The 288,358-nt window shown below is 40.9% G+C and overlaps 1 protein-coding gene across 1 annotated transcript; it reads left to right on the forward strand.

The window, feature by feature from the left end:
• Positions 1 to 28,092: 28,092 nt before the first annotated feature.
• Positions 28,093 to 208,243, forward strand: BRINP1 (BMP/retinoic acid inducible neural specific 1). The gene is made up of 8 exons (XM_040962898.1): positions 28,093 to 28,447; positions 78,186 to 78,453; positions 140,927 to 141,117; positions 147,915 to 148,084; positions 151,163 to 151,268; positions 175,051 to 175,287; positions 180,801 to 181,023; positions 206,945 to 208,243. The coding sequence occupies exons 2-8, from the start codon at positions 78,236 to 78,238 to the stop codon at positions 208,083 to 208,085; spliced, it is 2,286 nt and encodes a 761-aa protein (XP_040818832.1). The 5' UTR covers positions 28,093 to 28,447; positions 78,186 to 78,235; the 3' UTR covers positions 208,086 to 208,243.
• Positions 208,244 to 288,358: the final 80,115 nt, after the last annotated feature.

Below are 288,358 nucleotides of genomic sequence, written 5' to 3' on the forward strand. Positions count from 1 at the left end.
CAGTGTTATATGTTAATAATGTGAGCCCATCATTTTTATTTTAAGCTGGAGGTAAGAGAAATGAGGTTATTGGCAAAATGCTGAACTAATTAGCTCCACTGCAGGTTTACTTAGAAGGCTCATTTTAGCAGCTGTATTATTTAAGCATCAGATAACTGATTTGTTAATAACTCTTTTCTTCCTCTAGTGAGTATAATTTTCTTCTCTAGAGTTCAAAAAGGTAAAACTTTTCCCACATAGAAGCCTGATTGCAGTGTTCAGTCTTTGATAAGGTTTGTTCTGATGGCAGGCTTTGTAGTTTTTCTCTCTTCTTTTCCCCTCAGGTTGCAGGGTGTGTGGGAGTGCTAATCTATACAGGATCGTTTTTCTTCCTCTGTTTGTCTTCCTTTGACTGTTTTCTCATGTGAAGGCAAATACAATAATAACATCTTACTTTCTAAGGCTCTTTTCCTCCTGACCGAGTTCTGAGTGCCACAGAGCACATTGCATTTCAAAACTTATGGAAATGCAGTCCTACAGGTTACACATTTAGGCAACATGAAAAGTCAGACTTGCAGAACCCTTGAAACACATTAATTCACCAACAACACAGCCTGTCCTCTGAGCAGCTACAATTCATTGTCTTAGAGCAAAGCCAAGCCTTTGCCAAAGGTAGAACAGGCCTTGTTAAAAGAAGGCGAACGATGTTTATTTATGTGTCTACATTTCCATATGATTATTGGGAGCCCGCACAGATGTACTGGGTTCAAACCTCCAGCCTCAGAAGAGCAACTTGGATTGTAGCTGCATGCAGTTCTGCCAACAGAGTGAACAGTCACATCTCTTCTAATGCTTCCTGATTTCCAAAGAATCTATTTCCTTTTACAAACTGCATTGTCGGCCTTCAATCATTCTGCAAAATAAAAATGTATTATGTTATATGAGGTTGTACTTAAATAACAGCCCTGCTTCATCTCCAATGACGAATGTCTCTCAGCCGCACTGTCCAGTCTCACTACCTCAGGTGCCTGCACCCTCTGTGCTTCGACACATTGGATATTTGGTCTAGACCAAGCTCCTTTGTACCTTCACGTCACTTTTATGCTCTTCCATCAGCATATTCCTGACTGCTCCTTCTCATCTCACAGGTGCTGGCTCAAACAGCATCTCTGAAAATGAGTCCACTGCATACATCATGATTTTGTGCATGTTGGTTTCTTCTACAACTCTTCTTTTTATGCCGTTTGTTCTGTGGCCTTGACTTGTCTGATTGCTTACTGATTCATAATCCTCATCAGAGTGCAACCAAAGCCATACAGTTCTGCGTCGTCCTGGTAGAATGTAGCCTCTTCATTCACATCAGAGTTATAGGGAGAATCATCAAAGAGCTTGATTTCCGCATGTATCTGCTTTAGGATCCAAGAGTGGTTTATAAGTTGATCATACACACTAGAAGGAAAAAAAAACATCAATAGCAGTGACTCTGTCTGTGTCCACTCCAGTCCATGGCTGGGTGCAATCATTGCTCAGTTGGCCGGATTGATATGAAAATATGACCAAGAGGATTTTGAATTATTAAGTTTTCCATCAAACTATAATACAGTATTTTTCCCATTAATATTTCCTCTGGGAGCATCTTATTCTATACTTACATTTATAGCAAATTTCTTTTAACTGTGTGAAATGCAAAGAACTTCCTAAACTGAAGAGGCATATAATCAAGTCCCTTTTCATACTTAAATCAACATTCAAGAAAATATTGAGCAAAATAAATGAATTTATACTTTACTAAAGCCACATAAACTTTGAATGACAGAGATGGGCGTCAGAATGAAAGAAGGTAGTCTGGTATTTGTTTAATTTCAGAATTGCTTTTTAATAAGATATTCATTTATTTTTCTTGGAAAAGATACTTATTTATTTTTATTACACAGAGAAGGAGAAGCAGGAAAAGGGATCTTTTCATCTGCTGGTTCACTCCCCAAGTGGCCACAATGGCTGAAGCTGAGCCAATCTGAAACCATGAGCTAGGAGACTTCTCTGGATCTCCCACATGGTTGCAGAGTCCCAAGGCTTTGAGCCATCTTCACTGTTTTCCCAGGCCACAAGCAGGGAGCTGGATGAGAAGTAGAGCAGCCAGGACATGAATGGTGCCCATACAAGGGGTTTAACTGCTGTGCCATCATGCTGGAACCAAATTTCAGAACTTTCAGAAGTTTTTTTTCTTTCTTTCTTTTTTTTTTTTTTAAGACATGTTGTCTCATCTAATCTCTAAGTGAAGCTTGAAAAGGGATTATCATGGTCATTTTCTACCTGAATGCTGAAGAACACGGACAGGAGAGAAAATCCATACTTGGATGGACTCATGCATTGCTGTGGGTACAATAGGGGGGATTTTCCTTGTTTGGTGTAGATGCCTGTGCCTTGCATTTAGGTTTCAATTCAAGTGTTTGATACAATTGGTAGTAACCATAAAGAGAAATGCCTGGAGGGATTCTGCAGCTGTCAGAGTGTAGCCAGAAAGCATGATGTGTGATTAGCAATGTCTGCGAGAGACGTGTAAGTATGGGTCTTCAAAGGTCCATCGAATAGACCAGGTAATTAAAAGCTTAGTAGATCCAAAGTTCCAAAGAAGTAGAGGTCTCTTCTAACTGAATTTTGAGTCATTGAGAAACCTCGATTTAATTTTTGACTCCTCCAATGACAGATACTGTGGTTTTTAAAAACACCACTTCCTTCCTAATGGTTATTATTAATATATAAAAATCAGGATATTGGAGGAAATAACTTCATTTAGTTGACATAGCCTATGACTTAACAGGAAGTTTGTAATGACTGTATTATTAGAACAACAATCTTATCTAATGGCACATTGCATCCTAGATCATCAGCATGTTTTCTCCTATTTCTCACTTAAATTGCCTAAATGGAGTATTTAGTTATATATAAATAATGGAATCTATGTAAAATATCAATATTGACTCCTTTCATGTAAAATTTGAAGTGTGTCATGCATTTGCTCATTGCCTACTGTGGAATGCATTTTCTTTTCCCTTATTTTTCACGGTGATATCACGTTTGACCGACACCAAGTACTCTGTACTGAGTGTGAACTGATCTTCATGAAGATAGCAGCATGGAAAAAAAATTTTAAAAAGAGAGAGAAGCAAGCTTGTAAGAAAGAAACATAAAAACATGCACTTAAGAATTCACGAGAAACTTTTTCTTCTTTCTATGATGAAACTTGATGTGTACTACATAAAGATATGGAATACAGAGATGGAAGATGTTAACATAAATAGTGCAGGAAAACAATTATGTTGTCCATCTGTATCTGTCGTGAAAAATATTGCAGAGTTGATAACTTTTAGTTATCTTTCTATCTATCTATCTATTTGGGTAAGGCAGATGAAACTTACATAGAAAAGGAGAAACAGGAAAATCTTTCATCCACTGGTGCTCTCCTGAAACGGCTGTGATGGCCTCAATGGTCAGAGCTGAACTGATTTAATCTAAAACCAGCAGTCAGGAGCTTCTTCCGCATCTCCCACACCGGTGCAGGATCCCAAAGCTTTGGGTCATCCTCTACTGCTTTCCCAGGAAGTAAACAAGGAATTGGATGGGAAGCAGAGAAGCCAGGATGCAGACTGATGCCCATACAGGATCCTGGAGCTTGCAAAGTGAGAATTTAGCCAATGAAGAATCATGCCAGGCCCTATAGTAGATAATTGGTAGAGTGTCTTCTACTAATTAATAAATATGTTCTAAATATGTGAATAAGTAAGCGAATGCTAGCAACAAGTAAAAATAAACAAAATCACAAGTTAGCCTGAAACACACATCAGCAGTATCAACAGACATTATACCTTCACCTAAAATTTTTTCATTGACAAATATGTTCATTCTGCAAAACAAGCTTTCTTGAAGTATGTTTTTATATAAGAATAGTTACATTTTAAGTATACAATTCAATGAGTTTTGACAACTCATGTGCAGTAATGCACCACTACAATCCAGGAAGAGAAGATTGTATTCATCCCAACAAATCCCTTATGATCTGTGTATTAAAATTCCTATCTTCCACCTTAACTTCTTGTCACCACTGATCTAATTTCTTTCATTATGGTTTGAATTTTCTAGAATTTCATGTGAGTAGAACACAGCAATAACCTAGATTTTTTTTTTCCTTTGGTCTGGCTCAGATCTTATTGCCTGTAACGTTTGAGATGCAGCCCTGTCAACTTGTCAGTGGTTAGTGATCAAATCTTTTTATGGTTATACAACTATTTGTTTATCTATTCAGCCGTTGATGAATATTTAAATCGTTTTGTATTTGGCTATTGTAATGAGACTGTTATTAATGATGTTATACAAATCAGTATGTGGACAAATATTTTAGATTTTGTTAGGCAAATATTTCAGACCAAAATGCAGAGTTAAATTTTGCTTTGGCAAGAAGCTATCACTTCCAATGTGGTCATATCATTCTGAATTACTACTATCAAAATAGAGACGTTCTATTTGCTCGTTATTCATGGCACAGTGTACTATTATCATTCTTTAGGATTTTAGTCAGTGAGTGAATGGAAGTGCTTCATTGTAGCTTTAGTTTATCTGGCAACCAAGGATGTTGAGCCTCATTTCCAATGTTATTTGTCATCTGCTAGGGGCTGAATAGTTCAATCTGTTGTCATTCCAACAGCTCTCCTATTGGACACCGTGTTTCCCACGTGGCAGTGCTCTGAAGCAGTGGAATCTGCAAGGAGGGGGCCTAATGGAGGCCCCATAGGTCACTGGGGTGAGGACAGTCAACCTTGAGATCAAAGCACACAAGAAGCCCCTCCTTTCCCTCTGGCCACTGGATTTCCTACGTGTTTCCACTCACTCGATGCTTTCCACCTCAAAGCTGTCTCCAGAACTGAGCTCTGAAATAGGCTGAACTGTGAGCTAAACAAATCTCTTTTCTATGTATTCACCTCTGATATTTTGTTAGAGTAACAAAAATAGACTAATACACCAGCACTGTCTCATTTGATGAACTGTCTGCTCAAGGGTCATTGTTCCTTCTCCCTCTCATTTTTTTTTTCTTCCTAAAATCTGGCTTTCTATTTTTTGGTAAGGAAGCTTCATGGCTTAAAACATACACATTTACACTTCTTGTTGTTTTCAAAAATGTATTTCTTCTAAATATTAGCCAATCTGTAATTTACTGTTTTATTATGTTATTTGAAGAACAAAAGAATTCAATGTGAATGAAATCCTTTATAAAACTGCTGTGGTTTATGATTTATAAGTCCTATGGGTGATATCCTTCTCTAGTTTAAGATGAAAAGGATCTTACGTTTTAAGAAAGGATTCATCTTCTTCCAAACTCATTTCTAGGTGTCACATATTACTCTATGATTTGTCTTGAGTGACTTTTTGTGGCACGTGTAATGTTAATTTTTACGTAGGTGCATGTTCAGTTGTGTCAGTCCTATTTGCCTCAGTTAGATTGCTTTTCTCTCTCTCTCCTTTGCTGAGATAGTCAGTTGGTCAATTGTGTTTGAATTTATTTCCCATATTATTTTTGTACCTTTATACCAAATAACCATGTTTTAGTTTTGTAATTTTATGCAAATGTTTTCCAATCAAGTGCCTTAAATCTTGCAGTTTGTTCTTGCTTAATTTATTTAGTATTCTGAATTACTTGAATTGTCAGATATGTACTTAGCAATAAACTTCTCAATTTCAGTAAAGTTTCTTGTAGGAACCCATAGGTCAATGTGATGAAAATTTGCAGCCTAAAAATGTTCAGTTTTCTGATTCATTAATGTAAAGCATAATATCATTTATGTATCTTTTTTTTACATTTCTACCAATCAGTGTACAAAGATTTCCATAGGTGATTTAGCTTATTTCATGTTTTTATACAATTATAAATGTGCTTTTATTTTTTTATATTTAGTTGTTCATTGTTGGTATGTATGCATGGAAAAATTTTTATGTATTAACTTGGCATCCAAAATATTGCTAAAATCACTCCTCATTACTGGTGGCTTTGTAATAGATTTATTTGATGATTTTGTACATGTATCATATAACCTGAAATAGAACACATCTCCATGTTTGTTCTTTCCCAGTGCCCGTTCAATGAGTCTTCTCTTCTACTTAATTCTGAACTGTCTTCTTTATAGTGAACCTGTTATGGTAAGTACAGGATTTTACTGAATATAGATATTTGTTCCAGTGAATTATTAAAAAAGCAAAGTAAAATCCATTGAACTTGAAGCCAGTTGGTCAGAGACAAGCTGCCTTGCAACTCTGCTTTGGTGGGCGGAGGGGACTTTTCTCTTAACTTGTAAAGTATGTGTTAACTCAGGAGAGCCAGTATCAGTGGTTCATTCTGATATTGCAAATATCAGGGCAGCTGTTGATCCCTGATAGAAAAATCCTGACAAATCATATCTTTGTATTAAGTCCATTAATGCAATCAATACACTTTACCCACAGCTTCTATATCTACACGCTCAATCAATTGCAGACTTAAAATATTCGGGTAACACAATTCTGGAGAATCCCAGCCTCCAGTCCTTGAATTGGCCGTACTGACTGCTATGCTGAGCCCAAAGGAGTGAGGTGATGTGTGAGCACGTATTGCCTAAGCCTCCTACCATTTCTCATATCCTCAGTCTCTCCAGCACTCGTTCTAAAACATTTTTTATTTTGAGCTCAGTCTATGTGCTGTTTAGATATGGGTCACTCAAGAATGGAGCTAGTTTCTCAGTTATGTGAGGACTTTAACCACTAGGCTACCTTGCCAGGCCCTTATTTAATCGTTTTCTCTACTGCACATATGCCTAGAAATGACTTTTTCTTTTATTTGAAAACTTCTTTATTGTACTTTAGAAATATTTTTGGTGATGGAAAGTGAGAAACTCTGATGCTAGTTATATTCTGTATTAAGCTAAAAAATAAAACTGAAATATGGGATATGTGTTCATGACCACGAGGCTATATTCCCTAAGTTCTGTTAAATACATTCTGTATAAGGATGTAGTAGTTATTTGATAAAGTTTATTTTCATCCCTTTATAAGTGTGATTCCATTGTCTCCTGACCCTCATGGCTTTGAACAAGCAGTCTGCTGTAATACTTATCAGTTGAAAGTAATGTGTCTTTAATCTCTAAAAATATGTAGATTTCATTATTAACTTCCTAAAACTGGAGTTTGATATGTCTATATTTGATTTTTTCAAATTTCTCCTGCTTTGTGTTTGTTGGTATAATGGATGTTTGAGGGGTTTCTGCAAATTTGGAAATGGTGAGTCACCACTATGTTCATAAATTTTTGTTCTATCACTCTTCTTATTGTTTGCTATCAAGATAATGTGAGAAAGTAATCAGGCTTTGTACGTTTTAATTCAGCCTTGAGTTTTCTAGTTTGTGTTTTATTTTCCCAAATTCACTGATATTTTCTTTGTTAAGTCTGTTGAGTGGCTAATGATAACTAATAGTGGCTACTATTGACTTTTTATCTTAGAAACTATATTTTGCATCTGTAACTTCTGATTTTTATTCTCTCATTTCACCTCTTCCTGTGTTCATTTTTGCCTTTTTCTGAATACACTGAATGCTTTTGTAACAGTAGTTTGAAATGCTTTGAATTCAGATTTCTTCCAGCATGATATAGAACTGCTTCTGTTTGATTTTATCTTGGTTATTATCACAGCGGTGATTCCCAATTCATTTCCATGCTTACTGATCTAGTTTGAGATGCTGTGTACACTGATTTTCTCGTTGGAAGCTAACAATTCTACACATGATCTCAGCTTTATATCATACTTTTTCTTTGGTTCTGGCACATCTTACTGTGCTTATGAATCAGCTTATTTCAATACTTGCTTTTTAAAACTTATATTTTGACTAGTGCAGAGCCTGTGTAGTCTGAGCCTCATTTAATCCCATTCTTAAGGAAATACCATTCTCCCAATTTGGCCTTCTGCCTCACATATCGCAAATTCTTTTTGCCGTAGTTGGTAGAAGAGGCAGTGTTCCTGGCACTCCATGAGTTTCAGAAACTGTGCAGTCTACTGCTTCAGGAAGTTCTTTCTTTGGACGCAGTTAATTTTGTATCACATATTTACAAGTCACAATTGATTCAAATGTGAAGAGAAGTTGTATAAAGATCTCTAGAGAACTTTCTTTGTCTAGATACTTTCTCCCTGGTACTATGCTCTGAGATTCTAATTACCTTACCAATTCCCTCTCCCCATCCTAAACTAAATTTTCATCTTCCCAAACCAGTGATGGTCCCAGGCCACAATTCTGTTATTATCTTTCCTATGTGTCACTAGCACCAACCAAATGTAGTTACAGTGCCCACTGTATAGCCCTGCACTGCCAATTACTCAATCTTGTCTTCAGTTTATTTTTTTCCTCTAGGTTTTTGGTTGCTAATTCTCACCAAAGTTAATGCTTCATAGGTGAATTGTTAAGTATTATATTGATATTTTGAAAGTGATAATACACTTTCTGTCTGAAAGAATGTTTTGTTGTTGTATTGCTCTGAAATTTTTCCCTAGAAGGTTCTTTGACAACCAATTTTTAAGTGGTGTAGGGTAGATGAATTATTTTGATTAATGCTTGATGCTTCATTCCTATGAACAATGCCATTGATATTTGTATATTTCAATGTTATCCTCCATAATCAAATTTAAAAAACTAAGTTACAGCTGTCTATGCTCAGAGCATATCACATTTTTTTAAGATTTATTTTATTTTTTATTGGAAAGGCAGATATACAGAGAGGAAGAGAGACAGAGAAGAAGATCCTCCATCCGATGGTTCACTCCCCAAGTGGCCGCAATGGCTGGAGCTGAGTCAATCCAAAGCCAGGAGCTCTTCTGGGTCTCCCATGTGCATACAGGGTCCCAAGGGCTTGCGCGTCCTCTGCTGCTTTCCCAGGCCACAAGCAGGGAGCTGGAAGGGAAGCGGGGCTGCTGGGATTAGAACCGGCTCCCATATGGGATCCCGGGCGTGCAAGGCGAGGACCTTAACCACTTGTGCCACTGTGCCAGGCCCACGGCAAGGATTTCAACCACTACGCTATTGTGCTGGGCCCCATATCACATTTTTTTTTTAAAAAAAGCAATTATTAAATATTTGCCAGAGTGTTACATAAAATTACATTATCTAATATACTTTAAAAAGACAATCTGGGACAGAGATGTATAATACACAGTAGCAAAAATGCTGTTCTCCACTGACCTTCTTTGAGTAAGAACTTTTTGTAAAGATTGTATACTCCTACCCTCAGAGGGAAAGAGGGAATACATGAAAATCATGGAATTAATTAATTTAAAATGCATATCCTAAGTAATACATTTGTAATATACTTAGCTTAAGTCAGTTTTCTTTAATCTTTCTTTTTTAAGTGCTTAGTGTTTGAAAACTTAAACAGATTTTTCTCAAACATTACAATAAGATCATCCTAAATTATATGCTCTCTACACAATTTGTTTACTCAAAAATTTCATGCATTGTGAAATATATATACTGCTTGCAATTGCCTACATACACAATATTTAAAAAAAAAATTTTCTGAAATGTTAGTTTAATCTACAGAAACAGAATTCCAAAATTTTGTTCTCAAAATTCAGAATGGATAGTTTTGTCATCTCTAGACAGTGCCAATATTTGCTCACTGTGAAGGTCACCAATCTCAAATATAAGATAGCATAAAATAGGTGAATAATGGGCAAATGACTTTTTAAACTGACAGCTCGGTAAGGTCCAGGGCTGCTGTTCATTTTGCACACATAAAGAAACTGAGGCTTAAATCCATAAGAGATGCTGCATATTGCATGCAAGGGAAGAAGAGACATGCAAGGCTGTCTCTGAGTGCCAACACCTTTGCATCACTCTACCCCACTCTGTAAACAGATAGCTCATGCATGGTATACACAGACGATCTAATCAAGGAGTTTGCCACCACTAACACAAAAACCCTCCTGATAGGAGAATTTCGGAGTCAAATCACATGGATAATGTACGTAATTAACACAAAGTTGATGATAATAAAAAGTAGCCATGTTAGAAAAATCAGGAGATGAATCGCTTCTCGGCCTTTTGGCTAAAATCAAGTGTAGAAAAATCAGGAGATGACATTCATTGCCTCTTTGTTATTAGCTCTTTAATTTTTTTCTCTCTCTCTTGTTTCAGACATGAGAAGAACTGAGGTCAGTGGGAATTAAATTTCATTTCCAATTAATGGGGGAGGTTTTTGGAGAAAAATGGAAATGAAACAATGACATGGAAATGGGCTAGATGATGGGAGGGGGAGCAGTTGGAGAATACATGAATCTTTGGGGGAAGTTCCAAATCCCATCTGCTATCCACCAAATAATCATATACAGCAGACGGTGAAAGACTGGACTAGATTCAGTCACTGACCTGGAGATGAAATTCTCTATTTTCCATTATCAACTCGGCCAGAAATCTGCTCCCCCTGGAGCCATACTTAGTCAACTTACTATCTTCCTCTACCCTGCCTGGTTCATAAACATTGCTCCAGGAATGGAGGTACAGAGACCCAGCTTTCCATCCCCAAAGGGCAGACTATTTTTGTGCAGCATCAAGCAGAGTGCAGGGGCCAGAAATGGTTGTAGTAAATAAAATAACAATATTAAATCCAGTTCACAGGCCTGCGTGTGGTAGGTAAAAGGAGATAAGAGGAGAAGACAGAGAATCAGAACTGAAAATCTTTAGCCCAGTGGCTATAGTAAATACATTTTTGAGAGGTGCCTTTTGGTAGAGGAGACAGAGCATGGATTTGACAATGCAAAGGTCTGCTTTATGTTTCCTATTCTACCATTTCCTGTGGCTAGAATTTTAGCACACTACTTCAGCTTTACTAGCTTCTGTTAGAAGACATTTCAAGCAAGAGTGCAATTGCTGATGTCACTATAGTGTTGTTCTGTGTAGCAGGGACATACTTAGTGAGCATTTATCGCTCACCTGCTACTAATGCTCCAAGGGTCATGACGAAGGGACTCCTCCCTCCTGTTCTGCCCTACCTTCATCTACAGGGACTATTTCTCTTCCGTGATCTTTTGTCACAAATAGCAGCTCCATTACAAAGAGTGAAACAAAATGGATGAAATAAATTATAGAGTATTACATTAACTCCCATATAGCAAAGATGATAATAACCAAGAAAAAGTTATTATAGACATTTTAGATCAGTTGTCCACACTTTATGTTCATTCCTTTTTTTTTTTTTTGCACATTTATTTTGTTTTATTTGTAAAGTCAGATTTACAGAGTGAAAGACAAAGATCTTCCATCTGTTGTTCCATTCCCCAAGTAGTCCCAATGGCCAGAGCTGAGCCATTCCAAAGCCTGGAGCCAGGAGCGTCTTCCATCTTTTCCATTTGAGTTCAGGGACCCAAGGCTTTGGGCTATCCTTGACTGCTTTCCCAGGCAACAAGCAGGGAGCTGGAAGAGCAGTGGAGTAGCTGGGATATGAACCGACATTCATATCGGATCCCAGCATACGCAAGGCAAGGACTTTAGCGAGTAGACTACCTCTCTGGGCCCTATACTTTATTTTCAGTATCTGTTTTGTATTTCACTTAAAGTATAACTCAATTTAGACTTATATTTATGCTGTTTAGCAGTCACATTTACCTAGTTATTGTCACTTACAAGATCCAATCCAAAGACACACCTTTGTTTCCATGGTAAACAATCAGTAACCTGAGGTGTTCTCCAAATACCAGTCCAATTTTGAGATTTTAATCAATATAACAATCTTTCCCAATACCTGAGATTCCGATATCAGATTGAAAATGCAATGCAATAGAATGTGAAACTTGACCTTAAGGGTCAGTGTAGCCATGATTCAGTGTCCTGTGGATACTTCTAAAACTGGCCCTTGTTGTTCAACTAAGTAGAACTAGTCAGAGAGTAGACCAGCCGAGATTAGAACCCTAGTGACCTTCTTCCCTATTCAAAAGTGTTCAAGTGTTAGCATGCCATTGCATTACAAGGGATTCTATTTATGTACTGCAAATGCAAATGTAACCAAGTGTATGAGACCCCTGCTCAGTGTACCATATCCTAAATTTGGCAGGCTCACTAAAGCATGAAGGATTATGCAGTTTAAATCGGATGAGAGTGGTGAAGGGCATTTTAAAATGATATTAACAATGGCAAAAATCAAAGATAAAAATAAAACAGACTCACTCAACAATAGCATTTTATCATAAATATCTAGATTAAACTAAACATTTCCAGAACCGGTTTTCATAAAACCTTTCAATTCTGAGGTTTTGTTCATATTTGCAAATTGCCCTCAAATTTTTGAAAGTACAGGTGCCATAGGAAGGGGCTGGATTTTCCTGTTCCTGCAGAAGTGAGGGAGCTGGAAGCCCATGATCATTCAGGATGGCGTGGAGACCCACTGATCTTATCAAAGGTAGATAGCAACTTCCCAGAGACGGGTGTTTGTGCAATGAATTCCAGGCACAGTCAAATGGGATGACTACTTAGAGAGGCATTTGTTTGCAGAGGAGACACACAGCTAGCATTCCGCTGGAGACCAGGAGCCGCACAGAATTTCTGCACAGCTCTCTAGGAGCCCATTCAACTGCATTTGAGTTTGTGATGAACACGCGGAACGATTCCCACTTGATAATAATGCATGCTGCAAATGCTTGAAAATGGCTTGGGAAAGAACACCTTCTTGCCTCTTCCCCGCTCACAGGCTGCGTTTTTTGAGAATAGTGAGAAGATCAAGACGCCAGGTCGGATTCTAATTCAATGATCAAGGAACTTTGCAGCAAGTCTTGTCTACAGAATACCAATGGATAATGAGGAATCCCTTGCTCAGGGAACCCTTGACTGTCTGCAAAATAAATAAATAAAAATAAAAACCACACATTTTTTAGTCTTCCCTTTCAGAGTTTTAGGAAGCCATCTAGAGTTTCAACACTTGTTGGGTGTCTTTCCAGCAATCAAATGTCTTTCCCTTTTACAGATTAAAAAATAAATAAATCAGTGAATGCATGCACACACACACAAAAGATGTCTCATCCACCTTGTATACTTGGCCTTCTCTGTGCATGCTAACAATATTAATGTTGTATACAAAAGGGTGTCCCACAGTTTCAATATTCATTATCATCTAGACTATGCACCAAAAAGAAAACCTGCTTTTGTTGTTTGTTATGGGTTAGAGGTTTCTAATGTGCACCTAGAAACACAAGAAGGAAAGGATTTCAATAGGTATCAGTGATTTCAGAAGTGTTGTTTGGCTTTAATTCACTGACTCTGGAGAAGTTAACTCAAATGGTGTTCTGTGTCATAGGATGCCCTGCATTCTGAGTGTTAATTCTGCATCTGCCACTGATAAGCCATAAGACTCAGGGAACTTCTTGCACCTTAGTCTTGGCAATGAGATAACCTACAGTTTAGTATCAGTAATTAGTAATTAAGTGTGTCAGGCCCTATCTCAAACAAAAATAATTTTAATTTTTACCCAGCAAGTGTCAGAAACTAAACATTATGTGGCCAATTTTACATATGAGGAAAATGAGCTTCACTGAAGTGAAAGAACCTGGACCCACTGAATTAATGGCATAGGTGAAATTTGAGACCAGGTTTACCTGGCAGCAAAGATGTTCTTAGCTACTATGCAAAGGTCTTTATTAATACTCAGACCTGTTCTCGTATATTGTTTTGTCATGGTAACTATCCCCTGATAATTTAGGATCTTTGTGGCTGCTTTTTCCACGCAGCTTCTAAAAGGCTGAAGATGACCTGGCAGGTTAGAATGTGCGTTCCTAGCCTCTTTGTGCCCAGCGCATCAATGTGCATCAGAATTAAGTACTAGTCAGGAATGCTGTTGCTATAGAGCTGACACTTGGGCAGCATGGGTTGAGTTGCACCTGATTCTATAGCTACAGCTTCTCGATGTGAAATAGCAGGCTGCCATTCTGCCATAAGGCCCTGCCTTTACACTAAAGCTGATGGAGTCACCAGCTCACAGAGATAAAGGCACTTTTAAGATGTATCCATTCAATATTCTCAATACTGAGGTCCATCGAGATTAAATAATTTCCTTAGACTCTGCATTTGAGTACTCCAGAGATATAGAACTAATTTGATAGATGGATAGTTGGGTAACTAGATTACAAATAATGATACATTAAAGAGAGTAGAACATGCATGGATGATATACAATAGGTAGATGAATAGATGCTAGTAGGGACTCACTCAAGTGATGATGGAGGCTGACCGATGTCAAGGTTCTGTGAGCTAATTTGATAAGCTGGAGATCAAGCAAAGCTGATCGTGAAGGTCTCATTTGAGTTCAAACCCGAGAACTAGGTGATTGATAGTTTCAGTTCAAATACGAAGTGGGAGAAAATAATCAGTGTTCAGTTGAAAGACCATCAGGCAGGAGGAGTTCTTTCTACTGGGGCAAAAAGGTCGCCAGGAATGTTAACCACGTCGGTCCCTTCAGGCCTTCACCTGGTCAAGGGGGATGGTTCAGATTAGAGAGGGCAGCTTCGTTTCTCAGTCTAATGATTTGGCTGTTGATATCATCCAAAAGCACTGTTACGGAAACACCTAGAAAAATGTTTGACCAAATATCTGTGTTCCCTGTGGCCCAGTCTAGATGGTGATAAGATAGCCATTACTGATTTACTTCCGAATGAATGCAGATGCCATGACTTAAATTCTTGGATTGTTTCCTTTCACACATTGATTGCATAGATCTTTCTACATATTGACTAAAAATGGTCGGCCGTGCATGTTAAATAAACTAACATATGAAAGGTGCTGATAGAGACCAACAAGTTCTAAAATGCCATAAACAAATTATTGTTAAGTATTTTATTGAGATTTTCAACACAGAAGTCATTTTTCTGTGACGTGTGTTTGAGCCACAGAGATGAAACAGTTAAAACAGAAAAGCAGTTTTAGCTTTCACTTTCTAATCATCGTCACTTTTCCTTGTTCCATGATGCTTGTGAGTTTAGGCGTGTAAAGTTAAAAAAAAATGGAATCAATTTTTTACTATCTCTAGTAATGTTTAATAACATCATTAAAACATTTCAAGATTAACTGTGACCATTGAATTGTAAAAATGTGTAAGGTTCAGCAGTATTTAAGAATCTGTTTGATAAAGTATTCTCAGATTCTATAATCACCCTGAGAAATATGTAAGAAAAATATTATCTTAACATTCAAAATGAAGAGACCAGTTCTAACAAGTTATGGAGGTCACCCACTAACTAGGGATGAAGGTGACAATTCTAAAATTTGCCCAAGGTTTTCAGAATAGAATTCTAAGGTTTTATGTATATATATATATATATATTTAACCATGTACAAATATACACACACACGTATATATAGTTATTTTTAAATTGAAAATTTTGTGCACATTTTGCCTTGAGTAATTCATAGAAATAAATGCAAATATTTAATGAAGCTGTTGGTGATACGGACATTTGCAGTTTCTCTATCACTTTCCTGTTCTCCCTGTTTCTGTTAGTGCACCCTCAATAATTTGAGGAGTCAACATTTTCCATTATTCTGTAGGAGATAATGTGATGTTATTCACTGGATTACAACAGTCCATTCACAGCCACATAGACACTAACCTAGGGCTTTGGTTGGCACTCCGGGGAGCAGTTAACATAGGCATAGGAGCAATGTGTGTGAAGCCAACTGATAGAAATTGCTGAAAGAGGTAGGAGGCGTGGTGGCAATATGAATCAACAAGAAGCAGGTTCAATCTTTGGCTGTTTTATTTACGTGAATCAGTCAATTTCTTATTTTTAAATCTTTCATTAGCAGGAGCAGACTAACTGATACAGCAAGTTTGAGCAACTATCCCCTCTTAACATTTGTTGCAAGTTTCCATAGCCCCCTGCAGTGTGCCAAGATTCAGCAAGATGATTAGTGAGGAAACACATTTGACGTGCTTGTTCCTTGGTCTGATTATTTAATAGTGTTATTATCGATGATAACTAATACAGACAAATGTCCTAGCACAGCAGAATAATCACTGAATTCATTAACCGTGGCTGTGTTTACCCTCTCATTGTTACATCAAACAGACATTGATTGTTTTGTTTCTTGGGACACCTGTCCCTAATAAAGGTTTCAGTGCCCACACATTCACAAAACACAGGTTTGACATCTATAAATGTCTGAATTCCTGAAACATCATATTTCACAGAATAAATAGAAGAGACCAAACATATAAATGATTATGAATGATAATATCTCTAATAAAACAATGGCACAACTTATGCTATGATAAGCTTTCTTAGGAAAAAAGCATAGTCTCCCTTAATTCACCATTTTTATAGTTCTTGCTACTTGATCTTACCATTAAATATGTGTTATTTTATTTCCAAAATCTACAAAGGGACTTCATCAGTCTTAGAAAAACAGAGAGCTGACACAGATGGTTTCACCTGTGTTAAATCTGATGAAAAGGTACTTAGTGGCAATACTTAAAAAATGCTGTAGAATTTTCAGAGGAGAATTTCATAATTTCTGATGGCCACCCCAGGCAAGAAATGATCCGGAGGTGATGCCCCAAAACACCTGGAGATTTTTTAAAAACTATGGGTGGATGTTGTGACCTCTCAGAAGGCGTAACTCCTGCTTGCAAAGCAGTGCACGTAGAAGCTCTGGCTTGAGTCCCAGCTTCTCAGTTCCTGTTTATGCACTGGGAAAGCAGAAGGAAGCCCACCAGCTTGGGCCACTGTCCTCCAAGTGGGATATGCAGATGAGTTCCTAGCTCCTGATTCAGGCTTATTCCTGACCATTGTGTCCACTTGGAGATTGAACCAGATGGAAGGTTCTCTCACTGTCTGTGATCCTCTGACTTTCAAGCAAAAAAATTAAATTTTAAGAAAATCATAAAAGCTAAGAACAAAACCAGAAAACAAAGTAAATATTAACTAGCTGAATTCAAGTTAGTCACATGGTATGCCAATGGTTTGCCCAACAGTGGCAAAATATGTTTTAAGTCATAAAATAAGAAGCCAACAATATTTCCCATTTTAAAAAGTAAGCTTGAGACTGTGAAGGAAATGTGTTTCTGTGCCTGTGTGATGTCAGGTTGGATTCAAGTGAACGAAACTTGTAGCCTCTGCATTTCATAGCAAACTTTGGAAAAGCGCAACTGAGAGGAAAATGGAAGAGCTTAGCAATTAAGAACACAGATTACAGGGTTGGGTTTCTAGTCTAGTCTGAAATCTTGCTAACTCTGTGGCTCTGCAACAAATTCTCTCATTCCTCAGCTTCGTAATCTACAATATAATCTCTATATTAAATTGGTTTTCACGAAAATTTACTCTCTTTTATTGGCTGTATTTGTGAAGCACTTAATTAGTTTTGAAAACAGTGTAAGAAGGAAACGAATGGCAAGCTAAAGCAGTAAAAGACAACAGCAGTGACGCTAACGGCATTTAATGTACCCCTTGATCAGTAGCAGACTGGATCAAGACCGGGTGTGGGTGGAGTTCTCCAGGTGTGGAGGTAGTACATGTGAGTGAGGTATAGAGAAGTTTTCACCATTCAAACCAAAGTTGTCTACTGGGTTGTCTTTCTGCCCCAAAGGCATCCATTGAGAACTGTTATTGATAACCACTGAATTTAAATCTCAGTTTGATATATAATCATTCTTTTTCATTGTGGACAAAATCACAGCATCTACCTCCTACTATTTTCTTAATACTTGATTCTTAGTATTTTGGCTTAATATATGTAAATAATACAAAGAAGTGCCTGATGCTACGTAATACTCAGAAGGTTTTGTTGTTTGTAATTCTGAAATCCCATAGAGACGTGTGGCATGTCTAAGCTTGACGCTCTTTGGCTTTGTGTCAGAACCCATACTAAATACTTATTATACATTACAGCTTTTGTTTTTAACTAAGATTTAAATTTACTGGGATAAATAATATTTCCTAATGAGACTATACAGGCCTTCAAAAGTTACAGTTATCTTTTCAACATTTTTGTTCACTTCTTTGTAGGCTCCACTGTGGTATTTCAATAAACACATACAATGCATCCTAGCCTGATCAACTTAGTCAACATTTCCCCTTGTTTCACATTAGTTTATGACTGAACATTTGCAGCTCCTGTATCCTATTTATGCATTATCTTTAAAAAAAAAACCATATGCTTATTCCATTTGAATGACAGAAAGTCACAGAGACATATTCCATCTACACATGTTTAAACACTTGAAACACCCGTGACTCTGCAAGGCAGAAGTCAGATGTCTTCAACTCAGTCCAAGTCTCCCAAATGGGTACAGACACCCATGAAGTTGAGCTATCACCTGCTCCCTCCTAGATGGTGGGTTAATAGGAGGCGGGATTGGAAGCAGAGTGGCTGGAACTTGAAGCAGGCACTCTGTTATGGGACAGATATCCCTTTGGCAATCTCATTGTTGTGCCAAATGCCCATCCTTAAGTGCTTGCCTTTAAGTTTCATTGTCCAAGAATTTTGTGAGATCCTCTCATATGTTCCAAAAAGAGTAGTTTTCCCAATATCAAAAACCAGACATTTAATTCAGAGATGGGCTTAAAGGTAAGTTATGGATAAATGATTGGATCCTCATTTGCCAACAAGAATATCGAGGCTTGATAGAATCAGCGACATTCATGCACATTCCTGGTAAGGATTATTGTGTATGTTTTGGGGGTGTGGTGATGTCATGTTTGGACTTACACTGACTTATGGTGATGCCAGGTTGACCTCCACAGTCTATTTCTCATCTTTGCTGTGCTGAATTATTTTAAATGGTGTTGATTCACACTTCAGACAAATACACACACACATAACAGCAACAACAACAAAACAGTGTAACTAGATTTGAAGACAACTTTACTATGGTAAGCTATGGGTAAAAAGAATTCATTTTTATCCCCCTTAAGCCCTCAGAATTATGTATTGGCTGAAACTAACTAAAAAATGACATACCAAAGGCCAAGGCTTTGCATAAGAGAGAGCTCAGTGGAGAAAATAGGTTTGCAAGCTGCATGAAAGAACTTTTTTTGTTTTTATTTCCAATGTGTGAAGTATCTGCAAATGGACATGATGTGGATTGTCAGGGATTGGAACCAATTTAGGAATCCCCAGAGAGGTTAGCACCAGCAGATATTGCCAACTGTTCCCATGATTTCAGAACTGAAAGCAAAGACTACAGAGATGATTGGATTCTACGGCCTTATTTACATATTGCTGTGCAACAAATGTAGTGATTTGAAATGCACCTATTTACTGCTTCACAGTTTTTTCCTGGCTGAGAAGTTCAGGCATAGAGACCGTGGATTCTTCCATCAGAGTAACAGCATCTTCATAAGCTGTTGTCATTGGAGACTCGTGTTCCTTCCCATCTTCATTCACTGTTGGCAGAATTCCCATTCTTGTGGTTGCAGGACCAAGGTCCCTGTTTCTATGTTAATCGCCATTCAGGCTGACTGGTCAGCATCTAGTGGTTACTCACCACTCTTTAGCATCAGTAGCGTTCAAGTATTAAAGAGAATCTGGGACTCTGCTTTCCTTCAGACTAGCTGGAATACATCAAGCAGATTTCCTCTCCTGCAGATATCTAGTGAAGACTCTCTGCTGTGAGAATCAAGCTAACAGAATAGAGTATGGTCACGTTTAAACAGATGGAAAAATCATTAGCCAGGGTGAGGCAGAGAGGTCATGCTCCAGGAAATAGGAAACGGACAGGCCAAGGGACACCTGGAGACTGATGGACACGGGAAAGCAACGGCGACAACAATGTGGTGTTGCAGTGACCGTATACCCCAGCAACAGTCAGTGAGCAGCAAACTGAGCTCCACCACCAGCCAAGTCAGAAGGGGAGTTCACCAGGAGATAAGGCAAAGAACTGTCTGTCCTACTGACTTGTTTGATTTGACCAGAACAAAGACAAAGCAGTATACCCCAATCAGGCAGTGCTGCAACAGGGTGGATTTCACAACCCAGAGCACTACAAGGGCCACATGGCGTGCCATTTTGTATAAGAAGGCAAAGGCATTTGGATGGGATTATGCCTGCACTAAGCTGGGAACAAACACATTTCTGGCTCAGTGCATTACAGTGATGTGGCATTCCTACAGGTTCCACCAAAATAAAACTATGTAGCCCCCACGCCTAATGACCAGCGGATTCAGAAATCAAACAGTAGCCATCAAGCACCATTCTGTACAGTGTGGCATAGGCTGTGAGACTGAAGGGACAACAGTGAGCTGCACATGTGTTGAGCTGGGAGTAAATTCACTTCCAGTTCAGTGCATTGCACTGATCCCACAAGGAAAATAATACCAACTTTGGCATTGTGCATGTGAAAAGAAGTCCAGTGACCCTCAACCCTAACAGCAAAACTTTCCTTTGTCTTTGAAAATGAAATATAATTCTTCCACAATAGAAAAAGGTCAAAGTATACACCTCTTTCAGACCTGCCCTTCAAATGATATTTAAGAAGTTCTCTTGATAGAGAAAAGTAAGAGCATCCACCAAAGCCAAAGGCAAATGTGAAGAACATCCCAATAAAATAACAGCAGAAGACTGAATCAAACAATGAACAGCACATTGCTAAAACGACAGGACTAAAGTATCATCTATTCATATAAGCCCTGAATGTAAATGACTTTAATTCATCAATCAAACATCACAGATTAATAGACTGGATTAAAAAGCAAAATTCATCTATCTGTTGCCTAGAGGAGACATATCTCTCTGACAAAGATCAGCAGAAACTACATCTCAAGGATTCGGATTTTTTAAAATTTCCTTTCTTCATAAGTTTTTTTTTCTGGTATTCAAATCTGCAATGATTCATAGTTCATACAGTAGCATCACCTTCTACAAGTATTCTTGATTTTATTTTTCATTTCTTCAGCAAAACATTAGTCATTTAGTAGCATGTTATTTAATTTCATAGCATTGTAAATTTTGTTGGCTTTTAATTTAAGGAGATGTATAGTAACTGTACAATGAAGATCGTCATATCCAGATGTGAAGATACAATGCAATATGAATCTCTACTTCCATACTAAAGATGGACTCCCAATGAAACTGTTAAATATATCTTGACAACAGGATGCTGGACTCTGCCTTTGTCCATGCTTGCAATGATGGACTTATGACTGTTTATGAAGAACTATACTATTTTAATAATAGAGGAGAAATCAGTATGAGGGGAGAGGAGTTTTAGGAAGGGTTTAAAGGAAATCCCAGAGCCTATGGAACTATATCATAAAATAATAATATGGAAAAAACTGCAGTGAAAATAGTTTAGCTTTTGTTGTATAATACAAGATAATTATGAAGGTGATCCCTCACATTATGTGAAGATACTTCAAAAAGTTAGTGAAAATGGAGTTAGTAAAAATAGATATTTACGTTGCTGATACGTGTTGAAAGTCATATAGATAAGAATTCTTCAGAATGTACACGGAAGTGCATGTGATTCAGCTTCAAGCATCTTTCAATGACTAGGGTCCATTGGGTCTGTTTTATGGTTCCTTTACTTCCACATAACCTTCATTCCCACCATTCTAATTCTAATGATAAATGTAACCACTGAGACTCCAGATTCAAATTCTATGAACTAAGTATGTCCATTATCAATATTTTGGTTTAAGGAATTTTTTTGTTGTTGTTGTTAAAAGTTGTGTTGCAAGTTTTGGAGCTATATTTAATTGGGCCAATTAATGGTGTCTCCCATTTCTGACACAATCACAGTAACCAGTTGGATGCAGCTCTGATGATCCACCTTTGGTCTATTCCCTGGAGTCAGGGGGAATGAGAAACTTAGAAGGGTAGTTTTCCGAATACATATAAAAGTGTAATAAACAGAGATCATCTGTGGCAAAGCTAAAAATAGCCTAGGTAGGGCTCCCCCTAGTGGAATGTGACAGTGCATGACAATGGACATGTTTCCTAGAAAGGAATCAGGATGGAATAGTGGAGAGGACCACTCATGCAATGAACAACAACAGTGTTTAACGGAGAAATTGAGAGAACCAGTGCACCAGCCTCGGTAGGTTTTAATATCCAATTGACACCTTGAGTCCTTTATAGCAGAGTGTAATCTTTCCACAAGTCACTGTATGTCCCTGAACATCCTTACTGTTCTGTAAAGAAGGCTAAGTGCTGTATCTGCCTCAACTTTCAATCACTGGAAGAAAAACAAGTAAAAACATAGAACATAATGGAGAAGCGATCTGAATTTTAAAGAATCCGAAATTATAGACTCAAGTGGGCTATCGAAAGCATTTGCAGAAGCATGCCCTTTGAGCCTCAGCCAACAGCACAGCTATTCTTTTGAAAGTCTTTTTTTTTTTTTTAATAACATGTAACTAGGGCAAAGGTCTGAGTAGACTCAGGCTAAGAAAGTTTGAACTTAAACAACGTGAGAGTTTGAAAATGCAGAGCTAGAGAAAGATGGCCATGTCCAATCACATGTTTTCTTGCAGCCAGGGAAGCCTGATGGGATACTCTAAGGGTAGAAGGCACAGCAGGACAGTTACTAGGTAGTGTGACTCCAAAACTGTAGTATTTGCTGGATGTACAAAACAGAGAACTTGAACTATCGGCAGCAAAGTCTGCATCTGCTAGCAAACGACACGGATGGCAGACAGTGAAGAACCATGCAGAGTCGGAAGAGAAATAATATAAAGATTGAAATTGGGAAGAAATCCTGTTTCAAATAAATGTATCTTGGACCCAATCCATGTAGAGGGCTATGTAACTAACTGACCACATGTTGTAGTATAATGGGCCAGTTTGAAATTTCACTTTGTATATGATATTAGATAATTTACTTCATCTCCCTGTACCTAAGTTATCCTCAGCTAAAAAAGGGAATTATAATCATGTGAACATTAGTGACATCATAGACATTTTTGAATGATTAAGTGAATTAATACGCATAAAGTGTACAGAGTAATTCCTTGGACATAGGCAATATTTATGACATGTTCACTCTACATGTATTAAGTTTTTATCATAAACATTATCCTTTTCTCTTTGAGTTTTAGTTTTAACTGGGAAGATGCACAGTCAGCAATGATACCAATAATTGTTTAATTATGTTGATAATGTCTATAATGAAGGACACATGAGTATCATGAGGGAATTGATAGTTTTGATTTGGATTCAGGAAAGTGGTATCCACAATGAAGCTTGATGCATTAGGAGTACTTAAATAAAAGCAGGGCATTAACTTAAGGGCAAAGAGGCAGAAAGGAACTGGGTAAGCTCTAGTAATGGGAAAATACCCAGTGTGCTTGGATAGGAGAGGCGGGGTGGAAATGACAGTAGAGAAAAAATTACCACCTCCACAGCCTTGTACTTTTCATGGGGAAATGCAATTTACCTTAATTGAAGTGATAGAAGGGATATCATGTATATTGGAAAAGAGGTCTGGTTTAGCCAGGGAGCAAAGAAGGGCTGCTGGGAAGAAAACAGCCTGGTGGGAGAGGAACCAGCATGAGTAATGGTGTGAAGAAAGGATATGTTAGAACTGAGAACCAGGAAGCAGTTATTTTTTTTTTCTGAGAAGAATTTGCAGCATAAAAACTAGGAATGAAAAAGGTTGCAAAGCACAATAGCTTGATGACGAAGGACACTGAACTCTAGAGAGAATGGTTCAGATGTGGGTAACTGGGAAAGTCCACCGGGATTTAGATATATTAAATGATGGAAGACAATTACAGTTTAATAATATCATCTAGCACATTTTAATGGAGTGAGGATAAGAAGGGAAGAAGGGGTGAGAAAGAGGGAGTGGGAGAGAGAGAAGATTGACTTCATAGTGATCTTGCTTGAAGAAAAGATACTCATAGTAGCCTAGGTAGAAGTCATGAAAAGCTTGAGCACTGCTTACATAATCACTCAGCAAATACTAGTTCTTATCAATTAGACTGCACTGAAAGCTGAAATGAAATGACATCTGCTAGGTGCAGAATGTTGTATCTTAAGTGGAGGCAACATTTTTCTCCTCTTAGATTTTCCAATATTTCCTAATGACCCTGAGCATGCCAACTGCTTTCTGTTCTATAATTATGTAGGCATAAATATGCAAATTAATCACTTTTTTCATTGTTCATATTTGACTGAAATATTGAAGAGTGTGAGGCAAGGCTTACTCTGGCTCATGTATTTGGAGCTCTGCTGCTCCATTATCCTGGTGTTTGATGATGATGGCAGAACATATGTACAGGAGTATGGGGAAAGCCCAACTGAGCTTTTATACCCAGTCTTGTGAAGACTTATCTTCCAAGTGCATACTCCACACTGGGTCCACCTCCTAGACAGCATAATAAGATCAAGTTTTCTATCAATAATTTTATCAGCCATTGGGTAATGTTAATCCATTAATAATTAACATAAGACTTTGGGGACGGAACCCCAAACCCAAGGCATAAATCTTAGGAAGACATCCCCATTATGACGGCAGCTCTAACAGTTTGACTCTATGATAGAAATCATGTTGGCAGTTGGCAGAACCCAGGAAGACATCCATGTCAGAAAATTTCCTACAGAATGCATTTAAACGAAGAAGGCATTTAAATAATGTAGGCTTCTCTCTGCCCCTTTTCAGTCTGTTTGGAAGCCAACGGATCACAGATTAAGGTTTCTTTTTAAGCTCTTTTGGGATTTGATTGGAGTGGTGAATTTAAGCCTCTGAGGCAGTAGCAGGTGGCTGATTCCTGCACAAACAGAGAAATATCTTGGTGTTTAGGGAGAGGATAGTGGAATCCCCACTTAATTCAGTATTTGTCTATATTTCTGGGAATAAAACAAGGCTAACTACCTATTGGTTTCTCTCCAATTTATTGAGGTGAAATTTAAGTGATACAAACTATAAAATCTAAGGCCAACCTGGAAATAAGAAAGTCATCTGTCCCAGAGAGAGTGAAGCTGGGATCCAGTGAGATTCATGAGTGGAACCAGTAAAGAAACATTCATTGAAGTTCTGTGCAAAATTTTATCAGCATGTAAATACATCTTTCACAATAAAGTTCAGGAAATTTGTGAGTTTCCTAAATTGGTCTGTATCACTTAAAATATCATCCTTTGTTTGTCAAATCCAATGCGTAATTAGTGGAATGCTATGAAACTCCCTCTTCTTATAGGATAACCTTAAAATAAGGTTCTATTGTGGTATTAGTCTAAAGTTTACCAACAGGAAGTGCCTTCCTAATCTATCCTAATCTTTTGGCAACTCTTCCCCATGTAAACCCTTAGTAGATTCAGTCGGAATAGGAAACAGCTGCTCACCAACACCCACCCCAAAGAAAGAACAAGACATTTCTCACATATCTCAAGCTGCTTTAAATGTTCTTTCTTTGGCAAAGAAGAAAAAAAAAAGAAATATATTTTTGGCCTCTAAACCTTTTTCCACCCATGTGTATTTCTGCAGAAATGTTATCCATATGGTTCTGATTGCTTTCCCCATCAGTCATTAGGAATGCTTTTCACTGAGAACTTTTTTGATGACCAAGGAATCTTCCAAGACATTTTAAAATGGCTCTTTCCATCCTTTTTTTTCCCCCATAGAAACAGAAGCTAAACAGAGCCAAATGCAAATGAACTAAGACCTGAAAGGTTGCAGTTTTATTCAAAACTCAGAAAGCATAAGGCTCGGGTGAGTCTTAAATCTGTCTATGCAAAGCCCTCACCGCCTCCTCTAGGGAACAGTTTCTATATCCTTCACCGTTTCAGATAATGTGATGGTCTAAGCCATTTACGTTCATACTTAGTGTCAGGTGCGGTGACTGCAATAAATGCCAAGGCATTATAGTCACCCCAGGGTTTTGACATTATTCCTAGAGGACACAATGAAGATTCTGAATTTGGACATGGGTGCAGAATTCTAGCTGCATCACCTACTGACTAGCTGCACTTTGGAATGTCAGTTAAGCTTTCCAAAGCCTAATTCCCTATTACGTAACAATGGAGTAGCATTCTCTCTCTCTCTTTCTCCCCCTCTCTCTCTTGCTTCAAAGAATTTTGAGAATTATAAGTAATCCTCTAGGAATTCCAAATGAACGTTTGGCTGCATGGTAACATTTGAAAATTCTCTCTCTTCTTTCTTGAATAGTACTTGTTGGAACTAGGGAGCTTTTTAGGTCTCCTGTGGGTAGTATTGACTATGTGGGGTTGAAGAAAGGAGACAGAAAAACATCCTTCATTATTAAATCTCCATCTGAAATTGGCTATTCAGCAAGACTTCTGTTGCTACTCTCCCTCAAGGAGGTTGATCTGAGCGGGTCATGATGAAGAAACACAAAGAAAGGGAGGGATAGAGGAAGAGTTTCAGATGTGGAAGGCAAAAATGGATTGGAGAAGTTGGTGTGTTTCCTGATGATGTGATTCAGTCAGCGCTGAAGCAAAGCCATATTTGCTTGGAGAACCACTTACCACGATGTGAACCAAGGCCGGAAGTCAAAGGAAGGAGAAAGGTATCCAAGTGAAAAGAGAATATCCTACCAGGCAGGAAGGGAAGGCTCTGTCAGTCACTGACCATGGAGCTGTCCGTGGTGCTGACTGGTAGGGTGACGTCAAGGACTCAGAACTGGCCGCCCCTTTTCTCACCTCTTGCCCCTCCCCCACCTCAGGCGTGCGCCCTTCAGACCTAGGCTCATTCTGGATCATTCAGTTTTGTTTGCTTGTCCTTCAACATCTTTCTTCGTCCAGTAAATAAAGCCCCTCGAGTTTTGAGTTCATCATTCAAGTATTTCTGTTGTATTTTGCTTCAAGATTTCTCTTTCACTTTTCCACTGTCATTTACGCCTCCTTGGTGGTCACCTGTCTCCTTTCACCCGTTGGACAACAAATGGAAAAACTTTTAAAAGCAGATGACACGGATTGCACACTCACCAGATGCCAGGGGTGGAGGCAGGTGGCACACTCGGGGCTTTCACAGACATTCTCTCAGTTAAATCCCACACCAACACTGTTTGCTGGTTTCATTATTCCACTAACAAAGAGGGAAATAATTGAAACTCACAGAGTAAGTAATTTGTCCAGGGCTACACAGGTACAGAATCCCAGCCCTTCCAAAGCCTACACTTACACTATACCTGGTTTCTTTTAAATTTCTCATCACTTTTTACTCATGGCCTCTGTTGCTCTGTGAGGCAAGTTCCTTGGTGTCGATGCTGCTGCCAGTCCTTGCCTAATCTTTTTAAGAGACTAGTCAACTACTTATTGACATCGTTCCCATCACAGCAGAAGCAAAGTAAGAAAACACGCAGGATACACACCCCACGGGCACATATGTGGATCTTGCCAGGGCCTTTCTGCTTCAGGCAAAGGCCCTGGTTAGCCACCCAGGGCTGCACCTTGGGCAGAATGCAGTGTCGTTATCTCAATCACCCTCTGTGCCCTAGCGCTCCCGCTGCTCTAGCCCCTTCCTTGCCTCTGGTGGTCTCTAGAGAACTTCGTGTTCCCTTGGGCTTCTCTTCCTCCCTCTTACTGCCCGTGCATTCGCTGCAATCCAAGCGGGAAGGTTACGCGACTCTCGCCTTCACCCAGAAACAGGCTCGAATACTCGGAGCGACAGAGACGAGCACGCACCCACACGGGCACCTCCCCAGACAGCCCACATTCGGATAGCTGCACACCAGTGCCTGCACAGCAGCCGCCGATGATGCTGGGACCCAGGCGCCGCGCACCGCCGCCGACTCGCCAGGAACACCGAGAATCGGGTCTCAGGCGCACACGCGGTCCTCTCCGGACGAGTCCTAGAGATGCGCCACTCCATCCACCCCCGGATCCGGACACCCCCCAGCAACCCAACCTGAGCCCACCCGGGCCGCCCCTCCCTCCCAAGTGGCCTCCCTGGTCTCGGCCGGGGCTCTGCTGCTTTCTCCTCCTCCTCCGCCTAAAGACGTACAAAACACTCCTCGCGACCAGCCCCGGCGCTTGGCTCCTCCCTCCCCGCCCCCCGGCAGCAGCTCCCCCATTCATTTTCGCCCGTCTCCGGCTAAGTCCCTCCCCCGGCGTAGCCCGGCCTCCGTTGCTCCCCGCCCGGAGACCGCGGCGCACTTGGACTTCCCTGTCCATTCGCCAGCCGCCTGGCTCCCGGTCCCCACGGCTGCGAACTGATCCGGCGCGGTGGGGAGGAGGAGGAGCAGGAGAGCTCAGGCGAGCGGGCACGAGCCAGGGCAGAGCGCCGCGGGGCACAGCGAATAGTGACCGCCTTCCGGAGCCGGGATTCATGCCTGTCCTCGGGACCTGCGGAGGGGACTTGAGGGCTGAGTATGAGCCAGGCTGCTAGGAGCCAGGTACCCCCACGCCTGCAGTCCCCGCGCCGTCCCCGGTATGCGAGCTGGACGCAGGGCTCTCCCAAGTTCTCACCAAGCCGAATAAAAAGCGTCCTCCCGCAGCTCTCCGCGCAAGACGGACATTGACTCCAGGTAAGGAGACGCCGGGAGCAGCGCCCGGCAGCCCGGCTGCCCTTGGAGTCGGCCCTGGACCGCATTCGGGGCGCCCTCTCCGCCACTCCCCTCCCCCTCCCAGCACCCTCGTCTGCTCTCCGCCTTGGCCCGTCTGGTTGCGGGCAGGGTGCGTGCTCGGTGGTGGTGCTGGTGCTGGTGGTGGTGGTGGTGTGTGTGAGGGGGTTGGGAGGAGGGTTGTAGGATCCGTGTATCTGGGACTCGAAGGGTTAAATGCGGATTTCAGTGAGTGGCGTGTGTGCACCCGCGCGCTCCCGACGTGTGTACCATGTTAGGAACTTGGTGTGGTGCTGGTGTGTGTTTGTGTGTGCGGCATCGCTTGCGTTTGATGCGTATGTTTGTGGAGTGTGTGTGTGTGTGTGTGTGTGTGTGTGTGTACGCAGGGGAGAGAGTGATGAGACAGGTCCTATAACCTACTTACAGCGCCCGGTGTGTGCACTCTTGTTCCTATGTGTGTGTATGTGCGCATCTGTGTGTCTTTTTAATTAGGTCTCTCCAGCTTACACCGAAGGACAGGTCCTTACTATAGGATCACGTAGCCATCGGGAAACCCGCTATGGACTTTCTCTTGGAGCTCTGGACTGGTTTTAGGAGGATGATGGGTTTATGGATAGCACCTTTTGGAGTCCTATGTGGGTACCCTTGACAGGAAATTCCTCCATTCGATGGAGTCCTTCTACGCTTGGACCCACCGCTTGCTACGAAAGAGAAATGACCAAACCTTGAAGCAAATGCGATGCTGTCACTTTAAATTCCACACTGGGCAGACTCCAGGATTCTGATGGGAATCTGGAGACACTGCCAGTGGGAGATAGGAAAAGGGGGAAGCCAGAGGTGTGCTCCTTATCTGGAGCTCGGCAAGCCCTGGATGGAGCTCTACCCTGCCTCTGGGGTTGGAATCAAGCAGCAGAGCGGCCCCTGGCTCCTGCTGTTTCGTGGGAGGAGATGAGCAAGTTCGCATGATTCTCCATCAGGGGTGAGGGGAAGGCGTCCTCCAGGGACTTGTTCATCCATCACATTCACAAGGGTCTCCAAGGAAATGCCATTTGCGGGCAGATTTGGGGGTGATAGGGAATGAGATGGATGGGGCATGTCCCTAAGATGAATCCCTATTTTGTTTCTCCATTTCAGGCAGGTTTAGGAAGCCCTCCGAGAAATCTTTCTAAACTGTGCCTCTCTGTGGCTCTACTGGAGTTAGAATACTGAGGGAAGGCTGAGGAAAGAGAGGGCGGGAGGTAAGGATGGAGGGAAGAGAAAGAGAGAGAGAGAGAGAAAGAGAGAGAGAGAGAGAGAGAGAGACTGACTGACTCAGTACTGAGAGAGACAGATCTTCAAGGGCCTCTGGGTGGGGATCCCACAAAAGAATGTGGCAATAATTGACTTAAACTGCTGTTGATTGGCACCTCACATTTCTTGCTTGGTTCCAAAATGCTGTCAGGGGCAGAGGAACTGTAGGAGGAATCTCAGTAAGAAAGACAGTTTGAGCCTAACCCCTCTTCCCTCTACCTCTCAGGAGCCCCCCCCCCTAGGTAAGTCAGTTACCCTAGCTAGGTGCTGCTGAGGTTTGCCTCTGGGGCCAGCCATTGATTTGATTCCCGGCTGCCTCTTCAAGGCTTGCCCTACTCAGCAAAAATGCTGAGTTTTACTGCTGTTAGCATGGCTTCCAGACTCGGCAGCTGCTACTTTCTCAAGGTAAGTGGCAGCCGTTCTGTTCTCAGGCAGTGGATCTGGGAGAAGACAAGATTTGACACTGTGGGACACTGTCTCCTGTCTGCTTCTGCTTGAAGGGAATGCTGAAAAAAGGCCTCTTGGGAGGACAATGTAGACATATATTTAGCTTTAATATTATATGTATACGTATGTCTTCTGGGGAGTGATAAAAGCAAACATGTGTTTGCAGGAACCTGCCCTGGCAAATGGTTAAGTGTGGTACCTGCAGGCACTTGCAAACATACCTTTCTCTGGCTCGGGGCTGTTACCTCCGGCTGAAGCCTTCACACTGCCCGGGGAATCTCTTCCAGGGAGCTCATGTCAGGGCAGAGCTCCTCAGTTCACTGTGGGCAGGGATGTGCAGGAGGAAGAGGACACTCCGGGTCGGAGCTGCTCTCATTTATGTTTCCTCCTTTCTAATTCATAGACCATTCCAGTTAGAAGAAATATTAAACACCGGACAGACAGGACTCTGGTCCAGAGAGGGGATGAAGATTTCCCAACATTCCTTGGCACGTTGATGGGACTGGTAGCACTATTGCCTGGGTTACCTGTCCACTAGATTGATGTGCTTTCCAGTTGGCCACACTGCTCAGGGGCTGTGTCTTGCTTCCCTTGCCTAACCTGTCACCATGATCCCTTCCAAGAAGACCACTTGCCTTTCCTCAATAAACTTCTCATTTCAGAAATGCTTTTCTATGTGAAAATACAACCCAAGAAACGAAGTACCTCAATCATGCTCCATGCCACACACACGCACACACACACACAGAGTCGGGAGGGGAAGAAAGAGAGAGAGAGAGAGAAAGAGAGAGAGAGAGAGAGAGACGTGCATATACATTCTTTCTCTAGTGTCTTCAGAGACACACATATGCAGAGAACTAATCCTGACTACAACTGGTAGGCAGAATCCAGCAAAGCTAAGGGCCTTGATTCTTCATTAAGGAATGCTGTAGTTGAAACCCATCCACAGTTGCAAATACTTCAGTCAAATGAGTTTCTTTGTAGTAATTAAAATCTCATTCTTATATATTTATGCAAATTGCAACCACAGCAACATGTGCAAGCACACGTGTGTACACATGCCCTGTACGGATATAGCAAACTTTTTCTACTTGCTACATCCCCCAAAAGAGGGTTTCAACCTCCACACTAAATGAGCTCCTTTAAGTAAAGGCATCTTCCATTTGAAGACTTGACTATAGCCCGAGAAGAGGAGAAATGAAAAGTATTGGTACAAGAGAGGCCCATTTAGAAGTCAGAATTCAGCTCACTCGGGACTGTGCTGCAGATTTTCCAGATGCTCATTTCAAGGTACCAGTAAGTGCTGAGAAGCATGGGGGCTTTAGGACCATCTGCAGTTAGTGCCTGTTCCACGCAGGCTTTTGTGGGGCTGGATGGCATTTGAGCTCCCAGAAGGGGGAGCTGTGACTCCATTTCAGCTGAGGAGAAAGAGCCGCGATTCTGAATCAGCTATGGGCCCCTGTTGAGTTTAGACTGTCCAGCTCAGGCTGCAGTGAATATTTGCAGCCGTGTAGGCAGGGACCATAAAACCACTTTCCCTCATTCAGTCCAAATACAATGTCTCAATTCTCACTGCTTACAAGAATTTGTGTTATTTACCACAAAGTCCTCTACTTCTCTGTAAAGGTCTTTACCACCACGGGCCTTTCAGTGGTCGGAGGAGATGTTTTCTGATCTGTATGCTATTTCTTTTCCTCTTCCACTTCTTTAGGTGAAACCACTTTAACTGGTTGCTAAGGTTAGCCATATCCTGTCCCTCTTGTCTTTCTGCTTCTTCTTTACTAACATCTGATGTATAATAGATTGGTTACCAATCTACGGTAACTATGTTAGAAACAAGATGAGGTCCATGGACAGAGTCTGCTTTTGCAAATGCCATTCTTCAAAACGACTCCCAATCATTTTCCACTGTAACCCTTTGCAAGGCATGTCTTTATCATTTTTTTACTCCATCTTCCATTTGCAGTTTCCTCTTTTTAAAGTCTGCCCAGTTTTCAACATCGGTTCGAATGACTCAGTCAATAAGTCTTCCCAAGTCCTTCATTTGGCATGACTCTGTTTCTCTCCTGATTTTCTATATAATTTTGTCCAAAATGATTTTAGTTTATGGTTTTACTGCCATGGGTGGAGCTCTAGCTTGCCCTCACCGACATGGCTTTCTTAAGAGCTTCATAGTCCCATGGACTGACACAAGCAAATGTTTGCTTTTGCGTTTCATTTCCAGTCTCCACAGCAGCTGTCATCTCATTCTCTGTCTCTCCTACTTTCACCCTGACAATTGCTTCACATTCGCTTGAAGCAGTGTAATTATGGCTTCAAAATCATACCAACGATAACAACAAGGTAGTGATACAGATAATGATACAGAAAGGTAAAATGGTCTCTTACCTAGCGGTGAGCACTGTCAGTGTCTAATTGTGGTTTTTTTTTTTTTTTTGTTGTTTCACTTAATCTTTCTATTCTCCAAATAAGGCACATAGAGCCCCTTTTACAGAAAAGGAACTCCTTCTGGTTCCTTTTCAAGGTCGCAGAAAAGCAACTGACCTAGAATTTGAACCTAAGTTCTTTTTGCCAGCATCTGTGTTGTTTGTTCTATGCCACTGAGTTGATGGAAACATGGAAATGCTATAAACTCTTAGAGGCCCATGTTATGACAGGATTGTCAAGTCATTGGGTTGAAGAATCTCAGTGTTTTGAAGCTTTCTTTTTCTGAAGGGACCTATGAAGGTGATGCAGTAACCAAATCATTCTCCTTATTTGGGAATTGAGAGTTTTTTTTTTTTTCATTTGTTTGCTTCATCCAAAATTTATGCCACTCAGCCATAGTTTCAGTCCTTTTGGCAACATTCTATCACGAAGATCATTCTCCATTCAATTTGGAGAGCTCTGTTGGATTATCTTCCTGCTTCCACCTTAAATCTGCGTCTAATCATTCAGCTCTGAAGTCACAATTATAATCACTTGCACTTGTCAGTCCTTCATAGACGATGGGAGAATAATGTCAGCATCACAAGTATTCTCTCTTGAAGTCGAGGACTCCATCTCCCACTGACAGTCCATCTCCCACGCCCGTCTCCTGTAGCATCGGTTTGGAGGCTGCTTATATCTTCATCATGCTAAATAGTGTCCTGTTGACATTCTGAAGTTAATGTCATGGTTAAGATTCTGGAAGCTGGGAGGTATTCCCTGAAATGCAATGTGGATCATTAAAATGATTTTGGTCATTTATTCAGTAAATATCTATTGGATTCCTATTAGTTGCTAAGCATTGCTTTAGACCAGTGTTGATAAGTAGAAATTTTCATGATTTTGGCAATATTATTTGTGCTGTCTATGATGTGGTGGTGTCCATTTGTGTTGGACATTGGCCTGCGGTTGGTGTAACTGCTGGTCAAAAGTTTTCAATTTACTGGATTTATATAATTTTTCTAATAATAATTATATATTGTTATATTTATGTTATTATTTTGTATAAATATTTTAGATTTCTATAGCTACATATGATAGTGAGCACGCCACACATCTAGAGTTTAGAAATATATCATAAATATGGTGCTATTTCGATTCAGTTTATGCTGTAGTGGGACGAGATGGATAATAAATGAGTAAACAAGTAGACAAAGTAATTTTGAATGTCACACAGATAATTGAGATAATAGGTCAGAAAAGAATGTTGATGGTATAACCTTGGATTGGGTAGAATGAAACGCCAACTCTGAGGAAGTGATATTGGAGCTGAGATTTAAATGAAAAGGAACTGGCCATATAGTTATGTGGGAGAAGAACATTTGTGGCAAAGAGAAGGAAAGTAGTTACTGCCTAGAGGCAGGCTTAAGAAGCAAAATGGATAGAGTAGTCTCCATGTGTCTAGAGCTTTTGAATGAGCAAAAGAATGATGCTATATGGATAAGAAAGCTGGGGAGGACCAGATTCCATGGACTTGTGTGACTGAGTATCATTGATGTCTCACCCTAGATATCTCCATGGTTGGGAAGTAGGCAGTCTTGGTACAGAAAAGAGGTTAGAAATTAACAGAAACTCATCATCAGTCGCTTTCATCGGGTTTTCATCAAATCCATCATTCACCTTTTCAGTGAGTTTTCCTAACTTTAATTGCCAATTCTTTCTGACTGAACAGCCATAACCTGGAAATACTGAACTTTCAAGGGAAACGGATAAATAGGAATAGTGGAGGTGGATCTAATATGAGGAAGATAGTGAATATCTGGGGATAAAAAATAGTTGTTTGGTGAAAAAGAGTGAAGACTGGAATCAGTTTAAATAAAAAAGTATTTATTGGTTGTCTTGTCTTATCGGGACCTTGATTTACGTTGTAGTGTTAAATGCTGTGAGGTACTGATAATATAATAGAAGATATCTGAAAATCTATACATGATTATCATTTACAATAGGTTGTCCACGGTCATTTCGGGACTTCTCTGAGAGTTTGAGACAGTGGAAGACTAGATAGAGACACACAGCAGTTATAGTGGTGAGGAGAATGAGGTGATGGCTCACGATTTTGAAGATCAGAGACTGTCTTTTCATTGAACATTTTTATTGGTTCAAATTGCATGGAGTATGAGCACAAGGGCTCACTTTAGCTGATTCTAGTCCTGGCTCTTCTCATGGCCTTTCTGAACCTCTTTATGAATATCTTTCCTCTCTATGGCTCTGCCTTCTGTAAGGCAAGAAGAGGTGAAGTGCGACTTTCCTCACTGAAGCGATGTTGTTGGTTCTATGGACGTGTTCCATGACAATGTTGTTATAAAAGCAGAGAGGGATACGTGCATATGCTCCATCATCAGGTTTGTTTTCTCAAAAATGAGCAACTCCACAGAAGGTCAAACTCATAGTGTGACTCCAGACAGCGTGGCTGATTGGGATAGCCAGGGATCATATGTTATTGTTGAAACTTTGGATATCAAAGTGGTTGTTAGCACGAATTGATATCTTTTTCCAAGATGCAGCATCCTGAAAAGGCTGTCTAGAAATACCTGCCTTGCTACTAATGGGAGGAGAATGATGATTAAGAAGATAATGAGTCTGAGCAAAAAAATGGAATAACTTTTTTTCATATGAGGGAGAAAGGGGATCTTTGTCTCCTAGGGGAACTGTCTTCTGGAAAATGCAGGTGGCCTTTAGGAGACTGAATTAAATAATACTGGGTATGAGAAAGGATAAAACTCTGGGCCTGCCTCTTATGCACACAAAACGTGTCACGCTGAGCAAAGTCTGTTTGCAGTGTGTGTGTGTGTGTGTGTGTGTGTGTGTGTGTGTGTTAAGGAGGGACTTTCTCATAGGATGCAAACCTGAAAACAAGGATAACTGGAACTGACCTGAGAATTACTATGGCACTGTATTCTGCAAGGGTGGAAGGCAGATTCATATGGCAATGAACAAAACGGAGATGCAGTTGTTTCATGTAAACTGCAAAGATCTAAGCAGCGGGGCTCCAAGTAAATGGCCCATCTGAACAGCTAGAACCCCCCCTGTAAGATCTAACCCAGTACTGTCCCCAAGGGCTGTCTGAGACAGAATTTATCTGGCTCTTAAAAGGTCCTGCAAACAGTTCAGTGGAGACCTTGATGAGAGTGAACCCTGAGGTAATGTGAACTAGCTGAGCTGCAGCGTACCAGTGGATTCACATGAAGAGCAGACAGCTGCAGGGGTGGGTTGCTTTCTAGAGGATCCTCTTCACTCAGTGGTGAGCTCACAGGTCTCCATACTAAGAAAAGTAGATGGAACTCTGCAAGAGCTTAGAAAGTCCTGAGAACTGACAGAGACGATTGTTCTAAGTAAGTACAGTTCCCTTTACGTGGCAGTGGATAGTCTAAATTTCTCATGGCATTTGATGAGTTTATAGGAATGTCTTAAAGGAAGGACATACAGGTAACTTTGGCTGGTTGCATGAAGACATCTGCATGTGTACAGTAGTCATTACAAAATGAAAATGGGGATTTGAGTATATTTAGGAGGGTAGCAAAAAGATTGAAAAGTAGATTACTCAGCAAAGATTGGTAAAAGGGTTTTTTCTCCTAGGACACATTTTAGAGACATGAGTTTTTTAGATGAAGTGATCCTCATCAAATCCCATTTCTAGAGATGGTTGGAGTTGGGGAGGGCTGAGTGAGGTCATAAGGAGTTTTGTACTGAATGTATATCAACAGAACAGCATCATTCAAAGTCCGCTGAAGCCTTACCATCCCTGAAAATCTTAACACGTCAGCCACAGTTTTTGCTTATTCTCTCCACTATTTCCTGTAAGTGGGAATTCCATACTTGGGCAGCATATCAGATCATCACAATGTTCAGAGTGCCTAGGAAGGCACTATCAAAACCGTTCTTGGACTGGAAACATGCATACCCCAAGCATTCACATATGGTTGGTGCGACAGTAGGTACTTAATGTAGAATTTCTTGTTGGGCATTATCAGCAAGCTCATGCTATGTAATACTAAGTCCCCATCCGATTAGGAAGAAATGGAGACAGCAATAACTATATCTAAGATCATACTCTGACTCAGCAGCATATTGTGGAGGATTTGAATTCATTTTTTGTTTGTTTTATGTGAAAGGACAGTGATTGAAACTTATGATGCTGTGTCAGTTACTGGATATATCACCCTGGCAAGATAACCTAAAATTGCAGTGACAGATTTCTCATCTGTACAGTGAAGATAAGACTAGAAACTCCATACAAAGGACACATAAGTTTAATGAGTTTGTGTGATAGATGCGTCAAACAATGCTTGGAAAACCAGCCACATGATATCAACATTTATTATTATCACTTTTTACCACTGCAATACCTTGCTGTATCAGAGTAGGAATTGTTTGTGCTTAGATATTTTCTTAGGAAAATATCAAGTAGCAGGAGATTATTGCTAGGTTCCAGATAATTCTTCGCAAATGAACTTGCTCAATCATTTTTAACCATCTTCTCCCCAAATAATAGAGATATGACAGCAGCATTTAGGGAAAGACTGAGAGGGTAGAAAAGGTATGCAAGATGCAAAATAATGATGGAATTTTTTCGAATCAAACCCTTTTGTAGACATAAGAAAACCTGAATCATGTCCGAAAGGCATCTTCTCTATGGTTCAATTCCTGAGCTACTTTCCTCTCTCTCTGACCTTCTTGCAGTTTTTTTCTTTTATAGAAGAATCTCATGAAGGCTCTCTTTCTCATCTCTACACACCACTAAGCCCTCTCCCACAATGCCATCTTTCTGCCATCTTCATCAGAATCTTAGCAACAAAATGGCAGGGACTTCTTCAATTTTGATCATAGTAGGATTCATATATCTTAGAAGAGTGGTATAGAAAGAGCACTTAGCAATCAATGTTTTCCATTTTTTCTATTTTTTAATGAAATAAGTAAATTTTTTATTAAGTTAAGGCAGTGTTTCATATAGATTTCCACTGATATTAAATGAGTGTTGCTCTAACTGAAGGATGCCATGAAAAATAAATAGCGATTTTGATTATAATATATAGTATTATGTAGCTATGTTTACTCACTTGATTAATGGAAACTGAATGTTTTGTTTTTGATATATTATTGGCCATGAGTATGTGTGTTCCGTTTTTAACTGGAGACTCTATTCCCAAATCAAATCTTACACTAGGTGATATTAATACTATGGATGGGGTCATATTCTGTAATAATGGAGAGATCTATCTTGGTCACATTCCCTTGTGCCTACTGCTTTTCTCCTTCCTGTCCGTTCTCAATCATGTTCCGTTCAGCTTTCCTTAAGGATGCATCAGTTGTTGTTGTATAAATGAAGAGAGGTGGAGAGAAGGGTGGAAGTTAGACATGAACAGAGAAAACTACGTGTGTGTGTGTATGCACATCTGTGTGTGTGTTGTGTATTTCTCTTTTGACATCGGTATGTCACCATTCGTGCCACACCACCTTGCTAATTTTCTGTGCTTCTTTTAACAGCAGTCTTATTATCAAATTTGGCTTTAGTAGTTATGTTGCCAAGAGAAGTAAGATATTGGCTTATGGCTCTGCCTTGAGTTACAAGTAATTTATTCTGGTCTTGGTCTTAGCAGGGTTTAGACTTCCACAAGTTAAGGGTGGAAATAAACATGATAAGCTGTCAAAAAGCACATAATAGAATATTCTGCTGTGCCAATGGAGAAGCACATTTAAGCATTACAAGGTGGAATGAAGATAGAGGATAACAATGCTGATGGCCATTGCTTTCTTAGGGTTTTGATGATAAATATCATATAATAAATCAATCCATGGATGAGGATGAAAATCAGATATATAAAGTATCTCACAGCACATCTCATAGATAGTAAGTGTTCTATAAAAGGCATTTTTGACATTTACCAACCTCAACCTATTTTTTGGTGAACTATTGAGTCAAAAGAAGCAGAAGGCACAAAATGTCATGTATTGCATGACTGTGTTTTAAGATGTTCCTATTTCAGTGTGGTTATCTTTGGGTGATGAGTATGACTGAAATTTCATTCCCTCTTTTATGCTTACCTGAATTTCCTAATATTTTCTAATGAAGGCGCATTAGTTGGGCAATCAACATCTTAATTAGTTGGATGCGGGGCATCACTGAGCAACCAAGGTAGGAAAAAGAACCAAAGGCAGATGAGCATGCTTTAGTGCAATTTTCTAAATTTCTAGTTCACTTATTCAAAATCAAATTTAACTGCACTCAGTTTTTTTTTTTTCCTTTTTCATTTTTCTTGACCTTGGCCTGAGCAGCGGCACGATAAAAACTGTTAACTTTAAGAGATTTATGCTTTCCAATACACATTTGACTAGCTATCATACCCTTAAAAGAAATGTTATGCCACCTTTGTGTCACCTGGAATCATTTCATGTCGTGGTAGCACTTTGTGTATTGCAGTGTCTTACCTTGGAGTCAAAACAGTCTTGTCCTTAACGCTGTCTTCAGTTTTAATTTGGGGTGAATCACATCATTTCGTCAGAACTCAATTTTCTCTCTTACGAAATGAAGGCTTGAGATTTAACACTTGTCATGGGGTGGGTAAGATTGGATAGCAGACTGACCCCAGCGTGGTACCTACATCAGAGCACCTCCACTCTGACTTGAAATCTCTGGTTTAAACCTTAAATAACATCTAACACAACTGACTGACATGTTTTGTCCTAGATTAAGTCCCTGTATGGAGCCCTTTGGAGACTAACTATGACTATGACATCCGCAAGGGCTTCGAGGGAAGAGGGGGCATATGTAAGATTGTATCTTCATCATTTTTGCGATCATAATGCGTAGCATGCAATTACCATCCACAGATAAAATCGGTTCAAGAAATTTGTTCTGTGTTTAAGACAGCCTCTTAAGGAAATGTTTGCTCAGGATACTTATGGAATGAAAGTTAGTTCAAATTGGAGAGGATGAAACGTGGATAAGTGGTAGTGGTAGTGATAGAAAGTCAGTGTCATTACAAGTAGAAGAAATGGGCTCAGCGCAGTAGCTTGGTGACTCAATCCTCACTTTGCATCCTCCGGGATTCCATATGGATGCTGTTTTGTGTCCTGGATGCTCAACTTCCCATCCACTTCCCAGCTTGCAGCCTGGGAAAGCAATTGAGGATGGCCCAAAGCCTTGGGACCCTCGTGGGAGATCCAGAGTATGCTCCTGGCTTCAGGTTGGCTCAGCTGTGGCTGTTGTGGCCAATTGGGGTGTGAACCAGCAGATGGAAAATAGTGCTCTCCGTATCTCCTTCTCTCTATATGTCTGCTTTTCCAATACAAAATTATTAGTAACAAAATAAATCCTAAAAAATACAAGTAGAAGAAATAGTAGGCACAAAAAAATGTGACCCCAAGTTTATGTGTGTCTTTTTCATAGAACCTTGAAGAATGTTAGAGCTGAGCTAGCAGGGATCTTGGGATTCTCCATGCCCAGCTTCTCTTTATACAGATAAAGAAAGACTAACCAGGGAGACTTTCTTCGCACAGATCATGCTTTTTGTTAATAGGGATAGTAAACCAAAAATTCCATGGCAGAATGTGTTTATGTAATTTTCCAATGTGCATTGTTTTTTTGAAAACTGAGAAAAACATTGTTGGATGACCAAACAAATTTGGAAGAAGCTTCATGCTTTTGCCCTTTTCTTGGAACTTACAAAATCTGTAAGGGGCTTTCAGGACTCTGACCAGTGCTAGAGTAGAGATCGATCGTATAGTTTTAATTGAAGTTTTCTCAAAAGTATTAATTCAGAAATTCCAGCTATCTATAATTTTCATTTAATTCTTATTGATATCATGTATGATATATTCTTGGAAACTATACACTAGACAAATGCACTTTGCATAGAAAAATAAGAATTGATAAATGTGGAAAAATTTTGCAAGCAATTTTGATTGTCCACATTACTTCAAAGATGTTGGATCATATTAGTAAGTTATCAAAGAATAGTAAGAAGTTTCCCAAATATAAGTTAAATTTGCCTCTTTCTTTCTCTCTTCTTTCTCTCTCCCCTCTCTCTTTCTTTTTCCTTATTATTTATTATTCTTTTCCTTCTACCTTTATTATGCCATCTTTCTGCTGTTTGTCTTTACATTCTTCTTTTAGCTTATTCTTACTTGTGTCATTCTGTTTTTCTAATGGAAACTCATATTTTTTGGAGCAACTGTGGATCAGATCCTGATCAGTATCCCAACCTGCAGTTGGTATTCGTCTGATAAGGACACAGATATTCTAAGCTGAGAAAGTACAGAGCAGGTGGTTCTGATGTTGGAACACACACAGAATATTCAGTAGTGGGCCAGTCTGTGTGAGCCAGGGAGGTTAATGTCAGCTGGATAGATGTTGAAAAGCCAGAACAACTGGGAAGTGGAAGTGGTTGAGTGCCTTGTAGGTGACTGAAAGAAGAGAAATCATTTGGGGGCAGAGCCTGTTGAGCTCCAGAACCCAATTGGAATAACCTGCTCATAAGACTGTGGTAGCTTTCAAGACAAAACTTGGCTTGATCAGTTGCAGAATTAAGAATGACAAAGGTGAGGATAGGAGGAGGGGACACTTTTGTAGAGATTGGTGACGGTTTGAATGTCAGATACAAGATGCTCAGACTAGGGCACTGTGGAGGCAGCTGATGAAACCCTATGATGGCAGAATGTGGGGGAGGGAGGGGTTAAGGAGGACTTCCTCCAAGGTTGTGCTAGATCTAGGCTTGCTGTCTCTAAATAGTGCTTCCAGAAACAGCAGGGTCTCAATTATCTCACCGTGGGCTGTGAAATTCTAAATAAAAAAAAAAAGTTCTCAAAACAAAATTAAGTTTAATTTGCTTTAATTGAAAAATAAACACATGCTCGGTACGACATTCTCAAGAGGAGGAGAAAGGGCCAGAAACTGAAATGAACCATTGGATTTGGAAGACCCAGGCATTCTGCATCCTGAAACGGGAGTTGGTATTCATGGAGAAGATGAATTTAGAATTAAACTCAGGAATAACAACTCCTGGAATGCTCTTTAAGCACCTGCTGTCTTAATCTCTTTTAGCATTATTGTTATTATTATCATTGTTATTGTTAGGGACATTATAAGGCAGTTAAAATGACAGCAGCTCTGAAAGTAAGAGCAAAAATGTTTGAACGTACTCCTCTTTTCTGTTATTTTAATTGTGTAATCTTTGGTCAGTTGTATCATTTTTTTGGTCTCATACTTCTCACCTAGGAAAGGGAAATGATATGATAACCCATTCATTGTGGACTCTTGTACTAATTAAGTCATTAATCTATAGAGGCCTTCTAATGTGCTTTTAACAGGTGACAGAGAAGGATGAAGAGTTTGTAGAAATCTTCCACCCATGGCTGCACTCTTACATTTCAATAACTAGACAGGGCTGGGCCAGAGCAGAGCCAGGAGCTTCTTCGAGGTCTCCCACATTGATGTTGGAATCCAAGCACGTGGGTCACCTTCAGTCTCCTGTTACTTTTCCCAAACATTGGCAAGGAGCTGAATCAGAAGTGGAGCAGCATCCAGGAATGGAACTGGCATCTGTATGGGAGACGGAAGCTTTACTCATTGTGCCACAGCATTGGCTCTAGAAACACCATTATTACCATTTCCCACAAATACTTTTGAAGTTCCCTTGTACATGTTAGCCACACTTATCCTTGCTGTCATTTTAGGAAATACTCCACTTTACACTGGTCTTTTTCTTGGGATTGTAAACTTCAGGAAGGCAAGACTGATTGATACTTTGCTAAGATTCCTACAGGGGTCAGTCACTTACAGAGCTGGGAAACTCAGTGATCCAGCCTTCTTATTTTTTCTCCTCAGAGCTTGCTCTTGTATATACTTGATTCATTGCTGTGGATCTGTGCCCTTCTTACTGCTAAAGCATTGGTTTGTACTGATGACACTTTTCTTTTGAAGAACTAGGCATCTGTTTTGTGTGTTGTGCTGTCTTCTTTAACATTCCCCATTCTGTCACAGGACTCAGGTGCCGTAGTACATATTGACAGATGCAGGAAGTACTTAGGTTAAAGAAGTAGGTCAAAGTGAGGAGAATGACTTGTTTTATGTGGCAGAAAGTGTATGTGTGTGTGGCTGGTGTGCTTTTACACAAGGGTGTGCTTTTGTGTTTGAATGGATTCACACACGCAGACTAGGTAGATACACATGTGTGGAAATGAATGAAGTTATTAATAGAAAAGGATGTACGTGCATACGTGGTCCTAGACACACATTTGTTGAGGGTCTCCAGTGCTATTAACAATGAAGTGGGTAATTTCATGGCTGTACAGTGTAGTATGCATCTCTACTTCCAAATCAAAGATGGACTTCCAATGAAACTGTTAAATATGTCTTGAGAATAGGATGCTGGACTCTCTGCCTTTGTTCATACCTACCATGTCAAGGTAGACTTGAAGAGCATACATGGTGGACTCATGACTGTTGCTGAAGGACTATGCTATTGTAATAATATAGGGGAAATCAGTGGGGGATGGCGACTTGGGGAGGGAAAAATGGGAAGACCCAGAGCCTATGGAACTACACTGTAAACCTTATATATATAATTAATTAAAATAATTATTAGTGCTTTTATTTTGAATGTGTGTCAGTGAAGGTTCATAGTTTTGATCAGTTTGATACCTAAAGTACAATTGATGTGTCTAATTGTGCTCACCCAGCTTGCGAGTACAGGTTGTATGTTCAGGTTTAGATGTCAAACATTTGTGCAACCTGCAGTGTTTTCTCATTATGTGTTTCTGATGCATGTGCAATATGCAATATTCCAGAGCATGTAGTATTGCACCATATAATGCTTCAGTAAAAAATGGACAGCATATGTATCAGTTGCTCTTAAGGATGTTAAAGGAGCTGAAAAATGTCAACAAACCTATCACAATGTTAATGTAAATAAACCTACTGTGCTGCCAGTCCAATAAAAATATCACACATGGGCGCCTGCACAGTGGCCTAGCGGTTAAAGTCCTTGCCTTGAATGCGCTAGGATCCCATATGGGTGCCGGTTTGTGTCCTGGCAGCCCTGTTTCCCATTCGGCTCCCTACCTGTGGCCTGGGAAAGCAGTCAAGGACAGCTCAAAGCCTTGAGACCCTGTGCGAACATGGGAAACCCGGAGGAGGTTCCGGGCTCCTGGCTTTGGTTTGATGCAGCACCGGCTGCTGTAGCCGCTTGAGGAGTGAATCATTGGAAGGAAGATCTTCCTCTCTGTCTCTCCTCCTCTCTGTATATCTGACTTTGCAATAAAAATCAATAAATCTTTAAAAAAACCACACATGAAATTATATACTGTACATGATAATAATAATAAATAACTGTTGCTAGTTTATGTATTTGCTATAGTATACTTTTAATCATTACTGTAGAACAAATTCCTTCTACTTATAGAAAAAATAGTATGCTGTGCAGTGCTGCCGAAGCTCCATACATCTATTTCCTGCATCCCGTGCTTATATCAAGAGCCCATGTCAAGTGATTGGCCAAAGATTCTGCTTTGCATTTGTTCTTTGTGTTGCCTACAGTGCACGTATCAGAATATATTCCTGTTGCTAAGAGGTCCACAGCAGTGTGCATGCAATTAGATATTGGAGATACACATGTTTGTATTTGTCTGATTATACATGCCATAAAAATATGTGCACCAGCTGAAACCCAAGTTACCCAGTAAAGCAAACCTATTTGTGTGGTCCTGGGGACAAGGATAGAGTGGACTGTGTGAGCTCCAGGGAAGAAGTATCCAGAAAAAACAGGATGGCAAGTTTGTGTAAATTCATCTGCATTATTGGTATGACTGTGTTTCTCAGGGATTTTACACTCTGAGCTATTAACAACAAGAGCCTTTTTTTTTTTTCAATGCAACTATATCCAGGCCCAGCTCAGATCTACTGATTCTGATTTTCCCAATTTTTAGTAAAAATCCCCCAGCAGTGCTGAAGAGCATCTCCAGCTAAGAACTCATATTCTAGCAGCCTTCATCTAAAGCAGAGCAGTATTTAGAGAATGGGGCTGTGTGTTCTCAGGTGTGGGCTGTTGATTGGCAGGCAGGATCGCAGCATCCAGGGTATTTGAAGCTTTACTCCGAAAATCGATGGTCAATATCCAACATTATTTGCAAAGCGCTCAGGTATGTCCATTTCAAGAGAGAATGAGACTGCGATTTGTGAGTTGTTCATCTAGATATTAAAGTAGGATGAAGTGGAAGAGGAGAAAGAAAGCAGCAAATGCGAGAGAGAGAGAGAGAGGGAGACAGATACTAATAATGAAGATTCAAGTTAAGAATTAAAAGTGTTGAGGATGCTAACAGAATATCTTGTGGAGTCATTCTGCAGTGGTGTGGGTTAGAGGCAACCCTTCGTGGATTATTTATTCATATTCTAGTCAGCATTATCTCACCTCAGACCTGAAGGAGTTACTGAGCAGGCCCTGTGGTTCCATTTCACAGGTTGCATTGATGATTTCTCGTAGACATGAGGGAGCGGAGCTAAGATCCAAGCCCCTGTTTTGTTGCCACGTTCTTTTTTCTCCTCTGCACTTGCTTTTTACAGTTGTCTCTACTGGGGATTTTTCTCTGGCAGCAATGACCTCAACCCCCATGAATCTTGAGCCGTCAGACACAGCCAAGCCACATCAACCGACCACGTTCACCGTGCTGACACTTAGACGGGCTGAAATAGAGCTTTGCAATTTTCCTTCTTTTTAATTAAAAAAAAAAAAAAGATTTAGGGCAAGCCTTGGTTCCAAGTTCTGTTTAACTGAGACACCCTTTGGCTGTTGCTGTATTTTTATTGTTTCAAATGGGACTCACCGATCCATCTTGCAATGCTTCTTGATTTCTGCTCCATCTGCTGGAGAGAAAACATTTGCAGAAATCTCTCGGCTTCTGTCCCAGGGCTGGAACTTCAGCAAGAAGTTCAGTGCAGGAGACAGGGCTGGTCATTGATAGAATCAGGAAATGTGTCAAATCTGTGTCAGTATTTCTTTATTATCATTTCTCCAGGTCAACAGCTATCCCACGAACACACCTGATCCTCTTTCATTGCCCTGTGTGTATCTGCTGGACACCACACATTTCAGTTTGCACAATGTCTTTTATAATGATGAGGTGAGGCCATCAGTTCTGTTCTCATTTTTCGCCTCATCCCCATTCCTAGCAGGCTTCTACTCTAATGCTTTTCTAACAAACTATTGTCAGTTCTTTTTTTTTAAAAAAGATTTATTTTATTATTATTTTTTTTATTGGAAAGGTGGATATACAGAGAGGAGAGACAGAGAGGAAGATCTTCCATCCGATGATTCACTCCCCAAGTGAGCACAACGGGCCGATACTATGCTGATCCGAAGCCAGGAGCCTCTTCTGGGTCTCCCACGTGGGTGCAGGGTCCCAAAGCCTTGGGCCATCCTCAACTGCTTTCCCGGGCCACAGGCAGGGAGCTGGAAGGGAAGCGGGGCTGCCGGGATAGAACCGGTGCGCATCTATTGACAGTTCTTAATAACAAGGACTATATATGATTGTGGAAATCTTGAGTTTAAACCTGTGATTTGCCTTAATTTGACCTGGGAAATTACTTAAATGCTCTGAGCTCAGATTTCTTGTCAAAGTCTGGGAGGGTGAGATATCAAATGGTTTCACTGAAGAGCAAACACTTCTAAATTGCAGAATATTACGCTCACACTGCACACACTCAACCATGCCATTCATTGGTTTATTTACTGTTTATTTATTAATAAGGGTTCACATGCTAGAGGGATACTGTACACCAAATTCTGCTTACCTTTCTTTGATATTTAGATGAAATGAAGAAGTCAAAATCCATTTCCTCCAAAACCCATACAAATGAAGTATAGCAACTGTTGGGTGGCTTTTCTTTCTATTGCTTCAAAACTGTAGCATTCCTTAAAGACAGGCTGGCCCTAAACTGAATTTTAAAGTAGAAGCAGTTCTAAAATCCAGAATAGTTCCCACTTCAAGTGCTTGTGAGGGTGTAGAGCAACACAAATCTCTCCGTTATTGGTATAAGAACATAGTTATAGAGTTGGATCTGCTTGAGCAGCGTATCCTTACTGCAGGATTCATGAGTCATTCCCTACGCTGTGTAGTCACAGGCATTAATAATATATATCCGCACCAAAACCTACGTATGGATGTGTCTTATCTGCTTTAACCATGGATTCCAAAACTTGGAAGCAAGGAATATGTATTTCAGTAGGTGAGTGGATAAACAGTGGACAACAGAATTTATCCAGTGTTAGAATATAATGAGCTACTGAACCTTGAAATTCATGGAGAAAATTATAATGCGTATCAGTAAGTGGAAGAAGTCCATCTCAAAAGGTCATTCTGGAAAAGACAAATGAGATTGCAAACAATAACAATATCAGTAGTTGCCACAGATTGGGGTGGGGAACCGAAAGGATATATACATGGAACACAGGGAACTTCTAGGGCAATGAAACTGATTATTGTACTGTAAAAGGGATGACCTAATATTGTAGTTTTATAAAAACCGCATGGGACAAACAATTGTGAATCTATTTGTAAACTGTGGACCTCAGATGCTAATGATATGTCAAAATGTTTGTTGATTTTGGCAAAAGCACGACTCTGAAGTAAGATGTTGATGAAGGGAAGGCTGTGTAGGGATGTTGGCAATGAGGACCTTGAAGAGCTCTGTGACTTCCTTTTATTTCACTGTGGGTCCAAAATTGACCAACACGAAAGCCTTTAAACAAAAGGAATAAATAATTGATATTATATTTATTAGAGATTTGGTGTGGGGATAACATAGGAAGAACATTATAGAATGAGGAGGAGTTTGGGCGAGAAGTACAAAGGGGTAGTACAGACAGCAACTTTCTACAATTATCTTCAGGAAAGCTAGAAAGCAAAGGCAGAAATGAGGGAATGGTGGAGGGTGGGATGTGAAGAATAGTGGTTCGTTTGACAATAGTTCCCATTCACAAATAAGGGGGAGTCTCTGATCAAGGTGTAATCAGACATACTCATTGTAAGGAAAGCTGCTGAATACATCCTATGTGCCAGACATTGTGTTCATGGTTTCATTTTCTCGCTTCAATGAACAACGAGCAAGGCCCTATGAACCTGAGGTTCAGAAAAATTGCCATGACTTTCTCACAACATAACTGGCCCTATGGACTTCACCAAGCAAAGTCTGTTTGCTAGGAATGTGTGCTCCCAGTCTCTATGTTCAGATTGGCCTGTGCTGAATATCGGAATAGCTCTGACAAGCAACTAACAAAAGGAGGGAAGGTGAGCAAGGAAAGAATGCTGACCACTTTTGAGGATGAGGACTTTATAAAAGAAGTCATTCTGAAGATAGAATTCTAGAAATAATTTTGAGTTCTCAGGACAATATTTTTGGAGTAAAAGTGAAGCTTTCCAGAAATAAGTGTATGTGGGCAACTTCCTTAGCATGTGGAGAGGATATGGATATCTTTGAGGCTATGGGGCTCCCTCTGGCTCCTGGTAATCTGTTGATCTTTCACACTGAGCCTAGTGGTTCATCCGTTGTTTTATTCCCCAAATAGCCACTATGACCATAGCTGAGCTGATCTGAAGCTGGGAACCAGGAACCTCCTCTGGGTCCTCTATGTGGAAATAGGGTCCCATGTAGGCCATTCCCCATTGCTTTCCAGGGCCATAAGCAGAGAGCTAGACTGGGAAGTGTAGCATCTGGGAATTGAGCTGACACCCATATGCGATACTAGTGCCATACAGTAGAGGATTAGCTTGTTGAGTCATGGCACCAGCACCCCAAAACTAGTTTTATACATTTGAACAGCCATAGGACAAAAGATTGATGTTGATGAAAATAATGTCTATTTTACATTCCACATTTGACTTCAGAATGCTCTTATCATATATTTGTTTATTTTGTTCTTTTCTAAAACATCGTGGTAATATCTTTCCCATAGTGGATCATCAATACATATATAAGATTTTGAGGATAGGCATTTTTGTGTATTGTTTTAGGCTGCCCTTCACACACCCACATTCCATATTGAAATCCTGGGCTTGAATCTGTCTCTGCCTCTGCTTTCCACCCTGCTCCCGTGAATACACACCCTGGGAGAAGCAGTCTGGCCCTTCATTTTGGTGGTGGGCCATCTGTAACTGTTGCGGATATTTGGAAGTGAAAGAGTAGTTGTAATCTCTCTCTCTTTCTCTTAAATAAATAAAAATGAAATGAATACATAAATATTGAGGAAGTTTTGAGAACACAGATTTTGAAACCAGAATATTAGTGTGGAAATTTTCCTGTTAACTTGTGTATAACCTCAGACAAGTTAACTTGATAACTGTAGCACCTTGCTTTGTTGGTGAAGTAGGAGAAATGAAAACCTCAGTGTCGTGTTGAAGGCAACACACATTTATCCAGGTAACCATTGTAGAGAACTGTCTAACACATTGATGCTGTTCCGTGGAGGTGAATTTTCATCAACGGCTGCACATCAGAAGTACTGGGGTAGGTAGTCTAGCTCCACTTGGATCAAAGGGCTAGGTACAAGTTTCTGCTCTGACACCTAATTAGTTAAGCAAAGTTGGAAGAAAAGAATCATGTAACCCTGGTGTATAAAACAAATTTAAGATCGAACCGTTCACGGAAAGATAATGTGAATAGGATGGGGAAGCTGAAAAAAAATGCCTTCATGAGGATTAACATGAGTGTGAATAGGGAATTGCTATGAAGAAGGCAGTGCAATGAGCAGTCAACACTGCCAAGTAATATCTGCAGAATATTTGGAGCTGTCCAGTGTCCTCTTTCCTGAAAGTTCTCTGAGAAGTAAGACTGTACTTTCCTTTGGGCCGAGGGATATTGAAAGTGACGGTTAGTGGGGTTTGCTTTTCAGAAGACACCAGGCCTACTGTTTCCACTCTCTATGAAATAAACACCACCAAAGTAAAAGCCTGCCTATGATAAGAGAGTCGGTAAGATAAAACTAAAGTTGAAAGTGGGATTAGGGGAATTTGCATTGGTAGAGTGATGTTCAAAGACTGGAATTGTTATCAAGTGTACTTAAGCTGGAATCAATCTGGAAAGAGTTTTTGCATGACCCGAGTGGAATCAGATGTGTGTGTGAATATTCAATGAGACAGTGGTTGTGGGTGCTTCCGGCTTCCTGGATTTTGCTTGTTGCCAGAGATTAAGCTGCCATCTGGATACTACCTGCATACAAGATGTTGCATGGATTCTTGCTGATTTTTAGAACTTTGTCAACAAGCGCTTCAGTTTAATTTCATTCTGCCAGTGAAGGTTGTGAGAGGCAGTTGATCGTGCTGAGGGAAATGAAGTCTGCTGTAGTAGTTTTTATAGGTCTGGGAGATCTTGCTAAGCTGCAGAAGGGGTCAGGTTTGTTAACAAAAACCAGTGATGAGTAGAGTTTATTGAATGGAAAATCTGATCGACTACTCTTCACCAAATAAAGGTATTGGCGCAATTGGGTGGTGCCTGTGGCACGTGAGGCTCCTTGTGTGGTCTGAGCAACTAGGAGGGAGATACAGGTTTATGATCTGAGACCTGGGTGTCATGTAAAGATTTTAACTCTAGTATCTTGGAAATACATGTACATACCCGCATATTCATCTTACTCAGGCAATGAGCACATGTGGAAAGACTAGAAACTCTGTGCTAGAGGCAATGATTGGAATGGGAAAGCAGATGGGCCTCTTTGCAGGAACTCAGTGAAGCAATAAATGTACCTGGTACACCTGTGTGTGTTAAGTCCTTGTGATATACATGCAACCAAACCAGAGAGATTTTTATTTTCAAGGAGTAGATTTTTTTTATGAGAAAAGTTTATATTAAGCAAATATAGTATAAGGTGACGATGTCAGAATGTGTATGGAGAAATGCATTTCAAAATGCAGCAGTATACACTGCGTGCTCATTATGTTATATGCAAAACATTGTGCTAAAATTCTGCTACTGCCATGTGAAGAAAGCAGTACCAAGCCTCCAATTGTAATATCAAAGAAGAGGAAGTGTTGATTCTCTTTTTTTGAACAGTGCACATTGCCTGGACTATCAGCTGTAACCCAGAAATATGTGCAGTTACTGTTAAATGGTTTTAAATGTCATTATCTAAATTTTACCAATTACGAAAGAGACTCTGCAGTGTTCAATATGTTACTTAAGGAACCAATGGGGCTTTTAGCAGAGGGAGACAAACTGAAGTCATCTGACTCCAGTCTCCTTCTTCTTGGCTTTTGATTGGCACTCTCTCTCCAACATGTTGTTGGAGACATGAAGGAAAGAGCAGCTACGGCATTGGGGCACAGGAAGGCAAAATGTAAGAGCTTATTAGAAAGATACATCTGGGAATAACATGAACAGACAAGATGCTAATATAATAATACCTATGGAGGAAAAATAATTAGCTGTGAGCAGGCGGGTTGGGGCAGGAAGGGAGATAAACTGGGGAGGGATATTCCAATCCCTCTGTCTGACAGCGCTGTGGGCAGAGAGCAGTATCTTCAATTTCAGTATCTGCCAAGGATCACTGAACTTCTCAGAGAAGGAGTGAGGGAGGAAGGATTCATTGACCTGATTAGTAAGTGCCTACGGGGATGGATAAAGATATTGCTTGGGCTGCTGGCTTTACAAACTCCCTTGGGCGGGAGTGGTGGCTTTCTGAAAGGGTGCCGTGCAGGAGGCATAAACCTGTTGCTATAAGCGGAATGTGAATGCCGTAGGTACAGTGTGCATGGGTGAGTGGGGGAGAAATGCTGCATGATGCCGGCCAGGGAATGGAGCAGTCGTTAAGTTCAGGGTTTATGACTTGAAGAATGTGGCCCATACAGTCAGCTTTCACTTAGTGATGTGTTTTTAATCGGATGTTCTTCTAAAATCCACCCTTCATTGACTCCGTATTTCATTCCCTGGAGGCAAGGCAGAGCAGTCTGTTGGCGTGTGCAATTTTTACAGCTGTGATCCTTCTTACATCCTACCTGGTAGGCCACATCTTGGACACAGTGCGAGTGCCAAAATGTCTTATGCTGAGTGTTCAGGAAGAAGCTCTGCCTGCTGCTGGGTCCTGATCATAGAATAGGGGCAGCATTTAATGCCCTCCTCCATGTTCCAGGCACTCTGATAACTGCTTTATGAGTGTTAATTGATTTGCTCTAGGCAGCAGCCCAACGTATCATAATAGTGTCTATCTCATAGATGTGTAAACTGAGGTAAATAAAAGCAAGGAAACAAGCCAAGGTTGAATAATTAAAGACAGACTTGGGATTTGAACGGAGGTCTCATGAGTTCCAGAGCTTTATTGCCAACTTCTCTGGAGGTTGTGCAGGAATTTTCTAGCACACATGTAGGTGGAGGTAGCGTGCTTTAGCTGTACAGGTGTCTTACAAACAGTGACAAAAATAACATCTCACTCTCACAAACATCATTCACGTAATTTTGCTTATATATCACTCAGCAGCCATGGAGGGAATCTAGAGATCTTTCAGCTGCTAGATCCAGACAGCAAATGAGTTTGCTTCCCATTTTGTGGTGATGTAAATGGAGACTAAGGCAGGTATTGGCAGATTGAGTCCTCAGACTAGGTTGACTTGGCTCTGCGGTCCTTGTTCTTATATGAGGTACTGTTCAAACTTGTTTTTCCTTCTTCGTCTCACTTGTTTTTTTTTCTTAAAGCAAAGGCCTTAGATTAGATGAATGTATCTGAAATGTCAGTTTTTCAGCTACTACCTAAACATGTCAGCAACCTCTTTATTCTGTATATAATACTTTGCATTTTTCTTTGATTCCATGCATTCATTTAAACACACCCATTTCCATAAGAAATTTTATATCATTACCACAATTTTCAAAATGGTGTTATTTTCACTAAATAGATAGTACTTGTATAAATAAAATGAAACCAAAAACAGTACAATGACATTTTGGTTTAGAGTCTAGCTTACAAATAACTTTCTCCCTTAAAAAGGAACAGATACAAATGTTCAGAGCTGAAGACAGTAACACCAAGCTAGTTTTTCTCCTTGATGTAATCAGAATGGAAAGGGAATTGAAAGGGATTTTTTTTCTCACTATGCAAATCAAAGTTAATTTGTGGAAAATCTGGGTCTCAATTAAAAGCCACATCTCTTCTGACCACTTTAGGTAGCTCTCATTTGGGGAAATGGTGGATGTGGGATTTCACTGTATCTTCTCAGCTGTTTTGTTCTTTACTGATATTTTAAGACTCCTCCCGAGCTTGGAGATCCAGTTTGGCAGAAGTAGACATGGTTGGATGATGAAGTGACAGGTAGGTGTCTACATTGAGGCTCCTAGCCAGAAAGTGAAGCGAGAGCTGGTACTCTGCTCTTACTGAAGGGATGTGGGGACTGAAGCCTTCACAAAAGGAGATTTAGTTACTTATTTATTTGCATGTGTGGCAGGAAAAGTGGGCTGGTTTCCTGCTCAAATGGCCACAATAGCTGAAACTAGGAAGCTGGAACTCCACTGGGATCTTCCACATGGGTAGCAGGGGCCCAGTCACTTGAGCCATCTTCTGCTGCTTTGCCTAGTACATTAGCAGTGAGCTGGATCGGAAGTAGAGCAGCCAGGATTCAAATGGATCTCACAGGGAATATTGGTATTGCAGGCATTAGTTTAGCCCACTGAACCACAGCGCTGGCCCCATGCCATGTCCTCTTAACTTCAGCTTTTCACTCTTTATCTTTTTGCCTTTGATAATCAATGACTTCCTAGCCTGTAGACCTTCACCTGATTCTTACCTACTTATTCTTCCATTATTTGCCAAGGAGTGATATCAATTTTAAAAGGTATGTCTAATGGTAATTGCTTTTTAACAAGTCTGTTGGAGAAATTAATATGAACCACAGGTTTAATCTATGCCCACCCTTAGTTAAGCATTTGATGTTTACTGCTTCACTTCTCTCCAACAACTCAGTGTTGTAGGCAAGGATTAGTACCTGATTTTACACTTCAGAAAATGAGCTTTGGGACCCAGAGTGATGACTAAGCAGCTAAATCCTTGCCTATCAACATCTGGGATCCCTTATGCGTGTCTGCTCACATCCTGGCTGCTCTACTTCCCTTCCAGCTCTCTCTTTGTGACCTGGGAGAGCAGTACTGGATGCCCCAAAGCCCTGGAACCCTGCGCCCATGTGGGAGACCCAGAACAAGCTCCTGGCTCTTGGCCTTGTTTCAGGTGGGCTCCAGCCATTGCAATCACATGGGGAGTGAAACTGCAGATGCTGGATCTTTCCCTCTATATCTCCCTCTCTGTAAATCTGCCTTTCCGATAAAACTAAAATTCATCTAAAAAAAAAATAAGATTTGAAAGTGTCTGATACTCAATGAAAACTGAGTGGATTGTCACGACCTCCAGTCTCATGCTTTATGTCCCTTGTGATATATGGAATATTTGCCTGGGTGGGAAAGAGGAGGTTCTTGAATTCGGGGCAATTCTCAGATACTTCCCAGCACCCTGGTGCTGGGGACCACAACCACCCCTCTCTGCCTTTCTTTCTTCAGTGGTTGGAGTCTGAAGCTAATGAGACCCTACTCATGAATTTTAGCCCCGTGGGGACCAATTAACTTCATTTTCCTTCAGCTGCCAGGAACCTCAGAACTAAATCTGGATCAATTAGTTCATCCCAGGTGTCTGGTAATATCTATTTCCTCACATTTTAACTATTCTTTGTTCCATTTTTATTTTTAATTGTCCTGATTTATATCTTATTTAACTTTGTAATATGTCTTTAGCTGTGTCTTGAGGGTAGATGAGGCATAAGCTCTAAATAAATAGGAGCATTTTCGTTGCCACCTCTGGAAAGGAAGCAAGTTCAGTAGTGCTCTTCTGGGCACACATAGAGGTTGCTCTGAGACAGTGGCTGGGGAGGTCAGTCTTTTCTGGAACACAGGGACACTTGGGGACAAGCAGGAAGAAAGAAGAAGCATGGGTATAACTGGACAGAGAAACATGTCCACGTGGGTTAGTGAGCTCTGCTCCAGTACTGAGCGAACCCAGACTCCAAGTAGCCTGAATATGCTCGATGGCATTCACTCAGGTATTTATTCATGCACTCATCCAAAAGCTAGGTATTGGGTTCATTCCGCTTCCTAAGTATTGTTTTAGGCACTGGGGATACAGGGTTCACCTAAGTGGTGAAAACGTCTCCCTTGTGGTGCTGATGTTGCAGAAGAAAAATAATAATCAAATAGGAATCTGGACCCATGAACGATGCAACCCTGAAAAAAATATTTCTGAGCAAGTAGTGGAGTGAGCTGGGATTTGATTCTTTGCTTCTTAACTAATGCGTGAGCCTTGTGGTTGTAGGTGAGTCACTTCAGCTTTCTGAACTTCTTTCTTTATGTATAAATTGGAAGAAGTAATTGCTATTGAAAAATTTAAAAATGCAGGGAAGTTCAATGCCTGGCCCTTGCTAGTTTAAATCTGATGTCCTTCATGCGTGCATGTATTCATGCACTTATTCCAGAGCGGTGTATTGAGCTTTTGGCTGGGGAGTATTCCAGGAACTGATGATACAGGTCTGATTGAAACGAGTAAGTGTTCTGCATTCTCAGTACCGATGTTCTGATGAAGATTGAAAACAAGTAACCAGATAGATAAAAAAAAAAAAAAAACCCAATAGGAAGTTTATATTCTATGGAGAAGTAAAGGAAAAACAAATTCATATCTAGATCCAAAATCAGCACGCTGTGTTCTATGGGTCAAAGCTGTCCCATTCCCTATTTTTTTTTTTTTGTCAGTGGTGTCTTGTTGGAACACAGCCACGCACATTTGTTTACAGACTGCCTGTGGCTGTGGAGTTGGGTAATTGAGACAGAGACTCTGTGATTCCTAAATAAAATATCTACTCTCTGGACCTTTATAGAATCAGAGGGGAAAAAAAGATGGTCTAGAGTTAAAAAAGAAAGAAAGAAAAAGAGGGAGAGAGAAAGAATGAAAGAGAAAAAGGAAGGAAGGGAGGAAGGAAGGAATGAATGAATGAAGGAAAGAAGGAAGGAAGGGAGGAAGGAAGGAAGGAGGGAAGTTAGTTGCTTAGGAACTGCTGTCCAGGTAAAAAGAGAAGCTGAGGTTTTCCATATCTCCTCTTTTCCTTTCCTCCCTTTTTTTATCCTTCCGTAAGAGGTTTCATACTTTCCTTTTTATCTTCCTTTTTTTCCTTCTCCCCCTCATCTGGTATTTGAGCCAAAGATTTCTCATAGTCTGGTCTTTCTCACTTCTGTAGGACACACTGAACTCCAGAAATGAGAAGTTGACTGCCGTGATATAATAACCAGCACTAATTTTGACTGTTCAGCATGCATTGTTCACCAAATATCTAGCACGGTGGTAGGAGTAAGAGAAGATGGGAGATAAGGAATTGCAGAGTAAGTCTTAAGTGTAGTGCCTGAGGTACAGCAGTTAATGAACATAACTGAGTTGAAGCAAAGCTCAGTCTAGTGCAGAGCAAGCAACAACAACCAAAACCAGAAAGGAAAACAATCAAAAAACATATACACAAAACCTGAATTCCAGAAATTAGAGAGAGAGAGAGAAAGAAACCACCGTATGTTGATTTATTCTCTAAATGTGGTCTCAGCTGGGCTGAAGTGAGGAGACAAGATCTTAATCCAGATCTTTCATATTGATGTCTGGAAGCCAAGTATGGGAGACATCACCTCCTGCCTCCAGGGCCAGCATTAACGGGAAGCAGGTGTCAGGAGCCCTAACTAGATGTAGAAGCCAGGTACTTTAATGTGCGATGTGGCAACCCATCCTCAGTCTTAACCATTAGACCAAACAATCACTGATGGTTGGCGTTTAAGGAAGAAGCAGGTCTGGCCAATGGAGCTGCTAGTTTATTCCAATAAACTAGACTCCTCTGAACCCATGTGAAAACGGCTGGTGTAAGTCGCCATTCTTATTTCAAAAGCAGTAGAAATTTGAGTGTTAGAGATGGATGAAGACTTGCTCATCACTTAAAACAAAACAAAACAAAACAAAAAAGGGGGGGTGTAGGGAGAGCCAGGATTGCAGCTCAGTCATCCTGAGGCTAGCATCAAGGTGCAGTGTGTCAAACCTCTACTAGAAATGCTGTCATCCCTTTTTAGTGCTGATTTGATTCGTGCCTAGCTGCTCAGCTTCTATTCCGTTTACTTACCAATGGTCTAGGAAAAGCAGGAACAGAAGCTGGTACAATTACCTAGGCTCCTGGCAGCAATGTGAGAAATCCAGTGAAAGCCCTGACTCCTCAAGCTCTAGCCGTTGTGTCCATCTGGAAGTCAAATAGTGCACAGAGTCTCTCTCTCTCTCTCTCTCTCTCTCTCTCTCTCTCTCTCTCTCTCTCCTCTCCTTCAAAATAAGCCAATATTAAAAAAAAAAAAGATTCCAGACATCCTAGGTTCCCAGGTTCCATGTAACATTCTGTAAAAATGCCCATGAAATGCAACATGTGCTTGAAAGAGCACATAGCACATAGCATTTTACATTCTCCTCACTCCGCCAAGTTGTAAGATTTGAGAACAGCTAATTTAGTGAGGAGAGTCAGAACTATCAGGAAAAGGCAGAGATGAAGCTGTACTTGAACTATGAGTTCATGATGGGCAAACAGGAGACAGCATACTCCGCACTGATGAAGACAGCAAGTTTCCCAATTTGTTGAAACTGGTTGGACTGTGGTCAAAGACCCAAGTCTGGTAGAAAACAAAAGTAAGAAGAGCAGAACAATTTTTTCTCAGATATAGTTAAGGGAAATGTTTGGGTTTTTAAGAGACTGAGGCTTAGTCCCATAAGCCAGAAACCACAAACATTTGTAACTGTCAGAATATGTTTGTGTGGCTAAAGACTTTCACAGAGCCTGGGAGAGTCACTCATCTGTTAATGCTTATTAATGGGAAAATTTCATATGCAAACCTGAACTTCCTCTGGCTACTTTTGAGAATTAGCATGACCTAGAGGCTTAGAGACTGCATTTTTTTTTTTTTTTAGGATTTACTTATTTTACTTTAAAGTCAGAGAGAGAGAGAGAGAGAGAGCTCTGTTTGCTGAGTCACTTCCAAAGCAATCACAACGGCTAGAGCTGATCTGATCCATGGCCAGGAACCAGAGCTTCTTTTGAGTCTGCCACGTGGTACGGAGGCCCAAGACTGTTGGTCATTCTCCTCTGCTTTCCAAAGCTGTTAGCCAGGAACTGGAGCAAAAGTAGAGCAACTGGGACTCAAACTGGTGTCTGTATGGGATGTCGTTACTGCAATTGGAGAAGTAGCCTATGATGTCACTCACTGGCCCTTGAGATCACATTCTGACATGGTAATCTTATGTCTTTGTAGACTGGGGTGTGTGTCCATCCACTCTAAACCTGAGCACTTTATATACCCTCAGCTTGCTGCCTAGATGCCATATTGTTTGAGTCGGTGTTCTCTGCAGAACCAATGATATGCTATTTTCTTTTTCTTATTGATATGAATAATCAATTATGGCTGGCTGTTTGCTCTTCAATTGTTTACTGGTCATCTATTTTCTGCTATGCCTTAGAAAAGAGAGTTGAGTTCAGGAGCTGAATTGAAAGACTGCTCGAGGCAGATGAGAGGGCATGAGATATCCTTAGGGTTGAAACCACCAAAGTGAAAGATTGTCTTTTCCTCTATTCCAGTAGTACTACTTTGAAAAGGAAGGCTGTCTCACCTGATTTCCATAGAATTGTGTACCTGTCCTTTGAGATGTTATTTTTAATGCTGCATTCATTTAAGAGAGATAGATTCATTGTTCATTCCTGTATGCCCTGTCCCTCTCTCCCTTTCCTCTCTCGTCCTGTCAGGTGAATCCATCCCATCTGGGTCCCCTTCGCTACCGTTCTGCCCCTGAATCTTGATTAGATAGCTCTGACTGTCTGAGGGTGGGTTTCTATCTTTACAGCCCTGCAGAGAACTCCTGCTGAGAGCAGACCAGGAAGAGAGCTGCTGGCAGAACCAGCTCAGTGAGCTGCCTTTTGAAATCAATGCAGCTGCTTTGTTTCCATCTCTGCATTTGAAGGCAGCTTTCTCCTTGCCTCAGCTCCCCAGCAGGTGCTTCCTCTCCTGCATTTTGCTCCCACCTTAGCATCCCATCCTTGGCAGCATCTCTCCACTGAGTTCCCCACAGGCATGTATATCTCCACATCCCTCACACCTATTACAGTATGATTGCTCTCGCAGTAATGACAAGCTGCATTCAGAAAGTTGGCTTCATTGGAAATGGTCCTTATGCTAAAATAAAGCAAAAAACAGCACCTCACATGCACACACATGCACACACACACACACACACACACACACACACACACAGTGTCTGGAGAAGGAGTGCAGACTAGCAAAAATAGAACATGGTACCGTGGAAGCATTTTTATACTGTTGGTTTGGGACTGTTGTGGTCCCACTACCTGTGAGATCTTGCCCGGGTCATGGTTTCCTTTTTCATAGAATGAAGCTAGAATGAAGCAACTACATTGAATGCTGTTTAAGGGCCACACAACCCAAAATATTCCACAGTCCTAGAAGGAACCGTCATCCTAGCATTTCTGATGAATTTTCTTCTCAATCAGTACTCCATATGTCTAAAGCGATGCCAATACAAGCAGTGATATGAACAAGTGGTCTCCCCTCCTATCACTCTTGGTAAGGATACCTCCTCAGAAAACAAGCAAGGCCCAGGTGAGAGACAAAGGACGACACTCCTGACCCGCTGGAATTTGATTTTCTCTTAAAGGAAACTCTTCCTGTTTCCTGAATTTCATCAGGAACAAAATGAATATCAAACTCTGAATGTTAAGATTTTGTACTTCCTGAAGACAGAAGGTTAAGTTGGAATGTAGCTTAGAGTTATTCTCCATCTTGGAACAGGATGGATACTTGCATGAAAATCAGATTTTCAGTTTTCCTAAGCCAGTTCCCTCACTCTCTAGCACAGTGCTTGCCACAGGAAGTACTTGCCACAAAAGCACTTGTTGAATGAAAATAGCTACTTGTTGCTACAGGTGTGTTGCTGAGAGCTTGACCTGAAAGGGTCCTTAGAAACAAATCCTTGAAAACTTATACGTATTTTCTACCCTCAGAGTGATTAGTGGATGGAATATGCTTTGATAGAGATCACATGATAAATTAGACACCAAGTTGTAAAAAAAAAAGAAAGGAAGAAACCAAGAACCAAGCCGTAAGTTGAGAACAGGCTTTATGACTCCCATGCTAGTACTTTTTGTACTGACCTACCGTCTTTGCATGCCACAACCGGCAGTTGGGCTCAAGCAGTTTTCTGCTAACCATTATTCAGAGACCCTTATGGCTTTTGTGTAAATTATCTGATCTTTCTGATCCAGGCTCAGCTGACACCTTCTCTGCTCCTCTTGGGCTGGCTCTTTCTGTTGGTCTTGGAAAGGAGAGCATTATAATCTTTCTTCACACTCTCCAACAGTGCACGGCCACCCCATCACTCACTCTAACGGACCCTGCTGAGCATCCACACTATATCTGGAAGCCAGTTTTTTGTTTGGAAGTCAGTGGCAGTCAGCCAACATTTCAGTAATATTTGCTTTCCTAAGGCTTAGACAAATCAAATCCATTCACTTCCTCCAACTTGCTTTCTCTTGTCTGGCACTATGTCCCTTCATCCAAGGTGAGCCAAGATTAAATATGCTTTCTCTCTCTCTCTCTCTCTATTTCTCTGTCTCTATTTCTCTGTCTCTCTCTTTCCCCCTTACACACACACACACACACACACACACACACACACACACACACCCCACACTGTATAACTTTATTCTTTATCTTTCTATTAAAGCATTACAGCCCTCACCATGAGGTTAAATTTAGAAAAACACTTGGAAAAACAGTTAAGTCAGTCTTTCTTATTGTAAAGGCACTGGGACCAAGTTCTAGGGATTGGGGGCATCAGTTGCGCCATCGTTGCTTTGGATAATAGAAACAAGGGTAGGATCGAGACATGCCGATTCAAGTTAGTGTAGTGCCAGCTAAATCTCATGGCATACTCTAGCTTATCCTCCACAAATAAGCCAGCTTCAGCCTTTAGTTTTTAAGAATTATTTATTTGAAAATCGTAGTTACAGAGAAAGCAAGAGAATATTTTACCTGTTGGTTTACTCTGCAGATGGCTGCAGTGGCAAGAACTGGGCCAGGCTGAAGCCAGGAGCCAGAACCTTTATCCACATCTCCCAAATAAGTGACAGAGATCCTAATGCTTGAGCCCTCCTATGTTGCTTTTCCCATGTCATGAGTAGGTATTTTGATTGAAATTGGAGCAGCTAAGGCATGCATTGGTGTTTATTTGCAATATTGCCATTGCAGGTAGTTGCTTCACCTGCTATGCCAAAATGCAGGCTCCCTGTAGGCTTTATTTTAACTCTTCTGATTGCTTTGGAACTGGGAACAGTTAGAGAATGATGCCTGAGCATATTCTGGGATACTCTTAGACACTCCCTTAACTCTCTGGAACTGATGTCTTGACTATAACATGGGAGACTCAGTTTCCCTGATTGTGGCAGCAACATGGTGTTCCTGTGGGAGGTGGATGAGGTAATGTGCCTGCTCAGTCTGAAGGTGCTAGGTGGATGGCCACTCCTGCTGCTTGGCATTATTTGTCCTGAGCAGGAACTGCTAGTATATCAAAGTTGTGTTTATTCTATAACGAGCGTTTGGAACATCCTAGCAAGGAAGCAGGTGTGATATTTTGGGCGAAGTATTTCTTTCAGGACCCCTTCTATTCGTCTAACTGCCTACTGTGTGCTGGACCCCAGGCTCAGCAGGGACGCGGCCCTGTTCTCACACGGCATGTAGAGCTGCCTCCATCAGGGAACATGTGGGCTAGAAATAGACCAGGTGTTGCCTTTGGAGTTTACAAAAACGGATCTTTTGGGTCAAAGGCCCCTTAATCTACAAAACACAATCTGTTTGCCTGACTTGAGGCCTCAGCAGACATCCTAGGCTTGAAGGGGTTTTGGTATGAAAAATGGTTTATGTTTTGAAGATTAAGAGTCTTTTTTATCCAAAAGACGCATTATATATTTTTTTCTTCCCTCCAGATCCCTATGGAACACCTTGTTCTTTTTCTGGCTTAAAACCTGCAAGCTTGCTTTCTTATGCAGAATTTGATTAGGTTTGATTTCACATTCATAGCCAATGTGATGGAGACAACTTCACTGAATGCTTGATGTGCCCCATCCCTTTTTAGACAAACTTATTTTCCCTCCAAATATGGACCAGTTGTCCTCACTAACACATGAAATAACATTGAAGTGTTTTAAAACGCATTAATCCTGGAATTTAACTGCTAGTATCTGTGATAAATTATGGTGGCACCAATTGATTTTAAAAGCGGACACTGGGGCCTACATTGTGGTACAGTAGGTTAAGCTGCCACCTGCAGTGCCAGCACCCTGTATGGCTGCCAGTTCAAGTCCCGAATGCTTCACTTCCATGTCCCTGTTAAAGCAACTGGGAAGGCAGTGAGCTATGACCCAAGTGACTGGGCCCCTGCATCCATGTGAGAGACTGCTTCAACTTCGCATACTCCTGATCCTTGCAGCCATCACAAGGGTGAGCAAAGAGTTGGAAGAGTCTTTCTGTCTCTCTTTCTCTCTCTCATGCACATGGTCTTTCTCTATGTCCCCAACTGCCAGTGTAATGTGACACAAGAGCCTAGGTTTGGTTTGCTGTGGTCTCAAATTTGCATTTTGATCATCCCTGATGTGACTTTGAACAGATATTTTCTTTGAATCCTATCAATTTGCTTCGTAAAAATGGAAATATCATTACCTAATGTGTGGGTTAGCTATCACAATAAATTTGTTGAATAAAAGTCACTATCTCCATCTCCTTCCGAAGTTGATCAGCTTTAGACAGTTGACACTTACTGGAGCTGGGGTAGGTATCTGTATCAGCTAGGAGGCAGCAGATCCAATCCACTGTTGGATCCAATCTACCCTGCTCTCTGGCCTGCAGTCAGTGAGTGGCTGCACTACAAGCTTGGCTTGCCTAGGAGAGGCTTGTTGGATTGTCTACTCCATGCCTTCATCCTCCTAAAACATCAAGTACCTCCTTCTGTAGCATTGGCCAAAGCACAAGAGATGAAATGGAAACACAGAGGATCTTCTGAACTGTAGGCTCAGGAGTGACACACCATGGCTTCTTCTCCATACCAAGGAGCAAAAACAGGAGAATGAATCCAAATTCAATCAAAAAGCAGACTCCACCTCTTTGGTAAAAGGGCTGTGAAAATATATAGAAATTAGATGACTATAGGGAAGGGTGATGATTTGAGCTTATTAAAGTAATCCATTGCAATAATTTCACAGTAGAGATACACTGAAATAGTGCCTTTTAAACTCTTTACATAGCTGCTGTTACACACAAAGTGTTGATAAATAATTTTTGTTGCTCTCATTAGCATATGATGGGTTCAAAAATGATGACTGCAATGTAGTAATATCAACTGGAAAACAAGTTCTCAGGGAGGTAATACAGCTTTCTCAGTCACACAGAAGGAGTATTTGGGGTTGGACCCTCACAAATCAGTGCTTTTTCTTCTTTTATTCATTCATTTTTTTTTCTTTTTTCCAATTTGAGAGAAGTGAGAAGTGCCCTCATTCTAGTTCATTATGCTACTTGACATTCCAACAGTATTCAGAATCAGCATTTCTCAGAATTGAGCAATGATCTCAGATGACCATGTCCATCTTTTGCCTTAGTTAGGCAAATGGGTCTTTGTATTTGATGTAAATAATATTCACTTGGAGAATTTACCAAACAGGATTATATTTTCTTACTGGAGACTACGATGGAATAGTCTCTGTTCCTGGTGAAAGGGTCAAGAGATGGGGCGTTCATTAAGCCTCTTTAGTGGCTTTGACATAGGTGGTGTGAGGGCTACTTTTTCTGTAACCTGAGATAATGCCAAGTGAAATGCATGTGTCTTTGCATATTGGGCTGATTTTTACATTGATAGGCCTGTAGATCTGGAGCAAAATGACAACTCTTAAAGGTTATGTACATACAGGGACTGGAAAGAGATGCAAGTGTTAGAAGAAGACATTCGTGCCCCATGTTTACTAAAAAAACATTCATGGCATCAGGAACACATAAACACTGCTATAGTAAAGGCGCCACAGACATCACAATCCAGGAGCAAATTGCAGGTTGTAAAATTTCTACTTTCTACTGCAACTTTGGGTGTTGCTAGTGAGAAAATCAAATGTATATTGGTTTAGAAAAAAAAAAACAACACAAAATGTCATCACAAAACCAACTACTTGGCTTATGTCACTAAGACTCATGAGCAGAGCTGTGGAGGCTGCTGTAAGACTCCTCTAGTCTCACCATGTTTGAATAGGTCTTAGTACTTAGTATTCTTTCCCAGGCTCTTCTCATTGTGACCAAGTGGCTGCCAACCCCCTAACATGTCTGCTTTTTAAACCCAGTCCCAGTATGAAAGTCTTGAATTCTTGGTCTCATGGGTCTTACCTTTTTTTTTCTCTTTTCTTCTGCAGATCAAGTCATGGTTTGGTCACTGATACTGTCACCTAAATGCAGGGAAGAAGCAAAATTCTAAAGTAAATAATAATAATAATAATAATAAATGCTAAGTTGTAACAAGGGAGAATGTTTCTCTGAGAAGCAAAAATAGGAAAGGTCCTGAATGTATAGCTTTCCTGTTCCCATGCTAGGGATACAGGGATGAGTCAGAACCTGTGCCCCGCCCCTAAGATGTGTGTTTTCGAAGGGAAGATATGGAAATATCAATCACAGAATGAGACAGAATCATAAAGAGAAGAATGGTCAGATTTAAGCAAGCTCCTGAAGAGTGGTATATCCACTCATGTGGTGCTCTTTCCTACCAAAAAATCCCTTCAGAGGAAAAGACACTGGTGATGAATTTTCAAGAGAAAATAATATTATTATTTTTACATAGACATATGGAGGAATCTCAGAGAATTTCAAAAAACATTGAGATAACTAGGAGGTGTTTGGTGTGCTGTGTGGGAAAGCATAGAAGAGGTGTGACGTGGCAAAATAGAATGGTTTGGATACTAGGCAATGTAGAAGTAGAATATATATTTAAATAGCACACTCCATCTTGGAAGCAACAGAAAAAGAGGTGAGGATCAGTTTGAAGAGAGAAAGGGAATATAGACGTCTCTGATATGGCTGAAAGCAGAACAAAAATGCTAAGGACTAATTGTAGTACCATTTCAGTTCCCAAGACCTGTAGAAAAGTCAGGAAAAGTTGGCTATCTCTTCCATCTAATCACTCCTCTCACTGGTGGACATTGGCTCTGTATCTGTGCTGGGAATGAACTGTTCTTTGTCGAGGTGCAGGAGGCCAGCGGGGGCCTACTGTAAGAGCTCATGTGTAAGTGTACTCATTGTGGAAGCTCCTCCCCTTGGCTTGGAGTCCGGACTCTGGTATCAAACAGCAAGGATTTGTACTTCGCTGCTGTCTTGCACTAGCTATGTGAGTACCTGGGTACATTTCTTGCCCTTCTGTGTTCTGCTTCCTCATTTTTTAGATAGGAGTCAGCATCATAGTCTTCTTCCAGAACGTTAAGTGAACTGTGCACCTGCTTAAACACTCAGCTGTGTCTCCAGCCTTCTTCCTTGAATTTGTGATTGTCATAAACAAACAGAAGCTGTACATTTTTATTTCATCATCTAAAAGTTATTTTATAAAACAGCAAGGCTGTTGCACAAAAACAGGGAGAGACATCTATCCCAATGGATCTGCTATAGGAACCTCCCAGGTAATCTTGTTAGTGACCTGTTATAATCACTAGGTCAATGGTCACAGATACAGACAGATAAATACAGGAATTCATATTCAAATGAAAACTTAAATGTTTTATTTATTAGCTCATTTACTACTAAGAAAAAGTTATGGAAGAATTCAAAGTCATTAAATCAACAGACTACTTTGTCAGCACTATATTTTGAGCACCTGTGTGTTTCCTGTCTTAGGTATTGATTTCTTCCTCCAAACTGCTGAGTTATTCCTCTGTGACATCAGCCTTCATATATGTGTGTGTGTGTGTGTGTGTGTGTGTGTGTGTACACATTTGAAAGAGAAGTAGAGACAGAGCTCCCATTTTTTGGTTCGCTTCCCAAATGCACACAACATCCCGAGCTATGTCAACCTGAAGCTCAAAGCTGGTGCTCAAAGTGGTTTTCCCATTGTGTGGCAAGAATCTGATTTCTGGAGCCATCACTGCCTCCCAGTGTGTGCATTGTCAGGAAGCTGAAATCAAACCCCATCTCGCCATATAGGACGATGACATCTTAACTTTCAGGTTAAGATTCCCAACCCATCATCAATCCTTTGAATTCGTTTCAGTATTTCCGGTTGCATTTCATGATGGTGTGTTTGTACTCACATAGTTGTACAACCTAGAGGACCTTCTCTGACATTACTTTCTTCTGTCTTCAACTGGCTAACCCATACCTGAACTGTTAGATCCAAATTCAAATCTCAGCTCCTCTGAGCTTTGCATGAATTCCATACTTCTGTCTTTGCTCCAACAACTCACTCAAGTATTAGATGAAACTTAATTTGCTATTTCCCAATTTGGGCTTTTACAGATTCATTTTGTTTATCTACTTATGGAACCCTAAGGCCAAGGACATTTTCAGATATCCTTCTCATTACTCAGTGACTGATACAGAGTTCAAAATTCCAGATCCTGTGCTTCTCTGGCACTCTGTTCTAATGTCCCCCACTTTCATCTTTAATTATAGGTCTCTCCTCTGAGTTACAAATACACTAAATTCTTTCTAAAAAGAGAAAAAAAGTATTTGTGATTGGCTTACTCTTTTGTCGGAAAATGGAAGAAAGCTAGCTCACTGCTCCCTTGCTCCTTCCTTCTTAGCCAAGTACTCAACACTGTACATCTTCATTTACTTAAGCTCCACTCATGCATTTATCTCTCAGGTTTCTTTAGGTTTCTTCAAGCCATTGCAAACTGTCAGCCTCCTCTGTATTCCTAAGTCCAACAGACACTCTGAGTTTGTATCTTCTTGTACACCTGCAGCTTTGGAGATCTGAGACTGGCATTCTTCAACATCCTTGTTGCCCGGGCTTTGTTGGCATTCTATTCCCATGGTCCCCCCCTCCCTTTTGTGTAATATCTTCTTTGTCAACATCATGGACTTTCTCCTCTTCATGCTGCCTACATGTCATGATTGCTCATTTTTGTGTTTGGTAGTGGACCCGTGTATATTCAGTGGGAATCCCATCCACTCCCAGAACTCACTTCATCAATGTGACTGGCATGCCTTTTCCCTTCAGCCCTGGCCCTTTATTTTCTTGTGAATCTAAAGAATAAAAAAGTTACTGAAAATCCTAATGTGGATATTCAACAGACTCCTCTGACTCAGCATTTCTGAGAGGAATCTTACCATTATTTATTCTAAATCAACTCCTTTTAAAATTTTTTGTTGATTAACATGAGTAGTATCTTCATTCATAAAGGTACCAGTTCAGAGTTAGGAGTCACGGATAGTATTCTTGCCCCACCTCACTCAGCTAGTCACTGCATCTTACTGCTCTATGTGTATCTTTGCTTTCTATTGCAAAGTTAAAATCTCCTACTCAGACAATGTGTAACTTAGACTTTTTTAGCCTCCTCCATTTTATCCTTACCCTTCTTTAATCTGTCCATTACTTCTCACTACTGGAGTCATTCATCTAAAATGAAGTGTTTCAGGCCTGGCACGATAGTGTAGTGGCTAAAGTCCCCGCTTTGAACGCTTTAAAGACCTTTAACAACGTCTTACAACCCTGTGGGACCGGTCCTAGCATTTGATTTGTACAATTCATTCATTCAGTAAACACAAACATGACACCTACCATATGATTGGTTCCAGATAACGGACATGCAAACACAGGAGAAAAAATTCTGCCTTCAAGAAACTGCTGGTTGTATGTGAAGATCTGAGGATTGCAAAGCAAGTGACACTGTGCGGTTCCTGCTTCACCTCCTGCTAAAGCTTGCATTCCCATGACACAAACTGTGAAACGCATAGATCCTGTAGTCACAGCACACCCTTCATTCCTTTTCACATATTTCTCTTCTTGCCTGAAAGTTGGTGCTACTTTTTAGTACTTCAGAAATGCTTTCTTGTCTTTGAATGCCGCAATTGTTATCAGCACAAATCCTAGTCAGAAACCTGGTTTGAGGCTTCATGCTTCATAAAACTCCCGACATGTTTTTTACCTAGCTACTGTGTTGCTTTGGAATTGCCTGGTTTTGTGTCCATCTTGGATGTTAGACTCAATTAAAGTAACAAGGACTCGGTAAATATTCATAGTCCAAATTTTACCCTACTCTGCAGAGTTAACTGAACTATCTATTTTCTTCCCTATTTGAAATGTCTCCTGCAGAGACTGCTGACAATTTGGGGAGAAAGCTCAAAAGGCAGGAATTTAGATCTTTATGTTTCTAAATGTGGCTCAGTAGAAACATCGGTGAAGAAACTGTGTTACACATATGATTATGTGATTTAGTGAATAAAAAAGTACTTAGGATGATCAAAGCAATCATGAAGGAAAATGAGTGTTTCACTTCTTCTTCAGGTTCTGATGGCCTTTAGATTCCAGAATTTGTAGAGTTGTAGAATGTGTAGAATTGTAGAATTTCTAGACAGTCTACACCACAAGTCGGCATATCTATTCTTCTCTTCATGAACATCTGTATAGTTGATTTGTGATAGCTTTTGATGGTTAAACCAAGATGGCTACAGATAGAAAAAATGTGGTTCTTTGGCTTATTGTAGTGCAGTTATAGAAATGATTTAGGCTGGAGGTAAATTCTACCATGTTTAGATATTGTAACATTGGGAAAAGAAACAAAAGGTTTTGGAAGTGTCTCAGTTTTGAGATCTACAAAGTTGAGTTAGTGGCCATTTTTCTCAGGATTCGTTCTGTGGATTTCTTATGACGCAGCTTGAGAACAAGTCATAGCTAGTGTGTAGGCGCTTGGTGGTTTTCATCATCTTTACCAATATGTTTGAAACATAAATAGCTTATTATCAATTTGGAAAATGGGACAGACATTTGAAGGAGAGCAAATGGCATTAGCAAAAGCCTGAAAATGTGTAGAATGCTTGTAGAGAATCTGGAGACCTGGAGGAATTCAGGCTGGGAATTAGGGCTTTGAAGTAGGAAAGTTATCCAACTCAAAGTTCAAGGTAAGGCTATGGGATAAGGGAATAATTAACCCATTCGAGGATCATTGGGTTTGCTTAAATGGGTAAATGTTATGGTCAGATACATTAAAAAAGCATAAGAATGAAATGGACATCTTAACGATTTGATTGTTGTCCGTAGTCCTTGTCTGTATTCCTGTGTTACAATAATTGTTCTGCTGTTTACTTGGTTGAATATAATGGTTCATGGTAAGTTAAGCTTGTGGTCATAAAGCAATTTGAAATTATGTTATTTCAAAAAAGGAGTGTGGCGGGGAGGAAGGTGGGGAATATTGAGGGAGGGAAGAAGGAAAGCATGGACATCCTATAAGGATTTTCTCAATGAAATGGATGGAATCAGTTCTCTTAAAGAAAGAATATTTTTAAAATATTACCAGAAGATCCCTCTGGTACGAAGTGTTTAGGATGGAGTTGCACTGACATGTAAATCATGTAGAAGTCATGGGAAGATGATTGTGCTAGCCACGAGGTTGTCAAGGTTTTTGTATGTTTGCTTTGGTTTTATTTGCTCTTTCCCTGTTTTTCTCAAGTTCTGAATCTATCAACAAATGCCAAGAATAGACTAACTTAGAAAAGCCTATCCAAGGTTGTGTGTAAGGGATTGGAGAAGTATAGTGTTCCTTTGATGTACATGGAAAGGACAGGAGAAGAGTAAATTTGGAGAGCAGGTGGATAAATGTGAAACAAAATTCACAAGATGTGGAGATGGGGGTGGTGCCAGCAAGAACAGTTGACTAGGTTGGAGGAGGGAGACAGGAAACAGCCTCAGCTCCATACATGATTTACAGGAGCATGTGGTTCACTTGGAAAGGGAGTCCTGGGAGAAGGTCAGTTTGAGAAAGTGATGATGGGTTTTGAGAAATTTTGTGTTTCAGAAGCCTATGCGATATCTTAGAGATGATAATTACATGTTTAGAATTAATCATGCACAATACACAAATGATAATGAACACCTGTTGCAGCAGTGTGCAGACATTTTCACAATAAACACACATAGTAATCAGTAAAAACGTGGACTATATGCATTCCTATATACTTATTACCTCCGATAGTTAATATTTTAGCTCCACGGTGCTCAATAGCCACTCAGAGCAAAAGAGCACATCAATAATAGCAGACGTACATCCAGATTTTAATTATCCATCTTGAGCCGTTTTGTCCAATTCTTCACAAATCTGATTAGAGCCCACGGTTTTGATTTAATATTGCAATGTGGCTGATCCTCTGCTGTTTTTCTGTTCACATTACTTGAAGGACGATGATTACTGCCAAACCACTGTTTCTTTACAAAAGTCTTTGTAAGCCACTTGCTTCTTTTGTGAGAGTTGGTATAGTTAAAATCAGATAACATAATCCTACACTGCTTACTGCTGGGCACACATAAACACCGGAGGATCACCAGACCCTGGAAGTGAAGATAAGAAGGAACTAGCCTCTCAGAACACCCAGACCCCCACCCTCTTTTTTTTCATTCTAGAATCTTTACTGAGTTTGCACTATCTAATATGTGGACTCTTCAAAATGTTTATGGAAAAAAAATACAATTAAATACATTTGATTACAGATACATTTTGAAAGGAGTGTATGACCCCTTCATATGCATGAATTTCAAAACAATTTTGCACCAAAATATACCTATTTTTTTTTTTAATTCCACTTTCCACAAGCAGCTTGAAAGTCCTCCTGTATGTGTTCTGAGCCTTGTCGGTCGAGAAATACATACACTAGAAATTCAAATGTTTTTTCTTGTTTTGCATGTCTAAGTAATAATGTCTGATTGGACTACTTGGGCATTCCATTGAGTTGGACAATTAGCTAAGTATTTTAATACATGAACTCCTCACTGTGGTGTGGGTGGAGAAGTGAAAATGGACAGGCACTGTAGGGTCAGCCTCCATTTGAGATGTTCACAGGCCTGAGCAGAGCGAGGGTTCCAGTCCTGGCTGCGCTGCTTCTGGCCCAGCTTCCAAGTGATGTGTACCCTGGGATGACTGGGTATGACTGGCTGGTGATGACTCAAGAACTTGGGTCACCACTATTCACAAGGGAAACCTCAATGAAAGCTCGGCTCCCGGCTTCAGCCGGGCATAATGCTGGCCTTTGCTGCTACCTAAGGAATAAATCAGTAGGTAAAATGTCTCTTTATCTCTCTCTCTTTCACTTTCAAATATACAAAAATAAATAAACATGCACTTAGGTAAAATGAGAACAAAACCGGAAATAAAAACCCTTAATCATCTGCTTTTTTACTGCTGGCTCGTATTTCCTTGATATTTCAGTGAGAATTGGTGGACCATCACAGTTATTAAGGTTATACATTTTTAAATATTTAATTTATTTTTATTGTAAAGTCACATATACAGAGAGCAGGAGAGACAGAGAGGAAGATCTTCCATCCGCTGATTCACTCCCCAAGTGGCCGCAATGGCTGAAACTGTACTGATCCAAAGTCAGGAGCCGGAAGCTCCCTCTGGGTCTCCCACGCTGGTGCAGGGTCCCAAGAATTTGGGCTGTCCTGGATGCTTTCCCAGGCCACAAGCAGGGGGCTGGATGGGAAGCAGGGCTGCTGGGACACAAACTGGTGCTCATAATGGATCCCGGCGTGTGCAATGTGAAGACTTAAGCTGCAAGGCTACAACCCAAGGCTCCTCAGATTTTATTTTTGAATTTTCTGTTCAGCTCTGTTCTCCACATACAATGTTTTGTTAAACAATTAATGTGTTCAGTACTGTATATGATGCGTATGTTACATTTTATTTAAATGGAAACCACTTTCTTTCAAATTCTCTTCATTCTCTAAGATGAAATTTTCCCATATTGTCTCCATCTTATGAATCTTGATCTCTGACATTTTCAGGCACAGGGTTTAGGTTCTTGCTTGAATCATTAGCTGTTTTTCTCAGTTGTGCACCAGTGCTCTGTAGGTTAGACAGTCACTCAATAGTGCCATTCTATTCTTAAAGAATTTGGGGGTGAAGGGGCTTCATTGGAGCACCCTGATTTCCTCTCTGATGATTCCTCGGAAAAAAGAAGCTGATCTCTCCTCATTGGCCTTCTCCCGCTCAGGCCTTAGGTCCTTGGTAAATGGAAGGACAATGCATTTTTCTGTTGATCGTTCCCTCTCCATTTGTTGGGCTCCCTTGTCACACGATTCGATTGTTTTCTGGGATCTTGAGCAAATTCACCCAAACTGCTCTCAGCTGTGGCCACCTCTGTTGTAAGTAGTGATGTGAGGTGGGGGAGGAGAACTGTTCCTTTTACCAGTGAGTTGGTCAGTTAATCCCCAAAGTGCAACCCTTGGTCTGCTACCAGCTTTTGGTCTGCTTTTCTTGTTTGGATTTCTGATATGTATTGTATAGGTTTGCACCGTGGTGTCCCATGCTCTAGGGAACAGTCACCATGCTTTTGGTGGTCTTGCTGAACCTGTAGGTGGGGCGGGGGACAGCTACTAGCTATTGCTCTTCGCTCTAAAGATTTTTGGAGTGGAACAGGAAGATTCAGCACTGCCAGTTCTTACTCCACTTCTCATCCCTGCATCTGAACCTTTCAATCAGGGATATTAACTAAGAAGGTAGGCGTTCCCAAAAGCACATTTGACATTTCTTTTTCCTGAAGGTTCTCTATGGTAGTCATTCCAAAATAATGCTTCTGACTTTGGATTTTAATACTGATCAAGACTTAAAAAATTACATTTTAAATTTCTATTTAATCTTACATGGACTCTAAGAGAGACTCAGCCCTTCATAATTCTGTGTGTCTTACATATGAGGGAACTGAAACAGACGGGATGAATTAACATCTCCAGGTCACTTAGCTTTGTGGACCTGTGTCCCTGTTGGCTTTATCTGGAAATCCCGACACAGAAATCAAAGCCTTCATGAGATGGTTGGGTTGACCCAGGTGGAGGGGTTAGGGAGTGGGTATTGCACTTAATATCCGTTGTCGGTTCAGCTAGATCTCTCAGAGTAAGTTGGGAAGAAGTCCAGAATGTGGGACATGGCCCAGCAGTGAACTTGGTAATGGTGTTGCTAGGAGGCCAACTTGTCTCATCTCTTTCTTCTGAATGAGCTCCCTGGATGTAAATAACTTACATTGGGAACAATGAGAGAGTGTGTTCTGTGTGGGAATAATCCGATTTCTAGAATGATGCTGCAAGTTCCTGTATAATGTGGTTCAACTGACAGCTCATGTGGACCAGAGCACAGCACAACCATGGACCTGTGACTCCCCTGGGGCCACAGAAGGTCGAGGGCCTTGCTAGGAGAGAAGCGACCTTTTCCTTCGGAGACTCTGAGCTGCGGCAGTAGGAAATTCCCTTTTGTCATCTTTTGGAAGGGTTCTGTTTCTGCAATGTTTGCTGGATGCTAGCCAAGGTTGCCATTGGCCTTGGAAGTTATTCATAATGCCTTTACTGTAGTGTGTGCATTGGTTTTTAAGGTAACAGGCAAGTGCATAGTGAGCTATGAGAGACACTGAGTTGGGAGCTCGTTTTAGATAGAAATGTGGGAAGAGATGAGCAAAAGCCTTCCGAGCACGTCCTAGAAAATGAAGGTTCATACTGGATCCTGCTGCCCAGTAGCAATGCAATCCCAGCCATGTAAGATTTTCAAAATTTCTAGCAGACACATTAAAATAGTTCAAAAGAAAACAGGTGGGATTTGTTTTAATATATTTTACTGATTCATATTTAACCCAGTAAACTCAGAGTGGTAAACTTTCAAAATGTACTCAATGTAAAATATTAATGGCATATTTTCTATTCAATCATTTTTACCAAGTCCTTGATGTCTACGTCTGTTCTTTTTACTTAGAACCTGTTTTGATTTGGACTTGACGCCCTTAGAGCACTTGATGGCTACCTGGGGCTGGTGGCTCCCACATTGAACATCATGACCTCCAATTCTTTTTTTTTTTTAAGATTTATTTATTCTTATTGGAAAGGCAAGATTTATAAAGATAAGGAGAGAGAGAGAGAGAGCTCTTCCAATTGCTGGTTCACTCCTCAAGTGGCCACAGTTACTGGAGCCAGAAACTTCCTCCAGGTCTCTCACACAGGTGTAGAGAGTCTAAAGGTTTGGGCCATTCTCTACTGGTTTCCCAGGTCATAAATAAAGAGTTTGATTGAAAGTGGAGACGCTGGACACGAACTGGCCCCAAATGGGATCCTGGTACTTTTAAGGCAAGGATTTAGCCACTGAACCATTGCATTGGACCTGTCACCTCCATTTCTAAGATTGTCATTTGGTAGCTTTGCAATATTGGATCAGTTTCTTAACCTTTTTAAACCTCACTTTTCCTGCCTCTTTATGTGTAAAGTGGGAACCATAATCTCTTCCCCTTACTATATTGCTGAGGTCACATATGTAAAGCAATCCATTCAGTTCTTGACATAAGGTACATATTCATGTCATACATTATTCTTTCCTCGAATCAACTTTCACAGCTCCCTGTGGGAAACCGAAATGGGATCTTACCTCTGACTGCATCCGAATACAAACGGATGCTGGTCCTGTGTCTTTCCCTTCTTCCATTGGTATTTTTTTTATCCCTGAGACATCTGCAGCCTTCACTCAATCTCTTCCCTGAGATCTGCTCAGAAGCCCCTCGATGGGGACACCTTGTAGGAATCCTGAGCATCTGGTATTGAAAAATCTTTACTTTCCACCCTCTCCGAATCACTTTGCTTTTCTTTAGAGTACTCTACGTCACCACACGATGTTCTTGCACATTTGTCGCAACTGTCCTGGTACTAGAAAACAAATGACCCTTTCTACTGTCGGATCTCCAGCTTCTAGAACAGTTCCTGGTGCCTGGAGGATGCTCAAGTAAGAGTGGTCATGTGGCCCTTACATGATGCATTGGGGATCTATTGCTGCAAGGTACCTTATATCACAGATGAGAACTCCAATACAGGAGCACATACAGCTGTGTATGCTTACTGCCCTGCTGATACAATAGGATAGAATTAGAACTTCCCACAAAACCATAAATGAGGAGTCTAACGGACTCTACCACTCAGGTCATGAGGCATTAAAAAAAAGGAAGAAAGAAAAAAGAATTGAATTATTGAATTAGAAAGGAGTTTTTTCAATTTTGTACTATTGCTGTGTTGGACACAATATTCAGTGTTGTGAGAAACAGCTTGTACGTTGTAGGATATTTCATTGTGCCCCTGGCCTGTATGCATTAGATACTAAAACAAACCCCTTAAGTTGTTGCAACCAAAGATGTTCCCTGGAGGGCAAACTGATCTCACTGGGCAAACAAGGGGTCAGATCTCTCCATTTCCAGCTAAATCTAGAACTGTTAGTTGAAGTCTTACCCATTTACACACATATGCGTGCTTGTGTGCACGTACACACACACACACACACACTACTGTTCCTCACACAACCTCATTTCACTTTTGCAATCTGCAATTGCAGTCTAACTGTTAAGCGTGCTCACAGGCTCCCACCTGCACCCACTCACAACAGAAGCCATGCAGAAGGGCTGTATGGGTGACACACTGTGATTTCAGCGCGTTGTAGCTCACTACTGCGCCCTCTGAACAATTGCCTCCACCCCCTGCCTGCCACTCTGGTGGGCGCTGGCAGACAGTCTTGGCAGCTGAGGCTGTTACAGTCTGCGCTCAACATGTTCGGCTTTGTTTTAGGTTCTGAACAAAACTTGGGGCCGCAGCTCTTGCCAGCCCACTCCCTTGCTCACGTACCTCTCCGCTTTGCTCTGACAGCTGGGCCTGCAGCAACAAACGGGTTTTTGTAGCGACTCCTGATAAAATGATGCAGTTGGGTAGCAGAGGGAAATATCCAGTTGGGCAGAAACCCACATTTTTCTTATTTGACAGCTTTCTTTCTCTCTTTGTGTTTTCTGTATTGTTTTAAGGCTTGTTTTTTCTTCTGTAAAGTTTTTGAAAAAGTCAACAAACAGTATTTTTTATTTAATCACCAGTAGATACGGTTTTACAATTCACAAAACATTTGTGTCTTCATCACTTTGAAGAGCAGACATAGAAATCAGACTTGGTGAAGGGGATGAGTTGTACCTAGTGTGACACTGAGAAATGCAAAGCTTCCTAAAGATTCTTGCCAGTTAACCGCTCACAGTCCAAAGAACAATACCAACCTAAAATCAGATAACTGTAGTGCAATATAGTAAGTGGGAACACACAGATAATATTGAGCAATGAGAATTGGGGAGAAAGAACGACCAACAGCCTTCCGGGACATAACCACAACTGACGAATACAGGATAAATGGCCTTGACTGCAGGGAGTCTGTGAAGACAAACACACCCTAGCAGGGAAGAAGTTAACAACATCAGTATCAGCATGCATCACCTTGCTCATCGTTCTGCCCTCTACCCAGCATTGGCTGTATGTTAGGCATGGGCCAGAATGCTTCCTTATAAATTAAGTCAATTAGTTTTCACAGAAGCTCTGTGCCAACAGTAGGGCTACTGTTCGCTACAGTTTTGAGATAAGCAAACTAAGACTCAGGGAAGCTAAGTACCTTGTCTGAAATGATAACGTTTATAAGTGATGCAACCTGATCCAAAAACTGTGTTTCAGGATGACGTAAGCTGTTTGGAAGTCGGGAGGAGGGGCACAGATATTGCAGCGTTAAGCAAATATGGAGAATGACAGTGAAGTGTCACACACATGAAATTTGTAAATGTCCCAAAGCTAAGTATGTTCTTGTGGCCTCTCTTCTAGCCTACCCACGGCACCTCTAAGCTCTGTCTTCGTCTCAAGCATTTCTCCAACACAACGTGCTGCCCAGCCAAAGAGGTGCACCAAGGCCCCCCTAACTTCATGGGCTTTGCTTTCCCTCCAACACCAGGGGAGCTTGAGGTTCCAAGGCACTGGAAGATGGATTGTCTGGCCCTGTCCCCTTGCATTTGAACTCTAAATCTCTAAGGAATCCAGTCCAGAGAATCATAATTAGCCATCATATGACCTTACATTAATCTCATATGCACAAGCAAAGTGTGTGCTCCTTGGGCACTTGTCTCTGTGATGGGAGAAGAGAAAAGGGCCTCTTGTGTAGTGAGTCTCCATTGTAAGAGGGAGGGTGTTTGTGAAGGCGGGGAGTGGGACTTACACTTGCATTGCCTCCATATTTCTTCCTGGTTATATGACATGTTTTCTAAGTTAATTCATTTTTTTCTATTTCAACATATGTATGTCTCCACTGTGCCGGATATACTAGTTTCAGGATGTAGGTTTCAAAGTTTCTCTTCAGTTTCACAACTGGAAGTTGTGAAAAGGAAGTTTCATCATTCCACGTGGCAAATAAACTACAAAGCAGGAACATAGACCTAGATCTGTATAGAATCTTTGCTTTATATTATATATGTAATAATATATTATATTATATTATATATATGTATATATTATATAGTTTTAAAGGCAAAGTGCAAGGGAGAGAAAGAGAAAGAGAGACTGACTTTCTTTTTCCTAGTGAGTCATTCCCCAAGTGTCTTCAATAGCCATGCTAGGTTAAGTTGAAACCAGAAACCTGGAACTCCATTTCAGTCTGCCATGTGGATGACGTGGGTCTCAAATACTTGAATCATCACCTCATGCTTTCCAGGATGCTTCGGGAGGAAGCCAGAACTCAAACTAGCCCTCTGATCTGGGACATTGTAATCCCAAGTGGTAGTTTGCTCTGCTGTGCTACAATTCCTGCCCCATTTTTTTTTTAAAGATTTATTTATTTTTTATCACAAAGACAGATATACAGAGAGGAAGAGAGACAGAGAGGAAGATCTTCCGTCCAATGATTCACTCCCCAAGCGAGCACAATGGCTGGTGTTGTGCCAATCCGAAGCCAGGAACCAGGAACCTCTTTCGGGTCTCCCACATGGGCACAGGGTCCCAAAGCTTTGGGTCGTCCTCAACTGCTTTCCCAAGTCACAAGCAGGGAGCTGGATGGGAAGTGGAGCTGCTGAGATTAGAACCGGTGCCCATATGGGATCCCGGCACGTTCAATGCAAGGATTTTAGCCACTACGCTAGGCCACGTGCCGGACCCCATTTTGCTTTTAATTAAAATCTATAAAAAGCTTCATTTAAAATGCTAATATTGTGGTTCAGTGAATTCATTATGGTTTGTAAAACTTAAAGCAGTACACTTTAATAGGCTATTATGTGAAGATATTAACTTTTAAACATTTTTTTTCCTTTGTCTTCCTTCTCCCCTACTTCTCTTCCTCCCTTTTTTCCCCTCCTTTCTTTCTCTCTCTTCTGTACTTTTCTCTACAGGACTCCACAGAATGGAGCAAGAATGAGAGGAAAAAGGCCGGCAGAAAAGCATGAACTGGAGGTTTGTTGAGCTCCTCTACTTCCTGATTATATGGGGCCGTATCTCAGTGCAGCCCTCCCACCAGGAGTCAGCTGGGACAGACCAACATGTCTCCAAGGAATTTGATTGGCTTATTTCAGACAGGGGGCCTTTCCACCACTCCAGGAGCTACCTGTCCTTTGTGGAAAGACACCGTCAAGGATTTACAACCAGATATAAAATATACAGGTAAGATGTGGGCCCGGGTTGCCCTTTCCTATGATTTTTGAGTGCCTTGTGGGGTCACACATGGTCCAGCCTTTGCTCTGTGGAGAAGTGCCTGCAAAACTGATTATACTCTTCCCACCAACTGTTATCACTTACTTATTTACTTCTCGGAAAATATTGCCAACGACATAGAAAAGATCAAACCGCCAATATCTATTGGGTGCTTACTATGTACTGAGCACAGTGCTTGGTACTCGTTACTGGTTACCTTGTCTCAACCTGCTCGTAACCATCGAATGTAGATCTTGTTTGCTCTCTTCCCTGGACAAACTGGGCAGCCAAATGTCAGCTAAGTGCGTGGACTGAATACCACTCAGTCGCTCCGAGCTGTGGCTTATCCATCCGCATTGTCATGACAATTCTAATAACCACATCAAATGTAGTTAGAAATACTATTAACGTGCCAGGCAACCGATTTACACATTTAGAGAACAGCACAGACACTCAATGGACAGACAAACTTTTCTACAGCAGTTCTGAGTCGGTCCTTGGCTAATTGTAATTATATTCAAGCACAAAAGCGCTGGATCCCAGACCCAGTCTTTGACAGCATCTTAGTCTCTTTTTATCCAACTTAATAAACTTTTCCCTGATCTATTTACATTTCTCTGCACTTACGCTTTCTTTCATTTTAAGCCATTTGGAATTAGACTATATTCTTGTGTTTCTTTCTTGTCTAACTAGGACCTCTTTGAGGGAAGGATTTATATATAATTCATGCCTGAATCCCCAGGGTGATTTTTTTTTTGCTCAGCCTTGTTGTCATAAGTACACAATAAATTCTGTGACTTAAATGAATTGGAGAATAAAAAAAGTCTCTGAAGACACGATCTTTGTCTTAAAAAAAAAAAGAAAGGGCAAATCTTAGCACTTCTGGATCAGTTAAAATAAGTGAACCAGAAAGCATGCTGCTGTAAAGAAACCTGGCCTCCAGCCAAGAAGACACAAGTTCAGAGCTTATGCTTTCTAAATGAGGTGGAATGAAAAATGTGAATGTGTCTACTGCACGTGTGTTGGTGTTGTAGAATGAAGGGCGAGCGATTCTTGAAATCTCAACACCTGCCGATGTGTGTGATTTTATATGGGCTATGCAAATCCAAGTTTTGAATTTGGCTTACTAATAGCTAAGGCCTTAGAATGATTCAGTCTATGCAGATTTTAATGGAAGAACATTCTGTGCGCCTTCAAGCATGGTAAACAGAGGGTTGCTGGAGAAGGGTATTTCTGGATATGATGAACTGTAGAAACAAAAAAATGAATATAGTGTGTCTGAGACATGGCAAAAAACACACACAAGGATTATATGTTGAGGGCACTCCTTTTATCAAAATATAGGAATATAAAATTTCAAACATATAATTATTGATTCAAAGGGCTTCTCCTTGCAAGCACTTTCTAAGTCACTCAAAAATAATAGCTATCTTCTTCATTTCAAATTTGGAAGCTTACAATAGTTTCTGGTAGAACACAGCTACTGCTGTTTTGTGATTTATGCATAAATCAAACCTGCGTGTTCATTGACTATTTGATCAAATACATCAATATCTGAAATTACTGCAACTTTGGAAGGTGTAACCTTGAGCTGTTGGGTAGTGTAGGTACCCAAATCTATTGATGTCTCAAGAAACAATTATATCCCCTTTGCTCCATGTGTAAGTTCTTCATTTGAGCATCTCAAGGTCACTTAAAAATTGGTATGACTGGAATTTCCATCTTAAAGTTGACGAGATAATTGGCTTGAATAAAGTCAGGTAACCAAGAAATTGTGGAGTCTAGACTGCAAAGAAAGTATAAGTCCATAGCCACAAGAATATACTGGACTTGTAGGTGTCCATTTGCTATTCAATGTTTCTTGGCAAATATGCTATACTTGACTTTGTGTTAAAAACTGAGGATAAGTGGTCATGATATGACATGATGGTGACTCTGATGCAGTTTTATAAGGAGAACTGTGGCCCAGGTTACCTAATTAATGCATAATTTTATTGCTATTGAAATAACTTATGCTGAAATAGGTACCCTGGATAGAATACAAGATACAAAAGACAACTTCACAGTAACTTCCTTTAAATTTATTTTTTATTTGGAAGAGAGAGAGAGAGAGGGAGAGAGAGAGAGAAAGAGAGAGAGAGAGAAAAACATCTTTCCACTGGTCCACTCTCCAAATGGGCTTAACAGCCATGACCAGGCCAAGCCAAAGTCAATACCCAGAAGCTTCCTTTAGATCTCTTACCTGCGTGTTGGGGCCCAAGCACTTCGACTACCCCCCCCCCCCACTGATTTTCCAGGTACATTAGCAGGAAGCTGGACTTGACATAGAACGTGCAGTACTTGGACCAGCTCAGGCAGTACCATACCCATGATACCACAGCATGGGTCATAGTAGCAACATTCTTGTTCGTTGCATTTCTTTTGTTTTTTGTTTGAAAGGAGGAGTTACAGAAAGAATGAGAGGCAGAGACGGTGGGAAGAGGTCTTCTATCCCATGGTTTACTCACCAAACTGCTGCAACATCTGAAGCTGAGCCAATCTGAAACCGGTAGTTCTGGGTCTCCTATGTGGGTGCAGAGCCCTAAGGGCTTGAAGCATTATCCACTAATTTCCTAGGACATTGGCAGCAATCTAGATCAGCAGATGGGATGCCCATGCCACAGATAGAGGTTTAGCCTGTTATGCTGTGGTGCCTCCCACCACCAGTAGCATCCTTTCATTGAATATTTATACTGTTCCATGAAGAGGGGACATTCTGTTCTTAAAACATCCTTTATGAAGCTGAAAGTGTCTTATTCCTCGAATGAGAAAATCAGGACTTGGGAGGTTGTGTCCAATTCCATAGTTCACCCATTTGGTAAGCAGTGGAGCTTTGATTCAAACATTTAGCTACTTAATTCCGAAGCTTTCTTCACCCAGTTTTCTGGATGCCCCTCACACTCTAGTATGCCTTCCAAATATAGAATGTTCCTGAGCTCTAAAAGCGCTCTTCCATTATTCTTCCTTTCAACACTTTTGAACTGTATCTAGATGCAGTTTTTGAAGTTGCCGAGTGGGGAAGGAGCTAATGAGATCGGGGTAAAGACATTGTTTCCGGTTCTCTTGTGACATTAGGGGAACACCTCCTTCCCTGGATCCTGGCTTCCTCACTTATCAAGTTAGAAGAGTGACGTGGATCTTTGGTTTTCCACTTACAGCATATGGAATACTGAGAATTAGAGTAGCCATGGAAAGAGGCCAAGCACGGGCAAAGGGATAAGAGTGATCATCAGAGAGGAGCCCCAGTCCTACAACCCTTGCTAGGAGAGATGTGTATGTTCCTTTATAATCAGATTTCACATAAGCCTGATTTTGGATGCCACTGCCAAAAAAAATAAAAAGCTTGTAATCACTCAAATGAGTTGATTTCTAAGATAATTTGTATCTCTAAATGTGAAATATTAGATGGAACCAAGGTCACAAGGCTAATTAAGTGATAGACTTTAATCCAGACGTGAGTTCTTCGGTCATCTAGTTCCCGGCTTGCTTTATTTAATCCTCATGTAATTAGTGATCACCAGCTATAGCCCCAGCATTGTGCTCGGTTTGATGATGATACAATGATGGGTATAACAAGCATAGTCTTTGCACTCATAGGGTAAAGTGGGATTTAATTAAACACACATGCACAACACACACATACAAGCAGGACTGCCAGCAAAAACATGCGGAGAGACTTAGCTAGTAGGTCATGAATACCACACACAGCGATTTAACACCTCTGAGATCTCAGTATCAAGTGAGGCTCTTGACAGATTTTTCACAAAGACCCAAATGCATACGGCTGCCTTAAGACATGGGCTCACCATGGCACAAATCCGAGCAAAAGTCATTTAGGACATGTTCATGGGTACGCTTCTCAATGAACATTTTTTCCTCACTACCTATTACTTTGTTGACACAGAAGCATACGGTATGAAATTTCTAGTATTTGTACTTTTTTGTATCTTGACACAGATAAAGAACATTAGAAAGCAACATTTGCATCAGGAAAGAAAGCTCTTCCTGCCATACTTATTTCTATCACTAGCGAACCAGCCTGCTGAAATGGCCAAGATCTGGAGCGTAGCCTATCTTGCCAGAAGCCAGGGTGGGTTAAAATATTCAGAAAGATATTCAAGAGGAAACCTCTTCTCACTGAAATAGGTCAAAGCCATCTTCCTCCTGTCGCACATGCCTGGCTTCCGCTGTGAGAAGTCATGTTCAGAGTCAAGTGAGAGGTGACTGCCAGGCAGTAATGCAAATCTTCCAATAAAATCCCAGCATAAATTCCTTCTCATGTTGTTTTATGAACCGAAGCATTTACAAATGCACCTGCTTGGTGTGCACATGCAGGGTTCAAATTCTGTAATTCGTGAGCATGATATGCTGCCTGGAGGCTGGGAAATGGGGGTGTCTCTCTTGAACTTCTGAAACGCCTTAGAAACACCATTGACCTGACTCAGGGGGGTCTATGCTCACCTGGGTGGCCTGAATCCTCACTGTATGATTTTGGCAGGTGGATCAAACTTCTCTTAGTCTGTGGCTCATTTCTAAAATGAGGGTGACTAAATAGATCCTCCTCAACTGCAAATGGCACAGTTCTGTGCAATGCGTTTGTGTGACAAGGTAGCTGGAGAGGATCCTGGATTTAGAATCTAGTCTTTCATCAAGTTACAGCCTCGAACAGTGTCCTTTTACTCACGTATCTGTTGTTTGACAATTTCACACCCAATCACGTGCTGTGACCAAAACAATAAAACATAGACATAATAAAACCACTCGCCATCCTCCCATGAGCTGAGAGCTTTGGGTGAAGGTCAAGGAATATTAATAAGCAAACAATTACCAACCATTGCGTAAGAGTGACTTTACAGATATTCAGTTTTCTCTTCTATGGAAAGACGTGCCAGTCAAGGCAGATGGGTCAAGAAGAAGTGGTATAGATGAAAGTTTTTTTTTTAATTGAAATTATTTTATGTCTCAGGCTTTTATTCAATTATAGACCTAAATAGTCACTTGAATAACGTGATCTATTTCTGCTTTTGATTAAGACTGTGTACATATTAGCCATTCATTTTCCCAGCCATTGAGTGTGATATTGTTGTCTAATATGAATCAAAAAACAAAGGTACTAAGAAGCTAAGTAAACTGGTCCAGGTGGTACAACCAGAGTGATGAGTTGAGAAACAAAAGCAGACCTCGAAATGCTACAGCATGAACCCTTTATTCTATGGGATCATTGTTCTTGGGCCTTAGTTACTTGGTTCGCCACCAAACATGCTGGGACTTCTTTTGACTATGAACAGGTTGCAACCTTTCTGATACTCAGATTTCTCATCTAGCAACAGAGATGCTATTAAGTGCCTGCTGTAATTGTAGTGAAAAATAACTTACATATCAAACATAAAGCTTAGAATGATGCAGGGACTACACGAATGTGAATTCTTTGCTCCACTAGACATTTCTGTGGTTATGTAACTAAAAGTCCATTGCATCACGTGTGGTCTCCATATCTATCCTCGGTATATTTTTATGCTTGTTTTCCATTAGCTTTTTTTTTGTTTGTTTTTATGTTAACTTGAATATCATTCATGGTTGCTGTATTGAGTGAGCGGTTATGTCAAGGGATTTTTAATAGGAGAATTATGGTACAGTTTTATGAGCAGAAGAAAGGCAGTGGAGATGAAGGCAGAGGTGGTCATTACACCACAGAGGTGGTTTCAGAGTGAGTTGTTTCCCTTTCAGATTGCAGAGCAAGTGGTTTGTGGCTTATACAACACCTCTCTTCGAGCTGTCACTACGTACCTGAAAGTGGAATATATATCAACTTTCGGTAAACCACGTATAATTGCCCAGTTGCCTTGCATATTTATTTCAGAGTTCTATAAATCACAGTTCTAACTTGTGTCCTGTTGGATGCTTTTTGCGTTTCACGGAAATATCTGTAGCAAATTGCGTGGTGGAGCTACTTGGTCAAATGAATGGGCTTGGCGTCATTCTGCTAGGGTGAATGAGGTGTTTGGTCGTTTTCTGCAAATTCCTGAAGAATACACATTGACACCTAGATATACAAGCTACTCTGCACCAGGCAATCAATGATGTACAAGACAGCCAAGTTCCTGGTCCCCAGGATCCTATCAATGTGTGCTGATAAGAAAGACATGTGTCGATCAGGGGGCTTGTGGTTGAGGATGAGATCAGTCTCCACATTGTTAATTACAGGGTCTTGACATCACGTGGTGCAAGCTCTTGCCTATAATCCTGTGAATAGTGATCTTTCTGCTTTTTACTTATTGAACATATTGTTAGTGGTACATTAAGCTTGTAGCTATAAAACAAATTGAAATCATACAATTGCAAAAATTAAAGAAAAAAAAGAAGGAAGGAAAGTAGTGGAAGGAGGGAGGCAGCAAAGTATGGTTTTCTTCTTAGATTTCTATCTATGAAATACGTGAAATGTGTTCCCTCTATATTAATAAAAATGAGAAATAATTAAATAAATAGGCCATCTCTCTGGTTGGAGGGCTGCCATCAAGGGGAGGAAGCCAATCTTCCAATTGAGCCTTCATATTAAGTACCTTGTCTACATAAAGGAGGTAGCAGTTCAGTTTTTCTATTTTTTCAAAATTTATTTATTTTATTTGAAAATCAGAATCAGAGAGAAATAGATAGTAAGATCTTTCATCCAGTGGATCGCTCCCCAAAGGGATCAGTCTGAAGCTGAGAGCCGGGGGCTTCCTTTGGGTCTTCCAAGTGGATGCAGAGACCCAACAGCCTGGGCCATCATCCATTGCTCCCCTAGGGCTGTTACCAGGGAGCTGAATAGGAGGAGATGGAGGTTCTAGCATTTGAATTGGTGCCCATATAGATTGCTGGTGCTGCAGGCAGCCCTCCCCTCCAGCCCCCAAAGAAAGCAAACATCGCATTAGCTATAATAAGCCTTGTCTCCTATCCACCCCTACTTTCCTCTTGCTATAGTTTGAACATGACTTATGGGAGCTCCATGGATTCATGTGTTGAGAAGTGATAGGATCTTAAAATCTTTGAGAGAGAGAGAGTTGGGGAGAGGGCATTTGGGAGATTCTTTGGCCACTGGAAGAGCTGTTTTGGCAAGAAGGCATTGCTTTTCATGGGATCCCTAGACTGTCTTGAGATTACACTGTTATAACAAGTCCAGCTCCTGTGTTCTCTGGCCTTCTCTGCGTTGCGTTCTCTTCCTCCTCCTCCCTCCATTGTGATGCCATCCCTAATGAAGTCCTTGCTAGAGATGAGATCATTCTGGGGCTGACCTTGCCCTGTCATCTTCAGAATTGTGAACCAAAGAAAGCTTTCTTCTTCATGTCATCTCATCAGGTACTTGATCACGCTAACACCAATGGGTGAATACACCCTTTTTCATTTCTTATTACACATTTTCATATTCCTTCCTGTGGTATAAATACAGAAGAAGAGAGAGCCAAAATTGAGGAGTTCAATAAGCCCTTGACTCCATCTGGGAGAAAAAAAGTGGTTAGACTTTGGAGTCAATTGCATAACATTTTGTAGGATTCCAAAGTCTGCATTCTTCTCCCAGATGTTTATATTTGTTTGATTTAGTATATGCATGAGCTAGAACAAGGCTTGTCAGTCAGGAATCATTTCTATACCTTGGGAGATGTTTGGCAACCCACAGGGACATTTTATTTCCATTGGGTAGAGAGTTGCAACTAGTGTCTTGTGGATAGATGCCAGGAATCGGAGAATGCACAAAATAGTAGAACATTGCCCTGTAGCATGGGATTTCTTGGCAGAAAATGTCTACTGTGTAGAAATTGAGACAAAAAGATACACCAGAAACTGGTAAAAGGAGAATATTAGAATGTCTTAGATTTTGGCTGCCGTGAGTTTGAGTCTTGATGGCTTAAAAGTAGACGCTCCTGGAATTACTGAATTCCTACAGTGTGGATGTGACATCAAGAGCCAAAATGGACTGTAATTCCCCGAGTGACCGATTCCATGGGGGCTGTGTTAAGCTAGGGGAGGGGAAGTCTAATAGCATCAAGGTGGGCAGGATGGGATACTTTTGGGTTGAGAAGGCTTGCTAGGAAGGGTGTTGAAGGTTGTCTTTAAGGGAGAATAGCTTTCCATAGGAAGAAAGCTAGGAGAAATGCTCTTGAGACAGAGAGCCGGGGAAGATAGTTACAAAGGCAACAGACAGAAGGAAACCTAGAACCATTAAGCACTGAGTGAATTGTTAGCAGTTCTGGTGGCAGGGCATGTGGCTGGAGAGGAATTTGGAGCCAACAATAAAAGGAGTTTGAGATGACAAGCTGATCTTAACCAACCTTCAAACTCTGATAAACTGACAGTGTTCACCAGATTGCTGTTTCTATCAGTGTTTTAATGATTGCGGTAGAGGCTCTTCCAAAAATTTTTTTAATCATGTGAGAAAAATTCTGTGATATTTAATAAATCCAGCAGTATTTAAATAAAAACATGTAATTGAAGTGAAAATTCATGGAAAAAAACTATGTTACTACATGTTTCATATTGATATGTTTGCTCTATTCAAATACAGTATGATCTTTTCTGATTCTTTAATTTATATTTTACATATTGATGCCTTCAATCTCTTACAGTTAGGTGGGCACTGAAATCTCAAAACCACTGTGATGCTATGTTGTGGTCATGTCCGGCTTAGAGAAAAAGAATGCGCTGTTCACTTGCAAACTTTGTTTTATTTCAGGCTGAGCAGGTTGGAGCCTGTGCCTTGTGTCATGTGGGCAATGGGAGCACCATGAATGGTTTGAAGCATAAGAGGAAATATTACTCCAACTGCAGTGTGAGGAAGGGTTGGAATGTTGATAGAGAAGCATTAGAAAGACGAGGCAGTAATTCACACAAAGAAAAAGAGCTCTGGAACCAGGACAAAGGCAAAACGGGGATCGAGTTCATTAACTCCCCAGTGCTGCTCAGTGCCACCCACAGCTGCTGCAGGCCCACAGGTCAGGCAGCCCTCTCCCATACTGCAACTACACCTACTTGGCCCAATTTCTTTCTCTTCACTCAGTGGCAGGATGCATTCTTTTACAGAGTTCTGCAGCTGCTAGATACCTTTAAGTTTGTAATGAAAAGAATAGAATGCCCAGGTTTCTGCCTTGAGGCAATTTCTTTATCTCTCAAGGCCTTCCTTTTGGGCTTGTAGAATTACTGGGTCTCATTAGCAGTGTATTCCCAGACCAGCATTCTACCCTTTATCTGTACCTGAATTATTTTTGTTCACTTTTTTAGGAAACTTCCAGCCACAAGGTTGTGTTTAAGCTTGTGAGACTTAAATTGTTCAGTGTAGCTCAATGGTAAAGAGCGAGTCCTTAGACTCGGGCAAACTTTAACTTGAATCTTACCTGTGCTGATTCCCACCTGTGAAATCCTAGGCATGTATGAAAATGATTTGAGCTTCCATCTTCAAAATGGGATGAATTGCAAACATGTTGTGGATATTTATGAAAAGAATATATGGTGACACAAAACACAAAGAAAAATCCTTGAGGAGTAACAGGCCGAACAAGAGTTTGGAACACGGGTTCCTGGATGTTCCACAGGAGGAATCCAGAGAAGTCAAGCATCTCCAACAACGGGCAGTGTGTGCACTATAACATAGGTATCTTGAAGGTAGCATCTGCTTCATGCTTGTACTGAAAAGTTCTTAAAAGAAAGATTGAGAAAGAGAAGCAAGATGTTAGATTTCTGGTGCCCCATGTCACAAGCGGCACAGAAGTCCAGAGGCCAGCATGGTGGCAAGGTGTCTTTATGCTGTCAGTACACATTCATTCAGGTTTGCAGCACACACCTTGTGATTTGCAAGCACCTCATTTACTAATCAACACAAGTGATGGAAGCTGTGATGGGAGCACTCTGCAGCATTTTGTCCTCCAGTAAGTTACACTGCATGATGCTCTCCAGAGTGTCTTTGCTATGCAGTGATCAGAAGACCTGAGTTCCTGAGGTGTGACATTATCACCCGAGAGCCTCACGGCAGTCAGCAGCATATCAGGGCAAGGTGTGTGTGTGTGTGTGTGTGTGTGTGTGTGTGTGTGTGCACCTGCACAATGAGGAGTGGGCAGCTCTACCTTTCCTCAAATTTCAGAGGACAGCAAGATGCAACCTTCATCCTTGAGGCATTGTGACAGTGTCTCAGTTTCTCGTACAGCCATTTTTTATCCCAATGATGTAGGGGTGTGGTTTTGCATGAGAAAGAAGGAAATTAATAAATAATAATATGACTGTCTCCATGCCATCAAATGGTGTGATGTTGTCTGACTTCATAGAAGGAAGCACTTATCTGTACAGGGATTCAACAATTATTTATTGACTCTGAGACAGTGTTAACCTTTGAACACATCGAAGTATCAGGTTTTTGTCCTTCAGGACCACAGTAGGTAGCTGGAGAGAGATGTGCAGCCGCCAAATGAATTCCTAGGATGAGATTCACTGGGAAAGGAGTGTAAAATGAGCAGCAATGTAAATAAAGGGACTGCATTTGATCTTCCTAGGTGGAGGAAAGTTTTATAGCGAGTGCTAAGAGGACTGGATGTATATGAGTGCCTGCACTCATACATGAGTGTGTGGAAGTGTATTTGTAGCACTGTCGAGACACAGATAGACTGGATCTGGGGTGTGTAAATAAGTATGGCTGAGAAGCAGGGGAAAATGTTGGCATATAGACCACAGGAGGCAGAAGCAGGGACAAGGAATGAAGCCCTGTGCTTGCAGAACAAAATATTTGCTCAAATTAATGGCTCCCTTGCTTTCTCATGTCAAGAAATTCTTAGGCTTTAGTAATTTTTCTAGACTTTTTTTTTAATCAAAGAAATACTAATAATTCTTTCACTAGTTAGTTTGATTAGCCAATTCGGTGAAATACTGATGTCTTATCAAATGTAGAAGCCATTTGAAAAAGAATGCACATCTGAAGGGAGAGTAGTGTGTGCTTTATTCTGAAATGGCCAGTTAGTCACTACTTTTCAAACTTACGATACCCAGCTCCCCTCATATCCTGTCCTTATTCATTTCTGGTGATAATTTGAACTTTCACCAAATGCCAGGAAATCAGCTTCACAAATATGCTGTCATTCAAAAGCATGTGGTCTCTTCCCTTTTTAAAGTGTGTTTGATCTTAAGTTAGTAGTTCCTGTGATGCCCAATAAATGTCAAGTGTCCCTCACTTCCCCGAACATTTTAAACACCCTGCTGTGACACTCTGCCACATGCCAACCTGCAATTTGTGAATTACATCCTCAGAACAACACGGAGTTCTCTGGAGGATTTTGCCCAAAGAAACATAATCAGAATGTCATCTCAGAAACTTATATGTATTCTCTTCATTTTTTAAAATTATTGTGTATTTGCAAGTCATCGAAAGCATTGTAGAGAGATTTCATGTCCTCGCGTCCCTCTGACTTGATTTTTCTGAGGGGCTTCATCTCATGTAATTATAGCATCTTCTTAAAAGCACACAATTAGCAATGGACACGTGGAGTAGTTTGCTATCTTATGATATGTGGATTCCTGTAACCTTCACAATCGAGACACTGAACGGTTTCATCACCACAAGAGTATCTATGCTAGACCTTTATGGCCATCTGTCTGCCTTATGCCCTAGGGTCCCTGATCATTAAGCTTTTCTCTTCATATCTATATTTTTATCATCTCAGGAACGTCAGAGACGTGGTCTCACAGCCTGAGATACTTGACATGGACTGAAGATTGTGCGTGTTGTGAGTGTTGAATTTGAAGGTTGAGATGGAGGAAAGACTCAAAAAGCAAGGGGATTGTCACATCATAGCTTCAGCGCTGAACCACTCAACAAGTAGCGGAAGGGAAGGGGAACATTTTTGGCCCAGATCAATTTATGGGGTGTTGGTGCTTTTCATCAAGGCTGGGAGCCCTGGAAGGCAAGGACCATTTCTGAGGTTGTGTATGTTTGAAAATAATGAGTCACCTTTGAAGCTATTGAATCTACTCTACCTGGACTGGCCAAATAGACACTCAGTAGGCAGTTCAATAAATGTCTGAACTTTAAAAGGAAGAGCTGGATTTACAAAAAACACAATAGCATTCAGAAGGTAACCATTGGTTACCTTTCAGATTATGCTTATTCCAGTAGGAACCTGTTTAGCAATTACAGACAAAAGCTTGGAGAAGTTAAAGAATGATCAAATGTATAAGAAAAAAAATAGACATTTGCTGCCATAGAAGCTGTAAGTGCATGCTTTCAGGAGAGAGGTTGTAGGTAATTAAGGTAATGGTTTCTGATCTGTTACATAAGAACATAAGAACTGAAAGTAGTCTTTTATGCTTAAAATCTTGACCTTAAGAAGAACTGTTTGTATATGATGTTGGGAACAAATGCTAGTCTGGTAGATGGTAGTAGATTGAGTTGTGAGAAAAAGGGAGTTGACCTTTTTCATTTAAGTTTAATTTATTAATTTCCATTATTGCTTAAAGGCAGAAAGACATGTGGGGAGAGCAGATAGGAAGAGAGAAAAATAGAGTGGGGGTGTGGATGGGGGAAAGCAGGGGGAGAGAGAGAGAAGAAGAGAAAGAGAAATGCCCCCAGCAGCTAGGGGTAGGGCAAACTGGAACTAGGAGCCTGGAATCACATCCGGGTCACTCATGTGGAGGATGGCACTTTGCAGCTGCAGCCATCGTTCATTACCAGGGTGCACAGTAATTAGCAAGAAGGTGGACTTGAACCAGGCACTCTGACATCAGAGGCACATATCTCAAAGGATGGCTTATCCTGTCGCACCAAAAAACAACCTCTTTTTATTTTATGTTTGTTCTTTTCTGTTTTTCAAAGAAGTACAGCTATCAAAGGGAGTGAAAATGTCCAGTGAAGATAAGTTTCGTTTTTGTTTGTTGGTTTCCGAGAGGGAATGGGCAAATAAGACAGGCTTGGAGGATGCAAGACAGTATGTTGTTAATTTTTTTTAATGATATACTTATGTTTACTAGAAAGGCAATTTTTCAGAGAGAAGAAGAGACAGAAACATCTTCCACCACAGTCAGAGCTGAGATAATCCAAAGCCAGGAGCTTCCTGTAGGTCTCCGAAATAGGTGCAGTGTCCTCTCTTGTTTTCCCAGACCATAAATAGGGAGCTGGATGGGAAGTGGAGCAGGTGGGATGTGAACTGGCGCCTGTATGGGATCCTGATTTTTTTAAGGGGAGGATTAGTGAGTTGAGCCACCATGCTGGGCCCATATGTTGTTATTTTTAAGGAAGCAACTTTTGAAGAGGCAGGAAAGGAAACTAACCAGAAAGGTAACACTGGGAAGTACCCAAAAGGCTTTTAGTATGGAGAACTTTTATCATAGTTAGTATTCAATGTTTATAAAGATCTGACTAAACAAAGCTGAATGGGTTATATGAAAGCAATTGAGGCTTTGATAAGATTTTTTGATAGCTAAAATTCATGTGTTGCAATATCATTATTGAAAATAACAGAATGAATACCAGAAGTAGTTGACTCATCATGGTGCGGTTTGTTGGGGATTGAGGTAGAAAGACAATTGGGCAAGGTAGTTAAGTATTGCACAAAAATTAAAAATGCAACTAATATATAATTCAGTAACCGCTGTTTATAACAAAAGGATATGGAATCTATTCTTTAGCAGATATCTCGCTGAAATGCTATTCAGAGTAGCTTTGGCACAGGATTAACATGTGCCCATCCACAAGTGAGAGGATAAAGATTGTGGCATCCGTGCACAATGGGATACGAATCAGCATTAGAAAGAATTCTGCCTCTTGATAACGTCTCTTGATAAATTCCTGAACCTGGAGGATATTGTGCTAAGTGACAATAGAAAAACACAAAGACAAGCAGTAAATATTCTCTTATGGGTGGCGTCTCATACTCAAGTCAGATTCATAGAAGTAGAGGGTAGAATGATGATTGCAAAGGTCCTGGGAGGAATAAGAGCTGAAGAGATGTCAGTACATTTTCATGTACCAATATCATTGATACATTTTCTTCTGTTTGAAGAAAATATGTGAGGCTAGATGCTTTACATACACAAATCAAGGTTTGTTTGGCTCACAGATACATAGGCCCAGGAACATGGTATCACAAAATGGTTATCACAGGTTCTAACCGTTTGTGTATAATTGAAAATCTTTACTGAGAGTAGATTTTAAGTATTATCACAAAAATGATGAGTATGGGAGATAATGTGCACGTTAATTAATTCACTTGTCATTTCACAACGTGTAAAATTATCAAAACGTCAGATTTGCATTATAAATGAGTATAATTTGTATGTCAGTTTAAATAAACAATTATGTTTAAAAATATGTTGATGCAAAATAATTGTGTAGATGGATTACTTCCTTAGTCTAACTTATGTACAGAAATAAGTGAAGACATTAGACACTGGATCAAGGGAGAGTGGCGGACCATGGGCCTTTAGAACTTAGAGAACCAAGAAAAAGGGGGCCGTGATAAACAAAATATAAACTGAAATCTAATATTTCAGATTTAGAGGAGCTTACAGGGTGATGACAAGTTCTAGAGAAAACATGGGAGAATTGGAGGCTGGGAAAGAGGAGTCAAGGTTATTGAAATGGAGTGTGAAGGGGTTGAGAGACTGAAGGCATTTGGTGCAAGGTATGTGGAATGCAGATAGGACTGGAATGAAGAGATGTGAAAGTCATATGCTCAAGTGTTAAATCAGCATCAAAGAATACCCTAGCACTCCTGGGCATTGACAACATTATCACTGTCATTATATGAGCCCTTGGAAAGTGTGTTCATGTCGATGGGCTGTTGGTACAGCTGGTTTGGCTGCGATTTGAGATACAAACATCCCACATGGGTGCCACACTGGGGACTGGCTGCTCCTCTTCCGGTCCAGGGCCCATGGCGATGGCTAAATCCTCACCTAGCAAGTGCCTAGCAAGTTCCGGGATCTCATGTGGTCACCAGTTCATGTCCTGGCTGCTGTACTCAGTTTCTGGACCAGTCCCCTGGTTGTACACCTGGGAGGACAGTGGAAGGTTGCTCAGGTGCTTGGATATCTGCTACCCAAACTGAGAGGCCCGAATGGAGTTACAGTTCAAGTATCTGAGGGAGTGAACCAGCAGATACAAGATAACCCCACCATTACCTTTCTTTGAAACTCTGCCCTTCAAAGAGATAATAAAATAAACATTCCTCAAAAGAAAGAATACTCTAGAATTTGATTATTGCATCAGTACATTTTCTTCTGTTATGAGAAAATATGTGAAGTTAGATAATTTACATAAATAAAGGTTTGATTAGTTCATAGAGGTATACGTCCAAGAGCATGGTATCATGTATTCAGCTCTGGTATTGGTCTTCTAGTACTTGATAATATAGTGAGTGGTTTCCCCTGTAGGTAGTACATGGAGGTTGGGTGGGGGAAGAGAGAGGAAAAAAGAGAGAGAGATCAGAGAGTGAGACTGGAAGCAAGACAAGTTGTGACAGACCACACTTGCCATCACAGCCACTATTTCAGTGATTTAATCCATCCCTGGAGGAGAGCATCAATCCTGTGCCAGGCAGGAAACTGTTACTTAATTACTTTGTACTAGACTCTTAAAGATTCAACCACCTGCACTCAACCATGCTGGGGACAAACATGAGTCATGATCCTTAGGGTGACAAATTCTACCCAAATCACAGCCATTGCTGAATGTAACAAGGAAGATGTGACGGCAGTCTCCATTAGATCTTTGAATGATCATCTATCCTGTCTGAGCCTTGGTGTCTAACTCTTCAAGGAAAGACAGAAAAGCAACAGTGCTCCCATAGAACTGTCGAGTGGGAAGCTCAAACGAGGAAGTCAAGGTGAAACTAGATATTATGAGAACCTTTGCAAGGTCATGTACAAATGGGCCCTTTTGTCCTTCTTTCCTGACTCCAGGGAACCGATGACACCTTCCTTCCACTGCTCTGATGGAAGATAGTGTGAAACCTAAGAAGTGCATTTGAATGCCTTGCTTTCAAAATACAATTTTAGAATAACAAAATGAGCAGCAGCTGTAGTTTGGACACAAACCGTTAGATGTCCCGTGTTTTCAATGTCCACAATAAAGGCATGAGAGCAGTTGAGCCAACAAATCAACAGATGAAAAGATAACTTGTACTTCAATGTAATGAGTTCGATGTGTGTGTGTGTGTGTGTGTGTGTGTGTGTGTGTGTGCGTGTGCTTGTCAGTAAAAGGAAAATGGAAGCTGTATTGCACTCCTTACAGCCAGCATCCAGTCCTCATTCTAACAGCTTCAGCGCCGTCTGTTTTTAACTGCTGCTGCCTTGTTAACTGTTATCACTAAGAAGAACAAGAGAAGCAATGCTGTTGGCCAGGGCTTTCCAAAGAGAGTGGTTAGGAAGCAGATTTGGCTTATCATCTGAGTCTCCTACCCTTGATTTTCCTCAGTTTAATAAAAGTGAACAGAGTAATGGTGGCAGAAAAGGAGATATTCCCCAAATAGAGGCTGGGTGGAATCCAGAACTAAGAAGCGTGTCGGACAGTAAAGCAGAAGGCATGACACTAACAAAGTAATGCAGAGCAGAAAAAAACACATGCAGCAGGTAAGCCAGCTTGCATGGTTTCAAATATAATATTAATAAGCAAACCTTGCATATAGCCCCCTTAAGTCATTTTTTTCTTCAAAGCAGCACTTTGTCATAGCTGCTATCATTAACAGGAGAGAAACTGAAGGCTGACAAACGTAGCTTTGCTTAAGGTCACACCTACAGAAGGTCGTGTAACAGTGATTTAAACCCAAGCTTTCTTGGTTCCAGAGACTGAGTTCAAGGCCGCATAGTGCTAAGGAGGGGTACGGATTACAGGGTTGACCATCAGAGCCTGTGTTGGACCCTACTGCTAACACTGCATTGCCTTGGGACATGATCATATTAATTCCCTGAGACATAACACCAGAATTTTGGACACAGTGACTACAAAAATATTTTTTTTTTTACTTCTTGTTTATAGTTTGTGCTTTCTTGCAGTTTAATTGAAACATCAGAATTGTGTATATTTGTTGTGTAACTGTTTTCATACAGATGTGCATTATAAAACAATCACCACCGGCAAGCTAATTATCATTCCAACCATTTCACATAATCACCATTCTCTCTCTCCGTCTTTTGTGAGAGCACTGACAACCTAGTCTTTTGCCAGATTTACAGCATACATTGTAACAACCAACATGCTGGGTATTAAATTACCGGAAGTTTATCCTCCTTGACCAACATCTCATTTTTACTTTCTCACTCCTGAAACTCGCTCTTGTGCTGTCTGCTTCTATGAGGTTGACTCCTTCCTTGCAGAGTGAGATCATAGAGTGGCCATTTTCCTGGCTCTTCTTGTTCACCAGAGTTGCTCCAAATGGCAGGGTGTTCTTCTTCAAGACTACATAATATTCTGCCGAGTGTGTGCATTGCATTTTCATTTTTTAAAATGTTGTTAATTTAGAAAGCAAAGTTACAGAGAGAGGGAGAGAGGAAGTCTGAATGCAAGGTCTTCTGTTTGTTGCTTCATTTCCTAAATGGCCAAAATGGCTAGGGCTGGGCCAGGATAAAGCCCCAAACTAGGAGCTTCATCTGAGTCTCCCACAAGGTTAGTGGTGCCCATGCATGGGAGGTGCCATCCACTACTCTCCCGGGCGTGTTAACAGTGAGGCAGAGCAGAAGTGTCTCAGCCAGGGTTTCTGCTGTTCTCGTGTGGTGTACTGGTATGTCAGGTGGCAGCTCAGTTGGCTGTACCACAATGCCAGCTCTATTTTTTTTCTTTATTCATTTGTCTTAGACCTATGCATTCTTCCCATGTAGGACTTGCTTCGTGAATAATAATGCAGTGAATCTGGGAATATAGATATCACTTCAACATATGGTATTAATTCCATTTCTTCCAGCAATACATTGAGAATCAGAATCACTGGATCATAGAGTAATTCTTCTTTAAATTTTTAAGCAATCTCTATACTGTTCTGAATTGGCTGCCTAGAATTCTGTTGCTACCAATAATACACAAAGTTCTCTTTTCTCCACATCCTTAAAAACACTTGATTTTTTTAGAAAACTTTCACTAGTCTTTATAAATAGATGTAAGATGATATCCTATTGTGCTTTTGAGTTGACTCTCCTGGTGATGAACGATTTTGAGTACTTTTTCATGATCATATTGAACATTTGCTCATCTTTATGGGAAACATGTCTATTCTTGCCTTTAGCTCATTTTACAAATAAGCTTATTTGGCTTTTCGTTAATTTCCCCTTCCTAATTTGGTTGCTTTCTTAAATGCGAGTACTTCAAAAAAATTTTTTTTTCCATTTTTGAAATCCACAAATAATTTTTCACATATGTTTGAAGATTTCTTGTATGTAATAACTTTACACTTTTTGCCCCCAAATCAGTGAATCTTTTTTATGTTTGCACATGAAGTAGTTCTGTCTATTGGACATTAGCTCCTTATCAGTTAGGTTGTTTGCAAATGTTTTCTCCTGTGGTGAAGGTTGCCTTTCCACTCTATTGATCATATCCTTTGCTGGGCTAACGCTTTTTAGTTTGTTGCAATCCTATGCTTTTCTTTAGTTTAGTTTCTTGTATTTTTAGCACTAGATGCCAAAGGTAACCGCCTATGTCTGTAGAAAGGACTTTTCTTCCGGTTTCCTTACAGTTGTTTTGCAGTTTCAGATCTTATATTTAAGTCCAGGTCATTTTTGAGTTGATTTTTTTTTACATGATGCTAAGTAAGGATTATATTTAATCGATTTTCATGCGGTTGTCCAGTTTACTTTTAAACATTGTATTATTTCTCTTGACTTTGTAAATGAAGTCATTTTATTAACTGTATTAATTAAGAGTTCATTTTATTAATTTCTCTTTTAAATAGTTCATCCTTAGTGCATATAATTGCTACTGATTTTTGGTATGTTAATTTTGTATCCAATAGCTACTAAATGTGTGCCTAAGTTGTTACAGGTGTTGCTGACTTAGCATAATATTCTACACATATGATTATATCATGAGTAAGCATAGATAATTATTTTTAAGCATATTTTCAAAAGTTAATTTCATTGAGAACGGTTTGACTTTTTCCATAATTTCCTCCCTTTGGCTGCACCCATTTTTGTCACTGGCACTTAGTTTAGGTACAACATTGCTGTATCTCCCAATATTTTTCAAGGGAGCATGGAGGATCTTTTTGCAACCATTCAGAACATTATTTTATCCATGCAGAAGGAATTTAGGGATGTCATTTGGAAAATGGAGAGTGGGATAAATTTAGCATTCAGGTACAGCCCTGGAAGAGTCCAGTTTCTTTAATTTTAAAAACAGAAGGTAAATCCATGTTTAGCTTGGGCATTTTTTATTGTAATTTTTATTTTTTTGAAAGGGATAGAGAGAAAGACAAAGAGAGGGAGATTTTTCCATCCACTGATTCATTTCCCCAAATGCCAACAAAAGCCACAAGGGGGCCATGTTGAGGCCTGTAACTGACCTTGATCTGAATCCCCCACAGAGGATACAGGGATCCAGTCACACCATAAAACCACTTGCCTTGCAGGGTGAGCATTATCGGGAACATGTGATTGGAAGCACAGCCAAGACTCAAGCCCAACTACTCTGATATAGATATGGGTGTCTCAAATGGTATCTTCATTACCATACCAAGCTCAGTCTCCAACACCACCCCAAGTCGTCTTATGGAGTTAATTTCCTTCGTACCACACTGTGGGAGATGTCTTAAGAAGCTGCATGATCTTTTAGGAAACTTGTTCAGAAGGTAAACTATATAGGAGCATAAGGTAATAGTCCTTTGGCTGAGAGTCAAGAAGACTGTGTGGTACCCAAGAATTATTCCAGTAGGTCTCAAGTTAACAACTGCAGCGAATGCAGTCAGTCCATCCTCACAGGCTCTGAGTGTTCTGGCTTCCATTTTTGTAGCTCTTTTATTATTATTATTTATTTGAAAAGTGCAGTGAAAGAGAAGGAGAGAGAAAGAGACAAGGAGCGAGCTTGTCTGCCTCCCCAGATGAGCACAGTGGCTGGAGCTGAGATGACCTGTCGTTAGGAGCCAGGAGCCGGAAATAGGCACCTAAGCAGTTTGGTGTCCCCCACTACTTTTCCAGGTGCATTAGCCTTAGACTACGAAAAATGCATGAATCCTTTGCATTAATGTTCATATATTTATTCATGTATTCTTTCCCAGTAAGGTATTCTACCTCTATTTTTTACCAAACATTCTACCAATTTCTGTATGAATAGGAAAATACCTCCTAGATAGAGGAAGTGATGGCAACACAATCATGATTTTAAAATTATATCTTTACATTCTAACAAGTGTTATACATATCAACATATATATATATATATGTTTCTATTTCTGCTTTGTCTACTTTACTCTCCCTGTTTCATCTGTCACCTCCACTGGAACAAGCATTGAAATAGGTCTTATATCTTGGCTGTAATATAGCTTGCTATCAAATTTCTTAAAAGTGTTTGGACAATTCGCATGTCCTTTATGTTCTCTACGTCTAAATGGTAAATGTACATATTTGCTTAGCCCCTGACAAGATTTTATATGCCATGTTTCCTGGAGTCCATTGTCTTCTCAAAGACTGCAGAAAATTGACTATCATTGCGTGTCATCCCTGACTCTAGAAATGTAGTATTTTTAATGCTATTTTCTTAAAGTGAGCAGAATGATGCCTCATTTAAAATAACCAACTCATCATGTATCAGAGTAAAAATAATTTCGTCTCTTGCTTATGGAGAATGGAAGAGAGACCGTCGTGGCTGTACCTAGCATGTCATTCTATTTCAGCCTTCTCCATAATTCTCTCCCATTTTTGGAGCTTACTCTTCTGCTAACTACCACCCACACGCTTGTGGGAGACAAGGGCAGGTGGATGACATCCTCGGATGTTTCAGCTGCTTCCTCATCCACCTGCTGCAAAGTACTTTTTTTTTTTGCATTATTTCTCTAAGATTGTTGAAAAAGTAGCCACTGGCACTGGAGCAGTATCTGTTATATTTGGGGAGTTTATAAATGTATAAATGTAAAATTAGGGATGAAAAAAACTGAATCAGGGAGGCAAAAACTTACAAGGAGTCAACTCCAGAGACAGAGTTTTATTAGTTGCGTGAAGACAGCCTTGTGAGAATACGTATTTATTGGTCAAGTTTCCAAAAGGCTGGTTGCAGGAACATCTTGGTAGAACTGAGGGGATTTAAACTCTGTCCTCTTACTAAAGGACCTTAATTAGCATAGCTTGGCATAGAGAGAATGAAAGCATAAATGGCAACGTGACTTCAGTGGCCTTTGAAACCCTTGGTAATCCATAGTTGAAGATTTGAATATACAGTTGAATATTTTGTCCACAAAGAAAACTACAAGCAGGTCAGTGGAGCCTGTGTGCTGGAATAGAACTGCATAATTATGCCTGAAAGGGATATCGTTTTATTTTTCTTGCAATTTGTCTGCCTAGATAATGCTAGTTATTAATTTCGACATAGCATCTGCTGTGTGAATGAAAGTCTTGTGAATCTGATTAACAATCCAGGGGACGTTTTGACTGGAGGTGTTTATGTAAGTCAGTCTGGGTCTTCGAAGTATCAATCAGATGCTACTCTTAAAGCTGGTCTCCATGAGCCATCATACTCACTCCCATTGCAGCGCCATTCCAACAGCTCTGACATGTTCATGTTTTCTCCAAACTCTAAAAATCCTTGCCCCTAACTGCCAAATGTATATTTCCGTTACACTATTTCATGAAATTTGAGTCTTCGCGTTTCTTCCTTTAAATCTGATTCTATTATTAGGTTATAGGTCTCCAATAATGGCATTATCAGTGATCAGGGGTCCAAGCCAGGAGGCTCAAAATTATTTTTATTTTTTTTTTTTGAATCATTACTCTTCCTTCCCCTGTAACCATTATAATGCAGTTTTCTAGAAACTGACCAAATTTGTTGTGTGTTGATTTGTATTTCTGACTTCATATCCATCCATGACATCTGTTATCTGCTGCTTGGAGCATGGGACCATGTGTAGTTTTGTTATTACTTATTGCCTTGGGATTGGGCAGTGCCCTCCTGGCAGAAAACCACAATTGTTCTTTTCAAGTTGCAATTAGCTCTTCTGTGATTTTGAGAACTGTCTATAGTGTTGACATTGTTGCTGTTCCTGTAACATGTATCTGGTTGTTGTCATTGTTATCTGTGGGGGATTTTCTTGACCATTTCCCTGTGGAATTTACCAGTAGGGGGAACTAGAGTGCTGGATGGGATGAACACCACAGTTTTTTGGCTCATGAGGTCAAGGCCCACGTTCTTGTGGTCAGTTCTTTCACACATCACATCATAAAGTAACACACAGGGTATACAAAAGCTTTTCAAGAGAGAGAAAAAACATTGAGTTTCCTTCTACATATCTGGACTCCAGGCGTCACGTGCTGCCGTGATTTGTGCTGAGTCGTGGACGGTAGCACGCTGTGAGATTGAAGTTCTTTGTCCTCCTTAAATAAATTGCTTCTGGTGGTCCAAGAAAGGAGAATCGTAAGAAGTAATTTGTATTTGCAAATGGACTCTGTATTTAAGCATCATCCACCCATGTGTTCAGATCCTGCAAATTAGCATCTAAATCTTGTCCCAAATACAGGCTTTTCCTTGCCCCACAATGAAATTCTAAAAGTAGTGATCTGATATTTTTAAGAAAGCAGTCTTTATGCAAAAAAAAAAATCCTTATGTCTACCTTGTCTTAAAAAACTCATTATGTCTAATAAATATTGGCATCACTTATGAATGTCAGCATTGATGTTTGTCACACCTGCTGTGGATGTTGCTCAGCCTTCTTCACTAAGAACGGTGGTAGATGACTTCTGATCTGACTTGCAATTAAATTATCATTAACTGCTGTTCTACCGTAGAATAGATAAGCCAATGAACTTGTCCCATGGAATGCAGTTAGCTATGAAAAGAGCTAACATTCAAACGTGGAACTGTCTTCTCCAGGAAGAATCGTGGGAATAATAGTTTTTAAAAAGTGATGCATCTCAGAGCAGGGATGATAAGGAAATGTTATCCTTCAATGATTTGCATAGGATGTTGTTTGAGATGTTCGTGGGAGCCAGGTCTTCCTTAGCATAGGATGCTCTCAAAGGGGAGAATTTAAAGCATCACGCTTTGTAACCTCTAAACTGAGCATTTGTAGTGATCCAAGAAGAATCAGATGAGGTTAGCATTTCCCCATGTCCTTCTGTCTGAGTTCTTCTTTATCCTTGATTACTCAGGTAAAGTCAATGAGACAAATTCAGTTAACCACATGTTTAAGTAGTTTAGAGGTTCCAAGAATCTTTAGGGCTACGAAAGGGTTTAATATTCGTTCTAGCACTTAGATCTCATTTTCTGTTGAATAAGTAAAGCCAGAATGGTTATGTGACTTGACCGAAACCCTAGAATATCAGAAACAGACCTATTGGTTCCCTCTGACGTATTACCTGTGTCCTCTTATGCATGGCCTTTTATAGCAGATGCGTCTGTCTCTGAAGTTTGACAAGATCAAACAGCGCCCTTTTGGTATTATAATCAGAGGTGAGTATTGTCAGTTATTTTGTCTACCACTTACATCAACTTTTTTATATGCATAAAGGCCACATCCTGTTCTATGGATATTTCCAATACTTAGTAGATTCATGCTAAATTTGTTGCTCTTTGTTAAAAATTGCGATGGTGATTATACTCTTAATACCCTTAGTAATGTAGAAAAGATATTATTTGCAGTGAAAAAGGTTGCAGACAATATTGGTACCAGTGATGATAGAACTGACTGGTGATCATTTTGATGGTAATAACATTGGTGATATCATCAACTGTTTCCTATAATGATGCTCATATTCATGATAATGCAGGTGATGGCAGAGTTGATGATGAAGGTGTTGATAACTGGAGGAGGATCCTTAGCAGGGTCTGTTTCCAAAGTGTACAGTTGTTAAGCCAGGCATATTTCTGGCTCTGATTAAATGCAGTTGGACTGAGGGGCAGCCAGGATTAGCACTGGCGCCCATATGGGATTCTGGTGCATTCAAGGTGAGGACTTTAACTGCTATGCTATTGCGCCAGGCCTAAGCACACACATCTTTCCAGTCCCAGCTCTTCAACTTCTGATTCGGCTCTCTGCTAATGCATCTGGGACCGCAGTAGATGGAGGTTCAGATGTTGGTGTTTCTGCCATATATGTGGGAGGCATAGATGGAGCACTAAGCGCCTGTCTTCAGCCTGAGCCATTCAGGGCTATTGTGTGTATTTGTGGAATGAACAAGCAAATACAGGATCTCTCTCTCTCTTTCCTCCTATTTCTACTTGTGTCATTCTGTGTCTTTGCCTATTAAGTGGATGAAAATAAAAAATCGCTTAAATGCAATTGTCTCTCCTTTCTTGTGCAGGATAGATTCCCATTTCATTAAGAAAATAATGAGTTAGCGCCATACTATAACTGCAGATCAGGAAAAGCATCCCTCAGGAGCCTCTGGTGAAATATTTAAATATTTGATACCATAATTGAGGCATCAGAAACTCTTCAACGACTCACAAAAACCTTATGCGCCACAGATGAGCATTGGAGGAGAAAAAGATAAACACACACGCAGTAGATAGATACACTGAGAGAATGAATAAATTAACAAAGAAGAGATAGAATGGGGAGCGGAGTGTTTGATCCAGCAATGAAGACTCTGTATTCCATATTGGAGAGCCTGGGTTTGGATTATGACTGCATTTGCTGGATCCTCTTCCTCTTTGACTTCCTGCTAATGCCCACCTGGGAGGCAGTAAGTAATGGCTGAAAGATTTGGAATCCGGATTTGAAAGCAGTTCCCAGATTTGGTTTGGAAACTGTTGTGGAAATTTAGGGGAGTGAACCAGTGAGTGAAAAATCACCTTTCTCTCTCTCTCTCTCTCTCTCTCTCTATCTATCTATCTATCTCTCAAACGGAATAAATAAGAAAGAAATAAAGAATAGGGAGGGTACTCTCACAGCCCATAAGCTCAAACTTGAAATAATCTTTAATTCTATTTGTTGCTCCCAACTGTGAAATTTTAATAATCAGAAGAATGTTTAGAGTAAGTGTTGTCAGGGCAGTCTCTGGACTCAGAAATATTTTAAACTGAAATTCTCCCTCTGCCTCCTTATTGGCTTTGAAGACCTTAGGTCAGGCCATGTGACACAGTGTACGATGGGAATGTTGGTACCGTGTTTCCCTCCATGATGAGGGTTCAGCTTAGGCAAGCGTGAGATTCTCTGCTTTTGGGGTCCATTCTGCAGCCCCTGTTGATTTTACAATGCAGATTCATTCTGTATTAGCTTCCCAAGAACCAGGCTGGCTTTTCCACAGGCTTGTTCGAAAGTCTGGATTTCAGTGATTCTCTTGAACTTATTTGTTTTTCTCATGTCTGCAAGAACTTGATTAGTATGCGAAGGAGTGGCCGGTCCACTCCACACTGCAGCAAGAGCCCAGAGCCGGCAGAAGGCCTTGGGAACCATGCAAGGCATTTCTCCATGGCAGGAGAGATGCACCCAGCATCACTAAGCTGTACTTGTTTCGAAAACCCCATCATAAATTAATGTAAAGATGCTCTTTTTCCTCACCAGCCAGAGGACGGGAGCATTTCAGCAGGCAATTAATCTTGGCTGATCTATATTAAATATTTATCTGCTGAAATGAGCCCAGTATTGTCGCAGTATTTTTCATTACAGGACTTTATCGTTTCCAAAGAGATTTCCATGTGCGGGCTCCCTTGTATATTTTAAACCCAAATTTCCTGTGGAATGACACATCTTTCTTGGATGTGACCTTTTCTCTCTGTAACAAGCTCCTGATATGTTGGAATTTACAGGGTGATAAACACATTTATTGAGAAGAAGGAAGTGGAGCGATCCTGCGTTTGCTTCCCTGATGAAAACCCTAGGGAGGGGCTTGGCAGTGTGGAGGTTTGTCCCCACTTTCAGCCCCACGCGGTGGTGGGGGGGAAGTGGGCAAGTGAATGAGACCCACTCTTTTTTTTTTATTGGAAAGGCAGATATACAGAGAGGAGAGACAGAGAGGAAGATCTGCTGTCCGATGGTTCACTGCCCAAGTGAGCACAACGGGCCGATGCTATGCCGATCCGAAGCCAGGAGCCTCTTCCGGGTCTCCCACGAAGGCGCAGGACCCCAAAGCTTTGGGCCATCCTCAACTGCTTTCCCAGGCCATAGGCAGGGAGCTGGATGGGAAGTGGGGCCGCTGGGATAGAACCGGCGCCCATATGGGATCCCGGGCATGCAAGGCAAGGACCTTAACCACTGCGCCATCGCGCTGGGCCCATGAGACCCACTCTTGAAAAGCCCTAAGGGCAAGGTGGGGTGCTTGGATTCAGCCAACATTAATCCTTTGCATTTGAATCGGACCTTTCCTACTTATTTCATTATCCTATTTGAGCCCCACAACCACCTCCAGCAAACAGAACATATCTGCATTTTAGAAAGGAGTCTCCCAAAGTTGCAGCTGATTTCTTGCCAAACACAGAGATGGGGCAAAGCTGTGACTGGCTGGTTTGAAGCTGGCTGAGTTCAGCAACCTTCCCTCTCACGGCAGGGAGGTGGGGAGTGAAGGGAAAAGTGTAACTTCTGGACTTGCAATCATCATGGTTTAGTCGGACAGTCAGCCTTGGTCTGAACCATATTCTGGGAAGCACGCACATTTCCAATAGAACTGATGTGAGAAGCATTGTGGAATAAACAAACAGAGGCATCAAAGAAGGGGAGAGGAGGAGAGCGGGGGTCTTGGGAGTAGGTGGTTCCAGGTTGATGTGCCTTTAAGCCAGCTCTGGGTCTTGTAGAGAACAGTGATGCTGGTTCCTCCAGTGTTGGATGGGCTTAGGATTCAGAACTTCTGAAGATGAGTTTGGAGTTCACTGGTGATACTGCCACTGGTCCATAGACCACAAATCAGTAAGGTGGTAGGAACAAGCTGAGGAGGGAGGATGACATGAGACATCCCTGTGGTACTGCGAGAGCTCAGACAAGGGAAGGGTTGTTGAATGTTGTTTCATTTGCCCGCCTTCTTCTATTCTTAGGGCAGTGCTGTGATTGCAGACGTGATCTTTCGGCTCTACAGTTCTCAAGCTTTAGCCTAGAACAACAGAGGACATGCTAAAAACATCAATTGTTGGGCTCTGTCCACCCTTATGAGATTTGAGTCTCTCAGTCTTGGCTGAAATCAGAGATTCACATTTGTAATAAATTCTACCTGTTGCTTCTGCTAGTGGTTCAGAGATGTCAAGGGCTACTTTTTTTCCCACCAACTCATTTTTATAAAAACACTCAAGGAGGCCCAGGAAAGGGAACAGATTTTATTTATAGCTCCAGAACCAGTGAAGGGGCAGATTAGCGATTCAGATCCTATGATTTCTTAGACTGGTAGGTTTTCATGATTCTCCATAGCTCTGTATCTTCGGGCATCCATTTCTCTTCTGGAAATGTTTATGAGGAATCCAAGAAGTGGTGCCCAGTAGGGTTGGTGACTTCAGCCTCAGCCTCTGTGATTAATACTGAAGAGAAAAAAAAAAATCCCACCGGCTTCCTGGAGGTCGGAAGCTTTCGTGTTGCTGCACGCACGCTTGGATATACACAGCCCCGAGAGATAATCCATCCATCACTGTACTCTCTCCTGTGATCAGCTATTACTCTCACCTTGGTTTCACTCAACATGAAAAACATTATTTCTGGGCAAAATTAAATTTGGGATTTTTGAAAATACGAGAACAACATTCTTGTTCCCCCAGCTCCCTTTCAGAATCCCTTTCTGTTTTTTTTTTTTTTTTAGAAAGGTTGTAGCAGCTGGCATTGTTCATATTGCATTTTTCAAAAAGGCTTTTCTGTAAGAATAACAGTGAAGATGGCTATTCTTTTTCTCATCGCTTCTATTCTCTCCTCTTTTCTTCTCCTGCCCCCCTTTGTGTGTGTGTGTGTGTGTGTGTGTGTGTGTGTGTGTGTGCATGCTATGGATCTGATGTGTCCTCTGGGCTACGCTTGTTCCATTCCCATTGCAGCAGTATTTGCGATGGGGCTCTAGAGCTATTTATGTTGAGAGGATTCCACTGTCATGAATGGGTTAATGTCATCATCACAAGAATGAGTTCCTTATTCTGAGAATGGGCTCTCTAACAGGATGGGATTTGGCTTTCCCCTTCCCTTCCCTTCCCTTCCCTTCCCTTCCCTTCCCTTCCCTTCCCTTCCCTTCCCTTCCCTTCCCTTCCCTACCCTTCCCTTCCCTTCCCTTCCCTTCCCTTCCCTTCCCTTCCCTTCCCTTCCCTTCCCTTCCCTTCCCTTCCCTTCCCTTCCCTTCCCTTCCCTCTATTTCTCTCTCACGCTCATGAAACAGCTTCTGCTATGTGTCAGTGTAGCAAGAAGATCATCTCTAGATGTAGATCCTCCCTGATCTTGAACTTCCACAATTCCGGAACTGTGAGAAGTTAAGATCCTCTCAGTCAAATGACTGCAGTACGCTGTTAGAGCAGGACAAACGCGGGTCAGATAGCCCCTTGTGGTCCTTTCTCCCCACTGCTTTTTGCTTTTGAATTTCCCTCTTGACCCACCTACCTCTCTTCTTTAAGTTTTCTTTTCAGCATGGGCTGTTTGAATCAATCATCACATAAAACTGCTTGTTTCCCAGATGACAAGCTAAGGGCTACAAAATCTTACCCTTGCATAGCTGGATCTTATAGAAAGAGCATGCAAACATGGATAGAACTAAGATTTAAGGATCTTGGCTCAATCATTGTCCACTTGTTCAGCATATTCACTGTCTCCTCTGTACATAATGGTTTTCAGGCAAGTGACAGAAACGGGCTTGAGACAAGGTCGCGAAGGTCCTTGTCAGAACTGTTGCGAGCACCATTTACAGACGTCACTAATTCAAGTATGACTTTTGTTTGAAACTCAAGATCAGCTATGACTCCATAGTTTTCCTTCAGTAATCATCTCCAAGAAATATTGACAATGTTTTCAGCTTTGCAGTTAGCAGCAATATTTACTGCAAAACTTTCCTAGCCAAGAAAAGCAGAAAATGAAGGCAACTTGGGCGTTTGTCACTGACAGATTTCTCAAAAAGAAAGAAAGAAAGGAAAAATCCTAGTATACCTTTAATACCACAGTCACTAAAAAAGTGAAAATCTGTTTATTGATGTGCTAAAATCATGATGCATTATCAAGTAAAAAATAAATCAAGCTGCACACACACCCACACAATCCCCACACATACATCATGACTTGCTTTTTGCTAAAACAAAAGTTTGTGCCATGTGCATAAATGCTAGATTTATATCAGCAATATGAGAATCTTAGAATGCTTTATGGAGTAGTAGAATGATGAGTGATTTTTCAGTGTTTTCAATAGAGAATATCCTTTTCCCTGATTTTTCATACTCCCTGGAAATGCTGTTTTATTTTCACTTGATCATAAACTCATACTGCCCTAATTTATTTCCATTCCTTCCTCCCATACTTCCTCTCTTTCTCCCACCTGTTCTTTCTTTGTTTCCTCCCTCTCTGCATCTCTTCCCTTCATTGTTCCTTCATTTCTTTCCCCCCTCTGCTTCTCTCCCCTTACTTGTCTCTATCTTTCCACTTTTCTCCATCTCTCTCCCTTTCTCTTCTTTTGCTCTCTCTCTCCTGGTCTTTAAGCCTGTCTTCTCAAAGCACAGTACTAAGTGAATTTTGAATGCATACCTCACTGTGAAAATGACCACAGAGGAAAATAACTAGTTTCCTGTTAGTTCTTCTGAAAAGCAGGCTGATTGATTGCACATTGCAGCCAGGTCCAACTTCATGTCCCAAATGATAAATGCAGAGCTCTTACAAACAGAATAATATATCCCATATGCAGAGAAGTATGCTTGCCAGGCCAGGCGTGAAAGGCAGTGAGCAATGAGAACAGTGTATAATTCCTGACCCATTGGTAGCCTGTCTCATTTCTATACTTGCAGAACGAGTGTTAGCAGTGTTGGCTCAACTTGCTGGCTGGGGCTGTCAAGGTTCCTCCAGCATCCAGCTCCAAATCAAAGTCATACTCATCACCAGCCTGTTTTGTTCCGAGAAGTGCCAAGTGTGTCTCAGATTCTTAGACACATTGGGCACACCTAAAAACTCTGTGGTTTTACCCATGTGTTCTTGAATCAGTTGAAGTCCTAAACCATCTTCAGAGCCTGAACAAGTGCTTTTCAAGTGCCAGCGTCTTCCTTCCAACGTCCCGGCTGCTTCAGAACTAAATACATCTCACTGGCTGCAATAGTTAGAACAGTTATTTGATACTGTGTTTCAGGCTGCTGGATTGAAACGAGAAGTTCACATAAGGTTGTTCTGGAGTACAGAGATCAACTCAGTTTATTATTCATCATAGGTGTTCGACAAATAAAATTAAGGATGAGTGAAGAAAAATAATTAGGGGGTAAATGGATTGGCATTCCTGCTTCAGTTAGGTTTGCTAAATGCCTAAGTTGAGTCAATTAATGATGGCATTATGTTTGAGCAACATGTCATTAGGCAGTTTTGTTCTGGTGGAAACATCATTGGATGTTCTTTCAAAAAAACTAGGATAGCTGAAATATCACATACTAATCGTAGGTTGCCATGCATGCATATTGCTAACATTAATATTGGGCATGTATTTAATTCACATAATTAAATGTAACTACTTAACTTGTTTCTCAGAAAGTCTCTCTCGAAATCATCTCCCATCATACTTATGTTGTTCCTTCTTTGTGCACCAAACATTTTTATACTTTTGAATCACTTCCTTAGAATAAAGACTATTAGGTCAAAGAATATGAACATATAAGCTTCGTTAGTTTTGGTTTCACTAATTCAGAATTTGAGCTGATTTGTCAGGCAGTAAATTCCTCTTTGCTTTCGAGTGGAAGTGATCATTATTAACTCATAGATTGGCTTGAACACAATTTCCAGTGTGCAATGGAGAGTATTTCACCCAAACATTTTAAGCAATTTTTTTTTAGTCATTGTTATTTCCTTGTGTGTGGAATTGATGTGCTAATTATAATTAGTCTCACCAGTTCTTAGTTCAGGCCTTCAGTGATCAACCCTTGTTTAGCTACTTTCCATCTTCTTCTAAACAGTGAATCTGAATGAAACTTTGGCTACCTGTAATGTGTTTCCTACAGGTGTCATTTGAGCACCTGTTACATTCTGGGTTATCATTGCAGGTGCTAAAGATACAAAGGTGAATGAGACTTTGCTTCTTCAAGGAGCTCAACTCTGTTAGGTGAGCCTGGTGTATAAACAAATCCGGCCTCATCGGTGAAAAAAAGGCACAGACAGAACAAACCAGAGCAGCTCAGAAGGGCACAACACACAGGTCAGCACCAGGACAGGATTCCTTTTGTTCATCAAATACCTGAGTTGAGTTTCTGTAGGCGTGGGAGTTAGCCAACTGCACAGTTTCTATGGATACATGTTTTTCAGTCAAGATTTTCATTAGATGACATTTCTTTTGTTTTCAAATATTAATTGTAAGCCTTTGTATGGCATGGTTGGTTTACACTCTATCTTGATGCTGGAAAGTTGTGGTGTTGCCCTTTAATACTTGCAAATGTTATATGGTAGTCCAAAATTTAAAAATTAAACGACTTTGTCTTTTCATTAGTTCAAACTCAGCTCAAATTCAGGCTTACCTCTCCCTGAGTTTGTCAGGTTTAATTCCTGTCCTCTGGGCAGACCTCTAGGAAATCCCGCAGGAGATGAGCATCCTCAGTATACTGTCATTTATTTGCTCTGCACCCTGACAAGTCAGTGTATAACTCTGAACCTCAGTTTTCTCACCCATTAAGTGGAAATGAAATACTGTATGTGCTTCCAACCATAGGAGTCATGAATGTACACACGTACAAAAATATCAGTCAATAGGAAATGTTTTAACTGTAAAGAAAAATAAGACTCCATGTGAGTTAGGGCTGTTTACTCAGTTCTTACAGGGCCTCCCCTAGTTTCTCAGGCACCCCCCATCCATCTCTCCATTTGAAGTTCCCCATTGGAGCAGAGTCACAAATATAATTTATGGAATGTGAGAATGGTTCTCTAATAAGTTCTGTATGAGGTCAGGGGAAAAAAGTGTCAAAAAGAATCCCCAAGCCATCGGTCAGGGAGGCAGCACTGCCTTTGGTTAAGGAATGGTTCACTGCTCAGAGAGATGAAGGCACTAAATACAGTCAGTGCCCTGATGCACCAGGGCTATGAGACCTACAGGGAGGAGAAGGGGCATTGATGGGAGCACTGGGACTCAGAGAAGTCAGGGGTCCAAAAGGGGCCTGAGAGATCATCCAGTGTATAGTCTGACCTGTAAATACGGTAGCATCCCAGGGAAGGGGGAGGCAGGGACCGAGATTCATTTAACTTGCCTGTGCACTGAGGAGGAAAACAGTAGGCAAAGCCAGAGGGGCTGTAGTTTGACTCAGTGTAGATGAGAGATAAGCCCGAGGAAGTAGGGAATTACAGACACCAGAACATTCTTTAAATGGATTGGACTGACCCCTTTCTAAAATGTATCAACCAAATGACTTGAGGAAATTAGGGCTCTGTAGGGTGACAGAACTGATGGGGTATGGAGACAGGTGTAGGAAGGCAGGGTTCTAAGGGTAATTGCCTCCAATAGCCATGGCTGCTGAGAGGCACTTTGACAGGTGGTCTACGGATTGGACAGTCTGCATCCCTGGGTCTCAGAACCTGGGAAGACATGGGTGTGAATCTCAGCTTCTCATGTGAGCCTTCTGCCTGCAGTGTAGTTCCTCCGGCTTCTGGTGAAGCTACTGGAGCCCAAATACCAGGAACTGCTAACCTAGTTGTCAGAGGAAGATGCCCACTTTTCTTATAAATTTAATTCCTGGAGCTCCGGAGCCAAAGAATGATGCCTGCCCATCTCATCCACTGGGACTTGGGCGCTGATCTCACATCTCAAGGGACATTTTCTCAGGTTTTCAGACCTTCCTTAGTTCAGGCACCTCAAGATTAGCCATTGCAACTGAGAAATGGGGACACGGGCATGTCTTGGCATCCTTCACTGCTTTTGTCACAGACAGGTCCTTTGTTGTGTTGAAACTCTCCTTCCATAGGCTCATAGAAAATGTGATTAACGGATCATATAAAATGAACTTGATCTTTTTGAAGCCACCGTGATTGCTTAAAGGCGAGCAAATCTTCTTTATCTTTCTGAAAGTCGTAGCTTTTTTTGCTCTAGTTCAGGATTCAGGTGATCAGCAGGTTCTCTTCAAATCAGTGTTACCTGTATGGATCTGCACTACTTAATCAGAACCTTAAAAAAATTTCTTTGCGTCTGTCATAGCAGGCAGTCACTTGCATCCATTTCCAATGTTTATTGATAACATTTCTTCCCCTGTTGTTTTCCACAAGCTCTGATTTTTACTGTCTGTCACTTCTTTGGATGCGTAGGGTCATTCCATTAAGCTACCAACTTGACATACTTACTCATGGCCTGAGGAAGAGAAGAACATACTCAGTTTTCGTGGTCAAAGTAGCAGCTTAACCTAGAAGCACATTGTCCGGAATTATTCTCGGCTTGCTTTTGGGAGGTTTCACTTCATCTGTTCTATTGAAACAAAGAGGGGAAAACGCAAACAGAAAGAATGGGGGCTAAAGGAAAGATAAGATAGATGCAATTTAAATTTCCTTCATTAAAAGAATGAGCTTGGGCCTGGAGCTTTAGCCTAGGGGTTAAAGTCTTCGTCTTGAACATGCCAGGATCCCATATGGGCGCTGGTTCTAATCCCAGTGTCCCTGCTTCCCATTCGCCTCCCTGTTTGTGGACTGGGAGAGCAGTCGAGGATGGCCCAAAACCTTGGGATCCTGCACACGTATGAGAGACTTGGAATAGGCTCCAGGCTCCTGGGTTCAGATTGGCTCAAGTTCTGGCCACTGTAGCCACTTTGAGAGTGAACCATCAAAATGAAGATCTTTCTCTCTCTCTCTTCCTCTCTGTATATCTGCCTTTCCAATAAAAATAAATAAATCTCTTTCTTAAAGAATAAAGGTGCAACATACATTCCACTCTCAGAGAAAGAAACTGTTAACATACAAAACCTGGATGACGTTCAGACACTTTTTGGTATGTGAAAGAAGCAACACTGAAAATGCTGACTCTTCAACATATTATAAGGGCAGAAAAATGGGAGGAATATTTTACTGCAAAGGAAGATGGAGATGTAGGAGATGTTTTTATCCTTCTTAAAGTTTTAAAAAATTATTCACCTATTTTATTATTCTGAGATTTCCCTTCTCTCTCCTCGAATTCCCACCCCACCTTCCCCACTGACATCCCCCATGCCATTGCAGTAGTTTAGCCCTTCACAATCAGTCGTAACTCCATCATTCTACCATTTAAGTGGATCCTGACCTTGTGGGGATGGACCATGGCAGAATGTCCAGCATCCTGTTGTCAAGATATGTTCAACAGTTTCGTTGGGAACCCATCGTTGATCGGGAAGTACAGATGCACACAGCATTGTATCCGCACATCTGTATGTGATGGTGTCTACTACAGTTACTTTACATCCCCTTAAATGAGAAGTCATAAAACAAAATCAACATCAGTGAGAGAAACAGAAAATTTACAACAACGTGAAGTTAAATAACATGCTACTGAATGACCGTTGTGGGGCTGAAGAAATGAAAAAGAAAATCACAGATCTTCCTGAGGCAAATCATGCTATTATGTGACCTGTGAGTCAGTGAGGAAATTAGTAAAAATAAAAACTTTTTTCGAATGAATGAAAATAAAAATGAAAATATCAAACTCTCTGAGATGTAGCAAAAATAGTATTTTGCAATAGTATTTTACCTGATATCAGAGAGAACATACGGTTTTTGTTCTTTTGGGATTAACTTGTTTCACTGAGTATAATGGTCTCTAGTTGAGACCATTTAGTTGTAAATGGTAGAATCTCATTCTTTGTAATGGCTGGGTAGTATTCCATGGAGTAGATTTACCACTTTGTTTATCCACTCCTCTTTTGACAGGCATCTGGAATGCTTCTGTGTCTTTGCTTCTGTAGATTATGTTGCTGTAAATATGTGATTATAGATTCCTCTCTCATATGCAGATTTTATTTCCTTTGACTATATTCCCAGAAGTGGGATAGCTGGATCATATGGCAGGTCAATTTTCAGTTGTCTCAGCAGTCTTCATACTGACTTTCAGAGTGCTTGTACTAGCCTACACTCCCACCGACAGTGAAGGAGGGTACCTCTGCCCACATCCACACCAACAGATGTTGTTAGTAGAGTTCTGAATGTAGGCCAATCTCACTGGAGTAAGGTGGAGCATCACTCTGCTTTCCATTTGTATTTCCATGACAGCTAGGGAGCCTGAGCTTTTTTTTTTTTTCCATATATCTATTAGCCATTTGAATTTGTTATTTTGAAAAATGCCTGTTTATTTTCCTTGTACATTTCTTCACAGGGTTATTTGTTTTGCTGTCATTGAGTTTCTGTAGCTCTTAGTAAATCCTGGATATTAATCCCCTGTCAGTTGAGTTGTGTGTGAAGATTTTCTCCCGTTCTCCTGGTTGCTTCTTCACTTTGTTGATCATCTCCTTTGCTGTACAAAAGCTTTCTAGTTTGATGTAGTCCCATTTGTTTATTTTGTCTTTGACTGCCTGTCCTTTTATTGACTTTTATAAGAAGCCCTCCAAAATTCCTATATTTTGGAGAGTGCTTCCTATGTTTTCTTTTAATATTTTGATGGTTTCTGGGTTCAGATTTAGGTTCTTGATCCATTTAGAGATTTGTATAAGGTGACAGGTGAAGGTCTTGCTTCTCACTTCTGTTGGCTGCTATGCAATTGTCCCAATAGTATTTGTTGAAGAGACCAGACATTTCTCCTGGATTATTTTCAGTTTTCTTGTGGAAGACTAATTGGTTATACATGTGTGGGCTCCCTTCTGGGGTTTCTATTCTGTTAAATTGATCTTCTCTAGTTCTATAGCAGTACCAGACTATTTTGATGACCACTGTTCTGTAGTATATCTTGAAGTTTAGCATTGTGGTTCCTTCAACTTTATTTTTTTAAGGATTTGTTTTGTTTTTATTGGAAAGTCAGATATACAGAGAGGAGGAGAGACAGAGAGGACGATCTTTCATCTGATGATTTACTCCCCAAGCAGCCTCAATGGCTGGAGCTTGAGCCGATCTGAAGCCAGGAACCTCCAGGTCTCCCATGTGGGCGCAAGGTCACAAGGCCTTGGGCCATCCTCCACTGCCTTCCCAGGCCACAATCAGAGAGCTGGATGGGAATCAGGGTGGGCAGGACTAGAATCGACACCCATATGTGATTCCTGCACGTACAAGACGAGGACCTTAACCATTAGGTTACCATGCTGGGCCTTCAGCTTGATTTTTATTCTTCAGGATAGCTTTGCCTATTTGTGGCCTCTGGTGTTTCTAGATTAGTTTTTGTACCTTTTCTATTTCTGAAAACAATGTTGTTGGGATTTTGATTGGGATTATGTTGAATCTGGATATTACTTTTGGTAATAAGGACATTTTGATGATGTTGATCCTGCCATGATCAACAGCAGAAATATGGTAGATTTCTCCATGTTTTAATGTTTTCTTCTATTTATTTCTATAAAGCTTTAAAAATACTTTATTGTAGAGTCTTACACATCTTTGGTTAGGTTAATTCCAAGGTATTTGAGATTCCTCTCTGCTATTTTAAAGTGGACTGCACTTTCAATGTATTTCCCAGCCATGTATTTTATTTGTGTATGCTAGTGCAATCGATCAATGTTGACAACATCAACAAACTGAACAGTAAAAACCATATAATCAACTCAATAGATGTAAAGAAGGCATCTGACAAAATCTAACACCACTCTAAAAATCCTAATCAAGATAAGCATAGAACGAGCATTCTTTAATATAGTCAAAGTAATATAGGAAAAACCCAATGCCAGCATCATGCTAAGTGGGGGAAGACTGAAAGCATTTCCACTAAGGCCTGGAACTGGACAAATATGTCTACTTCCACCACTGCCATTGATTGTAGTGCTCAAAGTCCTTGCTAGAGCTATTAGGCCAGAAAAACAAATTAAAGGAATTCACATTTGAACTGAGCTATTAAAATTATCCCTATTTGCAGATGACATGATACTCTACATAGAAGAACCAGAAGATTGAATCAAGAGACTATTGGGGCCAGGCAGGTAGCCTAGCAGCTAAAGCCCTAGCCTTGCATTAGCTGGGATCCCGTATATGTCCCGGCAGTCCAGCTTCCCATCCAGCTCCTGGCTCCTGGCTTCAGATCAGTGCAGCTCTGTCCATTGCAGCTGCTTGGGGAGTGAATAATTGGATAACAGATCTTCCTCTCTGTCTCTCCTCTGTATATCTGACTTTACAATAAAGATAGATAAATGCTTAAAAAAAAGATAATATTGCAACTCATAAAAGAATTGTGCACAGTAACAGGATGCAAAATTAGTGAGCATAAATCGATGGCACTAGTGTATACACAAATGCTTTTTTTTTTTTTTTAAGAAACAGAGTGATGGGGAGAGAAAACACAGAAAAATTTGCTCACTGTTCAAATGGCTGCAGTGGCCAGTCTTGGGTCAGGGTAAAATGAGATCCTGTGGCCTCAATCCATTTCTCCCATATGAGTTTAGAGATCCGTGCATTTGTGCCATCTCCCGCTGTTTCCACAGGTGAGCTAGCAGGGAGCTGAATCAGAAGTAGAGCAATCAGAACTTGAATCAGCACTCATAAGGCATGCTGGTATCACAAGTGAAGGCTCAGCCTCTTACGCCACAATGAAGACCCCTAATTTTTTCTTCAAAAGTCTGTTTACTTGAAAGGAAGAATAGCAGAGACAGAAGGAGAGACATAAGATGAGAGGTAGTCCATCTCTGATTCGCTCCCCCTTTGACATTCTGCAGTCTTTATTCCGATAGTGACTAATCACAACATGCGCTTGTCAAAATCCCTGTAACCGTGAACCAAAAATTTCAAGTCTGATCTGTGGCCTAAGAATTTTGGTAATAAGCATAACCATAGTAACAATAATAATAGAAGCAGAGGGAGTAAAAAGGAAGGATAAATTAAGAGTTTAAATTTGGATAGATGCTTTGGAAGGAAGTTGGGTAGTATGTACATAATTTAAACCTCTCTGACCCAATAAAGTCCCCACTCATGTTTACCGTGGAGAATATATGTCACTGTGTGCTGAGAGACATGAAGGAAGGTTTTTATGCCTAGACGATTTGTACAATAATAGTGAACAGGTTAGGAGTAACCTAAATATCCATCAACAAATTAATGTGTATGTAAATTCTGCTTTAATTAAAATGAGGTGGGATACTCTGCAATAATTTGAAAGAGCAAAGAAATATTTTTTATTGACATGAAAGTTCCGTAGGGATTTTATTAAAACAAATAAAAGATTACAGAACAATCCATATACTAACTTTCCTCATATACTTTAAGCACGCATAAAACACTTTATCAATACTTTATATCTTCTGAGAGATTATTTTATGTACATGTAAACATGAATAGGAAAAAATCAAGAAGCTTTCCCTTGATAATGGTGATTATCTATAATTAAAACTTCCTCTTGAACAAAGAAACTGTATTCATACATTGCTTGGATAATTAAACATAAACGAACTGTCATTAGGAAATATTATGATGGAAACATGGACCTTGTTTAGGATGTATTTAGGAAAGTATCCAATTAAGATGCCTGTAATAGATATTTCAGGGAAATGAGTCCTCGAGTAAAGATGATTTGTCTGCATGCCATCAGGGAGGAAGAGCATAACAAGAAAAGAAGGAGAAGGGAGTCAGAAATGCATAGCTGATAAGGAAATAAAGGAGACAATGACAAGAGTGGAAAGAATCAGAGAAATTGAAAGTTTGAGGGAGGGAAGACATTAGGGCAGAGATGTGTGCATAATCAAATGCCTGTGTTGGGTGAATTCTCTTCAAGGAAATTCGTGGTTACACAACATTCTTTCCTGGTTCATAAACTCAGTTCTGAAATACCTAATATCCATACTTTATGCAGTGTGAACCATTGGCAAGTCACTCTCGCTCGAAATAACAGGTGCCCGGAAACTCACTGCTCTTGCATTGGGATTAATGTGGCCAGCAAAAATGGATGAAAAGAGTCCTGCAGGTGTGCTGGGAGTGGGTAGGGGACTTGCTCCTTAGCAGATTATAGAATATCTTACAATGGGGAGGGATGGTCTTGGGGAAAAGCATCAAACAGGCTGCAGCAAACTTCCCAATAATATGCCCATTTCAGAATTAGTCTTGGAGATGCCATCATATAAAGACCAATCTCTTTTTTTTTTAAGATTTATTTTTATTAATTTTTTTTTTTTTTTGGAAAGGCAGATATACAGAGAGGAGAGACAGAGAGGAAGATCTTCCATCCGATGATTCACTCCCCAAGTGAGCGCAACGGCCGATTGCTATGCCAATTCGAAGTCAGGAGCCTCTTCCGGGTCTCCCATGCAGGTGCAGGGTCCCAAAGCTTTGGGCTGTCCTCGACTGCTTTCCTGGGCCACAGGCAGGGAGCTGGATGGGAAGCGGGGCTGCCGGGATTAGAACCGGCGCCCATATGGGATCCCGGGCATGCAAGGCGAGGACCTTAACCACTGCGCCATCGCGCCGGGCCCCAAGACCAATCTCTCTTAATATGTTGGATTATTTAAAACAGTCAGTGGGAATAGAGCACCTACATGGCACTATCAGTGTTTCATGAGCTGTTGCTACGTGCTGGGCACTGTGCTGGAGGTTGGCATCAAAGAGGAAGAAGTAAAACAGAATGTGGTAGCAAACATAAAGTTACACGTACACAGTCTGGTGGGAATTAGACATAGACACATATCTCTAAAAGCAGGACAAAAAGGCAAGGACTGTAGAGGTGATTTGAAATTAACCTTTGGTGATCCCTTCCTTGCTAGAAGGGGTTTATCCATTTGGAAATAGATTTGTATAAGCTTAAAGCAATTATTAGAATGTAAAGATGGGACTTTTCTTTTGCAACATGTGTTAGGAACTTCAACATGTATGGTCAGGATTCAGGTATTCTAATAGTTTGGGTACCCAAGGTGTGGGATTGGACAAAGCTGGATTCAGATTGTACCTCCAATAATGTTTCTCAAAGACCTTAGCTAGGTCACTTTTGTCTGATTTTCAGCCCCAGTTCCTTGGAAGGAGAAAAAGATCTAATGTATAAAATCACATTGTGAGCATTAATTAATGTAATTATGTAACATACATAACCGAGAGTGTGTGTTTGTATGTAGTCCCTCTCAGCTTACAGAGGAGGACGTTGATGAATGACAAGATGGAGATACGTCTTCATGTTTTCTCAGCAAAAGAATTCCGGTTCCTCTAGGTCAGCCAGTGGCCTCTCCCATGTCAGAACCTGTTGATCTCAGCCCAATGAAATGAGTCCAGCTCCATGGCCAGAAGCACACAGACTCTCGAAAATTCACTAGAATTACCACCGAATCTGTTTCTCAGTCACTCTGGTTTTAACCCCGTTCACTCTTCACTTTTTCCGCTAGTGATTATTTCTCCCTAGAGTATCCTCAAACACCTGGCTCCTGTTTTCCAGGACTGGACTAGTCAAAACCAGCTGAGGTTAGCTAGCTTCTCCTGTCCTCCTTCTCTGTGATGCTTTCTCTGTTTCTCTGAGCTGAAAATGCCAGCTGTTTTGTGAACATAACCAGTGAGTGGGAGGAGAGAAGGGAAGCAGAGGTTTCCTTGGCTGGGTGGCCTGCAGGATGACTCAGGACCAACAGAATATGATTACATCAGTGGGACTGCCAATTGCATTCGCCCTCCGCTCTGCCTCCTAGACGGCTCCAATCTGTACTTACCCTATCAGCATCGGCTCTGGGCCAAGTTCTAAGGACATGGAGGTAGAGATGACTTGTTTCTAGAAAAACCTATGGTCCAGGAGAAAAACAAGCCATGACTAGAGGAGTGAAATAATTTCAAAGAGATTTGGTGTAGTTTGACAATCTCGGACAAGTAAACTGAACTCTTTAAGGATGACAGTTTTGCATTTTTACGTTGACAGGCCATTGCGTCCCTATCTCTTTTGGTTGAAAACAATGAGCAAGATGATTGAGAGCACATGGCTCAGAATGTGTATTCAACAATTGGTAGCTACCCCCGAGTACTAATGAGATCCTCGTATGAAGGTCGATAATCTGGCAGATGTCTTGGTGGAAAGAGCACCAGGCTGAAATTCATACTTGAATTAGACCAAGCTGCTCCTCACATGCAGTTTTTTTTTTTCTTTACAAGTTTATTTATTTATTTACTTTTGAAAGTCAGAGTTATAGAGAGAGAAAGGGAGCAACAAAGAGATCTTCCATTTGCTGGTTTGCTTCCCAGAAGGCTTTCACGTCTCCCACAAAGAAGGTTGGGGTACAAACCTTGGATCCATTTTCCATTGCTTTTCCCAGTCTGTTAGGTGTGAGCTGGATTAAATGGAGCAACTGGAACCTGAACTGGCACCCATAGAGGATGCCAGCATGGCAGGCAGGGGCTTTACACACTATAGCGCATCACTGGCCCCGACGCATGCCTCCTTCCCCACTTTCCCTATCTCCCTCCAGGTGTTTCTCAGTCAAGCCTTGTTCACACTGCTTTCTAATCATGAAATCTCTGTATCCCCTTTCACTGCTAATTTGAATCCTTTCCACGTTCAAAACCCAACAGAAGTCCGCCCTGCTATTTGCATCACCTAAGCTCCTCTGGCCTCATATTGGGTCGCACTGAGAATCACCCAGGTTTCACAATCAGTTGCTTTCTAATTGCTTCAAAGATTCACACATGTACTGAAATAGTCAAACCTTTGTTTTTCTAGATGGGAAAGCCAAAGATTAGAGTGAGAGAAACAGCTTGCCTTCGTTCATCACACCCTTTCAGCTGAGCCTGGGTAGCTGGCTTTCCTTCAGCCTGGATCCATTCTGTTTCCTAGCATTTACTGACTTTTGTCTCCTTATGCTCGAGAGTTTTAAGCTATTTTCTTCCTTACTTTGAAATGGATACTGACAGCATGCAGAATTGTGCTCTGAAAGCTGCAGGGCCCTGACTTCATTTCTGCTAGTGTAATTTCAGCTCCAACTTGTTGGAGAAAACCAAAAGAAGGATATGGTACCTTTTTAAGAGTTGTGTGAAACTTTTCTTCCAGACCCTCCAGAACTATCTTTAGATACAGTACAAGACATAGCTCAAATTATTTCCACTTCCCATATAAATGAGCAAGTATAGCAATATACAGATCAGTTGGAACTGTCAGATAGATATAAGTAGCTAATTCAAGAACCACCTTTATGGAAAAATAAGAAGTGGCAGTGTGGCTGCTGGTCAACCGAATCACCCAGAGAAGCTGGTCTCTGATGTTTGTCCTTGCATCAGGCAGTGATGTGAGTAGGAAATGCGTTGACATCGCAAGATCAGCACGCACAGCCTTTGCGCCCTTTCAGCTGGGCCTGGGTAGCTGGCTTTCCTTCATCCTGGAGCTAGCTTAGCAAGACTTGCAGGTGAAACCCTGAGGCATTCCAAACAATGTTCAAGGAGAAACAGGTTGTGTCTGTGCGATCTTTCTCACACTCCTTTCAACCGGAGCCAACCCTTCTACCAGATGTCACTTGCATGCGCCTGTCTGTGCAGGTAGTTCAAAGACTTTATGAAGATGTAATTAGAAGGTAAGTTTATTTTGGTGCAAAACATTTTGAAATCTGTGCATCTGTTCATAGAAAATTCATGTTATGAGATAGCTATTCGAAAGTTTCTTTTTGGATGAACAAGTTAAACTTACCTTAATTCTAGTTCCATGATTTTTTGAAGGTTCCTCATTTATACAGCAATTATTTAATAATAAATCACAAAATGCTTCCTCACAACTTTATTTTCAAAATAATTTTACAATTATTAAATGTTTAAAAAAAACAAGGAAATAAAATTCAACAATTAGCATCCCTCTGCCAACTTGGCTATCATTATTCATTAATGTCTCTCTTTTTCTAAAAAGATGGAAAATAAGTTGCAGATATTATAGCATGCCAATGTAATATTTTGACATACTTTAAGGAATGAGACCATGCATTAAAAATAGGTAGATTTATTAAAAGAAATTATGTATTCTCCTTTAAACATGATAAATTAAGCCATTAGTGCTCCTAATAAAAGTTAATAATGATTGTATGATACAATCTAATAGCAAGTGTATTCATTCAGATACATTTATATTCTCCAAGAGTCTTGCATTGCTGTTTATCCTTTCCAGGATCCATTCAAAGGTTACAAAAGGCTTTTTAAAGATTTTTCTGGACTCTTTGCAAAATGTATGTCTTTCCAACATTGCTTTTCACCAATCTCAGCCCATGCTTTACCTGCCTTAGTATCTTCTGAGATTTTTTTACTATGCTATCTCAACACCTGGATGTTCTCTCTACCTGAAATATTGTGTGAACTCATTTCATCCATCGGGTGTCAGCTCAAGCATCTCTTCCTCCAGAAAACATTTACTAAACTTGTACATTGGCTCAGATACCATGACTAAGGGTTTCCATTATGCACTGTGCCTTTGCACCATGGACCTTATTGTAAAATGGCATAATTTATTTATTGCATTTATTTTCAGTACTCACTCTGTCTTTCTCAAAGAGTGTATGAATACTCTGAAGTAGGAATTATGTCCATTTTCTCCCAGCCATGTCAGCATCAGGATCACTTGTAGTTCTTGGTGAATGGCTATATATAATATTAGATGCATAATCAATCACCACTCAAATTATTTTTGAAAGTGGATGGAGTATCAGGAATATTTATTGTCCCTGTGACATTCATGCAAAATGCAAAATAATAATAGTAGGTAGTCATGTATATACACATATATTCTCATAGTGGAACTACATAATGGAGACTGGCATTCCAGGAAGTGAAGACATGTGGCAGTATGTGTCTCTACTCCCAATAACAGCAGGTCTCTCAATAAGACTGTTAAATATACCTGGACAGCAGGGGACTAGACTTTCTCCCTCTGCCTATACCCGCAATGTCATGATCCTGTTGAATAGCAGAATGTTGAACTGTAACTGTGCTGAGGGACTATACTGTTGCAATCATGTGGAGGGAAGCAGTCGGGGAGGGGACACAGGTGAAGAATGGGAAGAGAAAAAAGGGGAGGTGGAGGGGGGAATCTTTATACATACAAAATAGAACCCTGGAAAATCATAATAAAAAGGGGCAAATATATATTTATTGCCCCAACTTTTCTCCCACAATTTGGATTTGTGCACCTGTCGGCACTCTGGCCATGTCCTCCTGAACTGCCTGCCTGGGAGGCTGTCAGGCGGAGATGTACTACTGTCTGACTCATAGCCTTCCCCAGCTGGGAGCATGAAAAGTTCACATTTCCAGTGGCTCAAGTTAAAAGCTTCACTCTTCTTTAATTTCATTTGTCCTCTACATCCACTTCTAGTACATTATAAAATCCTTTGAAAACACAAATCCAGAATCTTACTACCTCTTACTGTTTTCCTAGTCCTTTTGTGATTTGAGCTACTCTCCCTGTTGGCAGGATTGTGAGGTTTGCTAACTGTTTGGTCTCATTGGTTAAACAATATTTATATCTATATCTATCTATCTATCTATCTATCTATCTATCTATCTATCTATCTATTTATCAATGTACCTATCTATCGATTCACTTGCCAAGGAAAGCTACAGAGATAGAGACAGAAATAGTTGATTTCTATGCACCATGGCACTCCCCCAAATATATACAGTAGCCAGGTTTAGCCCAGGTCAAACCCAGGATCTACAAGCTCCATCCTTTTCTCCCATATTGGGTGACAAGGGACCAACTATCACAAGTAGGGTAGGTGAAACTCAAAAAAAGTATTCGCCAATGGGATGCCAGCATTGTAAGTGGCAGTTTGACCCACAGAGCCACTCTGTTAGCCCCCGGTGCTCTGGTTTTGCTTCCACACAGCCTGCTCACATCATGGAATGATTTTTTTGAAACCTGATTAAGTCTATCGGTCACTCATTGATGGAATGTCATGCAAACATTATTTATTCCATAATAAAACCTGACATCCTTATGTTTACCAACCAGGACCCATTAGGCCAGATCCTTGTTTTCCTTCCTAAAATCCCTGCCCCTAACTGCCCCACTCACTCTCGTTATAGACATCTTGGGTTGTGTGTGATCAAGTGTCAGCATATTCATGTCCCACATTCAGCGGATGTTTATTTTTACATTCTCAGTGCGATGAACACTGATTATTGTACTACCATGTCTCCTACTGCGAACACTTCCAGTATCTAATATTTTCTTTTTGCTTTTTCCTATAGTATTTATCACTGTCTAATTGATTGACTTTAAATATGTATTGCTTAATCATATCCTCTTGCTGGAAAGGAAGGTTCACAAGAGAGTGTATAAATATTATGTGCATGAATATAGATCTCAAGGGCTTAGAACAGTGCCCAATGTTTTATTGTTATATGGATATATGCATGAATTAATTAATGAAAGATTTAATAAATGAAGGGAAGGTGGAAGGAATGGTGTGGCATAGTGCAGGAACAGGTGAGTGCAGAATTCGCATGTAATTGGAATGTCCTCCTGACTCTTGCTTTCTAGCTGTGTGGCCTTATACAAGTCATGCCAATCTAGGAGTTTCAGCTTCTTGATTTTAAACATCAAGGAAGTAAAAATATGCGCCATGTAGGATAGCCTTGAGGATTAAATTGAGGCATTTGATATGTGCTCTGTAAACTGGAAGGCACTCTATAAATGTTAGCTTAAAAGAGCAAAGTGGGAAAAGGCAGTATAAAAAGAGAAAAAGAAGCAATGGAGTAAGAGTGACCAGCAGGGGATGATACGGGTGAAGTCCCACAGTCCCAATGCATGCACTGTAGGGATAAGACAGTAGCGTAAATGAAGTGGAAGAGGTTCAGGTTAAAAATACTTCATGCCCCAGAGGAAGGGGAAGGTGGATCATTCCATAAGTGTTTACATGGACTCTAAAAAATGAAAGTCACTGGAATCAAGCGGATCTGAATTTATACTGATAATTTCGCAGTATGTAGCAGAAGATGGCCTATATGCAAAACTGTAGTTCAGTGTCATGAGAAATTCCAGTGCCTACTTTAGGAATGTTCAGGTACGAGGGATGAGTTTTCACTGGTGCTCACCTTTTAGTTGCACCTTCATGTGTCTTGTGCTCAATTTACATAAACTCTCACAAGGAATCTCTGTGGAGAAGGAATCTTAATATCCCTCCCTACCCAGGAAAGAGTCTGAGTCTGAGAGAATTTATAAGACATAGGCAAGGTTACCCAACTGAGTAGAGGCAGAGTTGAGCATGAGTTCATGTTGACATGATTTTTCTGCCCTGTTCTCTTTCTGCTATGTTTTAATGCCCAGCATGTTGTGTGTTGGGATGGAGATTTTAGTTTATTGCTTTTTATTGTTGTTTTATGATCCAGTTCCATGGGCTGAAGGAAGTCCCTTCCATATGAATTTCATATTGATTTCCCTTCTACTACTACAATAGGGAAATTTCATAAATGAAGCAGGATCTTTTTTAGGTCTTTATGAGTGGAATTGGACAGGTGAATTATTTAACATAGCTAACAAATATTTATTGAGCATCAACCTAACACATTGTAGGATTGTGTGATGAACCCTTTGAGGAGTAGAACAATATCATTATCCTCTTGGCGTGACTGTTATGTTTGGAAAAGTGCTGAGACTTGGTCAGTATGGGGAGAAGGAATAACCTACCAGTAAATGAACAATGTATTTCCTGTGACGTACTTCCTATCAATAAATTAAACTTGGGTACAGGACTGGGGGCTATTTCAGGTTTTGGTGGTCAAACATCACTGGTTATCTCCAACTTTGAATGATATGAGGCAGTATTTCAGAGCTCTAGTTAAAGCTTGCCTCCTTCAGGTTATAGGAACTCAGAATACCAATGCATCCTTGACTGAAAACTGGAAGAAAATGCTGTGATTGGAGAACGGTTAATGGGAGAATGATAGGGGATCCAGTTAGAGAGGACGATACACATACACTGTGGTAGAGTCTTGACTTTTGTGCAAATTGAAATTTTCTTTTCCTCAACTTTTCGTCACTGAGCTGTGCTCCCCAGGTTAACAAGTCAGTTGCCTCTGATGAATTCTCGTCCATTCAGTCTCAAGATATGGGAGCATCTGGAGTTTTATTCTCTGAGCCTCTTATCCATCTATGCCTGTGGTTGGATAATCTCATGCCCTTATAGAATCTACGCTGGCAGTTTACATTTGTATTTCCAACCTAGCTAAATCCCCTGAACTTCAGGCCCATAAACTCAACCATGTAAGAGGCTTCTTAAATGTGTCGTATCAGAATGTGAATTATTGGCTTCCTCCTTGAGATGTGTTCACCTTGCAGTGCTTTCATTTGCATCCGATGTCATCATTATTGCCTTAGTTGTATGAACTCTAAGCCAGGAAGCATGCATGATTCTTCACTTGCTTCCACATCACATGTCAGTAAATCATAGAAACTAAACTGGAAGTTTTTTTTCTGGTTTATCTGCATATTGTTGTCATCTACGCCACTACCAACTTTCATCTGCAAATATCGCTTCGTGGTATCCCTGTCTCCAATTTCTTCTTCCTCTTGTCCTTAGCTCTTTATTACACAGCAGTCAGAATGATTATCCAAAACTCTTATTTCTGATCCGATCACTGTTTCTTAAATGTTGGTGAACTTTGTGCACGTACTCTTTCTGTTCCTTGCTGACATCCTGCCGCCTTCACCTTTGGCTGGGGAACAATACCAGATTGCCCAGGTTCTCGGCTTCTCTATCTCAATGGTTCTGCTTCTCTGGACAGGAGCTAGGGCTATCCTCAAGAAGCTGTTCTTTTCCCATTCTTATACAGAGATTATTACACAGCAGTAACAGCAAGAAGTATATGACAGTTTCAGTACAGAATGATACATATCTGTGTTGAAACACTGCAAGTTGCTATTGGTAGTAGCACCAGGATAAAGTATGGGGAGAATCTTCTATTGAACAGAACTGCATGTGGGTAGGAAACTGGTATTTTCTGAAGGTTCATATATACATGTAAGGAAAGGGTGATTTTGGATGATATTAATGAGGTCTTGTTTCACAGAGCAGCTCATTAACTGGACTAAGTACCAGAAGAAACAAACTGGAAATTTGAAAAGCATCCCTGAATTTTAGGGATTCTAATTATAGTTAGAATTTTTATTTAAGACCTGTATCTTAAAATAAACCTAATAGATATATATTTATATAAATATGAACCTAGATAGATTCCTTTTTATTTGATAGGCAGTGGGGTTCATAGAATGTTCCTTAAACAAGCTGGGTGAGTTGGCATGGGCCAAGCCACAGTCTGAGATGATTCGGGGTGTAATAAAAATTGCAAAGTTGGCAAGGTGGAATCAGGGGAACCAGGCGGGGGGCATTTGTAACTCTGGCTGTGTGTTTTATTTACTTAACCCCACAAGACTGTTGTCTTGAGGATCTCTGGACTTCTGTTTGCTACCAGTTGGAAAAGGGAGCAGAAAAAAAAAAGGAAAGAACTAAGGTGTTAAGGATTAATTCCAAAATTTCTCACTTTTGAGAATTTAATTGCTGCCTCTTCCTACGCAGGGAACCAGGTATGGTAATAAATAGAAACAGGAAGTCCCTGAAGATACAGCCAATTTGGAAGCAGAGTCCAACGGTAGCTTGCCAGGTTCCAGGGGCTCATGGTAGGCTGTGAAACAAGCTGATCTGAGGGCAAGGCCTCAAACGTGTTTCTTACTGCAGAAGAGGATGAAAGATTCATTCATAAGTCCAATTGTATCACTTTCACATATTGACGATTTGTTTATTGGATACTTTATACATCCCAGGAGATGTGCTGACTGCTGAAAAAAAATTTAAAATGTGCCATAGAGGTTACTATCAGTGAAGAGGTCCGAGGAACAATCAACAAAGTTGTGTTCGGTGGTGAAGGAGACCTGAGCTGGTGCTGGACGCCGACAGAGTGCTCAGGGTGTCCTGCTGGCTCGTACATGGTAGAATGGGAGGATTGCAGCAGGTGGGAATAAAGGAGATGCATGTGAACAAAGCAGAAGCTGTCACGGGCCCTTCAGTCCTACAGTTCTTAATTTGACTCTGGCAGAATTTATTTTAAAGGCAAACGTGAAGACTCTGAGTTTCTGAGTTTTGAATGAGCGCCTCTCTATATTTTACATAGTTTCCCACCAAAAGCTGATGCGAGTGGCCTAGTGTCATTCTCCGAAAAATGCACAGTGATAGTTTTGTGTTTCATAGCTTTCAAATTGTGCCCAAAGGGCAGGTGGCAAAGGCAGAGATGGTGTTTTTAGTGTCCATTATTCTCTAAGAAAGTGTGTGTGTCCAATTTGCCTATTTTGCAAAATATTTGTAGACATTTTATCACTTGTGTTTTCTGAAGTGAGATGTATATTCTTTGTCTATACTTTTTCTTCCTGTAACTCTAGCACCCAAGTCAGTGACAGAATTGTGGTGGATGCTCTCATCCCAAAAATGAACTTCTTGAAAGGAAAACAATGAGTGAAATGTGTCATGTCTGAACAGAATTTTGAAACTCGTTAATGTAGCTTCCTTATTCATTTTATGCATGGGAAAAAGTGAAATCCATGCAGGATTCATTATTGGCTTAAATAGTCCTGGTTGTTATGTTATAGTTAGATGGTAGATTCATGATGCCATTACCCACAGCCCAGTTCTAGTTTTGTTAGCTAGAAGGTAAGTGTTGAAGAAGGCCAACTACTGACAGCACCTTGCAGAACATGCAAGAAGTTGGAAATACAAGGCGACTTAGTAACAGTTCATACACATTCATAGACTTAAGATTCGTCATGGACATTAAACTTGAAAGACAGGATGGCAGACATCATTCTCAATTAGATTGCATGAAAATGTGGTGTATGAGATAGTTAATCCAGGGTTGACATCTCTGAGTCCAAGCTCTGTATCAGAAAATGAACATAAAGAGCTACCAAAGTGCTTCTGAGGATTCATGCAAAGGTCTTGGTCCATTTTAGATGGCCAACATAAAATCATCCCCCCAAACACGCAGATTTTGAAAATCAAAGTAAGTGTGCTTGTATTGGAAAAAAAAAAAAAAGGTTGGTTTAGTCAAGCAAAGTATCCACATGCATCAGGGGTGTGAGAGGGAGAGAGGAAAGAGAGAGAGAGAGAGAGAGAGAGAGAGAACTATATTTTCATTTGCAAAGTACCAGGTGAGCTTGCAGAAGAATTGTTGCTAGGCAGTGGTCTGTGTGAGATGTATCCATCAAAATGCCTTTATGCCCAAGAAGATTAACATTTGGCAGTCATGGAGACATGAAGAAAGTGGAGCAGAAAGGACAATTTTATGGAGAGAACGAAGAGCAGGTTTGAAATTCAGACTCTGTGTGGTCTTGGAACAGAACAAAGAACTGGTGTCTCTCACTGTGTCTTGCAGTATGAGCCGGCTAATTCCAGGCTTTTCAAAAACGAAGTAGATAATCTCTTCTGTAACTATTATTCACCGTCCTGGAGCCTATGTGAGCTTAACATATATTTTTGTGGCTATCAGAATTACTAGTTCCAGAATGAAATATTTCTAATTCACCTGGGCTTTCAGAAGGCCGTTCCTAATGATTCGTCTAATTTTTTTTTTTCGCCTTCTCAAACTTACAGTATATCCTAATCAGTAGGAACTGCCACAGTAGTGTTCCCTGACACTTTCTGAATCCTGACTCCTTTCACAAGCATCTGTGCCCATCCGTGATGAAAACTCTGTTCAGAATCTTTAAGGACATGGAGAGACAAGCCCACTTCCTGGGGCAGCCGGTTCTATTCCGATCCATTTTGCGTCAGAAAGAGAATACTTTAATGAGTGACACTTTCTTTTCCCCAGCAACTATTCTAGTTCCAGCCCTCAGAAGCATGCTTCTATCATATATGATAAACCACTAACTGGAAAAAATAGGTGGCATCTTCTTTAGTTTGGGCAATGAAATACTTCTAAGAAAAGTTCAAACTCCCTTTCTTCTAGGGGTTATGTTCATTAGCATTATATATGCTGAATCATGTTTGTCTTCTTAACTTAGGTGTCTAATCATCTTGAGTATCAGTTTCTTATGATAAGAATTTAAATTTTGACTTTGTTATTTAGGCATAAAGTCCTACTAAAAGGTTATATGGGAAGACAGCTGTCCTATGATTGATGTCATCAGTTGTTTTCAAATAAATGGGGAATAATTTCAAATAAATAAAGGAATAATTTACTATTGCTCATAAACAACCAACCTTCAAAACAAACATAAAATCACAAAATATACTGGCCTCCCTCTCTCTAAATAACTCAACGTATAAATCTTGGATGAGTAACATTGACCACTTTCTTAACTACATTGTTTGGCCAAATCAGTGAGTGAAATCAGAATTAGCAGCCTTTTTCTTATAAAGGTCAGCTGCCAAATACTGTGGATTTTGTGGATCCTAGGGTTTCTGCTGCAGTGATTCAACTCAGCTGTAATCCAAGACCAGCCATACCTGATGTGCAACCCAGATGTTTGTGACAGTTCTCCCCTGAGAATCTGTTTTCAAGTTCTTTTATGTTAAATTGATGTTAGTTTTAGATTACTAACTCCAAATGCAATGCTGGAAATTTGGTGAGTTAAACGAATTGGGAAAAAAAAAAGGGGGGGTGGTATTTGTTAATTATTTCCTAAATCTGTATTTGCTTAATTTTTATTTTCCTCGAAAGGTGAGGATACGGATGGAGGGAGAGAGGAAGAACAGGAAAGAGGTTAAAGACAGACATCTTCCATGGGCTGTTTCACCCCCTACACGTGAGCAATAGACAGGGCTGAGCCAGCCCAAAGCAAGGAACCTGGGACCTCATGTGGTCTGCCGTGTGGCTGGTAGGAACCCAAGCGCTTGAGTCATCACCTGTTGCCTCTCAGGGTGATTTAGCAGAAAACTGGAGTAGCCAGAACTCTAATCTCACTCCAGTATGAGATGCAGGCTTCCCAAGCCACAGCTTACTCCACCACGCTATAACATCTGCTCCTTTTTTATTTTGAAGTATGGACAGGTGACAACTCTATGGAGGAAGATGAAGGTAAGCGTCTAGCTGAGAGTTTATATGTTTGGAAAGGCTGCACGTAGCAGTATGCTTGATATACCTAAAATATTAAAACAGGAAAAGTTAGCAACTAACTGCAGACTTCCTTCCTAGGGAAGAATATATATATATATAATTTTTTCTACCAAAGAAGATGCTGTATCTAAAGAAGGGGAATGAGCAAATACCTGGGCATGCCAGACCTGGGTTTTATAGCCAGCTCTGCCACTGACAACTTTGTGTCTCTGGGACGATTATTTCCCCTCTCACAGTCTCCGTGATTCCTTCTAAAAATGGAAGCCAATGATGAAGGCTTCTCTGTGGTCCCTTAGAGCTCTCAAACTTTGTAATCCAAAAGGAAAATTCAGATAATTGCAATGTTTAATGGGATTTATGATAATTGGGAAATAATTGCTACTTCAAACTTTTATTAATCTATATTTAGTTATGAGTCATGCTTTCACAATAGATGCTTTGGAAATAAGTAGAGAGACAAATTGAGTAAACAGAGTTTTAAATATTTTATTTATATTCAGTTTGTGTAATCCCTGGAGCCCATGGGCATATTAAGATCATTTAAAATACCCATTAAAAGTTACGTGTTATGCGACAAACTCCCCTTTCAGAATGCCTTGCCAAAGGATAAATAAGCTAGCATTTATTGAGTAGCTACTACTGGCAGATTAATTGCATTAATTATGTTGAATCCTTCCAGCAACTCTGCAAGGTACCTACCAGGATTCTTCCTGCACGGATAAAGACCTCCAGAGAGGCCGTGGAATCTGTGTGCCATCACTCAGTTAGTGAGTGGCTTCCTGCTGTGAGTCAGAGCCAGGCCCACCCAGCTGCAAAGTCTGTGTTTATCCAGTGATGCAGTAGCATCTTCAGCAAAGGACTTATGTGTAGTCTCCTGTTCAGATGTTCAGCAGCATGCATATGCTCAGTTTTCTTCATTGCCTCCCAGTAGGGACTTGGGCAAGCGAGGTTGAAAGAACCAATGTTTGTCTTCCAGATTGATAGGCATAATGACAGCAGAATAGGTAAGGAAGGTGAGAGTAGAAAGAAACATGGATAAGCGAAGCTGAGAATCCTGAAGTTGGAATTTCTGTCCCAGCTGTGGCACACCGTTGGAGCGAGCCTTCACTGTTCTAGGCCTCAGGTTCTCTCACCAGTGATGTGGGTGGCAAGGCTCCTCGTCTTCTGGGAGGATAATGGATAAGCCACCGATGCTTCCAAAGCACCAAATGTGTCCCAGACCCCCCAAGTTAGTGTGAGAATGGGATAGGACATGACAGTGAATCAAAGAAGGACGCTGATTCTGCGGTCACCCTAGTGTCTGCATGTGGGCAATTGCAGATCTCTGCCAAAATCCTTCCATCTGATGTTTTGGATTCTGTGAGTTCAGGCAGCAAGCAAGTCACAGGAATCAGGGCAGGGGAGGGGGAGGGGGCGGAAGAAGGGCAACTCAGAATAAAACAAAGCAAGTGCATTCTGAGATTCTGAGAAGCGTTCGTTATGATTAATTCCCAGAACCTCCATGGTGCCCCCCCCACCCCGCTCTCAGGAGCGGTGCTCCATGACGAAGCCCACCTGCTTCTCTGGAAATGGTCCATTTGGCTCTTCCAAGTGTGCTTGCTCTGTCTCTATTTTTCTGCCCCAAGTTTCCTCTAAACAAGGAGCACGTGGCTGCATGCCAAGACGCCTTCCCTGCATGAGAGGCCCCATTTCTCTGGAGTTTGTTTCCTTAAGAACCTTCAAAACTCCTATGGGATTGACAGAATAAACATTTCTTTCTTTTTTTTTTTTTAAGTGAACACACTTTGGGAGATAGAGAAACTTAAAACGCATTCTCAGCTGAAGCCAATACTTGTAATTAAAGCAATACTGTTTCTAACCATGTTTTCATAGCGATTTTTTTTTTTTTTTCTTAGCTTGCTGCTTTACCTCGTCTCACCCCTCTGGGGCCAAAACACTCTGAGATTTGCTTGGATGCTGCAGCTCCTCGGCTGCCCTCCCACTTATGTGCCGGGGCATGGAGGCAGGCGGGGGACTTGGCACTGACACCCTCTCGTTAAGATGCATCATTTCTGCTTCGCATATGCCCTTGGGCTCACCTTTCCCTCAGCTGGCTGGGGCTCCTGTGAGGGAGAGGCTGGGCACAGCAGGCAAGAGAAATGCCCTCTCTCCCTCTCTCTCTCAGCTCAATAATTTCATCTCTTTGCTCTCCCTTCTCTGCAACTCCCAACCGCCTTGCTCATCTCTGGGGACAATTTTCTGCTAACACCCCAGAGTTCTCCTGCACTGCCTTGGTACTTAGAGGTTTCTTTTTATTCCACTTCCAATGATTAGTTAATGCAAGCGAAGGAGTAGGGCGCCAAGGAGCAAACAAATGCAAACATTCCATAACTGTAATCAATCATTCTTTCAAAAAACATTTATTGGAGCATCTAGTGTCTACAGTGCATTCTAAAATGTATTATTGAGTTAAGTCAGACCTATGAAAAAACTACATATCTAGACTAAAATGTTTTTGATTCTCATGAAATTGCTTTACTGAATGGGATTAGGGCAAATACATCACAGTAGCTGTGACTCCATGCCCAGCAAACTCTGTGGGGTGGAGGGGTGTTGTTGAAGACGCCACCTACCAGCACCAGCACATATCTCTGGAAGAGAACCCACGGCGTGTATTGTGTATTTGTGTCTTGATGTGGAATACAGGGTATCTGTATTTCTCTAACAACTTTTCCAACGGGTGCTTGGGTGTCTTTGTGACTGAGTCTTTCGGCTGAGATTCTCTCTTCCTTTCGAAAGGGACTCAGAGATATTTGTAATTCTCTTCCATCAAGGGCTAAGGACTTCCGCGTATTCATTTGGCTTGTAACTTTAACCCAGATATTACTTTCTATTTTTTTTCATTTTTCCTATTTTCTCTATATTTAAACCCATAAGATGCGTATAATATATATCATAATATATAGAGATTTACATATAAAATATATTTATATTATAAATAAAATATATTTATAGATATTTATGTATTTGTATACATAAATATATGATATATTTTCATTTGATTTTCTTGGAAACAGAAACATTTAATATGACAAAGGGAGGGATTCATGGCAGTGACCAGGACCTGGGGAACACAGTGAATGTTGTCAGTTCCAAGACATGATTCAATGGAGCAACTAGAGCCAAGCGATAGAACAAGTTTCTGGAAGCCATCTCCAACTCTGTCAGGTGGAAGTTCAAACTTTAAGTGAATAAGCAAGACGGCATGCTTTGTGAAAAACTGTAAAACAGTCCTTCCCTTATTACAAAGGTTACTGACAGCCTCAATTATATAGAAAATGCTTGTTTGCTTTTGTCAGCGATCACCAGGATTCTTTTTGGTTTAGAAAATCCTGGAGGAAATGTGAACAGTACCCAGCGCCTTGTATGGACTCTGACTTCCCCAAAGGATTCTCTACTGGATCCTGAGAAATACAAATTTCACCCCCCATTTCACTGGTGTGGAAATTAGACACACTTTTAAGCAATAGAAGTATAAAAATTCTAAGTGTGCTCTGTACAAATGATAATAAAAAGACAATGCTAACACCAGTACTGAATGCATCTCTTGTAGCACTCCACCGAGGTGTGTTCCCGCAGTTTCATTTAACTCTCAGTGTTTGCAGAGTCGTGCAGTTAGTGGTCATGTTGTGTAGGAGGAACTAGACTTGAGGGGACGTCATCAGATGTTGCGTAAACTCAGTCTTACTGCTTTTACTATGCCTCACAAGAGCAGAATCTAACCTTTCGAAGTTCTATCTACAGCTGGCTTTAAAAAGTGCCCAGTTTTTAACCTCTCCTTCCCTCTCCCGCTCTACCACTGTCACACACCTTCCCTCTGGAGCCTGTCATAGAATCAGAACAATGATAATAGGCATAAACATTTACACTGACATTTTATTGCGGGCTGATAATGTCTCAGGAGCTGCACTAATCTAATATTAATATGAAGCCCTTCCCTCCAAAACGAGTATCGTTTACAGTTTACAGAATGCAAGCAATAGGTGGTGGTTTTAATCCAAGAAATTGAACTCGAGAGCCTAGAGGCAGGAGTGAAGGTAACCTCGTTCACTCAATCAGCTTATTTCCCGGATGCGACATGTGGATGTCCAGGGAGGACATGCGTTCCCAAGAGCACAGGGGCAGCTCTGCCTGTGTCCTGACCTTCTCTTTTGTGCAGCCTCATGCTCAAGATGTCACCAGTGTGAGTGTGCATGTGTATAAATGAGCAAGGGGATTAAAAAACTAGAAGGACTTCTATAAAAGCAATACTTGGCACTAAAAAGAAGGCCTTAGCCTTTCATTTTATCTGTAGACTTTTCTGAAATCCAGCAGCCCTGCCTCTAGTCTGCATCTATTGCCTGTCCCTGACATGGCCCTCCCTCCCACGTTCAGCTCCCCCAGTGGGATGGGCTTTGCTGCAAGACACCCTATGTCTTCCATCCAGGATCCTTTTTTAATCTCAGTCTAATTGGTTTGGCCCACCCTGCTGGGCTGCTTAATTGGGCATGAGCATATTCTGCAGATCCTATGCCATCGTGAGCTCTGCCTTGTCCTCCAAAGGGAAATCTGCTTATTCTGTGGGCTCAGAAGGAACAATCATTTTATGCTCAGTTCACTGGGAACTTATGTGATGAAATTGTTCGTGGGCCAGAAGAACAATTAGACAACAATGCAGTCAAGACTTCTGTCCTTTTATTTTTAAAGGAAAACGTACTGGAACATATACTGTCCTTGGAGTCATGGGTTCCTTGGTTCTGAATCTTGCTGGTCATTTTCTGGGTGATCTTGGTCAAACAATGTCTTTGATATTTATGTTTCCCATTCATGATGGGATGTGTTGGATCCGTGGCTTCTATGGAATGAGAGACAGGCTTTACAGGGGATGTACTTCATGTGGGCCACAGCTGCCACACTGCCCGCTTTTTCTTGCTCCACTCACTTGTTCTCATCCTGTAAGTTGCTGCTAAGACTGTAAACTGCAGGGACAGAGTTCAGTGAACATATCAGACATCTTGTTGTTGGGATTTAAAGCATTGCTAAACGGCCTTTATAGAAAAAGTTTTTCAGTCTTTGTTTTAGAGTATAAGCCAGATTGTTTCAGTTTAAAACTTGTTTTGGCTGTTCATGTTACTTAGATTTTTAAAAATAGAATATTTTCCAAGGCTCACACATCCTTTGGAGATAGATGCATACATGCTACATCCCATATTTTGATGTCACTATTCTTTTTTTTTTAATTGTCCTTGCATTCATCTCACTCACACTTCCCAGAGTGCCCTCACCCCACCCCAACAAACCTCAAACCAGCAGACGCATTCCTACCTCGGGGGCCTTTGCTGCTGCATTTTGTTGTTTTCTAAGACATTTTCCTTTACATGGCTTCATGGACACACTCTTTCCTTCCAATCTCTCATCAAATGTCATTCCATCAGGAAAACCTTTTCTGATTTTTATATAAAGCCACAACCTCACTCACCTCTGGACTTTCTAACCTTGCTGTGCTCTTGCTGTGAATATGCTACCATGTGCCCTTGACCTATTATTGCATATTTGCTCCCTTTGCTATCTGTCTACTTGTCCATGCCAGTAAACTACTACACAGCACACCAAGTTCACTGTCGTATCTTTAAAGTTGGAAAGATAGCAGTTGTTCAGATTTCAAAGGTATAAATCAACCTCTTCACCTCTAATGCTAAAATCTTCAGAACAGAGTTAGGTCCAAGCCTTTTTATCCTTCAGTGTATTTTGCTAAAACGTGGAATCTTAGAACCTTACGGCTTGTTGCTCTTCATTTCAACATTGTTATGACACTTTGCAGAGGTACATAAACCTAGAATCGGAATGTTTGTAGTCTAGATCAGTGCACCATATGAATACAGTGTATACGCTAAAATTTAGCATCATTTGACACATACCCTTTTATTCTGTAGTCCTCAACGACTTCTCTGTCTTTACCTTCCATCATTCTGTGTACATGGATGCACAAAGGCCCTCTCTTTCCAGCTATCTGTCCTTCCTTATTCCCCGATGCACAGAGCTCATTCTTCTGGAGACGAATTTTCCTATGTTTGCCCTAAAATTCGTTTCTTCTAAGTTTCAATTTAATCCAGAAATCTCACCTGACCCCGTTTTCATTCTCTGTCAGAGACACTTGTTGTGGTCCTTCTATCACTAAAAATACCATTGTGGCTGCACACCAGAATTTAATAACTCCTAAAAAATCAGCTGAGTGCCCCCCTCATCACTCCTCCTGCCCAGTTTGGACCAGTTTACTGAGGCGAGGATTACTGCCTGTGGTGTAGACTGAGCAGTGCCTGGCACAAAGCTAGTGTTTCATAGTAACATCCCTCCATTGCTGCACTCCCCCAGAAAGCCTGGCTCTATGTGCACCAGATGTTGTGCAGTCCTTGTCTTGATCCTGTTGGGGAGGAACTAAGCCCCTAGTACTGGCATCTTTCCTAGGTTTTTCAAGGAAGCCACACAGATGGTATCGTTGGATCTATTGCTGGTGAACTCCATGCTTTATGAAGGCTGTAGAGGCTTCTTTTTTTCTTAAAATGAATTGAATTACAGTCTTATAATTTGGTGGTTGGAATGTCAGTATTTGTACAGATTCCACTATGTTTGTATATTCTACCTCTCAATATTTGTCTGCAAAGAGAGATTTAACCATCAGGATAGTTAAGTCTTTTCTACACTCAGCTCTACCACTGACTAGCTGGTGATCTTTACCAAATCATTTGCTTTCTTTGTGTATAACTGAGTATTAGTTTTTTTGTTTGTTTGTTTGCCTGACTATATTTTTTATTGATTACATTGGTTTTTAAGAATATAAGCAGCATGATATTAAAAAAATTCCAGAAAGTCCTAAATCTTGATGACCCATATGCATAAGTAGACATGCTCACATATTGCTGTATAGGTCCATGTAATGATATATGCATGTATCCATTATGAATAAGTATAAATTCATAGTTATGTGCATAATAGTTTTATAATATTCAAGAGTAAGCTGATAAAGAAGCAGTCTTCTTGCCTGTACATGGCGGTGCTCTTCATGGGTATCGATAATTGATTATACATTACTTCACAATGTATTGATTTGAAAACGGCAATATTTTCTCATAATTTCTGCAGCTTAGGGATCTGAGTGCCTTGAGTCTGGGTCTCTCCCAAAGTTGTCACCTCAAAACTTAGTTCATCCTGTCTGTGTTTCCTGACTCACACACGCCCCCACTGCGGGAAGTGCTTCCTCCTGAGGCCTCTATTTCTCAGCTGTGGTGAGTGGAGGCTTTACTCCGCTCCTTGCAGTGTGATCTCCTCCACGCATTCTGGAAATTAGCAGGTGCTCGGACAGACAGATACAGAGAAGGTGAGAGAGTAATGGAAACAGAAAGAGCAAGAGTGTGGCAACAGTAGAAGATACAGAGAAAAAAGACAGAGTGTTACAGGGAGAGAGCAAGGGGGCCAGCAGAAGACAGACACAGCAGGATAGAGGGGAATTGCAGAGGAACACCTAGATGGAAGCTGTGGCACCTGTGACTGGATCATGGAAGTGATGCTCTCTCCCCATTTGCCTTCTTTTCATTGGGAACGACACTGTGGGGGTGGGAAGTCATTGGGGCTCTTGTCAAAGATAACCTGTCCACGGGACCCTTCACGTTCTTCTCCATTGGCTGCCAAGGCCCCTCCCTCCCCTCCTGAATGCCTTCTCTTACCTTCTTCCTTATTCTGATCTTTGCCTGCTGTCTATCTGTGCACCTTTTCCCACCACACATCCTGTACCCTCTTCTCACTCATTCTGTACTGCTGTTTTCCTGCCTGTGGTTAGCTTTTTTGTTTTCTTTTTTAAAGACCACACGTTATCTAAATTCTATGTAAACTGCAATCCTGGAGCTCAAACGCGACCTCTGCACCTGCGCTTTCCCTGGAGGCCAGAGAAGTGCATGCTGCAGTCTTTGTGTCCTGTACTCCTTGATTTACAAGGAAATGGAAATGATTCTTCCCCGCCAGAGTGAGAGCCTCTTAACTCCACCAATGGTGATGTGCTGTGACAGGTTACCCTTAGTAGGTGACCTTCAGGGATGCAGTGAGTATCGTTGCTGATTTAAGTACTTTAACGTGTGCAGGCCTGAGTAGACTTAGTATTTAAACCAACTATAAATTATGGGCTGAGATCCCTTAAGCAGACATCAAACATCCAGTCTGTGACTTGGAAATGTACCCTGATGTTAAAGCTCTTTCAGCCCCAGCTGGCTGTGAATCTGGGGTCAAACTCGACCACTGAATCACCGGAGATGTGCTGGGCTGATTCCAACACTGTTCTTGCCCCATGCCCCTTTCCCCATTCATCTCTCCCATCTTGTGGCAGGATAAAGAGACCTCTCATTAAACTCTGGTTCCCATCATTTATCCAGGCTCACCTTCCTGCCCTTATGGTTCGTCTCTTTTTCTCAAGGGACTGGAAGCATGTAACTCAGGCAGGTTGGAGAGCTTGCTACTCCAGGACAATTGCACAGTGGTGATGGTTGGTTATTTAAGCAAAAGCAGCCTGTATTCTTCCACGGTCCCTGTCTGTGAATCTTGAATGAGTGATATGTGCCTGTCTGGAGATTTGTGAGCAAATAAAGTTATAGAACACTACTTCACATTAGATTAGTAGTGCCTTGTAGTTTCCAGTGGTATTTTCATACTAAGTGTTTTATGTAATCCCAGAATAAACAATAGAAGATACATAATACAAATTGGACTCTATGGATGAGGAATTGTATGTCCTGAGGCCGTGTGTTGGTTTAACTACCTAATCCCACACCTCCAGAATTCCATATGAGTGCTGATTTCTATCCTGGATGCTTTACTTCAGATCCAGTTCCCTGTTGATGTCCTTGGAAAGCAGCAGAAGAGAACCCTGCACTCACATAGGAGAGCCAGAGGAACCTTCTGCCTCTGATGCGTTCACCTCCAGCTGTTGAGGCCATTTGGAGAGTGAACCAGCAGATGGAAGATCTTTGTCTTTCCTCCTCTCTGTGATCTGCCTTTTCAATAAAGAAAATAATTCATTTGTTTAATAAAAAAGGAAATAAATGTAGATCTAAAATAAGGACATGCTACCCACTGCATCAGACTGCATACTTTGCACAAGGCAGCACAGAATTGCACTCCCAAGTTTAGTGCTTTTCATTCGTCATCTGTTCTATTGTTAGTGAAGTTGACAATGGAAAATCCCGTAGGGTCTTCAGAGCTTGTCTTAGTTTCTGACAAATAGTAAGAGCTCAATGAATGCATCCTGCAACTTTGGATTAAAATGAGACCAAGACTGAATATTTAATTCTTGAGTTGTCTCACAGTGGTTCTCATGTTGCTTTGTGCTTCAAGTCTACTGTTCCATGGTCTACCTGCTGCCTTCCCTCCCATAATTCCTCCCTCCCTCCTTGCCTTCTCCCTTTGTTTCCCTTGCTGCTTTATTATTCCAGAATTATTAGGAAACATGTCATGTAGTACTCACAATAATGTTTACAGATTTGATCAGAGTATCTGATAGGATCCCATCTGTATGGTATGGGTCACGATCTGATGAGAGCGATGGACAAGCAGCTAGAGGACAGCACAGAAGTAGGTGCTGCCCAAGGTGCCTGAATTATGACAATAAATGTGATCATTGGCAGGACATTAGCCATACTATTCTGTGAGCTACAAAAATACCGTGCAAATTATCCTTTCAACGTATGTGCATGTCACTACTATACTTGCATTTTTAATAATGTCTTCTTTCTTAGCCTCTCCATGCATAACACTGTAAAAGTGGTTCTTGATTGTGTATACATGATGATTTATAAAGAATTTGAAGGCATGACTGTCTACGTGGTACAGTACCTCAGGGATAAAAGTACTACTCAATAAATATTTGTTGGTTAAAAGGGCTGAATGCTCCAGATCAAAGGGTACTTTGAAATGTGAAAAATAAATACAGACATTCTCTGACACAAGGAGAGGTGTCCCATTGGAATGGAATGGCTGGGTGGAATCTGACTTGAGAGCAGAGATGTTAAGTTGAGGAGTATTACTCATCTCTCTTGCCCAGGGAGTTTGCCCGTTGGAAGGTGAGGAACACAGCCATTGAGAGGAGAGATCTGGTCCGTCATCCAGTGCCCCTCATGCCGGAGTTTCAAAGGAGCATCCGCCTGCTTGGCAGGAGACCCACCACTCAGCAATTCATCGATACCATCATCAAAAAGTACGGCACGCACCTCCTCATCTCTGCCACCTTGGGAGGTAGGTCAGCAGACCCTGCATGATCGCTCTGTCATAACGGTGGGTCTGGGATGGAAGGGAAAGTTGGGATTTTCTGAGTGCAAAACCTTCTCAACTTGTATACATTGCCAGATAACCCCAATTATCCTGGTCATTGTGGACATCTCTGAGTAGATTATTTAGTTCTCTGCCATGGTCTATGTGAGACTTTATTGCGTAGTAAGTATGGCTTCAATTTAGAATTGTCTCATTTTATTATGCATCTTACTCAGATAATTATTTCAAATCTATGGGTTCTGTTCCATGGAAATGTGTTTCAGACATTCGTTAGGAGGTTACTTTTGCTTACTGCCTATACTTTCTTTAGGGATGGATGATTTAATGCTACTGTATCAGAGGTATCTCTTTTTTTAGTAAAAGACGAAAGATTTATTCGCTCTGAAGAGAAACCAAAGTATAGGTATCTCTTTTTCTAGTAGCTGTCTAAAAGTAAACATTAAGTGGTAAAATATATAAATATTTAAAATATTGTCATTTCATTTGAACATGGAATCGGTAATTAGGAAAGTTGACCTCTTGTTTCACTCTGTTCAGCCCTCTCCAAAACTCCCTAAAAGCTCAATAAATCTTTGAGGGAGAAAGGATAAGAAAGGAGAAGAGAGATGGATGGAGAGGAGAGAGTAAATGCAAAGACAGTGAGATATAGGACATACTAATGCATGTAGGTGGGCATCGGTCTTGTCCACATAAACATCATTTTATAAATCCTTGGGCTTCATTTTTATGTCACAGTTTAGTGGTTGGGTCCCCTGAACTTGAAACAGCACTATTGGTGGTGGAAAGCCATTCCACTTGCTCACTTATCTGCCGACACACATTCGGGTATGTTGCATTTCAGTTAAAATAGATTAGCGTATTGACAAGGAGGGTTGAGCACTACAAACTAGAATGTAAAATGAAAATGTCATTAAAAATGCCATGGAAGAAGTGGCATTTTGGTGGCGCATCAGGAGTGAGCTAGGAAAGGGAAGGTTGGTAAAATTTCTAGGTTAAACTTACAATGACTAATTTGAAGGCAAAACATTCAGTAATTTTGTAGTGTGGGAAAGTGGGTTGGGATATTTTTGGGGTAATCCACTCGTTCTTACAATAATATCATCCACTCTTAGCTGAGATGACAATAGAAGTTTCCTTCAATCCTCATAGCCTGACGTTTTGTCATACTCTCTAAAATTTATAAATGGAAAAGCTGAGATTGAAAATATCTTGCAAATGATAGCTCTTTATTTTAATTTATGGCTTTCCGTCCACAAAGCCTATATTGTTTTTGTGATTCAGTATTAGTCTACTATGAAACAAACTCATTTGCCCATTCCAACTACCAACTGATTAGTGTTTGTTTTCTGCTGCTGGTAACATACTAATTAAGACTTCAATCTTAGATCATCAATATAATTTTGTTCTATTGTAGTTTGGAAATGAATTCATTTCTACACAGAGTATGCCATTCATCTGCACTTTTCTTTAAATGTCTACCTCCTATTTTTTTTTTAAATAGCTAATTTAATTCTTCCACTAAAAGCTATACCTAGGTCTGAGTACCTAGCAATCCCAAACAGCAAAGACCTTTCTGTTTCAGTGAAATATATTTTTAATTTCTTCAAGGCAAGGTGCTGAATTATTCCCAAATCCTAGTTCCCCTCTTGTTTTACCAACACATTTTAAAGTATGCAAAGTTTGGGTAGAAATCTGATGTTGGACAGCATGGTTGAAATGGTCCCTCTGGTCTCAGTGTAGAGAAATGGAAAGAGAAAGAATGCGATTTAATGCTGATTGAACATAGGTGGCAGGAATTGTGTCATGCCCTTATTACATCGACATTTTAGTCCTTGATTCTTGAAAAATTGTCTCTTCAGGGTTTTTCTCGTGCAACATGAGAGAAGGAGAGCGGGAGGTACAGAAAGGAGCCGGACAGGTCCTGTAGTTTGACTACTCATGGTGCAGTCTTTCTACTTGCTTCATGTCATCTTGGCAAGAACCCAATTGTTTAAGCCTCTATTGTTGTTGTTTTTTATACCAATAGTCATAATAACAGCTCTTGGTTTATGCATATCCTGAGAACGAAATCAAATGATGCATTCAAAGTGCTTAAGACACCGTCTGGCACCTTTTAAATTGCTGCTGCTGTTGTAGTTGTCATTACTGCTCTTGCTGCTGTTAATGAATGGAGCTAAAGAACTTGGAGTCCAAGGGGGACGTCAGGCCTGCCATTCACTGGATGAGTGGCAGGCATGGAGAAGGCTACTTCCCTATACGGGAATATGTACACACAGTTTCCTTGTATGTATATAAGGAGTTATGGAAAGTGATTTTACCACAGATTTCTTTTTCCCTAAGAACATTATATTCCTTGAGAAAAGGTGCTTTGGTAAACTCTGAGGTGTCAGGGAGGTTCTAAAGTGTGTAATCAAATCACGCCAAGACGATCCTTCAACCCTCTCCTTTGGGACAAGGAAATGAATATGTTTGGCTTTGTAGAAATAGGGTGGTCGGGACAAAGGAGCTGGAAATGAAGAAATATGACTGGTCGGAGGACTTCCAACTTAAGGGGTCCTTGCATTTTACACGAACAGCATCACATTCACAAAACAGTTGTCACGAGTGATCTTGTAAAGGAGGAGAGTGAAGGGAAATCATCTGTATTTGAGTCGCACACATGAAAACAGACAAGTAATCTTTGCTAGTTTCTCTCGTGATGCTAGTCTGGGACAAAGGAAACACATCGGGGGATGGACGCATCCTTATGCTTGTATATATGCATGGGAATTGTTCTTACATGTGCAGTTTAGTTAACTTGTTATCTGTATAGCTGCCAAGACTCCTTTTGTATATATGAACTCACGCATGTTTGTGAATGTTTGCACAACATGGGTTTATTTGTATAACCCAGGTTCATGTTTTTACTTATTCATGTTTGCCTCATTGTGTGTGTGTGTGTATGCGTATGAGTTCATTATTTCTTACACTGAATTTGGGGGGACTATCACCTTGGCTACGGGAGAAAAAAAGTCACAGAACTCAGAAGGAAAGAACTGGGAGCAATATCTCCTATTGACATGACAAGTGAAACACTCAGCTTGCACCTCGCCCTCCATCCTCCCTGTGTCTGAATCCTACTTAATTCTTCTCAGGGAGAAAGTATTTCTGAGCGTAAGGGAAAGCCCCGAGAGGACACGGAAACGGAGGAAAGGCCTCTGTGGGGTGAAGAGGCAATTGGCAGGAATGCTCAAGTGGGAGAGCAACTCCAAACAGAACATTCTCTCAATAAACAAGAAATTAAGTCTTAATAATGCAGCAAGAAGCCTATTAACCCCTCTTGATCTAAGGTTTCCTTCTGCCAGTTCTCAGCCCGGAGGGAACTGGGTTGGCTTCACCTTATGTTTTGCAAACCCCTAGGAGAGTCTGAGCTGACACTTGGCATGTTTAATCCCTCTACCTCTTGGCTGTAACTACCAACATCCTCTCTTACATAGTCATTTACTTCCACAACCATTTATATGGTTCTCTATCTATCCAGCCACTCATCCATCTCTGGATTCATTTGTGCATCTAGTAATAACTGGACACACACTGTTCATGAGATCCCAAGCAAATCATTGGGGACATAAAAAGACGGATTTAACAAAATCCTTTGTTTTGTATCCCACCATCCACCAACTTGGATCTAAATCTAACTAAACTTTTTTTTTTTTTTATTTCAAGGGCAGATTTTATAGGTAGAGAAGAAGAAACACGCACACGGAGAAAGAGAGGTCTTCAATTCACTAGTTTATTTGTCAAAGGGCTGAAATGAAATGGCCAGAACTGAGCTGATCCAAAGCTGGGAGAGAGGACATTTTTCCAGGTCACCAACGTGGGTGCAATGGCACATGGACTTGGCACATGGACTTGGACCATCCTCTACTGCCTTTCTACGCCATAAGTAAAGAGCTACATCAGAAGTAGAATAACCGGGACATGAACTGGCATCCATATAGAATGCCAGTACCAGTGGTCAGAAGATTAGCCTGCTGTGCCATTTTGCCGGTCCTCAGAAATTTACTTTTAATCCAGATATATTTTTGGTGGCTGTGAAATCCAAAGAGCTGGATGTCACATTGATAGGTTAACAATGAGAGTATAAATCTGATTATCTTATCCTTCTCAAGTGAGGAATCCAGACAATGTCAAGTATTCTTTTCTGCTAGAGATTTCACTTCTATTGTTTTTGCTTATCTATTTTAATTGGGAGGTGAAAATGTAGAAATGCAGATAGACGAAGCAGAGATTTCTCAGCTGCTTTCATTCCTCACATACCTACATCAGCCTGGATTGGACCAGGATACACATTAGCAGATATCATTAACTGCCATCATTTTTGGGACTCAGATCCAGCTACTTTGAAGCAGGATTCAGGCGTCACAAATGGGTAGCAGCTTAACGTCTAGGCAAACTAGCACCCCTAGTTTTATTATATTGAATGTATTACAGATGGATAAATATATAAGTGATAATTTACAAAAGCAAGTAATGGTACCTAACCCAGCCTGAATACTTACAGTGTGTCTGCCTGATTCCAGTGCTTTCTGTTGTTATAATTAGCAAATTTAATCTTGTGCAGAACTCTTTGTGGTGCCAATGAAGAAGTCCAAGCGAGGGGAAGCAGTCAAGAGCTGGCTCTAGTCACAGCACCCTCATTTCAGAATCTTTGTCTCCACCTGTTATTACTGTTCAACTCTTGAGTGTTGTTACAAGCCAGACACACTTCTGAGAATTTACACATAATAACTGATTTTTAAAAATGAATTTGCTAATCGTCGTCTCCTAATTTTGCTAGCAAAGAATTGGGGAATGGATAAGCTAAGAAACACTCCCACATTCATAAAGCTAGTAGAAACTAGACCCAGTAATGTAGTCATCATATCTATTTGCTAGACATTCTTAGGTTCTTAACTTCTGGTGAAAAAACTTTATTATCCGAAGTACAGGTAGCATAGCTTAGTAGTGTTACACATTTGTGCATGCATTTCTGAGGAAAACTATCAGGAAAATCTATGATTGACTTATTCACATTTACAGCAATATTAATCACGTCTGTGAGCCACCTATTCATTCATATGTCCATGAAAATATTCAATATTTTTCTATTCCAAACTTTTTTTTTATCACTTGCCCCTTTTACCACAAACTGTGAACTCTTTTTATTAGGATCTCAGAAGCAGCGAGCCGGGTAGTAAACTGTGTATCTGCTATATGCTAAACTCTGTGCCATGGGCAAGGGATAAAACCACCACTAATATAGGCAATGTTTACTTTTGCAAAATGATGGCTTAGCTCTGCCTTTTTCTATAGAGTTTTTTATCTGCATCTATCTCTGCAATAGATGTATCCTATGTATCAGTTTGTTTGTGTGCAGTTTAGTCAACTCATTTATGTAATCATTTATCCTGATAAGAAAAAGGAGAAGGAAGAAAGAAGAGAGAATAGAGGAAAGGAGAGCAAAGAAAGAAGAAAAGGAGGGGAGGAGAGGAGGGGAGGGGACGGGGAAAGGGAGGGGAAGGGGGAAAGAGTAGAACAGAGAAGGAAAGGGGAGAGAACACGGGAGGCAGAGGAGGAAAGGAGAGGAGGTGAGGGGAGAGGTTGGGAGAGGAAGGGAAAGGAATGGAGAGGAAGAAAACAAGCTGGAGACTAATGATGAAGTAGCAGAAGAAGGAGTTAAGAATGAGAAGAGGGCCCAACGTGATGGTTCAATTGGCTAATCTTCTCCCCCTGAATGTGCTAGGATCCCACATGGGTACTGGTACATGTCCTGGCTGCTCCACTTTCCTCCATCTCTTGGGTTATGGTCTGGGAAAGCAATAGGGGATGTCCCAAAGCCTTGGGATCCTGGATGCATGTAGGATACCCAGAAGACTCTCCTGTTTCCTGGCTTTGGGTCAGCTGAATTCTGGCCACTGGGGCCATCTGGGGAGTGAACCAGTGGGTCAAAGTGCTTACTGTCTTCTCTCTGTAAATCTGCCTTTTCCATGAAAATAAATATTTTTATTTTTTTTATTATTTTTTTTTTAAAGATTTATTTTTATTATTTTTTTTCATTGGAAAGGCGGATATACAGAGAGGAGAGACAGAGAGGAAGATCTTCCATCCGATGATTCACTCCCCAAGTGAGCCGCAACCGGCCGATACTATGCCAGTCCGAAGCCAGGAGCCTCTTCCGGGTCTCCCACGCGGGTGCAGGTTCCCAAAGCCTTGGGCCGTCCTCGACTGCTTTCCCAGGCCACAGGCAGGGAGCTGGAAGGGAAGCGGGGCTGCCGGGATTAGAACCGGCGCCCATATGGGATCCCGGGCGTGCAAGGCGAGGACCTTTAACCACTTGCGCCACCGCGCCGGGCCCAAATAAATATTTTTAAAAGAATGTGAAGAGAATACATATGCTGAATCCATTCTCTTGCAGAAATGATGAAGCTTTTCCATAAATGAGAAACAAGGCTGTGTTGTGAAGATGATGCTGATGAGAGGAATGGCGTGGGTTAGCAGTGGTTGAACTCAGTGGCTCTGAGTTTCTCAGTGATCCTTATCCTAATGGAGATTGGCATTTGTAGACACCTCTGGTTCCTTCGCTTTTCACGTGCCCTTGATTATTAGGAACAGAAGAAAACATGGATAAGATGGATTGGAGATTTGAAGACATTTCTGGCATCCAGGCCCGAGTGCCTCTCTCCTCACACGCATGGGGTTTGCTTGGCAGGTTTCTTCACCTTATCTTCTTTACCGTACAGGGGAGGAGGCTTTGACCATGTACATGGATAAAAGTCGCCTCGACAGGAAGTCAGGGAATGCCACTCAAAGTGTTGAAGCTCTGCACCAGCTTGCATCGTCCTACTTTGTTGACCGTGATGGCACCATGAGGCGGCTCCATGAGATCCAGATATCAACTGGAGCAATCAAGGTATGGACTGAGGATGGATGTGCGTAGGAGGCTCTTAAAACAATACCACTGCAGACAGACATTCTGAAAGTGGGTGAACAGATATGTTTTTTGGCATCGTATCTGTGGAGCTCACAATATTCACTACCAACTACTCCAATTGATGCTGTCCCATAATATTATAAGCATAATCTTAGGGTGAATATATGGGCATGCATTTATTTGCTGGATTATCCTGACTATGGTGATGGCATTACTATCCAAAACCCTCTGTTTACTCTGAAAGTTCTCCTGTATGGATGATGGTCAGGCACTGAGGCTGTGAAAGGACAAATCATTGTCTTGAGGTCATGAGCTTTCAAAGCTTGAATTGCTTATGCCTAACTCAGTAATATTTTGACCACCTGTGTCTTTTCTTCCTTCTTTCTCATCCTTTGAGTTTCAGATGGGAAAACTAATGCTAGGTTTAATGTCTTTGTTTAGGGTTGCACAGCAATACCCCAACGGGGAGTAGGCCTCTGTTATCCGGAGCACGGATGTGCACATCTTTGTTGTAAAAAGCTGGGTGATAAATATTTTAGGCTCTAAAGTCCATATGGTTTTGTGTTGATACCAATCAACTTTCATATTGTAACATAAAAGCAGTCATAGATAATATATAATTGATGAAACAGGACTGTATTATGATAATATTTTATTTACAAAAGCAGGCAGTTGCTAAACTATGCTGGTCTGCATCAGCACTTCTGATAGAAAATTCCAACAAATTGGAAAAAAAAATCGATATCTCTGCTGGCTGGGGTGGTGTCCTCCAGCCACGGGGGTCAGGGATATGGGCATGGAGCACTTCCACCATATCTACTGAGCAATTGAACCTGTAGGGTTATTAAATCTTATTTAAATTCATGCTAGTCACCTCGGATAAACTAGTTCTAGACTTTTCAATTCAGTGCCTTTGAGCCCAGGATCTTTAAAAAGATTGAATTTTATATACAATAAATTCAAAAACTACCTCTATAAAGGTAATGTGCAAGGATGTTCCTGATATGAAGGATTAGTTCGGGCGGGGGACGGGGTTCTATGCAGATTTTTCTATCTCAACTTTTCTTAAACCAAATGCTGGCTGCCTTTGACTCCTCAGTTTTCATTCTGATTTCTTCTGAATAAAATGCCTACCTAACCTCTTATGAAGACTTCTGAAAATGTCTCCAGATAAAAGACTGGGAGTGAGGTCAAGGGAGATTCAGAGAGATGAGTCAGACTCTGACCAAGCAAAGATACAAGTGTGGGAGGGAGAGAGCTCCTGAGGAGGGAGGCGGCAAGCAGAGAAATACATCAGATCAACAAACAAAGGCGAGCTTATCTGGGAAGAATCACCTCTATAGGGGGGATTATGTTGTTAGGGAACTCAGTGCAGGGAGAAGGATCTTTATGAAGTCATCAGAGTCCGGGTGCCACGCAGGCCTGGTTTTCATTATCACCAAATGGTTTTCTCCCCCCCCTAGATGGGATGTAGAATTGAGATATTGAAGCTCTGTCAGAAGATAATCCTCTTTTGTGCCTCCTGGAAGTGCAGTACGCCTCCCTAGGAGGAATTTCTCAGACAAATTGCACAGGAGCTTCCGTGGAAATGATTCTTACGGTAGACACTATCTTCCCCACTCAATTTGGGTCTTGGTTTTTTCTTGCCTTTTATTGCCACTCTGTTAAGACCAGGTAGTGAGATTGTGTCTGACCTATCAGATCTGCTCAAGGCTGTCTGCTGAGGGGACAGCCTCAGCAGTGGCCCTTGTCCCCTTGTCCTCAGCGCTGATGTCTTCCCCTAAATAAAGCAATATTTAAGTTTCATTTGATAATAGCTAGGTTATCATGCTGTGAAAACAAGTCATAAATTATAAAACACAGCAAAACTTAATTATTTTCCACTTATTGACTATGTCCTAAGTGGTCACATTTTCCAAATACATTCACTTCCTTTGTTGAGATGGTCAATGGCATTGCTAATATTTTACGCTGGGAAAGTTGAAACTTAGAAAGCTACTGATCCAAGGTTTTATAGCTGAAGGGGGCAGAAAAGGGGTGTGTGAGTGTGTGTGTGATTGTTGCCCAGTCATCATTCGGTGCAGTGTATGCTGTTTTACAGTTGTGCACAAACCTCAAAACACCCTAAATGGTAGAAAATGAAGGTAAGGGATAGAAAGTCCTCTCCTCTTCTCAATACATCCTTCTTTCAGAGTTATCCTTGTTTTCAAACATAGTTTTTATATTTAATCGGTACATAGAAATCATGCATATTTACAGGGTGCAGTGTGACACTTGTTATGAAGGTAAAAGGTTGGTGGATAAATGGCATTAAAAGAAGCAGTGGACATCTAGGGTGATGAGTCTGTATCTTGCCTATTATGGATGGTACTTCAAAAACAAAGCAAACAACAAACAAACAAAAAAACCAGATTAATGCAGATGTCTGTTTGGTATATTGATTTCCTTTGCATACATGCACAGTGGTGAATTGCAACAGCTATTCATCTGTTGTCAACGGTCCCAAGTCTTAGCTAATTCTTGGGAAATGTGTAGCCATAAAATTGAGGCATTTCCTCCTATGGCGTCTCTGATGATAATTGCCATTGTAACTTTGTTTCCAGAACAGGATTAATTTTATTGCTGTTACCTAATAACAATGCCTGTGTGCTTATTAAAATGTATAAAAGCACAGATAAGCAATTGCCCAGTATTTGAACACACGCTATGTGTCAGGCACTTATATCCATCATGTCTAGTCTCATACTCTCCCTGGAAGAGCTTTTCTAGCTTAAATAAGTCTTTCAGTGCTTTGTCATGGTAGTTAATATGATGTGAGTGGTGAGCTTGTGATGTGAGACCTGAAGATGGAAGCAAGGTATTTTGGCTCCATTCTGCGTGATGGAGCATCTTACTATCTTGTCTGCTAGGTGACAGTAAGGCTCAGTCCCAGAACCTGCAGAGTGCTCGGAATGTGGACATTGACCCAAGACTTCTCTGACTGTGTGGTTGGGGATGGTTCTTGAACTATGTAAAGCAGCCAGTCTCATCCTTGTCTTCACTCTGTGTCCAATTCAGGTCACAGAGACACGTACTGGGCCTCTGGGCTGTAACAGCTATGATAATCTGGACTCTGTGAGTTCTGTCCTTCTGCAAAGCACGGAGAGTAAACTGCACCTGCAAGGTAAGAAGCTGATACGTGGAAAAGGTAAGAGCAGAAGCAGTGGTGGCGGTGGTTTGGGGCGTAGGAAGCAATGCCAGTGTGATACAGGGAGAAGAGAGGGAGGATGTCATGCAAGGAGCAGAAAAAGATGGAGGACTGAAAAACAAAGGCAAACTACAGATGTGGAATTAGGTGGTTATAATATTATGTTTTTTTTTAAAAGGAATGTTAACATCTATAGGACATCAAATTCATAATTATCAATTAGTGTACAGATGCAAAATAAGGATATTTGAGTTTTATCCAATTATTTTGATGAAAAATCTTAAACTGTTATTTATAGATGCCCCAGACCTCATAAATATTAAAATTTCATATCCTAGAGATTGAATTTTCTGCATTATCATTTTTGATTTTCAGTGTGCTTTGGGAAGAGCTATTTGAACCTCAAAAAATATAGGATACTTTCTTCAATTTTTGATTCTTTGAAATTTCTCTGAATTTGCTTTCAAATACTTTGTAGTCTTAAATATATGCCTACATGTACACAAACACACATGCATGCTTTGAGCAGGGTTTATAAGCAGAAGTGCTCGGTGCTGGCTTAGATGCAGAGAAAGATATTTTCAGAAGAGGCTAGTGTGAAAGCAATCATTTTAGGGATGTGTTAGTTTATATTTACAAAAGTTTCTGTTTATTTGTAATATGTTGTAAGAGAAGCTTATGTGTAGTACCCCATATATAATAATACATGTTTCCTTATTGAAAATAGACATTTTACAACAGTAATTTCATTATTATTCATCAATATGATAAAGAGGAGTTGAAATTTCAGAATAAAATATTGGTAAGACTTTAAGAGCAGATAGTGCTGATTTAAAAATATGCGAAATATCAACAAAACAATATAAAGTTTTTGATATTCTATGTGAGAAGTCAACTATTTTGCATCCATCTAACTTGACATTAGGTCAGAACTGAAATGTTAGATGGATAAAGAATTACTGGGATTATGTAAAAGTGATTTGATATAATGTCTCTTAACAAATGGAATATATCTGAGGTTTGGCATAATTTCCACCACATAAAAGGTTAAGTATAGGATAACTAAGAATGATACTGTAAAAAAAATAGTAAAAATCCTTAAAGAGCTTACTTTTTTTAGATTTCTTGTTGCTTTTGTAACTTTTCTGACAAGATTAAGTATCAACTTTCTAGAGAGGAAAAATTGCATGTTTTAGCTTTGGGCAAACCAAGAGTTGGCCTTCTAGAGCTGAATATGATGAGGATGATGCTGAATGTCAGTGGGAGGAGGTTGAGATTGGCAGATGCAGCCGAGCAGAGCCTAATGTGACTGCTGTATTCTGGTTCCTTGGCAACTCTTTGATTCACACTCCTGTTATAAATGGTGGCTGGAAAACGGTGCAGTGGGGGGTTTGTTGAAGTCATTTGGGAAGAGGAAAATCCGTTAGGAAAATACAGACCAAGAAAGTGGCTTGGTGTTAAAATAAAGCCCAACACAGCAAAATCTCAGCTACATGAAACACATCCCTACTTGCTTTAGTGAAGGAAAGAGAAGATCAAAGGGTATAATAATGACTATTATTTAAAAAGCAGGTTAAAACAAAAGCAAGATCTACTTTGAGTGTAGAAGAATTTTTACCATTTTGGGTGAAAAAAAAAATGACCTTGTGAAGTAAGATCCAAATTTGAGTTCAGTCAGTTTGGATCAGTTCTGTTTGTTTTCCTTGCAGTACATGCTGAGAGTAAAAAGAATTGTGAGTTGTAATTGGAATGAACTCATAAGAAATTAATAGGATATCATCACTAAGGAAACTTTTGAGATTTGTAGGCAATTTAGGGGCTAAATTACACTTAACACACTGACTGTGAGGGCTCAGGAATTGCCTCAACTTCTTGGTTCTCATTTTTTTCCTAATTCTAAACACGCAATGAAATTCATACCTAATTTTGAGACTGTTTCCCCAAAAAAATAACTCTTGAATTAGCTCTGTCCTCCAAAATCCAACTCTAGTATTGGTGACAGTATTATAGGTATGTTACTCTCAAAAAACAAAAAAGGAAATTACAGCTCCGTCCTACAATAGATTGATCAGGAAACACCTGGAGGATTGGCTGCACATCTGAGCATCACTTCAGTGTCTGGAGAAACGTGTCCTATGATTCGCAGTGGAGAAAAATTAATCTGGAGCAGAAAAGGACTTCTACAGATATTTGGAGAGTTGTCTTGCAAGGAAGAGTCAACTTCAGTAATATGGACAAAGTGGGCTTAGTCCTAACCCTGTAGGAGAAATTAAAAGGATCCTAGTTCTTAAGTCAGTATGACATAGATCTTTGGAAGAATGTATGTTCCTGCCCATATATGTAATGACTTGCTGAAAGATACAGTTATTTCCTCTTGTCAGGGGCTAAGGGTGGTAAAAGAAGATGTGATTGATTCTATAGAAATTATTTAGGCTTCATTCATTGCATTTGGATGAGTGAAATGATTTTAAGTTCTCAGTGCTGCTTTGGGGGTTTTATAAAAATAATGAATTGGCAGATCTTTATTAATATGAATTCTGTGCTAAATCCAGTCTTAGACCACGGGAATGTGATCACTGATCAGTTCAAGAAACATTTTTTTTCTAACAACGCATCTTGGCATGAGCTAGATAAAAATGGTAAAGTGATGAACAAAATTGACACGGTTTCTACATCAAGGAATATTCATTCTATCAGAGGAGATGAGTTTCCAACCTACAGTTATAAGTGTAATGAATCTTAACAGAAAAAAAAATGGGTGTGCTGCATAGGTCCACATAGTAAGGGACCTTAACCTTCAAGAGTCAAGTTTCCTTTAAAGGGGGTACATGTAATAAAAACTGGAAGATGAGCAGGAGAGCCAGGACATGGATTTGGAAGCAGATGAGTCTTTATGAGGAAGCATTCAAAGAAATGGTGCACTCTTAGAAGATTAAATCAGTGGCATCCAAAGTGAGACAAATATGATAATCCTTGAAATCCTGGGAGGCATTCGTGGCACACTAATGAGCTGAACATGACTTTGAGAACGGTGGACGCAATGAAAGGGATGTAAAGAGGAAGTTGTATGAAAAACACTGATATTTTAGGAGAAGTAACCGACTCCCATGTGCTGTTGTTGTTTGAAGAACGGACACGAAGTTAGTGACCCGACACAATAATCAAAATCAAATGTCAGTGATTTAAATCCTGCAGATAGTAACTGAAATGGGAAGGAATAGGCCATTTCTAAATATTACTGGGAATGATTAAGTCTACGATTTACTAGATAAATAAATAAAAGGCCATGAATAATTTAGAAAATTGGATGAACATGATGAAGGGATCAGCAAAAAGTGTAAATTGAACCCACAGTTAAATAATTTAACAAAATGATCAGGGTGACAAATGGCAAAGATAGACGAGTAGTGACTGTATGTAACACTGGGATCTTACATTGCTTATGGGAAAGTGGAATCCACTAAAAACTGAATTTATCTTTGCCCATGAGGCCCCGAAATTCCAATTATTAAGGATATTCCCAACAGAAATGTGCCCTGTGCCCTACGTTCACAAAACAAAACAAACAAAAAAAACATGGATGCTCTTAGGAGCTTTATTCAAAGCAGTTCAACCTGGAAACAAACCAAGAGTCTGTCCATCAATGAGAGAATGGACAAGTAAAGCTGTGATACATGCACGGAATTTGTTACTGTAAAGAAATGAGAAAGAATATGCTACTTTTTCATGCAACGATGTGGAAGGCTCACCTGAACCTGAAATTGAGTGAAAGAAGCCAGGCACAAATATGTGCTGTATAATTCTAGTCCTGTACTGATCAAAAGCAGTGAAAACAATTCATTGTTTTAAGACTCCAGAAAGAGTGCTAACGTTTTGGCAGCTAGATGGAGCAGTCATGGAAGAGGGTGGGGCAGGTTTCTGGAAACATTGGTGATGGTCTCTTTCTTAATCTGGGTATCAGCATGTGAGTGTGTTTTGTAAAAATCCATAAAGCTATGCACCCATCGTTTGCGGCATTTCTGTATGTGAAAGGTACATCTCGTCAGCATTTTGTTTCAATAATGTGATCCATCTGATATCCTCTGCAAAGAGACCTGGAAGAACAGGTGATGCGCTCACACAGTAAAATGTCAGGTGGAATGGAGAGAGGAGTCATAACAGATACTGTATCGCTTAGTGCTTTTCTATGTGTCAGCACCTGCATGAATTCAGAAGATCTACATTTGCTTATTTCATTAGATAGTTGTGTTTACCAGTTTTAATCTTCCCACAATATCTATAATGAAAGCATTAGGAGCATTCCCACTATGCAGATGAGGAAGCTGTGGTTTGCAGAAGTTGCTTAAAAAGTGGTTGATGCAGATTTGTAACTCAGCCTGCTTGGAGCAGAGGTGCTCTCTATAACCCTTTTGCCGCCTCTCGTTCTGTGAGTGATACGAGGGGCCGTGTAAACCAGCGATTTGTTTCAGTAGATTGAGTGCGGTGTGAATGACATTCTAGTAACCTTCACATTGTGGTATTCCGTGAAAGCCTCATTCAAACAGTGCAAAGGTAGAGTGAAATAGAATAAAGAAGAGGATTGGAGAGGGACGTTAGAACCGAGAAAGAATGAATCATGGAAGTGATGAGAAGCTATTAGTAGTCATAGCAGCAACAGCTGAACTAGTAGGAATAACACTAATGTTGTAATGATAGCTTATTATTACACTTCTCTCTCCAAAAAGTCCATCGAGCACTTTACTGACACTGTCATGTAATTTAATCTACTATCCTTCTGGTGAGGTACACAGAAAGCTGTGGTCTGCCTCAGTAGCTCAGTGATGCAGAAAAAGGATAGAGAATATTTTGCTGAAATCTTCGAATGCTCCAGAAATTTAGTGATGTAACACACTATCTCATTCACTTAGAAATATTTATTGGGCATAAAACATATATTACAGATTGTTTTAAGAGGTGGATATGCAGCACTAAATCGTTTTGGAGTTTATATTTATTGTGTGTGAGTATGGAAGCAACAGATGACAAACAAGTAAACAAAGAAATGTATTTTCTTTACAATCTGAGAGATATTGAGGAAACAGATCCTGTAGAAACTTGTAGATCATGAAAAATAACCCATTTTATTCCAGATAAAATGAGAAACCATCACTAATTAGTGCAGAGGAGGAACGTGGCCTCATGTGTATTGAAATGGACCACTATGGGCATTGAGTAGGAAATGGTATAGAAGGGCAACACTTAAGGTCCTCACAAGGCAACAGTTTACAGTTTATCAGGAACAATGACAGTGGTGAGGAGTGATCATGTTTATGGAAGAATTTTAGCATAGCATTGAAATAGTTGGACAAAGATCTGAAAAATGCTTGTAAATGAGAGATGTCGAAGACGATCCCACATCTGCAAGGACAAAATTACTATCTACTGACATAGCAAGGCTTCGAGAGAGAACAGATTTGCTGGAATCTGAGGAGATGGGTTGGAGCACAGTTGAGTTTGAATGTAAGGTCCAGAAGAAGTCTATCAAATAAACATGTGTAGGTGTTGAATTGGAATTTGTAGATCAGAGGGAACTATGGAAATAGCATCAAAATGCTACTTAATGGTGCAAAATTACGTATGATTTCCTCAGAAGAGAACATAGAGTTTCAAGAGATGAATCCATGAAGAATTCAGCATTAAAAGGCATGTGATAATGGGACAAATATAAGAAACAGGGAAGAAAGCTAATGACTTTACAGGGAGGTAGGAAGAAAGCCAAGGGGGATGTTGTGTCCTGTAAGTCAACAATATTTTTCAAGACCCAGCACTGTAGACTAGTGGCTAAAGTCCTCACCTTGCACACCTGGAATCCCATATGGGTGTCACTTCCTATTCCAGGTACTCCATTTTACTTCTAGCTCCCTGATTGTGGCCTGGGAAAGCAGTCAAGGATGGCTCAAAGCCTTGGGACCCTGAACCCCTATGGGAAACCCCAAAGAAGTTTCTGGCTCTTGGCTTCAGATCAGCACAGCTCCAACCGTTGCAGCTACTTGGGGAGTGAACAAGCAGATGGAAGATCTTTCTGTCTCTCCTTCACTCTGTAAATCTGACTTCCCAATATAAATAAATAAATCTCTATAAAAAGAATGTTTTTTAAAACACAGAGAGGGAGATCTCAAATTGTGTCCAATGTCACAGATAAGGTAACTAACATAAAGACCAAGCACTGCATTTTGAATTTGACAGTGCAGGGTTTATTGGGGACCTTACCAATAGATGTTCTCCTCAGGTATGGGGGCTGATACTATGTGTAAAACGAACTCAAGAGGTAATTCTGCAGAGGATTATTACAGTAGATTATAAAATAAATGGGATGATGTGTGTCAGTTGATTTTTTGTCTTCTTCTAAAGCATAAATACAACAAAAATGCTTAGGTGATTTTGACATCAGCATTGAACAAGCAAGGATGACTGGGGTCTTATGTGTAAAATGCATCACTGAATTTGGATAAAAGTGCATAACCATAGTGAAGAGAAGCAAAGAACAATATATGGGACCAGATATGTATATAACTCATAGATATGGAAGTGCAGGCATTTGATAAACTTCTTACTTTCCATGAATCTTAAGTTGCATATTCTCATCTTTTGGTATTACTCAAGTTAGAATTCATCTTATTATTGATGGTATGACACAATTTAATGGGTGGGGTTTTATTTTGTAAGTGCAGCTAAGACAATGGTGTGTCATAATGAATGACATCATGTAATCAATAGCATAAATATTCTCAGTAAGAACAAATAACAGCCTTTGCCTGTTTTTGGTTCAAAAAGGGAAAAGCAGATGGGAGGAGGTGAGGTGGCTAGGATACTCAGTGACTACAAGGAGATGGGTACAAAGGCTGCTGACTTGAGGTACCATTTGCCTCCACCTGAAACTCCTGGCAAGACCACCTGAGCCCTCCTTGTGATCTTCATGCTCATATGATACATTTGACTTCTCAAAAATTCTTCCTTTTACTCTTTTTCCCACTCCTGTCCACCTTTCTTCTTGCTGTACGTCTGCTTGAAATTTCAGCTCTTTCCAGCCTCGGCTTTATATCCTGTCACTTGCACAACCAGGAGCTTGTCATACTCCAAGTAGAAGTGTAGTTTCAGGACAAGGTCCTGGAGTAAGAAAAGCCTCAGATAAAGTAGAAATTCTACCATTTGCTAGATGAGAGAACTAAGAAAAGTTACTGTGGCATCTGAAGCTCTATTCCTCACCTACCTTGTACCTGATGAGCAATAAGCATGTGAAAATATATGTTGTCTCTGATAGAGATTAAGCACTCAAAAGTGCTAGCCTTTATTTTTTATTCTGTCAAAGTTTGCAAAATATTTATGCCTCTGCATCCTCTAATCTGTGGCATGTGGGTCTCTACAGCATTGAACACTCATTAAATATATGGCGAATGAATACATGGAGTGTTCCTTGCATAACAGAAATTCAGTAAATCACTCCAAAGAAACTTCAGGATTACAGAGAAAACTGTGCTCATTACAATGAAGGGCCATGGTGCAAATAGTTAGACCAAATACATCTGCAGGAAAAAAAAAAAGCCTCCACAGATGACCACCTCAAAGATAAATCTCAATTTGATCATTTTTTCTTATGGATCAATCAAGGTATTAATAGTTGTAATGGCTCTGTATTGAGTGCACACTAATTCATCCCTTGGGCTCAAGCTTTTGAAGGCAAGTCTATTAGGATTGACCTTTCCTGAAACCTTTCAATGGCTCCCCCAGGTATCTGAATTTGAAACTAACTTCCCCACTTGACATTTGAAGCCCTCCATGATGGGTTCTGTATTAGTCAGCTTTTCATTACGACAACTGAAATATATGGGAGCAGTTTCATGGAAAGGAAGAAGGTTTCTTTCGGCTTACAATTTTTGAGGCTCACAGTCCTGGAACAGGTGGTGCCATTGGTTTAGGAATCTAATGACATTTGAGGACGGTGGAGGGATGAACATAGGAAAAGTCAGAAAGTAGATCAAGAGTGTCTATGACAGTATGGCACACCCAGACCTAGTGTAGCTAACTTTTTCATGAACTGCCTTCCAGAGGCAAGTCTTCAGTCTAAAGACGTCTTCTGAGCTGCCATAGTTAGACTAATCTCCACGCTACATCCAAGAACCATTACCATGAATTCATACACAGTTCATGCATGACTTTGGGTTTTTGAACATCTTCATGGACTTTGGAGGTCCAATTCTATGCAAACCATGATAGGACAAAAATTTTCTTTCCTGTGTCATCTCTGAAACCCAATGAAACAATACAAATGGTATTCCCTGTTTCCTATGAACATTTCACCAAACAGCTGTTGGAGGGAGTGATCTTGACTGGTATGATCATTTGTGGCAGACCATTCGTCTTCCAACTCACTTTGTTCTTTTTAGCCAGTTTACCTTGCCTAGACCTTGCCTTTACCATGAGTGTTTTCCACTCCCATATAAAGGGCACTGGCATTTTTCTTACTTTTCAGGAGTGATTTTAAAGGGCATCCTGCATACATGTATAAGCATATATAGGAACAGATAGCATTTTCCATCCCTGGCTCTTTGATTACATCTCTTTTATTGCGTAATGTTTTTCTTCTATTTACATATGTATATATGTATCTATGTATATTTTTGTGTTTAGGTTTTCTTACCTGTTATGTTAGATTAGAGACTTTACTAAAAGAAGAAATTTGGGGGGGTTAAGACCAAGCAGTGATATAAATCACCACTCCCAACATAGCTTCCCATGTTGGTGTCCCCATTCAAGGCTTGGTTGTTCTGTTTCTGATCCAGTTTCCTGATAATGTGTCTCGGAAGAGAATGGAAGATGGCCCTAGAAGTTGAGTTTCTGCCATCTATGTGAGCAAGATGGAATTCTTTGCTCCTGCTTCAGCCTGGTCCAGAACTATGGCAACCCTTTAAAAAATGAATCATTATATGCAAGACTCTCTCTCTGTCTCCTTCCGTTCCCTTTTCTCCCTTCCTCTTCACCTTCTGGCTCTCATTTCATCACCTTGCCTTTCAAATAATCAAACATATTCAAAAAGGTAAGGAATTTTACCTTATCAATGTCATGATTCCTAGGAGCGTGATATTTTGTTGAGATTTTGTATATGATTGATACTGAGGTTATAGTGGAAGGAAAGGAAAGGGAGTGGGAAGAAAGAATGACAGAAGTCAAAGAAGGGAAAAGAAGAGGGGAGTCAAGCGATAAGCACAGGAGAACCGTTCTGGGCAGGAGCCTTACCAGTAGTCCTGTGCTTCAGAAATGAGGCATCACACATGGAAAGTCACTGTTGCCAAGATCAGCTTGAGTAAGTAGCTAAAAGTGGAAGTGTGTCTCGGGAATTTTCCTGCAGGAGGCCCCCAAAACCAACAAGGGGGTGAGACTATGGTGTTCTACAGCCACGAGGACCACAGAGACAGTTTGTAATGCAAACACAAGCTTATATAGACTAAGCAAAAGGAATTCAGAAGGGTGTTTCCTGACAGTCCTCTCACTCACTGTAATTGGCTAGAAGACGTGTCTATCCTTTTAGACATGAAACCGTGTCTTATGTCATGTACAACATTCATGACTGGCTGGTAATCTACGAGTGACAGCTACCAGGCAGTAGGCAGAGATCCAGGGGCAATCTCCCAGAAGTATAGGACAAGTGTCTAAAAGTCACATTTTATTTAGCTTTCTTAAGTTTTTGGGTATGAGGGCTCAGTAAGAATGAGCCCAGCAGTGGCCACTCCCCATGGAGATTTTAATATTGTAGTAATGTTCTAAATATAATTGAGGTGATGGTTGTAGAACTCTGTGATTATACAAAGGACTATTGGATTACACACATTCGATCTGTGAATTGTATGACACAGGAATTGTATCTCAATAAAGCTTCTCTTTTACCAACCAACCGACAAACAAACAACACTTGGGCCACAAATGGTGGCTCATGACTGATGACTGCCTTTGCCAGATTAGTGGGGCCTGGAAGATTCTGCAGAGAACATGTGTTTCTCCTACAGCTCAGATTGTTAGGCTGTTCTTTCTAGAAGAGAGCAAGGCTTCTTGACAAATGCCAATTCTAATTTCCATATGGCTGGCTGCATCCAAATGTTGGTTTACTTTTATGATCCAAAGAGCACCATGACCTCTGCCTTGTCAGAGAAGTGTTATAGAGAAGCTGATTGAAGGTATCAATCAAAGACTCAATCACACAGAAAATCCAAGTGAGGGGTGTTGGAGCCTGCAAAAAGGGATTATTGATGCTAATAAGGTCTTAGACTGGTTAATTGAGTTTCCAGTCTTTTCTGAGTATTTGAATCTGCTAAATTGGAATCAGAACAGACCTGCATTAAATGAAGCACAAATAGAGTTGTTGTTCTGACTTTAGCTGCAAAATACAGAAAGTTCCTGATCTAAAAACAATAGGAATGTTATAATAAACTGCGTAGCTATGATGTATACACGATTACCATGAGCCAGGTGTAGAGCCCATTTCATAATATCAATACTTGATGTGTAGCTCAATAAAGCTCCTTCCCAGAGATTTGAAAATTGAACCTCACATAGATTAGCTAACCATCTTGTTAGATGGACAAACGGGAATTTGAACTCAGGTCCCCTCAGTGCCAGTGCCCTTAAACTCTAGATAGCATCCTGTCTGAGACACATGAATAGTCTCAGTGTTTATTCGAACAAGTGTTCATCAACACCTTACTAGGCACCAACCTTATAAATGATGAAAGATTTGATGCTTATTTCAGGGAGTCTATAGTTTCTTAAACTTATTGATCAATCTGTGTATGTGTAATTGATTTGCATAACTATCTTAAACTCTTAAAAGGGTCTATTCCCAGAAAAGAACAAAAACCCTGGTACACTGCAAGAATACATGATTATAGAACGCTGTCCTGAGAAAGCTGGAGCCAGGGGGGAAATCCAACTTGGTCAGGAGGGGGTGATGATTCTGAGTAAGTTTAGATGGATGGGGCATGAACTGATGTGAAGCAAAGCATGTCGGGAAGTTGTCCCCTAGGTCAGAGGGGGCTGCATTCACCAAACTTAGGGCCAAAATATCGCTTGAAAATCCAGACAGAAAAAGGCAGAAGTGACGATTTGGTCTATTGAATGACCATATTGCATTAGGTTCCCTGTCAACTCCATTGATTGTGAGGAGCCGAGACATTAAGATGGTGCAAATTTAGGCAAGTCATCTATGATAATTCGTTTATTGATTTCAGATATGATACCTGCACCACTTTTTAGGCTGATCGAATCAATCCTCACTTTTTGGCTTCATAATGCATATTAAAATTAATCCTGCTGTTTGCATTACCAACACAGAATTTTATGTGCTTTTATAACATTACAGATGCATTCAATCTTGTTTTATGTGCACATATTCACATATCTGCCATTATATTGTAATTTAGATTCCTTAGAATAGAAATCATATGCTTTTTAATATGCTCAATATTCACTTCTTCTTCATATATTGCTTAGTTCATAGTAGATGCTCAATAAACATTTACTGATTTATGTTGATTTGAAGAATCATACCAATTTGTTCTGAAGCTGGTAAAGTACATTCAAAGCAAATTCAACATTTCAGTCATTTTAATATGTTGAATCCAGTGGCATTAATATTATCTGTTTTTACAACTTATTTTGTCCTCTCAGACACAAATTTTGCCATCTCTAAGCAGTTCTTCTTCACTACTCACTCCCTTCAACCCAGACAATTATCAATCTGTTTCCTGTCTCTGCAAAGTAGCATGGTTTGTACATTTTAGCTAAAATGGAAATAGCAGGATTTGATCCTTTGAAGCACTGGATTTGGGTGCCTTCTATCTTTCACTTAAGATGAAAGGTTCATTCATGAATCCAAGGTTCATTCATGTTTTAATATGTTGTATATGTCAAGCCTTTTAAAGACTGAATTCCTGCTTCAGTGTACGGATACGCTGTCTCTCCATTCATTAGTACATGGGCATTGGGGCTGTTTTTATCTTCTGACTTTTGTGGATAGTGTTGCTCTGACTGACCATGTGTATTCAATTATTTGAATATTCATCTACAATTCTTTTGGGCATATACATGTTAAGTGAGTGGCTGAATGTTGTAAAAAGGGTGTTGATGTGAGATATGTGTACCTTACAGTATACTGTAGTGTACTTAATTACTGCATTGCTGTTCCTTCCTGTGATAGAAATACGTTTACGTTTGTGTGTGTCATATGTGCTTATCTGTGTGTGTGTGACTAGCATGTGACTTGCCATGTTACTAGCAGTGATGTCCTTGGGAGTGATGTATTACCTATCAGTGTGACACTGGCCTTTTCCTTGTGATTTGCTCAGATCAGTGGAGTTGTGACACAATATGGTCCATGCCATATTTGAGCTGACACTTCAGTAGACACTGCCAGGCTTAGAGTTTGCTCGTTTCACTGTCATGAGAAACATCTGATCTTGATAAAGACTGCTCTTCAGGCTGGTTCCAAAACAAAGACAATGTCTGGCACAAAGCCCAAGACAACCAACAGAAACATGGATATGAAAGCAATCTTTGTGGGTTTTTTAAAATATTTATGAAAGTCATTTATTTTTTATTCAAAAGTCAGATACACAGAGAGGAGGAGAGACAGAAAGATCTCCCATCCTCCTATTCATTCCCCAAGTGGCTACAACAACTGGAGCGGAGCTGATCTTAATCCAGGAGTGAGGAGCTTCTTCTGGGCCTCTCTTGCAAGTGCATGGTCCCAAAGCTTTGACCGTCCTCGACTGTTTATCCATGCCACAAGCAGGGAGCTGGATGGGAAGCATGGCTGCTGGGACGCAAACCAGCGTCCTTATAGAATCTCAGCAAGTGCAAAGCGAGGACTTTAGCTGCTAGGCTACTGTGCTGGGCCAATCTGTGGTTTTAAGCCTCTGAAATTTCGAGGTTAGTTTTTACTACACAGTAATTTACCCAAAGCTCCCTAATATTGAAACACTGATGTGAATAGCACATACAGCATGAATTACTGCAGATCTTGTCAGATCCTCAGCTGTGCTAACATGTATTATAAGATATAAATGTAGATTACAAATAATCTCCTGAATGTATTTGAGCCTTGGCATATTTGCTGATCTGTGCTTCTGGATCATTCTGCCTGACAAATGCTAGATCATGCATCCCATTTGGCCAAAATCCTGTTGAAAAGAATTCTTCAGGATTTCTCTGTTTTCAACCAAAGTAGGGAACTTTTCTCTTTGGCTCCTACTGATGTTTGTGTGTAATTATGTATACCTACTTGCTGTTGGAAATTTATGAATCAAGTTCTTCCCCCGGATCCCCTTGAGGTTTCCACTGTGTCATTCATTTTCTGTGTCTCTAGCTTCCATGGAGTGTCTGACTCTGTACAGTAGTAAGTGAAAGGACTTTGCAAGTCAGCGTTGAATTGAGTCATTATACTTTTGCATTCCTACTATGATCTAACCCTGTGTGCAGAAAATGTAAGATATAGATTGTCCTCAGGAATCATAATTTATAGCAATGAATCCAAAGCAGTCAAATCCTTTAGCATCATTGCTCTCTTAGGAGGTTTTCTTTATGTGGTCTATTTTTTCGCTTAGGTCTTTCTAAAGCCTCGTCTTTGTGACTACTGAAATGAAGTTCAAATAGCACCAGGTCTCAAGCTGTGATACTGAGGAAAAAAAAAAAAAGATGCAGGCTCTACTTACAGGTGATGGCTCTAGACAAGTGAAGCAAGCTGAGTATGGATCAGAGGACCCCGTTCCTGTCTGAAACAGATTCTGTCTAAATTTATCTTCATTTAAAACTATTTCTTTGTACTAATGCATGTGTGAGGTGATGAGGAAACAGGAGTTGAATGAGGCATTGCTGCTTGGATTTATGGGACTTACAGGATATGGCATGGGTGTAAACCTGTGCAGTAGGATGCAATAGGATGCAATATGGATCACTGCTTGAGACAGGTGCAAGATACAGTGAGTCACCAGCAGAGGGGCTGCCTGAGACTGCCGAAGGCCTCCGGACACAGCCGTTGAAAGCAGGGAAAGAACAAGAACTAACATTAGTTGAACACGTATCCTATACTAACAACTTCACAGAAGTTGTTTCTATCATCTGTCTTGGGTTCATTGGTGTGTAGTTTACAGTCAAATTCAACCATTTGAGTTAGACCATTCTATGAATTTGTGAAGTAGGTACAGTCACGAAACCAGCACTAAAATGAATACATAAAATAGTTTTATGAACATGTGGACCAAGTCAGAGAAAGAAAGTGAAAAAATAAGAGAAGTTAAGCTTCTTAAGCTTTTGTACTGCCATGTCATTAGGAACACCCAGACTCAAGCTGTGGACAGAGACAGTCATGAGCAAGAGTGTGGAAAGGAAAGGAAGACTGCTAAAAGTCTGACACAGAGAAACTGTGAGTTGCTCTCTGGATCAAGTGGTAGAGTCTCAAATTACCATGTTGGTTTTTGTCATGGATTCTGTAAAGAGCTTGCATTTTAAATTGAATCAAACTCTTAAATCTCTAAGAATATCTGTATATTGAAATGGTAGGAAATGTAATAATGTCTGTTGACTCCCTGATCATTAGTCATTTTATTATATATCATCTATTTCAAAGTTGGAGTATTCTTTAGAAGTCTCCTTGTCCCCCAGTCATTTTGTTAGTATAAATCCTTCCCTGATTTTATTTATTCATTGGCTGTTTCTCTCATTAAAAGTTAAATCCCATGAGATCAAGTCCAAGGTTCCTAGTTACTTATTCTTTCTTCAGATTGTAGAACAGCATCTCAGAGACATTAGATGTTTAATTAATTTTTGATTAGCAAATGAATGAACAAAACCACATAGCATAGTTTTATAAAAATGAAGATGAGGAAGACTCTTAAAGAATCATCTAGAACAAGAATTGGTAGTTTTTTCTTTAAATCACCATGTAGTAAATATATGGGCTTTGTAAGTTACATGCCTGCTGTAACCACCCAACACTTCTCCCTATGTATCTGTATTCCAGTAAAATTTATTTAAGAAAATTGACAGCATTTCCATTTGATCTATTGGCCATATTGTATCAATGAGTACATCTATCAATATATGTCAGCTTCTGCTATGCAGTAAAACAATTCAGAATCTCAGTGGTTTGCAAAAGTAAAAGCTCATTCCTTTCTTGCCATACACAATGGATGTAAGTCTTTCATAATTCCGCCCCTCCCTCTGGGAGTTTCTGTCTTGAGCATTATTGGTGCTGTGAAAAGAGAAACTGATGAATCTGACTGTTGTTTCTTGTAGTTTCACGTTGGAAATGACAGCATTGCTTACACCCACTTCTCCTTGGCCAAGCACATCCTCTGAATTCAGAGGGTGGGAATGTGTCATTATCTCAAGAGGAGGACATCATAGGGAGGGGTACCAAATAGGACATAATGATAATCTAGTGTACCACATGCTATTTGAATATTGTATTAGAGCAATCCTGTCGTTTCCAGCTCTGCTTGTATACTTCCAATGATGAAAAGTCTTCCATTTGCTAAAGCAATCTTTCTCCTCCTTTAAAATTGCTGGTAGTTAAAAAGATTTTAGCTATAGTGCCCTGAGCGCCATTTACTGTATTTTTCACCTATGGGTTCCACATCTACTCCTTGAGATCCTGGGGAATAGATACTGTTACTTGTAAACACAAAATATTACTCTTACCAAGAAGGAGCCTTTCCTGATTCTTACGGTGGGAGAGCCTGAGCCCACCTTTTTTCTCCCCCAGGTAGCTGCCTTTCTTCATTTCCCACCGTGTAAATGACCCGTCACAGAGACAGGACTGAACTTCTGAATGAGATCATAGCCTTTTTGCCCTTTCTGCACAGTTTCACCCGGTGAATTATCGTCTTATTTTCATTCCCCTCCAATGAGCTGTCAGCAATGGATACTGTAATTCACAGCAATAGAAATACAAACAGATGGGTAATTGACCTGCATGCCTTCATTATGCTGGAGCTCAGCCTGGCTGTTGGAGCCATGAAGTCCTTTCTCTGCCAGTCTGAAATCCCTGGGTTTTCGGGAGGAAAGGGAACAAGCACTCCTTTGCAAAAGGTGCAGTCCTTGTTGCTCTCCCAACCTTGTGCATTTCAGAAATAGACAGAATTTGACAAGCAGAACTTAGCTGGTACAAGACAAAAGGCTGGAGCTCCTTTAGGGTTCAAAGATATCTACAGGGTATCACATTCTGATGCAAGAACAAGAGAAAAAAAAATAGAGTCAACCCAAATAGAACTCTTTAGTAGTATAAGAGGTTGGACATTTAATAAAAATAGTCATGAAAGTAGTAAATCAATCAAAATTTTACTGTATTAAATAGTTGGGATATAGAATGAAATAAAGCAACGCTGTCCACTAACAGCACAGGATGGTTCATAACCCTTGCCTGAAACAAAATTTGAATTTATCCAGGGTATCCACCCACTGACCTATCTTTGGCATCCACAGTTGACCATCTTAATCTATTCAGATCATATTCACGTCTCAAATTCAACACATGTTCCCCTGACCATCTTCCATAAGTGTTGCCTGAATTCTGTTTTATTTCAGTGTTATACACAATATTCAATGACTGAAATAAGCTTATGAATTGCCTACTAAATTCCAGCCCTAGTACTGCTTTTAATGAGGTGATAATCATCAGAGCATTTCTGTCTTGTTCTTGACTTTCATGCTTCAGTCTTGTTTCATTAGAAGGTAAAAAACAAATATGAAACAAATGAAACCATTTCTTTTTTTTTTTTTTTTTCAACACTGTCCCATTTGCTAGCTGTTGATGGAATGAGGAAGCAAAGAGTTCCTGTTAGTGAGCTTGGGATTTGCGTGAGAGATGATATTTGGAATTTATCTGTATATCTTAAGTGCATCTTTAACTTCTAGTGGTTGAATCTTCTTTTCAAGAAAACGAACGTCCCCTAGCCTCATGGAGTTCACCCGCTTAAGTGAATCAGATTTCTGCCCTACACAGCTATATTGACATTGTCATTGAAGGTCCCCAAAGACCCAATGCAGGTTTCCAGGAAATTTCTCTTATCACTTGTGTGCCCCCAAAAGGTTGAAACTCAACAATGTAATGAGCATCTTTTATTTTTTTCTCTGAATCATAGAATCCTTCCATATAATGGGCGAGAAATGCTGTTTATCTGGAAACAGGGAGAGGGAGGAAATGAGAAGGGTTGAGGCCAAAATCCCTGAGCCTATGGAACTGTGTCATGAAAAAAAATAATAATGCTATTTATCTTATGAGTCTGTCATTCTGCTGTTAAAACTTCTGATCTTCTTTCAGATACTAGAACCCTTTTTCTGCTCATCTATAAGAAACTTGAAAGTGAACAAACCAGTGGACATGCACCTTATTTAAAAATGAAAGTGATAACAACTTGCTTCTCAGCCGGTTGGAATCTATTGGCTGAGAAAGGCTCACATTCTGTGTCCGTTTATAAACCACTTTCTTGGGCTTCCTTGTACTCTAAACTCTATTTATCTGCTAGGTCTCAACTTAAATGGCACTTCCACTCAGAGAGGATTTTTGACCATGCCTGCTTTGCTGCAGTTAGGTGCTGTGACTTGTGTCCACTCATCTTTCCATGTATGTCACTTCAGTTCTATGTTTCAGGCATGTGCCTGGACACCAGCATTGCAAAGCAGGTGCTCAGATGTGATGACATCAGTACCTAAAGAGCAGCAGAAGGTTCTTTAAGGAACAGCAAGTCACAAGATGAGTGGACAGAAGGCAGGAAATCAGAGGGGAAGACGAAAGGGAGGAAAGAAGAAGGGAAAATAAAGAAAGGAAGGGATTTCTTAGAAGAAAACAATAGGATCAATGATAGTCATAATAATCTTTATATTACCTTTAATGTTGGTGTATATGAGTTAATCTAGGAGGATTTTCCTAAGAAAAATACAGGCAGTTCACCCAGGAGATTATGATTTAATGTGGGATAAAGGGAGGCAACCTGGTGGAACCCTGCAGGCTGGGTAGCATACACAAAAGATAGGCATTTGTCATACTTCTGCCGGTTGGGAAGTCACAGATCAAAATGTCCATAAAGGGTCCGATGAGAAGACACCTCCTGCTTTGTTTCCTTAGTATAGACTTACGGAGAGAAATCAAGCTCTGTTGTGTCATCATCATCTTCTTCTAAGGGCAAGAACCCCATCCTAAAAGCTCCACCATCTTACCCTCATCTAAAGCTAACTGCTTCCTGAAGCACTCACCCCTTTGTTGCGTGACAACAAAATCCACGACTACCAAATTGTGTTCGGAGCGCTTTTTATGCCCCTTCTTTCTTCTTTACAAATTAAAGAGAAAGAGTCTGATATTTAAAGAGGCTAGGGCATTCTCAGAGGATGTTTATGCTGGACCTACCATAAGGTCCTAAGCTAGGAACTTGTCTCAGTCCCTGGGGAAGATGGAAAGACTGACAGATATCAAAACCAAATGGGATAACTTTATTTTCCACTAATATGAGACAAAGAATTATTTTGTCCAGTGCATGAGCGCTGAGAGCAGTAGGCTCAGCTTTATTTTGCATTTTGAGGATGTGCAGTAGACAGTCTCCTGTATCCCGAAAGCTCACCCTACAGTGGCGAAGAGCAAAAAAAAAAAAAAAAAAAAACAATGCACCACAGAGGACAAACTAACAAGACAATTTCTTCCAGGAATTAACTGCGCTGAGGGAAATAGAAGAGGCTATTTGACATGGGTGGTCCTGAAAAGACTGCATTATAGGACAAGGGAGCTATGCAGAGATCTGGGGAGAGGGTACCAGGCACAGGGAAAGACAAGTGCCAAGGTGATGGGCAGCAAAAAAGCCTCTGATGGACTGCTCAGCAGAGGTAAGGACATTTGCGCCTACGAGACAGGAGGCAGACAAGAAAATGGAGACAACATAGTATGTGATGGAAGTGAGAAACAACATCTGAACCCAGGAAGGCTAGCCACAGTGTAACAAGTACCGAGTGACGTATGTGTTGAAGGTCAAGTGGAAGTAAAAACTAAGGACGGTACAAGAAGGAAAAAAGAAGACAGGTGGCTTGGTATCCCCACCTACCTGATTGCCCACTCACCCTATGAAACAGTGAAACATTCCACTTTAAAGTCTAACAAAATTAAATAAAGTTTAGAGATTGAGCAGAAAAATATTCCCTAGGCTCAACGTAGGTGAGTTGGTGTTCGGGCAAAACTCTGAACTCTAGCCTTTCCAATTTTCTGGAGGTGAAATTTATAAACTTGGCAATCACGGTGGCATATATATTTTTTTTTTCTCTCTCTCTCTCTCGTTTTGTGCTTTCCTTTCCCTGTATGTGGATGTGTGTCTTTGGGAACTGTGGGGATGGACTATTCCACCGCAGCCGGCAGCTGTATATCTTTCAAACTGTGGTTCCACAGGCCAAATCCCCCTCCAAATTATTTATGACTCCCATTGAAGCCGCCAGGATTGAGGCACCAAGATAGGAGGTCAGCAATGGCCCTCTTTGTTGGACACAGGTCACCAGGAGACAGCTCTGGCTGTGACTGCTGTGTGAACCTCCGCTGCTGTAGAAATGGTTATGTAACTTTAAACAGTAATGACATTTTGCAGAAAAGTGCTTTTTAATTGCTATGTCTTCATTATTCTCTTCCGAAATTGCCCAGGAGATTCTGCCTCAGAGACAGCTCCGCATGTTCGGAGTTTCCATTTTTAAAGAGCAGCCAGTTTTGTGTTTCAGCTGCTTCCAGAATACCCCCAACCCCAAGTTTCATCTGTGTTCAGTTGCCTTAAATGGGGTAGGTAACACTGCCTTTTGTATCCTTGGCAGTGAAATGATTTGACGCAATTTTCTAAAAATGTTCTCTCCCCCAATCCCTGTTCGGTTGAGACCAAGAATAGAATATTTTATCCCCTACAAAAGGGAGAGAGAAAATGATGAGCAAGCTAGAAAAAATGGGACTGTGAGTGCAGTCTGTAGAGTTCTGTGAAGCAATAGAAATTCAACCCCAATCCATAGAGTCAGTTGCCCATGAAAGAGTGCGATCAGCTAAAAATAAATCTCAACTTTGGAAGAGAAAGTGGTGATAGCGATAAAACGAATAAATATGCATACTCTGAAAGTTACAGGATCACATTAGAAGATACTTTACACATTGATTTACTTTATTTAGTTAGCTGGATTTTTTTTTTTTTTTTTTGCCTAAACTTGTGTTATCTGTATCATACTAGCCGTTACGAGGAGTCACTAAAATTCACTGCTCATCAGCATGGAGCTCATCCAATCATACAACAAGCCATTGTCCAGCTGTGTGACTCTATTTGCTGGAGCATCTGGCCTGCTGTGTCATATGCACCTGCTTGAACAATGCTCCCACTAGTGATGATTCAGCAGTCACAGAATTCTACAGGCTCCTCCTAGTAAAACTCCTAAATTAACAGAAGACTGTCACATGAGGTTTTTTTTTTCCTATTGATTAAATATCCGCTGCCATCGTTCCTTCATCAAACTTTGGAAACTTTTTTTTGTTTTTTTTTAATGATTTATTTTTATTATTTTTTCATTGGAAAGGCGGATATACAGAGAGGAGAGACAGAGAGGAAGATCTTCCGTCCGATGATTCACTCCCCAAGTGAGCGCAACAGGCCGATGGTATGCCAGTCCGAAGCCAGGAGCCTCTTCCGGGTCTCCCACGCGGGTGCAGGTTCCCAAAGCTTTGGGCCGTCCTCGACTGCTTTCCCAGGCCACAGGCAGGGAGCTGGAAGGGAAGCGGGGCTGCCGGGATTAGAACCGGCGCCCATATGGGATCCTGGGCATGCAAGGCGAGGACCTTTAACCACTTGCGCCACCGTGTGGGCCCCAAACTTTGGAAACTTTAATGAAAGGAGTGGGATCATCATCATCACATCCAAAACAAGGATAGCATTGTTTGGTCCCTACGTGGCAGGAACTGCTGTAGACAGTTTACAAGGATATTCCCTGTAGTATTTTCAGTAACCGATTGATAGGAAAATGAACTGTATTTCCATTCATTAATTAATTATTAGGAAAATGAACTGCATTTCCATTATTTATAATTATTACTATTAGTTTATGATACAGTTCGATAGGTTCTGAGCTTTCCATTACCTCCTCCCTAAATCCCCTTCACCTCCTGCACTGAGTTCCCCCATATTAGTACTACAGCATAGTTCTTCATAAACAATCATAAATCCATCATTGCAACATGGACAATGGCAGAGAGTCCAGCATCCTATTGTTAAGATATAGTTAACAGTTTCGTTGGAAGTCTATCTTTGATCTGGAAGTAGAGACGCATATTGCATTGTATCCTCACGTCTGGATATGATAGTCGCCATTACACAGTTACTACATGCCCCCTTAAATGAAAAGCCACAAAAAATAATCAACAACAACAAGAAAAAATAGAAATGTATAATGTCATGAGGTTAAATAGCATGTCACTGAATGACTAACATGTCGCTGAAGAAATAAGAAAAACAAGCATTTTTTCCCTTTTATAAAAGACATGGTGGAGTATTAAGGAGAGGTCGAATTATTTGGTTGAGCTTGGTTAAGTTTAGAGGAGCTGGCTGTAGTGCTGCCCAGCTCTGGATTACAGTGTGCTGGTTTCCTGCCATAAGGCATGTTGAAGACACAATCATCTTTCTCAAAAAATGCCTCTCTTTAGACACTGCACTTTAAAAATACATATGTATATTTTATTGGAAAGACAGATATACAGAAGAAGAGCTATAGAGACGAAGATCTTCTGTCTGCTAATTCATTCCCAAAGTGGCCGCAACAGTCAGAGCTGAGTTAATCTGAAGCCAGGAGCCTCCTCTGGGTCTCCCATGTGGGCGAAGGGTCCCAAGGCTTTGGGCCATCCTCGAGTGCTTTCCCAGGACACAATCAGGGAGCTGCATGGGAAGTGGAGTAGCTAGGATACTAACTGGTGCCCACGTGGGATCCTGGGACATGCAAGGCGAGGATTTAGCCACTTAAGATATCATGCTGGGCCCAAAATATTGCAGTTTCAAATATAAAGACAGGTTGAAATGATGGCGCTTCAGGTGTTGTTTATTTGAAGCAATGCAAAGGAAAGACAAAAATCCAGAAATGCAACTGTGAAGGGCAACGTGAAGGGAATGCTAAGCTTATTCAACAATTCTTGATGAATAAGATTACAGGATGTTTTTAAAAGCATGAATGAAAAAAAAAAAGTAGACTCAAAATGAGAATGTGCTGCTTCTTGACAAAGAGGGTAGTCAAATCTTCACCCTTCTGTGGGTTAGAGGAGAAGCCTGTCAACATCTCCACATGTGAAGAGAAATGTTCTGGGTAAAAAAATAAATACATGAAAATAAAGCTTCGCGGGTTATGGCAGCCTCGATCTGTCCCTCTTTGCAGGCACCACAGGCAATGGACAGCAGTACTGACCTTTCAAGAGCATCCAAATAGTACTTGTGTTGAGGTAACTCCATCTCCACAACTGACTGTCAGGGTTGAGAAAGGATGTGCTGCCGTAATTGGAGGACTGTGAGCACCCTGCTCGGAACCACAGGCCACTCAGTTGCCCTCAGTGGTCTTTGATTCCTTCATAGTTAGAGCAAAGAGTTGGACCGTAATTATCTCTAAAATCTTCCGTTGATATTTTTGGTGTTTGTATTTAAGATTATAAAATGAATTGTTAAATTATTTCATTCTTATTATATATATATCACTCTTACCCTAGAAACTAACAATGAATAATTGTGATCCACACAGTAATTTCCAAGTTCCTCACTCTAAATTAAAGCCCTTGGTGTTGTAACCACCTTCCTTCCCTACAACCTCTTCTCCTGTAACCCACACTCTTTCCCGTCCAAGCTCATTTTTTTTTTTTTTTGGGCCAGGAATTACCACCATGTACATGATGTTTATTGGAATGGAGGAGCTGGTAGACTACAAACACAAATGATAAGGATAAGGAAATCAACAGACTAATTGCCTTGTCTGATTGCTTTATGTTGTGTAGATAAAGGTGGACGTATTACCGGAAGCCACATAGAGGTGTTAAAAATTAAATATTCTTGCTGTTCAACTTTTAACATGATTCTTTGCATTCAACCCTCCCAAATTACAACTTTTCTGTGCAGGTTTCCCTGCTACCCAAGCAATGTTCTTTGCAGTTCTCTGCAGCCTGCCTGCTTCCCTTGGCATCCTCGGCTGTGGGCCTGCACAGCTGTGCTATGATGGTGTGTGTCTGTGTTTATCACTGCTGATTATATTGTAAACTGCTCAAAGGCAAGGATCTGTTATGTCTGTAGATGTAGTGCTTCGCTTGGGACTCATGCTTCATAAATGGGGTTCATAAATATTTTGAAAAATGGAAAAGAAAAAAAAATGAAGGAAATGAAAAGATAAACACTAAGGGTGTGTTTTCGATGAGGGGTTTTCCTCCAAAATCTACAAACTGTTTCTCAGACCAGACTCTAGCTTCAGTCCTAATATAACAGAACTTGGAATGGCCGACGTCGTATCCTGGAAGTGTTAATGAAAGTGATGCAATGGAGGCCTTGTTAGTTACTCTATCTGAGTTTAGGTAGGATCGGAAAGATGTTGGTGTTCCAACACACAGGGAAAAATCTAGCAGGTTCAGAGTCCCATGTATCACTTTAGGGAACTGTTAATGAAACACCTTTTTGTAACCTTTCTCTTTTCCCATTTTGCTATTCTCAAACAGGTCTTCAGATAATCTTCCCTCAGTATCTGCAAGAGAAGTTTGTCCAGTCAGCCCTGAGTTACATCATGTGCAATGGTGAAGGGGAGTACGTATGCCATGACAGCCAGTGTCGCTGCCAGTGTGCAGAGGACTTCCCACAGTGCAACTGCCCCATCACTGACATCCAGATCATGGAGTACACACTGGCCAACATGGCTAAGTCATGGGCTGAAGCTTATAAGGACCTGGAGAATTCAGGTACAGAGCAGAGCTTGGCGCTGCTGCGTGCATGACCCTGAGCCCACATTAGAAAAGGGAAAAGTCTGACTGCAATTAGGACTCAGAACTAAGCGATGTCAGTTCTTTCGCTGTGAAGGATCCAGAGACAGGTATAGTAGTTGCGATGTAGTGGGCATTCAATAACCCTCCATTGAAAGAAATACTGTCTAGCATCATCTGGTCTGTGGCCATTTGCTAAAAACCAGAAGATGGATTCAGACCTTGTAAGAATTCTCTGGAGAGTGAAGAGTCAAAGATAGTTTCATTGAGTCCTCTCTATGTTTCTATAAGCAAGCACATATGAATAGGAGCTTGTGAATATATATTAACATATACATATGGGTGTGTGTGTGTGTGTGTGTGTGTGTGTGTGTGTGTGTGTACTAGGTTGTTTAAAAAGTTCACATGCCTAAAAAGTCACAGAAAATGGAGTTAAAGGATGTTGCTCATGGGACTGGCGTGGTAGCATAACAGGTTAATCCCCTACCTGCAAAAGTTGGCATCCCATACAGGTGACAGTTCAAGACCTAGCTGCTTAACTTCTGATCCAGCTTCCTGCTTACCACTTAGGAAAGCAGTGGAGCATGTCTGGAGTCCCTGGGCCCTTGGACTTGCATGGAAGACCTGGAGGGAGCTCTTGCTTTCTGACTTTGGATCAGCTCAGTTCTGACTGTTCTGGCCATTTGGGGGGTGAGAAAGGGGATAGAAGATCTCTCTCTCTCTCTCTGTTGTAAATTCTATCACTCATTAAAAAAAAATAATCTTTATGAAAAGAAAAAAAAAAGATGTTACTCATTTTCCATGAAATATTGAAGACTTCTTATCTAGGCATATCTCCAAAGGATTATCAACTGTCACTGCTTGAAGTCATCTTTTTGTGATTTATATGCAGATGATATAGATATATAATAGATAGATCTTGATTCATAAATATCTGTTTCAAGGGAGTAACTCAGTCCTAAAGTAGGTGCAATTCGCGGTTGAATCTCTTCTTGGAACTCTGAGAAAGCTGGGCATTTGTTCTATTATGATTGAAATGACTATGACATGTCACGGTCATTGTGCAAACAAAGGAGGAGCCACGATGAACAAGTGATACTGAGACAGGGTTAATGTGGTTAGTGAAGCCAGAAAAAGCCAGCTGGAGGGAGAGGTAGGTAACAACCTAAGCTAGCCCATCACCACATATTGCATGGCAGATAACGGGAGGCACAGGATGCCTGGCGGGGACGCCTGTGATGTGGCTGGGGGAGATTGGTCCAGGCAAGAGACATAGTACACGGAACTGCTGAATACTTAAATCGGTAAGTCTGCTTTTGCTATTAGATTACGCATGGGAGTTGAAGGGAAAAGGAATATCAAGGTGCCATTTAGCAACCATGTCATGCATATTGGACAATTTGATAGATGCCTGGACCTCCACTGAGCTTGACCCCTCTTGGAAGATTTAGAGGGGAGATTTTATCAAGATATGCTAACCTTGTGAACCCTTGATGCTTTCCGAAAGAGATGTCTACCAGGTAGTTAGCCTGTAGTATTTACCCTGGGAAGTAAATAGACTTTCTTATAAAGCATCACAGTGTTTTAAACAACTTTATAGTTCTTAAGTCTGTTATCAGCAGCATTAAAGTAAGCAGTGATATTCCCGTATTATGCAGGAGAAAAGGTTCGAAGCTCAGTGTGTCTACCCCGGGGTGACCCAGCTGGTAAATGACAGCGTTGTTAATAGAATCCCAGATTCCAAATACAGTGCTCACACACGCTTTTGTAACATTAATTCTGTTTTACCCCCAGGCCTTAGTTCCCTCATCTGATAAATGAAAGGACATGTTTATGTTTTTAATATTTGAATTTATTAAAGTTTTTAGCCAAGAAGCCCTTTGATCAAACAAAATCTTACCTCCGAGCCACTGTGCACCAGAGAAAGCAGAGCTCCATGGAACAGCGATTAGAAACGACTGGTTTCCGTGAACTCTGAGTCCCAGCCAGCTCTCAGCGCCCAGGACGCATCGGAGGTCTGCTCTTAAAGCATCATGCAGCTTGAATGAAGCTGTGATTCCTTAATGCACCTGCATTCATTAGTCTGTTTGCAATCCTGTAAATCCATGAAAGAGGTTATGATAGAATTGCATGTGATGATGGTTTGGACTTCAAGGAAGCATTTGATAAAATGCTTTTGTAAACAGATTCTGCTGGAAACTGAAAACCAGAGAGGAAATTCAATGTGTGTACAAAGAGCAGGACTCTTTAGCATACCTTCCTAAATCACAAGGAGGAGAAATAGCCACTTTGAGTAACTGCATCACCGGGAAGCAGAGCTGACAAGCTGTAGCACGCACTGAATAGGCCAAGGAAGTGACTGGTGTCAGATTCTCACTCCCGGGCATATAATCCTTCCAGATACACGGTGTCTATCTACTCAGAGTGGCTTTCCCATTGGTGCAACTGCGGTGTGTGTGTGTGTGTGTGCACGCGTGCCTGGGGAGAGGGGAGTGGCTTCTGATTCTTCATTTTGAGCCCTTGCTTAGTACTTAATCTCAAAGATCCAGTCACAGGTGATTTGGAGGGTTGAATCAGTTCAAATCACAAAAGTCATTGATCCTTTCAGAACTCCTGGGTGGCATAGTAGGAACAGCCTTGAACTTCCAGCCGTAGACAGAGGTTGAGGCCTCCTTTCTTCAGGGAGGACAGCTCTTCTACTTGTCGTGAAGACAGTGAGAGCATTCAACTATTAAACTCTGCTTTTGTTTTTTCCTAAGACCCACATTCAGACTGACGAGCAGGACCGCTATTCCCTGTAGGGTCAACAGAGCCCTCCGTAAGATGAGTTGCTTGGGTTCCACATGGGGAACGGTGATCTGGCCACACAGCACCCGGTTTTTAGGCTGGGGCTTTGGCTTTACCATAGCTCACTGAATAAACCAGTCAGTGGAGTGCCCTGCCTTACCCTGTGCATTTCATGCTACTGTCCACACGGTGCTTGCTAGGTGGCAGGCACTGTGTAGGCGGTACCATCCTGTATCACTCTCTTGAAATCTGGATTAGAAAAAACATGATATCTCTTTGTCAGAAGGGGAAACTGAGTCCCTAAGAAAATCAACATCCTATAGAAGTGACTGAAACTCTTACATGTCTACGTCTCCAAGTATGGAGACCAGAATCATCTTGGAGTCTGTGTTCAACAGCTTCCACTATTTCTCCCATAGGGATACCTGCAGCTTGTGTTGAGGAAAAGCACAATTACTAAAGGAGAATGGTTCGGCTCAGACCGTTCAGCCATGCACTCACTTGCTGATTTTGGCCAGTAAGCTAACTTAGCTCTAGTTTCTATAGGAACACCTCATGGATTTACTGTGAACATCACTTTGTGTTGTATGTGCTTCGAACAACCTCGTGCTTATCAAGAACTGTGAATGCATGTTAAAACAAAATAATGCATAGCATACCAGGCATTTCCTTCTAAGGGTTTTTATTATGTTTTAAACACAAATTAAGAGGTTTAAGTTGTAAAACCAATTTTTTGAAGTCTGTATTTATTTGAAGATATATATATCTTCAAAAAGAGAGAGAGAGAGAGAGATCTGTTTACTGGTTCATTCCCCAACTGTTTTAATGGTCAGGACTGAGCCATGCCAAAGCCAGGAGCAAGGATCTCCCTCCAGGTCCCTCATCAGGGTGCAAAGGGGCTCAAAGCACTTGAGCCATCCTCCATTGCTTTCCTGGGCATGTTAGCAGGAAGTCAGATTGGAAATGGAGCTTCCAGGACCGAAACCAACTGTATACATTGGCTGTGGACACTGCAGGTTGCATCTTAGCCTGATATGCCATAATACCAGCCATTATATATATAAAAATTTTAAACCTAACTAGTGGCTTTTTTCCCCTTGAAGAATAAGCAGTCCTTTCTCTCATTCCCCCAGCAGTTGGTGAGCCATGGGGGATGGGAATGGTAGATGTTAACTGGAAAATAACAGCTCAGGTTTCAGATGGACCTCCTGTTGATCACTGCGTGCTTTATCTTCTGGAAAAGAATTTCTTTACTTTGAGGTGCAGGTGCCTTCTCCTGAATGTAGAACAAGAAAGCAGACCAGATAGTTTACAAGGCGAGGTCAAGCTTAATGCATGCAAACGCTCTGAAATGCATTGTCACAAAGTGAGGCAGAAACCTGCAGCCGGCAGACTCGTGAGTTTGTCCTCTTTAACTGAAGTTTTCCGAAATGTGTGATGATGTTCGATGGTGCAGATGTGCAGCTTCAAGTACCACTTCAAACTGTTCGCGGGGAAGTTGATTCCTTTCAGTTCTGTCAGCCCTGCCGATTACATCAAAGAGGAAGTTTCAGTTCGGTGCTAATATGCCTTTAACACCTCTCTAGCTGTTGTTGATTTCCCATATTTCAAAGTGAAAGCAGGCACGGGGTTTGATCACTTTGCAGGTAACAGTATCTGACTAGAATCTATTAACATTGTTTCATCATATTTATTTTTGCAGTTGCCATTCTACTGAATGCGCACCAGAGTAATTTTCTATGTAGAATTAGATAGAGCAAGCATTTTCAAAAAGTAGCGGTTTGATTCAACTACAGTGTTAAGTAAATGTGAATACAAATGCTGTGTGACTGTTATTCTGAAGTAGGCATTCCAAGGATGGAAGCGAGGATGCTGAATTCAGCAAAAGTGCACAGGTCAGAATCATTTCACTAACGAGCACAGGTGGGACAGGTGCTTGGCCTAGCACTTAGCGTAGTTAGAATGCTAAGCATCCCGTCTCTAAGCGCCTAGGTTCAAATCCAGGTTCTCTAGCTCCTTGTCAGGGTGCACCGTGCAGGCAACAGGTGTCGGCTCATGTTGGGTCCTTGCCGCCCATGCGAGAAATGTGGATTACGCTCCTGATTAACTGTTCATGTATTGGTTTGTCCCCACCATTTGTAGGCATTTGGGGGAAAGAATCTGCAAATGGCAAGTCTCTCTCGTTAACTGTTTAAAGATTTATTTATTCTTATTGCAAAGCCATCAGATATACAGAGAGCAGGAGAGAGAGAGAGAAAGATCTTCTGTCCATTGATTCACTCCCCAAGTGGCTGCAACGGCCAGTGCTGCACCAATCCGAAGCCAGGAACCAGGAACTTCCTCCAGGTCAACCACTTGGGTGCAGGGTCCCAAGGCTTTGGGCCGTCCTCCACTGCTTTCCCAGGCCACAGGCAGGAAACCGGATGGGAAGCGGAGCTACTGCAATTAGAACAGGTGTCCATACGGGATTCTGGCATGTTCAAGACGAGGACTTTGGCCACTAGGCCATCGCACCAGGCGCTCAGTAACTCTTTGTATGCTCTTTCTGGTAGGAGCAGAGCAGTCTAGTACAATATCTGTGGGTCACTGACACTGATTTTCGTGGCTGGCCTACCTTCTTGCCAGGTGAAACTAAGCATTAGGAAAGACTTACCCCTTGTCTTGTCCTGCCTAGCCCTTGTCTCTTGACTTTTGTTTCTGGCTAGATGAATTTAAATCATTCATGAAGCGTCTTCCCAACAACCACTTCCTGACCATCGGAAGCATCCATCAGCACTGGGGCAATGACTGGGACCTGCAGAACCGCTACAAGCTCCTGCAGAGCGCCACCGAGGCCCAGCGGCAGAAGATCCAGCGCACAGCCCGCAAGCTCTTCGGCCTGAGCGTCCGCTGCCGCCACAACCCCAACCACCAGCTGCCCAGAGAGAGGTCAGTACTGCCGCGGCCTTCACCACTCCACCCCCGCAGGCACCTACCCGGTGGGAGCTGCCGCTGCTTTACTGCAGAGGGACATGCAGTGCAGATGGTTCACCGTGGAGGATTGGACAGGACATTGGGTAACTCAGATCAGCTGTTGTCTTCTCCATGGCCTGTGGCTTTTCACCTGCTGCCTCAGACCATATTGGATTTCACCGTGTTTCCTGTATTCAGTGGCTTGCCATATCTGCAGATTTCAGAGTAACAATCACTTGGGAATTTTTAGTATTTTGGAAAAAAACGTATCTTTGCACTGAACATATGCAGGCATTTTGCTTGTCATTATGCCTTATAAAAATGCAGTATAAAATTATTTACATAGCATTTACATTATATGAAGTGTTAGGAGTATTCTTGAGTTGATTTCGAATATGCAGGAAGATTATACGTAGGTTATACGTAAGTATTAATGTTATATTATGTGAAAGACTGAAACTTGCATGGAGTTGGATGTCCCTTGGCAGGGGTGTGGTGTTCTCGGAGCCTGTCCCCTTGTGGCGTAACTGCACCATGAGCTTCCAGCCTCCATGTCTCGGTCAGAGCAAGGGAGGCAAGGTCCTGATAACTTGGTGTTATCCTAGTTGCTTAAACTGCATTATTTATTTAAGATTATTTGGTGAAACAGATTTTTACATTCCCATTTTAATGGTGAAGCAGCTGGTTTAAAGGATTACTTTCTTTGAGTACCTTGGATCAAGACCTAGAGTGGTGTGAAATAAATGAGGTACGATGCATAATTTAAGGAGGCGCTCACTCCCCTGGGTCCTTCAGTGCGTGGTGCTCTCCCAAAGTGAAAGCCGCCTTAAGGACCTGTTTGCCTAACTTGTCTCACCGGTTCTCAGCCCCGTCCTAGTTAGGGCAGGTGCTGGTTATATCAGAACAGGCCCCTGCCATCACAGTAATATCTTGTACTGCCTTCTTGAGGGCTCACAGGGATAAAACCAGGATTGAGATGCAGGTCTAACTCTGTTCTGATTCTCAGCTGATAATGTTTTATTGCAGTGCCTCCATGGCTTCTCTCAGGGCATCCAAAGATGCTGAGAAGGCAGGTCTGTCCTCTGCTAGCCAGGACAGCTCTGCTTTCATTTGTTTTGCATTTTAGAGTTCTGTTTTCAGTTTCATTTGAAGAAAAGAAATGTATTTGTAAAACTGAAGCTCAGGAGGTCTAAGTGTTTGGTCCAAACCCATACTGTAAGCGGGTTGACATGCTCCCAGGGGACACTGGGACCTGTGGGGAAGACGTTTGTGATGTCACAGCAGGGAAGTGAGTGCAGGTGCATGGCTGCATGGGGCAGTTTCCTCATTCAAGTATTCCCCAAATATCAGTGGTTCTGAGGTTTAACTTTGGAAGAGGTTGAAGAGCTGTTGCCCAAATTTTCAGCCTCACTCTTCCTCTTAGCCATCTTTTTCTACTGACCTCAAGATTAAAAACAACCTAACTTCTCCATCCACAAAACCTTTTCTCTTTCATTTTTGTTTTTCATGGACCAAAGGCCACCTCTTTTGTGAAGTCACTGCTGATTGCAGGAACCGATACAGAAAGCACCTTGTTCCCACTCCGCATTTATCTAACATCTCTTTCTTAGCATACTTCCTTCCTTCATCTCCTTGTTCTTGCTCACCTCTTTTTCTACATAATCTCCAACTGTGATTCCCCCTCCCCCCAGCACCTTGGTTATGATTACTGTGTTTCATTAATCAATGAGAAACCCTCCCGCCAATTGCTCACTTGTGGTACTGCTGTTTATCCAGGCACTAGGGATCCAGCATCCAGTCTTAAAATGAGTTTCTTGTCGTGTGCTGAAAACTTCCACTATGAGTGGTTCTCTGAGATAACTTCCATATAATTGCCCTAAGCATCTTCCAGGTGACCCGTCAGGCACTGTAGGTTAGGGTTGGGGTTTAGGGTTAGGGTTAGCAGCACAACGAGGAGTGTTGCGAAAGACAGATCCTATTGGCAGCAAGGAAAGAATCTCATGATGTGTTCATTTAGGATGGCCACCATAGCCAAGTGCTATGATTCCAGTGGCTTCAGCAACGTAAGTTCATTTTTTTCTGAGCTCTCTTTCTGGCTCACTGAGGGTTAACTTTTCTAGTGTTGTTATATGGTCATCCCCTGCTTGCCAATCCTTGTAATCCTTTCATATGGATTTTTTTTAACTTAATCGATCATTTAAAAATCTTATCTCCAAATACAATCTGAATATGAGGTAAGAGAGGCTTTGGACTTCAACATCCTAATTGAGGGTCCAGTCCATTGCATCCTCGGGGGTGGGATCTGGTCAGATCAGTCGGTGAAGAATCGCCCAAACAGCATACAAATGTGGTGAGGATGACAGCATTTAGTCATTGCAGGGCTTCAGAGATTTTGATTGTCACAACAGAACATGAAACATGGGGTCCTATGGTCCACGGGCCACCGTGACCGGAAGGCATGTCTAGAAGACGTGATGCTCTCCAGGGCACATGGTGTCACAGGCAGTCTGTATAGAGAGAGTACCTGGACAGGACTGAGAAGGAAACACTAAAGGAAGAGGGAGGGGAAGCTGAGCTGGAGAACTCTAGGCAGAGACATGAGACCTGGATGTGCAATGGTGTTGACCACTGGGGAACTGCGTGTGTTTCACCTGTCCATTTAGTCCTCTGAGCGCAGGCTTGCTCCTCTGCTGTCAGGTGTGGGTAGCTAGATGTTTAAAGGAAGAACGTACTGTATTGCTCCCTGTCCTGCTAACTGAGAAAACTTCCGCTAAACATACTGTTCTCATCCGAAGAGGTATCTACAACTCTACTATTGGAAAGTCACTGCATTGATTTATTTAATGAGTACTGATGGCTGGGCACCGGGAGGAGAGTTGGGGACAACACAGGAACCAGGCTCTGAATCCCCCAGAGGGAAACTGAACTTTTCAGCCTGGCTGTGGCTGCTTCCTGACATCTGAATCTAAGGCTTTAATGAGCATTTCTCACACCTGCGGGGCACCTCTCTGCCACAGTGCAGTGTCAGACAGAGGTGCTAACACTGGGAACCTTGGGCCACTTCTAGCTGAGCGGGTTGATATTTGCAAATGAACTGATTGCTTGGCTTCAATTTGTCTGCTTGCTGAACTCCACAGGAAACGTGTGTACTGAGCAGGTGCAGTGCCTATGACAGGCACCACGGAGAGTTTTACTTGTTTCAGAAAGAGGTGCCCCTGTGGAGGCAAGGTGGGAGAGGGGATGAGGGATGACGTGTGGGGTTTTGGCTGTACGTGGACTGGCTTAAAACCCCTGACTCCATCACCTGGCAGCTACAGGGCTTTCTGTGAATTTCTGCGTCTGATTATAAAAATAGATGAACAATATTTTCCTTCAGATTAAGAATAAGGATTATGATTTTAAAATTGTATGAGCCCAGTAAACTGCCTGGCTGAGTTAAAAGGCAGAGAAAAGGGGAGTATGAGAGAGACAACTGATATTCAGTATTTGTATTTTATAGATCAAGTTCTGTTCTCTACACTTTGGGTAAATCAACCAATTTCCTCCTCACCGTGTCCTGCAACCTAGTTATTTTTAACAAGATAAGTTCTACAAGATAAGGCAGCTGAGATATTAAGAGCTTAATGATACACCCAAGATCAGTAAATGTTCATTTATTTTGATGTCATAAAGAGACATACCTGTAAGAGTTTTAAGAGGTCCACTATAGGCTACTGGAACTTGATTGCAAGACTTACTGGCAACTTACTATCGGGCTGTAAGGCAAAAAAGATTGTGTTGATTGTCAGCTGATGCAGCACACTCACCCCAAACTTAGCAGCTCAACACAATAGTGTGTTGCCATCTCTCATAACTCTATAGGCTGACTTGGTCAAGCTGTGGGGCTCTCGGAATGGCTGGGACTGTATCTCCTAGGGCCTTTAGAGAGGATCACTCCCAGACCTGGCAGTTGCTGCTGGCTGTCAGCTGGGAGCTGGACTGCTGCTGTGAACAGAGTGCTTATACATGTCCTCCCCATGTGGCCTGAGCTCCTTCCAGCGTGCCAGCTGGATTCAGAGACACAGTGTTGTAAGAACAAAAAGATACTGGAAATGCAGCCCTGGAAGTCAGACAACATCATTCCTACAATGACTGTTGTTGAGAAGATGATCGCACAGTTAAAGATCGAACTACTGGGACATTTCATGTATGTATGTAAAAATGAACGCAAGGTTGGCTTTCTGGCACGCTGGGCTCAGCCACTGCCTGTGACTCCTGCATCCTTCTGAGTGCTAACCTCAGTCCTGGCTGCTGCACTTCTGGTACAGCTCCCTGGTAGAGCAGCTGAGGCAGGTCCAAGTGCTTGGATTCTGTCAACCTTGTAAGAGACCCACATGAAGTTCCAGGTGCCTGGCTTCCAAGAGGTTCAGCTTTGGCTGTCGTGGTGATTTGGAGATTGAACTGTTGGAAGGTCTCTCTGTAACATTGTTTTACAAATAAATATTAAAAAAAAACAGTAGTGACAGTAGAAATTAGAATCATAAGGAAATAATAGTTGCTTCTAGATTATTTATCCGAAAGGCAGAATAAGAGAGTGAGAGAGCAAGAGAGTGAAATATCTTCTGTGCTTTGGTTCACCACTCACATGTCCTCAGTTGCCAGGGGTTAGGCAGGTAGAGCTTCGATTACTTGGCCATAATTTGTTGCCTCCCAAGTACACTAGTAGGCAGCTTAATCAGAAACATGAAATAGCGGGACTTGAATTGGAACTCAGATATGGAAGATAAGCATGTCAATGGAGGGCTTAACCTTCTACCCTTGTTATCCTCATCCCAACAGCTACCTTTCGAGTAGCTATCATAGTAGACAATAGAGATGGCTGTGTGTGCAGTGTGGGATCAGATATCCTGCATTAAAACCCAAGTTTTGTCACTTGCGAACCTTTTAATTTGGCAGAAAATTGTTGGCATCTCTGAGCCTCTATTTCCTCATCTATAAAATGGGACTAATACTAGTGCCTGCATTATATTGTTTCTTTGTATAAATATATAATATATAATGCTTCAATCAGTTACAAAGTACTAAGAAGAGTGACTGATTCATGGAAGACATCTAACACTTAATACATATTTTCTTCTTATTTTTTCCACGCAAAAATATCTCATGTATAAATTCCATAGCCCACAGTAATCAGCTGAGACTGAGAGTTGATGATGGTGACACTTTTTTCATATAATCCTCATAATATCTTTATGTAGTAGATGCTATTCGGTCCATCTTCTAAATGAAAGAACTAATGAGGAAGCCTTGTTACGTATCCAAAGTCACATGGCAAATAGGCAATAGGATTAGAATTATCTTGGCCGTCATTGGTAGGGGTGTGGTTAAGACCCCTGTACTGAGCAAGGGCCCATATTGTTCAAGCAATCTAAGGCCACAAAGCAAGGGCTGCCCTGTCATTTGACAACTGTGGTTTGAGTTTGCAGTGGTGGCAAAAGTAGTGTGAGAACAGCAAAGTGGGGCATGACGAAACAGGGTTGGAGTTCATCAGCCATAGTTCTGTGTGTCAAGATTCAGACCCTTGTTGTCAACCCTGAAACAGCTCTAGAATCCAGAGAGCCCATCAGAAACATGCAAAGCAAGCAATGAAAAGAGGTGAAACGCCATGCAAGCCAACTGCCCAGATCTTTCCCAAAGGATGCCTGTGTGTCAGCCCTGGGAAACACCACTAGGAAACAAAACCCATTCTACCTCAAGGCCTGGACTTAGAGGAAAGTGGAAAATAGAATAATTTCTGAACACGCCTACTAATGAGTGATTCAGCATCGAATCAGATAGTTACTAGGCGTCTAGCAGGTGTTTGGTTCTCGTGGAGATCCTTGGGACTCTGTGTTAGCTTTTAGGTCAGTTGACATAGTTTCAGGCCATGGGAGAGAATACGGACATGTCAATGGAATGTACAAGGAAGGCTCCTGTGTCTGCTCACCAGGTGATCCGCAAGTTGTGCAGGTATTAAGTGGAGGAAGGACAGAAGATGGACTCTGAGTTTCATTACTGCTGTTCCTGGGCTCTGAGACATTGTAAGCCTTGATGTTCTCTTATGCAAGCTGTGCGTAGCAAGTACTGACTACCTACCTCAGAGGATCAGCATTGAGTTCAGCACACATGGCGTGGAAACTTGTGAACTCTTAATGCTGTCAAGAGTGACTTCCTAAGCCACACACTCAAAGCCAACCTCAGTGAATGGGGCTGAGTTTAGGCTTAAGACGACATTTAATCATTGACATGCCTAACATACTTGTCTGCAGCAGGCACCATCCTATGCTCTTTTATCTCACTTAGCTTTTGTAAGACTCATATAAAGTAACATTAATTCCTCTTTACCGATGAGGACCAAGATGTTAAGGACTTACTGAAGACTGTGGAGCAGAGAGGAGGCACAGTTGAAACTCCAGGACCATCCTTTTCTTTGACCTTCATACTCTTTGACCTGTGCCCAACTTCTTTGTATGTGTCTATACTTCTTTGTATGAGTCCATACGTCTTTAACCTGTACCCAACATGTACAAATGTGTTGGGGCAAAAAAAAAAAGGATTCTTTACAAAATTAAAAATTATTTATTTAACTCGAAAGGCAGATTTACAGTGAGTAGGAGAAACATAAAGATCTTTCCCTCTCTGGTTCCTTCTCCATTTGGCTGCAGTAGCCTGAGTTGAGCTGAGCTTACTCAAAGCCAGCAACCATGAGCTTCTTCCAGGTCTCCTATGTAGGTGCAGGGCTTCAAAGTTTGTTAGGCCCTGTTATCTCTCCCGGGTCATAAATGGGGTGCTGGATAGGAAGTGGAGCACCCAGGACAAAACTGGTGTTCATATGGAATGTCTGCACTGAAGGCTGATCCTCACCATGCCAACCCCAGAAAAGCAGAGGAGGAAAACGGAGAAGGAAGCAGAGTGCCAACAAGGAGAGGAGTGGAAGAGGAAAGGAGAGGAAAGGGGGAGCCTAGAGGCTAAAGTCCTCACCTTGCACACACCAGGATCTTACATGGGTGCCGGTTCTAATCTCGGAAGCTCCACTTCCCATCCAGCTCCCTGCTTGTGACCTGGGAAGGCAGTTGAAGACTGCCCAAGGCCTTGAGACCCTGCACCAGCATGGGAGACCTGGAAGAGGCTCTGGGCTCCTGTCTTCGGATTGGTGCTGTTCCGGCTATTGTAACCGCATAGGGAGTAAATCATCAGAGAGAAAATCCTCCTCTCTGTCTCTCCTTCTCTCTATATGTCTGACTTTCCAATAAAAATAAAATAAAATAATCTTTTAAAAAAAGGAAGATGAATAAGGAAAGGGACACAAAGGGAGGGAGAAAGGAAGAGGACTATGAAATCGTCTTGGGCAATACTGAATTCATCTCAATTGTGTGTCATGACATACATATTTATTGACTGGACAGCCTCCACTCCCAGAAGGGATTTGAACGCAAAAGCAGCAATACGTTTGCCCTGGCAGCATCATTCGCTACTCTCAAGGGGTGCTGACAAAGATGTTGCCTGGCAAAGCAGGCAGGGGACCTGAATTCCAACACCGTTTCTGCCCATGTGGACCAGACAGAGTCCTTCATCAGCCTTCTGCACATTTTCTGAGTGTTGGGGGGCGGGCATCAAGACCTTCCGGTGAGTTACATGTGCACTGGTGATAACTGCTCATCACCTCTCGTTGCAGCAGCTGTTTAGCGCCTTTCATTATGGGACTCTTGAATTATACCTCATTTGAAGGAAAAGTGTAAGTTATTGCTATTTTTTTCTGCAACAATTTGAAAACAATGGAGCTTAATTATCTCTAAGGTCATTCACAACTCCAAGAGAAACAGCACAGAGAACAAGAGAGTAATAGTTCAAATCAAAAATATTGGTGGAAGGTCAGTAATTGAATCCGAGCATGATTGCCTTCAGATGATGCTAATTAGTCAGTTTTAATGAGTAGTCTGTATTTCCCGCTAAGATCCTCTTTTGCCTGAAATTACAATGGCCTTTTAGCTAAACTGCCCAGTATCTTCTCCGATCAACTTTGCTATTTGTTTCACAGGGCAGACAATTATTGTTTAAGAAGAAGCCAGTCAATCTTGTCACATCTTTGTTTAACACCTCTTGGTGGCTTTAGGAGAAAGCACAGAATCTGAAGGTAAAGGTGAGCTCCACATCCGCTCTGACCTAACTGTCTCCTGTCTCTTGCATTGGAGCTTCGTAGCTTCCCTTGCCCCTCTGTTAGGATCGTGCTAGTTTTTCATGCAGTTGACTAAATGCACTCTGCTCCCGACCGCTCCACCGAGCTCACAAAGGCCGTCTTTCACCTGGAATATGCATTCGTTCCCTTTGTTGCAGTAGCTCCCACCTAGCCTCACACCTCAGCCAATGTTCTTTCCCCAGCAATGCATTTCCTCGGTCTAGAGGCTGAGGTGTGTGCGTTTTATATGCGTTTGTAGTGTTGTAACTTCTGGATTGAGTCCCATGCCCTAGCTGACCACGATCTCTTTGTTTGCCTACTCCTCAGGACACTGTCAGCTCCACATCTCTCCCCATTGGATCCTCGGTTTGTTTTCACAGCCTCGTAACACAGGACCTGGCATATAGTAGCTGTTCAAAACGCATGCTTCGGTAAACGTAGGGACATATGAATTCTTGATCAGAATGTGCCCAAAGGCATTTTGGCATAATCTTCTGGAAACTGTGCCTCATTTCCATAGAAATAATCTGTGGATTTTCCACATATGTTGAGTATATTGTCTTCATTCACGAATGAACAAACTACCACCAAAGAGAATTAAGTGACTTATCCAAAACCACGCATGGAAGTCTAAAACAGATTGTAACTAAAACCCAGGTTTTAAGATTGACAATTTAAGCTCTTAAAATGAAAACCACAGATGAAGGTAGTTTTCGGTGGATGTGGTTCCAAATCCTGAATCAAAACGAGGTCTTCAAAATCTTCTCTGGGAAATGCTTGGAATGAAAAGTGTGGATTTCAAGAACTTTTTGCATCAAAATGCATGCATGTATTAATTCTGATTTTAGGTAAATGTATTGAATACCCTCATATGTCATACAAACCCTAATATTTTGAGGCTTCGTTCCTATTAAAGAAAAGGAAAAATGTGAACAAAAAAAGAAAGTATGAAAACAGTCACAACTTAATGAAATGTAGTAAAATTTCAAAAACCAAGCAGGTGCTCGGCAGCAGTACGGTTAGGGTCTCTCTGCCACCAGCTGATGTCCCGTGCTGTTCTAGGGACCATGTGGTAACGCAGAGCGGATCTGAGGAAGACTGGTTTGAGGACAGCAGTGAAAGTATTTGCATTTCCCAGTGAGTCTTGCTCTTTGGTTTATTTTTACTTCTCAGATTCGCATGGCCTTGACCTGGTAGTCCAGACTGTAGTGAAGTACAATGTAATTATACATTGTTGAGATGAAAATCCCTTGGAAGCATCAACTTCGGGCTACAATCCTGGGGCCTTGGCATCTGACCCCATGTCAGCCTCTAATGTATTTCCTGCTGCACATAGTGTTTAATTGGTGTCTACAGAAAGATTCTGTCTACCAGGATTATCCTTGTTATCTAATGACCTTCAATATCCACATTGGTTTTGAATTTTTCACGTTGAGCCCGCTATTTGTTTACTTTTAGAATGTACTTCCACAGATTCTTACAGTAAAATACAGTATATAGTTTCTTAGGATCCATGGCACTCAAGTCCATCTCTGTTGTTCAGACTGGCAGTTCTGACTCTGACACTTCTTAGGTGTGTAAACTCCATGCCAACCCGAGCCCTCTGTTTCCTTATCTATTTGGTTAGGTTCATATGCTGATATCCTACTCAATGCTTTTGTTATTTGGCAAAACTCTTCATTACCTGAACACCATACACTGAGATAGCATGAGGATAGCCAAGAATACAGCAGTGGCAGACTATTTGATGCCAGTATAACTTCTGCTCCCGATAAGCCAATGTCTCTGTTTTATCTGAGAAATAATGAGCCGAACACATGTACTTAAAAGGAGGAGAAGCAACAGAACTTAAGATGTTCACATTTCAGGTTGTGATCAGGACAGGCCAAAGTGACTGCCATCGGCTTGACAGTGTTACTTGTGCATAACATCGGCACAATATTAGGTTGTCAAGTTTCAGTTTCCTAGTATGGACAATGGAGGTAAAAATAGCACCTTGCCCAGGAGGACATGAATAGAACATCTAGATCCTTTTATCACGTAGTAACATGGCAAAACTCCAAGAAAACTAAGCAGCCAACATTGCAGCCCAAGAAAAAGCCAATATAGGTGATCCTATCATATATGCCTGCTGCACATATATAAACCTTTGATTTTAACTTATAGCATATAACTGCACATTCCTTGACCAGCCTCTGGAGTAAAGCAAAAATGTATTTTTTTTTAAAGATTCCTTTATTTATTTTAAAAGACACAGTGGCAGAGAGAAAGAGAGAGCCAGAGAGAGAGAGAGAACACGAATGAGTCACTCCACAAAGGACCACAACATTCAGGGTCGGGCCAGGATAAAATAAGGAGCCAGCAGCCAGAAATTCCATTCTTTTCTCCCATGTGGGTGGCAAGGACCCAAAGATTCAATTCATTACTTTGTGTCTTCCAGCTGTATTACCAGGAATCTGGGTCAGAAATGGAAATGGAATTTAATCCAACGCACTCCAATATGAGATCCGGTACTCCAACTGGCAGCTTAAGTTGCTGCATGAAAAAGCCATCCCCCAAAATCTCTTTTGAGGATGTTCGTATATTTCATTTGAAATTCTAATGACTTTTGCATAAATCACATCCATAATTGTATTATTTCTAACTTCAGTTCATTCAAGGTGAGGCAACAGAGGAACCTCTTAAGAGGCTAATCTTAAGCTTCCATGTTGCTAGATTTTAATAAACTCTCAATCATTTTTAGTAACTTCCTTTTTATTTAAACTTATTTTTGTCAGCAAATGGTCTGTATAGAATACTCCCCCAAAATTCAAGTTAGATTCCACAGGGGAAAAAAATCTTACATTTTTCTGATTTATTTAAGGTTTCAATCTGAGATATAATAATTGTAAGTACAATAGGCATAAAAACATTTGGGAACAGAAATGTGTGGGACTGATAGGCACACAACCAGCCAGCCAACGGTATCCAATATGCTGAGAAGTCATGGAAGACAAAGAGTCAGGATTCTGGATCATTCCACAAGGATGTCCATTATGAAAACTTGCTCCACCCTACAGAGAGGCTCTTATACCAGGCAACCTGCTACTGTCAGTGGCACAACTTCCTCAAGGTCACACATCAAGAAAAAGTTGACAGCAATAGTTGACACGTACTAACCATTTATTATGTACCAAACATAGTTGTAAATGCTTTGCGTGTATGAATTCCTTTCATCCCGACAATGTTGTCCGAGAGGTTCTTTGATATTTCCTGTATTAGTGGAGTTTAAATGGACATAAGGTGGAATGGTGCAATAAAAAGAGAAGGGTAAAAAGAATCCTGTTGTAAAGGCTAGAATTTCCTTCCCTCTTTGACTGGTTGCTCTATTCATCCTTTAGATTTTTTAGACCCATGTTTCTGAAGAATGTCTACCTTGATAAACATTGTATGAGGTTGTAGCATCCCACTGCATGTCTTCCAAACATCTTAACACATCAATTTTTCTAAGACTTTTCATGTTTGCAATTGGGCTCTTTCTTCCAGCCTTGGTGTATAAACTCTGGAAGGACAGAGACCTTGTTTATCTTGCTGCCCAGTGTATTCTCCATGACAAGGAGGGAGGCTGGCCCAGAATGACACAGCATTTGCTCAGTTGCAATGAGGGGACCTTTGAGATGAAAGTTAAGAGGTAATTATGCTTTGAACATACTGTGAGGAAGAAGGTTTTCCATTCAAGAAAACAGAATATGCTTATGCAAAATGAAAGGTGAGATAAATTTCATACTGAACAGGGAAATCAGAAATCAGAGAGAGTGCATAAATTTAGATTAATTAACTCTATGGGCTTTGGAGCCAGACAATCTGATGATGCAACCTGGAGAGCTGTGTGTTCAGTGTCTTTTGACCCAAAGTGACCCTATCAGCAAAATGAGAATACAATTCCTCCTCTGCTGGGTTATGGTGAAGATTACTTAAGATGTATATGCAGTGTTCTTGGCATAGTATAAATGATCGGTGAATACTAACGCTTAGCATAATTGTCCTTAAGTTACGATGTCCTGTATGTTGGGATATATTTCTGGAGGGTTTGTCCATTTCGCTGTGGAATGGTCTTGTCATTTAGGCGATGAGAAGCTGCAGATACAAAGAGTGTTATGGTTCAGTGAATGTTCTTTGATATTGATTTGAAAGAACCAGAGAATCAAGGGTATTTGTTATATATGCATGATAGGATTCAGTTATTCTCATTAAATTGGTGTGAGTCACACCAATCTTGGATTAGAATGACTTACAGGGCTTTTTGAACACAGGTGGCCAAGCCCCAGACCTAAGATTTCTGATTCAAGCAGTCTTGGTTAGTTTTATATCCTAGGTAGATACTCATATTATTGATCCGGAAATTGTGCTAACCTTGGATTAAGAGACTCCGCTCAGTACCCTAAGTGTGTGTTTTTTCCTGAATATGTGCACTTGATAGAAACCAAGCAAATGAGTTCTGCTTTGTGAATCCCACAAGACATCATGAAGGAGCAAGGGTGTGTGTGGGAGTTGAGGGGAGGTTGGAGGAAGTGGTTGACTATATTTAGAAAGTGATAAATTAAAAAAAAAACTAAATAGAGAAGGCAACACGTTCGCCTATTTTTTCACTTATTTGTCAATAGGATTTCATTATTGATTTGTTTAATTTAAAGGCAAAGTTACAGAGAGAGAGAGGAGAAGCACCAGAAACAGGTATCTTTCCTTTGTCGGTTCACTTCTAGAAGGCTACAGTGGCCAGTGCTTGGCCAGTCCTGCAGGTCTCACCCACATGTGGCAGGGCTGCAAGTACTTGGATAATTGTGCACTGCTTTTCCCGGTGAATTGGCAAGCATCTGGATCAGAAGCAGAGCAGGCAGGATTCCAGCTGGCACTCGTAGGGGATGCTGGTGTCACAGGTGAGAGCTTAATTCACAGTGTCACAATGCTGTCCCCAGAACCATTCTTTTTATTCGTTTGTTTATTTAATAAAGAAGTTGGCTTCTTCAAAACAGTAGCCTTGAAAAAGAATGGTTTACACCTGAATCCGAGGCAATGACCCAGACTATTGGGTATGATATCATAGCTTGTGGCTTCTTGTTAAGAGATCCTCATCCTTGTGTCTGTCTCTTAACTTTCCAACACCTCCTGCTTAAATAGATGCTAATGGTTTTGCGGCTCTGCAGGTACCGCCCCTGCTGGGAGGCTGTGTGGCTGCTAACCAGCAGTTGTTGGAGTAGCAGCAGGCAGGTGCGCCATTTCTGTTATAATTAGGGCATAAATTTACCCCATTTGGCTTCAGGACATTCTTAACTGTAGAAAGTAAACTATCACCAGGACAAATACAAATGGATAGGTATGGGTTATTTTAAAATTGAAAAAAAAAACACAAAACCCTTTTACTCAGGATATGTTAGCTGAGAAGGCCAGAGCTAGAATTACTCTCCCAAATTACAGGTGAAAAAATCAACACTCAATGATTTCATCAATTCATGATTTGCGCTTATGAACTAATGTTTCTCTGCTGCCGTGTGATGTGGTCACTGTCTCCTTCTCTTGTCAAAGAAGCTTTATATAAATAGTTATACTGGATCTTTATACACTGAGCCATTCCTTCAGTCATTGTTCATTCAACAGATGTTTAGGGAAGGCCTGCTAAGTACCAGGTAGGCAATACGCCTAGAGTACTGGAAGCATGGTGAGTCAAGCAAGATGTTCTCTGTTTGGAGAACATGAAATCTTAAATCATGTGAAACTTGCCCTTGCCTGCTGCTGCATCCATGGCTTAGGTTAGGAATCTGAGGACAGGGAACAACACTGATGGGACTTCATGAAATGGCAAAATGTCTAGTCTATAGGGAACCTAATAGATTTGGTCTTTTTTAAAGTGTATTGGGAGAAAGGCAAAAAGAGAAAGGGGGAAAATGAGACAAGGAGAGGAGGAGTTAGGAGAGAAAGAAAGAAGGGGAGAAACTTGGGCCCGGTGCAATAGCATAGTGGTTCAAGTCCTCACCTTGAACGTGCCAGGATCCCATATAATCACCAGTTTTAATCCTGGCAGCCTTGCTTCCCATCCAGCTCCCTGCTTGTGGCCTGGGAAAGCAGTCAAGGACAGCCCAAAGCCTTGAGACCCTGTACCTGCATGGGAGACCTGGAGGAGGTTCCTGGCTCCTGGCTTCGGATTGGCTCAGCTCCAGCCGTTGTGGTCACTTGGGGAGTGAAGCATCGGACAGAGGATCTTCCTCTCTGTCTCTCCTCCTCTCTGTATATCTGCCTTTCCAATAAAAATAAATAAATCTTTTTTTATTTATTTGGGAGAAACTTTTATTTTTGGTTCACTTCCCAAACACTGCAGTGGCCCGGGTGGACGTCCATCCTAGTCTCCCACATGCATTACAGGGGCCCGGGTATGGGAGCCATCATTCATTGCTTCGCCAGGTTCATCAACAAGCAGTTGGATCAGAAATGGAACAGCTGGTGTACTGGCATTTCAGGTGGTGGTTTAACTTAATATACTACCACACTGACCCCTTCTTAGCATTTGAATGAAGAATTACAAGGAAGTAATGGAAAGATGTTCTGGCCAGAGTGAATATATAGGTATTGTATTGCTTTGTGTCAAACTATTATCTATTTAGAGCCTGAAATTGTTCTTTTCCTGTAGAATTGACTGGAGTCACTGACTGGCAGTCAGCTGGTGGTAGGGCTGGACTGGCAGTTCCAAAAATACTTTACTCACATGCCTAGTACTTTATCACACATCATTGTCTCCCTCCCCACATCTCTTCATGTTATCTCTTAGCAGTGTGGCCAGAATGCTCAGGAGGGGAATCCGAGTTTGAAGAGGGAGTTTTCCAAGACATGGAAGGTGAGAGCTGCTTATCTAAGTCTAGGCTGATGAACTGCTGCAGAACTTCAGCCTTGTGGTCAAATCAGTGGTATGGGTCACCAAGGCTTGACGGAAGCAGCCCTAGGCAGAAGTATCCAAGGATGTTTGGCCCACTGACAAATATATGAGCTTTCTATGTATTTATTTCTACATGAATACATATTTTAGTGGAGGAATTTGTAAAGCTCTCTTTTGTATAATAAAATTGATATTTAGGTCTTTGTCAATCAAGAGATTTGCTTCCTGGACTGGTTCATGGTCTTTGCTGTATGCATCTATGTAAGTTCATGCTTTGTTGTCTGTTGTCATTATCGTGTGTTGGTTTCATCAAAAGCTGGTTAAAGAGGAAAGATAATGTCCAGTAAGCTACCATTCTTTGATTGTTTGTTGGGCAAATGTGTATGGTGAGTACAGAAAAGATAAGGCGGGAGAGTGTTTCAGTTGTTTGTTGAGCAGCCCGACCGTGGAATTGTGGAGTGATCCCAAGTTCCATTCTGGGAGCAAAGAAATGCCACAGAAAAGAGCCCCAGGCTTCCTGTAAAATGAACTTAGACCATAACTGCCTTGATCACTGGGCCTCCACAATCTTTATGGTGCTTAGGAGATGAGAGTGGTATTTCTCTCTCTCTCTCTCTGTCTCTTTCTCTCAATTTCTCTTTTTGAGATGTACTCATTTTCTTTAAAATGCAGAGATCCAGAGAATGGGAGAAATGTTCCATTCACTGCTTCACGGTCCGAATGACCACAACGTATAGCTGAAGCTGGAAGCCTAGAACTCTTGCCAGATGTCTTACATAGGTAACAAGGCCCACGGTTTTCAGACCATCTTCTCTTGCTTTCCCAGGCTTGTTAGCTGGAAATCGGATGAAAGCTAGAGTAAAAAGATTTGACCAGGTCCTCCACTGGGCTTCTGGTATCACAGAAGTAGTTTAACATGCAGCACCACAAAGTAAGCCCGAGAGTAACATTTTCCTTATCTCGGAATTAGTGTCAGTTCAGAGCAAGCATTCAGTAATCCTTGGAAATTGCGATTATTTGCTTTCCCCAGTGCACAGTTACTCAGATAAAGTGTTGTGGATTTCAGAGAAGTCTGGGAGAAAAATTAATCCTGTATATTTTGGGCACCTTCTGCAAGGGAAAGATTCTAGTTTGACCTTCAAAGTGCTATTGTGTGACCACAATAAAATCACATCCTGGCTATGCTGTTTCCTGTCTACTAAATGAACCATACCTTCATAAGTATCATTAAGCTTTAGGATTCTGAAATTCTGCTACTTTAAATGCAAGGGTACCTCCCTCAAGAGTAAATTGCTGCTTTGCTAGTCCCTGACTACTTTTTTGTGCAAGTGTGTGTGTATGTGCATGGATGTGAGGGGAATTTGGGTGACTAAAACGCCCTGTTAAATAAAGGACATAAATAAAACCAGGCAAGCTCAAGGCAGTTAGCTGTCAATCAAAAGAGCCTGTGAGTGCCTTCCCAACCAGGCGGAAATGAAGTTTTTAATTTAAGCATAACTTTGGCATTTCTTTATGTATGAAGTAAAACAAAAAGCAGTGAGGTCCAACCTAATGTGAGCCAATGGTGAGGGAGCAGAGACGTGTGCTGGGGAGAGTGCCCTGCAAGGTGCATTCATCCAACATCACTATCATATCTCCATTTCCATCCGTGTTTGTCATTCTGCACGTGTGGCAAGTAGGGCAGTTGATTCACTTGGATGACGTAAGGCTAAATAAATAAGTAAACATTTCCAAATTTTTTTTGTTGTTTTAATTTCTCTCTCTCTCTCTCTCTCCCACCCTAGCGCTTGGAAACAGCTTCCTGTCCAGAATTGAATCTAGTGGCTCAGGCAATTGAGTCAGAAACAGATTGAGTTGTTGCAATTTCTGTGGACAGCTCTGTCTTCTCCTCCTTCAGCTATCTTTCTCAATTCTGCTTCCCAATTTCATGCCCCGAGTCAAGCCAGCCAGTTCACCTGAGTGAATTATAATCTCATGATATGTCCAGCTCCTAGTGATCATCAATAAGTTAGTTCTGAGTCTCGGTTTTTCGTACTGTTAAAGTGAGAATATAATACTCTCTCAGTCTAGCCTGGGATACAGAGCAATTCTAAGGACTATGACTAGAGAATAAACAGGAAAGCTTTAGAAATCTTTGAGGTAATGGAAAAAAAAATTTAAAAAGTGTTGCACATTTTCCGTAACACTATTAATCTGGTTGCTTTTAAGGTCATACTTTGTAAATAATTCCTTGAAGTACTGCATATATATAAAAATGGAAACATACTAAGTGAACAGCAACATGAGTTTTCATAAACCAAACCAATAGATAACCAGGAGTTTGATCAGAACTCGGGGTGTTTCCTATCAAGGGCCTCGAGGAATCCCTCAGGGCATTACAAACCCTCTGCCCAAGAAAGTGACTCTTCTCATTGCTACCTTTGAAAGTAGTAACTATTTGACTTGTGAGAAGTTCACTTATGAGAGACTGCAACAGAACTCTTGTCTCCTGGTTCACTTCCCAAATGTCCTCATTGGCCAGGACTGGGCTGGGATGCTTGAAGACCAGAGCCAGAAACTCAGTAAGCCACCCAACTCACTTATCCCCTGTTGCCTCCCGGGATCTACAATGGTAAGAAACTGGAATTGGAAGCCATAATTAGGAACCCAATACAGAACTCTAACATGGGATGTGAACCCAAACCATTAGGCCAGAACTATGTGTTCAGTCGTATGTTCGCAAAATGGCAAAAATGTGTAGTATTTCACTGTAGCATTAATTTGCATTGTTCTGATGGCATATGGAGTTCCATGTGTTTATTGGCTTTTTGAATGTTTTTGTAAGGAAGTAATTTTTATAATATACAACATTCCATTTTAAAAATGTTTTATTTATTTGAGAAGCAGTGTGGAGAGGCAAAGAGAGAGAGTATCTCCCACATGTTAGTTCACTTCTCAAACACCTAGAACAGCTGGATTAGATCACACTGAAGCTGAGACTCACCAACACAATGCCTGTCTCCCGTGTGTACCAAAGGGGCTGCACTTCCTGAACCAGCACTGCCGGCTCTCAGCAGGCACATTAGCAGGAAAGCAGTTCACAAAACTCATGCACTCTGAAGTGGAATGTGGGTATTCCAACTGGTATCTCAACCACCAGGTCAAACAGCTACTTCTGCAATTTATCTGTTTTAATTTTGTGGTAGAAAAGAGGTTATGTGTCACATTCCTTTTGTTCAAAATTGCTATTCAATTGGGTGCAGCAGACTTGTTGCCTCCCCACTCCCTAGGATTTATAAGTCCATGGTTCCTACTTTCAAAGAGAGCATTTATTACGGGAGTTCCATACAAACACAATAGTCATTTTCATGAGCGACACTGAAATCCTACTGCATGTGAGAAGATTTATATACATCATTGTTTCTGAGCCTCAGAACAACCTTGCAACAAGGATCTTATTATTCCAGTCTGTAGCTGAGAAAACTGAAGCCTAGATAGGACTTAGTTTGTTCAAGGTTAAATAATGAGTAACAGAGCTAGGGTTCAATACTCAATATTTTCTGATTCAAGGTCCACATGGTTGTTTTTTGTGCAAGCATCGTGTTCAGCATTTATTAGAATCGTGGAATGAACAACCAGAGAGACTAGCATATTAAGCTGCAATCAACTGGTTCTAGTAACTGAGATGCCTAATTTAATCTGAAGCACTTGTAAAACATTGCTATTCCTTGCTGTTAATAATGAGAAAGGTTATGGTCAGCTGTATCTTCCTTTCCTTGGGACCTACCAGGAGGTTTATAAGCTCAGTTGTAGTTCTTATGACAAAGTACAGCGTATTACTTTCCCCAGTTGAAAGATCAGTAAACAGAATCAGCTAGGTTCGGTGAATTATTCAAGGTTAAATATCCAAGGTCAAATAGTGGAAAAACAAAGTTCAGCACATATTTCACTTATTCCTACACCTGTCATCACAGCACCTCCCTATCCAGACAATTGATCTAAAGGATCATTACTGTACTTCAGGGTTAAAGCCAGTGTGGTCCTCTTTAAATTCTTTTGGTCTGAGTCTCTGCTGCCTGTCCACTCTCCAGGAAGAAAGGAGCAATCTTTCTGTCCATGGCCTTGGAGAATCCTGCTGCTTCAGCCTTTTTGTCATGCCTAGGAGACCTCTGCTTCTTTGTCACTTGTCTCTGGCACGTCTCTACCCTAAAGCAAACTACTGAATTTGAATATGCAGTGATGTTGCCTGTCACCTCCTCCTGACACAGAACTGTGTAATTGCAAAAATTGTTTCATAATCCTCTCCAATTAAGCTCCTGACAACCTAATTTTAAAGACCCCATTGGATTTTTTGCCTTACTTCTCTCCTTCTTCCTCTTTCCACTCCTCTCTGGCTCCTACGAAGTAAGACCTCACACCTTCACTTCACAATTCCAAGTTAGAAAACAGCTTCAGTATGGCAAGAGGCAATCGAATCTGTGGGTTCTCTTTTCCTTTTAGTTGGAGCCCCTCACTGTGGCTCCAACATCTTGTAAAGAACTGAGAGAAGAAGGAAAAACATGTTATTAAGGCAATGCTAGAAACTCAAAGAGAGGTATCATTAAAACTGAGTCTTTGCGAGAATGACAAACAGGATGAATCTCAGTTATAATTATTTTTTTTTCAAAAAAATGTTATTTCAAAGGCAGCATTTATAGAAAGAGAGAGAGAAAGAGAGAGAGAGAGAGAAATTTCCATGCACTGAATCATTCCCCAAATGGTTGCATTAGCCAAGGTTGGGCGAGGCTATAGTCTCCCACATGGATGCAGGGGACCAAGCACTTGGGTTATCCTCTGCTGCTCTCCCAGGCACATTAGTAGGGAGCTGGATCATAAGTGGAGCAATTGGACTTAAACTGGTATGCATTTGGGATGTCAGTATGATAGACAGAAGCTTAACCCACTGTGTCAAAAGCCAACCCTCAGTGTCATTCTTAGCAGTGCTTCCATGAACCAAGCGTCCTTTCATTTGAGCTCCAGGATCCTGACAGTATTCATGTACCAATCTCTTATCACAACCATTCTTACCATACATAGAGAGAGAAAGAGGAAAGAGAGAAAGAGAGAAAGAGAGAGAGCTAGATAGAGTGGCAGGGAGCAGAGGGAGATCACTCACAGCCCAGCTTCAGGGCAGTGCAGCAGCAAAAACCTAAGAACAACCTTTTGTCTCCCCAGTTGAGTTTGTGACCTATAGAGCACAGAGTTTCTGAAGTCACAGAGAACTGCTCAGACACCCGTGACAATGCCAAATGCCTAGAAGAAAGACAAGGCGTAGGTAAAAGAATAATCCCAAACTGTACTTTCATTTTCTTTCACTTCCTTAAATACACACTCCTGGTAAGCAAATGGGAGTTATGGATTATAGTTTTCTATTTTAGCCTAGATCTATTTCTCCTCTTTCTCTTCCTGGCACCTGATTGGTATGATCTTTTCTTAAACACCACAAGCCTGGACTGCATCCCCCTCTTAGACAAAATGACCAATTAAAATCAGCAGGGAGCTTGTTTGATTTAGGCGTCCCAGCCTGGGCTCCCCAGCCGGGAGACTGTGCCTTTCAAAGTGCTGATAGGAAGCCATCGGTGGCAAAGCCTCTGTCCTCGAAATGGTGGCAACTCCATGCTGTGTCTTAGGGAGCTCTGCCAGCTCGCCAACAAATCCCGGCCAAGGTCAAGACACAGTCCACAGGGAGCACCTGGAGTGCGTCCATGGCCCTGAACCAAATTCTCTTTCGGTCTAGTGTTTGGAGGGTTAGGAAGGTGTAGCTGAGTAGTTCAGGGAGCACTCAATCCAGAAACCCCGAACTCTGGTCCATTCTGCCTATGCTGTGTGATTACGGAGCAGTTGCAGTCCTCTCTGATCTTCAGTACTGCCATCAATGGAATGGCAATTTCAAAGGAGTTCTAACTGCTGAGGTTGGTGTGGCTTAAAGGGACACCTGCTGTGATGCAGAACACACTCAAGAAGCATTGGGTTACATCTCAGCAACTGCATCTCAGTGTAGTTGTTAAAATCAGAGAGGTGGGATGGCCTTTCCAAGGCTGCTTCTGGAGGCTTCTCTCTGTGTGTGGTACGATCTGTTTCACCGGGAGCTCTGTGGGCATCTATCAGTCAGAACGTAGCATGTTGTACTTTACAAGCAAAAATGTAGCTTCCTTTCCTGCTCTCCTTCCTCTTCCCATCCCTTCCCCTCGTCAGCATGAATTGAAATCCCTTCCAATAGAAAGATGCTGATTTGGATATATTGGCATTCAGCTCCAGCTGCAAATGGAAGATGCTTTGCACCCCTAGGGATGAAGGCAAAGCTTTTAAAACCTGGCCCTGCCTCCCTTGCACTGACTGCCCTTCAGAGGAGCTGTGCCAGCTTGGTGAGATCCTATCCTCCGGAACCAGACCTTGCAGCGGCTTCTCTGTTGCTAGGGTTGAGGCAGGCTGTCACCGCGAGTTAGCCTGGGAAATGGTATTTATAGATCACGGCCCTGCCTACCCTTCATCCCTAGCCTCTCACTACGCACTTGTTGATGAGCCCCAATTATCTGTGAACGCAGGAGAGGGGCCGTGGCACGTCCAGAAGTGAGAGATGTGGTAATAGCCCCTTCACACGCTCAAACGTTCAGTATTTTTCCATCATTTCCATTTATTTCTCTTCTTGTGACCGGCTTCCTTTTGATTTACCTTCTCATTGTAACTACTTCATGGGTTTTAACAGACAGTGCATCCATGCTCAAAGTGGAGCCTGGTATTTGAACCTGGAACCATGGGGTAACTTCGTGATCTAGAACTGATGGTGTCGGTTCTCAAGGGCTGATTTTCTTCGTCCTTGACACTGGGATGATGGGCATGGTGCTTGGGGAGTGGGTGTGAAGCGTCACTTGTGCTTTACCTGTTCTGCAGGAGATACCTGGGAAACGTGAGCCACCAAATACCTCCGTTGCTGTAGGCCACTGCCTGCAGTTGAACTGTGCAGGGTTTCTGCCTTGTAACAGCTTCTACACAGAGCACTGGATGGAGATAGAGAAAGTATAGCAGTTTGTGCTGATTATTGTAATTTGCCTGTGATAAACACACACACACATACCAACCAACGAAATAAGCTGTTGTCTTCCTTTAATCATTTCCTTAAGATGAAATATTAACAAGCGATTTAAGATCCATTAGCCTTGGGAATCAGAACTCAGTAGCAAGGCTGTCCCCACTTTGGGGGCAGATAACTAGCCCATCTTCAAACAGCCCATCCACACATTCCCTAAAGCCATGTGTGGTGACACATGAAAGCTGGCCTGCATCTCCGCATGTCTGTCCCATGCATGCCAATGTCCTTTTCCCACCCTCCCATCCATGCTTTACTCCTCTGTCGCCTCTGTGTGCTTCTCGGAGCCATCTTTTCCCTGCCATCACCAACACCCCATCCCTTTCTCCCTTCCTGTCACCCTTCCCTTTTCTCCACCTTTCCCCACTCTTTTCTCTTTTTCCGTCTTCCCTTCGGCCTCGTGCTCTCTGTGCTGTCTGAACACCATCTCCTTTCTAAGTCCGCTTGCTGTGTCCTTAATGCCTCCTTTGATGCAGCCCACAACCTCATGATTATTCTGAGGTCAGGAGATGCAGGTGCCATGCCTCTCGCTCATGTGTCTCAGAGGGCCTCTGTCCCCAATCCCTCCTGCCCGACAGGGCTGGAATTCTAATTTGCCATTAGCCCCGTCGCTTGTTGCAGCATCCCCAGGAACTTTCATCTTTTTATTTCCCCCCACCGAGCATTCTGAGTGTTCAGCCACAATGAAGCATTGATTTGAGGAGTGGGGGCTGTGCTGCTGACAAAGGGGCCCAATGATGAGACACGAGAAAGGGGGCGCTCTACGGGGTTACAGAGTGCCTCGCAGATGGGAACAGAGGAGTTCTAAATGGGGTACTGTCCTGTCACTTGGAGAGGGACTGACAGGGGGCAAGTGTGGGCTATTGCAAAGAGGCATTTTGAAATGACGCTGTCGTCAGATGGAACCACGCAATCAGACCGGTGTGGAGGGCCCCTGCAGCTCACAGAAATATCAGATGACTCATGCCCCAATACTCAGTGGATGTTCTGGTTTGGGAGGTGGGAGCTGCACAGCTCATTATTATTCGAGCTCCGTTTGCTGAAGGCTGGGCCTGTTGCTGTTCTCCAGGCTGTAATAGGATTGGTCTCACGAAGCAGGCACGGAAAGGCCTGGAGCAGTGTGGGTGGATGGGGTGGAACTCTAATGCTGCATTCCCAAGGGGAGATGTGTGCTTTTGCTTTTTAAAACAAACAAACAAAATAAGAACATTATTGATATTCCTCATTCATTCATTGAGCAAACATTCACTCATTCAGCAAACACATTCAGCCAGGCTCTGGGCTGGCTGGTAGGGCTTGGGGTGAAGAAGCAGGGACCTGCTCTGGGAAGCCTCAGAATTCGGAGGGGAGACTGAGAAGAGATCAAGGCGTCTCAGTACCAGGTTCTGGGGTGTTGCCAGGGATTTGTTTTGCATGGCTTGCAGAGGAGATACCTGTGCGAATTTAAAAGGCACTGAGGTCCAAGGAGCCGCACTGATCTTACCGCCATTTTCTCTCTGCTGATAAGCAACACATTTAAAGCAAAGCATTCTGGGAAGCCATTTCAACAGTATCCATTTTCAAATGGATATAACAAAATGGTTTTCCTCAAATTCCAGTGAGATAGTGAAATCCCTGAGAGCGTTTCAAAGCCTTCAAAGGGAGAGCTTATTCTTTGGCGTAAGAGTCCTTTTTATTATTACCCTTTTCATAATTGCTTTATGTGAGGCTCTCTAAGCACTTTCAGTGTATTAGCTCATTGAGTCCTTTCACCAACTGCTTAAGCTGAGCTTCATTATCTCGGTATTAGGTATGGATCCCGAGGCTTAAAGTAATGAAGGATCTCATTTGTGACTGGAGGCTAGAGCACCCATGTTCTTCAGCCAACTTCATTGTTCCTTTGCCTCTGGGCTCCCCTACCCCTCCTTGGCTCTTGGTGTTTGAGTTTGGATGATTGTGGCTCATCCGCTGGAATGGGCAGAATACGTGGATGGTAAATCCTTCCTTGGATTGTAAATCCTTTACATGATGCAGGGGCATCATGTGAATTGTCTTCCACTTCCAGCTTTGTAAAATGGGGATCAGGGACCACAAACATCATCACAATCATACTATCAACACCAATTACTTAAGAAACATTTCCCTAGCCATCCAAAGTTATAGCCACAAGCCATGTGATTACTGGCTAGTTGTGTATGCCTTTGAATCTGTACTTTCAGCTCTGTACTCCTATGGTCATATTTATAAAATAGGGTTGGCAGTCTCTTTGTAGAGATAGCAGAAGTTAACTCTTACAGAGTTTGTAATATCTATCAAGTTTGGAGTTACAAGTTTTCACCTGAAAATTCGTGCCAGCTTCACAGCTGCCTAGTGTGGTGCCTAGGGAGGTGAAGGCACTACCCAGTATGACCGCAGCTAACATGTGAGAGAACCAGTGTTTTAAGTGATCTCCATCTGACCTCAAGTGCCAAGCTATTTTCAGGGTGTTGTTGTGAGGCTCAAGTGAGGAAATGGGAGTGACTGTGCTCTGTGTGAGTACAAAGTGCCAGACACATGGAAAGGATTATTTGTAGCGTGGAAGACAGCCAGGAGATGGCTTGCACAGAAATGAGGAAAGATGAGAGGCCTCTAAGCTGACTGCCTTACATATTTTTACCTGTTCTTCTGCAGTTTCATATCTGATCAAGTATCCATCTCCATTGCATTGTTGCAGTGGCTGGAATCTGGGAAGTGAATCCAGTTTCATGTATAATACTGAGGGGTGCCCAGGGAGGGAGGCCTATGGAAATAGGCTGCAATGGAAATGCCACTGAGTGCAGAATTTGGATCTCTTAAAAAATGGAGGAAATAGCAGCTGGATAGCCACTGTGAGGCGCACTGGTGTTTATCACCATAAGAGCACTGCATAATTTCTTACGTATGATAAAACAGAATTTCTTTGTTGAAGTTGTCCCCTCATGGCAGCAACCTGTGAGGAGGTTTAAATGAATAATCTCAAAATGTTTCTATTGCTGCTTTTCGTGTGTGTGTGTAATTTGTTGGCACCAAGGAGGCCCAGGTACGTTTAGGCATTTTAATTTCCTGATTCAAACTTCTTTGGGATTGCTGTGAAATGGGACTATATCCAAAAGTTGGGACGACGCAAAGAACGTTGGTTCCAATCTCCTCAGTGTGCAGCTGACGGCATCAAAGTCGGGAGTGTAAAGCTAAGTAGCTGACTCGGTGAAGTCAAGTGGATCAGCAGGTAGGACACATTTTGGAGCCCACCCACATCCCATGTCAATGTGCCTAAGTTTGAGTTCCAGCTCCAGCTGCCTCCTAAATCCAGCTCCCTTCTAATGTGCACTTGAGCGCTTCTGATTGTTCCGGGAATGGAGACTGCCAATCATGTGAGAGACCCAAAAGCTACTACAGCTGTGACAGGCACCTGCAGAATAAATTAGTGTGTGGAAAGTCTGCCTTTATCTCTCTGTGTCTCCACCTTTCCAATACATGATTTTGAAAAGAATGTAGTAGCTGTTTTGTGACATTACAAGAAACTAGAATGTGATTCTTCAATTCCCACCAAGTTTCTTTCTTTCTGTTATGACTCTACCCTATTCTGGGATTTTTTTTTTTTTGAATTGGTGGCTCTCATTTGTGTTACCAGTTGGAAAACCCCAGCTCACAGCCCCATTGTTTGTGGTTAACATCCTGTTTTTCTTCTATCCCTCAGGACCATTCAGCAGTGGCTTGCAAGGGTACAGTCACTTCTCTACTGCAATGAGAATGGGTTCTGGGGAACCTTCCTGGAGAGCCAGAGGAGCTGCGTCTGCCATGGTAGCACCACGCTTTGCCAGCGCCCCATCCCCTGCATCATAGGCGGGAATAACAGCTGTGCCATGTGCAGCCTGGCCAACATCTCACTCTGTGGCTCCTGCAACAAGGGCTACAAGCTGTACCGAGGCCGCTGCGAACCACAGAACGTGGACTCGGAGCGGAGCGAGCAGTTCATTAGCTTCGAGACAGACCTGGATTTCCAGGATCTGGAGCTGAAGTACCTGTTGCAGAAGATGGACTCGCGCCTCTATGTCCACACCACTTTCATCAGCAACGAGATCCGCCTCGACACCTTCTTTGACCCTCGGTGGCGCAAGCGCATGTCCCTCACACTCAAGAGCAACAAGAACCGCATGGACTTCATACACATGGTGATTGGCATGTCCATGCGTATCTGCCAGATGCGAAACAGCAGCCTAGACCCCATGTTCTTTGTCTATGTTAACCCATTCAGTGGGAGCCACTCGGAGGGCTGGAATATGCCCTTCGGGGAATTCGGCTACCCACGCTGGGAAAAGATCCGTCTCCAAAACAGCCAATGCTACAACTGGACTCTCCTGCTGGGCAACAGGTGGAAAACGTTTTTCGAGACGGTCCATATTTACCTTCGTAGTCGGACTCGGCTCCCTACCCTCCTGCGCAATGAGACTGGCCAGGGCCCTGTGGACCTGTCAGATCCCTCCAAGAGGCAGTTCTACATCAAGATCTCGGATGTGCAGGTGTTTGGATACAGCCTGAGATTCAATGCCGACCTCCTCCGAAGCGCAGTGCAGCAGGTCAACCAGTCCTATACACAAGGCGGCCAATTCTACTCCTCTTCATCCGTGATGCTCCTCTTGTTGGATATTCGGGACCGAATTAACCGATTGGCCCCTCCGGTGGCCCCAGGCAAACCCCAGCTGGACCTGTTCTCCTGTATGCTGAAACACCGACTGAAACTGACCAACTCCGAGATCATCAGAGTGAACCACGCGTTGGATCTCTACAACACCGAGATTCTCAAACAGTCGGACCAGATGACCGCCAAACTCTGCTAACCCGGACTCCTTTGCCCCGACTTTCCCTTTTGATGTACAAACGAAACAAAAAAACAGAACGAAACAAAACACAACAAAAATTTGTAAAATGTAATTAATAGTCAAAGAAAAGGAGGAAAATCTTCGTGTGTTGGGAACTCATATGTCCTAGCAGCTGTGTAACCCCGGTGGGCATGTTTGTGATTTCTATACTCTGTCATGACGAAGGGTCTCAGCCTTTTGTGGAGCTTTGAGCAACTTGCTTCTTAGGCCTCAGGTTCTGTATCGAGGGGGGTGAGAAGGGGAGAGCATATGCAATGAACTGTAAAGATCTCTGCTGTGCAGGTGCTAAGATTAAACACTACAAAGAAAGAGAGATATATGTGATGTACAACTGACACTGCCATTTTTCCTTGTGGGAGGAAATGGACATAGATAAAGAAGATATTTCTTCGGTTATGATTTCTTCCCTCTTTATGCTTATTATTTTTTTTTTTGTGTGTGGTTCTTTTGACTCATTCACACACAGGGCTGGCATATAATGCTGGTGCAATCCGTACATACAGCTTCCTTCATTCCCCAAAAACAAAAGCTAACGAAAGGTGACCAATAGGTAACATGGGAAAGAGACACATTCTTATTACGAGACAATACATAACTCTAGATGTCAAATTCATTGGTTTGGAAAATAGGCTTGGAGAGAAATGGCATGTTCACGGTCACACCCAGAGTTACTTCCTGAATCAGGAATTGAACCCTACTTTCAGCCTTCCTTGGCAACATACCTCACTTCAAATCACACTGACCACTGCTGTGTGTTCCATGCCAAACAAGCTGCAACAGGATGGAGTATTTTTCAGACCGGAGTTGTTTTCACTGCTTTCCATTGCCAGGTGTGAAGAAATCCCTCCCACCCTTCCACGTGCTTTCCTCATGGTGTCAGATTTCCTAGGAATATTTTCCATATGAAAGTTGGAGTTTTAGTTTGCATAAATCAATGACTAAATGTGGGTGAAATGGGATAACATTTTTGGCATCGTATTGGTCTACTAGAAAAACTTCCTCAAGTAGCTATCTTAAAGAGCAACAACAACAAAAAACATCTACAGGTCATCCGAGTCTGTGATGATGTGACACATTGCCCTTTGGCTAACTCAGAATACACACACACACTCACACACACACACACACACACACACACACACACACACACACACACTCACACACTATACTGTTAGGATTTTGCCAGATTGTATTTGGAGAAAGTGCTTGCCAGTCTCTGGCTATTTATTTCTGTGTGGACGATGAAAACATAGCACCAGAAAAATGTTGAATATAAGAGAAAATAGAATTTTTCTTGTCTGAACTTCTGCCATGTGCAACTCTCTTCATTATCATTGGGAAATCATTACCATTCAGTAACTGGACCACTGCAAGGCAGAAAGCTACTTTGCTCTTTTTTTTCCACTTTGTTTTGAACTCCTTGATGGAGGGAAACCAACAGCTCCCACCACTGATCCAGAGGGGAGGAGAGTCTTCCGCACATCGACCCGATTTACATACTTTCCCTTATTGGCTTCAGTTCTCTCTCGCTTTTTTCCCTGATAAAACACAAAATCTTACGTTAGAGGTAACAGAGCCTGTGACAGTGTGACATAGGTGAGCACTATCGCTGGTTCAGTTTATTGTCTTTGGTTAGAGAAGAGAGCTCCATTGCATCCAAAGGGAAGAATCATTCCGGTCACTTAAGTGAATGTTTGGAGTTAAAGAAGATATTATTTTTCTAGAATGATATATTTCAACCTAAATATTGCAAGATATATTATGAACTGATTATCATTTATTTTATACCAATCTTTAACACTCAGACACTTTACATTAACATGGATTTTTGGACTTCAGAGTTTGAGAAGATTCAGTGTTCCTTGCAGTTAGATAGCCTTCTTATCACAGGCCACATCATGGCTTATCCATCAAACACAACATTTTGCACAAGGCCCGTAAAACCTCAGATATTTCCTAAATGCCAAGTGGTTGAATAAGATACGTCTGAAATACAAACATTTGTGAAGAAGCAGTCTGGACATTTTCCACTCAAAAGCCAGTGAAGAAGACATATAAGGCAATTAAAAATAATTACAATATACCATGAGGAGTTTTATTACAGTCACATAAGCCATGAAGAAGTGACAAATTTCTTATATGGGACTGGGAAAACCTTGATGGAAGGGATTTTTCTTTATGGATTTTGGAACAAAATTAGACATTTGGGACAGTAGCAGGAAACAAAATAAGGAGAACTGAGAATACAAAAACACAATGTTTTCTTCTTTTTTAAATAAGCAAGGCATACATACGGATTAGTCACACTAACTTTTAAAGTGCCATTTGAGGTGGGAGTGATAATTCTGCCTTGGTTTAAAAAGTATAAACAGTCAGTTGTCCATAATCTTTACGACCTGAAGAATGAATGTAAACCTTGTTCTTCAATGATCTCTTTTCCTTTTTGCTTCATGCTTACTTCTCAGGCTCTTCCAAAGACTTCTGATGGAATTGCTGGGCAAACTTCATGTTCACTGTACTACCTACTTCTTAGCACTACTAAATTAGGACCCTTGGTCTCAATTCTGCTCCAGACTCCATCAGCTTTCTTTGTAGCAAAGTCTACTGATTGGCAACGTCAGGGAAATAGAGAAATTTTCATGGAGAGGGATACATTCAGACATAAAGCATGTATGCCAAGTTGAAGAGAAAATGCTTTAAAGGAACATGAAATTCTATGGATTTTCAAATGATTCTTGCTTGTGTCTGATTAACAGTTGAGTCAACAGGGGTCCCCACTTGCTGGGAGGAAGAGAAACTTGATACCTTCAAGTGAGGTTTTAGCTTAATTATGTCTTATCAATTTGATGTAACAACCAAGTACCCCAATCTCTGATTAACATGCTGATGCTAAGACACAAGAGTGAACAGAATGCCCATTTGGACAAGGTCTGGAAGCAAAATGTGGCATTGCCATGGAAACCACAGAAAGTCATTAATTATCTATCAAATAAAATCATTGGAAAATTCTGGACCTTGGCATTATCTGCTTCCTTCAAAGATGAGGGCATGGTGGGGGTCACACTAACAGCAAGGCCGCCATCACTGGTTAAAATCTTGGCTACACATCAGATACATGTAGCAAAGTGTAAGAAAGATAAAGGAATAAAACAAAAGGACACAATGGAAGAGACACTTCATGGTTATCTGAGCACAAGAATGCAACTTGTAGTATAGAGCATCTTGTTGGGATGTCTATATTGATGAGATGATCTAGATGGCAAACATTTGATACTAATCTCTGCTTAGCTGAAAGTGATAATAATATGGATCCACTAGATGGTGATAAATGACCAGCCGAAGAGATGGACTGTGGAGTCAAGGGAAGAAGGGTGATCAAGCCCTGATACAGTATATTCAGATCACCTAAGTGCCTAATTAATTAAGGATAAAATTTGAAAATCAAAAAGAAGAAAGAAAAAGACGGTAAAAGCATGAAAATAACTGTTGTCATCTAAAAAGATCAAACTTATCACACTGTAACTGTAATAAAGATAATCAGATATAACTGGTCATAAGAAAGTGAGAGGTCATCAAGTTTACAATTTACAAATTAGAAGGTGAAAATGAAATAAGGTTGAAAATCAAAGGATAGATAAAGATGTAAATACTCAACAAACAAGAGAGAGAGAGAGAGAGAAGTGCAGAGCAGAAAAATCACTGCTTATGCCAGCCAAAATGAGCTAGGAGGCAAAGTAGCAGTTCCGTTTCTTCATCGAACTTTAAAAATTAAACATTTAGAGGACTTATATACAAAAGTATCCTGCCAGTCTTGAAAACTGTAAATTTAGCTTCCTTTCCACTTTCTCAGAGAGAGAAAGGTCATGTAGCCTAATTTATAGAGTACCAGCAGCGTGACACTTCAGCTGATGAGGAACAATCTGTCTCTATATCTCCCAGGATCTTCTATATACATTGATACATTATGTACAAGATATATATATATATATACACACATAGCTTCCATATGTCATCATAATCTTTGACATACTGATTTTCCCATTTAGAATCAATCAAGTCCTTGGATGATCCCAGGGATCTCGGTTAGCAGAGATCGCTCTTTCTGAAAATGATGCTAGAACAGTGACTCCTGCCTCGTCAATCACAAAGCCCAGAAGAAAGAGATAGCTTGAGTTCTCTCTGTCATGGCAATATCCCTTCTTTTTACAATCATCATCAGGGTCTAGAATTACAAGTGGAAGGTTATCCCTTACCTTTCAGCATCGGGGGTAAGTGATATGGTATTTCTCTCAATACTTTGAGAGCAAACCTGCAATATAAACCAATAAGGACATAGGGAATGGAGCAGAAAATATACAAATAAATATAAAATAATCTTGTTAGTTATATGAGCTGAATTAATCATTAAGTTGGGGAAAATTATGTTTCTCCATAATGTTAGTTAATTTGGAGGAAACTAGGGTTATCATTGAGAAATGCAGAAGCTACAGCTCTTGGCCCTTTCCCAATAAAAATATTTTTGAGCAGCATTTCACAGATCTCTTAATGGCCTTTCCTGAATGCTCTGAAATACCGCAAACTTTGATTAAGTGTCTCTGGTGTAATCTAAACTGCATCTTCACTTTTCACTATCTCAAGTGTTATTTGTCCTGAAATGACATATCCAGTTACTGTAGTTCATACAACTTTCCTACCTTCAGGGAAGGCAACGTCCTGATAGGAATGGTAGTTACGGTGATTTTAATGAAACTCAGCATGTACTCCATACAAATGTATTAAGTAGATATGTTCTCTGTACGTCTCAGTCTAAAGAAAGAGGCATCTAAATTGGAAAGAAATGATGTAGGCTAAGATACACAAAGAAACGCATTGGTATAGATTAATAGAATCTGGGTCACTGACCCTGACACATGGATGGCTATAACATTTCCATGATAGATTAAATCAGAAAATAATAGAAGCTTCCATTTAGCAACATGTAGCAAATAAGTTTCACAAATCAAAAGCTGAGTATCTGCTTTCGAAAACTCCTTGCTTGTCTCTCCAAGTTTTTTTGACTCCACCCAAATACAAGTCTCTCTGTGAGTGTAGACGAAGTACAGCAAAGCTTTCTCCATCTTGCTGAAACATTTAAAAAGAGATATTTATCCCAGGAAGCGAATGGCTTTAATAAATAAATAAACAGGTTGTATGAAAACCTCAGAGAGGATGATAAGGAGGAACCAACTTCACGTCTGCATGTTCGTGCTGATGTCGGCAACAGTAGCTCTTCCGCCCAGGTTTGGTGAATCCCTGGAGATTTCACCATGACTGAAGAGCACACAGATTCTTCCACTGGCTAGATGAGTAAGGAAATTGTGATTAATTTGTAAATTAGAGAATTCTTATAAACGTATGCTAATTATTTGGTGTGTTAATTGTATATATAAGGAGAAATCAATAATGCCACTTCGTATTTTGGGAGTGCATAAAAGGGTTCTAAGCTTAATCCTTTGATCCAGGCTTACAGAAACAGGATGACCAGGCTCTGAGAGCCTCGATGAGAACTCCAAATTGCAAATTCCCAATGTTTTAGGCCTTGTTTCCCAGAGGGGGCAGTGGTGATTTCACTATCACAATTTATTCTCTTGACATGGGAAAACAATTATCAGCATAATACTGTGACTCAGGTGACTCAGAGTGCCAGAGAACAAACAGGGGATAGATTTTGGCTGTTTACAAAACTATGCTGGTTGAGTGAGATATTTAACCTCTCTGTGATTCAATTCATTTTATTAAAAGATATTTCTGAATAAGTCCTCCATTATAAGATTGTTCTGAGAATTGATTACTTTAGAGAGCCTGAGACATGGCTTGTGATATAGTCAGCCTGTTCAATAAAAAACATAGATAAAATATATTTTGGATGTGTATATAGGAAAATTTACATTAATAGCATCGGCTAAAATTAATGACCTTAATTTACCCATCTACCACTATGTTAATTAAGACTTCAATATAAGCTATCTATGTCTTAGTCCATTCATGATGCCACAACAAAATACTTGGACAATGTAATTATTGACAAAATAGTTTTCTTTTCTTCCAGTTCGGGAGGCTGTGAAATCCAAAAGCAGAGAACCAGTCATGCGTTGTGACTCTTTGCTATGGGTTTATGTGGCGAAAGACAAAGGGGCTCCCTAAGCCTCTTTTATTAGGACACTAATCATGTTAATGGGGTGTGGCCCTAATGATTTGGTCGTTTCCCAAAGTTTCCAACTACAAATGCTAGCAATCACATGAAGGGTTACATTTCAATGCATGATTTTTAGGTGAACACGACCAGTCAGACTGTAACATCTGATCTGTCTTCATCGAAACCCAATGGGATATGTGTTTCACTAGTTTATATTTGAAACACTGAGTCTTAGAAAGTTGAAGTAACTTGTTAGAGGCCGCACAGTTATTGATGAAACTCTAATGTTTTAGTTTCCAGAACAGTCCTCCTAACTATGCCGTATGCCCTTTCCTTAATAAGCTCAAATGAATACGCTAACATGATCCATAAGAACAACCCAGGCCCAAAAGGGCATCTAGCACTACACAATTGCTAAAAACAAACCAAGTATTGAATTTGAATTTCTCCATGAGCCAGAGTCAAGTGTTTTCAAATAATGTTAAATGTATTGACACCTGGAATTACAGGGTTCCATTTAGCCAGGACACTAGGGGAACAGGCTGGCTAAAGCAGATTTTTTTCCATCTGGAAGACTGTGATCTGGCTCACAGCCTGGATTCATTTCTTACTCTTCATACACCTCGGGGAGGCCTCGCTGGCTCCAGGTAGGGCTACTTACATCTTTGGCAATGCAATATTGACTTGCACATTGTTCTTCTCTTGGAAAGAACAGTGCTGAGGGAATAAAAGGGGCAGGCGGTGAGCAGGGGCATGGGTGGTTTGGGTCAAGGGATAAAAACAATTTTCTGTTCCCCAAAGGCCTGGCACAAAAAGAAGGCTCTTGATCTCTGATTGGGCCAATTCCATCCATCAAAAAACTGGATGGAACTAGTTCCACTCTGCTACAGGCTACTGAAAGCCCATTTACTTCAGCTTGCATATTTGTTGCTCAAATGTACACAGTTTAGTCTCCACTATTTGTTGCTGTTAACGGTGTTAAAACGGTGGAAGCAGCACAATCATGGTGCTTAGTTGGATCATTAAGAAATAATTAGATCAGCCCACCCAGGCAGAGCTCTGTGATTGAATTATTGCACCTTGATAAGAACAGAGAGGGGAATCACTTGTCCATACACAGACATGCATGTTCCCTGGTCAGGTGATTGTGCCATCTTGGGATTCTACCAGTGAGAACACCAAAATCAGAGGACAGATAACTGGGACTTTTCCAACCATGGACTTTGAGCCTCCAGGATAGCCAAAATCAACTTTTCTTCATAAAGTTAACTGCATCAGGTATTTCATTAGTGTAACAAAAGCTGCTTGATAAGGGCAGGTGCTGTGACTTAGCACTGATCAACATAGCAGTTGGAATGCCTACATTCCACATAAGAGTGTTGGTTTCACACCTGGGTCGTTTAGTTCCAAACAAACTCCCTGTGAACGCATCCTTGGAGATGGTGAGTGAAGGCCTTTGAACCCTTTCAACTGTTTTAGGAGACCCAGATAAAGTTCTGAGATTTGACATTAGGCCTGACCCAACCATGGTTACTCCAACCACTTGCGGAGTGAACCACAGATAAGAGCTTCTCTCCCTCATTCACACTCTAATTCTCCCCCTCCTTCTCTCATCTTTACTCCTGTTCACTTATAGAAAAATAAATCAAATGTTTTTTTCAAAGCTGATGCAGTCACCATGCCAGACTCATCCAACAGAGATGTATGTAGCTGGAGGAGTTCTTCAGAATCTAGTAGGGGAGAACTGAAAATGATTTATATTGACAAACAGTTGATGGAGTTCTGGACAGACATTGTCCTTGTTCAGCTTTGGGCTGTCACCCTATTTTCTCATAGTATTTGCATGTACTTTATGTTGTAGGAATTCCAGATTTTTCACGTGTGTTCATTACATGCCAGTCAATTTTTCTTCTTATTACAATTGACACTGGATTGTGTATAAGGTACAATTGGTATCAAGGCTGAATGCAGACAATAACTCATACAGGAAAGTTTATGAGATCATTATTTACACATACATGTATTTTTGCAGAAACATCACTCTTACAAATGATATGTCTGGAAAAATGGATTGTAAGCCTACTTCCTACCCATATAAGGTCATCTCAGTCTTAGGAAATGGGATTCAATACACATTGATGTAAGAGAAAAAAAGAAACATCATATTCTCCGAGCCTCTGATGTGGCAGATATTACCCTCACACATACTTAACATGGAGTTGTCCTTGTTTCAATCATGCATGTAAAAACACTACCGCGTCAGAAAGGTCAGATTAAATACTGCAGTTTTGTAATTATTTGCTTAATATAAGCAAAGAACAGTAAGGGTGAGATAAGGTGGTTCGTATCACTGAGTAGAAGGCCTGCAGGGGTTCAGTTCTTGACTGTGAGCTTTATAAATTATATGAGCCTGAAAAATTACAAGACTCCATGTAGAACAGTTTGTTATCCACCCTATGGATAAAATAATAACTCCTACTTCACTGGCCTTCCCAGACAAAGTTTCTTTGGTCAGATTTCCACTCCTCACTTGAATTGGTACAATTAGGGTTCTACCATTAACTCCCTGGTATGAGGCATGCATTCACTAGAAGTCATTTATTTTTCCTTTGAGCCCCAAAATGTAGTTTGAAATAATTTTCTCATGCCCCTTGTATTCCAAAGGGTGTGGGTCACCTCCCCAAACCTCTGCAGCATAGGAACTGAGTGGAAGAGCTAAAGGCAGATTGCAGTTCACAAGCTACCAAGGGCAACAAATGTACTTAAAGTTAGGGGCAGGGAGCAGGGAGAGGGAGTAGAGTTTTAAAATAGTAAAAAATGGAACCTGGGAACAGGAGCATGGGACACTGAATGTGTAGAAGGCGGAGCTCCAAGTGATCATTCCTTGTGTCCTTTGCCTTGACAAAGCTTGGTACAGCCTCACCCCATTTTCAGGCAAGCAGAAATGTTGCTTAGCAACCCAGCTAGAAACAGCAAAGAGAGCTCTGCACTGGCGCATTCAAAGGTTGCTATTGCAACCCTGAGAAAGGCCAAACTTTCACTGAAAACTCTACCTCCAGCAAGAGACACCTAAAAATTGAAAGCACCAGGTGAGATTCTTCTTCAGGGTATAAAGTTGACCGTATAGTAGGGGAAAACACTGAGACTCAATTAGTGGAAAAATATGGAGAGAATTTTTTTTTTCTCCTTTAAGCTCAGAGTTGGTACACTGAGCTTTGCCAAGCCAACGCCTTGGTCAGTCTTTTTTATTGGGTTTTGATGAGGCAGTTGAGGTCAGCAGGACAGGCAGAGTTCTCAGAGCAGGTAGGCCATCTTTCTCAACAGCTTCAATCTTAAAGTAAGACTCACAGAAAATATTGTCTTTATTCATAAGAGATTGAGGATGTTGGCACTCAATATTTTATTCATTTATTTGACAGGTACTTTTCAAAGTTTGTAGCTTACAGAGGAAGCTAGACATTAACATTTTAGTGTAAGTCATATAAAGGAGAGAGAAATGTAAGAAGATACGGGAATAGACAAAAAGGATCCCTAATACTAGTTTGGAAAGGGACCATCATGGGAAGCACCAGTGGACCTAAAATTTAATAAGAATCTAATTGAATGAAGAAAGGAAGTGAACTTGGCTCCAAGTGCAGTGAAGTGTTCATACAGTGTATGGTTAATCTGAAGATGAAGTCAAGAGGAAGAAATAATAGCAGAATAGGAACTAGAAGTGGGGAAACAGAATTGCAGAATATAGCAATATTTTTTAGGCATGAACTGAACTATCTTGCAACTAATATGACTCTTGTTCATAAAGATTTTTTCATTTATTTTTATCTGAAATGCAGTCACAGAGAGAAGACACACAAAATGAGAAAGAGAGCTTCTTTCTGCCAGTTTACTACGCAGATGGCCACAACAGATAGAGTTCCGTTAATCTGAAGACAGAAGCCTGGAGCTTCCTTGGGGTCACCCACATGGGTGCAGCATCCAAAAACTTTAGCCATTCTCTGTTGCTCTCCAAAGACTTAGCAGGGACCTGAATTGGAGATGGAACAGCTGGGACACAAAACAGTGCCCCTAAAGGATGCTGGCACTTGCTGGTGGAAAGATTAACCTGTTGAACCATGGCGCCAGTCCCACAGCACATTTGATTCTAAATTTTATTCTAAAAGCAATTGGCAGCCACTAGAGAGTTCAAAGCATGCTGACCTATGAGCAGATGTATTCAAAATCTAGTCCCTCTGGTATCCTTCTTATATTTCAGGAATGGGGTTCCTTCTCTACTCTTCTGGATTGCTGAATTGACATTCTGCCTACTCCTCTTTTTTTTTTTTTTTCTGGAGAAAAGGGGATCTTGCAAAGATCTTGACTATATCTCTGTGCCTGTCCTGTTGTACTTGAAATAAAGTTCTAAGCATCCATTTGGTGGCCTTCTCCTCAGACTCTGTCAGTTACCATGTGATCCACCCTGCTGCTGCTCCTTCCCGCCTGATGTTGCGTCTGCTCCTGCTGCGGGATGACTGCATCACCTCTTTCTTATCATCATGTTCTTCATCCTTTCAATAGCAGGTAAAGCCTACTGATAGCAGCTATTGTTGAACCAACAGTTTCACCAGGAATTGTTCCACTGCAAAGGACTTTTCTTAATTCAAGGTGTTATAAACCACTCTTGGTGCAAAATACGCCGTCTGACTCACTCACCTGTTCAGAATCTTAAGAGTGTAGCATCCACTGTGAAATATGCTTGAAAGACAATCCTGGTCCACACGAAGACCAAGCCATATGAACTTTGGCAACTTGGTTCACATTTCTGAAGCTGACTACATTGCCCTTATATGAAATTATTGTCAACCAAATCACTGGGTTGGTATGAAAGCTAAACAAGGCTATGGAGATAAATAACTATAATACCACCTTGCATACAATAGGAACAAAATTAATATTCTTTTTTCCACCTGTTCTCTAAAAGTGCATTATGCGCACATATTTCTCATTTTGATCCTAACAATGACTTCCTATGATTAAAGGATTAATGAGGATTATGCTTATAAACCACCAGGTACATGGTAAAAACAAGATGAATATAGCGATTATTATTAATAATTATCACAGGTGAAGTAGGATATTCTGATTGAGAGATTAAGTGTTTTGTTTTATTGGATAGTGGCTCATGATAAACAAACAGGTAACCATCCATTATGGTAGCTCTTTCCTCTGCATCCCTGCATAACACCACTAAAAAAAAAAAAAACGTTTTTCCCCCAACCTTTCAAAATGACCAGCCTCTTCTAGAATTCTTCTCCAGAGTTACGAGACTGCTACTTTTAAAAATGCTCCAGCAGAATGGCTCCGTCAGACAACGTCATGGGTGTTATTCCCATCTTATCTTAGAAGGACATTCCATATAACTGTACATAGTTGCATATTCTAAGGCCGAATTGTGTCTCTATTCAATCAACTCTGAAATCCTAAACCATTGGACTCTAGAGAACGATGACTTAATTTAGGGCCTTTAAAGAGGTGGTTAAACAAAGCAGGACTCTTGGGGTGGACCTTACCGAGCATTTATTGAGGTCCTCGTGAGAAGAGACAAGTTGCATACCAATGGAGTCAACGGGAAGGCATTTCCATAGAAGACTGATCTTGTGAGAATGTTTTGAGGAAATGGATACCTGCAGACCAATGAGAAAGATCTCATAAGATAGGAAACCTCTTGGAATTTTGGTCTTCAAAACTGTAAGAAAATGCATTTCTGTTATCTAAGCCCCCTCTTCCCTGAGCTGATATAATATGCACTGAAGTTGTTAGAAAATGAATTTCAGCAGCCCATTGAAGAATTAGACTGCAGTCACTGTGGAAATAAGGAAGAGCCAAGTGGGGAGAGACAATTTCTTTGCTCAGAAGAGAGAACTTAGTCTTGGAGTGATGACACGGTGGTTTGGATTGCCTAAGAAGGGGTAGATGAAGGGCTGTACTGTGTCTCAATAGCTGTTGACCAGAAGCTTCGGAGAATAGGCATCTGCTATATGACCAGGACAGCAGTATCTTTGTAAAAGTAATTATGATCTTCTTTAGAAGCAACATCCTCCAAGTCACACGGGTTTCCTCAAAAACATGTTCCAATAATGGTTAATAGAGGTCAAGACCAAGTCTCTTGCTTGGTTTTTATGGAACTATATACGTGCAGGATTAATGTGGCCTCCGAGGTTTCATAAGAATTCTGGTAATGACTGCAATGATCATTCCATTAATTATTTGGGAACAAATCAGGAAAAGGTTTAATATAATTCAAAGAGAAAGAAATGCTGCATTTCTATCACCTGCATGGTGTGAGATAAACTTGTATCCCTTGCATGTAAATACATGAAGAAGCTAACACATTAACATGAGGGTAAAGGTCACGTTTAACTTGCTCTTTGTCCCCAGTGTTAGTACAGCACCTGCCACTGGACACAGGGTCCAAAAGCATTTGTTGAGTGAAAACGGTGAAGTATTCAGGTGTTGTTTCCTTGATGTAACAGTGACGAAATTCATCCCAGGGCATACAGTAAGATGATCATGGAGACACTGATTCTAATACTTCCCTCGAAGTAGAGGCAAATATTAGCATCCTTTCTCCAGAAGCATCTGGCTCAGGATGCTGCCAGAGTCAGGTCAAAGGATGGGCAGGATGATCAAGTGTGACAAATCCTCCTTCCCACTGTCCCAATGCAAAGGGAATTTGACATCTGTGAGCATCAGCCTGGCAACATCAATCTGCAAGTTCATTAATGACAGTGACCTAAATCTGTCACCTTGCAAGGAACTCTTCCCAGCAGCTGGGATTTGCAGCCACACAATGCCTCTATTGTGTGTGGAACTCCCTAATAAGCTGATTAAATGGCACAGTTTTTGAATCCTTAATATGTCCTTTTCAGACACCTGATAAGAAGAAGGATGGGTAGACACAGCACACTGAGTTCTAAAAATCCCAGACTTCAATCACAAGATGCCTCACATTTCATAAAGTTCTAGAGTGGTCATACCCTCTTCCAAAGTTTTCTGTGTGCTCATTTCATGCCAGTTCAGCACGTGAGGACTAGAGTATGGGGAGAGCAGTGGGTCACTCCCGGGTGGAGCTGCTTGTGTCTCATGAAGCAGCACCGGTGTTTACTCTGGCACCGCACACTGAACTCTGCAGTCTCTAAAAGACTGAATGAAGTATAATGGTTATCCTTATTTTATGGAAGAGGAAATAACTTCAGAATGTGTTTTGGGCTTTGGGCCTTGAAAGAGCAAGATTCACCCAAAGTCATGTTGCTGAAGCTGTTCATTCATTTTTTTTTTCAACCTGCACATCTTGTGTTTCTACTATGTGCCTACTACTGCATTTAGATCAATACTATAATGAGATGGCTTGATGCCTCAAACTGAAGTTTCTCAATGTGTTTAATTGTAACTATCAGTTGGTTGAAACACAGAACCTAGTTACTGTTGGTCTCTTTCCATTATATTAGGAAGACTAACTCCACCAGCTCGCAGTGCAGCACGGTAATTTCTATTGACTGCTTATGCAAGACAGGATTAATGCAACACACCTGGGCTGCTTATATCACGCTCATTCCAAAGGAAGTTCTGTCTTGAGCTCACCTGGGTTTGTTGTATTCTTCGTGTGAATGAGGACTCCCAGGCTTTGTGGGATAAAATGGCTTGTTCGATGTTGAGTTTAGGAGCACAAGGTTACCTGCATTTTATTTTTATTTTAAAAAAGTACTTATTTATTTTAATTGGAAAGTCAGATTCACAGAGAGCAGGAGAGACAGAAAGAAAAATCTTACATCTGCTGGTTTACTCCTTAAGTGGCTGCAACGGCCAGAAGTGAGCTGAATCCAGGAGCCAGGAGCTTGTTCTGGGTCTCCCGTATGGGTGCAGGGTCCCGAGGCTTTGGGTCATTCTCTGCTGCTTTCCCAGGCCACAAGCATGGAGCTGATTGGGAAGTGGAGCAGCCAGGATACGAACTGGCACCCACGTGGGATCTTAGAACATGCAAGGCAAGGAGTTTCATCATTACCTGCATTTTAAACCAGTGGAGATTAACAGTGGGAAGGTGGTTGAGTATCTAATGAATGAGGAGCTGGGCATGTGGTTTATTTATGCTGCACAGGCAGCTCTCTGTTACTACATGGTGAAACTGAGGTTAGAATGCCTGATCATAAACAGCCCTGGAGAACCACAGGATTCTCTTCCTGAAGACTAACCAAGTATCCCAATCTCATGGCATTTCAGGAAGAGGACAGATGCATTTGTTTACAGGAGGTAGACCCGGGGAGCAAAGGTCACTTGCTCCTTCCCTCTGCACAATTATCAGAACCCTCCCTCTCTAAGTTATCAGTGGGACAGCTGACCTGCTGCTAATTGGGAGCAACCGTCTAAGTGAAATAACGTACCTGAGAAAGAAAACTGCCTGGACGTTGACGGAGCTAGGCAATGTGTCTAGGAGTTGGTCTCCAGTATCTCTAGGGCCCGGGACATTTCCTTTGTCACGTTAGCATGGACCTAGTGCAAACACTGTGCTTTGTCATTGTTGACTTCTGTTTCCTGGGGTCTCAAAGGTACAAGATACCGCAGATGCTTAAAATGCAAAAAAGCTCGAAGTAACTTCCAATGAACTTAATTAACATCTCTTATTTAAGGGAAACTGCCACCTTCCCTACAGACACAAGGCTATTTCACAAATGCCAGGCGTGATAGGATAAACGTAACACTTTAATTCTTCAACTTTCTTTACACTATAGCAGACCGCAGCCTGATTACTTAGCCCTTTCTTGGTTCGACACCACTTCTTTTTTTTTTTCTTTTTAAATATTTATGTATTTTTTATTGGAAAGGAAAATATACAGAGAGGAGAGTCAGAGAGGAAAATCTTCTGTCTGATGGTTCACTCCCCAAGTGGCCGCAACGGCTGGAGCTGAGTCAATCCGAAGCTAGGAGCCTTCTCTGGGTCTCCCACGCGGGTGCAGAGTCCCAAAGTCTTGGGCTGTCCTTGACTGCTTCCCCAGGCCACAGGCAGGGAGCTGGAAGGGAAGCGGGGGCCACCAGGATTAGAATCGGCACCCATACGGGATCCTGGCATGTTCAAGGCAAGGACTTTAACAGCTGTGGTATAGCGCCGGGCCCCTTGGCACCACTTCTTAATCCTATCTCAGCTCTTTTTTCATTTCATAGGCTTAAAAAAAAAACTATTTCTTGCATCTTGTATCTTAGCTGCATCCATTCAAATATTTATCTAATTAACTAAGCATAAATCATGCATTAGGCATTGTTCTATATTCTAGAGATACAACAACTAATCCTTAATGTCAAAGAATTTATCTTCTGTTTTAGAACACAGGCTGACGGAACACAGAAATATGCATTACAAGAGCAAAGTTGTCAAATTTCACAGGATATGTTAAGGTGTACGTGGGGACATGGTGCATTATTGGGTAAAATCTTTGTTTAGAATCCAAAAGTACTTGCTTTTGCCCTTTTATTCACAGAAACTTACTGTCGTTGCCTTAGACTTGAACTGTCTCTTTTTGGCTAAGCCTAGTTGTTCCCAGAACCCGCTCAAGGTTTGGCTAGAATGTTTGGTGTCTAGATTCCTTGTCTACATGGGGCTTTGAGCCAGCTGTTCTGAGTGAGGTGTTCAGTCTTGGCCAGACTGCAGCATCATTCAGATCTGGACTACAACCTGCCTTGTATGCTGTCTTAGCATCTTGTGCCCCAAGATTCTTGTGGACAGAACTGAAACTCTACCAAAAAGCTGTGGGTAATTTCCATGGTAGTTTGGGTGGTTTACTTATCCAAACCGTAGCACACAGCACCTACCTCCCAGTTTCAGGGCAAGATCTAAAGCTTTAAAGCCATCTCTCTGATTTCTTAAGGAATGTTTAGAGCTCGCTGATGCATGTTTAAATTGTTGCTGATCTGGTTTTGCATTCCAAGGTGATCCTATCAGAAAAACATATGCTTGCACAAGATGAATTAAAATCAGGTAAATCTTATGAATTTATACTGCTCTAACTAACTCAGGCTGGTCTGAAACAAAACTGTGTGATCTTGAAGTAAAATTATTATTTTAAAAAATTAATGGTAAAAATGACTTTCTGGTCAAGGGAGAATGTGTCCTGTACTTTAAAGGCTGTGTTTCTAGACACTTTTAGGGATTCCGAAAGGGTCATCACAGTGAAAACAATTTCCTTTGTGTGTACTCATTAAAGCTCAACTCCTCTCTTCAAAGAGTGGTTTCCTATTTGAGAAACAATTTCTTTAGTTGTTTTTGCTCTGTAAAGTTGAAAAAAAAATAAGGCAATACAGTTTTAGAAAGTGTGCACCAAATTCACCACCTTCAAACATGCTAAATATTTATGCATATATTATATCCCTCAATGTATGCACATTTGCTTTAAAATACAATAGAAATATCTGCATCTAGGGTGGAGTATTTATAACCAATATTTAGAAATACTTTTTTTATTTTCTAATTTTTTACTTCATATTTGTAAGCATTGTTGTAGTAAATTTTTATTTTTGTCAGGAAAATGTTAAAAATTAATATTTCAAATATTTAGCAAATCTTTTCCCCAAATTAATTGATATTAAATAAAGTAGGATCATTTGCAACACTTATGAAATCGCTTAGAGGACAGTAGAGGAAGCTGGCTTACCACAAATACAAAATTTATCCTTATGTCATCCTGGTTGACAAAGCAGGTTCTCTCTTTGGTTTAGAGTATGAACCGAATCACGACTGCTAACTTTGCTTTCGGCACCTGCCTAATATGTTCCAATTGTGGAAAGCTCATGCTAGGTGTAGAACAGGATATAATATTCCACCTTGGAATACATTTTTCAAAGCCCGTGGTGTGACATGGTGAAAAGGAGGCAACTCAATGCAATGCAGTTACTGTGCAGTTATGCAAACCATCACTGCATCGCAACGTGCTTAAGGAAAGTTCTCCAATATACATGGTTACTATTGCCAAGTACTGTAGCTAAACTGAATGACTGATTTGACCCAGGGGGTTTTCCATGCATTTTAAAGGTAGAATTTATTTTATTAAAAAAAAATTTATTCATTCCTAATTAAAAGGCAGAGTTACACAGAGTAGAGGAGAGACAAAAAGGAGAAAGCGTTCTTCCACCCGCTGTTTCATTCTCTAAATGTTGCAATTTCGAGAGCAGAGCCAATCCGAAGCCAAGAGCAAGAACCTTCTTTTTCCAAGTGTCCCACATGGGTACAGGGGCCCAAAGACTTGACCCATCCTCTTTTGTTGTCCCAGGCCAAGAGTTTCGTGTTTCAACTAAGAAACCCTTGCTTTCTGTCAAATAGTCCATACACAGAACTGATGAGGTGGAAACAAAAATACAAGTTTTGCAATACATCAGAGATGTTTTTGCATTGATATCATTTATAATTAATAATATCCTCATGTTCATAATACGGTGTTGTTGCAAGCCATATGCAATTTTCTGAAGTATGATGCAGCTAAGCTTTCACTTAATACAGACTTCTTTAGCTCATTCTATAGGTAGAGGATTATTTAAAGAATAAACAGCTATCCCTGAGTTTGGTCTGCATCAAGAAGTTGTTAGTAGAGTCTGTGGTTCTTGGTCTCATGTTCTCAAATACATATCTGAGTTCAGTATTTTAATACTAGTAGAATAAGTATAAAATGGCTGTTGAATGACCAGTTAAGTAGGTTGTCTTAGCTGTAATGATCCAAAAATGTTCAGTGTCATGAAAAACCTTTATTTGTACCTCAGTGTGGACTAGCTCTTCTTGGTCTTTGTCTTCCAAATCATGACTTGGAGAGCCAGATTCATTTCTCCCTGCACTACTTCCATCTTAACTATGCAACCCAGGGATTGCTGCAAATGAGGCGGAGTGGTTTACTGAGGACTTAACATCTGCTCTGTGTAATCCTTTGGATCACGTTATGTTACTTCAAATAAGTTACAAGTCCTCATCCATGCCTTGTGTCTAGAAAGGGGAGATTCGAGAGGTAAGAGCTATGCCTTCTTTTTGAAAAAATGGACATGCAGTTCTTGTGCTATGTGCCCAGTGGCTGTTCTTGCCTGCATATCTCTTCGCTGTTCTAGTTAGTCAATATTATCATAGTAGGGATGATGGCTGATGTGTAAAATATGTATGTCCTTTTTCTTTCAAATCCATTCCATTTTATCAACAGAGTATAATTTTATTAATGAAAAATTATAACCTCTATGTGTTGTTCTTGGAATCATACCATATGTATTTAAGATTGTGATTTCCACTTACCAGCAAAAATTCAAGATTTATGAGTTTCAAGGATTGATAACCAATTTTTTTGTTGTTGTTCCATTGACTAGAATACTACAGTGTATTTGTCCATATTCTTATTGAAAAACTCCTTGCTTGTTTGAGATTTGTGGTTTTTACAACAGTTGCTGTAGATATTCACAGGCAGTTCTTATTCAGATATACTTTTCAGATCAATTGGATATGCACTTATGAACCTAACTATTGAATAACAGAGAAAGGTTTTGGTTGATTTTGTGAGAAACTGCTAAATTCTCTCATAAACTGGGTATAGCCTTTCCATTTCAACAGCAAGAGTTCTTGTTCCTCCATATTCTCACCGGTAGTTGGCATTTGCATTTTTAAATTGGTCATTCTAATACGTGCATAATTATAAGGTATGTTTTTAAAGCTTCAAGAATTTTAGAACCGGGCCTGGTGCAGTAACCTAGTGACTAAAGTCCTCCTTGTGGAAGCGTTGGGATCCCACATGGGCACAAGTTCTAATTCCAACAGGCCCTGCTTCCCATCCATCTCCCTGTTTGTGGCCTGGGAAACCAGTTGAGGATGGCCCAAAGCCTTGGGACCCTGTACCCATGTGGGAGACCCGGAAGAGGCTCCTGGCTCCTAGCTTTGGATTGTCACAGCTCTGGTCATTGACTCAACAGATGTAAAATCTTCCTCTCTGTCTTTCCTCTCTCTATGTATCTGACTTTCCAATAGAAAATAAAATAAACCTTAAAGCAAAGTATAGAGCCACCATGGGAAAAACCAACAGTAGCTTAAGAGACGGCTTTATTCACACTGTGGAGAGGTGTGGGGAGTACATAATTAGGTAACAATGCGAGGGAAAAGATGCTATTTCTCATATTGATTGGATGAGCAACTTCACAGGATTATGCAGTATAGAATCCTCACACACTCCAGGGCTGATGAAAGCTGTGGCCCGATGTACCTCCTGGGCACAGAACTCTGTCCTGCTTCTCAGTGGCATTTCAGCGCACACTGGACACAGTTTTGCTGCTATTTCACATGGAAAAAAATGGCTGGCAAAGAAAGCCAGAGCTATATTATCACCTGTAAAACATTTGTGGTATAGAGTTTCCAGGAAGGCACAGGACACTTGCTCCTAGAGGAACAGAGGAGCTGAGCATTTTGCAGATGAATGCTCCCCCAGAAAGAGGGCATGGTAAACATGGAGAGGAAGGATTTTGAGTCAATACCTAAGAAATTAAGTTTCCAGCCATTCAATTCCCTCTCCTATTCGCACAAAACAGAACGTTAGCCTCAAAGAGTAGCCTCTCTTCACAGATCGTTGATAAAGTAACAGGATGCAGTATTTTATGAATACATACATTCGGCAATGTTACCCAGAGTCCAGTCCCTGTCACAGTCTGATTCACAATATCAAGGACTAGGGTTGAGGATAAAAGAAAAACAGTTTAATCCCTCTATAGGTGAGGATGATGGTAGACCTCGGGGTCTCAAAAGCTACCATTCCCCTTGATGAGGATCCTTGGAAGGCGCATGAAGGAGATGGGGAATGCTAAATCCCGGACTGAAGGCGGTTGCCATCTTATCAGGGCATCTCAGATGTCAAGATTCCTTAAGGAACTATCTTGATGACTTGGCCCTCTCATGATGAGGGAACAGTAAGATGTTCTGCAAAACTAAGAAACTACAGAATGGTATTTGGCCAAGATCTGGGAGAGAAAAGCATTCTGTTAAGAGATGCAGTGTTTATTTATTAGGGGGACATTCAATCATCACAGATCTCATTCCTGTTTCCATTCCATTGCGTTAAACTCAAACCTCTTTGGATGTTGAGCAGGGAGGACTGGATACTCTGCATGGCCGGTTTCTCTAATAAGCCTTAAGCCCCCATTTGAACATGCACTCTAGTTGGTCTCAGATCAATGACCATCAGTGGATGAGGAAGAAAAAAAAGTGTAGTTCTGTTACTACAACCTGTTGATGCATGTATATTGCAAACACATTTATCTCTTGTCCAGAGAAAAATGTGTGGCTGGAATAATGCACAAGAAGAGTACACAGTGTACAATTAGAAGAGAAGATTGGGCCATAAGCTGTCAACATGAAATAGAGATGCACCTCATTTTGTAAAAGGAAAAAGTAGCTTCAGTAAAAAAAAATCCATAAGGCAATATAAAAAATCGTAACAAGTATAACTAAAACAAACTGGGTTAGTTTTAAAAGAAAAGAAATTTGATTTGAACATAAAATCATTAAAGAAATTAGATAGGTGGTAATTTAGAAAAGTACTCAAATCCCATTTCAGAGTGTCTGAGTTGGTCTCCTGGCCACGTTTCTGTTTTTTCTTTTCTGCTAATGCACTCCCTGGAAAACAGCTGAAATACCCAGGGATCTGTGATCCGGTGGGAGAGCTGGAGTGAATTCCAAACTCCAGGTTGCAGCCTGACGCTGGCCCTGCTCTTATTGGCACTTGGGGAGTAGACCGGCAGATGGAAACCACGGCTACTTTCACCATCTCTTAAATAACTCCAATTTGTTTTACAAAAAGAAATTAGATCATTGTGAGAAGAAGAAAAGAATAAATATTTGGCTGACTAGCAAAACAGTGTGGAGGTGAGCGGGTTTAGAAAAATACAAAAATAACACGAAGCAGAAACAGAATAAATATAATCAAAATAAATTCAGTTATCAAACACAGAAAAGAAATATAAGTGAAGTTCTTTAGGAGAACAACTTAGGCAGAAAATCATATTTGATAATAAACAGAAAAGAATTGAAATAAAAATGCTCTATAGGAATTGAAAGGTATCAATTCTCAGAAACGGATGAGGATTTAAATAAAAACATTGCTAAACGTTAGAGCTGTATAAACGAACAAGCTGCCAAGATAGGAATGCCTTCTAAGCTCAGTGGAGTTCCCCACCTCCACATATCTGCACACGTGAACAAGCAACTCACTCTTCTCTACAAGCATGGAGATGAGGACCAGGCTGTCCTTTCCTTTGCTAGGCAACGTTCAATGCTGGCAGACATTGGTCAACCTCTACAAAGAATATCTATTAGATCCTGAGTAAAGGAAGTGTGACCCAAGGATGTTGTCACAGAAAATAAAGTGATTTTCAAGAATAAATGCGACCAAAAGCCATTTTTATACATGATAGGGTGCAGAATAGATATTATCCAGGAAACTTTCATGAAAAAAAATGTGATCGTAAAATCCAGTCAACCAAGAAATGGAGCAAAACAAAATGCATAAAAATAAAGGAACTATGGCTACAAAGATATGTACCGCATTTAATCTAATTTAGCGTTAGCATTAAAGAATGGTTGAAATTTTGCCTGCTGTGAACATGTGAAATGTCATGAATTGTGAAAGTAAATTTGAAAATGAAACAAATAAAATCTGCCAGTGAGAACATGGGAAGTGCAAGAGTGTGTGTGTGGCATGGAGACAAGGAGTGGTGGGGTTTGTGCAATGATGGATGTTTTCATTTCTTCATTGTGGTGGAGGATCCCATGATTTTGGGCCGTCCTTGACTGCTTTCCCAGGCCACAAGCTAGGAGTCGGTTGGGAAGCAGGGCCTGCCGGGATTAGAACTAGCATCCATATGAGATCCTGATGCATGTAAGGCAAGGACTTTAGCCACTAGGCTATGGCATTGGAAGGCAATAATTTTAAAATATATATATTTATTTTTATTGGAAAGTCAGTTTTACAGAGATCAGAAGAAACACAGAGGAACATCTTCCATCTCCTGGTTTGCTCCCCAAGTGGCTACAACAACTGAGCTGATCTAAAGCCAGGAGCCTGGAGCTTCTTCTAGGTCTCCCATGCAGGTTCAGGGTCCCAAGCCTTTGGACCATCCTCCATTGCTTTCCCAGGCCACAAGCAGGGAGCTGGGTGGGGAATGGAACATCTATGATACAAACAAGGACCCATATGGGATCCTGGTGCATGCTAGGGAAGGACTGTAGCCACAAGGCTACCGTGCCAGGCCCATAGTTAATAATTTTAATACACATGAAATAAAGCTGAAATCAAAATAAAATAATTGAATAAATTATTGAATGGTGTTTTCTCAAAACACAACAAGGAAGCTCTTATGGCCATTGGTTTTCATGGTTCTAATACCGCCACATTAGCCTGCAGACACAATTCGACAAAGTGAAAGCTATAGAAAAGTCACTTTGGGAGGGCATCTAATGAAACTCAATCAGACGTCATATGAAGTAGAACAAAGTGGTGAAGTGAGCGAATCTTAATTTATCAGAGATGATGAATTCTTTCCCAGAGAATAGAAAGTGCTTATTTTACAGTGCCTGTGGAGTATCTGCTACCTTCAAGATCTGCTAAACTCTGAAAGACCACATTTCTGATGGCAGTAATATTAAGAGGGGATTGGCAGGAGAAGTTCAGAAACGCCACCCATTTTGCCAACTCAGTGTCCTCGGAACAAATGGAGAGCACCACTGAATCTTCAGAATATTTAGCAAATAACAATAATGAATGCACCCTACAACAGGCCTACATAATCGAGTTATAATTATGCTTAGAGAATAATTCATGCCTCTAAACACATGCCTACATGAAAAGCTTGAAAATAAATGAATTAATTATCCATCGAAAAGGTTACAAAAATGAGAAATAAAATAAATGTAGGGAAAACAAAAGGTGGGAGCTAACAAGCAAAATCAAAAGTTAATGATTTTCAAAACAGAAACTGCCGAATTAATAAATACAAAGAAAGATTGCTATTTTGAAAAAAATAGTGTCTCCATTAACTGACTAATCGTGTGTGTGTGTGTGTGTGTGTGTGTGTGTGTGTGTGTGTGTGTTTCTGTGTTAATACTGGTATAGGTAACTATTAAAAGGTAATATTGAGATTAAAAACAGACAGGACTTTCTTTTAATGTAGATTTTTACTTTTGATTGAAGGTATAAAAAGCTTAACATCTTAACAGATAGAATCCATCTTCACATCCATTCATACGTTAATACCTTGTAAACAAGCACACTTTTCTCCTTAGAAAAGATCTTCCAGATTAAATATGGTGGGTCTGGCACTGTGGCTCAACAGGCTAAACCTCTGTCTGCCAGCACTGTCATTCCATACGGACATGAGCTCACATGTTGGCTGTTCCACTTCCAACCCAGCTCTATGCTCACGGCATGGGAAATCAGCAGAGGATCTACAAAGGCCATGGGTCCCTGTACCCTTCTGGGAGATACAGAAGAAGCCCGTGTCTCCTGGTATCATATTAGCTGAGCTCGGGCTGGCCATTGCGGCAATTTGGGAAGTGAACTAGCAGATGGAAGACCTCTCTCTGTCTCTCCTTCTCTGTCTGTAAAATCTACCTTTCCAATAAAAATAGATAAATCACTTGAAAATGTTCAGTACTGCACTAATATTGTTTAATATTTTTGTAACAGAAAAGAAAAAAAAATTCTCAGCTTTTGGTTACCTCCGTAAGTACTCAAAGAATCAGTCTATCCAATTTACCTACACCTGATTTTTAAGTGCCTTATCAAACATGAAATAGATTCACACTTCCTTGACCTATGTCAAATAGTTTAAAACAGTAGTAGCATTTCTATTAAAGTTAACAACAGGTAGTGAAAATAGTACATTTATTATTTAACATTGTCCTGAAAGTGTTATTCATTGTATTTAGGGAAAAGAAATTGCATTATAAAGAGAGATAGAAAGTTATTATCAAACCATAAAATAACCATATATCATTAAAACTCAGATAAATGGGTTATATTATGAGAAGTAAAGTCGTTTGTTAGGATTGTTAAAAACTCAATAACATTTCTAATTATACAGCATTAATATAAATTTGATGTAAGAATAAATCTAATCAATTTTCTAATATATCTAAATCAATTTTCTAGAAATCAGCTTATGATATGTACAGCCCTACTGTGAAAGAAGACTTGAACAGATGAGACGATAACAAGCCTTTTGCAACATGACGTAAACGGCAATTCATCTGGAAAGTATGCATCAAGAAATCGCTAGATTAGCTTCAACAAGAAGAGAAATGAGAGAGGTTCGGGACTGTCAGATATTAAAATGAATTACAAGGATATAATAATTAAAACTTTGTGCTACCATATAGCAAGAATACACTAACAAATTAGTGGAATACAAAATTCTCTAAGCACACTCATGTGCATAAATGAGTGCAATGGGTTATTACGGGATTTAAAGTCTGTAGGGGAAAAGTGGAGTGTCGGACAAGTTTTCTTGGAGAGCTGGTTAACCATTTGATGTTGGCGAAGCAACAAAGGAGACAATCTCATCATTAAGTTTAATGCATTTTTATTTAAAAGGTAGCAAGACAGAGAGATAGTTTCCATCTTTGGCCTCAGTTTTCAAATAGCTGCAGTAGCAAGGTAGTTTGGGCCAAAATGAGCAGCCTTTATCTCCATCTGGGCCCAAATACCGGAGACGAACTCTGCTGCTTTCTGGGGTACATCAGCAGGAAGCAGAATTGAAACAGAGCACCTGGGACTCATATTGGCACTGTCATATGGTATGTTAAGCATCTCCAGTGGTGGTTTAACCCAAGGTGCATCACTGTCACCTTTTCATGTTGCTTTTCATATAACAATAAATTCTAAATCATTTTTAACAATCAGGAAGAACTGGGAAACTGTCAACATTAAAAAAAAAGTCTTAGAAAAAACTTGAAGTAGGGAGACCCTTTTCTATTTTTGTTCAAAAATCATTAACTTTCAAGATAGAGATAATAAAGGATACATGCAGAAAACAAATATTTGTGTATTACATTTCAAACCACAAGCAACGTAAAAAAAGAAAGAAAGAAACAAAGTAATTGACATGCAGCATGCAAGAGAAATGAGTGAACTCCTTAACAGATACAGTGTAACAATGGATTGTTCCTAAGACTTGGGTAGTTAATGCCACTTCTTGTAATGCCGGTACCCCATGTGGGTGCTGGCTTCAGTGCTGGCTGCTTCACTTCCCATCCAGCTCCCTGTTAGTGCTTCCGGGAGAACAGTGGAGGATGGCCAGAGTGCTTGGGCTCCCGAAGCCATGTGTGGGACATGCATGATGTTCTTGGCTCTTGGCTTAAACCCGCAGCAGTCCTGGCCTTTGTAGCAATTTAGGAAGTAAGGGAGCTGATGGGAGGAGATTTCTTCTCTTTCTTCCTTTCTCTCTCTCTCTGTCTCTCACACACACTCTCACTCGCCTTTGTCTCTGTCTTTTTTGCACTGTAACTCTGCCTTTCCAATAAATAAATAAATCTAAAAAAACAATCTTATCACTTGAAAAAAGCAGCAAAGCACATGCAGACAATAAAAAAAGTGTAAATCAGAGAAAGACGACCACGGTTTATTACAAAAATAAAAGTATAAATCAATGCCATTTTCTATAGAAGACTTTGGCAAAAATGAATAAGGTAGCAAGAATGCTGAGGTTTTGGGAAACAGCCAGCCCACCGGTCAAATGGTCTGGCACTCCCAAGGGAAATATAGGCAGGATTTAAAATCCAATAAATCTATAACACAATCATTTGTAAGTTGATAATTTTGTATGGTCTGTGTATTTGTCTGATCAAATATACAACCGATCCTTAGTAATAAGGAGATTGCCCACCACTGGTAGGGGAGTAGCATAGTCATGTACTGTTGATGCATACAGGTACAATCTAAATCATGTTGAAATCCTAACACATGCTGCTACTCTTTCTATAAATAGCTTTGATCACATATAAATGAGACTGTTCTTTAAATGACTAAAGTAGATTTCTATAACTAGTGCAGGTACATTCGTTTGATGGGATATTCTGCAATCAGTCAAAACATTAGAAAATTCTTAAGATACAGTTTCTAACATTTTTGGAAAATGAACCATATTAACATATGGAACAGTGTATAGTATGGCCATATCTCATTTTCATATATTAAACAAAGCATGCATGCATAAAGTGTGTTTGTGTTTTCAACATTCCTGCGAAGATCCACAATAAAAAAAGGTCATAGTAATCTTCTCTAGGATCTGGATTATGCACCTGACTGTGTGGGGAGTTGCTATTCACCATTTGGTCATTGAAATTATTCAAGTTTTTACCATTACTTTTATATTTTAAAAAAAAATAACAGAAGCAAAATGGGCCATGCCACTTGCAGTGCCGCCACCTGTATGAGCACCTGCATAAGCCTGCGCTGATTCACTTGCAATCCGATGCATCTGGGGATGCAGCAGAGATGTGCGAGTGCCTGGGGCCCTTTGCCCTGTGTCGGAAACCCAGGTGCATCATCAGCTCCTGATTTGGGGCTGGCACATTTGAGTATATCAGCAGATGCAAGATTGCACTCACTCGCTCTCTCTCTCTCTCTCTCTCTCCCTCTCTCTCTGCAACACTGTCTTTCAAATAAACACATAAGTAAATGCTTTCGGAAAAACATAAAAGCAACCAAATAACCACTTTTGCACGAACAAATGAGAATTAGGTGATGATATCGTTTGTAAAGATTGGCTGAAAGCCAAAATAAAGCAATTTGTACCTATATGCAATATGTTCTGTCTTGAATTGAAGGAACAGATGAGTGAAAGCCTATTTGACAGCAGTTAAAGATTACTGCTTGGAGGCTCCTAGAGTCAGCAGGGGTCTGCAGCCTTTGCAGGAGGAACACACAAGTTCACAGCTTCAGCAAGCAGCTCTGCTCCAGGAACTCTCCGTAAGCCGCAGTCCACGTCGCGGGAGCGTTAATAACAATAATAACAATAGCCGCAAGAGTGATAATTACATTAACCCATAGTTCTTAAAGGTAGCATTAGGAATAGATGAGTAAATGACCATAAAGCTTTTAGCACGCCTCCTGACATAGTAATTACTTTTTAAAAATCAGCTAGAACCAAAAATAGTAGAGAAGAAAACGTCAACTGTCCTCTCACTCCAGGAGTGCTCATTATGACAAAAAGAGAAAAAGAGAGAGGTAGAGAGGGAGAGAGAGGGAGAGAGAGGGAGAGAGAGACAGAGAGAGAGAGAGAGAGAGAGAGAGAGAGAGAGAAAGGAATAGGTATCTTCACCCAAAGCGGGGTTAACGGGATTGATTGTTTGAAATCCTGCCTTTACTTTTACCAATACATTGCTAACACCTTCACACATTTGTAAGAACATGTTCCCCCTGATATCATGCCTTGGTTCTAGCCCCCACATTGTCTTTACAATTAGCATTTGTTTATGTAAAATGGGTTGTGGAGTCCTGTCTGTAGCACATTGACTGAAGTTGCCACCTGCAGTGTCGGTTTCCTGCAAAAGTGCTAGTTCCAGTCCTAGACGCTCCACCTCCCATTCAGCTGACTGTTCATGGCCTGGGAAACGTGACCTGAGTATAGGATCCTTTGCCACCTATAAGAGAGATCCAGGTAAAGTTCCTGCCTTTGGCCTGGCAAAATCTTGGCCATTGCAACCTTGGGGAGTGAATCAGCAGGTAGAAGATGCTCCCTTTCTCTCTCTCTCCCTCTCTATTGGCAACTCTTTCAAATAAAATAAAATTTTTAGAAATCTTTAGAACAAATGACAGAGGGACAAAGAGTGAGAGACAGATCTTTAACCAGCTTGTTCACTTCCCACTCCCCAAATTACTGCTACAGCCTACTCTAGCCATGCCAAAGATAAGAGCTTCATCATTAAGTATGTCCATTTGGGTCTCCCAATAGAATGGCAGGCACCCAAGCACTTGCTCTGGCATGAACTGTTTTACTAATGCATTAGCAAGAATGTAGGTCAGAGGCAGAGTGTCCAAGACTCGACTTGGACCTGAAATACGGTTTGAGAGCATTCCAAGCAGGGTTATCTTACTGCACAACCAGCCATGCCCCAGACATCACGTTTTCTCGCCTGTTCTTTACAACAGCTGTTTTTCCTTTAATTATTTTTTCCTTTTCTCTCACTTCTTCAGGAGCTCGCCATCAGCCACAAACCCCATCACACTGCACGCTAGCTTCATTTGATGCCTTTCTGATTCATTTGCAAGGCTTGGTCTCCACTGTATGCTGTGTGAGACTTTCCACTGAAGCACTTGTAACTCTAGGTGTCAGCATCATAGATCTTGGGTATGTGACTTACAGGGACTGCAGGTCCAGTTCACCTGCATTCTAACTTTGATTCCAGTGTCTGATACATGGTAATAAAATTCTCTTGTCAGCATTCGCTAAGAAAGTTTGTTTTGGATGAGACAAACTTTTCTTGTTTAAACATTATAATAATTGTTGGGTTTATAAGACGGAGCTCAGCAATATTTAAACACAAGAACAGTGTTCCCCACATACCAATGATTGACTTAAATGTTTTTTGACTTCGGAACATTGGCAGCAGGTCTTGTGTGATTGCCTAGTGGTTAAATCCTCACCTTGCATATGCTGGGATCCAATACGGGCATCGGTGTGTCCTGGCTGCTCCTCTTCCAGCCTAGATCCATGCTTGTGACCTGAGAAAGCAGGAGAGGATGGCCTAAAAGCTTTGGGACTCTGCACCCACAGGGAAGAAAGTTCCTGCCTCCTGGACCCAGATCAGTTTAGCTCTGGCTATTGTGCCCTCTTGAATCAGTGCGCAGAAAATCTTTCTCTCTTTCTCTCTCTCTCTCTCTCTCTCTCTCTTCTGTATATTGCTGCCCTTCTAATAAAAATAAATGAATCTTTTTCTTTTTTTTAAAGAGCAGTGGCAGCTTGGCCCACATCTGCACCCTCCTTTCCATATCCACTGTAAGCACCTTGGCTCCCTTCGTCTCTTATCTAGCTGACCAGAGCAGCCTTCTGAGCTGCATACCTTCATTCGCTACCACTCTCCAGTGTTTCCTTAAGATTTAGCTTTCTAATAACTTCTCTGTTCGTGTGTCTCTGATCTTCAAAGACATTCTGAGTTCCATGATGTCAGACAAAGCTCTTTTGGCTTTCTCACTCCCAAGGGCACCTCAGCCCCCGTCTTAGCCTGTGCTTCAGCACTCTCCAGGCATTTTCCTTGCCTGTGTCTGCGCTCCACCTGCTACCCACATCCGGAAGGTGCTTCTCCATCATCACCTTTTAATGTCAGCATGCTCGTCAGTCATGCAACTTTCTTAAATGTACATGATTTTACTCCAAATTTACAGAGCACGTTTTTGGGCTTTTGTCAGACAAATACATTGTAGTCTTCTTTGTAAAGCTATGTTTCCTCTAGATTTGGAGCTTCCTGTGAGGAATCATGGGTTGGACACATGGCAGCTTACAGGAGTGTTCATTGAATAAAGTGAGTGACTAAATGGGCCACAGTATAACGTTGACCTTACCTCACTTCCAACACTGAGGTTGGAATTTAGTTTCATAGTATTGTTAGTGCAATTCTGTGCAGCCATAACACGTGCCATTTTCCGAAACACCAGTTTTTTGCTAGTACTTACACATAGGATGGCATTTCACACTCCCCTCCAGCAAGGCCCATTTTATTGCCTCAGTATTATAGATTAGAAAACTTATATTCAGATACCTTTATCTAGACTCCAGGCTGGCATTGCATGTAGCAGCGTCAGTCACCACCTGATATGCCCTCATTTGGTGTTAGAGTGTTCAGTTTAAGTCTCAGCTTGTTGGCTTCAGATCCAGTTTCCCAGTGATGCAGATTCCTGCTCAACAGCGAGTGCGGGCACAGCTACTTGACTCCCTGACGCCGATATGAGAAGACCAGGAGAAAACCCAGGCTTTTGACTCTGTCCTGGCCCAGAAGTGGATGCAGTGAGCACTTGAAGAATGAATCATTGATGGAAGATGTTTCCCTTTTCGTCTGTCTCTCTTTTTTAGCCTTTCAAGAAAAAATGGAAATAAATGAATAAAATGGTTTACTTTGTTACTACTTACCATATTTTCTCATTATGCTACAGCCTCTATCTGAGTTTTTCTACCGTGCTGTTACTGAGTGTTGGCCCTTGTATCTGTTCGTTTCTCATCACTTTGTCAAGTTTAGGAAGCAAAATTCCATTTACCAAGTACACACACACAAATTAAAGCTACTTTTGTCTGATTCTAAAGTTCCCCACACAGACCAGGTTTTACAGCTGCCTTGAAAGGCGTGCCGTCAAGTATTTTACTCCATTGACTGAGATAAGCTTCAGTTATTCACTTGTTATGGTTGTTTTTAAAGTTAATACAGGAACGAGTTCAGAGAAGAAGTGTGTAAGAATGATCATCTGGGAGATTTATACGCTGTGTACTGCAGGTTATGCTCTCTTTGATAGCCAAAGCAGAAAACACTCAGCTATGCCAAGAGCTACAAAAGCCGAAGAGACACATACCAGGGAGCTGTTTCGGTTTGATTCTATCCAAGGAGTTAGTGGCTGAGGCAGAACTGATGGAAAGAAGAGACTGCATCAAGAGACATTACGAGGGCCATTTGTTTAATAAGTTTGGCAATTGTCTCCTCAACAAACTTGGTCGCGACTGAAGTTTGTTAAAGCCTCTGATGTAACTGTTAAAAGCACAGTGAAATCTGTAATAACTATTATCCATAACCTAAACTTTGTTCAGTCACTTTAGTGGGGATCAGAGGTCCTCCAAGAGCAACACACTCATTTTCCTTCACAACATTAGTATATCAGTTTTAGAGGTGCCAGGGTACAGCACTCATGTGAGCCTACGGTCAGACTTCCCTTTGTAAAGGGGTCGATAGCTGCTCTCTCGGAAATGGCCACAAAGCTTTCCTTAAAACTAATGATTGTGGAAGGGCTGAATCCTTCGTAATAAAAATCTTTAAAACCTTTGTAAAAATGCTTCTATAAAGGCACTTTCCTGGGCAGACCTATAATTATTGAAAAGCAAGATGAGAACATCAGCCTGTTCCACATAAATATGGACAGTGTGCCTCGCAGCCGGGGAAGCTGAGAGCAAGGAAATAAAAATCCAAATAAGAAAACGAACCAGAATCAATTTTTCTTCCCAAAGTATTTTATTGTATACAAACGATAACGCATAAACAGCCTTTGATTTCCCCCCAGACTTTGCTGACAATTTTTTTCCTCCTAAAACATAGCTAATACCGAATCATAAATTGTGTCTTTGCAAAACACATATTACATCTCGGAATCTACAGCAGCCAACCTTACTACGGTGTTAATGATGCTTCTTTTTCTGAAATTTTAAGCTGATGCATTTAATTAACATTTAGAATCTTCTTTTTACTCTGACCTATTAAGAAATGATGGTAGTAAAGGTAATAGTACCCCTCCAATTTCTACTCAATACTTCAATTATTCATTATTGTGAAAAAAAAAAAAAGCAAATACGGTAGAATCTGATTAAACTCAAGTTCACTCAGTCCAAAGTACCCTTCCAACCTTCCAAGTAATGCTCTTGCTTTGAATCTTTTCTTAGGTTCTTTTTCCTTAATTTATATTGCATTGGCAGAAATCGAAATCGGAAATCAGAAAACCAAAATTACGTGTGTATCCAATAATCCATTCTGTCACCCAAGCCTCAGTTTCTTTATCTCTAAAGTTGAAACATTGGAGCATGTTTGCAGACCAAATAATCTTAAAATGTATTTTCTTTTACAAACATATTTATTTATTCATTTTATGATACAGTTCCAAGGGTTCTAGAACTTTCCTTCAATCTTCCCCTCCTGATTTCCCCTATTCTGCTAATATTAATATACTCCTGCAGAAAACAGTCATAAGTCCATCATTCTGCTATAAGTATATCCTGACTTTGGGGGTCTAGAGAGCAGGAGAGTCCAGCATCCTATTGTCAAGATATATTTAGCAGATTCATTGGGAATCCATCTTGAATTTGGAAGTATTCCAAATTCACTGTATCTTCACTGTATCTTCACAGCTTGATATGATAATCTATCATACAGTTCCTCTGGATGACTCTATGTACATGCCTGTTAATTTTTTGACATGTGGAGACATGGAAAGGGAGAGGTATTCTACTTTGTGGTTCATTCTTCAAATGGATACAAAAGTCAGTACTGGCCAATGCCAAAGCCAGGAGCCAGGAAACCTATCTAGGTCTCCTAGATTGGTGGTGGAAGCCCAAATACTTGGACCATTTTCTATTGCTCTCTAAGGAACATCAGCAAGAAGGTGGATCAGAAGTGGAACAACTGGAACTTGGACTCAAAGGCCAATATGAAGATGCTCACCGGATCCTCAGAACAAATAGCTCTAATTATGTATGTCAATTCTAGTCAATCAATCAATGGTGATTGACCCAAGTGCTGCCTGGAATTGGATGAAACTTCTAACCCAGAAGGAAAAACTGTCATGATTGAATAATTATCCCTTTTAAACTTGCAAGATACAACTAAGATGACATGATTGTCAGTTTTTAAAGGGACTGTGGTGCTTTTAGTTCTTGATTGATCCACACTCAATGAAAACAGAATACTCAATCTTGGACTAAAGTCCAGATTCAAGAATTATGGGAGAGTGAGGTTAATATTCCAGGACAGAATGACTGAACAGGATTAGAAATGGAAGAGGGTATAAAAGAAAATTATAAATCATAAAATAAGACAACTAAGGAGACCAAAGTACATAGATGTATTATATGCAAACATACACATGGGCTGGCAACTGAGATAAGAACTGGTGTCTGCCGTAGGTTTCCCCTGCTGTGACATTTGAAGGACTGCTATTTATAAAGAATCAGGTACACTTGCCCAGGGCATATGGAAATGTTCAGGAACAGTTTTTGCAAACATGACTTGAAGTGAATGCTAATGATCTCTAATGGATGGAGGTTAAGGATGCTATTGAAAATCCTACAATGTACAGGACTCCCTTCTTAGTAAATAACTGTACAGCCACAAAGTTCAGTAGTGTTGAGATTGAGCAATTCTATGTAAAATTAACAAATGAAAGTGATGGAAAATCCTGTTCTGTGCTAACTTTGCTGTACACTTCCCTCATTCTTTAATCCACGTCTGTGCCAGGTGCTCAAGCCTTCCTTTATTTTTCTTAATAATGCTGTTCATTTACCTAAGAGGCAAAGAGAAAAACACAGCATGAACTCCTATGCAGGGGTTGACTCTCCATGTGTTCACAAAGCTTAATGCTGAACTTGAGTGAAACTGGGACTCTGGATCTCAATGCAGGTTTCCAACAGGGACAGCAGGAATTCAATGTCCACCATTACTGCTGCCTTACATGGTCCGCCTTAGCAGAAGTTAGGAAACTGAAGTGAGACGCTAGCACAAGATATCAAATCCAAGAATTAATATGTAAGGCACAGGTACCTTAACTTAAGCCTTAATTATTAGGCAAAATACACGCCTCCTTCACCTACTCCTTCTTGGAGAGGCGGTTCTGTGACTGAGTTTATTGGAATGATGATAGGACAAGATGTGTGAAACTTTACTGCTTAATATGCCTGATCGTTTTGATCTTGCAATAGCTGAAAAGGGAGTGTTCTTACCTAGAGAATGGGAAATCAGAGAGTAGAGTCTGGGTCCTCTCTTCAGTGTATATGGCAGAGTTTGCCCTCCACCTCTGCTTTCCCACAGCCTCCTATTGGAGTGTGCTGGGAAAGAAACACAAACTTTAAACTCTTATTTCCTTAAGCCATCAAACCTTAAAAACTGTCTGTTGCAAGAGTTAGTCTCTCCAAGCAACACATCTAAAATGTGAGCTATTGCGCTGTCGTGGTGCATTCATACTCCTTGAACAAAGTAGAGTGGTTAAGGTGTAGAAAATGCAAAGTTATATTACCATTCTGGAACCTTGTAGGTCTTGGATTAAGGCCTGCAGATTTGGGGTCTGATGTGGGCTTCTCTTTATTTCCAAATGATGTCCAGTTGCTGGGTCCTGACATGAAACGGTAAAAGTGCACAAAGTTATGAATGTAGAACAGAGGTCCCATCCGTGCCGGTGGGGTCTTTATGGCCTCACTGCCTCCTGATTGTTCAGTAGCATGACCTTGATTTTTAGGTTCTAATGTATGAATTTTAAAGGGACACACATATTTAATTCATTGCATAAACTGTGTTACATCTTAGCATGATAGGCAAATCCACATCTTGCAGCCTTGAATGCGCCAGGATCCCATATGGGCACCGGTTCTAATCCTGGCAGCTCCACTTCCCATCCAGCTCCCTGCTTGTGGCCTGCAGTCGAGGACAGCCCAAAGCCTTGGGACCTGCACAAGCATGGGACACCCAGAAGAGACTCTGGCTCCTGGCTTCGGATTGGCTTAGCCCCTGCCATTATAGTCACCTAGGGAGTAATGGACAGAAGATCTTCCTCTCTGTATATCTTACTTTCCAATAAAAATAAAATAAATGTTTAAAAACCATTTATTTCCAAAAAGGATGAATTCAGGCAATGGCAATTTAATTTAGGTGAGAGTCAGGATGGGTAGGACTCAGACAGAGAAGCGCCATTTCACCAGGGGTCAGTATGTAGCCCACTTGTTCAGTCCATGGTAGTATTTTCAGTTAAAAATACAATAACCTATACATTAAAAGAAGAGAATTTTAATTCTTCAAGTGGTGACATCAGAAAGTGGAAAGGGGGCAGGCAACATGATGGTGGAGCAGACTGAGTCATTACCTGTGGTGGCAGCATCACATATAGGCACTGGTTTGGGACTCAGCCATTCACATCCAATCCTGGAAAGGCAGAGGGAGTCGGGCTGAGCACTAGGCTCCCTGCTCAGGTGGGAGATATGCAAGAATCTTGGCCTTCCGGCTTTGAACTGGCCCTGTCCCAGTGCAATCATTTACAGAGGGAAGCAGCAGATGCAAGCTTCTCTCTTTTGCGCTCTCACTTTTTCTCTCTCAGGCTTCCTTTCTGTAACTATGTCTTTTAAATAAATAAAAATAAATCCTTGGGGGAAAAAAAAGAGGAGTAAAAGAATTAGGTTAAAATTGAGTTTAGCAAAACACCCAAGACTTTCAAAATACTATTCCTTCAATATGTAATATATGTACCTTTAAAATGGAAAATTATCTTACATGTTTCATTTCTACATCTTTGGCTTCTGGCATATGTTTTACACTCACAGCATTTGTCAATTTTACTAGCCTTGTGTTATGTTTTTGGTGCTCCCCTTAGGTGTCTTGTGACTGTCATATGGAACAGGAGGACTCTATACAATATAGGCTAAAAGGCCTGGGCGTCATCCTTCTTGAAATCATCCTTATTGCCCAGAGGATAATGGTTAACACAATTGTGCTCATTGTAATCTATCAAGGGTAATTGTTTCAATACATATTTCAATGGGAGACACATGTTTGTGAGGTGTTGAAGACATATTTTTCTTCCGTGCTGCACAAGCAGCTATTGTACCCAGAAAAATGCTTTAATTGGTTTCACTCATCACCTTTTCTCAATGGCGTGCTCTGATATTTGACTTTGACATTTTAATATTTACCATTCTAGCTACTCAGCTACATGAGACTTGCAGCAACAAAGGCACGGCATTTTCCTGGACTAGCAGGTCTTTAAGAACCTCAAACTTTCATCAGCAACATCATCAGGGAGCTGACAGGGCTGAGTCACATCTGGGTCTTCCGAAACAAACGTATTACTTTAGCATGTTCGAACTTTTTTAAAAATTAAAATCAGTGTCTTTTTACAAATTTTCTGTGATGATTTCTTTTACTTCCTTTATCACAGAGAAAGCTTTCAGATTCCCAGGACTTCCTGAATTGTCTGAAATTTCTCATGTTCGGTGTTCACTTGATTTCCATAGCCTTGAAGCTGACCTTCTGACATACATCTTATCCCTTCAGCCAATTCCAGTGTCCTGCTGTGGCTTGTGTGACGATTCTAAAAATCACTTGGGCGTTTTTTTCCCCCCAAGGTTATCATCGGTTTTCTAGAGGTTTCAAACGAATAGTTGTTTTTTCCTCTTTGAGAATAAGTTTTTTTTTTTTTTTCGTTTGTTTTTGCCTTTGTTTTCCCATTTTGGATTTTGAAAGTAGAGAGAGACAGAGCTTCGTCTATTGGTTTACAGTAATAAACATGTGTTGGAGATTGCCCCTGGATCTCTGCCCTGCCTGGCCCTCATGGGAGGCCACAAGACTGCATATTCATTATGGTTGATGTGTGTATTGACTCTACTTACTTTCTTCTTGTTTGTGTGAGTGTGTGCATACGAGAGAGAGAGAGAGAGAGAGGTAGACATGGAGAGATAGAGGAGAGAGGAAGAGAGGGAGCGAGAAATACATAAACACAGAAAATCCATGATACTGGTTCATTTCTCAAATGCCTGCAATAGCTAGGGTTTTGGTCAAATTGAAGTCAGAAATTAAGAATGCAAGGAACAGAATCCAGGTTCACCCATATTTGGTAAGAGCCCACCTGCTTGATCTATAACCTGCTGCTTTCCAGCATGGACATAAACGAGAAACTGGAATTAAACTCCAAACAGCGTGTTGCAAGAAGTAGGTGTATTAAGCAATATTTTGACTGCTGTGCCAATTGCCTGCTACAAGTTGACTTTAGTGAGAAATAATTCTCCCTTCTTTGTGTTACATAATAAAATCCTTCTGTTCAAGTTCTAATTTATAAGCACTATAGAAACAAATCAATACATTTTCAATATTTGTGTGATCTTTAGACCACAAGGATTTTGAACTAGATAACTTCTAGTTAGAAATATCTTTTAAAAAATGATTGATTCATTTTTATTGCAAAGTCAGATATTCAGAGAGGAGGAGAGACAGAGGAAGATCTTCTGTTCATTGATTCACTCCCCAAGCAGCTACAATGGCGGGTGCTGCTCCAATCCGAAGCCAAGGATCTGGAGCCTCTTTCAGGTCTCCCACACAGGTGCAGGGTCCTAAGGTTTTGGGGTGTCCTCAACTGCTTTTGCAGGCCACATGCAGGAAGCTGGATATGAAGCCGAATGGCCAGGATCAGAACCAGCGTCCAGTGCATTCAGGATGAGGACCTTAGCTGCTAGGCTATTGCCCTGGGCCCTAGTTAGAAGCATCTTGCTGGACAATATGTTCATTAAAGAATCAAGATTTGTTTCTGGAACCACAACTCAGTTTTGCTTGTATCATAACTATCTATTAATGGAAATATGTCTGTGTCTAATTAACACAGTTTTTAATTTTTAAAAACAGCCCATTTTCTATAAAATATTTCTCTATATCTGAGCGCATCTTAATAGCCTGTATCATTAGTGCCACATTTTGTAAAATCTAGAAGTTACATGTAAGATACTGATTGTACCCAGAAGAGTAGATCGTAACACGGACACCTGTTGCGTACCAGCGACACGTGATCTAAGTGGGTACTATTTCCGAGTCATTGAGGCTGCCTGGGGGCTGTGAGTTATTTCCCAGCAGACTGCAGTTTCTTTACGGCCTGCTCAGGGTCTAATATATTCTTGAAAACGAATCCACTAGCTCTCAGCTTGTTAGGAAGGAAGCACTGAGGGACTAATCACGGAAAAGAAAGAGAAGCTAATGATTAGTGCAAACGTCATTTGGGAAGAAGGAAGGAATGATAGGAAGAAGGTAAAGGGCAGGTGGAGAATGGGAAGGAAAGGAGGAAGAGGAGAACGGGCAGCACTTCCTGTACACAGGATGGAGCTTGCTAGGTCCGGGAGATCTTATTCATTTCTGCATCCTTATCCCTTACTACAGAGCATTAATGAAACAAAATAACCATCAGAAAGAAATTTACTCTAAGCACATTATGATTAACGATATTTAATTTTTGCTTTACACATATCTCACATAAATTCTAAAAACTAAAGCATGCAATTTTCCTAAACTGTTTCGAAGATGAATGCAATGAGGTGAATGAAATCGTGCAGGAAGGGAAGCCGTCACCTGGTCTTGTTCTTTGGTTAAAGCAACAGAGTCAGAATGTCTTGCCTGTGTATCTCCATGATGCTGTTTTCAAGTTCAAAAGAAGGACCCGCTGAGAAAATGAATGAAGTTAGAATTCCCATGACCAGAACACAGGAGTTGCTCAGCAAATGGTAGTTTCGTAATGGATTGTGCACTATTTCTTTTTTTCAGATTTATTTATTTTTACTACTAAGTCAGATATACAGAGAGCTGGAGAGACAGAGAGGAAGATCTCCCCATGTGAGTGCAACGGCCGATGCTGTGCCGATCTGAAGCTGGGCACCAAGAACCTCCTCCAGGTCTCCCACGCAGGTGCAGGGTCCCAAGACTTTGGGCCATCCTCGACTGCTTTCCCAGGCCACAAGCAGGGAGTTGGATGGGAAGTGGAGCTGCCGGGATGAGAACCCGCACCCATATGGGATTCCTGCACTTTCAAGGCGAGGACTTCAGCCTCTAGGCCATCGCTGCCAGGCCCAATTGTGCACTATTTTTGAAGCAAAGTCTTCCAGTTCATAAAACCACTCCTCTCCATCTTACTAGCCTGTCTCAGTCTTATAATTGCCCATACTTATACGTTATTCACTAAATATTTGTGTCTTTTAATCTTGTTTCTGAAATAATATGCTAACCACCTCAGGTATAGGAGCAATTCCTAAAAGTAGTTTTTTTTTTTTTTTTCCAGTTGCTGTTTCAACTCCATTGGCAGCTAAACGGTAATCTCTCTGTAAATGCTTCTGAATGAAGGGGTTGATGTAAAATCAGGAAAAAGGTATTGGAGAAGGACGAGATTGACTGGCAAAGGTTATGGTTCTGATTCAGTTACTGGCGTGGAGGGGCACGGCATCACAGGGGCACCCGTGGGCCTGGACACACTGTGAGTTCTCAACTGCACCACTGGCATTGCAGTCACCACGCCCTACCCCTAAACGCCAAGTCTGTGATGAGTTTCAAATGAGTGCAAATCCTAAATTTCATTGCTGGGAAGATGTTTTATTGTCCCAATCATATCATGCTTCCTCCTGTCTACTGGCTGCTTCTTTCCTGTTTAGGTGAACACTCAATGCCCACAAAATGATCTTCCCTAAATCAATAATATAAGCAAAGAAAACAAGAAGATCTGGTAGAAAGAAGTTCAGGAAATTGGCTTTCTGCATGTGTGGACAGTACTGTCTTGGAAGGGCGGGCTGTTGTCATAGTCTACTAACTCTATAAGTTGGAGATTTTACCAGAAATCCTTCAAGTAAATTCATTTTCTGCAATTCACATTCAGGCAGCAAATCTCAGGAGAAAGCAGCATTAATACTCCATTTCAAATAAAAAAAATTATGCTTTTTTCTCATTTAAAAAAAAATCAAGGGAACTTGCAGCATTTTCTTTCCTTTAGAAAAACAGAAGCTTTTAGAATGAGAAAAAAAAAAATGCCTGTGCTTGATAAAACAGCCATCTGCATATGATTTAGTTAAGGATCATTCTGGAATATTTTTTGTATTGTTGTTATTATTACTGGTTGGGGAAAAATGCGTAAATATAGAGTGAGGTCTTTTAAAAGGCCACACAATTTCTGGTTCAGTTATTCCTGAAACTTCATCTCACCTTCAGGATGACCCTAACGTGGAATCTTAACCCTTACTAGAAGAATTTGAAATAAAGCTTGAAGAACTGTTTCTAATCATTTACGTGGAAAGCCTTGTCTTCTCCCCTCCCCAGTTTTTATGATGTTGGTAGAGAAGAGATATTAACACACTTCAGAATGAAGAATCACTATTGCATTTGGCATTTATATGGCCCTCTATTATTGTAACCATTTTTATTATTTATTTCTCATATCAGCTCCTGGGAGAAAGATTGCATAAGCTTAGTATTCAGAGTGGGTGAGTTCCCATATGCTGTTAGCTTCAGAATGATGACCATAAACACCAAATGGCATGCCATATGAAACAAGCACAGGGCGGATTTTCCAAATATGCAATTAAGATAAGAGGAGATGACATCTCCTCTACAAATGTTGTGGCAGCTTCAGAACTAATCTCAGGGAGACTAACGCTTTTAGTTCAGCACAGAGAGAGCAGGGGAATCGGTTTGTTGATAATGTCCTTACCTGGGCTTTGTTGATATTACTAGTCAAAGTTTGAAGATGCAGAAGCTGGCAAGACTGAGACTACGTGTGCACTATGCTTCAATAATGGGGTAGAAAAATAATGACCATAGTAGCCACCACTTTACCCACAGCTTAAGTTCCAGACTCTTCAGTGGCATTCCACAAAGTGCGAAGCATGGAGGCAGCGGGGAACATTGAAAACTAGAGGTGGAACCTGAGCAAAGATGGAGTGGGGTCAGTCCCCATGTGATACATGGGATAGGAGAAGCTCAGTGTAGTGAGGCTGAATGGGCTGGAGGGGATCAGTGGGGGACGTAAATGCAGGGCCAAGGACTCTGCAAAATGATCTGAGAAGCCACAATCAGACCATGTCTTTCTATGCTATGATATATATATATAATTATATATATATATATATATATATATATTGCCTCCTTGCTTATTTATTATATTGGCAATAGAGAAATTAAATATTAAGTAGTACAATAATAACCCATTAAATAAAATGGGTTGGAGGGGAAAAAGAAAATACAGGGGATTCTCTTATGAGACTTTTGAAAAATATGGCTCAAACAGGAGAGATTACAAAGGGAATGAAAGGCGAAGGAGAACTACAGGGCTAGAGGAGAGAATTTGGCATGCAGCCCTTGTCTGTATGACAGATACACATCCAGGCACCATGTATTTTTTGTTATCATTTCCTCTGCTGGGCTGTTCTTTGCAATTTGGAGATGACCCCTCTGATGGTGATTACTGTGTTGTTTGCAGCTGTGGCTGAAGAATGTGACTTGAGGGAGCACGATTTATCCCGTGAGTCAGAAGGCAGCCTCAAGGAGCTGCGTCTGATGCACACCCCGCTTTCACTCCTTGACCTTCCTTTCCTTCACAGCTCCTCCAACCTCCTCTGGCTGCCTTTACTACTATCTCTATCCTCAAAAAGATACGAGCCTAGATAATTAGTGCTCCACAGGATGGCTCATGAAAGGACAGTGACTTGGACGCAGGCAGATTTGGACTAGAACACAGTGGGTTTAAAGTAGCAGGATCCTGGGTTTCAGCTTTATTTCTGTGGCCTAAGCTGAAGGAACACTACAAACAAAGACACGGTGAGAGACATCCCTCTGTTGGCGTGCACCATGCCAGAAGTTTACTGTGGTCGAACCAGACATACACAGAGGGCAGCAGTGAGATCTGAGTTGACGCCAGCTAATGTGCCGTACTACAAATGCTTGAAATCAATAGCATCTGACGCGAGGCAGGGGTAAGATCTCTCTTGGAGTCAGTGTTGTGGCATAACAGGTAGAGCTACTGCCCGCAACGACAGCATCAGCTCTGTTGTGGATCCAGTTTTTAAAAGCAGGGTAGCTCAAGAGCATGGGCCCCTCCTACCCACATGGGTAGATCTGACTAAAACACCTGGCGTTGGCTTAGATCATGCCTGGTCCTCACGGCTCCTGGGGGGAGTGAATTAATGAACGGAAGCTCTCTCAGTCTCTCCATCTTTCTCTGTAATTCTGATTTCCAAGCAATACATATTTTCTGAAAGAAGAAATGTCTCTTGACCTCAGTTTTGACATTTGTTGTAAAATGGGTAGAGAGATGTACAAATAACATTCAATATTATAAGCTAAATGGGAAACTTCATGTGAAGCATGCACAATGCTTGTTCACACAATGGAAGCCAAAAAGAGATAACTATTTCAAAGAACTTGAAGAGACGTCTTTACTTCTAATGTTACATGGCTCCTCTTCGTTTCTCTCCCTTCTCAGTTCTCTCTGACATTAATTGGTCACATAACACCTTTACAACTGGTATTCCTGAGGAGATATTACCCCAGGAAAAAGTGTGGCTACAATATGAGGCAAAATCAGGGAGACAGTCAGATGACACGTGTAGACCAAATTGTGACTTTCACGAAGTAAGCATCAAATGGATGAATCAGACTCTGAGGAAGTCTGGGCATGCCATGAGAAAGACATTTAAGTAAAACAGACACTGTAAAGTACAGTTTACAGCTTCAAAGGAGAAAATCACAAAAGAGAAGGATTAGTCACTATGACTAGCAATGTACTGAATTCTGAAATATTCAAGTTCAGTTGTTTAAGTCCATCTTTCAGACTTTGTGAACAACTTTACTCCAGCAGGCATATAGCAATGTTTGGAGACATTTTAATTTGTCCTAACTGGGGAAGGGGGGCTAGTGACATCTAGGGAGTCAGAGAATCGGATTGCTAGGTCAAAGGATTGTCTGGCCCCACAGCGGCACAAGTGAGACATCTTGGACTAAGCCAACCATGGTAACACTTCCATCTCTGCCACTCATGGGTCCAGGTACCCGGCCAGAAGCTAATGCATGCATCCTCTCTCCTACTGATGTGTCTTATCTGTCAAGAAGTAAACACACATTCTAAATAGACAGAGAATGATTGCATTCTAAGACTGAAAATTTCACACCCCACTCCACGTGAATCAGGAAATAAAACATGGTTCATGACTGGCTACCTTCTTATAAATTTTAGCTGAATGTTTCTAAGGGTAAAGTTTATAGTTCAAAGACAGCACCCATGAGTTATGGGAAAAACTAAACTTCTTGAAGACAATAAATCTATTCGTTCTGAAGTCTATCTAGGAGTTTTATGGTATAAAATGATAAATAACGTTTTTGCAGTTTAGAGATTTTCCTGGTCGCTTGCTTGTATAATCATACTAGCTCACGCCCTCCACAGGTGACCTTACACATGTCTGCTGAAGGAGCCATATTGTGCCTGTCATGCAGGACTTTCTGAGCGTTGCACTCCTTCCGTGTGACACCCTGAACCACCCGTGGCAAACAGTCCTCCTTCTTTCATTCTCTCATTCACAGAGCTGAGAAAAGTTTGAATCTCAAAAAATAAGAAAAAAAAAAAAAAAAACAGATGCTAAGACACTGTACACGAACAAAAGAAAAGCAAATGATATTTCCTAATAAATGTTAAGATGCAAAGTCTCTTCCTAGATAGCCTAAGAATTCTACGGACTGGACATACATTGATTAGGAAAGACAGACTTCTTTTTTCATAAGGAAAACACTGCGTTGGGTAGGCGGACAGAGAACTAAAGTGTGAAGAATGTGGTGGGATGGGCCCAAAAATAGCAGGGGAAAGATGCAGATAACAAGATGGGTGTGACTTACCGGTCACTTTCTGAGAATTTCTCCCTTATTTTTATCTCCCTACCAGTTGTCAGCTGGACAGCTACGTCTCACAAGCCACAGAACGACAGTTCATCTTAATTATATCCTTAATTCCTCCATATTCAAAACAGAAAAATATAATTTGTCCACACATCTACAATCCATGCTTTTGCTCACTTAATATGAAAGATACAGTAGATAATGGCATCCTAATGACTGTGGTTTCAAAATACAACGTCTTTAAGGAAAGATAATCAACCCAACAGAGCTTGGCTCAGTGCAGGGCCACACAGCACAGATACACAAAAGGGTGAACAACAACAACAAAAAATCATTTGTAAGGAAAAATTGATGGGATGAAAAAAGAGTGAAATAAGAATGTAGCATGTGAGAACCACAGCATTTGGAGAGTGATTGTGCTCCTGAGAATAGACTGGTGAGAAAAGTAAGGTGTAATTGGCTTAACAATATAATGGCATTCTTGGTCTTGATCATATTGCCTAAAAAAATCCAGCAGATGGAGCGCTCTATGGGTGCTGCAGTTAAGATCTGGTGAATATGCCTGTGTCCCACATGGCAGGCCTGAATTTGACTCTAGGCTCTAGCTTCCATTTCCATCTTCAAGCTAATACAGGCGATGCAAGGCAGTGTTGATGGTACAAGTAGGCAGGTACTTGCCATGCATGAGAACCAAATGCAACTCCCAGCTCCTGGTTTTGACCCAATTCAGGCCCTGCTGCTGCACATGCTTATAGTAATTGGAGCTCATTCTCTTTCTTTTTCTGTTTTTTCATCTCTCTATCTCCCCCTTTCTGACTCTCAATCAGATAAGCAAGCATTTTTATTCAATCTGCTAGTTTGGGGATACGGTCTTACTCCTGTAATAATTGAAGGAAGAACCTATGAGACGCGTATTAAGGACATAAGAGAAAAAAAGAATGAAAACACGTGAGTTTTCCTAACAATACCTACCAGTGATCAACGATGGCACCTCTTCTCCTTCTCTGTGATGTCTGTCAGGCATAAAAAATGGAGCAATTTGTCACTGTGTCTGTATAATGTTGGAGAAGCGTGCACTGCTCCCTTCCCATAGCAGAGGTCATTGAAAGAGTGTCTCTAAGATTGTCGGAAGAAAAACAAATGAACGAGTCCAAAAAAATTGGAAGCCAGGCCCTCTGCAGAGGCAGGGGAAATGCAGAGATGATGATTTTTGGAAAATTGCACCGGGTTTATCCAACACAGGACTGTTTTAATCACTGCGCTGTGGGACTTGCTTCAAGGACGGAGGGATAATGCACGTTTGAAAAGGCTGATGGGGAGATAGTGCGGATCCTTAAACCTCTTGAGCAGGCTGTTAAATGAGCAAATGTCCTTGGACATCTGCTTGTAAGTTATGGGGCTCTGAGTTTCAAAGGAAATTTCAAGGTTTCCCCATGGGTTCAAAGGAGAACTCGGGGAGGCTGGCAGACAACAGCAGCACCCCAGAGAGACACTGCGAGATAGACTCAGTTCCATCAGGACGTATCATTTCACAGAGATGAACTGGAAGATGCAAAACAGAAAAAAGGGGATCAGGCATAGTAACAGACACAGCAAGTTTGACAGACTCTCACCTTCAAAGTGTCCCAATCAGTCCTGTAGAACTGATCCAGTTGTCAAGACTTGAGGGAGGCATAAGGGAGTGACAGCAGGGTTTACACCTGTACTCAACCTCAACATTTCAGTCTAACAAAGGAGAAGCTCATGCTAAACTATCCAGTTCTAAATCCCAGTTTCATTATGAGTCACTTGTGTAACCCCGGCCAAGCCAAGGCGCGGTAGCCCAGCGGCTCAAGTCCTTACCTTGCACCTGCCAGGATCCCATATGGATGGCTGTTTTAAACCCAGCAGCCTTGCTTCTCTTCCAGCTTTCTGCTTGTGGCCTGGGAAAGCAGTTGAGGACGGTTCTAAGCCTTGGGACCCTGCACCTGTGTGGGAGACCTGGAAGAACTCCTGGCTTCGGACCGGCTCAGCTCCAGCTATTGTGGCCACTTGGGGAGTAAATTATCGGACAGAACATCGTCCTCTCTGTTTCTCTTCCTCTCTGTATATCTGACTTTCCAATAAAAAATAAGCTTTTAAAAAATTGTGAAGTTGCAATCGGAGATCTTATTTCTTTGCAAACTTAAATGGTTATAGAAACATGTGATCTTTATAATCCTTCATTTTAGAGTTTGCTTTTATTGTTTCTTTTTTGTGTCGATGTCATAGCACTTCCCTGGGTCCTAGTCTCCCTTAGCAGTAGAGGAATGACTATCTTGTTTGATGATATTCACAAAAGTAAGTACTTAGGAGTTCTCACTAGGTATCCAAACTATCGCACAATTGCATCTGAATTTACTTAAAAAGAAGCACGTTATTAGTTATGCCAATGCTCTGTTTTTGACATTGAGCAATGAGCTACAGAGAGGCTGAATTTCTTAACCCAATAACACAGTAAGCATACCTGGGATATTATTTTGGACACTGTAACTTCAGGCTGCACGTCTCTAACTTTTCTGCTAACTTATCTAATAACACATGATGTCAAGAAAGCACATATCCTACAGAAATGCCACTTACAGTGCTCCTCTTGGCTCCTGGACACAGTTCCTCCTCGGAAAAGTTTTTAATTACCTGGACGAGACAAATCCACGGTTGCCTTTGCAGTTTCTTTGCATTTATTTCTTTGCGAGACCAGAAGAGAAATGATTTCAATTTAAGGCAAAGAAAATAACAGTTTAAAGATATCTATTTATTTATTTATTACCTGACAGGCAGAGGGATGAGGGCGGATGGATCATCTATCAAGTAGTTCACTCTTCAAATGGCCATAATGGCTGAGGTTGAGGAACCAGAGGACTCCTCTAGGTTTCCCATGTCGGTTCAGGGGTCCCAGGACTTGCACATTTTTTTTTTTTTGCAGCTTTTACAGGTTGTCAGCAGGAAGCTGGACTGGAAGGGGAGTAGCGGAAGCAGACTTGAACCAGTGCCCATATGGAATGGTGTTTCCCCAGACACTAAACTTGCTGGCCCCAAGAAAATAACGTCGTCACAGAGATTTGTTTAAACAAACAAATGAAAATACTTACTTAATTTTATTGGAAAACCAGATCTACAGTCAGAAGGAGAGACGGAGAAAGATTTCTTCCATTTGCTGGTTCACTCTTCAACGGCTGCAAGCGCCAGAGACGAGCCTATCTGAATCCAGGAGCCAGGAGCCTCATTCAAGTTTGCCACATGGGTACAGGGTCCCAAGGCTTTCAGCCACCCTTTGTTGTTTTCCCAGGCCATAAACAGGGAGGTGGAGCAGGTAGAACACGAACTGCCACCCGTATGAGACCCTGGTGCTTGGAAGTCGCCAATCTAGCCATTGTGTCAGGTGCTTTCACAGAAATGCCTAAGGAGAAGGCTGTCAAGCAATGGATTGATGTAAAAATGGAAGAAGCAAGAAAGCTCTTTGAGATAATATGTTCCTATGTCCAGATAATTAAATGTATTGGAGGACGAGGGAGAGGTGCAGTGGCTCTGGATATACCCTCACTTTGTAAGCACCGGAATCCCATATGGGAACTGGCTTATGTCCCAGCTGCTCCACTTCCCATCCAGCTTCCTACTTGTGGCCTGGAAAAGCAGCAAAGGATGGCCTACAGCCTTGGGAACCTGCACCCATATGGGAGATCCAGAAGAGGCTCCTGGCTCCTGGCTTTGGATCAGTTCAGCTTAGGCTGTTGCAGCCACTTGTGAGGTGAGCCAGTGATGGAAGATATTTCTCCCTGTCTCTCCTTCTCTCTGTAAATTTGACTTTCCAACAGCAACAGAAACATTCATTTACAAAGAAAAAAAGAAGAAGAAAGAAAAAGAAAGAAAGCAATAAGCTTCTAAAGGAAATCTGCTGATTTCTATATTAGCATTTCTCCTGTTACACTCCATGTGCATCTGTGGCCTGAGCCCGCAGGACAGCCTTGAATCATTGCTATGCTCCGTTATGAGCATGAGATTAAGACATGATAGCAAAATACTAATGCATGTTCATTTAAAGATTGGAAAAGTTGATTTCCAAAAATGTGGGGCATCTCTATTGGAGTAAGCCTACGGTTAATTGCAAAGTACAAGGTTGAGTACACAGCAGGTACTTAATCAATAGTTTTAGAATTAGACTGACTGTTATGTATGGCAGATAGACTATGCTTTCATCCATCTTCTAATTGTTTCTTCCAACGCAACTACTTAGCTGAAGATATGCCTTAAGAATATCATTTGTCTCCATAATTTAAGAATCTACAGACAGATCATATTCTAGTTGACGAGGAAGTTGAATTCAAAAGGGCCCTACTGAGCTTCTGCTTCCCTGCCTCTACAAGGGAGCTTTCGCCAAAGTCCTGACTCAATTGAGGACTTACTAAACATTAGTTGCAGTGTTGCTGTTTTTGAAAGTGGATAGCATGTAGGCTAAGGAAACAGAGTCGATAATGAAGATTGCCATTTTCTCCACACATCTACCAAATCATAAAGAGTTCATCATTTAGTGATAATAAAAGAGTCATTGTTAGTGAAATGAGAGAGGCCTGTAACAGACATGTGTACAAAGAAAGAAAATGCTTAGTTAATAATTCAGGGTTTTTGAAGGCAAGCTCGAAACAGATCTAAGAGGGAGGATGTGTGAAATGGAGCCGTGATGGGTAAAGAGAGGCATGATAAGCTGTTCGGGAAAAGCGCGTCAGATGAGGCTTGTGATATTAACAACATCCACGGAACTCAAGCGGACAGCAGCGGATGCCACCAGTGGGAGCAGCAATGCTCGGCGGTGCCGAGGCACCCAGGTGGGACGGGGCAGACGCCATTCTTCCAGTGTCAGGAACCGTGACTTCATGAGTGATGCTGAGCTCTCAGTGGGGCAACACCACAATTGGGGTGTCATAAACTAGGAAGGAAGAAAGAAGTTTCCAGAGACAAAGAGGGAAGATTTTGGAAGGACACCGAAATAACAAAGAAGAGAAACAAACAAACAGACAGGGGCGGGGCAGGCAGAAGTTTAAGGAACAAACAGGACGGTAGCTAGTGAGAAAAGTGGAGGTAGAAGCTGAGAGGATGTGATGGATCCTGTGTTCCGTGATGTGGCGTCACAGGCATCCGAGCAGACGCTCCCTCCACTCTGTTGTGCTGTTATTCTCTCCAGCACAGGAATGCAGGTTCGCCTCCTTTTGTGAGAAATCAAACAATAAAAGCTTTCTCTTCCCCGAGCCAGCTAGAGCGAGGGTCCTGGCGCACACCTTCCTCCTGCCCCTCTCCGCGCTGTTGTGTTTCTCCTTTGTGGTATTTGTCTTCACCGAGTGAGCAGAACCATTTGTTACTGCAACCCAACTATGAAAATGGATGCTTTTATTTCTCCCTCTGTCACTTTGTACTGTTTGGGTGACACCTCAAGCAAGAAGACAGAGGCGAAAAGCAACAACAAACGGCATCAGTGATGAAGAGAGAGAGGCTAGGCTCCCGTTGCAGAACCATTTCTGCAACCCTCCACATCAAAGAACCCGGATGATGTGTGCTCGCATCACTGTGGGTACTCACCCCACTGTCTCTTCCTCGCGCAGCCGGCTTCTTAGAGTGAAGCTGCTTTCCTTTATTTTTCTTTATGTGTAATCTCCTTGCTTGGTAACAAATGTAAGCATACAGACGCATTCTAAAAACACAACTTTTCTGGGCCCGGCGTGGTAACCTCGCAGCTCGAGTCCTTGCCTTGCACGCATTGGGATTCCATACAGTAGTAAGTCGTCTTATTACCCAGCAGCTCTGCTTCCCATCCAGCTCCCTGCCTGTGCCCTGGGAAAGCAGTCGAGGACGCTGGAAGCCTTTGGGACCCTGCACCTGCATGGGAGACTTTGAAGAGGCTCCTGGCTCCTGGCTTCAAATCGACTCAGTTCCGGCTGTCACGGCCCCTTGAAGAGTGAATCAGTGAACACGAGATCTTCCTCTCTGTCTTTCTTCCTCTCTGTATATCTGCTTTCACAATGAAAACAAACAAATCTTTCAAAAGGTAACTTTTGTGATGCTCTGTTAAACACACGTTTTCTGCACCTGGATTATTTCACGTGTCATTTGAATTTTCCTACTGTGTCAATTCTTTGTTCCCTGAACAACTCCCAATTCTTCTCAAGTATTCACGGTCCCTACAAAATTCTATCACCTATAATTGTCATGATGAGTTTGTGTTCTATATGTGTTTTAATTTATTTATAAGGCAGAGGTGAGAGAGGAAATCTGTGTGCCATTCATTCCCTAAGCATCGCAGTGGCTGGAACTGGCCAAGTTCAAATCCAGGAGCCAGGCGCTTCTTACAGGTCTCCCGCTTGCTCCCAGGGGGCCAAGGAATTCAGTAACTCTGCTATGTTTCCAGGGACATTAGCAGAGAATTGGACTTCAGCTTAGAGCAGCTGGGATGCCAGCACTGCAGGCAGCAGCTTAACCTCCTGTGCTGCTGTTACCCAGAACATCCTCCTCCAAAGAGCTCTCTGGGGTCTTCACTGCAGCTTCCCCGGCGTGTTTCCACTCAGTAAGGGCAGCGTGTCTTGCTCCCGCTCAGAACCTGCGTGCAGGAACTAGCTTGAATTGTATTCCTCCACCGCTTCTGAACCTGCCTCTTGGAGACATGACGGCCGGGAAACAGACCTTTGCTTTGAACTTTTTCAACTTTACGGCAGCTTAGTAAGTCAACTCTATCTTTCCTTGTCGTAGTTTTTATAGAGTCGTCTCACCTTTTGGGTGCAAGATGGAGTACGGAAACCATGGGTGTTTCTGAGTCTTAAGTATACACACTTTTCCTATTGGCCCTTACTGTAGATCTTAGTCATCCCCACACATATTTATTTTTCTTTTATTAAGTGGAAAGCTGTCAATTTTTTTTTTTACCCGAAGAAAGTACCTTGCGTGTTCTCTTCGACATATGTATAATGGCAGCCTATGTACTTTCACACTCTGAAGTACGATTAAATAAGGGCTATTTCACGGGATTTCTGTGACACTCCATTTTACAGTGGGAGGGCTACTAGATGACTGCTGGGTGTGCAGTCCACGTGGAATGTAACCCGAGTGGGGAGTGATTCACATTCGGGGTGAGATGCAGTGCAGTGCGAGACTGTCACATTGCTGAGGAAAGTACACAATGTGATGCATGGATTTCTTATGTCCGAAATCAGTATTTTCAGACGAGGGTTGATCAGCGGTAAACTAAACAAACCAACCTTGGGTATTCTGAATTTGAATCATCTTCAAGATTTATTTATTTATTTGAAATTCAAGGGTGACAGAGAAGGTAGAGAGGGAGAGAGAGAGAGAGAAATTGAACACAAGATATTATCATTTAGGTCGCTCTCCAAATGGCTGCCAAGGCCTGGCCAGGATTCAAAGTAAAACTTCCAGGACTTGAGCTGGCACTGGCATGTGTGATGCTATTACTCAAGTGGTGGTTTAACCCACTGTGCCACCACACCGGCCCACTATCCTGTGTGTAATTATTCAAGTGACTTCTATTTCCTGTCTGGATTGTCAGTTTCACAACTCTCACCATCCTCGTCGGGACCGACATACCACCGGGAACACACACAGTGTCAAGAATAACATAAGGAAAGAAAACAGTGCAAGCAGAATGAATGGCTTCATGTGAATATAAAAATTCTATTTCCTCCTCAAGGACATTTAACACCATTTTTTTTCCCTATAAAATTCTTTCTCAGGCTTCCTCCCACCCACCGCTTTGAAACAAGAGTGCCTGAAGCGATTTCTCAGTCATTTGGATTGGAATACATTCCATGTATCTCCCATGTGGAATTTTTGGAATATGCTTCCAAAGAACTATCCCTGCCTCCTTTATTCATGGAAGAGTTTAATGAAAAACAAACAAACAAACAAACAAACAAAAAACCAAGCGAACAAAAGAACACAAGCCGAATGGGCCTCCCAATGATTTTTCTAGTAAGAGAAATGCACTGCTCCTGGCCTTCGGGTGTCCCCGACTGACCTCTGGGGCCACGTGCAGGGAGCTGGAAGGGAAGTGGAGCAACCGGCCTGTGAACCAGCATCCATATGGGATCCCAGCATGTGCAAGGCAAGGACTTCAGCCACTAGGCTACCACACCAGGCTCCAGCCCAGTTGTTTATTCAACATTGTGTGTTTGTTCTCATATAGAAACAAAAAGCTATGGTGAAGGAAAAAGAGACATCATTTTTATTGCTCCCAATCGAGACACATTCTTGTGGTGGCACACACAGGAATTATTCATCCATGTTGGTGAATTCCAAGTTTAATAAGACAAACCTCCTTGCCAAAAGAATGCTAAGGTAAGCCTGCACGAAGTTACAAAGAATTCAGATTAGTTACATCCATCATACAAAACCACAGCTTCCAATTTTAACTGTCATTAATAACTAAAAAAAAAAAATTTTTTTTTCTAAGGCAGAGTGCCAACATAATCATATTTGGGGCTGGCGTGGTAGCCTAGTGGCTAAAGTCCTCACTTTGCAAGAGCCGGTATCCCACATGGGCACTGGTTCTAATCCCAGCATCTCTGCTTCAAACCCAGCTCCCTGCTTGAGGCCTGGGAAAGCAGTCGAAGATGGCCCAAAGCCTTGGGACCCTGCACCCATGTGGGAGGCTCACAGCAGGCTCCAGGCTCCTGGCTTCAGACTGGTACAAGCTCTGGCTGTCATGGCTGCTTGGGGATTGAATCAGTGGGCTGGAGATCTTCCTCTCTGTCTCTCCTCCTCTCTATGTATCTGATTTTAAAATTAAAATAACGTATTTTTAAAAATGTGATCATATTTTTAGAGTTTAAAATTATTTTTGAATCAAAAAAATATATGAATGGCAGTGGTATTATCATAAGATAAATCAGATTGTACCCATTTTAGCAATATTGTCTGGTTTGCCAGGAAGAAATGTTTTCTGTATCACAAACTTGTTATGTAATTCCGGGTAAGACAACTCTTGCTTCAGTTTCATCATTTGTAAAGAAAAGATATATTTTCACTTTTATTTGTTTGAATGTTGTGGTTTTTTCTTTTTCATTAGCATGTACTTTTCTCCCTCATGCATTTAGCAGCTATCAATTTATTCCCTGCAAAATGCTTGGTACCAGCCAACGTTCTAAAGATAAAAGTATATTGATTCATTCAATCATTTTGTATTATTACTCTTCAAAAAAACCTTCCTACTACTTTGGCTTTTTTTTTTTAATGTTTTCAATTTTTACTTTTCATGATGCAACTTTTTCAAGCATATATACGGCATATAGTAAGATATTTCCAAGTATATGCATAATGAGTGTATTATGAGAAGGTTCTTCCTGTCCTTATCAACATTTCTCTGCTTGGAGCCTTTGATTCGCTCTCATCTAGCACTTTCTAAAACACATACAAAGTTTTCAGCTACTAGTCACTCCACTGTCATGCAGGACACTGGGAGCCTCCATTGTCTGCTCAGTTTGCTGAAATCCATATCGTCTTGTTAAATTCAGGATATTTGTTGGCAATTTTTTTGTAGCTTTGAGAATTTTAAATGTGTCATTGTGTTCCCTCTCGCCTGTGGGCTTCGACTGAGAAATCGAGTGTTAGTCTAACACGAGTCTCAGACACTCTCTGTGTTGTCTCTACAGATCAGGCAGTGGTCTCAATTTTGACAGGCTAACAGGAATAGTCCACGAAAGAGTTGTTTTTTGTTTGTTTGTTTTTCTATTCTAAATTCGTTGATATGCTGTATTACGCTGGCTTTCATTAGTGCGGTGGAATTCCTGAGGAAGGTTATTTTTTTATAAAGAGAAGCCATTACTCTATTTGTTGATTATTCAGACTTTTAGAATTTTGAGGTTGTGGCACTTGCATAGGCTAAGGAATGGTTACTGGCCCTTTTGGCTGCGTCACACCCTAGCAGGAGTGTGTGTATGAGGAACAGGGCTCTTCACTGATAAGGGAGAGAAAGAGAGAAAGAGAGAGAGAGAGTGAGAGAGGGAGAGAGAGACAGAGAGAGAGGGAGAGAGACAGAGAGGGAAAAAGAGGGAGAGAGAAAGAGGGAGAGAGAGAGATGGGTACTTCTGTGCTCTCTGGATGTGAGACTAATATATATCACAATACTTAGAAATTTTCAGCTATTGTTTTGCGGAATAATTTTTCTGTGCCTTCTCTCTTCATAAATATACACACTTCAAATAATTCTACTTGAGCTTGTATCATTTCTCAAGTCTCAAGAGTTTTCTCTATTTTGTTTTTATTAACATATTTTTCAAAATCCTAACTTCTATCTGGTTATTTAAAAAAATGTGTGTTCAAGGTTACAAATTTTTTCTTCTAATTTGATCTAGTGTATTGTTGAGATTCTTAGTCGTATTTATTGTTCTGCTTATGGGGTTATTCAGCTCTAAAATTTTTTTAATGATCTTAAATTTTGTTTAATTGCTCATACTGTGAGTGTTTTGTTGAATTGTTCATCTCTATTTTCTTAGATTTCATTGAATTTCCTTTCAATCACTCTCCTGAATACTTTTTAAAGCAATTTCATCAATTTCCTGTTCTTCAAATGCATTGGTAGAAAGTCATTGTATGGTTTTGGAGGTATTATCATATCTCGCTTTTTCTATGTCTATATTTGTATTTGCACATTGGTAGACCTAATTTGACTACCAGTTTCAATTTCTTTTTGTGGCTAAACATTTTCTCTTGAAGGTATTTCTTTTAAAAAATATTTGCAAGATAAAGAGATTCAGAGAGAGAGAAAGAGAGAGAAATCATCCATCAGGTCGAACACTTACTAAATGGCAGTGATGATGGGGGGGCTGGTTCAGACCAAAGCCGAGAGCCCAGGACTTCATCCGGGCCTCTCCTGCTGCCTTCAAGGCCTGAGTACTTAGTTGATTCTCCACTGTTTTCCCAGAGCTAGCCGGAGGTGAGCAGTTGAAACTGTGCTCTGATGCAGGCTGCTGGCATAGAAGGAGCAGCATGGCTCTCTGTGCCACAGCACCATCCCAAAAGGCATTTATTGTGGGGTTGATTTAGTATGCTACCTTGACTTTGGTTTCAGTAGGCAGCATGATGTTGTCTTTGTATCACTTCTTTCTCTGTAATTGAATGTTTTGCATATGGTGTGTGAATGGGGGGGAAAGAGAACTCAGGGGCTTGCACAGGATATTTCGGGATAAAGACACTCTGGTGGTTTGGGTAGGCATGACACATATGGCAATGAGCATTGTGTCTGGTACATAGCTGCCTCATCATGCCCTGGTAAGAGTACCATGGTACATAGGCACAGTGGAGAAAAACACTATCCATTTTGCCTTAGGAAGCTGGCTAGTCCATTTGAATTAATTTAATGAAGAGTTTCTTCCCAAATAATTCAAAATCTGACAGCTCAGGAACTCATAGTAAGCTTGTATGATGCGGTAAGCATTGTAAGTGATATTTTAGATACAGAGGTGAGCAAAGAAAAAAATTTGTCTTTAAAGAGTTCATAGCCTATAGAATGTAGCTGACACATAATCAAATTAAAGATGTGCAAAAAAGAAAAGCAAGTAAATATGAGAGGAAACAGAAAGAACATATAATCAGGTATATAAAAAATCTGTACTAAATGAAAAGATAAAAGGATCATGGATGAAAACATTGCAGCAATTTACTATTAAATAGAAAGATAGCTAGAAAAAATTATCTGAATAAATATGGTATCAAGGTTAATGAGCGTGTACATTCCAAGTATGAATAGCTCAATGACCATGGATGAAATGTGAAAACCATTCAGGTAACACAGGCAGAGTGTGACATCTTGATCATGTAATGGATAAGTCCTTAAATTTTTGAGAAGCACAGTCTTAAAAAAACTTAGGCTATTGTTAAGTACAGAAATTAGATTTTCTGTTTAACTTAGCTTACTAATTTGGGATACTTTACACATCTTCCAAAATGTGAGAAATATAGTATTTCATTTTATCCCCATCTATAAATGGGATGTGGCATCAAGAATATACTGTTAAAGCAGGGCCATGACTTCTAGCCATGATGAGAAAATTCATGTACCAATAGTTAAATAAAGACATTATCGTAACAACATATGTATCATGATAAGCTAATTGCTCAGGTAGCTGCGGACACAAAGAAAGTTAATTCTGGGAAATGACAGGTTATTCCGAGGAAAGAACTACAGTCGCTACCAGCTCTGTTAGAACAGGACGAGGCCAGAGAATGCTGGACATGGACATTGTGTACAAAAGAAGGATTTTTTTCCCCCTAAGTTTTAGTGTCAAAATATGGAACTTTTGTAATGTATTAGAGCCCTAAAGAAACCTGACGACAGAGCAGGTAGGTCTACCCCCATTAGACAGATTCCCTATTTTTTTTTCCATTTGCTTTTAAGTAGGTGCACAAAACAGGAGAAATAGTTGAGAGAACCCCTCTCGCTCCCTGTCTTCCCCAAGCACAACCCCAAGTTTGCAAATGCATGGTAACCTTACATATTTATTTCACTGTCTGATTTAAAAAGTGACTAGAGAGCTACGTGTAAGCAGGGAAGTATGCTATTGCCAAAGCCTGGGCAGATACCTTAAGAAAACAGTGCAATGACTTAAGCAATAGACCCCGGCGCTTGTATGCTTAATTGATTTTAGAGAAAGTGCCCAAGGTACTTCAATAGAAACATTAGAGTATTTTCAATAAATAATGATTCAGCAACTGAATATCTGTATGGGAAAAATCTATAACTCATCACAGTCACAAAATTTGTAGTGAAAATGGATTGTGTACAGTATGCTTAACCATAAAAGCTAATAGCATAGACATTTTAGAAAGTTTTTAAAGATATTGGGGTAGACATTTATCACAGTAGAAAAAAAGGACTAATTATATTTCACCAAATTATGTTTTATAAAAACCTGACAGCAAACACAGGAAAATATTTTACATATTTTTATATTTGAGATATTAGTGTAGATTGACATCTGTAAACTATATAGCACATAAATATACTCATATGATTATGATGCACGTAATGAATGTCTATGATATATTTAAAGTGTAAGATATATAATTGTTGTATATGATTACGCATATGATTTATGCATCTCTGTAGGCATACATGTATGAGTTTGTAGACTCTAACAAGGTATCTTTTATCAAGAATGTATAAAGAGGGCCCGGCATGGTGGTGCAGTGGTTAAGGTCCTCGCCTTGCACGCCCTGGCATCCCATATGGTCACCGGTTCTAATCCCAGCGGCCCTGCTTTCCATCCAGCTCCCTGCTTGTGGCCTGGGAAAGCAGTTGAGGATGGCCTAAAGCCTTCAGACCCTGCACCCGTTTGGGAGACCTGGAAGAGCTTCTGGCTCCTGGCTTCAGATTGACTTAGCTCCAGCCCTTGTGCTCACTTGGGGAGTGAACCATCGGAAGGAAGATCTTCCCTCTCTGTCTCTCCTCCTCTCTGTATATCCACCTTTCCAATAAAAATAAATAAATCTTTAAAAGAAAAAAAAGAATGTATAAAGAAAGCTTCAAGTGAAGAATAAAGCAAATAGACAAAATAAACCAAGGTATTTGAACATTTCATCTAAATTTTACTTGTTTATTTGTGAGAGAGAGGGAACAATCAGCAGCCTGAAAATGTCTCTGAACTGGAAAACGCAGTCAAGCTCTGCATCATGAGTGGCCAGAACCCTCCTGCTTGAACCATTCTCCCTGTGTCCCAGGGACTGCGGTAGCAGGAACCGAATGCAAGCACTCTGTAAGTGGGCTGTGTCATCTTACCTGGCTCCCTAACCTCTAAACCCAAAAGCTATCCCAAACAAACACTTAAAAATGGATGCTATAAAATTGTCAAAAAAAACGCATGAAAGGATATTCTGTAAAACTCAAAGCCAAGTAAAAAACTAATCTCTGATATAGAATCTGTAAGAGTTTATGTGTGGAAACAAATACAGAAGAAAAGTGCTTGGGTTGAGCATGGTAGTAAAATAGTTAATCCTGTATTCTGTGGCACCAACTTCCCATATGGCCACAGGTTTCTGTCCCAGCTGTTCCACTTCTCATCCAAATCCCTGCCATGACGTAGGAAGGCAGCAGATAATGGCCCAGATGCTTGAGTCCCTGCACACATAGGAGAAATCTGGAAAGAAGCTCCTGGCTCCTGGCTTTGGATAGCTCAGTTACAGCCATTGTGACCATTAGGGGAAAGAACCAATGGATGGAAGTTGTCTTTCTCTCCTCTCTCTCTTTGTAAAATCTGTCTTTCAAATCAAAATAAATAAGAAAAAATAAACAAAATGCCAGGAGGCCCTGATGTATTTATGCATTTTCTGTTTCTGAAAGTACATTATAGACCACTTTACTAACGATTTCTCCATGTGTTTATTACATATCAATAACTTCCTAAAGTATCACAGGCTTTCTAAAGTTCACCCCTAACAGCAAAACAAGAAAATGCATAAAACATGTCTAAAACTGAATGAAGGGTGGTATGTACACAGATTCAAGGACGTTTTCTAGCATTTGTATAGTCTAAAAGAGTTTTACAAGTTATAAAATGGAACCTGATCTGAATTTAAATCTCAAGTCTACTAAATACATTTTTCTAATCATGATATGTATTAAATATAGATCTATCTTATTGAGAACAAATCACACATATTTTATGAGTGTAGTCAGTACTGCATTGAAATACATACGATGGCTTTTATTGGGAAATGGTAGCTATTAGAATAATAATGTTGTGAATCAGAGTAATATTGACACGAATCAGAGTAAATTAAAAATAAGATATTGCTGTAGCACAAGCTGATGAATTCTTTTCCAATGTTCATAAACTTAACTTAGCATAAATACAAACCAATATATAATATTGATGCCATTTCAAATCGATAGGGGTTTGGTGAATTATATCATAAATCATTTTCAGAGGTAAACGCACATGGCAAAAGGAAAAGAAAATTTTGTGCGGCATACATGATAGAAAAAAGGATGACATGAAAAACTCATATTAGGTCACATGAGAGGAGAAAAGACAACGTGCAAAACAAATCAGATGTCCCAATTAAACAAATGACATCATACGTATATTTGTAAATAAGTTGTAAACATACAAATGAAATCATTAAGCCTAACAGAGGGATGACTTCCAATAAAAACAGTCTGCTTTTTGCTTATTAAATGACTTATGAAATAAAATACACTTATATTCCCTTGTGAGGAAATAGATCAACTTTCTTTTTGAATGTTGCAAATTGGTAGGATCATTCTACAGTTTGACACAGTATACAGGTTAAAAATAATGCTTCAATACACATAGAAACACAAGCCTATCTTATTTTAAGATTTATTTATTTATTTATTTTGGAAAGGTGGATATACAGAGAGGAGCGACAGAGAGGAAGATCCTCCCTCTGATGATTCACTCCCCAAGTGAGCACAACAGCCGATGCTATGCCAATCTGAAAGCAGGAGCCTCTTCCGGGTCTCCCAAGCGGGTGCAGGGTCCCAAAGCTTTTTGGGGTCGTCCTCGACTGCTTTCCCAGGCCACAGGCAGGGAGCTGGATGGGAAGCAGGGCTGCTGGGATTAGAACCGGCGACGCCCATGTGGAATCCCGGGCGTGCAAGGCAAGGACCTTAACCACTGCGCCACCGCGCAGGGCCCACAAGCCTATCTTTGAGATGTCAACTTCAATGCTCTATTTTCATAGAAACAACAAAAAAGTCACCAAGTTTATATGAAGTCACAAAAGAGCACAAATGGTTGAAATAGCCTTTAAGGGACAAAAATAAAGCTGGAGATATCTCACTGCCGGAGTTTGAGGTATATTTTAAAGGTATGATAATCAAAACAAGATGTGCTGGTATAAAATTAAGACATAGATCAGGTCAGTTGATCAGAATTAAGGCAAGCCCTTGGCTCAGTCATCAACAAAGACACCAAGAATAAGCAGTTGGAAAGGAAAAGTCTCTTCAACAAGTGGTATTGGGGAAATTGGCTATCTACAATTTAGAATAAAAACACAGGATGCATGCTGGCATTGTTTCCTGTGGTCATTTTTATGGGTATGTCACCAAAAGCATTTTCCATGAAAACATAAATAGATAAGCGAGGCTACCTCAATCCAGGAAGATTTTGCACAACAAAAGAAATAAGCAGTACATTGAAATGGCAAGTTTCAGAATGAAAGAAAATATTGTGCAATGTCTACGATGATCGGGGTTGTTATACAATACTTATAAGGCACTCATAAAACTGAAAAGTCTGCTGTTAAATGTCTTGGGCCTCAATTCATTGGACTTTAGGCAAGCTATATAACTCCCTCCATAAAACAGAGAAAACAATGACTGCTATTTATTGAATATATACTCTGTTACAGACGCTACATTGTAAATGTATTCAATATTCAAAACCGTCACTGAGGGAGAGAGATAAAATCTAAATGTCAATTTATTCATGAGAGAATTAAGACACAGAAGGGCCAAATGACTTACCTAACATCACACTGTTGGCAAGTAGGAGAGTTAGTAAATGCTAAGCTGGCTGGTTCTAGGATTGAGCTCCTAATTACCACATTACATTGCCTCTTTCTCTAAGTTATATGAAGCAGCAAAAGAATGCTGTACTCTAAATATAAAATGTGCTGTGAGAATTGTTTAGGTGAGAAGCAGTGAGTTCCTGGCCCAAGTGGAGCATCATCATGATAAAGATAACTACAACCTTTCAAGTCCGGCCAATAGCATGGGTGCTAAGTCGGGCATATTATATACTTCATTTCATTAAATCCTCACTTACCTCTTGCCAAGTGCTGTTTCTATTCTTATTTTTTAGGTGAAGAAATAACAGGTTGAATTAAGTGCCAAATATCTTCCTCGTTAATAAGTGGCAGAACCAGAATTCGAACTCGCCCGATTCTAAGACACTTGCTCTTTCTTCTGTGTCACGGTTCCTGTTCACAGGCAAGAGGTCAGAGGTGGGAGCTGACTGGCTTAAAGCTAGATCAAACCCAAATTCCAACTAAGAATCTTGGATTTGTCCTTGCAGATAATGGTGAACCACCAATAATCTACAACCATGTGACCAGAAATTGTCCCCAAATGCACTTTAAAAACTTCCCTATTTCTGTCACTTCCATTCAAATCACCCCAATCACAAAATGAGGTATTCCAACCCATAGAAGAATAAGCAGCCCATAGTGACCATGCTTTTCTCTGTTTACAGTAGATATTTGCTGATAGTAAACTCATGGGACACTAGTGCTTTCTACATTATACTTCTCAGTACTTGCCTTTTCATTCAGGATGCAGTTTGGCAAGTTTTTATTTCATGCACGCTAAGTGCTTGTGCTGATGTTTGCACAGCTGATACCTGATAAATATTGTTTGAGATGTGGCACATACCACATCACTTTTTCAAAGACTTCTTTCATTTTCTGGGTGAGACGGAAGCATATTTCTCTTTAGCAAATTAACAAAACCTGAATCCATCTCAACCTACCCAACAGTGACCAACTTGGGCATGGGGAGCTTGATTTCTCAGCTATCAAAGGGAATCAATATTTTCTGTAAGAACAATGTGTAAAAAATGAGGGATGAGACACCAGGCACTTGACCTAGTCGAGAGCGGCGCTCCCCCCAAGGTTCAATAATGGTATGTGCTTATTATCAGAATATCCTCTAGCCACATTGTCACTGTGGCATTGCAGGTTAAATAAGCTCCAGCTTGAGACACCTATATCACACCTATCAGAGTAGCTGGTTCAAGTCCTACCTACCCTGCACTTCTGACTGTTTCTTGCAACTACTCCTGGGACACAGGAGATGAAGGTACCTGTGGGGAGCCTATCTGGAGTTTCTGGATTCTGAATTTGGACTGGCCTAGAGCTAGCCATAAATACTTCAGAGGAAAACAGATGTATGTTGCTCCATCTCTCTAACACTCTTGCTTTCCAATAAATAAATAAATCTTAAATAAACGTAAAAATTCTGATTCCACTCAGATAGAGGCTATTTAGAGACTAATTTATGCCTCTCACTGAAATTTGTATGTTGAAATTCTAACATCCAATAACTCACACCATGACAATATTTGGATATAGTCCTTTAAAGAGATGATTAACTTAAAATGACTTCATACAGTGGCCTCTGATTTTGTAAGGCTTTTATAAAGGGAGGAGATTGAGCCATATACATACACAGAAGAAAAGCCACATGAAGGCACAGCAAGAGTGTAATTGTCTTTAAGCCACAAAGAGAAGCCTCCAGATTAAATTTACCTTGGTGGTTGATCTCAGACTTCCAACCTCCAAAAAAGGTTTGAAAAAAAAAAAAGTGTTTCTGTTGTTTAAGCTACTCAGGCAGCGGTACTTGGATATGCCAGCTCTGGCTAACGAACACCCTACGTAGCTTCTCTTGAGTTTCAGTTTGTTGAATACGAAGGGATAACCATTCTTAACCTTGGGGTGTTGTTATGAGGCTTATATGTGATTTATCTAAAGTAGTTCCTCTATAAATGATACTTGAAAGTTGCTGGGATGGCAGCAATGGTATCAAGATGATTGGTGATAAGGAAGTACTGTTGACTCCAGCCCACAGGGCTGTTGAGAGGATCAATTCCGATGATAATTTTTGCAGGGAAATATAGATTTGAGTGTCTGGAATCAAAGTGTCTGTATGTGAACCCTGACTCTGTCATTGATCACGTATCTGATCTTGATTTGCTTCATTTCTCTGGGCTTCACTTTTCATCCCATTAAACATTAACTTGTTGGAGCATTCCTGCTTGTGTTGTTAAGAAGGATTGCTAACACAGGATACCTATTTAGGAACTATTCTCGACGCCTCAGCTATATTAACTCTTTCAATATGCACAGTGTGCAGGAGTTTCAGTAACACAGCTAGTCCTTTCAAATCTTTACTTATTATTAGCAAGGCAGATATACAACAGCAGGAGAGAGAGAGAAGTCTTCTATTTTCTGGTTTACTCCACAAATGGCCATAACAACTCACGCTGAGCTGAGAGCCAGGATCTTCTTCCAGGGACCCAAGGACTTGAGCCATCCTCTGCTGATTTCCCATAAGCAAGAGCTGGATAGGAAGGGGAGCATCCGGTACCAGAATTGGTATCCATAGGGGATGCTGCAAATGCAAGGCAAAGGGTTACAGCACCAACCCCAAGGTAATATGGTTATAATCCTCTTTATAATTAAGGAATCCATGGCATGAAATGTGAAAGTCATTTGCTCCAAGTTCATAAAATTTACTAAACATGCAACCAGTGCTGTAAAAAGGAAAGACCTGAAAAAGAGAAAGATCTTTGTTTGCTAACATTGATGTCCACTTTTGGTGTTATTTTCCAAGATTTGTTACGAGTTTCCTCTTCAAGGCTGAGGCAGACTGGTCACATTCCTATCAGGACTGCGGTCTCAATCCAAACATGTTAGCAAGCTTGTTCACCTCTGAAAACAGGACCATGGCCTAATTACCTCTTAGGAATCTTTCTTCCAAAACTATTGTGCTATTTGACTTTCAGAGTGCATGATTCTAGTCAACTTTGTTGGGAGCACAGGACTACTTTCCGATAATAAGATGTGGACAAACAATGTTACTGTTGAGTTGAGGGTATTTGATTGCTGATGTGTGACTCTTTTTCTACTGAGAAGAACTCACATGAAGTACACAGATCTTAAATATATAGCTTGATGGATTTTCACTGATGTAGTCACATCAGATCAAGATATAGAATTTAACACCCCAGAGAGTACTGTATGTTAGTTCAATCCCAAATGTAAACACTAATATCATTTTATTTTAGAATGATGGCATGCATAAAAAATTAAGTGTATTCAAATAGACAGCAGATATTTTAATAATTAATGGCTAGTGAATTAATTAATGTAATAAAATCAGTTATGGCTTTTAAACATTTTTGAGCATGACCCAGGGCAAACAAGCAAATCTATTTTTCTTTAATATTATGACACGGGGCATATAGACCAGTACTGTTACCTTCCATTCCCATGAACAGGATCTATGATGAGCAGGGCTTTCTCTGATTCACCTTGTACAGAATGAAAAGCATGGTGCTATGGGCTAAATGCCTATGGCCCCCAAAACCACAATGGAATGATATTCGGTGGTCAGGACTGTGAGTGATTATTAGGGTATAAGGGTACAGCCCTTGTACGTGGGACGAGTGTCCTTGTAAAAGAGACTCCACAGAACCCTTCAGGCATCTTTTCTCACTACTTGAAAATACATGGGCGGGGGAGAGGGGTTGAATGTTTGTAAACCTGAACACAGCCCTCGTCAAAACCCAACCACTCTGGCTCCCAGATCCTAGACAGCAGATTCCAAACCTGTGAGACACAAAATCTGTGATGCTTCCATTACTGAAATATTAGTAACTGAGTAAATGATCTAGGCTTTTGAACCTCTTGAATTCATTATAATACAATGACGGTTGAAACCAAAATCGAATGGAATCGTATCTGCTGATGTGCATGGGATGTGCATGGGATGTCTACATTAGAAAGAGGACAGTCTGTGCAGAGACCTGTTTTTGTAAAGGTTCTATTCATTAGCTGAATAAATAGAATACAGACCATTATTATGAAGAGAAGGATAATATTGAAAGGGAGGTTAAGAGACATGGGAACTCAAACGAGAAGTGCCGTCTGTTAAGTTCCGTTTATGTGCTTAGCTTACTGGTTCAGGATGAATGGCTGTCATCGGTGAATTCTACTTTTGCACATCATTTTATCTCCTCAGTCCTAAAAGTTCTTTCAGCTCTAAAATGCATTTGCCTGCACTTAAACTTGCTATCACCATCTTTCGTATAGCATCTTGCTTTTAGACAGTTGTATATGCTTATCTCTTGTTCAGTGATACCAATTCATTCCTAAAGTGATTGGCAAATTAAAGAACTTTAAGTGAAAAAGATGTATTATTAATTCAATAGCAGTAGCTGTAACACGTTTTCTCCCAATCCAAGAAAAAAATGTATCAACTTAAGAATTATTAAAGTTGGTGTTGAATTAAGCTTGTGATAAAGAGTGGCTTAAAATTATGTCTTTGCAACAAACAAAAAATATAATACATAAAAATAGAAAAATACAGTTCATGCACAAACTAAAACAAGCTGAGGACTTCCTGTCGAGAAATGAGAGTAAGATTCGGTAACAGGAAGTTGTTAGTGGAAGAAACGCTATTTTTTGGAAGGTGGAGCATTATTTCTTCACCTGTTTGATGACATTTGATAATGTACAGTTATCTTTCACTCAAAGTAAATGAAATTTATTGGACACAAAATGTCTTCCCAGATAACAACTCTAGGGCCCAGAAGGTCATATACACAGAGCAGGGGGATATCCCAGAGTGGAGCAGGTGGACAGGAGGAGACCCGTATCTCAACCCTGAAGACTCTCCGATCCTCACCAAGGACTATCAGTATGGGCACCAAGGACCACATCCCAATTGCCAAGGAGACCACGGGGATTGGAGTATCTTCGGAGGCCGAGAACTCTGAGGTCACCCACCCCCCCCTTTGGATCTACCACATGGGATGGAAGAAGCCCAAATCCTTCCTCGCAGGATCCAAGGTCATCAAAACAACAGCCAGGAGCCCTGAGCAGTCCATAGAAACAGAAGAATAGTAAACACCCTCAGGACTAGAGAGAGGAGCTTTCTCTGGTCCTTAATTTGTTCCAACTCTGGATCCCCACCTTCTTTAGCAATGAGCATCAGGGTCGCTCCTGAGGCCCTCCCGCACACCCCCCAAAAAAGAAAAAAAAGTTAGAATAGATAGACAAAGAACAACAAGGAAAGCTTAGAACCATGGATTCGCATATACCTTACTAGGTAGGACGCAAAGATTAGTTACTCCTCACTAGGGTATTGAAGATTTCTCTGCACACCCCTCCTAAAAATGTTCTGTACCTCAACTGTTGACATATGTCTTGTTGGAGTTATAAGCCAGTTTAGACTATCCTAAAATCTGCCAAGTTCAGTAAAATGATGCATCAACACCATAAACTGCTAACTACTAAAATGAAAATAGACACGAGACAGCTGAATAGTACCCTATAGCCATTTTAAGGTGTATAACGGCCGGTTCTGTATTTAAACTAAAATTGAAATGTCAATGAAGTAGTCACAGGATGTGGTTAAGAGCTTGCATTTTTTTTTTAACATGTTGGTTTCTCAATTCCATGTTGTTGATGTTATGTTGGGGCTTTTAATTGATTGGGATGATATTGTGCCAGCTCTACCTTCAGACCACAGATGGTCTCCCCAAGAAATCATTGAATTTATCTGGACAGTAAAATGCTGGACTCTATGCTTGGTATATGTTTGCAAAGAAAAATCTTGGCTGAATTTGAACTGTAATACTGCAACAAGGTGGAGGAATCCACCATGGAAGGAGGGCATGGGAAGGGGTTTAGGGAAATCCCAGAGCCTATGAAACTGTATCACATAATGCTAATTAATTAATTTTTAAAAATCCAAAATGAGTTTAATCCATTTATATGATCATTTTGTGTTTTCTGTGAAGTTTTTGTGGTCATTTTGTGAACTTTTATTGCTTGTCTCATTTTCTCATTTTTATTAGCTAATCAGGTTCCTAAAATCCCTCTAATTCCTTCACAATAAATTTGTTACTTAGCAAAGTTTGAATTTCACTAGCATAATTATCCATTTCTCAAACTCTGTAAAGTACTAGATTGGTATAAATCGGACCGTAGTTTATTGTCCATGTAACTGTTTTCTAATACTGTAGCTCCTCTTTGCTTTTAAACTCACTCAAATTGTATCTTATCATTGGTACACTGTAATTTCAGTCTAGTAGCCATGACCTCTTTTCTCTGTGGCCTCCATGGAATTAACTATGCTGAGCATCTCTCCTCAGAAAAACTTCATCTTTAGCCCTTGAAATATCATTCCCCCGTTTCTCTTATCCTGGAATTCTTAGTTATGAGTCTTCTGAACTCTATCTCCTTCTGAGTTGCCAAACAGTAGTGCTTGTCATATTTCCTTCTATCACCTGGGTTTCTGAGCAACTATGATGGTCTGAACAGACGTTTTGGCTCATGCAGCATACACGAGAAGCAAATTTGTGTTGACGTAAACTACCAAAATGTGGCAGTGATTTTTATCACATACCTTGGTCCACTGTGAGAACCCACCATGGTACTCTGAATTTTTAATTTTTTGTCCTAGGCGTCTTTTCTATTTGATCATACTTTAACTTTTCAAGGTCTTCTTTCTCATCCTTTGATGCTTTCTTGGTTTTTCACTTTAATATTACATTTTTGTCCAATTCCATCTCCTTTCTGCAGCCCTTCCCACCTTGAGGTATGTCTCTGGGCTTATCTAACTACAACTGAATTACTCTAGTCCCCCTCCCTGCTGTTTCAAATTGGAATCAGAATGTGAAACCAATCCTAAGTCTCACTTATGAATCTTAAGTCTTATTGAAGCCTGATTTCTGAAGACTTACAGCCAGTTATTTTATATATATATAAGATTTATTTTTTTTATTGGAAAGGCAGAAATACAGAGAGAAGACAAAAAGACCTTCCATCTTTGCTTCCTCTGAATGCTGTAACCGAGACACACCAGGCCCTTATTTTCCAAATGATGATGTTTTGTCCATTCATGCATGGAGTATGTCCATTTAACAAGCACAAGATAAGAAGATTTGTGCTTGAAGGATCTGGAAAATTCAGTCCATAGCATTAAACGGCTCAATAAAAGCAAGAAGTGAAACTGGATCAGAAACTTTCTCTGGAAGAGGAATTAAAGAACATTGGAGGCATCAAGTGCCCTCCTGTTCCCACGGTGCTGCTGCAGATTCATCAGTGAGAGTACCAAGTGGGCAGCTTTACCTGATGTGTTTACATGAAAGATAAGCTAGGTCAACCATTATGGGACACAGTTTGAAAATCCCTTAGAGATACAAAAATGTGTCAGCCATATGATCTATCCAGTCATCCTACTGTTAGGAATTTACTCCAACAAAACGGAATCAGCATACAAGAAATTTATTTGCATGTGTCAGATCTGGGTCTTCTCAGTGGAAAAGATGGAGAGGTGGGTCGCATGCCAGATGTACATGGAGGATATGGCAGCCCAGTGGGTTCTGCAGAGGTACATCTGGTACCACAGCAGCAGAAGGAGGGCAGAACAAATGGGACAACTACCCCCAGCCAAGCATTGATACCAAATATCTGGGTGAATGGAGACTCTAAGGTGGATTATGTCATCCAAAGGACCTTGGAAGAATTTCCCCATCATTGGATCGGCAAGATCGACAGCATTTCAGAACCGTTAAAACCGGTTAAGCAAAATCCTTAGAGCACGTGCCACACTTGGGACCCTGGGTTGATCCTGGGAGACTGTTCTCCATCCACAGGTACTGGGATGGTTGGGAGGCTGGGTGTGGCTTCTCCACTTATCTAGCCCCTTTCCCCAGATAAAGGAGGAAGGTCTCACCCACTTTCACCTAACCTTGATCCTTTTCACCCTAATCAACTATGTAAACATAAAAAACAAAAATAAATATAAAATAAGAAAGTTATTTGCATACTTACATTCATTCATTGCACCTCAATGCGTGATGACTAAGATGTGGAATCAACCTGCATGTCCATCAATGCATGATTGGATAAAGAAATTATAGTGTGTATATATGCATATATTATAGATTATAATATAACACTTATATATATCATGTACATACATACAATCATATAAGCATATACACACTATGAAATATATTCAGAAATAGAAAAGAATGAAATTCTGTCTTTTGCAACAATGTAAATACAACTGGCAACCATTATGCTCAGTGCAAATATACTAGCCCAAAAAGGCAAATATCTATGTTTTCCCTGATATGTGTTAACTGATGCAGAGTACAGAAAATAACGCAATCTTGGAGAGATTGACATCTTGGGAATTGATTATGGCTCACATCCATAATCTATCCTCTGGAGCAACAGGAGCTTTACGTGTCTACTTCCTGCTTGTTGAATTTTTTTTTTTTACTTAATGAAGCGTTAAGCCTGTATCTGAGAAGTGAACTGAAAGTATGCCATCGTAAACAGTTAAAAAAGGCAGAAAAAAGGAGTGGGGGGGCGGGTTGGGCAAGCTGGGCAAGAGGGAGGCGAGGAGGAAAACATCATTATGCTTCTCAAACTCTGAAATACTTGAATTTTGTTTGATTTATGTGAATAAAAACTTTCTTTGGAAAACTATGGAGGTGGAGATTTGGGGCATAGGAACCAGATTGTGTGGATTCGAATTTTATTTCTTTCATTTGTAGAAAGTTGAACAAGTTCATTAACTTCTCAGCTCACTGTTTTTTGTGATTGTTTTTATTCTCGTCTATGAAATGTTATGATAATAAAATGATTCAAGGAAAACAAAACGCTTAGAACAGTAAGTGGCCCACAATGAGTACGGTTGACTCTAAATGATGATAATTCCTACTCCTATAATGCAGCCATTCTTTTGATGCAGTCATTTGGGATTAATAACAATAATGCATGGAAGTTCTTTTTCTAGTTCTGAAACTTTTTATCAGGCTTATCTCAGTTATTAAAGAAATTCATAGCATGAAATCAGGAACTCAGGAAATTCCAATGCCTGAGCCCCAGTCCCTTGGTCACGGTCACCAGCCTGCCAACCATCTGATGAGTCAAGGCTGATGAGTCATCTGAGCTCCAGGCGCTCTGCTCTTCAGCGCCCTCTGCCCTCCTGCTGGGCAGCAGAACACTGCAGTTACCAGCTTTTGCCATCAATGCTGGAAGCACAGGATTTTCTTCGGCTAAAAACAAACAGCCTTAGATTCAAGGTGAACCAGATGCATTGATTTTTAAACTTGGAAAAAGAAGAAAGAGATCAAAAATACTACTAGCCCACGGATCTCTGTGGGTAAAAAAATTAAAGTTGTATTTAAAATAATGAAAGATTTCTTTTAATCTACCGGGGCTTCTAATTGGTTTGGGCACTGTTAGTAAAGCATCCAATACAACAACCTCTTGATGAACAGATTGGGAAATTTTCAACATAAGAGTATAGCTCTGGAATTTATTAAGGGGCTAATCATCCTTCAACTTCATCTACATCAGGATGGTTTTCCTCCCTGGCAGTTTCTAGTCCTTGGAGCCTACAAAGGTCTGAGATCCCAACACTTGCTCCTTGAGGGAACTGTGTGAATCAGGACATCTAAACTATAGCTATGAGTGAACTCTTTATCCAGTAACAATGTACGTAATATGAGTGGAGCACTTCACACATCTGCAGGAGATGCGCACGTAGACTGGAAATTCTGTAAGGAAAATGTTACAGGCCTTGTCCCATTTACTGAATAAAACCAGATAAATGCATACATATACCTATATCTATCTATCTATATCTAGAGATTTTTATTTTTATTTTTATTTTTATTTCTGTATTTTATTTCATTTGTGATTTTATGTTTCCATCATTTTTTATTTATTTGAAAGCCAGAGGTGGAGAGAACCTGGGAGACAGAGAACTTTTCCTTCCACCAGTTCACTCCCCAAGCGTCCACAAGAACTATGGTTTGGCCAGACTGCATCTGGGTCCCGCACAGGGGTGCAAGGATCCAAGCACGCATGCCATCACTGACCAGCTGCCCGGGATTTTGTTCTCAAGAAGCTAGAATCAAGAGTGGAGCCAGAACTCAGATGCAGGTACTGATGTGGGGTGTAGCTATCCGTATTAGCATGTTAACTGTTGCCCTAAATGCCTGCCCCAGTAACTTCATTTTAAATATGTACATATTGAGTATTAATTAATCAGCTTGCCTCAGATTACACTAGAAGTAAAGAAAAAAAAAAAAAAGAAGAGGTCAGGCTCCAAAGCTATTTCTGTATATCATATCGAACTCCCTATCAACCCAGGAAAGTCACAGTTTCAATTCAGAATCCAATAGAGCACAATTTTGTCCAAGTAGTGTCTCAAATTTGCAGCATCAATGTCACCTAGAAATTTCAAACAAATGTGGATTCTTGGACCCTTCCCCTCAGATTTTCTTAAACTCATGAAGTATGAACTAATATTTTGGATCTGAGCACGAACCCTGGATCCTAAATTAAAGTGAAGAGTTTGAGCCTTGTGGAGGGAAAGGCTGCTGTCCCTGTTTGCAGAGCAAAGCTTCGAGATGAGATTTGCAGTCCTCTAAACACTGAAGGTTACATATGGCTGGGTTAATTCTTTAGTGTCCAACTTTCACCTGCCTCCCACCTCCCTGCCCCTTACTACATCTTTCAGTTAAAAATAACATCAGAGTAAAAGTTGAAGTTTCTGAATCTCAGTGCCATTTCCCCGTTTGCTATGTTGCTTAGGCAACATATTAATTGTGATGCTTACCGTTCCTCATCTGCTAAATGCCTAGTCAGGTCATTACTTCAGCCAAAGAGGGACTCTCTGTTAAGTGTTTTTGCATAGCTCCTGTCACAGAACAGAGTTTGTCATCGGTATTGATTTCTTCTCCTTTCTCTCTCCGGAGAAGCCAGAGACTGTCTTTAGCTAGTGCCTGGAGCATAGTAGGTGCACAACAAATGCTCAGTTCTTTTTGTTCTTTCTGATAGAGGCTTCTTTTTTTATTCCCTTTGGCAAACTAAGTACCTTTCAAACTGGTCTTCCACCTTCTTGATTTTTTTTCTCCCTGCAGCCAACTTCCTTAATGTCAAGCAGTGAAAATGAATCCTGGGGAAATAAATTCCAAAGCTATTGTAATGAAAAGAGTTAGCTTCAGTCAACTTTAACATTAAACTCTTAATAATAGAGTCTATTTCGTAAAAGAATAGGCTGGCAGCTTTCTCTCCTAAGAACTCAGGTTATTAACTATTCCCCTGAAGAGGCACTCCCTTCCTCTCCTGGCCCTCTGGCCGCTCCGCTTTCTGAACAGCTCCGACCTCTCCCTCTGCTGAAGCTGAAACAGCCAGTGCATCGTACTCCATAAAATAGCGATTTAATAAGATGCTTAATTATTTTTGAACCAACAACAATATTTTGCTGACTACTGTAATTGCATTTTCCATTTTGCAGAAAATTGAATGTGAGAAGCACAGAAACTTGCCACAGCAGTGCTCTGACTGTAAAATCAACAGGCTTAGCACTGAAGGCTGCAACTTGCTCTGCAGTCAGTACCTAACTCTGAGCAACAGGTTTGGAGGATTCGCTGAATCAAATTTAAAAGAAAAAAAAATTCCATGTATGTGTAATGCGATCAGCAAACAAAGCTAGACAGGCAAGGGTCCTGGGAAAGGATTTCATAGTTAGCAATACTTAATCCTGTAGCAAAAAAATTACATCATGTCTTCTACGTGTCAGTTCACTAGTGCCTGACATGAGAACGGCATCTCAAACACTGTTGACCACTGAGAGGATTAAAAGGGATCCAAAAGAAAATCTTAGGGAAATTTATTTAGGCTTGTATAACAAATGAAAACAAACCCAGGATGGTCATTTAATGCTGCAATGAAGAGGCACCTTAACATTCCATATTACAGTACCTGAATTGCACCCCTGACTCCACTTTCCATTCCAGATTCCTGGTAACACACACCCTGCCGGATGTCTGTGTTTCTCAACCACGTGAAAATGGTAGGTAGAGTGCCTGGCTGCTGGTGTGGGGCCAGTCAGTGAATCAAGAGATGATAGAATTCTGTCTCCATCTCTCTGTCTCTGTTTCTTTGCCTTTCTAGTAAATGAAAACAGGTGCATACAAATTAGAAACAGAAAGCAAACCCAGGGATGCAAAACAAAACAGGAGGACAGTGCCTCCAGGTCCAGCAGAGAGGATGCCAGCTGCAAGGAGCTCACACACTTCACCAATCTGTGCTTCCCCATCAGTTCATCCGCACAGGTCTCTGTCATCTCCCTGCTTTCCACACCCCACACGCAAGGGGAGCACTTGGGACAACTCACAGGGCTGTCAGTCCCCGCGTGTCTTCTGAAAACACTTGCTGCATTTCGCATGATTGGTGTGCTTTCTTTACAAATCTTTCAGTTGCCTAGTTACTGGTCTGATACTGATAATACCTACTGCATGCTTATTTGTCCAGCCCTTTTCTGCTGTCAAGAGCGTCTCCAAAGCAATTGATGGGCACATTTCTCACCCTAAACTGCTCTCTGCAGTTTATCTTCCTCTGATTTCCTTGACCATGCTTCTCTTTCTTTATTCCCATCAAAATCCCATGCCAGTTTGCCACACGATAGGGTTCAGATTTCTTAGTTCTTGGGACCCACTACACGTCAAGGCATGTCCAATGATGAATGCCAAAGCACTTCCTTTAGTTAAAATTGAAAATTTATTGAAAATAAGAAAGAAAGAAAATATGATAAACAATGACAGCTGAATATAATCATTTTGAACACTTCCTAGTACTTTTGCTAGGAACGATTTTTTAACTTTTTATAATACCAGTGATATGAATAATAATGTGATAAAATACATTTAAAATTTATATACTTTTTTGTTTGACTTATTCTTGCTATGAGGATGTTTTCCTAATTGCATTCTTTGCATATACACAATTGAAATAGTTGCATACTTCCCCCTGATTGGAGGATTCAGCTTTCTTAACTATTCCACTAGTAATACTGAATTTCTATGACTTTTTTTTCCCATTTTTTTTAACATCACAAGCAATTCTTCTTTGGGCATTTTGATCATGAAGCTTCAAGCTCACCAAGAGACAAAAAAAATCATAGATGATGCATTTGTTTCTTTTAAAAAGTGGTGTAATGTATTAGGTGCAAAAAGTTTAGGAGGCAGCAAAATGTATCTTAAGTAGCAGATATGGTCCATCATCCTGAGAACAAGGAAAAGAGGAAACAAAGACACGAGAGGGGCAGTCTTCCAAGGAAGAAGAAATACCGAGTACAAAGGATCAAAGGAGAAGAATTAGAATGTAGGAGCCCGTTTTGGTACAGCTCAGTAATCCTCCAATTGAGGCACTCATGTTCCATGCCAGAGAGTCTGGGACTGAGCCCTCTTGCACTTCAGATCCCACTTCCTGCTAACACACTAGGAGGCAGGGGGTGATGGTTCTTTGTTCGAATTTGTTGCCCACAAGGGCAAATCTGACTTCAAGAGTGAATCAGCAGATAGAATATTCTCTCTCTGTCTGTCTCTCTTCATCTCCCCTCTTTGTGTCTCTCCCTGTTAGTCTTCTTGGCAAATAAACAGATAAATTTTAAAAATTCATGAGAAAGAATTATAATATGGAACCAAACATCACTTAACATTTATCCCAAGACAAGGAAATGGTCTGTATTACAGTAGCTTTAGGATGCAACTCAACGGGATCCCATTGAACATGTCTCAATTCTCACTTACGAGCAGTAGATGACAGACAGTGGCCAAAGCAGCCTTAACATCCCCTTCAGCATGACTCCACTGGAGACCAGTTATCAAGACTCTGGGTTCATGACCTCTTTTCTTAAAGCATTTACTTTAGAAACCGTTCAATTTTGAGTTATTTTCTCTGCTCCTTTGAGATGTAAATTTTTTTTAGCCTCTTGTAAGCTTTATAACCTAAGAATATCTTTCCCAAGGACCTGGGAGCCATCCTTTAAAACAAAATCATCAAAGGAGATGGCACTTTTATCTTCCATTCTCAATGGAAGGGTAGGAATCTAACTTCTTAAAGCATCAATAAGCAAATACAGGTGAGCTAATTTTCCAATTGGATAGCAGATTAATGTGGCTGCAATACCTCTTATTCTGTCATCGACACCCAGTGTCTACATAACCTGCATTTGAATCCAGAAAGCGTCTGTGGCCGCCTCGTATATACAACGTGGAAGAAAGGGTGCTGTATGAGCTGAGTTCAGTCATCATGAAATTGGTAGAACTGGCTTCCTGTTGCTGGTAGCCCTACTCTGCCACAAAACATTCTAGTCATCCGGACATCGCCATGCTGCAGTGACCCTCCTCGGATGCTCCGGTTGGTCCTGTAAGCACAAACCAGCTCACAGCAATGCTTTTAGGCTCCAGATATGTGAGAAAATCTGCCCTGGACTAATACCTGCTATATGCTTTTGAGTCACATCAGTTGACCCACATGGAACAGGAGAATCTCCCACTAAGCTCTGTCCAATTTCCTGACCCACAAAAGCATGAGATGTTATAGCATGAAGGCAATGCTAACCCTCATTAAGTCAATCTGTATATTGGCCATTTTTACTATTGCAGGAAAAAGATCAAAAGAGCTGCGAGGAAATTTACTCTGTTCATTTTTTTTCCCCCAAACATTAAAATACACCTAGACAGGAGGAGGAGACCCTTTCCTGAACGTTTTTAATTCAAGCAGAATCAAAAGTAGAAATGGTTGGCTTTGACTTAAGTCTTGTGTTATTCCCACGAATCAAGTAGGTTACATAGGGCTCTGAAGCTCTGTCCCATTTTTTTCTCATGTGGCCCTATCCCCTGAAAATTAAGCTGACAATCATTAAGTATATTCAGAGTGGCTAAGCACAGAACGAGCAATGTTTATATGCTCGTTCCATTCAGCCCCTCAGTCAGTGGACAAGCGAAAAGGGATGTCATTGAGGCTATAAAATGGAAGGCTAGTCCAGCCAGAGTGTAAATTGACCAGAATGTATTTCATTCTCCTCACTGTGAGGCTTCAAGCTTTTGAATGAATATGTGCTTAACTATTTATAATTGACCTTTGCACAAAGGAACATGAAATTTTTATAGCCGAAAGCTTCATTTATTAACTTTACTGGAGTGTAAAATATTGCTGTTTGCCATAAATTTCTACCAGGACAAACAATATATATGCTAATTAGTAACCATGCCATCATCTGCACGCTGTTGTGTTGGCTGGTCATTTCCGACAGGCAAAATAGCAGAATTCAGTCGGCAAATGACAATTGAATCACTTGATACTTGCTGTTCAAACAATGAAGTCTGGAGTTGTGAATTAATGGTCTTCATTATAGCAAGTCCATTTCCTTTTCGCTTCCTTTATACATTAGCCCAGGTAACATGCTGCGTCCCTTCACGTATGGCTCCTGGGAACCTGCTGAGATACACCTGCAAAATCCAAAACTCAGCAGAAGCCCTCCAGCTCTCATGCTGCAATTTCATGTTCCTTCTAGAGTTTCAAAATCACACTGGTGCTCGCTAGGCTTGCAAGACCTTAGAGATTATGTTGACTCGTTTCACAGAGGAGATGGAGACACACCGTGGTACGACAGTTGCCAAGGTCACACAGGAGTGAGTGGGTCTCACTCAAACCTAAGGGTTGGAAAGACCTATCCATCATTTGTCCCACTCATGTAAATGCTATGAAAACTGAGGATCAGTTTAGGGAAATTGCATCTTAGTGAATTTCACCACCACTAATTAGGATTCATTCATCCATTGATTTAACAGTTGCTGATGGAACATTTACCGTGTGTCCAGTGCTGGGGACAAAATGGTCTCTTTCCTGCTGACATCTAAAGTTTGGCATGAGAAGCGTAGGTTATATCCATGCTCATCATACAGTATGTGCTAACAGTCCCCTATGGTAGATCCTGTGAGTGTTATGAGGATGTCGATGAGGCACAGGATAACACACGTACATAGGGCTGAGTGACGAGAAGGAGCGGTGAAGCGAATGAGTTGAGGAGATGAGTAAAACATTTTCCAGGCAGATGAAGTAGCATGGGCAAAGACCATGGAGAAAGTCGAGGCTTGGCCCACTGCAAGGCTTGAAGAAGTGCTGCCATAGCTGCACACCCCCCCGCCCGAGGGAGAGCAGTATGAGCCTATGAGATGGTCTCAGTTTCGACCATTGTGAACTTGGTGAGTTTTAGTTCATTACCCTAAGATATACAGAAATCCAGCAAACCCTTGAAGAACAATGGAAATGATATACAAACATAGAATACTTGGCTTCTATTGTACTACATAGCACCACATCGCAGCAGCTCACAGTGTTGTTCTCATGCTCGTATCCTTAACCATGAAATGGCAATTGAAACCGTGTCCAATCTTACTTCACATTGTCAACATCTAGTTCAGTTCTGGTAGTTAAGGAACACTGGAGTAAAACCTACTGCGTGAAAAGACACATTTCCCATCATCACCTAAGAACTGCTATCAGAGAAAAGTCTAAGATTTAATTTCTGCTTCACAGATATTATTTCTTCATCTTTCCATTTTAATACATGTATGAAGTTGGAAAACACAGTAAAGCCACTGCCTATATTGACATAATTGGTTTTTTGAGATTAAATGATTAAATTTCCAGTTAAACAATTTTACACAGTGGTACGCAAGTGGAAGCTTCCTAAAATGTTAGGAGAAGGTTTCACATTTATAACATAGGGCTAAGATAAAGCTGGAATGTCTCCTCAGATTTCTTGCTGTGACTTCACATTCAATGATTGGTGCTCCAGCCACCATTTTGTGTTCATGAGTTTGACATGCGTGAAATGTCTGTTGATACATAAATGTTAGTTACCAAGTTGTTGAGTTGTTAAAGTCATCTCTGTCTGAACCCTCATTGGACAAGAAAAAGGTAAATTCTCAGACACTGTATTCAAATTTAGGTTATTCACAGCCAATCACAATGCTGATAATCGCAAAACTCACATATAGTACCTGACACAAAACAGGGATTCAGTCAATATTTACTTTCTTCCTAACTGGTGAGTCTTCTTCCTGTGAGGAGATTATTCATCTGTATTTCTCCATCATTTATTTACTTCTGTTATCATGCATATTCTCCTGGGGAGAAAGAAAGTTGGAGAAGGAGAGATAAAATCAGAGGGATAAGGGAAAATTCACAAATTTATATTAGAGGATGAGCCTTGCCCAGACAAAATAATAGCTCTACATATTTCCTTATTGTGACGGAGGGACACCGTGGGTGTTCTAAACTCATTTGTGCCATTAACAGTGTCACAGCTTTGAACAAGTAACTTCGACAATTGGGGCTCTTTTGGGGAATTCTCAAAACAACAATTTTTCTGTAGTCTCTAATTCAGTGTTTCTCCAAAGATATTTTGTGAATCCCAGCACACCAAAATCACTAAACAGGATGCTCACATGCAAATTCCTGAGCTCAGATGACACTAAGTCACGGTCTCCGGGCCTGAGAACCAGCCGCTGGCATCCCATACTTGACTCTGAATGATTACGACACTGAAGGTTGCGAAACACTGTCAAACTCTATTTTTAATGTACTGTTTTCACATCCACTTCCAACTGGCTTTGCAACGTGCATTTTAGATTGTACACAAAATGCACCAAAGTGAGTTTTTAACACATTGTTTTAATCAACATAAGAAGATTAGGAGATAAAGCCCTGGTACAGCTGGAAATTCGTTCTCCTCAGTGAGAGCTGAAGTTCAATGGCAATTGCTGGATGAAATTATAGCAACCTCCACAGGGTTTGCTGCTGGAGCTGTTCAGAATGTTGTCAAAATACTCTCTGTGCATATGTGCCAGACCGGATGTGTGTTTGGACACATGCATGCTTATGTATAAATATATGCATGCCCACATATGGATATGCACATGGCATGCACTAATGTCTGTGTAGGGACAGAATTCGTATCTCTATAGGTGACAGACTTTGCTGGTACATGCATACATCACTAAACCTCTTGCATACCCACGGGCGCATAGTTGTATGCTTGTTTGTATACTTTTTTACACCTTTACAAAGTTTAGAAGGAGCTGCAAATGGAAAACAGTCCGTTTCATTTGCTGTCACTGGAGTGTGGAACAATAAATGAAACCAGGTGATTTCAGAAGCCAGATGCAGGATACTAATTTCGACTAGTTTCTCAACCAAATGCATGCTTCTTCATAATACGGAATTCAGAACATGGAGCTTCTGGTCCCAACACTGTGGATTAACACTCTTGCAAATGTTTAGTCATCTCTATAGGCCTCAGTGTGCACTTTCATATTCTGTAGTTTAATAGTTTTTAGTTCATGGGCTGGTGCAGTGGCATAGTAAGCTAATCATCCACCTACAGGTTTGACATTCCATTTGGGCGCCAGTTTGTGTCCCGGTTGTTCCAATTCCACTCTAGCTCCTTGCTTAGGACCTGTGAAAACAGCAGAGGATGGCCCATGGCCTTATGCCCCTGCACCCACATGGGGGACCCTGAAGTTCCCGTCTCCTGACTCTGCTCTAGAGTGAACCAGCAGGGAGAAGATCTCTTGCTTCTCCTGTCCCTCCTCTGTGTAGAATTTGCTTTTCAAATAAAAAATAAATACAAATGTTTTAAAAGAGTTTTGTTGTTGTCGTTTCAACCTAATGATAAAACTTAGTCTATTCCTCCTTCGTTTCATTTGGATTTAGTCTCCCTTTGACAATAAGAACTAAATCTAATTAGGCAAGCTCTGTGGACGAGAGAGGCAGTAGCCAATGATTGTAATTGATATGATGGTGAAGGGTGATAAAGATGATAAAGTAATGATGAAAAAAGTGTTTTTGCCTTTCAATTCCCACTTTGCAATAGTGCTTTCCAGGGGTCATTTTACTTTATCTTCACAGCAAACTTCATTTTAGAACACCACGGCTCAGCATAATCAATGAAGTCGCCTTTAAGAACTAGAAGGCTAGAATTATCGTAGCTTAAATGCAAACCCATGTGTTAGTCTCTGAGTGGCCTTAATGGACCTCCATGCGATATTGCTCAGTAAACATATTGAATAGCTGTTAATAGAATCATATTTTGCAGAATAAAACATCGATCGAAATTTCTTCCCCAAGAAACTTGTAGACAGAGAATTAATGGGTTAGAGGTTAATGGGAAAATCTGAGATAGGATCAAATTCAGGAAAGTTCATTTTAAAATGTACAAGGAACACACAAGTTATTAGATATAAATGACCATATTATCATCTTAAGACTTTGAGGCCTAGAGAAGCGAAGTGACTTGCCCAAGGTGACACGACGCTAATTACGTAGGTAGAATAAAACTGGAATCCCTTGTTCCTCATTTCCGGACCAAGCTTCTTTTTAACTATCCCTAAGGCCTTCCTATCACTTTCTCCTTTTGTACCAAAAGACAAAGCCACGCCAAGGTTACCTTAAGGTTTCTATGATAATGAAGAAAATCAGGAGAAATTCCCCCTCCACGAACACGAATTTAAATGAACCGTGTTAGGGTTGTAGCCGTGCTGTTTGTGCATAGAATCCCTGTCATCCCTTAGTCTGAGAACAGACATCAGGACAAGATAATTAAACACCCTTAAGTGCCTATCACAACTCCGCATGAATCCAGGAGACAGCGCTCTCACGAGCCAATTGCCTCATTCCCCCAAAGTGCCCCATCTCATAATTAAAAATTAAACCTTTTTCCAATGAAATAATTTTGTTCATTCTTCTTGCTCCCGCTCCAGTGCCTGTGGCACCAGCTAAATTTCGAATTAAATAATTCAACCGCAATACATTTAAAATAGATCACATTTAGTGCCACACTTCCAATTGGCTACAAAACCAGGCCAGTTGAACAAGCTCCCTGTGGATGTCACCCATCAAGGGTGTACAGGGTGTGTGGCTGCGGTAATGAAGTCCACTGACATCTCCTTCCCTCTTTTCACATTCTTGTTTGAAGCGGCAAAAACAACAACAACAACAAAAAAAAAACATACTGCGTTGTTCTCTTTTTCCTGC

The sequence above is a fragment of the Ochotona curzoniae genome, unplaced genomic scaffold (assembly GCF_017591425.1).
Source record: "Ochotona curzoniae isolate NIBS_2020 unplaced genomic scaffold, NIBS_Ocur_1.0 scaffold_3208, whole genome shotgun sequence".
Taxonomy (NCBI): Eukaryota; Metazoa; Chordata; class Mammalia; order Lagomorpha; family Ochotonidae; genus Ochotona; species Ochotona curzoniae.

Bases quoted from the DNA above. Each gene is read 5' to 3' on its own strand.
- BRINP1 (XM_040962898.1), top strand. From the start codon at position 78,236: ATGAACTGGAGGTTTGTTGAGCTCCTCTACTTCCTGATTATATGGGGC. The intron at 78,454-140,926 runs GTAAGATGTGGG...TCTCTTGCCCAG, and splicing joins ACCAGATATAAAATATACAG to GGAGTTTGCCCGTTGGAAGG. The intron at 175,288-180,800 runs GTACAGAGCAGA...GTTTCTGGCTAG, and splicing joins TAAGGACCTGGAGAATTCAG to ATGAATTTAAATCATTCATG.